Source organism: Oncorhynchus kisutch, linkage group LG1, assembly GCF_002021735.2.
Source record: "Oncorhynchus kisutch isolate 150728-3 linkage group LG1, Okis_V2, whole genome shotgun sequence".
Taxonomy (NCBI): Eukaryota; Metazoa; Chordata; class Actinopteri; order Salmoniformes; family Salmonidae; genus Oncorhynchus; species Oncorhynchus kisutch.
This window is the reverse complement of record NC_034174.2, coordinates 313,165-601,522: the sequence shown is the minus strand read 5'-3', so window position 1 is coordinate 601,522 and position 288,358 is coordinate 313,165. Positions and strand designations below refer to the sequence as shown.

General features: G+C 44.2%; 2 protein-coding genes across 2 annotated transcripts; both read right to left on the bottom strand.

Annotated features, from left to right (window-relative positions):
- Positions 1–62,541: 62,541 nt before the first annotated feature.
- LOC116375830 (repetitive proline-rich cell wall protein 2-like) lies at positions 62,542–63,351 on the bottom strand. Its single transcript, XM_031833700.1, has one exon. The coding sequence runs from the start codon at positions 63,349–63,351 to the stop codon at positions 62,542–62,544; it is 810 nt and encodes a 269-aa protein (XP_031689560.1).
- A 29,109-nt stretch (positions 63,352–92,460) lies between these two features.
- Positions 92,461–277,810, bottom strand: LOC109884347 (lysine-specific demethylase phf2-like). The gene is given in 23 exon segments (XM_031831395.1): positions 92,461–92,713; positions 92,975–93,506; positions 93,959–94,068; positions 97,046–97,138; positions 108,657–108,753; positions 108,755–108,983; positions 116,730–116,908; positions 128,454–128,521; positions 129,659–129,822; positions 131,321–131,439; positions 137,336–137,446; positions 138,174–138,548; positions 140,576–140,665; positions 141,453–141,544; positions 148,666–148,772; positions 149,092–149,179; positions 172,866–173,028; positions 176,016–176,202; positions 176,449–176,590; positions 209,235–209,395; positions 244,534–244,645; positions 245,389–245,474; positions 277,394–277,810. Coding segments are annotated over 23 exon segments (3,492 nt in total). The 5' UTR covers positions 277,492–277,810; the 3' UTR covers positions 92,461–92,624.
- Between the last annotated feature and the right edge of the window lie 10,548 nt (positions 277,811–288,358).

The window sequence follows — 288,358 nt, the reverse complement described above, 5'->3', positions numbered from 1 at the left end:
CATGGTTCTTCATAATGCTTTAATGGAACCACTTCATCCAACTAGATTATATACTGCCTAGTCTGCATGTTGCCAAACATAATAGAAAATGATTTGATTGTGACCCAATCATTTCTCCTTTGTCCCAAAGTGTGTACTTGTTCACTTCCCTTCATGGACATGAAAGGAAATTACTGGTACATGGAAACTCATGTTTAGCCTACCCCAATGCTTGTAAGTATGTGGGGAGTAGTGAACAAGTGCAGACTTCAGGATAATGAGAGATTATTTGGGGGAACTCAGAAGCCTTCAGGGTAAATGATGCTGACATTATATCCATTACATTTACAGTATCTGCCTCAGGCGGAACCCCAAACGGGATTCTATTTTCTATATTGTGCTAGTTTTGACCAGTGCCCTATTGGTTAGGGTTAGTCCTATAGAACCTGGTAAAACGTAGTGCACTATATAGGGAAAAGTGTTGCATTTGGGATGCAGGCACATGTTCAAACTAATCTTCATATTGTTTGTTGTAACACTGAGGGAAACATAACCAACAGGTTGTTAGCATATTTCTAAGACTACAGCTATGAAGAGAGAACTGACATGATAGAACAGGTTCTTAGTAGATACAGTTGAAGTTGGAACTTTACATACACTTAGGTTGGAGTCACTAAAACTTGTTTTTCAACAAATGTCTTGTTAACAAACTATAGTTTAGGCAAGTCGGTTAGGACATCTACTTTGTGTATGACACAAGTAATTCTTCCAACAATTGTTTACAGACAGATTATTTCACTTATAATTCACCGTATTACAATTCCAGTGGGTCAGAAGTTTACATACACTAAGTTGACTGTGCCCTTAAACAGCTTGAAAAATGACAGAAAATGATGTCATGGCCATAGAAGCTTCTGATAGGCTAATTGACATGATTTCAGTCAATTGGAAGTGTACCTGTGGATGTATTTCAAGGCCTTCCTTCAAACTCAGTGCCTCTTTGCTTGACATCATGGGAAAATCCAAAGAAATCAGCAAAGACCTCAGAAAAAAATGGTAGACCTCCACAAGTATGGTTCATCCATGGGAGCAATTTCCAAACGCCTGAATGTACCGCGTTCATCTGTACAAACAATAGTATGCAAGTATAAACACGATGGGAGCACGCAGCCATCATACCGCTCAGGGAGGAGACGCGTTCTGTCTCATAGAGATTTGCGTACTTTGGTGCGAAAAGTGCAAATCAATCCCAGAACAACAGCAAAGGACCTTGTGAAGATGCTGGAGGAAACAGGATCAAAATGATCTATATCCACAGTAAAACAGGTCCTATATCGACATAACCTGAAAGGCCGCTCAGCAAGGAAGAAGCCACTGCTCCAAAACCGCCATAAAAAAGCCAGACTACGGTTTCTAACTGCACATGGGGACAAAGGCCGTACTTTTTGGAGAAATGTCCTCTGGTCTGATGAAACGAAATTAGAAATATTTGGCCATATTGACCATTGTTACGTTTGGAGGAAAAAGGGGGAGGCTGCAAGCTGAAGAACACCATCCCAACCGTGAAGCATGGGGATGGCAGCATCATGTTGTGGGGGTGATTTGCTGCAGGAGGGACTGGTGCACTTCACAAAATAGATGGCTTCACGAGGCAGGTAAATTATGTGGATATATTGAAGCAACATCTCAAGACATCAGTTAAAGCTTGGTCGCAAATGAGACTTCTAAATGGACAATATTCCCATACTTCCAAAGTTGTGGCAAAATGGCTTAAGGACAACAAAGTCAAGGTATTGGAGTGGCCATCACAAAGCCCCTCAGTTACACCAACTCTGTCAGGGGGAATGGGCCAAAATACACCCATCTTATTGTGGGAAGCTTTTGAAAGGCTACCTGAAACATTTGACCCAAGTTAAACAATTTAAAGGCAATGCTACCAAATACTAATTGAGTGTATGTAAACTTCTGACCCACTGAGAATGTGATGAAAGAAATCTTTGGACACTGTGCTATCTAACCTCCAAACAAGCTTCAATGACATACAACACTCCTTCCGTGGCCTCCAACTGCTCTTAAACGCTAGTAAAACCAAATGCATGCTTTTCAACCGGTCGCTGCCTGCACCCGCATGCCCGACTAGCATCACCACCCTGGATGGTTCCGACCTAGAATATGTGGACGTCTATAAGTACCTAGGTGTCTGGCTAGACTGCAAACTCTCCTTCCAGACTCATATCAAACATCTCCAATCGAAAATCAAATCAAGAGTTGGCTTTCTATTCCGCAACAAAGCCTCCTTCACTCACGCCGCCAAGCTTACCCTAGTAAAACTGACTATCCTACCGATCCTCGACTTCGGCGATGTCATCTACAAAATGGCTTCCAACACTCTACTCAGCAAACTGGATGCAGTCTATCACAGTGCCATCCGTTTTGTCACTAAAGCACCTTATACCACCCACCACTGCGACTTGTATGCTCTAGTCGGCTGGCCCTCGCTACATATTCGTCGCCAGACCCACTGGCTCCAGGTCATCTACAAGTCCATGCTAGGTAAAGCTCCGCCTTATCTCAGCTCACTGGTCACGGTGGCAACACCCATCCGTAGCACGCGCTCCAGCAGGTGTATCTCACTGATCATCCCTAAAGCCAACACCTCATTTGGCCGCCTTTCGTTCCAATACTCTGCTGCCTGTGACTGGTACGAATTGCAAAAATCGCTGAAGTTGGAGACTTTTATCTCCCTCACCAACTTCAAACATCAGCTATCTGAGCAGCTAACCGATCGCTGCAGCTGTACATAGTCTATTGGTAAATAGCCCACCCTTTTTCACCTACCTCATCCCCATACTGTTTTTATTTATTTACTTTTCTGCACTTTTGCACACCAATATCTCTACCTGTACATGACCATCTGATCATTCATCACTCCAGTGTTAATCTGCAAAATTGTAATTATTTGCCTACCTCCTCATGCCTTTTGCACACATTGTATATAGACTCCCCCTTTGTTTTCTACTGTGTTATTGACTTGTTAATTGTTTACTCCATGTGTAACTCTTTGTTGTCTGCTCACACTGCTATGCTTTATCTTGGCCAGGTCGCAGTTGCAAATGAGAACTTGTTCTCAACTAGCCTACCTGGTTAAATAAAATAAAATTAAAAATTAAAATAAAAGCTGAAATAAATCATTCTCTACTATTATTCTGACATTTCACATTCTTAAATAAAGTGGTGATCCTAACTGACCTAAAACAGGGAATGTTTACTAGGATTAAATATCAGGAATTGTGAAAAACTGAGTTTACATGTAGTTAGCGAAGGTATATGTAAACTTCTGACTTCAACTGTATATATATATATATGTGAAAACACAGCAGCAAGATGTGTGATCCATTACCATGAGAGAAGGGCAACCAGTGGAGTACCAACAACCTTGTAAATACCACCAATATTTACCTGCTTATTTATCTTCCCCCACTATTCGTACTACAACTATTTGCACTGATGTGGGATAGGAGAGAGACTGACTGACTGAAAAATTCACACCTCCATTACTTTACAGTAGGATAGTCTAATAGCTGGGCTAGGTGTGGAAAAATCCCCTGATTTATGCCACAGTTTAGACTACCAATAGCCTTATGTTTTTATTTACAAGTTAAATAAACAACAAACAAAGTATGAAGAAACAACATCAACAAAATAACTATTGGAAATTAAAACTCAACAAGATTTCAGAAAGATAGACATTTCAAGTGTTATATTATCAACTATGTACAGTGTTTTAGCAAAGAAATTGTGACATATTACTATTGTTATAGAATAATTGTGGATCTTGTTGATTTCCTCCATCACTTCAAGAGGCCTGCTGTCCACCTGGTAAAGAATAAACCGTCACCTACAGATGGATGTGTGGATTCAGGGAGAAGCCAGCTGTCAGCCTGCGACCAGGCACAGTGGATAAAGCATCACCTACAGATGGATGTGTGGATTCAGGGAGAAGCCAGCCTGCGGCCAGGCACAGTGGATAAAGAGTCACCTATAGATGGATGTGTGGATTCAGGGAGAAGCCAGCCTGCGACCAGGCACAGTGGATAAAGAGTCACCTACAGATGGATGTGTGGTTTCAGGGAGAAGCCAGCCTGCGAACAAACATGGTGGATAAAGACTCACCTACAGATGGATGTGTGATTTCAGAGAGAAGCAGGCAGCCAGCCTGCGACCAGGCACAGTGGATAAAGCATCACCTACAGATGGATGTGTGGATTCAGGGAGAAGCCAGCTGTCAGCCTGCGACCAGGCACAGTGGATAAAGCATCACCTACAGATGGATGTGTGGATTCAGGGAGAAGCCAGCCTGCGACCAGGCACAGTGGATAAAGAGTCACCTACAGATGGATGTGTGGTTTTAGGGAGTAGCCAGCTGTGAGCCTGGGACCAGACACGGTGGATAAAGAGTCAACTACAGATGGATGTGTGGTTTTAGGGAGAAGCCATCTGTGAGCCTGGGACCAGACACGGTGGATAAAGAGTCACCTACAGATGGATGTGTGGTTTCAGGGAGAAGCCAGCCTGGGACCAGACACGGTGGATAAAGACTCACCTACAGATGGATGTGTGATTTCAGAGAGAAGCCAGCAGCCAGCCTGCGACCAGACACGGTGGATAAAGAGTCACCTACAGATGGATGTGTGGTTTCAGGGAGAAGCCAGCTGCAAGCCTGCGACCAGGCACGGTGGATAAAGAGTCATCTACAGATGGATGTGTGGTTCCAGGGAGAAACCAGCTGTAAGCCTGGAACCAGACACGGTGGATAAAGACTCACCTACAGATGGATGTGTGGATTCAGGGAGAAGCCAGCCTGGGACCAGACACGGTGGATAAAGAGTCACCTACAGATGGATGTGTGGTTTCAGGGAGAAACCAGCTGTGAGCCTGCGACCAGACACGGTGGATAAAGAGTCACCTACTGATGGATGTGTGGACTCAGGGAGAAGCCAGCCTGGGACCAGACACGGTGGATAAAGACTCACCTACAGATGGATGTGTGGTTTCAGGGAGAAGCCAGCTGTCAGCCTGCGACCAGACACGGTGGATAAAGAGTCACCTACAGATGGATGTGTGGTTTCAGGGAGAAGCCAGCTGTCAGCCTGCGACCAGACACGGTGGATAAAGAGTCACCTACAGATGGATGTGTAGTTTCAGGGAGAAAGCAGCTGCCAGCCTGCGACCAGGCACGGTGGAAAAAGAGTCACCTACAGATGGATGTGTGGTTTCAGGGAGAAGCCAGCCTGGGACCAGACACGGTGGATAAAGAGTCACCTACAGATGGATGTGTGGTTTCAGGGAGAAGCCAGCTGTCAGCCTGCGACCAGACACGGTGGATAAAGAGTCACCTACAGATGGATGTGTGGTTTCAGGGAGAAACCAGCTGTGAGCCTGAGACCAGGCAGGTGGATAAAGAGTCACCTACAGATGGATGTGTGGTATCAGGGAGAAACCAGCTATAAGCCTGGAACCAGACATGGTGGATAAAGAGTCACCTACAGATGGATGTGTGGTTTCAGGGAGAAACCAGCTGGGAGCCTGGGTCCAGGCACGGTGGATAAAGAGTCACCTACAGATGGATGTGTGGTTTCAGGGAGAAACCAGCTGTGAGCCTGCGACCAGACACGGTGGATAAAGAGTCACCTACAGATGGATGTGTGGATTCAGGGAGAAGCCAGCCTGGGACCAGACACGGTGGATAAAGAGTCACCTACAGATGGATATGTGGTTTCAGAGAGAAACAGGCTGTGAGCCTGGGACCAGGCACAGTGGATAAAGCATCACCTACAGATGGATGTGTGGATTCAGGGAGAAGCCAGCTGTCAGCCTGCGACCAGGCACAGTGGATAAAGCATCACCTACAGATGGATGTGTGGATTCAGGGAGAAGCCAGCCTGCGACCAGGTACAGTGGATAAAGAGTCACCTACAGATGGATGTGTGGTTTCAGAGAGAATCCAGCTGGGAGCCTGAGACCAGACACGGTGGATGAAGAGTCAACTACAGATGGATGTGTGGTTTTAGGGAGTAGCCAGCTGTGAGCCTGGGACCAGACACGGTGGATAAAGAGTCAACTACAGATGGATGTGTGGTTTTAGGGAGTAGCCAGCTGTGAGCCTGGGACCAGACACGGTGGATAAAGAGTCACCTACAGATGGATGTGTGGTTTCAGGGAGAAGCCAGCCTGGGACCAGACACGGTGGATAAAGACTCACCTACAGATGGATGTGTGATTTCAGAGAGAAGCCAGCAGCCAGCCTGCGACCAGACACGGTGGATAAAGAGTCACCTACAGATGGATGTGTGGTTTCAGGGAGAAGCCAGCTGCAAGCCTGCGACCAGGCACGGTGGATAAAGAGTCATCTACAGATGGATGTGTGGTTCCAGGGAGAAACCAGCTGTAAGCCTGGAACCAGACACGGTGGATAAAGAGTCACCTACAGATGGATGTGTGGATTCAGGGAGAAGCCAGCCTGGGACCAGACACGGTGGATAAAGAGTCACCTACAGATGGATGTGTGGTTTCAGGGAGAAAATTGCTGGGAGCCTGGGACCAGGCACGGTGGATAAAGAGTCACCTACAGATGGATGTGTGGTTTCAGGGAGAAACCAGCTGTGAGCCTGCGACCAGACACGGTGGATAAAGAGTCACCTACTGATGGATGTGTGGATTCAGGGAGAAGCCAGCTGTCAGCCTGCGACCAGACACGGTGGATAAAGAGTCACCTACAGATGGATGTGTAGTTTCAGGGAGAAACCAGCTGCCAGCCTGCGACCAGGCAGGGTGGATAAAGAATCACCTACAGATGGAGGTGTGGATTCAGGGAGAAGCCAGCCTGCGACCAGACACAGTGGATAAAGAGTCACCTACAGATGGATGTGTAGTTTCAGGGAGAAACCAGCTGCCAGCCTGCGACAAGGCACGGTGGATAAAGAATCACCTACAGATGGATGTGTGGTTTCAAGGAGAAGCCAGCCTGGGACCAGACACGGTGGATAAAGAGTCACCTACAGATGGATGTGTGGATTCAGGGAGAAGCCAGCCTGCGACCAGGCACAGTGGATAAAGAGTCACCTACAGATGGATGTGTGGTTTCAGAGAGAATCCAGCTGGGAGCCTGAGACCTGACACGGTGGATGAAGAGTCAACTACAGATGGATGTGTGGTTTTAGGGAGTAGCCAGCTGTGAGCCTGGGACCAGACACGGTGGATAAAGAGTCAACTACAGATGGATGTGTGGTTTTAGGGAGTAGCCAGCTGTGAGCCTGGGACCAGACACGGTGGAAAAAGAGTCACCTACAGATGGATGTGTGGTTTCAGGGAGAAGCCAGCCTGGGACCAGACACGGTGGATAAAGACTCACCTACAGATGGATGTGTGGTTTCAGGGAGAAAACAGCTGTGAGCCTGCGACCAGACACGGTGGATAAAGAGTCACCTACTGATGGATGTGTGGATTCAGGGAGAAGCCAGCTGTCAGCCTGCGACCAGACACGGTGGATAAAGAGTCACCTACAGATGGATGTGTAGTTTCAGGGAGAAACCAGCTGCCAGCCTGCGACAAGGCACGGTGGATAAAGAATCACCTACAGATGGATGTGTGGTTTCAAGGAGAAGCCAGCCTGGGACCAGACACGGTGGATAAAGAGTCACCTACAGATGGATGTGTGGTTTCAGGGAGAAGCCAGCCTGGGACCAGACACGGTGTATAAAGACTCACCTACAGATGGATGTGTGATTTCAGAGAGAAGCCAGCTGCCAGCCTGCGACCAGACACGGTGGATAAAGAGTCACCTACAGATGGATGTGTGGATTCAGGGAGAAGCCAGCCTGGGACCAGACACGGTGGATAAAGACTCACCTACAGATGGATGTGTGGTTTCAGGGAGAAACCAGCTGGGAGCCTGGGTCCCGGCACGGTGGATAAAGAGTCACCTACAGATGGATGTGTGGTTTCAGGGAGAAGCCAGCTGTCAGCCTGCGACCAGACACGGTGGATAAAGAGTCACCTACAGATGGATGTGTAGTTTCAGGGAGAAACCAGCTGCCAGCCTGCGACCAGGCACGGTGGATAAAGAGTCACCCACAGATGGATGTGTGGTTTCATGGAGAAGCCAGCCTGGGACCAGACACGGTGGATAAAGAGTCACCTACAGATGGATGTGTGGTTTCAGGGAGAAGCCAGCTGCAAGCCTGCGACCAGGCACGGTGGATAAAGAGTCATCTACAGATGGGATGTGTGGTTCCAGGGAGAAACCAGCTGTAAGCCTGGAACCAGACACGGTGGATAAAGAGTCACCTACAGATGGATGTGTGGATTCAGGGAGAAGCCAGCCTGGGACCAGACACGGTGGATAAAGAGTCACCTACAGATGGATGTGTGGTTTCAGGGAGAAACCAGCTGGGAGCCTGGGACCAGGCACGGTGGATAAAGAGTCACCTACAGATGGATGTGTGGTTTCAGGGAGAAAACAGCTGTGAGCCTGCGACTGGACACGGTGGATAAAGAGTCACCTACTGATGGATGTGTGGATTCAGGGAGAAGCCAGCTGTCAGCCTGCGACCAGACACGGTGGATAAAGAGTCACCTACAGATGGATGTGTAGTTTCAGGGAGAAACCAGCTGCCAGCCTGCGACCAGGCAGGGTGGATAAAGAATCACCTACAGATGGAGGTGTGGATTCAGGGAGAAGCCAGCCTGCGACCAGACACGGTGGATAAAGAGTCACCTACAGATGGATGTGTAGTTTCAGGGAGAAACCAGCTGCCAGCCTGCGACAAGGCACGGTGGATAAAGAATCACCTACAGATGGATGTGTGGTTTCAAGGAGAAGCCAGCCTGGGACCAGACACGGTGGATAAAGAGTCACCTACAGATGGATGTGTGGTTTCAGGGAGAAGCCAGCCTGGGACCAGACACGGTGTATAAAGACTCACCTACAGATGGATGTGTGATTTCAGAGAGAAGCCAGCTGCCAGCCTGCGACCCTACACGGTGGATAAAGAGTCACCTACAGATGGATGTGTGGTTTCAGGGAGAAGCCAGCTGTCAGCCTGCGACCAGACACGGTGGATAAAGAGTCACCTACAGATGGATGTGTGGTTTCAGAGAGAAACCAGCTGTGAGCCTGAGACCAGGCACGGTGGATAAAGAGTCACCTACAGATGGATGTGTGGATTCAGGGAGAAGCCAGCCTGCGACCAGGCACAGTGGATAAAGAGTCACCTACAGATGGATGTGTGGATTCAGGGAGAAGCCAGCCTGTGACCAGGCACAGTGGATAAAGAGTCACCTAAAGATGGATGTGTGGTTTCAGGGAGAAGCCAGCTGTGAGCCTGAGACCAGGCACAGTGGATAAAGAGTCACCTACAGATGGATGTGTGGTTTCAGAGAGAATCCAGCTGGGAGCCTGAGACCAGACACGGTGGATGAAGAGTCAACTACAGATGGATGTGTGGTTTTAGGGAGTAGCCAGCTGTGAGCCTGGGACCAGACACGGTGGATAAAGAGTCACCTACAGATGGATGTGTGGTTTCAGGGAGAAGCCAGCCTGGGACCAGACACGATGGATAAAGACTCACCTACAGATGGATGTGTGATTTCAGAGAGAAGCCAGCAGCCAGCCTGCGACCAGACACGGTGGATAAAGAGTCAACTACAGATGGATGTGTGGTTTCAGGGAGAAGCCAGCTGTCAGCCTGGGACCAGACACGGTGGATAAAGACTCACCTACAGATGGATGTGTGATTTCAGAGAGAAGCCAGCAGCCAGCCTGCGACCAGACACGGTGGATAAAGAGTCACCTACAGATGGATGTGTGGTTTCGGGGAGAGGCCAGCTGCAAGCCTGCGACCAGGCACGGTGGATAAAGAGTCATCTACAGATGGATGTGTGGTTCCAGGGAGAAACCAGCTGTAAGCCTGGAACCAGACACGGTGGATAAAGTGTCACCTACAGATGGATATGTGGATTCAGGGAGAAGCCAGCCTGGGACCAGACACGGTGGATAAAGAGTCACCTACAGATGGATGTGTGGTTTCAGGGAGAAACCAGCTGGGAGCCTGGGACCAGGCACGGTGGATAAAGAGTCACCTACAGATGGATGTGTGGTTTCAGGGAGAAACCAGCTGTGAGCCTGCGACCAGACACGGTGGATAAAGAGTCACCTACAGATGGATGTGTGGATTCAGGGAGAAGCCAGCCTGGGACCAGACACGGTGGATAAAGAGTCACCTACAGATGGATATGTGGTTTCAGAGAGAAACAGGCTGTGAGCCTGGGACCAGGCACAGTGGATAAAGCATCACCTACAGATGGATGTGTGGATTCAGGGAGAAGCCAGCTGTCAGCCTGCGACCAGGCACAGTGGATAAAGCATCACCTACAGATGGATGTGTGGATTCAGGGAGAAGCCAGCCTGCGACCAGGCACAGTGGATAAAGAGTCACCTACAGATGGATGTGTGGTTTCAGATTGAATCCAGCTGGGAGCCTGAGACCAGACACGGTGGATGAAGAGTCAACTACAGATGGATGTGTGGTTTTAGGGAGTAGCCAGCTGTGAGCCTGGGACCAGACACGGTGGATAAAGAGTCAACTACAGATGGATGTGTGGATTCAGGGAGAAGCCAGCCTGGGACCAGACACGGTGGATAAAGAGTCACCTACAGATGGATGTGTGGTTTCAGGGAGAAACCAGCTGGGAGCCTGGGACCAGGCACGGTGGATAAAGAGTCACCTACAGATGGATGTGTGGTTTCAGGGAGAAACCAGCTGTGAGCCTGCGACCAGACACGGTGGATAAAGAGTCACCTACAGATGGATGTGTGGATTCAGGGAGAAGCCAGCCTGGGACCAGACACGGTGGATAAAGAGTCACCTACAGATGGATGTGTGGTTTCAGGGAGAAACCAGCTGTGAGCCTGCGACCAGACACGGTGGATAAAGAGTCACCTACTGATGGATGTGTGGATTCAGGGAGAAGCCAGCTGTCAGCCTGCGACCAGACACGGTGGATAAAGAGTCACCTACAGATGGATGTGTAGTTTCAGGGAGAAACCAGCTGCCAGCCTGCGACTAGGCAGGGTGGATAAAGAATCACCTACAGATGGAGGTGTGGATTCAGGGAGAAGCCAGCCTGCGACCAGACACGGTGGATAAAGAGTCACCTACAGATGGATGTGTAGTTTCAGGGAGAAACCAGCTGCCAGCCTGCGACAAGGCACGGTGGATAAAGAATCACCTACAGATGGATGTGTGGTTTCAAGGAGAAGCCAGCCTGGGACCAGACACGGTGGATAAAGAGTCACCTACAGATGGATGTGTGGATTCAGGGAGAAGCCAGCCTGCGACCAGGCACAGTGGATAAAGAGTCAACTACAGATGGATGTGTGGTTTCAGGGAGAAGCCAGCTGTCAGCCTGGGACCAGACACGGTGGATAAAGACTCACCTACAGATGGATGTGTGATTTCAGAGAGAAGCCAGCAGCCAGCCTGCGACCAGACACGGTGGATAAAGAGTCAACTACAGATGGATGTGTGGTTTCAGGGAGAAGCCAGCTGTCAGCCTGGGACCAGACACGGTGGATAAAGACTCACCTACAGATGGATGTGTGATTTCAGAGAGAAGCCAGCAGCCAGCCTGCGACCAGACACGGTGGATAAAGAGTCACCTACAGATGGATGTGTGGTTTCAGGGAGAGGCCAGCTGCAAGCCTGCGACCAGGCACGGTGGATAAAGAGTCATCTACAGATGGATGTGTGGTTCCAGGGAGAAACCAGCTGTGAGCCTGGGACCAGGCACGGTGGATAAAGAGTCACCTACAGATGGATGTGTGGTTTCAGGGAGAAACCAGCTGTGAGCCTGCGACCAGACACGGTGGATAAAGAGTCACCTACAGATGGATGTGTGGATTCAGGGAGAAGCCAGCCTGGGACCAGACACGGTGGATAAAGTGTCACCTACAGATGGATATGTGGATTCAGGGAGAAGCCAGCCTGGGACCAGACACGGTGGATAAAGAGTCACCTACAGATGGATGTGTGGTTTCAGGGAGAAACCAGCTGGGAGCCTGGGACCAGGCACGGTGGATAAAGAGTCACCTACAGATGGATGTGTGGTTTCAGGGAGAAACCAGCTGTGAGCCTGCGACCAGACACGGTGGATAAAGAGTCACCTACAGATGGATGTGTGGATTCAGGGAGAAGCCAGCCTGGGACCAGACACGGTGGATAAAGAGTCACCTACAGATGGATATGTGGTTTCAGAGAGAAACAGGCTGTGAGCCTGGGACCAGGCACAGTGGATAAAGCATCACCTACAGATGGATGTGTGGATTCAGGGAGAAGCCAGCTGTCAGCCTGCGACCAGGCACAGTGGATAAAGCATCACCTACAGATGGATGTGTGGATTCAGGGAGAAGCCAGCCTGCGACCAGGCACAGTGGATAAAGAGTCACCTACAGATGGATGTGTGGTTTCAGATTGAATCCAGCTGGGAGCCTGAGACCAGACACGGTGGATAAAGAGTCAACTACAGATGGATGTGTGGATTCAGGGAGAAGCCAGCCTGGGACCAGACACGGTGGATAAAGAGTCACCTACAGATGGATGTGTGGTTTCAGGGAGAAACCAGCTGGGAGCCTGGGACCAGGCACGGTGGATAAAGAGTCACCTACAGATGGATGTGTGGTTTCAGGGAGAAACCAGCTGTGAGCCTGCGACCAGACACGGTGGATAAAGAGTCACCTACAGATGGATGTGTGGTTTCAGGGAGAAACCAGCTGTGAGCCTGCGACCAGACACGGTGGATAAAGAGTCACCTACTGATGGATGTGTGGATTCAGGGAGAAGCCAGCTGTCAGCCTGCGACCAGACACGGTGGATAAAGAGTCACCTACAGATGGATGTGTAGTTTCAGGGAGAAACCAGCTGCCAGCCTGCGACTAGGCAGGGTGGATAAAGAATCACCTACAGATGGAGGTGTGGATTCAGGGAGAAGCCAGCCTGCGACCAGACACGGTGGATAAAGAGTCACCTACAGATGGATGTGTAGTTTCAGGGAGAAACCAGCTGCCAGCCTGCGACAAGGCACGGTGGATAAAGAATCACCTACAGATGGATGTGTGGTTTCAAGGAGAAGCCAGCCTGGGACCAGACACGGTGGATAAAGAGTCACCTACAGATGGATGTGTGGATTCAGGGAGAAGCCAGCCTGCGACCAGGCACAGTGGATAAGGAGTCACTTACAGATGGATGTGTGGTTTCAGAGAGAATCCAGCTGGGAGCCTGAGACCAGACACGGTGGATGAAGAGTCAACTACAGATGGATGTGTGGTTTTAGGGAGTAGCCAGCTGTGAGCCTGGGACCAGACACGGTGGATAAAGGGTCAACTACAGATGGATGTGTGGTTTTAGGGAGTAGCCAGCTGTGAGCCTGGGACCAGACACGGTGGATAAAGAGTCACCTACAGATGGATGTGTGGTTTCAGGGAGAAGCCAGCCTGGGACCAGACACGGTGGATAAAGACTCACCTACAGATGAATGTGTGATTTCAGAGAGAAGCCAGCAGCCAGCCTGCGACCAGACACGGTGGATAAAGAGTCACCTACAGATGGATGTGTGGTTTCAGGGAGAAGCCAGCTGCAAGCCTGCGACCAGGCACGGTGGATAAAGAGTCATCTACAGATGGATGTGTGGTTCCAGGGAGAAACCAGCTGTAAGCCTGGAACCAGACACGGTGGATGAAGAGTCACCTACAGATGGATGTGTGGATTCAGGGAGAAGCCAGCCTGGGACCAGACACGGTGGATAAAGAGTCACCTACAGATGGATGTGTGGTTTCAGGGAGAAACCAGCTGGGAGCCTGGGACCAGGCACGGTGGATAAAGAGTCACCTACAGATGGATGTGTGGTTTCAGGGAGAAACCAGCTGTGAGCCTGCGACCAGACACGGTGGATAAAGAGTCACCTACTGATGGATGTGTGGATTCAGGGAGAAGCCAGCTGTCAGCCTGCGACCAGACACGGTGGATAAAGAGTCACCTACAGATGGATGTGTAGTTTCAGGGAGAAACCAGCTGCCAGCCTGCGACCAGGCAGGGTGGATAAAGAATCACCTACAGATGGAGGTGTGGATTCAGGGAGAAGCCAGACTGCGACCAGACACGGTGGATAAAGAGTCACCTACAGATGGATGTGTAGTTTCAGGGAGAAACCAGCTGCCAGCCTGCGACAAGGCACGGTGGATAAAGAATCACCTACAGATGGATGTGTGGTTTCAAGGAGAAGCCAGCCTGGGACCAGACACGGTGGATAAAGAGTCACCTACAGATGGATGTGTGGTTTCATGTAGAAGCCAGCCTGGGACCAGACACGGTGTATAAAGACTCACCTACAGATGGATGTGTGATTTCAGAGAGAAGCCAGCTGCCAGCCTGCGACCAGACACGGTGAATAAGAGTCACCTACAGATGGATGTGTGGATTCAGGGAGAAGCCAGCCTGGGACCAGACACGGTGGATAAAGACTCACCTACAGATGGATGTGTGGTTTCAGGGAGAAACCAGCTGGGAGCCTGGGTCCAGGCACGGTGGATAAAGAGTCACCTACAGATGGATGTGTGGTTTCAGGGAGAAGCCAGCTGTCAGCCTGCGACCAGACACGGTGGATAAAGAGTCACCTACAGATGGATGTGTAGTTTCAGGGAGAAACCAGCTGCCAGCCTGCGACCAGGCACGGTGGATAAAGAGTCACCTACAGATGGATGTGTGGTTTCATGGAGAAGCCAGCCTGGGACCAGACATGGTGGATAAAGAGTCACCTACAGATGGATGTGTGGTTTCAGGGAGAAGCCAGCTGTCAGCCTGCGACCAGACACGGTGGATAAAGAGTCAACTACAGATGGATGTGTGGTTTCAGGGAGAAGCCAGCTGTCAGCCTGCGACCAGACATGGTGGATAAAGAGTCACCTACAGATGGATGTGTAGTTTCAGGGAGAAACCAGCTGCCAGCCTGCGACCAGGCACGGTGGATAAAGAATCACCTACAGATGGAGATGTGGATTCAGGGAGAAGCCAGCCTGGGACCAGACACGGTGGATAAAGAGTCACCTACAGATGGATGTGTGGATTCAGCGAGAAGCCAGCCTGGGACCAGACACGGTGGATAAAGAGTCACCTACAGATGAATGTGTGGATTCAGCGAGAAGCCAGCCTGCGACCAGACACGGTGGATAAAGAGTCACCTACAGATGGATGTGTGGTTTCAGGGAGAAGCCAGCTGTCAGCCTGCGACCAGACACGGTGGATAAAGAGTGACCTACAGATGGATATGTGGTTTCAGGGAGAAGCCAGCTGTCAGCCTGCGACCAGACACGGTGGATAAAGAGTCACCTACAGATGGATGTGTGGTTTCAGGGAGAAGCCAGCCTGGGACCAGACACGGTGGATAAAGAGTCACCTACAGATGGATGTGTGGATTCAGCGAGAAGCCAGCCTGGGACCAGACACGGTGGATAAAGAGTCACCTACAGATGGATGTGTGGATTCAGCGAGAAGCCAGCCTGGGACCAGACACGGTGGATGAAGAGTCACCTACAGACGGATGTTTGGATTCAGGGAGAAGCCAGCCTGGAACCAGACACGGTGGATAAAGAGTCACCTACAGATGGATGTGTGGTTTTAGGGAGAAACCAGCTGTCAGCCTGGGACCAGGCACAGTGGATAAAGAGTCACCTACAGATGGATGTGTGGATTCAGGGAGAAGCCAGCTGTGAGCCTGGGACCAGACACGGTAGATAAAGAGTCACCTACAGATGGATGTGTGGATTCAGGGAGAAGCCAGCCTGGGACCAGACACGGTGGATAAAGAGTCACCTACAGATGGATGTGTGGATTCAGCGAGAAGCCAGCCTGGGACCAGACACGGTGGATAAAGAGTCACCTACAGATGGATGTGTGGATTCAGCGAGAAGCCAGCCTGGGACCAGACACGGTGGATGAAGAGTCACCTACAGACGGATGTTTGGATTCAGGGAGAAGCCAGCCTGGAACCAGACACGGTGGATAAAGAGTCACCTACAGATGGATGTGTGGTTTTAGGGAGAAACCAGCTGTCAGCCTGGGACCAGGCACAGTGGATAAAGAGTCACCTACAGATGGATGTGTGGATTCAGGGAGAAGACAGCTGTGAGCCTGGGACCAGACACGGTGGATAAAGAGTCACCTCCAGATGGATGTGTGGTTTCAGGGAGAAACCAGCTGTCAGCCTGGGACCAGGCACAGTGGATAAAGAGTCACCTACAGATGGATGTGTGGTTTCAGGGAGAAACCAGCTGTGAGCCTGCGACCAGGCACGGTGGATAAAGAGTCACCTACAGATGGATGTGTGGTTTCAGGGAGAAACCAGCTGTCAGCCTGGGACCAGACACGGTGGATAAAGAGTCACCTACAGATGGATGTGTGGTTTCAGGGAGAAGCCAGCTGTGAGCCTGCGACCAGGCACGGTGGATAAAGAGTCACCTACAGATGGATGTGTGGTTTCAGGGAGAAGCCAGCCTGGGACCAGACATGGTGGATAAAGAGTCACCTACAGATGGATGTGTGGTTTCAGAGAGAAACCAGCTGTCAACCTGCGACCAGGCACGGTGGATAAAGAGTCACCTACAGATTGATGTGTAGTTTCAGGGAGAAACCAGCTGCCAGCCTGCGAACAGGCACAGTGTATAAAGAGTCACCTACAGATGGATGTGTGGTTTCAGAGAGAAACCAGCTGTCAGCCTGCGACCAGGCACGGTGGATAAAGAATCACCTACAGATGGATGTGTGGATTCAGGGAGAAGCCAGCCTGGGACCAGACACGGTGGATAAAGAGTCACCTACAGATGGATGTGTGGATTCAGGGAGAAGCCAGCCTGGGACCAGACACGGTGGATAAAGAGTCACCTACAGATGGATGTGTGGTTTTAGGGAGAAATCAGCTGTCAGCCTGGGACCAGGCACAGTGGATAAAGAGTCACCTACAGATGGATGTGTGGATTCAGGGAGAAGCCAGCTGTGAATCTGGGACCAGACACGGTGGATAAAGAGTCACCTCCAGATGGATGTGTGGTTTCAGGGAGAAACCAGCTGTCAGCCTGGGACCAGGCACAGTGGATAAAGAGTCACCTACAGATGGATGTGTGGTTTCAGGGAGAAACCAGCTGTCAGCCTGGGACCAGGCACAGTGGATAAAGAGTCACCTACAGATGGATGTGTGGTTTCAGGGAGAAACCAGCTGTGAGCCTGCGACCAGGCACGGTGGATAAAGAGTCACCTACAGATGGATGTGTGGTTTCAGGGAGAAACCAGCTGTCAGCCTGGGACCAGACACGGTGGATAAAGAGTCACCTACAGATGGATGTGTGGTTTCAGGGAGAAGCCAGCTGTGAGCCTGCGACCAGGCACGGTGGATAAAGAGTCACCTACAGATGGATGTGTGGTTTCAGGGAGAAACCAGCTGTCAGCCTGGGACCAGACACGGTGGATAAAGAGTCACCTACAGATGGATGTGTGGTTTCAGGGAGAAGCCAGCCTGGGACCAGACACGGTGGATAAAGAGTCACCTACAGATGGATGTGTGGATTCAGGGAGAAGCCAGCCTGGGACCAGACACGGTGGATAAAGAGTCACCTACAGATGGATGTGTGGATTCAGCGAGAAGCCAGCCTGGGACCAGACACGGTGGATAAAGAGTCACCTACAGATGGATGTGTGGATTCAGCGAGAAGCCAGCCTGGGAACAGACACCGTGGATGAAGAGTCACCTACAGACGGATGTTTGGATTCAGGGAGAAGCCAGCCTGGAACCAGACACGGTGGATAAAGAGTCACCTACAGATGGATGTGTGGTTTTAGGGAGAAACCAGCTGTCAGCCTGGGACCAGGCACAGTGGATAAAGAGTCACCTACAGATGGATGTGTGGATTCAGGGAGAAGCCAGCTGTGAATCTGGGACCAGACACGGTGGATAAAGAGTCACCTCCAGATGGATGTGTGGTTTCAGGGAGAAACCAGCTGTCAGCCTGGGACCAGGCACGGTGGATAAAGAGTCACCTACAGATGGATGTGTGGATTCAGCGAGAAGCCAGCCTGGGACCAGACACGGTGGATGAAGAGTCACCTACAGACGGATGTTTGGATTCAGGGAGAAGCCAGCCTGGAACCAGACACGGTGGATAAAGAGTCACCTACAGATGGATGTGTGGTTTTAGGGAGAAACCAGCTGTCAGCCTGGGACCAGGCACAGTGGATAAAGAGTCACCTACAGATGGATGTGTGGATTCAGGGAGAAGCCAGCTGTGAGCCTGGGACCAGACACGGTGGATAAAGAGTCACCTCCAGATGGATGTGTGGTTTCAGGGAGAAACCAGCTGTCAGCCTGGGACCAGGCACAGTGGATAAAGAGTCACCTACAGATGGATGTGTGGTTTCAGGGAGAAACCAGCTGTGAGCCTGCGACCAGGCACGGTGGATAAAGAGTCACCTACAGATGGATGTGTGGTTTCAGGGAGAAACCAGCTGTCAGCCTGGGACCAGACACGGTGGATAAAGAGTCACCTACAGATGGATGTGTGGTTTCAGGGAGAAGCCAGCCTGGGACCAGACACGGTGGATAAAGAGTCACCTACAGATGGATGTGTGGTTTCAGAGAGAAACCAGCTGTCAACCTGCGACCAGGCACGGTGGATAAAGAGTCACCTACAGATTGATGTGTAGTTTCAGGGAGAAACCAGCTGCCAGCCTGCGAACAGGCACAGTGTATAAAGAGTCACCTACAGATGGATGTGTGGTTTCAGAGAGAAACCAGCTGTCAGCCTGCGACCAGGCACGGTGGATAAAGAATCACCTACAGATGGATGTGTGGATTCAGGGAGAAGCCAGCCTGGGACCAGACACGGTGGATAAAGAGTCACCTACAGATGGATGTGTGGATTCAGGGAGAAGCCAGCCTGGGACCAGACACGGTGGATAAAGAGTCACCTACAGATGGATGTGTGGATTCAGCGAGAAGCCAGCCTGGGACCAGACACGGTGGATAAAGAGTCACCTACAGATGGATGTGTGGATTCAGCGAGAAGCCAGCCTGGGAACAGACACCGTGGATGAAGAGTCACCTACAGACGGATGTTTGGATTCAGGGAGAAGCCAGCCTGGAACCAGACACGGTGGATAAAGAGTCACCTACAGATGGATGTGTGGTTTTAGGGAGAAACCAGCTGTCAGCCTGGGACCAGGCACAGTGGATAAAGAGTCACCTACAGATGGATGTGTGGATTCAGGGAGAAGCCAGCTGTGAATCTGGGACCAGACACGGTGGATAAAGAGTCACCTCCAGATGGATGTGTGGTTTCAGGGAGAAACCAGCTGTCAGCCTGGGACCAGGCACGGTGGATAAAGAGTCACCTACAGATGGATGTGTGGATTCAGCGAGAAGCCAGCCTGGGACCAGACACGGTGGATGAAGAGTCACCTACAGACGGATGTTTGGATTCAGGGAGAAGCCAGCCTGGAACCAGACACGGTGGATAAAGAGTCACCTACAGATGGATGTGTGGTTTTAGGGAGAAACCAGCTGTCAGCCTGGGACCAGGCACAGTGGATAAAGAGTCACCTACAGATGGATGTGTGGATTCAGGGAGAAGCCAGCTGTGAGCCTGGGACCAGACACGGTGGATAAAGAGTCACCTCCAGATGGATGTGTGGTTTCAGGGAGAAAGCAGCTGTCAGCCTGGGACCAGGCACAGTGGATAAAGAGTCACCTACAGATGGATGTGTGGTTTCAGGGAGAAACCAGCTGTGAGCCTGCGACCAGGCACGGTGGATAAAGAGTCACCTACAGATGGATGTGTGGTTTCAGGGAGAAACCAGCTGTCAGCCTGGGACCAGACACGGTGGATAAAGAGTCACCTACAGATGGATGTGTGGTTTCAGGGAGAAGCCAGCTGTGAGCCTGCGACCAGGCACGGTGGATAAAGAGTCACCTACAGATGGATGTGTGGTTTCAGGGAGAAGCCAGCCTGGGACCAGACACGGTGGATAAAGAGTCACCTACAGATGGATGTGTGGTTTCAGAGAGAAACCAGCTGTCAACCTGCGACCAGGCACGGTGGATAAAGAGTCACCTACAGATTGATGTGTAGTTTCAGGGAGAAACCAGCTGCCAGCCTGCGACCAGGCACAGTGGATAAAGAGTCACCTACAGATGGATGTGTGGTTTCAGAGAGAAACCAGCTGTCAGCCTGCGACCAGGCACGGTGGATAAAGAATCACCTACAGATGGATGTGTGGATTCAGGGAGAAGCCAGCCTGGGACCAGACACGGTGGATAAAGAGTCACCTACAGATGGATGTGTGGATTCAGGGAGAAGCCAGCCTGGGACCAGACACGGTGGATAAAGAGTCACCTACAGATGGATGTGTGGATTCAGCGAGAAGCCAGCCTGGGACCAGACACGGTGGATAAAGAGTCACCTACAGATGGATGTGTGGATTCAGCGAGAAGCCAGCCTGGGAACAGACACCGTGGATGAAGAGTCACCTACAGATGGATGTGTGGTTTTAGGGAGAAACCAGCTGTCAGCCTGGGACCAGGCACAGTGGATAAAGAGTCACCTACAGATGGATGTGTGGATTCAGGGAGAAGCCAGCTGTGAATCTGGGACCAGACACGGTGGATAAAGAGTCACCTCCAGATGGATGTGTGGTTTCAGGGAGAAACCAGCTGTCAGCCTGGGACCAGGCACGGTGGATAAAGAGTCACCTACAGATGGATGTGTGGATTCAGCGAGAAGCCAGCCTGGGACCAGACACGGTGGATGAAGAGTCACCTACAGACGGATGTTTGGATTCAGGGAGAAGCCAGCCTGGAACCAGACACGGTGGATAAAGAGTCACCTACAGATGGATGTGTGGTTTTAGGGAGAAACCAGCTGTCAGCCTGGGACCAGGCACAGTGGATAAAGAGTCACCTACAGATGGATGTGTGGATTCAGGGAGAAGCCAGCTGTGAGCCTGGGACCAGACACGGTGGATAAAGAGTCACCTCCAGATGGATGTGTGGTTTCAGGGAGAAAGCAGCTGTCAGCCTGGGACCAGGCACAGTGGATAAAGAGTCACCTACAGATGGATGTGTGGTTTCAGGGAGAAACCAGCTGTGAGCCTGCGACCAGGCACGGTGGATAAAGAGTCACCTACAGATGGATGTGTGGTTTCAGGGAGAAACCAGCTGTCAGCCTGGGACCAGACACGGTGGATAAAGAGTCACCTACAGATGGATGTGTGGTTTCAGGGAGAAGCCAGCTGTGAGCCTGCGACCAGGCACGGTGGATAAAGAGTCACCTACAGATGGATGTGTGGTTTCAGGGAGAAGCCAGCCTGGGACCAGACACGGTGGATAAAGAGTCACCTACAGATGGATGTGTGGTTTCAGAGAGAAACCAGCTGTCAACCTGCGACCAGGCACGGTGGATAAAGAGTCACCTACAGATTGATGTGTAGTTTCAGGGAGAAACCAGCTGCCAGCCTGCGACCAGGCACAGTGGATAAAGAGTCACCTACAGATGGATGTGTGGTTTCAGAGAGAAACCAGCTGTCAGCCTGCGACCAGGCACGGTGGATAAAGAATCACCTACAGATGGATGTGTGGATTCAGGGAGAAGCCAGCCTGGGACCAGACACGGTGGATAAAGAGTCACCTACAGATGGATGTGTGGATTCAGGGAGAAGCCAGCCTGGGACCAGACACGGTGGATAAAGAGTCACCTACAGATGGATGTGTGGATTCAGCGAGAAGCCAGCCTGGGACCAGACACGGTGGATAAAGAGTCACCTACAGATGGATGTGTGGATTCAGCGAGAAGCCAGCCTGGGACCAGACACCGTGGATGAAGAGTCACCTACAGACGGATGTTTGGATTCAGGGAGAAGCCAGCCTGGAAACAGACACGGTGGATAAAGAGTCACCTACAGATGGATGTGTGGTTTCAGGGAGAAACCAGCTGTCAGCCTGGGAACAGGCACGGTAGATAAAGAATCACCTACAGATGGATGTGTGGATTCAGAGAGAAGCCAGCCTGGGACCAGACACGGTGGATAAAGAGTCACCTACAGATGGATGTGTGGATTCAGGGAGAAGCCAGCTGTGAGCCTGGGACCAGACACGGTGGATAGAGAGTCACCTACAGATGGATGTGTGGTTTCAGGGAGAAACCAGCCTGGGACCAGACACCGTGGATGAAGAGTCACCTACAGACGGATGTTTGGATTCAGGGAGAAGCCAGCCTGGAAACAGACACGGTGGATAAAGAGTCACCTACAGATGGATGTGTGGTTTCAGGGAGAAACCAGCTGTCAGCCTGGGAACAGGCACGGTAGATAAAGAATCACCTACAGATGGATGTGTGGATTCAGAGAGAAGCCAGCCTGGGACCAGACACGGTGGGTAAAGAGTCACCTACAGATGGATGTGTGGATTCAGCGAGAAGCCAGCCTGGGACCAGACACGGTGGATAAAGAGTCACCTACAGATGGATGTGTGGATTCAGCGAGAAGCCAGCCTGGGACCAGACACCGTGGATGAAGAGTCACCTACAGACGGATGTTTGGATTCAGGGAGAAGCCAGCCTGGAAACAGACACGGTGGATAAAGAGTCACCTACAGATGGATGTGTGGTTTCAGGGAGAAACCAGCTGTCAGCCTGGGAACAGGCACGGTAGATAAAGAATCACCTACAGATGGATGTGTGGATTCAGAGAGAAGCCAGCCTGGGACCAGACACGGTGGATAAAGAGTCACCTACAGATGGATGTGTGGATTCAGGGAGAAGCCAGCTGTGAGCCTGGGACCAGACACGGTGGATAGAGAGTCACCTACAGATGGATGTGTGGTTTCAGGGAGAAACCAGCTGTGAGCCTGCGACCAGGCACGGTGGATAAAGAGTCACCTACAGATGGATGTGTGGTTTCAGGGAGAAACCAGCTGTCAGCCTGGGACCAGACATGGTGGATAAAGAGTCACCTACAGATGGATGTGTGGTTTCAGGGAGAAGCCAGCCTGGGACCAGACACGGTGGATAAAGAATCACCTACAGATGGATGTGTAGTTTCAGGGAGAAACCAGCTGCCAGCCTGCGACCAGGCACGGTGGATAAAGAATCATCTACAGATGGAGGTGTGGATTCAGGGAGAAGCCAGACTGGGACCATACACGGTGGATAAAGAGTCACCTACAGATGGATGTGTGGATTCAGCGAGAAGCCAGCCTGGGACCAGACACGGTGGATAAAGAGTCACCTACAGATGGATGTGTGGATTCAGCGAGAAGCCAGCCTGCGACCAGACACGGTGGATAAAGAGTCACCTACAGATGGATGTGTGGTTTCAGGGAGAAGCCAGCTGTCAGCCTGCGACCAGACACGGTGGATAAAGAGTGACCTACAGATGGATATGTGGTTTCAGGGAGAAGCCAGCTGTCAGCCTGCGACCAGACACGGTGGATAAAGAGTCACCTACAGATGGATGTGTGGTTTCAGGGAGAAGCCAGCCTGGGACCAGACACGGTGGATAAAGAGTCACCTACAGATGGATGTGTGGATTCAGCGAGAAGCCAGCCTGGGACCAGACACGGTGGATAAAGAGTCACCTACAGATGGATGTGTGGTTTCAGGGAGAAGCCAGCTGTCAGCCTGCGACCAGACACGGTGGATAAAGAGTGACCTACAGATGGATATGTGGTTTCAGGGAGAAGCCAGCTGTCAGCCTGGGACCAGACACGGTGGATAAAGAGTCACCTACAGATGGATGTGTGGTTTCAGGGAGAAGCCAGCTGTGAGCCTGCGACCAGGCACGGTGGATAAAGAGTCACCTACAGATGGATGTGTGGTTTCAGGGAGAAGCCAGCCTGGGACCAGACACAGTGGATAAAGAGTCACCTACAGATGGATGTGTGGTTTCAGAGAGAAACCAGCTGTCAACCTGCGACCAGGCACGGTGGATAAAGAGTCACCTACAGATTGATGTGTAGTTTCAGGGAGAAACCAGCTGCCAGCCTGCGACCAGGCACAGTGGATAAAGAGTCACCTACAGATGGATGTGTGGTTTCAGAGAGAAACCAGCTGTCAGCCTGCGACCAGGCACGGTGGATAAAGAATCACCTACAGATGGATGTGTGGATTCAGGGAGAAGCCAGCCTGGGACCAGACACGGTGGATAAAGAGTCACCTACAGATGGATGTGTGGATTCAGGGAGAAGCCAGCCTGGGACCAGACACGGTGGATAAAGAGTCACCTACAGATGGATGTGTGGATTCAGCGAGAAGCCAGCCTGGGACCAGACACGGTGGATAAAGAGTCACCTACAGATGGATGTGTGGATTCAGCGAGAAGCCAGCCTGGGAACAGACACCGTGGATGAAGAGTTACCTACAGACGGATGTTTGGATTCAGGGAGAAGCCAGCCTGGAACCAGACACGGTGGATAAAGAGTCACCTACAGATGGATGTGTGGTTTTAGGGAGAAACCAGCTGTCAGCCTGGGACCAGGCACAGTGGATAAAGAGTCACCTACAGATGGATGTGTGGATTCAGGGAGAAGCCAGCTGTGAATCTGGGACCAGACACGGTGGATAAAGAGTCACCTCCAGATGGATGTGTGGTTTCAGGGAGAAACCAGCTGTCAGCCTGGGACCAGGCACGGTGGATAAAGAGTCACCTACAGATGGATGTGTGGATTCAGCGAGAAGCCAGCCTGGGACCAGACACGGTGGATGAAGAGTCACCTACAGACGGATGTTTGGATTCAGGGAGAAGCCAGCCTGGAACCAGACACGGTGGATAAAGAGTCACCTACAGATGGATGTGTGGTTTTAGGGAGAAACCAGCTGTCAGCCTGGGACCAGGCACAGTGGATAAAGAGTCACCTACAGATGGATGTGTGGATTCAGGGAGAAGCCAGCTGTGAGCCTGGGACCAGACACGGTGGATAAAGAGTCACCTCCAGATGGATGTGTGGTTTCAGGGAGAAAGCAGCTGTCAGCCTGGGACCAGGCACAGTGGATAAAGAGTCACCTACAGATGGATGTGTGGTTTCAGGGAGAAACCAGCTGTGAGCCTGCGACCAGGCACGGTGGATAAAGAGTCACCTACAGATGGATGTGTGGTTTCAGGGAGAAACCAGCTGTCAGCCTGGGACCAGACACGGTGGATAAAGAGTCACCTACAGATGGATGTGTGGTTTCAGGGAGAAGCCAGCTGTGAGCCTGCGACCAGGCACGGTGGATAAAGAGTCACCTACAGATGGATGTGTGGTTTCAGGGAGAAGCCAGCCTGGGACCAGACACGGTGGATAAAGAGTCACCTACAGATGGATGTGTGGTTTCAGAGAGAAACCAGCTGTCAACCTGCGACCAGGCACGGTGGATAAAGAGTCACCTACAGATTGATGTGTAGTTTCAGGGAGAAACCAGCTGCCAGCCTGCGTCCAGGCACAGTGGATAAAGAGTCACCTACAGATGGATGTGTGGTTTCAGAGAGAAACCAGCTGTCAGCCTGCGACCAGGCACGGTGGATAAAGAATCACCTACAGATGGATGTGTGGATTCAGGGAGAAGCCAGCCTGGGACCAGACACGGTGGATAAAGAGTCACCTACAGATGGATGTGTGGATTCAGGGAGAAGCCAGCCTGGGACCAGACACGGTGGATAAAGAGTCACCTACAGATGGATGTGTGGATTCAGCGAGAAGCCAGCCTGGGACCAGACACGGTGGATAAAGAGTCACCTACAGATGGATGTGTGGATTCAGCGAGAAGCCAGCCTGGGACCAGACACCGTGGATGAAGAGTCACCTACAGACGGATGTTTGGATTCAGGGAGAAGCCAGCCTGGAAACAGACACGGTGGATAAAGAGTCACCTACAAATGGATGTGTGGTTTCAGGGAGAAACCAGCTGTCAGCCTGGGAACAGGCACGGTAGATAAAGAATCACCTACAGATGGATGTGTGGATTCAGAGAGAAGCCAGCCTGCGACCAGACACGGTGGATAAAGAGTCACCTACAGATGGATGTGTGGTTTCAGGGAGAAGCCAGCTGTCAGCCTGCGACCAGACACGGTGGATAAAGAGTGACCTACAGATGGATATGTGGTTTCAGGGAGAAGCCAGCTGTCAGCCTGCGACCAGACACGGTGGATAAAGAGTCACCTACAGATGGATGTGTGGTTTCAGGGAGAAGCCAGCCTGGGACCAGACACGGTGGATAAAGAGTCACCTACAGATGGATGTGTGGATTCAGCGAGAAGCCAGCCTGGGACCAGACACGGTGGATGAAGAGTCACCTACAGACGGATGTTTGGATTCAGGGAGAAGCCAGCCTGGAACCAGACACGGTGGATAAAGAGTCACCTACAGATGGATGTGTGGTTTTAGGGAGAAACCAGCTGTCAGCCTGGGACCAGGCACAGTGGATAAAGAGTCACCTACAGATGGATGTGTGGATTCAGGGAGAAGCCAGCTGTGAGCCTGGGACCAGACACGGTAGATAAAGAGTCACCTACAGATGGATGTGTGGATTCAGGGAGAAGCCAGCCTGGGACCAGACACGGTGGATAAAGAGTCACCTACAGATGGATGTGTGGATTCAGCGAGAAGCCAGCCTGGGACCAGACACGGTGGATAAAGAGTCACCTACAGATGGATGTGTGGATTCAGCGAGAAGCCAGCCTGGGACCAGACACGGTGGATGAAGAGTCACCTACAGACGGATGTTTGGATTCAGGGAGAAGCCAGCCTGGAACCAGACACGGTGGATAAAGAGTCACCTACAGATGGATGTGTGGTTTTAGGGAGAAACCAGCTGTCAGCCTGGGACCAGGCACAGTGGATAAAGAGTCACCTACAGATGGATGTGTGGATTCAGGGAGAAGCCAGCTGTGAGCCTGGGACCAGACACGGTGGATAAAGAGTCACCTCCAGATGGATGTGTGGTTTCAGGGAGAAACCAGCTGTCAGCCTGGGACCAGGCACAGTGGATAAAGAGTCACCTACAGATGGATGTGTGGTTTCAGGGAGAAACCAGCTGTGAGCCTGCGACCAGGCACAGTGGATAAAGAGTCACCTACAGATGGATGTGTGGTTTCAGGGAGAAACCAGCTGTCAGCCTGGGACCAGACACGGTGGATAAAGAGTCACCTACAGATGGATGTGTGGTTTCAGGGAGAAGCCAGCTGTGAGCCTGCGACCAGGCACGGTGGATAAAGAATCATCTACAGATGGAGGTGTGGATTCAGGGAGAAGCCAGACTGGGACCATACACGGTGGATAAAGAGTCACCTACAGATGGATGTGTGGATTCAGCGAGAAGCCAGCCTGGGACCAGACACGGTGGATAAAGAGTCACCTACAGATGGATGTGTGGATTCAGCGAGAAGCCAGCCTGCGACCAGACACGGTGGATAAAGAGTCACCTACAGATGGATGTGTGGTTTCAGGGAGAAGCCAGCTGTCAGCCTGCGACCAGACACGGTGGATAAAGAGTGACCTACAGATGGATATGTGGTTTCAGGGAGAAGCCAGCTGTCAGCCTGCGACCAGACACGGTGGATAAAGAGTCACCTACAGATGGATGTGTGGTTTCAGGGAGAAGCCAGCCTGGGACCAGACACGGTGGATAAAGAGTCACCTACAGATGGATGTGTGGATTCAGCGAGAAGCCAGCCTGGGACCAGACACGGTGGATAAAGAGTCACCTACAGATGGATGTGTGGATTCAGCGAGAAGCCAGCCTGGGACCAGACACGGTGGATGAAGAGTCACCTACAGACGGATGTTTGGATTCAGGGAGAAGCCAGCCTGGAACCAGACACGGTGGATAAAGAGTCACCTACAGATGGATGTGTGGTTTTAGGGAGAAACCAGCTGTCAGCCTGGGACCAGGCACAGTGGATAAAGAGTCACCTACAGATGGATGTGTGGATTCAGGGAGAAGCCAGCTGTGAGCCTGGGACCAGACACGGTAGATAAAGAGTCACCTACAGATGGATGTGTGGATTCAGGGAGAAGCCAGCCTGGGACCAGACACGGTGGATAAAGAGTCACCTACAGATGGATGTGTGGATTCAGCGAGAAGCCAGCCTGGGACCAGACACGGTGGATAAAGAGTCACCTACAGATGGATGTGTGGATTCAGCGAGAAGCCAGCCTGGGACCAGACACAGTGGATGAAGAGTCACCTACAGACGGATGTTTGGATTCAGGGAGAAGCCAGCCTGGAACCAGACACGGTGGATAAAGAGTCACCTACAGATGGATGTGTGGTTTTAGGGAGAAACCAGCTGTCAGCCTGGGACCAGGCACAGTGGATAAAGAGTCACCTACAGATGGATGTGTGGATTCAGGGAGAAGCCAGCTGTGAGCCTGGGACCAGACACGGTGGATAAAGAGTCACCTCCAGATGGATGTGTGGTTTCAGGGAGAAACCAGCTGTCAGCCTGGGACCAGGCACAGTGGATAAAGAGTCACCTACAGATGGATGTGTGGTTTCAGGGAGAAACCAGCTGTGAGCCTGCGACCAGGCACGGTGGATAAAGAGTCACCTACAGATGGATGTGTGGATTCAGGGAGAAGCCAGCTGTGAGCCTGGGACCAGACACGGTGGATAGAGAGTCACCTACAGATGGATGTGTGGTTTCAGGGAGAAACCAGCTGTGAGCCTGCGACCAGGCACGGTGGATAAAGAGTCACCTACAGATGGATGTGTGGTTTCAGGGAGAAACCAGCTGTCAGCCTGGGACCAGACATGGTGGATAAAGAGTCACCTACAGATGGATGTGTGGTTTCAGGGAGAAGCCAGCCTGGGACCAGACACGGTGGATAAAGAGTCACCTACAGATGGATGTGTAGTTTCAGGGAGAAACCAGCTGCCAGCCTGCGACCAGACACGGTGGATAAAGAGTCACCTACAGATGGATGTGTGGATTCAGCGAGAAGCCAGCCTGCGACCAGACACGGTGGATAAAGAGTCACCTACAGATGGATGTGTGGTTTCAGGGAGAAGCCAGCTGTCAGCCTGCGACCAGACACGGTGGATAAAGAGTGACCTACAGATGGATATGTGGTTTCAGGGAGAAGCCAGCTGTCAGCCTGCGACCAGACACGGTGGATAAAGAGTCACCTACAGATGGATGTGTGGTTTCAGGGAGAAGCCAGCCTGGGACCAGACACGGTGGAAAAAGAGTCACCTACAGATGGATGTGTGGATTCAGCGAGAAGCCAGCCTGGGACCAGACACGGTGGATAAAGAGTCACCTACAGATGGATGTGTGGTTTCAGGGAGAAGCCAGCTGTCAGCCTGCGACCAGACACGGTGGATAAAGAGTGACCTACAGATGGATATGTGGTTTCAGGGAGAAGCCAGCTGTCAGCCTGGGACCAGACACGGTGGATAAAGAGTCACCTACAGATGGATGTGTGGTTTCAGGGAGAAGCCAGCTGTGAGCCTGCGACCAGGCACGGTGGATAAAGAGTCACCTACAGATGGATGTGTGGTTTCAGGGAGAAGCCAGCCTGGGACCAGACACAGTGGATAAAGAGTCACCTACAGATGGATGTGTGGTTTCAGAGAGAAACCAGCTGTCAACCTGCGACCAGGCACGGTGGATAAAGAGTCACCTACAGATTGATGTGTAGTTTCAGGGAGAAACCAGCTGCCAGCCTGCGACCAGGCACAGTGGATAAAGAGTCACCTACAGATGGATGTGTGGTTTCAGAGAGAAACCAGCTGTCAGCCTGCGACCAGGCACGGTGGATAAAGAATCACCTACAGATGGATGTGTGGATTCAGGGAGAAGCCAGCCTGGGACCAGACACGGTGGATAAAGAGTCACCTACAGATGGATGTGTGGATTCAGGGAGAAGCCAGCCTGGGACCAGACACGGTGGATAAAGAGTCACCTACAGATGGATGTGTGGATTCAGCGAGAAGCCAGCCTGGGACCAGACACGGTGGATAAAGAGTCACCTACAGATGGATGTGTGGATTCAGCGAGAAGCCAGCCTGGGAACAGACACCGTGGATGAAGAGTCACCTACAGACGGATGTTTGGATTCAGGGAGAAGCCAGCCTGGAACCAGACACGGTGGATAAAGAGTCACCTACAGATGGATGTGTGGTTTTAGGGAGAAACCAGCTGTCAGCCTGGGACCAGGCACAGTGGATAAAGAGTCACCTACAGATGGATGTGTGGATTCAGGGAGAAGCCAGCTGTGAATCTGGGACCAGACACGGTGGATAAAGAGTCACCTCCAGATGGATGTGTGGTTTCAGGGAGAAACCAGCTGTCAGCCTGGGACCAGGCACGGTGGATAAAGAGTCACCTACAGATGGATGTGTGGATTCAGCGAGAAGCCAGCCTGGGACCAGACACGGTGGATGAAGAGTCACCTACAGACGGATGTTTGGATTCAGGGAGAAGCCAGCCTGGAACCAGACACGGTGGATAAAGAGTCACCTACAGATGGATGTGTGGTTTTAGGGAGAAACCAGCTGTCAGCCTGGGACCAGGCACAGTGGATAAAGAGTCACCTACAGATGGATGTGTGGATTCAGGGAGAAGCCAGCTGTGAGCCTGGGACCAGACACGGTGGATAAAGAGTCACCTCCAGATGGATGTGTGGTTTCAGGGAGAAAGCAGCTGTCAGCCTGGGACCAGGCACAGTGGATAAAGAGTCACCTACAGATGGATGTGTGGTTTCAGGGAGAAACCAGCTGTGAGCCTGCGACCAGGCACGGTGGATAAAGAGTCACCTACAGATGGATGTGTGGTTTCAGGGAGAAACCAGCTGTCAGCCTGGGACCAGACACGGTGGATAAAGAGTCACCTACAGATGGATGTGTGGTTTCAGGGAGAAGCCAGCTGTGAGCCTGCGACCAGGCACGGTGGATAAAGAGTCACCTACAGATGGATGTGTGGTTTCAGGGAGAAGCCAGCCTGGGACCAGACACGGTGGATAAAGAGCCACCTACAGATGGATGTGTGGTTTCAGAGAGAAACCAGCTGTCAACCTGCGACCAGGCACGGTGGATAAAGAGTCACCTACAGATTGATGTGTAGTTTCAGGGAGAAACCAGCTGCCAGCCTGCGTCCAGGCACAGTGGATAAAGAGTCACCTACAGATGGATGTGTGGTTTCAGAGAGAAACCAGCTGTCAGCCTGCGACCAGGCACGGTGGATAAAGAATCACCTACAGATGGATGTGTGGATTCAGGGAGAAGCCAGCCTGGGACCAGACACGGTGGATAAAGAGTCACCTACAGATGGATGTGTGGATTCAGGGAGAAGCCAGCCTGGGACCAGACACGGTGGATAAAGAGTCACCTACAGATGGATGTGTGGATTCAGCGAGAAGCCAGCCTGGGACCAGACACGGTGGATAAAGAGTCACCTACAGATGGATGTGTGGATTCAGCGAGAAGCCAGCCTGGGACCAGACACCGTGGATGAAGAGTCACCTACAGACGGATGTTTGGATTCAGGGAGAAGCCAGCCTGGAAACAGACACGGTGGATAAAGAGTCACCTACAGATGGATGTGTGGTTTCAGGGAGAAACCAGCTGTCAGCCTGGGAACAGGCACGGTAGATAAAGAATCACCTACAGATGGATGTGTGGATTCAGAGAGAAGCCAGCCTGCGACCAGACACGGTGGATAAAGAGTCACCTACAGATGGATGTGTGGTTTCAGGGAGAAGCCAGCTGTCAGCCTGCGACCAGACACGGTGGATAAAGAGTGACCTACAGATGGATATGTGGTTTCAGGGAGAAGCCAGCTGTCAGCCTGCGACCAGACACGGTGGATAAAGAGTCACCTACAGATGGATGTGTGGTTTCAGGGAGAAGCCAGCCTGGGACCAGACACGGTGGATAAAGAGTCACCTACAGATGGATGTGTGGATTCAGCGAGAAGCCAGCCTGGGACCAGACACGGTGGATGAAGAGTCACCTACAGACGGATGTTTGGATTCAGGGAGAAGCCAGCCTGGAACCAGACACGGTGGATAAAGAGTCACCTACAGATGGATGTGTGGTTTTAGGGAGAAACCAGCTGTCAGCCTGGGACCAGGCACAGTGGATAAAGAGTCACCTACAGATGGATGTGTGGATTCAGGGAGAAGCCAGCTGTGAGCCTGGGACCAGACACGGTAGATAAAGAGTCACCTACAGATGGATGTGTGGATTCAGGGAGAAGCCAGCCTGGGACCAGACACGGTGGATAAAGAGTCACCTACAGATGGATGTGTGGATTCAGCGAGAAGCCAGCCTGGGACCAGACACGGTGGATAAAGAGTCACCTACAGATGGATGTGTGGATTCAGCGAGAAGCCAGCCTGGGACCAGACACGGTGGATGAAGAGTCACCTACAGACGGATGTTTGGATTCAGGGAGAAGCCAGCCTGGAACCAGACACGGTGGATAAAGAGTCACCTACAGATGGATGTGTGGTTTTAGGGAGAAACCAGCTGTCAGCCTGGGACCAGGCACAGTGGATAAAGAGTCACCTACAGATGGATGTGTGGATTCAGGGAGAAGCCAGCTGTGAGCCTGGGACCAGACACGGTGGATAAAGAGTCACCTCCAGATGGATGTGTGGTTTCAGGGAGAAACCAGCTGTCAGCCTGGGACCAGGCACAGTGGATAAAGAGTCACCTACAGATGGATGTGTGGTTTCAGGGAGAAACCAGCTGTGAGCCTGCGACCAGGCACAGTGGATAAAGAGTCACCTACAGATGGATGTGTGGTTTCAGGGAGAAACCAGCTGTCAGCCTGGGACCAGACACGGTGGATAAAGAGTCACCTACAGATGGATGTGTGGTTTCAGGGAGAAGCCAGCTGTGAGCCTGCGACCAGGCACGGTGGATAAAGAATCATCTACAGATGGAGGTGTGGATTCAGGGAGAAGCCAGACTGGGACCATACACGGTGGATAAAGAGTCACCTACAGATGGATGTGTGGATTCAGCGAGAAGCCAGCCTGGGACCAGACACGGTGGATAAAGAGTCACCTACAGATGGATGTGTGGATTCAGCGAGAAGCCAGCCTGCGACCAGACACGGTGGATAAAGAGTCACCTACAGATGGATGTGTGGTTTCAGGGAGAAGCCAGCTGTCAGCCTGCGACCAGACACGGTGGATAAAGAGTGACCTACAGATGGATATGTGGTTTCAGGGAGAAGCCAGCTGTCAGCCTGCGACCAGACACGGTGGATAAAGAGTCACCTACAGATGGATGTGTGGTTTCAGGGAGAAGCCAGCCTGGGACCAGACACGGTGGATAAAGAGTCACCTACAGATGGATGTGTGGATTCAGCGAGAAGCCAGCCTGGGACCAGACACGGTGGATAAAGAGTCACCTACAGATGGATGTGTGGATTCAGCGAGAAGCCAGCCTGGGACCAGACACGGTGGATGAAGAGTCACCTACAGACGGATGTTTGGATTCAGGGAGAAGCCAGCCTGGAACCAGACACGGTGGATAAAGAGTCACCTACAGATGGATGTGTGGTTTTAGGGAGAAACCAGCTGTCAGCCTGGGACCAGGCACAGTGGATAAAGAGTCACCTACAGATGGATGTGTGGATTCAGGGAGAAGCCAGCTGTGAGCCTGGGACCAGACACGGTAGATAAAGAGTCACCTACAGATGGATGTGTGGATTCAGGGAGAAGCCAGCCTGGGACCAGACACGGTGGATAAAGAGTCACCTACAGATGGATGTGTGGATTCAGCGAGAAGCCAGCCTGGGACCAGACACGGTGGATAAAGAGTCACCTACAGATGGATGTGTGGATTCAGCGAGAAGCCAGCCTGGGACCAGACACGGTGGATGAAGAGTCACCTACAGACGGATGTTTGGATTCAGGGAGAAGCCAGCCTGGAACCAGACACGGTGGATAAAGAGTCACCTACAGATGGATGTGTGGTTTTAGGGAGAAACCAGCTGTCAGCCTGGGACCAGGCACAGTGGATAAAGAGTCACCTACAGATGGATGTGTGGATTCAGGGAGAAGCCAGCTGTGAGCCTGGGACCAGACACGGTGGATAAAGAGTCACCTCCAGATGGATGTGTGGTTTCAGGGAGAAACCAGCTGTCAGCCTGGGACCAGGCACAGTGGATAAAGAGTCACCTACAGATGGATGTGTGGTTTCAGGGAGAAACCAGCTGTGAGCCTGCGACCAGGCACGGTGGATAAAGAGTCACCTACAGATGGATGTGTGGTTTCAGGGAGAAGCCAGCCTGGGACCAGACACGGTGGATAAAGAGTCACCTACAGATGGATGTGTGGTTTCAGAGAGAAACCAGCTGTCAACCTGCGACCAGGCACGGTGGATAAAGAGTCACCTACAGATTGATGTGTAGTTTCAGGGAGAAACCAGCTGCCAGCCTGCGTCCAGGCACAGTGGATAAAGAGTCACCTACAGATGGATGTGTGGTTTCAGAGAGAAACCAGCTGTCAGCCTGCGACCAGGCACGGTGGATAAAGAATCACCTACAGATGGATGTGTGGATTCAGGGAGAAGCCAGCCTGGGACCAGACACGGTGGATAAAGAGTCACCTACAGATGGATGTGTGGATTCAGGGAGAAGCCAGCCTGGGACCAGACACGGTGGATAAAGAGTCACCTACAGATGGATGTGTGGATTCAGCGAGAAGCCAGCCTGGGACCAGACACGGTGGATAAAGAGTCACCTACAGATGGATGTGTGGATTCAGCGAGAAGCCAGCCTGGGACCAGACACCGTGGATGAAGAGTCACCTACAGACGGATGTTTGGATTCAGGGAGAAGCCAGCCTGGAAACAGACACGGTGGATAAAGAGTCACCTACAGATGGATGTGTGGTTTCAGGGAGAAACCAGCTGTCAGCCTGGGAACAGGCACGGTAGATAAAGAATCACCTACAGATGGATGTGTGGATTCAGAGAGAAGCCAGCCTGCGACCAGACACGGTGGATAAAGAGTCACCTACAGATGGATGTGTGGTTTCAGGGAGAAGCCAGCTGTCAGCCTGCGACCAGACACGGTGGATAAAGAGTGACCTACAGATGGATATGTGGTTTCAGGGAGAAGCCAGCTGTCAGCCTGCGACCAGACACGGTGGATAAAGAGTCACCTACAGATGGATGTGTGGTTTCAGGGAGAAGCCAGCCTGGGACCAGACACGGTGGATAAAGAGTCACCTACAGATGGATGTGTGGATTCAGCGAGAAGCCAGCCTGGGACCAGACACGGTGGATGAAGAGTCACCTACAGACGGATGTTTGGATTCAGGGAGAAGCCAGCCTGGAACCAGACACGGTGGATAAAGAGTCACCTACAGATGGATGTGTGGTTTTAGGGAGAAACCAGCTGTCAGCCTGGGACCAGGCACAGTGGATAAAGAGTCACCTACAGATGGATGTGTGGATTCAGGGAGAAGCCAGCTGTGAGCCTGGGACCAGACACGGTAGATAAAGAGTCACCTACAGATGGATGTGTGGATTCAGGGAGAAGCCAGCCTGGGACCAGACACGGTGGATAAAGAGTCACCTACAGATGGATGTGTGGATTCAGCGAGAAGCCAGCCTGGGACCAGACACGGTGGATAAAGAGTCACCTACAGATGGATGTGTGGATTCAGCGAGAAGCCAGCCTGGGACCAGACACGGTGGATGAAGAGTCACCTACAGACGGATGTTTGGATTCAGGGAGAAGCCAGCCTGGAACCAGACACGGTGGATAAAGAGTCACCTACAGATGGATGTGTGGTTTTAGGGAGAAACCAGCTGTCAGCCTGGGACCAGGCACAGTGGATAAAGAGTCACCTACAGATGGATGTGTGGATTCAGGGAGAAGCCAGCTGTGAGCCTGGGACCAGACACGGTGGATAAAGAGTCACCTCCAGATGGATGTGTGGTTTCAGGGAGAAACCAGCTGTCAGCCTGGGACCAGGCACAGTGGATAAAGAGTCACCTACAGATGGATGTGTGGTTTCAGGGAGAAACCAGCTGTGAGCCTGCGACCAGGCACAGTGGATAAAGAGTCACCTACAGATGGATGTGTGGTTTCAGGGAGAAACCAGCTGTCAGCCTGGGACCAGACACGGTGGATAAAGAGTCACCTACAGATGGATGTGTGGTTTCAGGGAGAAGCCAGCTGTGAGCCTGCGACCAGGCACGGTGGATAAAGAATCATCTACAGATGGAGGTGTGGATTCAGGGAGAAGCCAGACTGGGACCATACACGGTGGATAAAGAGTCACCTACAGATGGATGTGTGGATTCAGCGAGAAGCCAGCCTGGGACCAGACACGGTGGATAAAGAGTCACCTACAGATGGATGTGTGGATTCAGCGAGAAGCCAGCCTGCGACCAGACACGGTGGATAAAGAGTCACCTACAGATGGATGTGTGGTTTCAGGGAGAAGCCAGCTGTCAGCCTGCGACCAGACACGGTGGATAAAGAGTGACCTACAGATGGATATGTGGTTTCAGGGAGAAGCCAGCTGTCAGCCTGCGACCAGACACGGTGGATAAAGAGTCACCTACAGATGGATGTGTGGTTTCAGGGAGAAGCCAGCCTGGGACCAGACACGGTGGATAAAGAGTCACCTACAGATGGATGTGTGGATTCAGCGAGAAGCCAGCCTGGGACCAGACACGGTGGATAAAGAGTCACCTACAGATGGATGTGTGGATTCAGCGAGAAGCCAGCCTGGGACCAGACACGGTGGATGAAGAGTCACCTACAGACGGATGTTTGGATTCAGGGAGAAGCCAGCCTGGAACCAGACACGGTGGATAAAGAGTCACCTACAGATGGATGTGTGGTTTTAGGGAGAAACCAGCTGTCAGCCTGGGACCAGGCACAGTGGATAAAGAGTCACCTACAGATGGATGTGTGGATTCAGGGAGAAGCCAGCTGTGAGCCTGGGACCAGACACGGTAGATAAAGAGTCACCTACAGATGGATGTGTGGATTCAGGGAGAAGCCAGCCTGGGACCAGACACGGTGGATAAAGAGTCACCTACAGATGGATGTGTGGATTCAGCGAGAAGCCAGCCTGGGACCAGACACGGTGGATAAAGAGTCACCTACAGATGGATGTGTGGATTCAGCGAGAAGCCAGCCTGGGACCAGACACGGTGGATGAAGAGTCACCTACAGACGGATGTTTGGATTCAGGGAGAAGCCAGCCTGGAACCAGACACGGTGGATAAAGAGTCACCTACAGATGGATGTGTGGTTTTAGGGAGAAACCAGCTGTCAGCCTGGGACCAGGCACAGTGGATAAAGAGTCACCTACAGATGGATGTGTGGATTCAGGGAGAAGCCAGCTGTGAGCCTGGGACCAGACACGGTGGATAAAGAGTCACCTCCAGATGGATGTGTGGTTTCAGGGAGAAACCAGCTGTCAGCCTGGGACCAGGCACAGTGGATAAAGAGTCACCTACAGATGGATGTGTGGTTTCAGGGAGAAACCAGCTGTGAGCCTGCGACCAGGCACGGTGGATAAAGAGTCACCTACAGATGGATGTGTGGTTTCAGGGAGAAACCAGCTGTCAGCCTGGGACCAGACACGGTGGATAAAGAGTCACCTACAGATGGATGTGTGGTTTCAGGGAGAAGCCAGCTGTGAGCCTGCGACCAGGCACGGTGGATAAAGAGTCACCTACAGATGGATGTGTGGTTTCAGGGAGAAGCCAGCCTGGGACCAGACACGGTGGATAAAGAGTCACCTACAGATGGATGTGTGGTTTCAGAGAGAAACCAGCTGTCAACCTGCGACCAGGCACGGTGGATAAAGAGTCACCTACAGATTGATGTGTAGTTTCAGGGAGAAACCAGCTGCCAGCCTGCGAACAGGCACAGTGGATAAAGAGTCACCTACAGATGGATGTGTGGTTTCAGAGAGAAACCAGCTGTCAGCCTGCGACCAGGCACGGTGGATAAAGAATCACCTACAGATGGATGTGTGGATTCAGGGAGAAGCCAGCCTGGGACCAGACACGGTGGATAAAGAGTCACCTACAGATGGATGTGTGGATTCAGGGAGAAGCCAGCCTGGGACCAGACACGGTGGATAAAGAGTCACCTACAGATGGATGTGTGGATTCAGCGAGAAGCCAGCCTGGGACCAGACACGGTGGATAAAGAGTCACCTACAGATGGATGTGTGGATTCAGCGAGAAGCCAGCCTGGGACCAGACACCGTGGATGAAGAGTCACCTACAGACGGATGTTTGGATTCAGGGAGAAGCCAGCCTGGAACCAGACACGGTGGATAAAGAGTCACCTACAGATGGATGTGTAGTTTCAGGGAGAAACCAGCTTCCAGCCTGCGACCAGACACGGTGGATAAAGAGTCACCTACAGATGGATGTGTGGATTCAGGGAGAAGCCAGCCTGGGACCAGACACGGTGGATAAAGAGTCACCTACAGATGGATGTGTTGTTTCTGGGAGAAACCAGCTGGGAGCCTGGGACCAGGCACGGTGGATAAAGAGTCACCTACAGATGGATGTGTGGTTTCAGGGAGAAACCAGCTGGGAGCCTGGGACCAGACATGGTGGATAAAGAGTCACCTACAGATGGATGTGTGGTTTCAGAGAGAAACAGGCTGTGAGCCTGGGACCAGGCACGGTGGATGAAGAGTCAACTACAGATGGATGTGTGGTTTCAGGGAGAAGCCAGCTGTCAGCCTGGGACCAGACACGGTGGATAAAGACTCACCTACAGATGGATGTGTGGTTTCAGGGAGAAGCCAGCTGTCAGCCTGCGACCAGACACGGTGGATAAAGAGTCACCTACAGATGGATGTGTAGTTTCAGGGAGAAACCAGCTGCCAGCCTGCGACCAGGCACGGTGGATAAAGAATCATCTACAGATGGAGGTGTGGATTCAGGGAGAAGCCAGACTGGGACCATACACGGTGGATAAAGAGTCACCTACAGATGGATGTGTGGATTCAGCGAGAAGCCAGCCTGGGACCAGACACGGTGGATAAAGAGTCACCTACAGATGGATGTGTGGTTTCAGGGAGAAGCCAGCTGTCAGCCTGCGACCAGACACGGTGGATAAAGAGTGACCTACAGATGGATGTGTGGTTTCAGGGAGAAGCCAGCTGTCAGCCTGCGACCAGACACGGTGGATAAAGAGTCACCTACAGATGGATGTGTAGTTTCAGGGAGAAACCAGCTGTGTGCCTGCGACCAGGCACGGTGGATAAAGAGTCACCTACAGATGGATGTGTGGATCCAGCGAGAAGCCAGCCTGGGACCAGACACGGTGGATGAAGAGTCACCTACAGATGGATGTTTGGATTCAGGGAGAAGCCAGCCTGGGACCAGACACGGTGGATAAAGAGTCACCTACAGATGGATGTGTGGTTTTAGGGAGAAACCAGCTGTCAGCCTGGGACCAGGCACAGTGGATAAAGAGTCACCTACAGATGATGTGTGGATTCAGGGAGAAGCCAGCTGTGAGCCTGGGACCAGACACAGTGGATAAAGAGTCACCTACAGATGGATGTGTGGTTTCAGGGAGAAACCAGCTGTGTGCCTGCGACCAGGCACGGTGGATAAAGAGTCACCTACAGATGGATGTGTGGTTTCAGGGAGAAACCAGCTGTCAGCCTGGGACCAGACATGGTGGATAAAGAGTCACCTACAGATGGATGTGTGGTTTCAGGGAGAAGCCAGCCTGGGACCAGACACGGTGGATAAAGAGTCACCTACAGATGGATGTGTGGTTTCAGAGAGAAACCAGCTGTCAACCTGCGACCAGGCACGGTGGATAAAGAGTCACCTACAGATTGATGTGTAGTTTCAGGGAGAAACCAGCTGCCAGCCTGCGACCAGGCACAGTGGATAAAGAGTCACCTACAGATGGATGTGTGGTTTCAGAGAGAAACCAGCTGTCAGCCTGTGACCAGGCACGGTGGATAAAGAGTCACCTACAGATGGATGTGTGATTTCAGGGAGAAGCCAGCTGTCAGCCTGCGACCAGGCACGGTGGATAAAGATTCACCTACAGATGGATGTGTGGTTTCAGAGAGAAACCAGCTGTGAGCCTGGGACCAGACACGGTGGATAAAGCATCACCTTCAGATGGATGTGTGTTTGCAGATAGAAGCCAGCCTGCGACCAGGCACGGTGGATAACTTCCTTTTCCTGCACAGCAATTTGAATAAATCCAGTGATGTTTTTGAAGGTAGTGTTTTAGTCTATTTATATGTTGTCTAATTTTAGAATTCTCTTTAAAGCGTTTTGGGTTGCCAATGTGCCACATTGCATTGTGATAAAAACATTTTTTTGTAAATTCATGGCGTGGTTTCTTTTAGTCATATGTTGATTATACATGCAGACAAATTAATTTGTGCAGGAAAGAGGAAGAATAGCCTACTGTCTGTAGTCATAAAAACAATTAGGTTAAATACATTGATGTAATTTTGTTGGGTGACGGGTCGGCTCTAGAAACTCATTAAGCGGCAGCTTCTATCTTCATTCAGAAGGTTAAACCAATAGGTTTTTAGGCCTGCAGTAAATTAAATTAGATTAAATTACCAGGTTACTTTTTCATTCGGTAATAATAATCAATTTCTTCTGGGAATGTTATGAAGTCCAAAAGTTAGTAATTTGGCTGTCCAGAACTATTCAAATCAACCAATGTCAGCCTTTAAATGCTTTGTTATCCAAATGTTTAAAGTGCGTGTGGACGACAGAGAGAAACAAAATGGTGCCGTTTGAGGCCCTGAGGCAGAGTGATGCTGGAGATGGGGGTGTGAGCAGGTGGGTCTGGCCAGGTGTGATGTAGCTGTCGTTTGTATGTGTATGTTTTGTATTATCTATAAAGATAAAATAAAACCATACAAAAAAATGTAATAAGCAAAAATGACAAGCTGCAACACGCATCTGAATATTCATTATGAATAGGATATATTTGATTTGTTTTGCTTACATTCTTCATTGTAACCACAATGTCACAAATAATTGAACACACACAATATGAGCAGATTAACTTTGTCCAAACATTTATTTCTTAAAGACTATCAGAAAGAATGTTGGTACTTACAGTGCCTTGCGAAAGTATTCGGCCCCCTTGAACTTTGCGACCTTTTGCCACATTTCAGGCTTCAAACATAAAGATATAAAACTGTATTTTTTTGTGAAGAATCAACAACAAGTGGGACACAATCATGAAGTGGAACGACATTTATTGGATATTTCAAACTTTTTTAACAAATAAAAAACTGAAAAATTGGGCGTGCAAAATTATTCAGCCCCTTTACTTTCAGTGCAGCAAACTCTCTCCAGAAGTGAGAATGATCCAATGTTGACCTAAATGACTAATGATAATAAATACAATCCACCTGTGCGTAATCAAGTCTCCGTATAAATGCACCTGCACTGTGATAGTCTCAGAGGTCCATTAAAAGCGCAGAGAGCATCATGAAGAACAAGGAACACACCAGGCAGGTCCGAGATACTGTTGTGAAGAAGTTTAAAGCCGGATTTGGATACAAAAAGATTTCCCAAGCTTTAAACATCCCAAGGAGCACTGTGCAAGCGATAATATTGAAATGGAAGGAGTATCAGACCACTGCAAATCTACCAAGACCTGGCCGTCCCTCTAAACTTTCAGCTCATACAAGGAGAAGACTGATCAGAGATGCAGCCAAGAGGTCCATGATCACTCTGGATGAACTGCAGAGATCTACAGCTGAGGTGGGAGACTCTGTCCATAGGACAATATTCAGTCGTATATTGCACAAATCTGGCCTTTATGGAAGAGTGGAAAGAAGAAAGACATTTCTTAAAGATATCCATAAAAAGTGTCGTTTAAAGTTTGCCACAAGCCACCTGGGAGACACACCAAACATGTGGAAGAAGGTGCTCTGGTCAGATGAAACCAAAATTGAACTTTTTGGCAACAATGCAAAACGTTATGTTTGGCGTAAAAGCAACACAGCTCATCACCTTGAACACACCATCCCCACTGTCAAACATGGTGGTGGCAGCATCATGGTTTGGGCCTGCTTTTCTTCAGCAGGGACAGGGAAGATGGTTAAAATTGATGGGAAGATGGATGGAGCCAAATACAGGACCATTCTGGAAGAAAACCTGATGGAGTCTGCAAAAGACCTGAGACTGGGACGGAGATTTGTCTTCCAACAAGACAATGATCCAAAACATAAAGCAAAATCTACAATGGAATGGTTAAAAAATAAACATATCCAGGTGTTAGAATGGCCAAGTCAAAGTCCAGACCTGAATCCAATCGAGAATCTGTGGAAAGAACTGAAAACGGCTGTTCACAAATGCTCTCCATCCAACCTCACTGAGCTCTAGCTGTTTTGCAAGGAGGAATGGGAAAAAATGTGTCTCTTGATGTGCAAAACTGATAGAGACATACCCCAAGTGACTTACAGCTGTAATCGCAGCAAAAGGTGGCGCTACAAAGTATTAACTTAAGGGGGCTGAATAGTTTTGCACGCCCAATTTTTCAGTTTTTGATTTGAAATATCCAATAAATGTCGTTCCACTTCATGATTGTGTCCCACTTGTTGTTGATTCTTCACAAAAAAATACAGTTTTATATCTTTATGTTTGAAGCCTGAAATGTGGCAAAAGGTCGTAAAGTTCAAGGGGTCCGAATACTTTCGCAAGGCCCTGTATTTATTTTGATCCAGTTTCAACTGTTCTGCCTGCGGCTATGGAATCCTGACCTGTTCACCGGACGTGCTACCTGTCCCAGACCTATTATTTGACCATGCTGGTCATTTATGAACATTTGAACATCTTGGCCATGTTCTGTTATAATTTCCACCCAGCACAGCCAGAATATGACAACCCCTCATAGCCTGGTTCCTCTCTAGGTTTCTTCCTAGGTTTTGGCCTTTCTAGGGAGTTTTTCCAAGCCAACGTGCTTCAACACCTGCATTGCTTGCTGTTTGGGGTTTTAGGCTGGGTTTCTGTACAGCACTTTGAGATATCAGCTGATGTACGAAGGGCTATATAAGTTAATTTAATTTGATTTGATCCAAAGCAATGAATGAGTGAGTCACTCAGCTTTATGCTGACAAATATAGATTTATGCTTCAAAATAGTCTATGAAATAGGCCATGCCTAAATGCATATATTAAATAGCCTAAATAAAATGGTACATTTCATAAATAAATGAAGTAGCTCAGTTATTGAAAATTTGGGCATCCTTTTTCCCCTTCATATCCTTGCTGGACTCTCTTCCATTCCATTTCTACTTCACATCAGTAAAGAAGGACTCCGTGTTTCAGAAAGTCACTTCATATAGAGGGTCTCATTATTTCACACTGTGGTAAGCCCACCATGACTATTTAAAAAAATGTGTCAAGTGTAATTGCGCCATTATATTTACCCAAGTTCTCTCTCAACTCCAGGACCACCCGCAACCTTTATTTTTTTGAATTGATGCAGGACTCTAGTGCCAGAGAAGAGAGACTCTCAGACTTTTTAGAACACATTCAAGAACCTCCAGAAGCTAACCAGCTAACTAGCTACAAGCTATTTAGTCATTGTTAGCCACTGCTAGCGGCTTTTACCTTCTGCACAGCCAGCCAGTTTTTTTAACCTGGATAATACTCGCCAGTCTAGCTTCCCTGTCCTATCCACCGCTGCCCCCTGGGCACTGATCACTTGTCTACATAGCTGATGCATGCTGGACTGTCCATTAATCACGGTACTCCATTCTGCTTGTTTATGTTTTATCTGTCGGCCCCAGCCGCACTCAGGCTCTGTGTGTAGTTAATCCGACCCTCTCTGCCTAGTCAACGCCATTTTACCTGCTGTTGTTGTGCTAGCTGATTAGCTGTTGTTGTCTCACCTACTGTTTTAGCTAGCTCTCCCAATCAACACCTGTGATTACTGTATGCCTCGCTGTATGTCTCTCTCAAATGTCAATATGCCTTGTATACAGTTGTTCAGGTTAGTTATCACTGTTTTAGTTTACAATGGAGCCCCTAGTTCCACTCTTCATACCCCTGATACCTCCTTTGTCCCACCTCCCACACATGCGGTGACCCCACCCATTACAACCAGCATGTCCAGAGATACAACCTCTCTTATCATCACCCAGCGCCTGGGCTTACCTCCGCTGTACCCGCACCCCACCATACCCTGTCTGCGCATTATGCCCTGAATATATTCTACCATGCTCAGAAATCTGCTCCTTTTATTCTTTGTCCCCAACGCTCTAGGCGACCAGTTTTGATAGCCTTTAGCCGCACCCTTATATACTACTCCTCCTCTGTTCCGCGGGTGATGTGGAGGTAAACCCAGGCCCTGCATGTCTCCAGGCACCCTCATTTGTTGACTTCTGTGATCGAAAAAGCCTTGGTTTCATGCATGTCAACATCAGAAGCCTCCTCCCTAAGTTTGTTTTACTGATGTCCTTGCCGTGTCTGAATCCTGGCTCAGGAAGGCCACCAAAAATTCTGAGATTTCCATACCATTTTCCGTGCTTTTGGAGACAAGCCGAATTTCTTCAGCCTCCTGAGGTTGAAGAGGTGCTGCTGCGCTGTGTGGGTGGACCAATCCAGTTTGTCTGTGATGTGTTCGCCGAGGAACTTAAAACTTACTACCCTCTCCACTACTGTTCCATCGATGTGGATAGGGGGGTGTTCCCTCTGCTGTTTCCTGAAGTCCACAATCATCTCCTTAGTTTTGTAGGCCGTCTCGTCGTTGTTGGTAATCAAGCCTACCACTGTTGTGTCGTCCGCATACTTGATGATTGAGTTGGAGGCGTGCGTGGCCACGCAGTCGTGGGTGAACAGGGAGTACAGGAGAGGGCTTAGAACGCACCCTTGTGGGGCCCCAGTGTTGAGGATCAGCGGGGTGGAGATGTTGTTGCCTACCCTCACCACCTGGGGGCGGCCCGTCAGGAAGTCCAGTGCCCAGTTGCACAGGGCGGGGTCGAGACCCAGGGTCTCGAGCTTGATGACGAGCTTGGAGGGTACTATGGTGTTAAATGCCGAGCTGTGGTCGATGAACAGCATTCTCACATAGGTATTCCTCTTGTCCAGATGGGTTAGGGCAGTGTGCAGTGTGGTTGAGATTGCATCGTCTGTGGACCTATTTGGGCGGTAAGCAAATTGGAGTGGGTCTAGGGTGTCAGGTAGGGTGGAGGTGATATGGTCCTCGACTAGTCTCTCAAAGCACTTCATGATGACGGAAGTGAGTGCTACGGGGCGGTAGTCGTTTAGCTCAGTTACCTTAGCTTTCTTGGGAACAGGAACAATGGTGGCCCTCTTGAAGCATGTGGGAACAGCAGACTGGGATAGGGATTGATTGAATATGTCCGTAAACACACCAGCCAGCTGGTCTGCGCATGCTCTGAGGGCGCGGCTGGGGATGCCGTCTGGGCCTGCAGCCTTGCGAGGGTTAACACGTTTAAATGTTTTCCTCACGTCGGCTGCAGTGAAGGAGAGTCTGCATGTTTTGGTTGCGGGCCATGACAGTGGCACTGTATTGTCCTCAAAGCGGGCAAAAAAGTTATTTAGTCTGCCTGGGAGCAAGACATCCTGGTCCGTGACGGGGCTGGTTTTCTTTTTGTAATCCGTGATTGACTGTAGACCCTGTCACATACCTCTTGTGTCTGAGCCGTTGAATTGCGATTCTACTTTGTCTCTATACTGACGCTTAGCTTGTTTGATTGCCTTGCGGAGGGAGTAGCTACACTGTTTGTATTCGGTCATGTTTCCGGTCACCTTGCCCTGATTAAAAGCAGTGGTTCGCGCTTTCAGTTTCACGCGAAGGCTGCCATCAATCCACGGTTTCTGGTTTGGGAATGTTGTAATCGTTGCTATGGGAACGACATCTTCAACGCACGTTCTAATGAACTCGCTCACCGAATCAGCGTATTCGTCAATATTGTTGTTTGACGCAATACAAAACATATCCCAGTCCACGTGATGGAAGCAGTCTTGGAGTGTGGAATCAGATTGGTCGGACCAGCGTTGAACAGACCTCAGCGCGGGAGCTTCTTGTTTTAGTTTCTGTCTGTAGGCAGGGATCAACAAAATGGAGTCGTGGTCAGCTTTTCTGAAAGGAGAGCGGGGAAGGGCCTTATATGCGTCGCGAAAGTTAGAATAGCAATGATCCAAGGTTTTGCCAGCCCTGGTTGCGCAATCGATATGCTGATACAATTTAGGGAGACATTGACCTCATCCCGTCAGTTGAGGATGCCTGGTCATTCTTTAAAAGTAACTTCCTCACCATTTTAGATAAGCATGCTCCGTTCAAAAAATGCAGAACTAAGAACAGATATAGCCCTTGGTTCACTCCAGACCTGACTGCCCTCGACCAGCACAAAAACATCCTGTGGCGGACTGCAATAGCATCGAATAGTCCCCGCGATATGCAACTGTTCAGGGAAGTCAGGAACCAATACACGCAGTCAGTCAGGAAAGCAAAGGCCAGCTTCTTCAGGCAGAAATTTGCATCCTGTAGCTCCAACTCCAAAAAGTTCTGGGACACTGTGAAGTCCATGGAGAACAAGAGCACCTCCTCCCAGCTGCCCACTGCACTGAGGCTAGGTAACACGGTCACCACTGATAAATCCATGATTTCTCAACGGCTGGCCATGCCTTCCGCCTGGCTACTCCAACTTCGGCCAACAGCTCTGCCCCGCCCGCAGCTACTTGCCCAAGCCTCTCCAGGTTCTCCTTTACCCAAATCCAGATAGCAGATGTTCTGAAAGAGCTGCAAAACCTGGACCCGTACAAATCAGCTGGGCTTGACAATCTGGACCCTCTATTTCTGAAACTATACGCCGCCATTGTCGTAACCCCTATTACCAGCCTGTTCAACCTCTCCTTCATATCGTCTGAGATCCCCAAGGATTGGAAAGCTGCCGCAGTCATCCCCCTCTTCAAAGGGGGAGACACCCTGGACCCAAACTGTTACAGACCTATATCCATCCTGCCCTGCCTATCTTAGGTCTTCAAAAGCCAAGTCAACAAACAGGTCACTGACCATCTCGAATCCCACCGTACCTTCTCCGCTGTGCAATCTGGTTTCCGAGCCGGTCACGGGTGCACCTCAGCCATGCTCAAGGTACTAAACGATATCATAACCGCCATCGATAAAAGACAGTACTGTGCAGCCGTCTTCATCGACCTTGCCAAGGCTTTCGACTCTGTCAATCACCATATTCTTATCGGCAGACTCAGTAGCCTCGGTTTTTCTGATGACTGCCTTGCCTGGTTCACCAACTACTTTGCAGACAGAGTTCAGTGTGTCAAATCGGAGGGCATGCTGTCCGGTCCTCTGGCAGTCTCTATGGGGGTGCCACAGGGTTCAATTCTCGGGCCGACTCTTTTCTCTGTATATATCAATGATGTTGCTCTTGCTGCGGGCGATTCCCTGATCCACCTCTACGCAGACGACACCATTCTATATACTTCCGGCCCGTCCTTGGCCACTGTGCTATCTAACCTCCAAACGAGCTTCAATGCCATACAACACTCCTTCCGTGGCCTCCAACTGCTCTTAAACGCTAGTAAAACCAAATGCATGCTTTTCAACCGTTCGCTGCCGGCACCCGCACGCCTGACTAGCATCACCACCCTGGATGGTTCCGACCTTGAATATGTGGACATCTATAAGTACCTAGGTGTCTGGCTAGACTGTAAACTCTCCTTCCAGACTCATATCAAACATCTCCAATCGAAAATCAAATCTAGAGTCAGCTTTCTATTCCACAACAAAGCCTCCTTCACTCACGCCGCCAAACTTACCCTAGTAAAACTGACTATCCTACCAATCCTCGACTTCGGCGATGTCATCTACAAAATAGCTTCCAACACTCTACTCAGCAAACTGGATGCAGTTTATCACAGTGCCATCCGTTTTGTCACTAAAGCACCTTATACCACCCACCACTGCGACCTGTATGCTCTAGTCGGCTGGCCCTCGCTACATATTCGTCGCCAGACCCACTGGCTCCAGGTCATCTACAAGTCCATGCTAGGTAAAGCTCCGCCTTATCTCAGTTCACTGGTCACGATGGCAACACCCACCCGTAGCACACGCTCCAGCAGGTGTACCTCACTGATCATCCCTAAAGCCAACACCTCATTTGGCCGCCTTTTGTTCCAGTTCTCTGCTGCCTGTGACTGGAACGAATTGAAAAAATTGCTGAAGTTGGAGACTTTTATCTCCCTCACCAACTTCAAACATCTGCTATCTGAGCAGCTAACCGATCGCTGCAGCTGTACATAGTCTATCGGTAAATAGCCCACCCGATTTTACCTACCTCATCCCCATACTGTTTTTATTTATTTACTTTTCTGCTCTTTTGCACACCAATATCTCTACCTGTACATGACCATCTGATCATTTATCACTCCAGTGTTCATCTGCAAAATTTTAATTATTCGCCTACCTCCTCATGCCTTTTGCACACAATGTATATAGACTCTCTTTTTTTTCTACTGTGTTATTGACTTGTTAATTGTTTACTCCATGTGTAACTCTGTGTTGTCTGTTCACACTGCTATGCTTTATCTTGGCCAGGTCGCAGTTGCAAATGAGAACTTGCCCACCTGGTTAAATAAAGGTGAAATGTAAAAAAATTGTAAAGACTGAAAACACCTCCAATAATTTACATTTGTTCCACAGTTTAGATTACCGATAGATCAGCGTTATAACTCCCCTGTGTGATAGTGTGGTGCAGAGACAGAATGCCACCATCTACCACTAACGGTCGCGGGATAAACTCAAAACTTTTAAAGCAAGAACCACTGTAGGAGGTGGTGGAAAGGGGGGTGCTGTGGGATTATTAAAGATACAGTTTGAAGAGGTAGGGTTTCAGATGTTTTCGGCAGATGGGCAGGGACTCCTAGCTTCAGGGGGAAGCTGGTTCCACCATTGTGGTGCCAGGACAGAGAAGAGCTATGACTGGGCTGAGTTGGAACTGCCCTCTCTTAGGAGTGGGAGGGCCAAGAGACCAGAGGTGGCAGAATGGAGTGCTCGAGTTGGGGTGTAGTGATTTGATTTGATTTGAATTTGATTTGAGCATAGCCTGAAGGTAGGGAGGGACAGTTTCTCTTGCTGCTCCGTAGGCAAGCACCATGGTCTTGTAGTGGATGCGAGCTTCGACTGGAAGCCAGTGGAGTTTGCGGAGGAGCTGGGTGACATGAGAGAACTTGGGAAGGTTGAACACCAGGTTTGATAGCTGAGTTCTGGTTAAAGTTGTCCACGACACCTGGTAGAAGTGGCCTGCATGATAGGATGCAAAGCCTGAGATGCCCAGCCCTCAGTGGACGGAGAGGAGGATCTGATGGTTCACGGTTTCCAAGGCAGCGGATAGATCTAGGAGGATGAGTATAGAGGAGAGAGACTATGTGACACAGAGAAGAGCGGTCTTGGTTGAGTGACCCGTCTTGAAGCCTGACGGGTTAGGATCAAGAAGATGGTTTTGAGAGAGATAACGAGAGAGTTGATCAGAGACAGCACGCTCAAGTGTTTTGGAAAGAAAATAAAGAAGGGATGCTAGTCTGTAGTTTTTGGCATCAGATGAGTCGAGTGTTGGTTTCTTGACTGGCTCGGGCCATTTTGAAGCCAGAGGGGATGCACCCAGTGGTCAGGGACGAGCTGATGAGGGAAGTGAGGAATTGAAAAAGTTCTTCAGAGCTGTCTGGAGAAGGGAGGAGGGATGGGGTCGAGCTGGCAGGTTGTCGGGCAGCGGACCACGTTGCAGGATTTCATCTGGAGAGAGGGGAGAAAGAGGTCAAGGCGTAGGGTCGTTCTGTGTAAGTGACACCAGTGGACTCAATAGGCTGAGTGAATGAGGAGCGGATGTCGTCAACCTTCTTTTCAAAGGGGTTTACAACTTGCCCACAGAGAGGGAGGAGGGAGGAGGGAGAGGTGGAGAATTTAGAAGATGGAAAAGAGTTTCCTTGGGTTAGAGGCAGATGGTGGAAATTTAAAGTTGTAGAAATTGGCTTTAGCAGTGGATACAGAGGAGGATAAGGTAAAGAGGAGGGAGTGAAAGGATGATAGGTCCTCCGGAAGTTTAGTTTTCTACCATTTTTGCTCAGATGCCTGCAGCCCTGTTCTGTGAGCTCGCAATGAGTCACTCAGTCATTGAGCGTGAAGGGAGGGCTTGAGCAGGCCGGGAGGAATGGAGACAGCGTGAGTCATAGGATACGTAAAGGGAGGAGAGTAGGGTTATAGATGCAGAATCAGGAGACAGTAGGGAGAGATTATAGGATAGAAGTGGAGAAAGTAGTGGGAGACAGAGAATGAAGATTGCGATGACGCATGACCATCTGGGTAGGGGCTAGCAGAAAGGGAGACAGGAAAGGAAACAAAGTAGTGATCAGAGACCTGGAGGGGGGTTGTAGACCCTCAGACCCTCACCTCTCAAGGAGATAACATATCAATGAGTAGGTGTGTCCAAATTTTGGACTGGTACTGTATGTGTGAAATTAGTTTTGATTTAGAATGGACCATTGTCATGCACCTGTAGGAATAAGCGCAGGGGAAATCTATAGCGAATGGAGGATGCTTTTCCCATGGTTCATTTTCATGCCAGGCAGGTAGGCTATACTCCTGTTGTAAAGAGAAGCAATGTGAAACATTAGGAAAGTTGAGAAATAAATATAGTAGGCCTAGCCTATAGAAAGCTGACGGGATCCTCCTCTTTTTAATACAGGCCATCACTCTATTTTCTCGTACAATTGCACAGCCTATAGAAATGTTGAGCAACATGCGGTCATCTGCTCTCATGAAGTGTTTGATTAGATTTTCCATTACATTTGCATTGATGTCAGAGTGATTAGAGGGACAATAGAGTGCTGAATTCCAGGCAGTTAGAACGTTTGGAAGGCTACTAACGACCATCAGCAACATCAGTGCATGGAAAAGCCTAATTACCGTGACTGATCTGTGGTCAGAATAACCCTGCTCTGTGGTCAGAATAACTATGCTCTGTGGTCAGAGTAGCCCTGCTCTGTGGTCAGAATAACCACACATAACCCTATTCCCTATAGGGCCCTGGTCAACAGTAGTACTACACCCTATTCCCTATAGGGCCCTGGTCAACAGTAGTACTACACCCTATTCCCTATAGGGCCCTGGTCAACAGTAGTACTACACCCTATTCCCCATAGGGCCCTGGTCAACAGTAGCACTACACCCTATTCCCTATAGGGCCCTGGTCAACAGTAGCACTACACCCTATTCCCTATAGGGCCCTGGTCAACAGTAGCACTACACCCTATTCCCTATAGGGCCCTGGTCAACAGTAGCACTACACCCTATAGGGCCCTGGTCAACAGTAGTACTACACCCTATTCCCTATAGGGCCCTGGTCAGCAGTACTGGACTATATAGGGTGCATTTTGGGCCTTGGCCCAAAAGTAGGAGGCAGCTCTGCTCAGGCTGTTTCGAGGAAAGCATTACAGCCAGAGGCAACCTGACCACATAATTACCACGAGAGGCCTACGTTTCCTCTGTCCTCTGTCATAATGTGGGCCGTGTGTGTGTATATGCCTGCTTGTGTGTTGTGTGTGTGTGTCATTATCCTCTCAGTAAGTCATATAAAGGCTCTGCCATCAGGCTGTGATCGCTCCACTCCTTCTCCTGATTGGTTGTTATCTAAATGAATCAATGCTCTATACCAGGCCCTTGACCACATAACCACCCTGAATACTGACAGGAAGTACTGAAGGTCAGGAGCGCTCTGCCTGGTGACCCTAGAGGTCACAGCAAGCTGAGCCCTGGGCTGCCACATGGACCTGAATGAGGTCTAATGATTTAGATGACATCTGTTACACACAGCCTGCTAAATACACACACACACACACACACACACACACAGACTAACACACACCGCGTGCTAAAATAAACTGATGTGTTGGTAAGGACAGGTCTGCTGCCACACATCATCCTGGTTCCATCAATAGTCATTGGTATAATAAGGAATAATTAACTCCAGATGAGCATGAAGTTCCTATAACTGGAGAGATGGTTGATAGATAACCATGAGGTTCCTACATGTGGAGAGATGGTTGATGGATAACCATGAGGTTCCTACATGTGGAGAGATGGTTGATGGATAACCATGAGGTTCCTACATCTGGAGAGACGGTTGACGGATAACCATGAGCTTCCTACATCTGGAGAGATGGTTGATGGATAACCATGAGGTTCCTACATGTGGAGAGATGGTTGATAGATAACCATGAGGTTCCTACATGTGGAGAGATGGTTGATGGATAACCATGAGGTTCCTACATCTGGAGAGACGGTTGATGGATAACCATGAGGTTCCTACATCTGGAGAGACGGTTGACGGATAACCATGAGGTTCCTACATCTGGAGAGATGGTTGATGGATAACCATGAGGTTCCTACATGTGGAGAGATGGTTGATGGATAACCATGAGGTTCCTACATGTGGAGAGATGGTTGATGGATAACCATGAGGTTCCTACATCTGGAGAGATGGTTGATATATCTAGAAAGGTAATAGTTTATCCGAGTTAACTAAATTAGTTTTGTCTGTTCATACAGACCTATACATGTAATAGTTTATAGATATAGTCTGATGTACATTTAATTCATAAAGTATATCAATGTGAAGTTGATAAATACATCTATAAATGTAATAGTTTATAGATATAGTCAATGTTTTTTGATAAATACAGTACATGTATAAGGGTAACAATCTACATTTATTATTCCAATAATCTCTCATTTTATTTTAGAGTTTGATTTAGCGCTCCCAGAAATGATCCTTTTGCCCCTGAGTCTAAGACACATGTTGCTGCTTGGTGTGGCATACAATTTCCCTTAAATACTCCAATAATCTTTGGCCAACAAAGCCCTGACCTTAAAGAGAGCACTGAAAAGCAACCTCCCTCCCATCCTACTGCATGTAAAGAGAGTAATTGTCCTTGGGAGACTCTCAGTTCCAGCTGAACACAATTTATACACCTCACATATACTTCCTCTTGAGCTAGCTGAATCAGTTGTATTGAAACGGATATGTATTACTTAATGTAGTCATTATTTGATATAGCTTTATATTACTTTATATAAATAAAGCTAGGAAATCTTTACTTTGGTTCATAAAAAAATAGAAATTCACTTACATTTTTACTAAATAAACAACACATTTTAACTATGTCCTATGAAATTAATACACATAATTAATTATATAGCAAACTTAAATTGTTGGATTTTTATGAACCTTTAAATAAATAAATAAAAAAAAATATATATATTTCAACCAATCTTCATATTATTTTGTTTCAAAAGATGTAAAGGTTATTTCGAGAGATTCTCCCAACTTTTCGTTGAGCCCTAAACCCACTGGTGACTTGGTTCCTTCTGGAAGGTGCAACACTGAAAATAGCGATGAAGTAGACCAACAGAACAGATGGTTGTATCTGCGTGTTTCCAGCTTCAATATGTAGCAGATGAAGTAGACCAACAGAACAGATGGTTGTATCTGCGTGTTTCCAGCTTCAATATGTAGCAGATGAAGTAGAACAACAGAACAGATGGTTGTATCTGCGTGTTTCCAGCTTCAATATGTAGCAGATGAAGTAGACCAACAGAACAGATGGTTGTATCTGCGTGTTTCCAGCTTCAATATGTAGCAGATGAAGTAGACCAACAGAACAGATGGTTGTATCTGCGTGTTTCCAGCTTCAATATGTAGCAGATGAAGTAGACCAACAGAACAGATGGTTGTATCTGCTTGTTTCCAGCTTCAATATGTAGCTGGTCTCAGGACGCTTCCCAAATGGCGCCATATTCTCAAAATAGTGCACTTCCTAAGATCCGGGCCCATAGATATAGGATGCTATTAATGCTTTACGGTGGGAACCACAAGTGGATATCATCCGTACACCTACTCTGCGTCTCACAAAGACATAGTGATTGGAACCAAAAATTTCACATTTGGACTCATCAGACCAAAGGACAGATTTCCACTGGTCTAATGTCCATTGCTCGTGTTTCTTGGCTCAAGCAAGTCTCTTCTTCTTATTGGTGTCGTTTAGTAGTGGTTTATTTGCAGCAATTCGACCATGAAGGCCTGATTCACGCAGTCTCCTCTGAACAGTTGATGTTGAGACGTGTCTGTTACTTCAACTCTTTGAAGCATTTATTTGGGCTGCAATTTGAGGTGCAGTTAACTCTAATGAAGTTATGCTGAGGTAACTCTGGGTCTTCCTTTCCTGTGGCGGTCCTCATGAGAGCCAGTTTCATCATTGCGCTTGATGGTTTTTGTGACTGTACTTGAAGAAACATTCAAAGTTCTTGAAATTTCCCGGATTGACCGACCTTCATGTCTTAAAATATTTATGGACTGTCCGTTTCTCTTTGATTAATTGAGCTGTTCTTGCCATAATATGGAATTGTTTTTTTTTACCAAATAGGGTTATCTTCTGTATTCCACCACGACCTTGTCACAACACAACTGATAGTGCATTAAGAAGGAAAGAAATTCCACAAATTAACTTTTAACAAGGCACACCTGTTAATTGAAACGCATTCCAGGTGACTACCTCATGAAGGTGGTTGAGATAATGCCAAGAGTGTGCAACGCTACATCAAGGCAAGGGGCGGCTACTTTGAAGAATCTCTAATATAAAATATATTTTGATTTGTTTAACTGCTCCAGAGACTAACCTGTAGTTTCCTCCATCACCATGACTACTGCTCCAGAGACTAACCTGTAGTTTCCTTCTTTGGTTACTACAATAAATTATTCCATATGTGTTATTTCATAGTTCTGAAAAAAATTTAAAAAATAAAAACCCTGGAATGGGTAGGTGTGTCCAAACCTTTGACGGGTATTGTATATACATATATACACACACGCATATATACCAACTGTCCAAAATAGGATATAGTCAAATATATATATTTTCACAACTATTTCTTTGTTTTGGACAAATGTAGTATTTCCATTTAAAATATTTTTTTAGGATTGATAAATTCATATTTGATTATACCTGCAAAAATATCAACTTCTCAACTTCTCATCTATACTGATACATGTGTGTGTGGGCATGCGGTATGTGTGTATGGGTGTATGTGTAGTGAGTAATGAACCCAGGCCACAGGGTTCAACACGCTCTTATTTGGGTGGGCTCGCCCTCTGCTGTCACGACAGGCCTCTCCTTGATGGGTGGGCTCGCCCTCTGCTGTCACGACAGCCTCTCCTTGATGGGTGGGCTCGCCCTCTGCTGTCACGACAGGTCTCTCCTTGATGGGAGTGAGAAATTAAGGATGAAGTTGTGTTTTCCAGTTGAGCTTCTCAGGCCTGTCAAAGGTTAAAACCTGTTAAGGCTAGGGCAGAATACTGCCCCCGTTGGTGAAATGCGTGCCCATAGTAAACTGACTTTTTTTTAAATTGCTAATATATGCGTATAATAAATATTATTGAATAGAAAACACTATAAAGCTTTTAAAACCGTTTAAATTATGTCTGTAAGTAAAGCAGAACTCTCAGGGCACTCATTCTCCCAAACTCTCTCTTGTCATCCAAAAAGTTGGCCCAACTTTGACGTCATCGCCCCCACCCTTCCCAAGCACCTACAGTCCTGGGAACAGTTCCTATGCCTTCAGCGCGGTGTCCGCTTTCAATGGGGCTTCTCATTGTGTGAATCGCACGCTCACGAGAGTAATGACGGGCCGAATCCTTTCGGTCGCGCGAGAACTCACGCGCATTCTGCGCCTGTGGTGTCTTTCTTTCAAGATTGATTAAACGATGCGTGTGTTTCTCTTTGTCCTGAGAATTGCGGTGAAGCTATATAGCATGCTAACGCTGTGTTCTGAACCAAGTTTGACAAGTTTAGTCGACATATAATATGTAATTTCGACGTTTTGGTGCGAACTAACTTTACTTTTTGGCTGCATTTCAACCGAAATATGTCGTGTTTGATAACCGAAAGACACAGACTTCAAAACTAAAGCTGTTTTTGGTAAGTATAAACCCTTCCAGGTCTTCTGATGGAAGAACAGCAAAGGTAAGGGAACATTTATGTGTTAAATTTGGGTTTCTGTGGACTCCGAGATAGAGGAGCCAAAATGCTAATTCCTGAGCGCCGACTCACATTATAGCCTAGTGAACGAAATCTGTAAAGTTAAAAATAAATGTAACACAGCTGTTTTATTAAGAAGAAGTGTATCTTTCTAAGTATATGTAGAACATGTATATTTAGTCAACGTTTATGATGTGTATTTCTGTTATCTGGCAGAGTTACCATAATTTCTCCAGGCATTGTTGTAGCATTTTTTAGCCATGACCTTCTATGTAAACCGTGATTTATGGATATAATTAGCATATTATTGAAAAAAACATAAATGTACTGTATAACATGTCCTATTCCTGTCATCTGATGAGGATTTTCAAAAGGTTAGTGAATTATTTTACTTTTAATCCTGCTTTTGTGATTGCATCTATTGTTCTACAAAATGGCTATGTAAATTAGCCTATCTTTGGTGGTGGTTTGACATAAATATGTGCTATGTTTTCGCCGTAAAACATTTTAGAAATCTGACTTGGTGGCTAGATGAACAAGGTGTTTATCTTTCATTTGAGCTATTGGACTTGTTAATGTGTGGAGGTTAAAAATGTCTAAGAATATTTTTTGCGTTCTGTGTGCTACCGTGTCAGTTGAGCAGTGGGGGGAGGTGCCCTAGCGGGACGTGTGGTGCCAAGTAGTTTAAGGAAACATGCCACCATGAAAACACTAAAACACTGTCTCTATGTTGGGGTTAGGGACAGAGACTAACCTGTAGTTTCCTCCAACACCATGACTACTGCTCCAGAGACTAACCTGTAGTTTCCTCCATCACCATGACTACTGCTCCAGAGACTAACCTGTAGTTTCCTCCAACACCATGACTACAGCTCCAGAGACAAAACTGTAGTTTCCTCCATCACCATGACTACTGCTCCAGAGACTAACCTGTAGTTCCCTCCAACACCATGACTACAGCTCCAGAGACTAACCTGTAGTTTCCTCCATCACCGTGACTACTGCTCCAGAGACGAACCTGTAGTTTCCTCCATCACCATGACTACTGCTCCAGAGACTAACCTGTAGTTTCCTCCAACACCATGACTACTGTTCCAGAGACTAACTTGTAGTTTCCTCCATCACCATGACTACTGCTCTAGATACTAACCTGTAGTTTCCTTTATCATCATGACTACTGCTCCAGAGACTAACCTGTAGTTTCCTCCAACACCATGACTACAGCTCCAGAGACTAACCTGTAGTTTCCTCCATCACCATGACTACTGCTCTAGATACTAACCTGTAGTTTCCTTCATCATCATGACTACTGCTCCAGAGACTAACCTGTAGTTTCCTCCATCACCATGACTACTGCTCCAGAGACTAACCCGTAGTTCCCTCCATCACCATGACTACTGCTCCAGAGACTAACCTGTAGTTTCCTCCATAACCATGACTACTGCTCCAGAGACAAACCTGTAGTTTCCTCCATCACCATGACTACTGCTCCAGAGACTAACCTGTAGTTTCCTCCATCACCATGACTACTGCTCCAGAGACTAACCTGTAGTTTCCTCCATCACCATGACTACTGCTCCAGAGACTAACCTGTAGTTTCCTCCATCACCATGACTACTGCTCCAGAAACGAACCTGTAGTTTCCTCCATCACCATGACTACTGCTCCAGAGACTAACCTGTAGTTTCCTCCATCACCATGACTACTGCTCCAGAGACTAACCTGTAGTTTCCTCCATCACCATGACTACTGCTCCAGAGACTAACCCGTAGTTCCCTCCATCACCATGACTACTGCTCCAGAGACCAACCCGTAGTTCCCTCCATCACCATGACTACTGCTCCAGAGACTAACCTGTAGTTTCCTCCATCACCATGACTACTGCTCCAGAGACTAACCTGTAGTTTCCTCCAACACCATGACTACTGCTCCAGAGACAAACCTGTAGTTTCCTCCATCACCATGACTACTGCTCCAGAGACTAACCTGTAGTTTCCTCCATCACCATGACTACTGCTCCAGAGACTAACCTGTAGTTTCCTCCATCACCATGACTACTGCTCCAGAGACTAACCTGTAGTTTCCTCCATCACCATGACTACTGCTCCAGAGACTAACCTGTAGTTTCCTCCATCACCATGACTACTGCTCCAGAGACTAACCTGCAGTTTCCTCCATCACCATGACTACTGCTCCAGAGACTAACCTGCAGTTTCCTCCATCACCATGACTACTGCTCCAGAGACTAACCTGTAGTTTCCTCCATCACCATGACTACTGCTCCAGAGACTAACCTGTAGTTTCCTCCATCACCAAATCAAATCAAATCAAATGTATTTATATAGCCCTTCGTACATCAGCTGATATCTCAAAGTGCTGTACAGAAACCCAGCCTAAATCCCCAAACAGCAAGCAATGCAGGTGTAGAAGCACGGTGGCTAGGAAAAACTCCCTAGAAAGGCCAAAACCTAGGAAGAAACCTACAGAGGAACCAGGCTATATGGGGTGGCCAGTCCTCTTCTGGCTGTGCCGGGTGGAGATTATAACAGAACATGGCCAAGATGTTCAAATGTTCATAAATGACCAGCATGGTCATATAATAATAAGGCAGAACAGTTGAAACTGGAGCAGCAGCACGGTCAGATGGACTGTGGACAGCAAGGAATCATCATGTCAGGTAGTCCTGGGGCATGGTCCTAGGGCTCAGGTCCTCCGAGAGAGAGAAAGAAAGAGAGAATTAGAGAGAGCATATGTGGGGTGGCCAGTCCTCTTCTGGCTGTGCCGGGTGGAGATTATAACAGAACATGGCCAAGATGTTCAAATGTTCATAAATGACCAGCCTGTTCGAATAATAATAATAAGGCAGAACAGTTGAAACTGGAGCAGCAGCACGGCCAGGTGGACTGGGGACAGCAAGGAGTCATCATGTCAGGTAGTCCTGGGGCATGGTCCTAGGGCTCAGGTCCTCCGAGAGAGAGAAAGAAAGAGAGAAGGAGAGAATTAGAGAACGCACACTTAGATTCACACAGGACACCGAATAGGACAGGAGAAGTACTCCAGATATAACAAACTGACCCTAGCCCCCCGACACACAAACTACTGCAGCATAAATACTGGAGGCTGAGACAGGAGGGGTCAGGAGACACTGTGACTACTGCTCCAGAGACTAACCTGCAGTTTCCTCCATCACCATGACTACTGCTCCAGAGACTAACCTGTAGTTTCCTCCATCACCATGACTACTGCTCCAGAGACTAACCTGTAGTTTCCTCCATCACCATGACTACTGCTCCAGAGACTAACCTGTAGTTTCCTCCATCACCATGACTACTGCTCCAGAGACTAACCTGTAGTTTCCTCCAACACTATGACTACTGCTCCAGAGACTAACCTGTAGTTTCCTCCATCACCATGGCTACTGCTCCAGAAACTAACCTGTAGTTTCCTCCAACACCATGACAATCCCTGATCCTCTCTGCAGGAGTAAAAGACTGAGTCGCAATGTTTTCATCACAAACAGAAACAGGCAGCTAAAAAGTGAAGTGACTGAATATGGGGGCCAACACCCCATTATAACCCTCTAAATCACTCCTTAGCTGAATCAGGCTGGCTTATTAACACTGACAGCCTTGAACCTGCAGAATGGAGGGAATAAAAGTTTGTGGAGGCCAGAGCAATGATATCGAAACATTCCTTCAGCAACAGTAATGCACACACACACGGCGGCCACACAGAGACAAAGCTAACCTGACATTCTTGTGTAATTAAGCCATCTCTCTTACAGCACGTTCCTCTAGACCAAAGGGGACCAGCCAGGAACACCGGGGGGCAACAGAGCACTGCTATAGGCCGTGTCCCAATTGGAAACCTAGTCAATGGGCCAGGGCCCACCATAGTGCACTATATATGGTTCAGAGGGCTCTGATCAACAGTAGTGCACTATATAAGGAATAGGATGCCATTTGGGACACAGCAATAGAGGCCTGCTGCTGGCCACTCACATCTGTAATCACTATTCAACACACAATGACCATGATGGCAGTTTAAATCTAACACTCAGCAGACACAGTGTTTAGAGCAGTGATGGTTAAATTGTAATCCCACTTGCCCTTTCAGGGGGACAGAGAAGACAAATGGACACACATAATAGTAGTGGAGTAAACTGAAATAAATCATTCATCACGTATCAACTGTCTTAGGATAATGATGAGGATGTATTTAATGTGGTTCTTCTACCCTAACAACTCAAGGTGACCTTATAAAAGTATGGAATAAAACTAGATGAGTATTACATTATAATGACAATAATGGTACGTCTTCAAAGAAGCACACCGCAGGGTAAAAATATGGTGCATTATGGTGCCGACAGAGATGGCAGCATCATGACCAGCTCTTTGGAAACTTTTTTTTACATTATCAGCTCAGGATATGTTTTGTGTCATTACATACAGCCGGGAAGAACTATTGGATATTAGAGCGGCGGTAACTCACCAGAACTACCAGCATTACGACCAGGAATAAGACTGGTCGCAGATCCTTTGTTCACTCTCCCTAGAGCAATTGAACTTATTCCAGAAGCCGACCCAAAACATTGGCGGCGGAGGAGAGGCACTCGAGGCGGCCTGCTGGTTTGACTTAGGAGGCACGCACACCACCCACCGCTTCCAAGTATATTACTCGCTAATGTTGAGTCTTTGGAAAATAAAGTTGATGACTTTAGAGCAAGAATTTCTTTCCAGAGTGACATCGGGGCCTGTAACATACTTTGTTTCACGGAAAAATTGCTCTCTCGGGATACTCTGTCTGAGTCGGTAAAGCCAGTAGGATTCTTAGTACATCGCGCAGACAGGAATAAATATCTCTCTGGATAGCAGAAGGGCCAAGGGGTATGTTTAATGACAACGACTCATTGTGTAATTCTAGGAACATACAAGAAACTCAAGTCCTTTTGTTCAACCGACCTAGAATACCTCACAATTAAATGCCAACCATATTATCTCCCAAGAGAATTCTCCTCCGTCATCGCCATGGCCGTTTACAACCCACCTCAAAGAACTTCACTGGACTTTATGCAAACTGGAAACCACATATCCTGCGGCTTTATTTATTGTAGCTGGGGATTTTAACAAAACAAATCTGAGGACTAGGCTGCCGAAGTTCTATCAACATATAGACTGTACTACTAAGACTCTCATCCATTGCTATTCAAACCTCCAGAATGCTTACAAGGCCCTCCCCTGTCCTCCTATCGGCAAATCTGACCACGACTTCATCTTGATCCTCCCGTCCTACAGGCAGAAACTCAAACAGGAAGTGCCCGTGCTTCGTACTATTCAATACTGGTATGACCAATCGGAATCCACGCTTCAGGATTGTTTTGATCACATGGACTGGGATATGTTCCGGGTAGCTTGCGAAAATAATCTAGACGCATACATGGATACGGTGACTGAGTTTATAAAGAAGTGTATAGGAGATGTAGTACCCACTATGACTATTAAAACCTACCCTAACCGTGGATAGATGGTAGTATTCGCACGAAACTGAAAGCTCGAACCACCGCATTTAACCATGACAAGGGAACTGGTAATATGGCGGAATATAAACAGGGTGGTTATTCACTCCGCAAGGCAATCAAACAAGCTAAACGGCAGTATAGAGATAAAGTGGAGTCACAATTCAATGGCTCAGACATGAGACGTATGTGGCAGGGACTACAGACAATCACGGACTACAAAAGGAAAACCAGCCACGCCGCCAAGACCGACGTCTTGCTTCCGGGCAGGCTAAAAACATTCTTCGCACGCTTTGAGGATAACACACTGACATTGACATGGCCCGCTACCAAGGACTGTGGGCTGTCCTTCTCCGTGGCCGACGTGAGCAAAACATTTTAACGTGTTAACCTTCGCAAGGCTGACAGGCCAGACGAAATACCTAACCGTGTCCTCAGCGCATGTGCAGACCAGCTGGCTGGTGTGTTTACGGGCATATTCAATCTCTCCCTATCCCAATCTGCAGTCACCATATGCTTCAAGACAGCCACCATTGTTTGTTTACCCAAGAAGGCAAAGGTAACTATCACCCCGTAGCACTCACCACTGTCATCATAAAGTGCTTTGAGAGATAAGTCAAGGATCATATCACCTCTACCTTACCTGCCACCCTAGATCCACTTCAATTTGCTTACCGCCCCAATAGATCCACAGACGATGCAATCGCCATCACTCTGCACACTGTCCTACGCCATCTGGACAAGAGGAATACCTATGTAAGAATGTTGTTTATTGACTATAGCTCAGCACTCAACACCATAGTTCCCTCCAAGCTCATCATTAAGCTCGAGGCCCTGGGTCTGAACCTCGCCTTGTGCAACTGGGTACTGGACTTCCTGACGGGCCACCCTCAGGTGTACACCGCAGGGTAAAGATACATATAGAAGAACACCACAGGGTAAAGATACATATAGAAGAACACCACAGGGTAACGATACATATAGAAGAACACCACAGGGTAAAGATACATATAGAAGAACACCACAGGGTAACGATACATATAGAAGAACACCACAGGGTAAAGATACATATAGAAGAACACCACAGGGTAACGATACATATAGAAGAACACCACAGGGTAACGATACATATAGAAGAACACCACAGGGTAAAGATACATATAGAAGAACACCACAGGGTAAAGATACATATAGAAGAGCACCACAGGGTAAAGATACATATAGAAGAACACCACAGGGTAAAGATACATATAGAAGAACACCACAGGGTAAAGATACATATAGAAGAACACCACAGGGTAAAGATACATATAGAAGAACACCACAGGGTAACGATACATATAGAAGAACACCACAGGGTAACGATACATATAGAAGAACACCACAGGGTAAAGATACATATAGAAGAACACCACAGGGTAAAGATACATATAGAAGAACACCACAGGGTAACGATACATATAGAAGAACACCACAGGGTAACGATACATATAGAAGAACACCACAGGATAAAGATACATATAGAAGAACACCACAGGGTAAAGATACATATAGAAGAACACCACAGGGTAACGATACATATAGAAGAACACCACAGGGTAACGATACATATAGAAGAACACCACAGGGTAACGATACATATAGAAGAACACCACAGGGTAAAGATACATATAGAAGACCACCACAGGGTAACGATACATATAGAAGAACACCACAGGCTAACGATACATATAGAAGAACACCACAGGGTAAAGATACATATAGAAGAACACCACAGGGTAACGATACATATAGAAGAACACCACAGGGTAAAGATACATATAGAAGCACACCACAGGGTAAAGATACATATAGAAGAACACCACAGGGTAACGATACATATAGAAGAACACCGCAGGGTAAAGATACATATAGAAGAACACCGCAGGGTAAAGATACATATAGAAGAACACCACAGGGTAAAGATACATATAGAAGAACACCACAGGGTAAAGATACATATAGAAGAACACCACAGGGTAACGATACATATAGAAGAACACCACAGGGTAACGATACATATAGAAGAACACCACAGGGTAAAGATACATATAGAAGAACACCACAGGGTAACGATACATATAGAAGAACACCACAGGGTAAAGATACATATAGAAGAACACCACAGGGTAACGATACATATAGAAGAACACTGCAGGGTAAAGATACATATAGAAGACCACCACAGGGTAAAGATACATATAGAAGAACACCACAGGGTAAAGATACATATAGAAGAACACCACAGGGTAAAGATACATATAGAAGAACACCACAGGGTAACGATACATATAGAAGAACACCACAGGGTAACGATACATATAGAAGAACACCGCAGGGTAAAGATACATATAGAAGAACACCACAGGGTAAAGATACATATAGAAGCACACCACTGGGTAACGATACATAGAGAAGAACACCGCAGGGTAAAGATACATATAGAAGAACACCACAGGGTAAAGATACATATAGAAGAACACCACAGGGTAAAGATACATATAGAAGAACACCACAGGGTAAAGATACATATAGAAGAACACCACAGGGTAACGATACATATAGAAGAACACCGCAGGGTAAAGATACATATAGAAGAACACCACAGGGTAACGATACATATAGAAGAACACCACAGGGTAAAGATACATATAGAAGAACACCACAGGGTAAAGATACATATAGAAGAACACCGCAACACTGCATGACAAGTCGGTTAGGACATTACTTTGTGCATGACACAAGTCATTTTTCCAACAATTGTTTACAGACAGATTATTTCACTTATAATTCACTGTATCACAATTCCAGTGGGTCAGAAGTTTACACTAAGTTGACTGTGCCTTAAAACAACTTGGAAAAGCATCTGATAGGTTAATTGACATAATTTGAGTCAATTGGAGGTTTACCTGTGGATGCATTTCAAGCACTACCTTCAAACTCAGTGCCTCTTTGCTTGACATCATGGGAAAATCAAAAGAAATCAGCAAAGACCTCGTAAAAAAATTGAAGACCTCCACAAGTCTGGTTCATCCTTGGGAGCAATTTCCAAACGCCAGAAGGTACCACGTTCATCTGTACAAACAAGAGTACGCAAGTATAAACAGCATGGGACCACGCAGCCGTCATACCGTTCAGGAAGGAGACTCATTGCTGTCTCCTAGAGATGAACGTTCTTTGGTGGGACAAGTGCAAATCAATCCCATAACAACAGCAAAATACCTTGTGAAGATGCTGGAAGAAACAGGTACAAAAGGATCAAGAACTACAGTAAAACGAGTCTAATATCGACATAACCTGAAAGGCCGCTCAGCAAGAAGAAGCCACTGGTCCAAAACCACCATAAAAAAGGCAGATTACGGTTTGCAACTGCACATGGGGACAAACATCGTACTTTTTGGAGAAATGTCCTCTGGTCTGATGAAACAATAGTATAACTGTTTGGCTATAATGACCATCGTTATGTTTGGAGGAAAAAGGGGGAGGCTTGCAAGCCGAAGAACACCATCCCAACCGTGAAGCATGGGGATGACAGCCTCATGTTGTGGGAGTACTTTTCTGCAGGAGGGACTGGTGCACTTCACAAAATAGATGGCATCATGAGGTCGGAAAATTATGTGGATATATTAAAGCAACATCTCAAGACATCAGTCAGGAAGTTAAAGCTTGGTCACAAATGGGTCTTCTTTATGGACATTGACCCCAACCATACTTCCAAAGTTGTGGCAAAATGTCTTAAGGACAACAAAGTCAAGGTATTGGAGTGGCCATCACAAAGCCCTGACCTCAAACCCATAGAAAATGTGTGGGCAGAACTGAAAAGTGCGAGTGAGCAAGGAGGATTACTCAGTTACACCAGCTCTGTCAGGAGGAATGGGCCAAAACTGACCCAACTTATTGTGGGAAGGTTGTGGAAGGCTAGCCGAAATGATTGACCCAAGTTAAACAATTTAAAGGCAATCCTACCAAATACTACTTGAGTGTATGTAAACTTCTGACCCACTGGGAATGTGATGAAAGAAATAAAAGCTGAAATAAATCATTCTCTCTACTATTATTCTGACATTTCACATTCTTAAAATGAAGTGGTGATCCTAATTGACCTAAGATACGGAATGTTTACTAGGATGAAATGTCCAGAATTGTGAAAAACGGAGTTTAAATGTATTTGGCTAAGGTGTATGTAAACTTCAGACTTCAACTGCATATATAGAAGCACACAGCAGGGTAAAGATATATAGAACATACCCATGTTCTATAGAGGTGAACCATCCCAACAGGATACATTACTACATTACTACAGTATGTTCTATAGAGGTGAACCATCCCAACAGGATACATTACTACAGTATGTTCTATAGAGGTGAACCATCCCAACAGGATACATTACTACAGTATGTTCTATAGAGGTGAACCATCCCAACAGGATACATTACTACATTACTACCGTATGTTCTATAGAGGTGAACCATCCCAACAGGATACATTACTACAGTATGTTCTATAGAGGTGAACCATCCCAACAGGAAACATTACTACAGTATGTTCTATAGAGGTGAACCATCCCAACAGGATACATTACTACATTACTACATTATGTTCTATAGAGGTGAACCATTCCAACAGGATACATTACTACAGTATGTTCTATAGAGGTGAACCATCCCAACAGGATACATTACTACATTACTACAGTATGTTCTATAGAGGTGAACCATCCCAACAGGATACATTACTACATTACTACAGTATGTTCTATAGAGGTGAACCATCCCAACAGGATACATTACTACATTACTACAGTATGTTCTATAGAGGTGAACCATCCCAACAGGATACATTACTACATTACTACAGTATGTTCTATAGAGGTGAACCATCCCAACAGGATACATTACTACAGTATGTTCTATAGAGGTGAACCATCCCAACAGGATACATTACTACATTACTACATTATGTTCTATAGAGGTGAACCATCCCAACAGGATACATTACTACATTACTACAGTATGTTCTATAGAGGTGTACCATCCCAACAGGACACATTACTACATTACTACAGTATGTTCTATAGAGGTGAACCATCCCAACAGGATACATTACTACATTACTACAGTATGTTCTATAGAGGTGAACCATCCCAACAGGACACATTACTACATTACTACATTATGTTCTATAGAGGTGAACCATCCCAACAGGATACATTACTACAGTATGTTCTATAGAGGTGAACCATCCCAACAGGACACATTACTACATTACTACAGTATGTTCTATAGAGGTGAACCATCCCAACAGGATACATTACTACAGTATGTTCTATAGAGGTGAACCATCCCAACAGGATACATTACTACAGTATGTTCTATAGAGGTGAACCATCCCAACAGGATACATTACTACAGTATGTTCTATAGAGGTGAACCATCCCAACAGGATACATTACTAGATTACTACAGTATGTTCTATAGAGGTGAACCATCCCAACAGGATACATTACTACAGTATGTTCTATAGAGGTGAACCATCCCAACAGGATACATTACTACATTACTACATTATGTTCTATAGAGGTGAACCATCCCAACAGGATACATTACTACAGTATGTTCTATAGAGGTGAACCATCCCAACAGGATACATTACTACAGTATGTTCTATAGAGGTGAACCATCCCAACAGGATACATTACTACAGTATGTTCTATAGAGGTGAACCATCCCAACAGGATACATTACTACATTACTACAGTATGTTCTATAGAGGTGAACCATCCCAACAGGATACATTTCTACATTACTACAGTATGTTCTATAGAGGTGAACCATCCCAACAGGACACATTACTACAGTATGTTCTATAGAGGTGAACCATCCCAACAGGATACATTACTACATTACTACAGTATGTTCTATAGAGGTGAACCATCCCAACAGGATACATTACTACATTACTACAGTATGTTCTATAGAGGTGAACCATCCCAACAGGATACATTACTACATTACTACAGTATGTTCTATAGAGGTGAACCATCCCAACAGGATACATTACTACATTACTACAGTATGTTCTATAGAGGTGAACCATCCCAACAGGATACATTACTACAGTATGTTCTATAGAGGTGAACCATCCCAACAGGATACATTACTACATTACTACAGTATGTTCTATAGAGGTGAACCATCCCAACAGGATACATTACTACAGTATGTTCTATAGAGGTGAACCATCCCAACAGGATACATTACTACATTACTACAGTATGTTCTATAGAGGTGAACCATCCCAACAGGATACATTACTACAGTATGTTCTATAGAGGTGAACCATCCCAACAGGATACATTACTACATTACTACAGTATGTTCTATAGAGGTGAACCATCCCAACAGGATACATTACTACATTACTACAGTATGTTCTATAGAGGTGTACCATCCCAACAGGATACATTACTACATTACTACAGTATGTTCTATAGAGGTGAACCATCCCAACAGGATACATTACTACATTACTACAGTATGTTCTATAGAGGTGAACCATCCCCACAGGATACATTACTACATTACTACAGTATGTTCTATAGAGGTGAACCATCCCAACAGGATACATTACTACAGTATGTTCTATAGAGGTGAACCATCCCAACAGGATACATTACTACAGTATGTTCTATAGAGGTGAACCATCCCAACAGGATACATTACTACATTACTACATTATGTTCTATAGAGGTGAACCATCCCAACAGGATACATTACTACAGTATGTTCTATAGAGGTGAACCATCCCAACAGGATACATTACTACAGTATGTTCTATAGAGGTGAACCATCCCAACAGGATACATTACTACAGTATGTTCTATAGAGGTGAACCATCCCAACAGGATACATTACTACATTACTACAGTATGTTCTATAGAGGTGAACCATCCCAACAGGATACATTACTACAGTATGTTCTATAGAGGTGAACCATCCCAACAGGATACATTACTACAGTATGTTCTATAGAGGTGAACCATCCCAACAGGATACATTACTACATTACTACAGTATGTTCTATAGAGGTGAACCATCCCAACAGGATACATTACTACATTACTACAGTATGTTCTATAGAGGTGAACCATCCCAACAGGATACATTACTACAGTATGTTCTATAGAGGTGAACCATCCCAACAGGATACATTACTACATTACTACAGTATGTTCTATAGAGGTGAACCATCCCAACAGGATACATTACTACAGTATGTTCTATAGAGGTGAACCATCCCAACAGGATACATTACTACATTACTACAGTATGTTCTATAGAGGTGAACCATCCCAACAGGATACATTACTACATTACTACAGTATGTTCTATAGAGGTGAACCATCCCAACAGGATACATTACTACAGTATGTTCTATAGAGGTGTACCATCCCAACAGGATACATTACTACATTACTACAGTATGTTCTATAGAGGTGAACCATCCCAACAGGATACATTACTACATTACTACAGTATGTTCTATAGAGGTGAACCATCCCAACAGGATACATTACTACATTACTACAGTATGTTCTATAGAGGTGAACCATCCCAACAGGATACATTACTACAGTATGTTCTATAGAGGTGAACCATCCCAACAGGATACATTACTACAGTATGTTCTATAGAGGTGAACCATCCCAACAGGATACATTACTACATTACTACATTATGTTCTATAGAGGTGAACCATCCCAACAGGATACATTACTACAGTATGTTCTATAGAGGTGAACCATCCCAACAGGATACATTACTACATTACTACAGTATGTTCTATAGAGGTGAACCATCCCAACAGGATACATTACTACATTACTACAGTATGTTCTATAGAGGTGAACCATCCCAACAGGATACATTACTACAGTATGTTCTATAGAGGTGAACCATCCCAACAGGATACATTACTACATTACTACAGTATGTTCTATAGAGGTGAACCATCCCAACAGGATACATTACTACAGTATGTTCTATAGAGGTGAACCATCCCAACAGGATACATTACTACATTACTACAGTATGTTCTATAGAGGTGAACCATCCCAACAGGACACATTACTACATTACTACAGTATGTTCTATAGAGGTGAACCATCCCAACAGGATACATTACTACATTACTACAGTATGTTCTATAGAGGTGAACCATCCCAACAGGATACATTACTACAGTATGTTCTATAGAGGTGAACCATCCCAACAGGATACATTACTACATTACTACAGTATGTTCTATAGAGGTGAACCATCCCAACAGGATACATTACTACATTACTACAGTATGTTCTATAGAGGTGAACCATCCCAACAGGATACATTACTACATTACTACAGTATGTTCTATAGAGGTGAACCATCCCAACAGGACACATTACTACATTACTACAGTATGTTCTATAGAGGTGAACCATCCCAACAGGATACATTACTACATTACTACAGTATGTTCTATAGAGGTGAACCATCCCAACAGGATACATTACTACATTACTACAGTATGTTCTATAGAGGTGAACCATCCCAACAGGACACATTACTACATAGACAAAATACTGGTTTAGACAATATTGTATTGCAAAGTCAACAAGGATAAAGGTTGTAGTCATTTGACAACAGTGTATACATTTAATAGGTTGGACATACAAAAACACACAACAAAGATACTGTATTCATGTAGAAATAAAACGAGTTCCGTTGAAAGACAGTTTGATCTGAGTGTCGTATTGTGACATCATTTACATCGGATAGACTAAAAGACTGCTATCAATCGGCACATTAACCTTATGGAAAAATGAACAGAATAATTATCATGTTTTATAGAAAAATAAAATCAATGGCATGATGGTTATTGGACATAGCTTCTTAATAATAACAATAATAATAACAATAACATATGTAACATCTGACAGAGTGAGATGTTAGAAACCTTATGAAAATAATAATATGAAAAAACAAACAAAAACATTATTTGAACAATACTAAGTGTAATGACCACACAGTGTCTGAAAACGTACTGATGTCATAAACAACGTAGTGGAACTAACTCGCTAAGTAGGGGGGGGGGTTAATTCACACGCTGATAAAATATCCAAAAACAAAACTCTTAAGAATTGTACAAGTATAAAAACATTAATAAATTACATCACAGACATTGAGAACACTTCACAAGGTGCTAATCAAATAATCTGGAACCGGCTAGAACCGGTACTGGAACATAAACAAGAGTCTGGTCTTTGAAATTATATATATATATTTTTTTTATCAAAGCTTACTCTCTTGTTTTGAACAAAATCACAATACAGTTAGATGTGTGAAGTAATGTCATGTAAGGACATATGACATGTTGTTGTTCTTCAGTTGTTTCCCAGGCAACACCTTAGTCTCATAACAAATAAACAATGGTTAAAAACAAACATTCAACTAGCATGTGTCCAATCAAATAAAAAAGGAACGACTAATATCTATATATTCATATATATTTGTTTAAAATAATTAGCAAAAAACTAGTAAAAATGTATAATAATGAAGTATTAAGGGAGAAAAAAAGAATAGAAAAAGCATTCCTGTAAAAGGCTATGTACAAGCTACATTCTACATACTGTACTGTGAATAACAAGCCATAGAAATGATGCATATTTCAGAGGTGTAGGTTATGGTGCTGCCTTAAACCCAACAGAGGAGTGAAAGTATCCCCATATAGCCACAGTGAAAGAGATGGATGAGGCCTATCATTATAATCCCCATAACAATAAGAATACATGGATATCATTATCATTGGGTCTCCAGGTGCCATGATTAGTGTTTTAATAACAATCCTCCTTCAGTGAGTGAGATAGAGAGTACTAAGGGCCCTGGTCAAAAGGAGTCCACTAAATAAGGAATGGAGTGCCATTTGGAATAGAGTTAAGAGTGTTAATTAACTGGCAATACAGTCATTGGTTAGATTTGGGATTATTAATGTGTAAACACCAAAGTAATCCTTATTAAATAATGCATAATGATAATAATAGCACACACTACTATTTTAAGGCTTGTTCAGTGTACCTGCCAGCTGCGGTAAAGTATGTGCTGATTTAGAACATCAGAAGACAGTTGGCGTTCTGTTTCTAAGTAGCCATTCTCTGGTCTATTATCCGTTGTCTTAACGTCAGATTACAGCTGTCTGCACTGATCTGTTCGATAACACGCAAACCTTAGTGGGATTGATAAAAAAAGGAGTTGTGCTACAATACACTGTCATGAGATTAGAAAATGTTACAAATCTGTAGCTAATTTTGACATCAGCTAAGTTATAACTACCTAATTCTATACAGTACCAGTGAAATGTTTGGACACCGACTCATTCAAGAGTTGTTCTTTATTTGTACTATTTTCTACATTGTAGAATAATAGTGAAGACATCAACTCTATGAAATATGGAATCATGTAGTAACAAAACAAGGCAAACAAATCTAAATATAGTATATATTTGATTCTTCAAAGTAGCCCCCCTTTGCCTTGATGACAGGTTAACACACTCTTGGCATTCTCTCAATCAGCTTCACCTAGAATGCTTTTCCAACACTCTGCAGTCCAACTCATCCCAAAACATCTCAATTGCGTTGAGGTCGGGTGATTTTCGAGGCCAGGTCATCTGATGCAGCACTCCATCACTCTCCTTCTTGGCCAAATAGCCCTTAAACAGCCTGGAGATGTGTTGGGTCATCGTCTTGTTGAAAAACAAATGATATGCCAACTAAGCGCGAACCAGATGGGATGGCATTTTGCTGCGGAATCCATGCTGGTTAAGTGGGCCTTGAATTCTAAATAAATCACAAACAGTGTCACAGGCAAAGCACACCCACACCATCACACCTCCTCCTCCATGTTTCAGTGGGACCCACACATGCAGAGATCATCATTTCACCTAGTCTGAGTCTCACAGACACGAATATTGGAACCAAACATCTCAAATTTGCAATCAGACAGATTTCCACTGGTCTAACGTCCATTGCTTGTGTTTATTGGTGTCCTTTAGTAGTGGTTTCTTTGCAGCAATTTGACCATGGCGGCCTGATTCGCGCAATCTCTTCTGAACAGTTGATGTTGAGTTGCGTCTGTTACTTGAACGATGTGAAACATTTATTTGGGCTGCAGTTTCTGAGGCTGGTAACTCTAATGAACCTATCCTCTGCAGCAGAGGTAACTCTGGGTCTTCCTTTCCTGTGGCGGTCCTCATGAGAGCCAGTTTCATCATAGCGCTTGATGGTTTTTGTAACTGCACTTGAAGAAACTTTAATTGACTGACCTTCATATCTTAAAGTAATGATGGACTGTCATTTCTCTTTGCTTATTTGAGCTGTTCTTGCCATAATATGGACTTGGTCTTTTACCAAATAGGGCTATCTTCTGTATACAACCCTTAACACAACTAATTGGCTCCAACACATTAAGAAGGAAATAAATTCTGCAATTGAATTGAAATGCATTCCAGGTGACTACCTCATGAAGCTGATTGAAAGAATGCCAAGAGTGTGCAAAGCTGTCATCAAGGCAAAGGATGGCTACTTTAAAGAATCTCTATGTTTTGATTTTGGTACAACATTATTCCATATGTGTTGTTTCATAGTTTTGATGTCTTCACTATTATTATAAAATGTTGAAAAAGTAAAAAATAAAGAAAAATCCTGGAATGAGTAGGTGTGTCCAATCTTTGAATGGTACTGTGTAGCTAAGGACTATTGTCGTTTTAGAATCCGTATCATTACATTTGAAATGCGGATGAAAATTAGCTAGCTAGCTTGACTAGCTAAGCCAGTCTCCAATCAATCCATGTGAATTTGTATTTATTAAATTGTTTAAATGTAAACTTTATTTAACTAGGCAAGTCAGTTAAGAACAAATTCTTATTTACAATGACGGCCTACCCTAGCCAAACCCTAAAGACGCTGAGCCAATTGTCCGTCGCCCTATGGGTAGAGTAGAAGTAGAAGTCCATAGCCAGTGGGTCAGTCTGATGGTTTGCCATAGGCCCTAGCCAGTGGGTCAGTCTGATGGTTTACAGCAGTAGTCCCTAGCCAGTGCGTCAGTCTGATGGTTTGCCATAGTCCCTAGCCAGTAGGTCAGTCTGATGGTTTACAGAAGTAGACCCTAGCCAGTGGGTCAGTCTGATGGTTTACTGTAGTAGTCCCTAGCCAGTGGGTCAGTCTGATGGTTTAAAGTAGAAGTCCCTAGCCAGTGGGTCAGTCTGATGGTTTACAGTAGTAGTCCCTAGCCAGTGGGTCAGTCTGATGGTTTACTGTAGTAGTCCCTAGCCAGTGGGTCAGTCTGATGGTTTACCATAGAAGTCCCTAGACAGTGGGTCAGTCTGATGGTTTTCCATAGTCCCTAGCCAGTGGGTCAGTCTGATGGTTTACCGTAGAAGTCCCTAGCCAGTGGGTCAGTCTAATGGTTTGCTATAATCCCTAGCAAGTGGGTCAGTCTGATGGTTTACTGTAGTAGTCCCTAGCCAGTGCGTCAGTCTGACGGGTTACCGTAGTAGTCCCTAGCCAGTGGGTCAGTCTGACGGTTTACTGTAGTAGTCCCTGGCCAGTGGGTCGGTCTGATGGTTTACTGTAGTAGTCCCTAGCCAGTGGGTCAGTCTGATGGTTTACTGTAGTAGTCCCTAGCCAGTGGGTCAGTCTGATGGTTTACTGTAGTAGTCCCTAGCCTATGGGTCAGTCTGATGGTTTACCGTAATAGTCCCTAGCCAGTGGGTCAATCTGATGGTTTATCATAGCAGTCCATAGCCAGTGGGTCAGTCTGATGGTTTACTGTAGTAGTCCCTAGCCAGTGGGTCAGTCTGATGGTTTACCTGTAGTAGTCCCTAGTCAGTGGGTCAGTCTCTTGTTTACAGTAGTAGTCCCTAGCCAGTGGGTCAGACTCTTGGTTTACAGTAGTAGTTACTAGCCATTGGGTCAGTCTGATGGTTTACCGTACTAGTCCCGAGCCAGTGAGTCAGTCTGATGGCTTACTGTAGTAGTCCCAAGCCAGTGGGTCAGTCTGATGGTTTACCGTAGTAGACCCTAGCCAGTGGGTCAGTCTGATGGTTTGCCATAGTCCCTAGCCAGTGGGTCAGTCTGATGGTTTGCCATAGTCCCTAGCCAGTGGGTCAGTCTGACGGTTTGACATAGTAGGCCCTAGCCAGTGGGTCAGTCTCTTGGTTTACTGTAGTAATCCCTAGCCAGTGGGTCAGTCTCTTGGTTTACTGTAGTAGTCCCTAGCCAGTGGGTCAGTCTCTTGGTTTACTGTAGTAGTCCCTAGCCAGTGGGTCAGTCTCTTGGTTTACCGTAGTAGTCCCTAGTCATTGGGTCAGTCTGACGGTTTACTGTAGTAGTCCCTAGCCAGTGGGTCGGTCTGATGGTTTACTATAGTAGTCCCTAGCCAGTGGGTCGGTCTGATGGTTTACCGTAGTAGTCCCTAGCCATTGGGTCAGTCTGATGGTTTACTGCAATAGTCCCTAGCCAGTGGGTCAGTCTGATGGTTTACAGTAGTCCCTAGCCAGTGGGTCAGTCTGACGGTTTACAGTACCAGTCCCTAGCCAGTGGGTCAGTCTGATGGTTTACAGTAGTAGTACCTAGCCTATGGGTCAGTCTCTTGGTTTATTGTAGTAGTCTCTAGCCAGTGGGTCAGTCTGATGGTTTACCGTAGTAGTCCCTAGCCATTGGGTCAGTCTGATGGTTTACTGTAGTAGTCCCTAGCCAGTGGGTCAGTCTGATGGTTTACTGTAGTAGTCCCTAGCCAGTGGGTCAATCTGATGGTTTATCATAGCAGTCCATAGCCAGTGGGTCAGTCTGATGCTTTACTGTAGTAGTCCCTAGCCAGTGGGTCAGTCTGATGGTTTACCTGTAGTAGTCCCTAGTCAGTGGGTCAGTCTCTTGGTTTACAGTAGTAGTCCCTAGCCAGTGGGTCAGACTCTTGTTTTATAGTAGTAGTCACTAGCCATTGGGTCAGTCTGATGGTTTACCGTACTAGTCCCGAGCCAGTGAGTCAGTCTGATGGCTTAGTGTAGTAGTCCCAAGCCAGTGGGTCAGTCTGATGCTTTACCGTAGTAGACCCTAGCCAGTGGGTCAGTCTGATGGTTTGCCATAGTCCCTAGCCAGTGGGTCAGTCTGATGGTTTGCCATAGTCCCTAGCCAGTGGGTCAGTCTGATGATTTGCCATAGTCCCTAGCCAGTGGGTCAGTCTGATGGTTTGCCATAGTAGTCCCTAGCCGGTGGGTCAGTCTGATGGTTTGCCATAGTAGTCCCTAGCCAGTGAGTCAGTCTGATGGTTTGCCATAGTAGACCCAAGCCAGTGGGTCAGTCTGATCGTATACTGTAGTAGATCCTAGCCAGTGGGTCAATATGATGGTTTACTGCAATAGTCCCTAGCCAGTGGGTCAGTCTGAAGGTTTACTGCAATAGTCCCTAGCCAGTGGGTCAGTCTGATGGTTTACAGTAGCAGTCCCTAGCCAGTGGGTCATTCTGATGGTTTACAGTAGTATGGGTCAGTCTGATGGTTTACTGTAGTAGTCCCTAGCCAGTGGGTCAGTCTGATGGTTTACTATATAGTAGTCCCTAGCCAGTGGGTCAGTCTGATGGTTTACTATAGTAGTCCCTAGCCAGTGGGTCAGTCTGATGGTTTACTATAGTAGTCCCAAGCCAGCATGTCGGTCTGATGGTTTACCGTAGTGGTCCCTAGCCAGTGGGTCAATATGATGGTTTACTGCAATAGTCCCTAGCCAGTGGGTCAGTCTGATGGTTTGCAATAGTCCCTAGCCAGTGGGTCAGTCTGATGGTTTGCCATAGTCCCTAGCCAGTGGGTCAGTCTGATGGTTTACCGTAGTAGTCCCTAGCCAGTGGGTCAGTCTGATGGTTTATCTTAGTAGACCCTAGCGAGTGGGTCAGTCTGATGGTTTATCGTAGTAGTCCCTAGCCAGTGGGTCAGTCTGATGGTTTATCGTAGTAGTCCCTAGCCAGTGGGTCAGTCTGATGGTTTACCGTAGTAGTCCCTAGCGAATGGGTCAGTCTGATAGTTTACTGCGGTAGTCCCTAGCCAGTGGGTCAGTCTGATGGTTTACTATAGTAGTCCCGAGCCAGTGGGTCAATCTGATGGTTTACTGTAGTAGTCCCTAGCCAGTGGGTCAGTCTGATGGTTTACTGTAGCAGTCCCTAGCCAGTGGGTCAGTCTGATTGTTTACTATAGTAGTCCCTAGCCAGTGGGTCAGTCTGATGGTTTACTGTAGTAGTCACTAGCAAGTGGATCAGTCTGATGGTTTACAGTAGTAGTCCCTAGCCAGTGGGTCATTCTGATGGTTTTCTGTAGTAGTCCCTAGCCAGTGGGTCAATCTGATGGTTTACCGTAGTAGTCTCTAGCCAGTGGGTCATTCTGATGGTTTACTGTAGTAGTCCCTAGCAAGTGGGTCAATCTGATGGTTTACTGTAGCAATCCCTAGCCAGTGGGTCAGTCTGATCGTTTACTATAGTAGTCTCTAGCCAGTGGGTCAGTCTGATGGGTTACCGTAGTAGTCTCTAGCAGGTGGTCAGTCTGATGGTTTACTGTGGTAGTCCCTAGCCAGTGGGTCAGTCTGATGGTTTACAGTAGCTGTCCCTAGCCAGTGAGTCAGTCTGATGGTTTACCGCAGTAGTCCCAGCCAGTGGGTCAGTCTGATGGTTTACTGTAGTAGTCCCAGCCAGTGGGTCAGTCTGATGGTTTACTGTAGTAGCATCTAGCCAGTTGGTCAGTCTGATGGTTTACCGTAGTAGTCCCTAGCCATTGGGTCAGTCTCTTGGTTTACAGTAGAAGTCCCGAGCCAGTGAGTCAATCTGATGGTTTACTGTAGTAGTCCCTAGCCAGTGGGTCAGTCTGATGGTTTACTGTAGCAGTCCCTAGCCAGTGGGTCAGTCTGATGGTTTACTGTAGAAGTCCCTAGCCAGTGGGTCAGTCTGATGGTTTACTGTAGAAGTCCCTAGCCAGTGGGTCAGTCTGATGGTTTACAGTAGAAGTCCCTAGCCAGTGGGTCAGTCTGATGGTCTACAGTAGCAGTCCCTAGCCAGTGGGTCAGTCTGATGGTTTACAGTAGTAGTCCCTAGCCAGTGGGTCAGTCTCTTGGTTTACAGTAGTAGTCCCTAGCCAGAGGGTCAGTCTCTTTGTTTACAGTAGAAGTTCCTAGCCAGTGGGTCATTCTGATGATTTACTGTAGTAGTCCCGAGCCAGTGGGTCAATCTGATGGTTTACTGTAGTAGTCCCTAGCCAGTGGGTCAGTCTGATGGTTTACTGTAGCAGTCCCTAGCCAGTGGGTCAGTCTGATTGTTTACTATAGTAGTCCCTAGCCAGTGGGTCAGTCTGATGGTTTACTGTAGTAGTCACTAGCAAGTGGATCAGTCTGATGGTTTACAGTAGTAGTCCCTAGCCAGTGGGTCATTCTGATGGTTTACCGTAGTAGTCTCTAGCCAGTGGGTCATTCTGATGGTTTACTGTAGTAGTCCCTAGCCATTGGGTCAGTCTCTTGGTTTACAGTAGAAGTCCCTAGCCAGTGGGTCAGTCTGATGGTTTACAGTAGTAGTCCCTAGCCAGTGGGTCAGTCTGATGGTTTACTGTAGAAGTCCCTAGCCAGTGGGTCAGTCTGATGGTTTACAGTAGTAGTCCCTAGCCAGTGGGTCAGTCTGATGGTTTACAGTAGTAGTCCCTAGCCAGTGGGTCAGTCTCTTGGTTTACAGTAGTAGTCCCTAGCTAGTGGGTCATTCTGATGGTTTACTGTAGTAGTCCCGAGCCAGTGGGTCAATCTGATGGTTTACTGTAGTAGTCCCTAGCCAGTGGGTCAGTCTGATGGTTTACTGTAGCAGTCCCTAGCCAGTGGGTCAGTCTGATTGTTTACTATAGTAGTCCCTAGCCAGTCGGTCAGTCTGATGGTTTACTGTAGTTGTCACTAGCAAGTGGATCAGTCTGATGGTTTACAGTAGTAGTCCCTAGCCAGTGGGTCATTCTGATGGTTTACTGTAGTAGTCCCTAGCCAGTGGGTCAATCTGATGGTTTACCGTAGTAGTCCCTAGCCATGGGGTGAGTCTCTTGGTTTACAGTAGAAGTCCCTAGCCAGTGGGTCAGCCTCTTGTTTTACAGTAAAGGTCCCTAGCCAATGGGTCAGTCTCTTGGTTTACAGTAGAAGTCCCTAGCCAGTGGGTCAGTCTGATGGTTTACAGTAGTAGTCCCTAGCCAGTGGGTCAGTCTGATGGTTTACTGTAGAAGTCCCTAGCCAGTGGTCAGTCTGATGGTTTACAGTAGTAGTCCCTAGCCAGTGGGTCAGTCTGATGGTTTACAGTAGTAGTCCCTAGCCAGTGGGTCAGTCTCTTGGTTTACAGTAGAAGTCCCTAGCCAGTGGGTCAGCCTCTTGTTTTACAGTAAAGGTCCCTAGCCAATGGGTCAGTCTCTTGGTTTACAGTAGAAGTCCCTAGCCAGGGGGTCAGTCTGATGGTTTGCCATAGTCCCTAGCCAGTGGGTCAGTCTGATGGTATGCCATAGTCCCTAGCCAGTGGGTCAGTCTGATGGTTTGCCATAGTCCCTAGCCAGTGGGTCAGTCTGATGGTTTACCGTAGTAGTCCCTAGCCAGTGGGTCAGTCTGATGGTTTATCGTAGTAGACCCTAGCGAGTGGGTCAGTCTGATGGTTTATCATAGTAGTCCCTAGCCAGTGGGTCAGTCTGATGGTTTATCGTAGTAGTCCCTAGCCAGTGGGTCAGTCTGATGGTTTACCGTAGTAGTCCCTAGCGAATGGGTCAGTCTGATGGTTTACTGTGGTAGTCCCTAGCCAGTGGGTCAGTCTGATGGTTTAATGTAGCAGTCCCTAGCCAGTGGGTCAGTCTGATGGGTTACCGTAGTAGTCCCTAGCAGGTGGTCAGTCTGATGGTTTACTGTGGTAGTCCCTAGCCAGTGGGTCAGTCTGATGGTTTACAGTAGCTATCCCTAGCCAGAGGGTCAGTCTGATGGTTTACCGTAGTAGTCCCAGCCAGTGGGTCAATCTGAAGGTTTATCATAGCAGTCCACAGCCAGTGGGTCAGTCTGATGGTTTACTGTAGTAGTCCCTAGCCAGTGGGTCAGTCTGATGGTTTACCGTAGTAGTCCCAGCCAGTGGGTCAATCTGAAGGTTTATCATAGCAGTCCACAGCCAGTGGGTCAGTCTGATGGTTTACTGTAGAAGTCCCTAGCCAGTGGGTCATTCTGATGATTTACTGTAGTAGTCCCGAGCCAGTGGGTCAATCTGATGGTTTACTGTAGTAGTCCCTAGCCAGTGGGTCAGTCTGATGGTTTACTGTAGCAGTCCCTAGCCAGTGGGTCAGTCTGATTGTTTACTATAGTAGTCCCTAGCCAGTGGGTCAGTCTGATGGTTTACTGTAGTAGTCACTAGCAAGTGGATCAGTCTGATGGTTTACAGTAGTAGTCCCTAGCCAGTGGGTCATTCTGATGGTTTACCGTAGTAGTCTCTAGCCAGTGGGTCATTCTGATGGTTTACTGTAGTAGTCCCTAGCAAGTGGGTCAATCTGATGGTTTACCGTAGTAGTCCCTAGCCATGGGGTGAGTCTCTTGGTTTACAGTAGAAGTCCCTAGCCAGTGGGTCAGCCTCTTGTTTTACAGTAAAGGTCCCTAGCCAATGGGTCAGTCTCTTGGTTTACAGTAGAAGTCCCTAGCCAGTGGGTCAGTCTGATGGTTTACAGTAGTAGTCCCTAGCCAGTGGGTCAGTCTGATGGTTTACTGTAGAAGTCCCTAGCCAGTGGTCAGTCTGATGGTTTACAGTAGTAGTCCCTAGCCAGTGGGTCAGTCTGATGGTTTACAGTAGTAGTCCCTAGCCAGTGGGTCAGTCTCTTGGTTTACAGTAGAAGTCCCTAGCCAGTGGGTCAGCCTCTTGTTTTACAGTAAAGGTCCCTAGCCAATGGGTCAGTCTCTTGGTTTACAGTAGAAGTCCCTAGCCAGGGGGTCAGTCTGATGGTTTGCCATAGTCCCTAGCCAGTGGGTCAGTCTGATGGTATGCCATAGTCCCTAGCCAGTGGGTCAGTCTGATGGTTTGCCATAGTCCCTAGCCAGTGGGTCAGTCTGATGGTTTACCGTAGTAGTCCCTAGCCAGTGGGTCAGTCTGATGGTTTATCGTAGTAGACCCTAGCGAGTGGGTCAGTCTGATGGTTTATCATAGTAGTCCCTAGCCAGTGGGTCAGTCTGATGGTTTATCGTAGTAGTCCCTAGCCAGTGGGTCAGTCTGATGGTTTACCGTAGTAGTCCCTAGCGAATGGGTCAGTCTGATGGTTTACTGTGGTAGTCCCTAGCCAGTGGGTCAGTCTGATGGTTTAATGTAGCAGTCCCTAGCCAGTGGGTCAGTCTGATGGGTTACCGTAGTAGTCCCTAGCAGGTGGTCAGTCTGATGGTTTACTGTGGTAGTCCCTAGCCAGTGGGTCAGTCTGATGGTTTACAGTAGCTATCCCTAGCCAGAGGGTCAGTCTGATGGTTTACCGTAGTAGTCCCAGCCAGTGGGTCAATCTGAAGGTTTATCATAGCAGTCCACAGCCAGTGGGTCAGTCTGATGGTTTACTGTAGTAGTCCCTAGCCAGTGGGTCAGTCTGATGGTTTACCGTAGTAGTCCCAGCCAGTGGGTCAATCTGAAGGTTTATCATAGCAGTCCACAGCCAGTGGGTCAGTCTGATGGTTTACTGTAGAAGTCCCTAGCCAGTGGGTCATTCTGATGATTTACTGTAGTAGTCCCGAGCCAGTGGGTCAATCTGATGGTTTACTGTAGTAGTCCCTAGCCAGTGGGTCAGTCTGATGGTTTACTGTAGCAGTCCCTAGCCAGTGGGTCAGTCTGATTGTTTACTATAGTAGTCCCTAGCCAGTGGGTCATTCTGATGATTTACTGTAGTAGTCCCGAGCCAGTGGGTCAATCTGATGGTTTACTGTAGTAGTCCCTAGCCAGTGGGTCAGTCTGATGGTTTACTGTAGCAGTCCCTAGCCAGTGGGTCAGTCTGATGGTTTACTGTGGTAGTCCCTAGCCAGTGGGTCAGTCTGATGGTTTAATGTAGCAGTCCCTAGCCAGTGGGTCAGTCTGATGGGTTACCGTAGTAGTCCCTAGCAGGTGGTCAGTCTGATGGTTTACTGTGGTAGTCCCTAGCCAGTGGGTCAGTCTGATGGTTTACAGTAGCTATCCCTAGCCAGAGGGTCAGTCTGATGGTTTACCGTAGTAGTCCCTAGCCAGTGGGTCAGTCTGATGGTTTACAGTAGTAGTCCCTAGCCAGTGGGTCAGTCTCTTGGTTTACAGTAGAAGTCCCTAGCCAGTGGGTCAGCCTCTTGTTTTACAGTAAAGGTCCCTAGCCAATGGGTCAGTCTCTTGGTTTACAGTAGAAGTCCCTAGCCAGGGGGTCAGTCTGATGGTTTGCCATAGTCCCTAGCCAGTGGGTCAGTCTGATGGTATGCCATAGTCCCTAGCCAGTGGGTCAGTCTGATGGTTTGCCATAGTCCCTAGCCAGTGGGTCAGTCTGATGGTTTACCGTAGTAGTCCCTAGCCAGTGGGTCAGTCTGATGGTTTATCGTAGTAGACCCTAGCGAGTGGGTCAGTCTGATGGTTTATCATAGTAGTCCCTAGCCAGTGGGTCAGTCTGATGGTTTATCGTAGTAGTCCCTAGCCAGTGGGTCAGTCTGATGGTTTACCGTAGTAGTCCCTAGCGAATGGGTCAGTCTGATGGTTTACTGTGGTAGTCCCTAGCCAGTGGGTCAGTCTGATGGTTTAATGTAGCAGTCCCTAGCCAGTGGGTCAGTCTGATGGGTTACCGTAGTAGTCCCTAGCAGGTGGTCAGTCTGATGGTTTACTGTGGTAGTCCCTAGCCAGTGGGTCAGTCTGATGGTTTACAGTAGCTATCCCTAGCCAGAGGGTCAGTCTGATGGTTTACCGTAGTAGTCCCAGCCAGTGGGTCAATCTGAAGGTTTATCATAGCAGTCCACAGCCAGTGGGTCAGTCTGATGGTTTACTGTAGTAGTCCCTAGCCAGTGGGTCAGTCTGATGGTTTACCGTAGTAGTCCCAGCCAGTGGGTCAATCTGAAGGTTTATCATAGCAGTCCACAGCCAGTGGGTCAGTCTGATGGTTTACTGTAGAAGTCCCTAGCCAGTGGGTCATTCTGATGATTTACTGTAGTAGTCCCGAGCCAGTGGGTCAATCTGATGGTTTACTGTAGTAGTCCCTAGCCAGTGGGTCAGTCTGATGGTTTACTGTAGCAGTCCCTAGCCAGTGGGTCAGTCTGATTGTTTACTATAGTAGTCCCTAGCCAGTGGGTCAGTCTGATGGTTTACTGTAGTAGTCACTAGCAAGTGGATCAGTCTGATGGTTTACAGTAGTAGTCCCTAGCCAGTGGGTCATTCTGATGGTTTACCGTAGTAGTCTCTAGCCAGTGGGTCATTCTGATGGTTTACTGTAGTAGTCCCTAGCAAGTGGGTCAATCTGATGGTTTACCGTAGTAGTCCCTAGCCATGGGGTGAGTCTCTTGGTTTACAGTAGAAGTCCCTAGCCAGTGGGTCAGCCTCTTGTTTTACAGTAAAGGTCCCTAGCCAATGGGTCAGTCTCTTGGTTTACAGTAGAAGTCCCTAGCCAGTGGGTCAGTCTGATGGTTTACAGTAGTAGTCCCTAGCCAGTGGGTCAGTCTGATGGTTTACTGTAGAAGTCCCTAGCCAGTGGTCAGTCTGATGGTTTACAGTAGTAGTCCCTAGCCAGTGGGTCAGTCTGATGGTTTACAGTAGTAGTCCCTAGCCAGTGGGTCAGTCTCTTGGTTTACAGTAGAAGTCCCTAGCCAGTGGGTCAGCCTCTTGTTTTACAGTAAAGGTCCCTAGCCAATGGGTCAGTCTCTTGGTTTACAGTAGAAGTCCCTAGCCAGGGGGTCAGTCTGATGGTTTGCCATAGTCCCTAGCCAGTGGGTCAGTCTGATGGTATGCCATAGTCCCTAGCCAGTGGGTCAGTCTGATGGTTTGCCATAGTCCCTAGCCAGTGGGTCAGTCTGATGGTTTACCGTAGTAGTCCCTAGCCAGTGGGTCAGTCTGATGGTTTATCGTAGTAGACCCTAGCGAGTGGGTCAGTCTGATGGTTTATCATAGTAGTCCCTAGCCAGTGGGTCAGTCTGATGGTTTATCGTAGTAGTCCCTAGCCAGTGGGTCAGTCTGATGGTTTACCGTAGTAGTCCCTAGCGAATGGGTCAGTCTGATGGTTTACTGTGGTAGTCCCTAGCCAGTGGGTCAGTCTGATGGTTTAATGTAGCAGTCCCTAGCCAGTGGGTCAGTCTGATGGGTTACCGTAGTAGTCCCTAGCAGGTGGTCAGTCTGATGGTTTACTGTGGTAGTCCCTAGCCAGTGGGTCAGTCTGATGGTTTACAGTAGCTATCCCTAGCCAGAGGGTCAGTCTGATGGTTTACCGTAGTAGTCCCAGCCAGTGGGTCAATCTGAAGGTTTATCATAGCAGTCCACAGCCAGTGGGTCAGTCTGATGGTTTACTGTAGTAGTCCCTAGCCAGTGGGTCAGTCTGATGGTTTACCGTAGTAGTCCCAGCCAGTGGGTCAATCTGAAGGTTTATCATAGCAGTCCACAGCCAGTGGGTCAGTCTGATGGTTTACTGTAGAAGTCCCTAGCCAGTGGGTCATTCTGATGATTTACTGTAGTAGTCCCGAGCCAGTGGGTCAATCTGATGGTTTACTGTAGTAGTCCCTAGCCAGTGGGTCAGTCTGATGGTTTACTGTGGTAGTCCCTAGCCAGTGGGTCAGTCTGATGGTTTACAGTAGCTATCCCTAGCCAGAGGGTCAGTCTGATGGTTTACCGTAGTAGTCCCTAGCCAGTGGGTCAGTCTGATGGTTTACAGTAGTAGTCCCTAGCCAGTGGGTCAGTCTCTTGGTTTACAGTAGAAGTCCCTAGCCAGTGGGTCAGCCTCTTGTTTTACAGTAAAGGTCCCTAGCCAATGGGTCAGTCTCTTGGTTTACAGTAGAAGTCCCTAGCCAGGGGGTCAGTCTGATGGTTTGCCATAGTCCCTAGCCAGTGGGTCAGTCTGATGGTATGCCATAGTCCCTAGCCAGTGGGTCAGTCTGATGGTTTGCCATAGTCCCTAGCCAGTGGGTCAGTCTGATGGTTTACCGTAGTAGTCCCTAGCCAGTGGGTCAGTCTGATGGTTTATCGTAGTAGACCCTAGCGAGTGGGTCAGTCTGATGGTTTATCATAGTAGTCCCTAGCCAGTGGGTCAGTCTGATGGTTTATCGTAGTAGTCCCTAGCCAGTGGGTCAGTCTGATGGTTTACCGTAGTAGTCCCTAGCGAATGGGTCAGTCTGATGGTTTACTGTGGTAGTCCCTAGCCAGTGGGTCAGTCTGATGGTTTAATGTAGCAGTCCCTAGCCAGTGGGTCAGTCTGATGGGTTACCGTAGTAGTCCCTAGCAGGTGGTCAGTCTGATGGTTTACTGTGGTAGTCCCTAGCCAGTGGGTCAGTCTGATGGTTTACAGTAGCTATCCCTAGCCAGAGGGTCAGTCTGATGGTTTACCGTAGTAGTCCCAGCCAGTGGGTCAATCTGAAGGTTTATCATAGCAGTCCACAGCCAGTGGGTCAGTCTGATGGTTTACTGTAGTAGTCCCTAGCCAGTGGGTCAGTCTGATGGTTTACCGTAGTAGTCCCAGCCAGTGGGTCAATCTGAAGGTTTATCATAGCAGTCCACAGCCAGTGGGTCAGTCTGATGGTTTACTGTAGAAGTCCCTAGCCAGTGGGTCATTCTGATGATTTACTGTAGTAGTCCCGAGCCAGTGGGTCAATCTGATGGTTTACTGTAGTAGTCCCTAGCCAGTGGGTCAGTCTGATGGTTTACTGTAGCAGTCCCTAGCCAGTGGGTCAGTCTGATTGTTTACTATAGTAGTCCCTAGCCAGTGGGTCAGTCTGATGGTTTACTGTAGTAGTCACTAGCAAGTGGATCAGTCTGATGGTTTACAGTAGTAGTCCCTAGCCAGTGGGTCATTCTGATGGTTTACCGTAGTAGTCTCTAGCCAGTGGGTCATTCTGATGGTTTACTGTAGTAGTCCCTAGCAAGTGGGTCAATCTGATGGTTTACCGTAGTAGTCCCTAGCCATGGGGTGAGTCTCTTGGTTTACAGTAGAAGTCCCTAGCCAGTGGGTCAGCCTCTTGTTTTACAGTAAAGGTCCCTAGCCAATGGGTCAGTCTCTTGGTTTACAGTAGAAGTCCCTAGCCAGTGGGTCAGTCTGATGGTTTACAGTAGTAGTCCCTAGCCAGTGGGTCAGTCTGATGGTTTACTGTAGAAGTCCCTAGCCAGTGGTCAGTCTGATGGTTTACAGTAGTAGTCCCTAGCCAGTGGGTCAGTCTGATGGTTTACAGTAGTAGTCCCTAGCCAGTGGGTCAGTCTCTTGGTTTACAGTAGAAGTCCCTAGCCAGTGGGTCAGCCTCTTGTTTTACAGTAAAGGTCCCTAGCCAATGGGTCAGTCTCTTGGTTTACAGTAGAAGTCCCTAGCCAGGGGGTCAGTCTGATGGTTTGCCATAGTCCCTAGCCAGTGGGTCAGTCTGATGGTATGCCATAGTCCCTAGCCAGTGGGTCAGTCTGATGGTTTGCCATAGTCCCTAGCCAGTGGGTCAGTCTGATGGTTTACCGTAGTAGTCCCTAGCCAGTGGGTCAGTCTGATGGTTTATCGTAGTAGACCCTAGCGAGTGGGTCAGTCTGATGGTTTATCATAGTAGTCCCTAGCCAGTGGGTCAGTCTGATGGTTTATCGTAGTAGTCCCTAGCCAGTGGGTCAGTCTGATGGTTTACCGTAGTAGTCCCTAGCGAATGGGTCAGTCTGATGGTTTACTGTGGTAGTCCCTAGCCAGTGGGTCAGTCTGATGGTTTAATGTAGCAGTCCCTAGCCAGTGGGTCAGTCTGATGGGTTACCGTAGTAGTCCCTAGCAGGTGGTCAGTCTGATGGTTTACTGTGGTAGTCCCTAGCCAGTGGGTCAGTCTGATGGTTTACAGTAGCTATCCCTAGCCAGAGGGTCAGTCTGATGGTTTACCGTAGTAGTCCCAGCCAGTGGGTCAATCTGAAGGTTTATCATAGCAGTCCACAGCCAGTGGGTCAGTCTGATGGTTTACTGTAGTAGTCCCTAGCCAGTGGGTCAGTCTGATGGTTTACCGTAGTAGTCCCAGCCAGTGGGTCAATCTGAAGGTTTATCATAGCAGTCCACAGCCAGTGGGTCAGTCTGATGGTTTACTGTAGAAGTCCCTAGCCAGTGGGTCATTCTGATGATTTACTGTAGTAGTCCCGAGCCAGTGGGTCAATCTGATGGTTTACTGTAGTAGTCCCTAGCCAGTGGGTCAGTCTGATGGTTTACTGTAGCAGTCCCTAGCCAGTGGGTCAGTCTGATTGTTTACTATAGTAGTCCCTAGCCAGTGGGTCATTCTGATGATTTACTGTAGTAGTCCCGAGCCAGTGGGTCAATCTGATGGTTTACTGTAGTAGTCCCTAGCCAGTGGGTCAGTCTGATGGTTTACTGTAGCAGTCCCTAGCCAGTGGGTCAGTCTGATGGTTTACTGTGGTAGTCCCTAGCCAGTGGGTCAGTCTGATGGTTTAATGTAGCAGTCCCTAGCCAGTGGGTCAGTCTGATGGGTTACCGTAGTAGTCCCTAGCAGGTGGTCAGTCTGATGGTTTACTGTGGTAGTCCCTAGCCAGTGGGTCAGTCTGATGGTTTACAGTAGCTATCCCTAGCCAGAGGGTCAGTCTGATGGTTTACCGTAGTAGTCCCAGCCAGTGGGTCAATCTGAAGGTTTATCATAGCAGTCCACAGCCAGTGGGTCAGTCTGATGGTTTACTGTAGTAGTCCCTAGCCAGTGGGTCAGTCTGATGGTTTACCGTAGTAGTCCCAGCCAGTGGGTCAATCTGAAGGTTTATCATAGCAGTCCACAGCCAGTGGGTCGGTCTGATGGTTTACTGTAGAAGTCCCTAGCCAGTGGGTCATTCTGATGATTTACTGTAGTAGTCCCTAGCCAGTGGGTCAGTCTGATGGTTTACTGTAGAAGTCCCTAGCCAGTGGGTCAGTCTGATGGTTTACAGTAGTAGTCCCTAGCCAGTGGGTCAGTCTAATGGTTTACAGTAGTAGTCCCTAGCCAGTGGGTCAGTCTGATGGTTTACTGTAGCAGTCCCTAGCCAGTGGGTCAGTCTGATTGTTTACTATAGTAGTCCCTAGCCAGTGGGTCAGTCTGATGGTTTACTGTAGTAGTCACTAGCAAGTGGATCAGTCTGATGGTTTACAGTAGTAGTCCCTAGCCAGTGGGTCATTCTGATGGTTTACTGTAGTAGTCCCTAGCCAGTGGGTCAATCTGATGGTTTACCGTAGTAGTCCCTAGCCAGTGGGTCATTCTGATGGTTTACTGTAGTAGTCCCTAGCAAGTGGGTCAATCTGATGGTTTACTGTAGTAGTCCCTAGCCAGTGGGTCAGTCTGATGGTTTAATGTAGCAGTCCATAGCCAGTGGGTCAGTCTGATGGTTTACAGTAGTAGTCCCTAGCCAGTGGGTCAGTCTGATGGTTTACTGTAGAAGTCCCTAGCCAGTGGGTCAGTCTGATGGTTTACAGTAGTAGTCCCTAGCCAGTGGGTCAGTCTCTTGGTTTACAGTAGTAGTCCCTAGCTAGTGGGTCATTCTGATGGTTTACTGTAGTAGTCCCGAGCCAGTGGGTCAATCTGATGGTTTACTGTAGTAGTCCCTAGCCAGTGGGTCAGTCTGATGGTTTACTGTAGCAGTCCCTAGCCAGTGGGTCAGTCTGATTGTTTACTATAGTAGTCCCTAGCCAGTGGGTCATTCTGATGGTTTACTGTAGTAGTCCCTAGCCAGTGGGTCAATCTGATGGTTTACCGTAGTAGTCCCTAGCCAGTGGGTCATTCTGATGATTTACTGTAGTAGTCCCTAGCAAGTGGGTCAATCTGATGGTTTACTGTAGTAGTCCCTAGCCAGTGGGTCAGTCTGATGGTTTAATGTGGCAGTCCCTAGCCATGGGGTGAGTCTCTTGGTTTACAGTAGAAGTCCCTAGCCAGTGGGTCAGTCTGATGGTTTGCCATAGTCCCTAGCCAGTGGGTCAGTCTGATGGTATGCCATAGTCCCTAGCCAGTGGGTCAGTCTGATGGTTTGCCATAGTCCCTAGCGAGTGGGTCAGTCTGATGGTTTATTGTAGTAGTCCCTAGTCAGTGGGTCAGTCTGATGGTTTATCGTAGTAGTCCCTAGCCAGTGGGTCAGTCTGATGGTTTACCGTAGTAGTCCCTAGCGAATGGGTCAGTCTGATGGTTTACCGTAGTCGTGCCTAGCCAGTGGGTCAGTCTGATGGTATGCCATAGTCCCTAGCCAGTGGGTCATTCTGATGGTTTACTGTATTAGTCCCTAGCCAGTGGGTCAGTCTGATGGTTTAATGTAGCAGTCCCTAGCCAGTGGGTCAGTCTGATGGGTTACCGTAGTAGTCCCTAGCCAGTGGGTCAGTCTGATGGTTTACCGTAGTAGTCCCAGCCAGTGGGTCAATCTGAAGGTTTATCATAGCAGTCCACAGCCAGTGGGTCAGTCTGATGGTTTACAGTAGTAGTCCCTAGCCAGTGGGTCAGTCTGATGGTTTACTGTAGAAGTCCCTAGCCAGTGGGTCAGTCTGATGGTTTACAGTAGTAGTCCCTAGCCAGTGGGTCAGTCTGATGGTTTACAGTAGTAGTCCCTAACCAGTGGGTCAGTCTGATGGTTTACTGTAGCAGTCCCTAGCCAGTGGGTCAGTCTGATTGTTTACTATAGTAGTCCCTAGCCAGTGGGTCAGTCTGATGGTTTACTGTAGTAGTCACTAGCAAGTGGATCAGTCTGATGGTTTACAGTAGTAGTCCCTAGCCAGTGGGTCATTCTGATGGTTTACTGTAGTAGTCCCTAGCCAGTGGGTCAATCTGATGGTTTACCGTAGTAGTCCCTAGCCAGTGGGTCATTCTGATGGTTTACTGTAGTAGTCCCTAGCCAGTGGGTCAGTCTGATGGTTTAATGTGGCAGTCCCTAGCCAGTGGGTCAGTCTGATCGTTTACTATAGTAGTCCCTAGACAGTGGGTCAGTCTGATGGGTTACTGTAGTAGTCCCTAGCAGGTGGTCAAGTCTGATGGTTTACTGTAGTAGTCCCTAGCCAGTGGGTCAGTCTGATGGTTTACTGTAGAAGTCCCTAGCCAGTGGGTCAGTCTGATGCTTTACAGTAGTAGTCCCTAGCCAGTGGGTCATTCTGATGGTTTACTGTAGTAGTCCCTAGCAAGTGGGTCAGTCTGATGGTTTGCCATAGTCCCTAGCCAGTGGGTCAGTCTGATGGTTTACCGTAGTAGTCCCTAGCCAGTGGGTCAGTCTAATGGTTTATCGTAGTAGACCCAAGCCAGTGGGTCAGTCTGATGGTTTATCATAGTAGACCCTAGCCAGTGGGTCAGTCTGATGGTTTATCGTAGTAGTCCCTAGCCAGTGGGTCAGTCTGATGGTTTATCGTAGTAGACCCAAGCCAGTGAGTCAGTCTGATGGTTTGCCATAGTAGTCCCTAGCCAGTGGGTCAATATGATGGTTTACAGTAGCAGTCCCTAGCCAGTGGGTCAGTCTGATGGTTTACCGTAGTAGTCCCAGCCAGTGGGTCAATCTGAAGGTTTTTCATAGCAGTCCACAGCCAGTGGGTCAGTCTGATGGTTTCCCGTAGTTGTCCCTAGCCATTGGGTCAGTCTCTTGGTTTACAGTAAAGGTCCCTAGCCAATGGATCAGTCTCTTGGTTTACAGTAGAAGTCCCTAGCCAGTGGGTCAGCCTCTTGGTTTACAGTAAAGGTTCCTCACCAGTGTGTCAGTCTGATGGTATGCCATAGTCCCTAGCCAGTGGGTCAGTCTGATGGTTTGCCATAGTCCCTAGCCAGTGGGTCAGTCTGATGGTTTACCGTAGTAGACCCAAGCCAGTGAGTCAGTCTGATGGTTTGCCATAGTAGACCCTAGCCAGTGGATCAATATGATGGTTTACAGTAGTAGTCCTTAGCCATTAGGTCAGTCTGATGGTTTACAGTAGACGTCCCTAGCCTATGGGTCAATATGATGGTTTACTGTAGTAGTTCCTAGCCAGTGGGTCAGTCTGATAGTTTGCCATAGTAGTCCCTAGCCAATGGGTCAGTCTCTTGGTTTACAGTAGTAGTCATTAGCCAGTGGGTCAGTCTTATGGTTTACTGTAGTAGTCCTTAGCCAGTGGGTCAGTCTGATGGTTTACCGTAGTCGTCCCTAGCCAGTGGGTCAGTCTGATGGTTTACCGTAGTCGTCCCTAGCCAGTGGGTCAGTCTGATGGTTTACAGTAGTAGTCCCTAGCCATTGGGTCAGTCTGATGGTTTACCGTAGTCATCCCTAGCCAGTGGGTCAGTCTGATGGTTTACCGTAGTCGTCCCTTGCCAGTGGGTCAGTCGGATGTTTTACCGTAGTCGTCCCTAGCCAGAGGGTCAGTCTGATGGTTTACCGTAGTAGTCCCTAGCCATTGGGTCAGTCTGATGGTTTACCGTAGTCATCCCTAGCCAGTGGGTCAGTCGGATGTTTTACCGTAGTCGTCCCTAGCCAGAGGGTCAGTCTGATGGTTTACCGTAGTAGTCCCTAGCCAGTGGGTCAGTCTGATGGTTTACCGTAATATTCCCTAGCCATTGGGTCAGTCTGATGGTTTACCGTAGTAGTCCCTAGCCAGTGGGTCAGTCTGATGGTTTACCGTAATAGTCCCTAGCCAGTGGGTCAGTCTGATGGTTTACCGTAGTCGTCCCTTGCCAGTGGGTCAGTCGGATGTTTTACCGTAGAGGTCCCGAGTCAGTCGTGTTAGGTAGATGAGCAAAAACTGTGTTTTCAGAGATGACTTCCACGACTTGCTAAACAGATATCTCCGGGACGCGCTTGTTGCATTAGAATTACGCCATCTGAGGGAAGACAATGGTCTATAATCACAATATTTAACTTACAATAGTCTTGAAATCGAACTAATGGTAGATTGTGAGAAGACGCTGATATGTTTGTAACCATAATGACAATTTGACTACTGAGATTACTCTGAAAGTCTCTTCATATTTTGTGCTTAATAGTTGTTTCATAAGTGCCTTTTTGGCTTTCCTTTCTTATCTATGACATTATATTAGGACAATAAATATCATAACTGAAATTAATACATAGCGTGGAGGTGAATGTTTCTAGTGAAGGTCTGGGTCTAGAAATCAACATTGTTTGTGCTAACATCCCACTCCTTGTCATGCCAAATATGTTTGGAGTGGAATGTTAGAACAAATAGACTGGATTTCAGGCTGTCTGGTCTGGTCTGAGGAGGACAGAGGAAAACATGTATTTCCTAAAATCATCCACAACATTGCAACATTGCAAGGTAATGATAAGCCGCATCCAAATAGCAGGAATTCCGTATGAATAACCTGTAGTTCAACCTATACCCCACCCTAACCCCACCTATACCCCACCCTAGAATGGAATGACTGCAATGTATTTCTAGGCTGTCTTCCCAAATGGCACCATATTCCCAATATAGTGCACTACTTTTGACCAGAGCCCTATGGGTGACCAGTGCATTATAACGGGAATAGAGTGCCATTTGGACAGCAGCCCTAATTTATCTCTAGTGTAGGACCCCCTGATAAACTGACTGTAGTAAAATGACACACATTTTTCTTAAAAAATATTTCTAGCAGGTATTCTGTACACTTTAATATCTGAAAGTTATAAAGCAGTCTGTCTCTGTTGGCCCTGGACCTATCAGAAGAGAGGAGTTGGAGAAGCGGCCAGTTCATTGGCCAATAGTACTGCATCAGGAACCAATGGCAGTTCTCAGTGAGTCACTCCCTGTTAAAGGAGGAGCTTCCCATTGCGTTGGATCTTGAGGATCTTTCCCAGTCTCTGTTTAGCCGTCGCCATGCCTTTCTTTAGCCGTTTCGCTGTGAGGAGAGAGACACAGAAAGAGTCAAGACTTTTATAAACCTTCTAAAAAATAAATAATGAATTCAACAGCAACTATCTTTCCAATTGATTAATAGACTGTTGTTTTAAGCATATGTGAAAAGTAGGGGACTAACCTAGACCTATAGGTGGTAGTGTGAATAGTTGAATAACCACAGGTCTATCTGGCTCCGAGGACCAGTGTGTAGTAATGGATTAATTGAGCTAGGCTTCTGGTTTGGGTAAGGTAGATCACTTACCTTCACCCTTTGCTGCTGCTCCTCCTGATGCTGCTCCTCCTGCTGCTGATGCTCCTCCCCCTCCTGCTGCTCCTTCTCCTCCTGCACCTGCTGCTCCTCCTCCTCCTGATGCTGATGCCCCTCCTCCTCTTGCTGCTCCTCCACCTTCTGCTGATGCTCCTGCTGCTCCTCCACCTCCTGCTGATCCTCCTCCTCCTGCTGCTTCTCCTCCTGCCCCTCCTCCTGCTCCTCCTCCTCGCTCCCCTTTGGCTGTGTTGTTGTTCTGAGACAATGAAGATGTGGAGGGTCGTCTCTGTGTGAGGAAGACTCCGGGGGCCATGGGCTGGAGCCCTCCAGCCTGACTCCCTCCTGCCCCAGAGGAGTACTCGTGGTTGGTCTGCCCCGGCTCAGTGTCCTGGCCCACGCCTGGTTCTGGAGAGCTGCTGTACCTGCTCAGCTTCCTCACTGGCTCCTCCTCTTCCTCCTCCCTCACGGCAGCAGGGGGTTTCTTTTTGGTGCTTTTCTTCTTCTTCTTGGTCTTCTGCAGTTCCTCCTGCGAAAGAAGAAGAAAGGAATACTGCATCCCAAATGACACCGTATGCCCTAAATAGTGCACTATTTTTGACCAGGGCCCTATGGGAGCCATATCAGGGAATAGGGGGTAGTTTGGGACACAGATTATGACTACAGGAACATATCACTGGTGGCAAGAAAGTTTACTTCAAGTGGAGAGAAAATTGTTTTATTCAATTACTTTCTGAGCTCTTTGGTAGCCAGCTAGTGAGTTAACAGACGACAGGCAAGCCTAGCTAATTAGCTAGCTAGCTATCATGGCAAAATGTGAAAATGTTTTTCAGTCAAATTACTTATTTTACTTCTACAGGCTATGCATGTAGTGATCTGGGGCCAAGTCTCAGTTGGTAAGAGATCAAACCACCAAGTGGGTTAAATTCAATTGAGTCCAAGTGGGTAGTTGCGTGGCAACAGGTAGTTAGTCCAACTGACCTGGTGAGAGAGTTTGGCTGCAGCAGCTGCCAGTCCTGTCTCTATGGACGCCACTCTTGCTCCTTCTCTGGCCGGCCTCGCCTGACGAAGCACAGAGGGACCGACACGTGCTACAGACAAACACATTGATCAATACAACTTAAAACTGAATAGAACTACTGGGACCCACATGCTACAACTGAAAACTGAATAGAACTACTGGGACCCACATGCTACAACTTAAAACTGAATGGAACTACTGGGACCCACTTGCTACAACTTAAAACTGAATGGAACTACTGGGACCCACATGCTACAACTTAAAACTGAATGGAACTACTGGGACCCACATGCTACAACTTAAAACTGAATGGAACTACTGGGACCCACATGCGCTACAACCACAGAGACCTCACAGCTCAGAACACATTCACATCATCTCATTCAGAGTGGTTGGGTTAAATGCGGAAGGCACATTAGAGTTGAATACATTCAGTTGGACAACCGACTAAGTATCCCCTTTCCCTTTCAACTGTTTAATTAAATCAGTCACAGTACATTCGGAATGTATTCAGACCCCTTCCCTTTTTCCACAATTTGTTACGTTACAGCCTTATTCTAAAATGGATAAAAGAAAACATTTCCCTCATCAATCTACACACAATACCCCATAATGACAAAGCAAAAACAGGTTTTTAGAAATGTATTAAGAATAAAAACAGAAATAGCTTATTTACATAAGAATTCAGACCCTTCACAATGAGACTCAAAATTTAGCTCAGGTGCACCCTGTTTCCAATGATCATCCTTGAGAGGTTTCTACAACTGGTTTGGAGTCCACCTGAGGTAAATTCAATTGATTGGACATGATTTGGAAAGGCACAAACCTGTCTATATAAGGTTCAACAGTTGACAGTGCATGACAGAGCAAAAACCATGCCATGAGGTCGAAGGAATTGTCCGTAGAGCTCCGAGACAAGATCGTGTCGAGGCACAGATCTGGGGAAAGGTCCCAAAAAATGTCTGCAGCATTGAAGGTCCCCAAGAACAAAGTGGCCTACATCATTCTTAAATGGAAGAAGTTCGGAATCACCAAAAGAGATGGGAGAACCTCCAGAAGCACAACCATCTCTGCAGCATTCCACCAATCAGACCTTTATTGTAGACTGGCCAGACGGAAGCCAACTCTCAGTAAAAGGCACACAACAGACCGCTTGGAATTTGCCAAAAGGCACCTAAAAGACTCTGACCATGAGAAACAAGATTCTCTGGTCTGATGAAACCAAGATTGAACTCTTTGGTCTGAATGCCAAGCGTCATGTCTGGAGGAAACCTGGCACCATCCCAACGGTGAAGCATGGTCGTGGCAGCATCATGCTGTGGGGATGTTGTTCAACGGCAGGGTCTGGGAGACCAGACAGGATCGAAGCAAAGATGAATGGAGCAAAGTACAGAGAGATCCTTGAAGGAAACCTGCTCCAGAGCGCTCAGGACCTCAGACTGGGGTGAAGGTTCACTTTCCAACAGCACAACGACCCTAAGCACACAGCCAAGACAACACAGGGGTGGCTACGGGACAAGTCTCTGAATGTCCTTGGTCCTTGAGTGGCCCAGCCAGAGCCCGGACATGAACCCAATCGAACATCTCTGGAGAGACCTGAAAATAACTGTACAGTGACGCTCCCCATCCAACCTGACAGAGCTTGAGAGGATCTGCAGAGAAGAATGGGAGAAACTCCCCAAATACAGGTATGCCAAGCTTGTAGCATCTTACCCAAGAAGACTGGGAGGCTGTAATCACTGCCAAAGGTGCTTCAACAAAGTACTGAGTGAAGGGTCTGAAAACTTATGTACATGTTGAAATTTCAGTTTTTTAAAATCATATATATAAATTTGCAAAAATGTAAAAAACCAGTTTTTGCTTTGTCATTGAGGTATTGAGGTATAAAAAAATATATTATAGATAATATTAATATTATAGAATAAGGCTGTAACGTAACAAAATTGGAATACTTTCTGAATGCACTGTATGCTGTGGCAGGTCTAGAGTCCATAGTTGTGACAGGTGTACTGTACCTGTGGTGCAGTATGGAGTGTCTGAACCTTTCATCTATACAGTATTAGAGACAGGTGTAGTGTACCTGTGGGGCAGTATGGAATGTCTGAACCTTTCATCTATACAGTATTAGAGACAGGTGTAGTGTACCTGTGGGGCAGTATGGAGTGTCTGAACCTTTCATCTATACAGTATTAGAGACAGGTGTAGTGTACCTGTGGGGCAGTATGGAGTGTCTGAACCTTTCATCTATACAGTATTAGAGACAGGTGTAGTGTACCTGTGGGGCAGTATGGAGTGTCTGAACCTTTCATCTATACAGTATTAGAGACAGGTGTAGTGTACCTGTGGGGCAGTATGGAATGTCTGAACCTTTCATCTATACAGTATTAGAGACAGGTGTAGTGTACCTGTGGGGCAGTATGGAATGTCTGAACCTTTCATCTATACAGTATTAGAGACAGGTGTAGTGTACCTGTGGGGCAGTATGGAGTGTCTGAACCTTTCATCTATACAGTATTAGAGACAGGTGTAGTGTACCTGTGGGGCAGTATGGAGTGTCTGAACCTTTCATCTATACAGTATTAGAGACAGGCGTAGTGTACCTGTGAGGCTGTAGAGTGTCTGAACCTTTCATCTATACAGTATTAGAGACAGGTGTAGTGTACCTGTGGGGCTGTAGAGTTTCTGAACCTTTCATCTATACAGTATTAGAGACAGGTGTAGTGTACCTGTGGAGCAGTATGGATTGTCTGAACCTTTCATCTATACAGTATTAGAGACAGGTGTAGTGTACCTGTGGGGCCGTATGGAGTGTCTGAACCTTTCATCTATACAGTATTAGAGACAGGTGTACTGTATCTTTGGGGCAGTATGGAGTGTCTGAACCTTTCATCTATACAGTATTAGAGACAGGTATAGTGTACCTGTGGGGCAGTAGAGTGTCTGAACCTTTCATCTATACAGTATTAGAGACAGGTGTAGTGTATCTGTGGGGCAGTAGAGTGTCTGAACCTTTCATCTATACAGTATTAGAGACAGGTGTAGTGTACCTGTGGGGCTGTATGGAGTGTCTGAACCTTTCCTCTTCTTGGATCTGGATTTGAAGACAGGGTTATCCTCTTCAGACTCCAGAGAAGGGTAAACTGGAACAAACACACACCCTCTGGTTAGTTAGCACTCATATATAGCACTCATATATGACACTCATATACAGGGATGGATATTAAGCTAGCCTGCTAGCTCAAGGCAAGTAGTTTTCAGACCAGACTAGTAGAAAACGTACCGAACTAGCCCGCCGGCGAGATACATTTTGTCTTTTCAAATATCGCATGACCCAGAATTACGACCCGGGCTATTAAACAAATCCTGAAGTTCCATCCCTGATCATATATGATCCACAGCTCCTCACTGTCTTCTTCCACAGCTCCTCATGATCCACAGGTCGTCACTGTCTTCTTCCACAGCTCCTCACTGTCTTCTTCCCTAGCTCAACACTGTCTTCTTCCACAGCTCAATACTGTCTTCTTCCACAGCTCAACACTGTCTTCTTCCACAGCTCAACACTGTCTTCTTCCACAGCTCCTTACTGTCTTCTTTCACATCTCAACACTGTCTTCTTCCACAGCTCAACACTGTCTTCTTCCACAGCTCCTTGTGATCCACACCTCAACACTGTCTTCTTCCACAGCTCAACACTGTCTTCTTCCACAGTTCCACATGATCCACAGGTCCTCACTGTCTTCTTCCACAGCTCCTCACTGTCTTCTTCCCTAGCTCAACACTGTCTTCTTCCACAGCTCAATACTGTCTTCTTCCACAGCTCAACACTGTCTTCTTCCACAGCTCAACACTGTCTTCTTCCACAGCTCCTTACTGTCTTCTTTCACATCTCAACACTGTCTTCTTCCACAGCTCAATACTGTCTTCTTCCACATCTCAAAACTGTCTTCTTCCACAGCTCAACACTGTCTTCTTCCACAGCTCCTCATGATCTACAGCTCAACACTCTTCTTCCACAGCTCCTCATGATCCACAGCTCCTCACTGTCTTCTTCCACAGCTCCTCACTGTCTTCTTCCACAGCTCCTCACTGTCTTCTTCCACAGCTCCTCGTGATCCACACCTCAACACTGTCTTCTTCCACTGCTCCTCATGATCCACAGCTCCTCACTGTCTTCTTCCACAGCTCAACACTGTCTTCTTCCACAGCTCCAAATGATCCACAGCTCAACACTGTCTTCTTCCACAGCTCAACACTGTCTTCTTCCACAGCTCCTCATGATCCACAGCTCCTCACTGTCTTCTTCCACAGCTCCTCACTGTCGTCTTCCCCAGCTCAACACTGTCTTCTTCCACAGCTCAACACTGTCATCTTCCACAGCTCAACACTGTCTTCTTCCACAGCTCCTCATGAGCCACAGCTCCTCACTGTCTTCTTCCACAGCTCCTCGTGATCCACACCTCAACACGGTCTTCTTCCACAGCTCCTCATGATCCACAGCTCCTCACTGTCTTCTTCGACAGCTCCTCATGATCCACAGCTCCTCACTGTCTTCTTCCACAGCTCAACACTGTCTTCTTCCACAGCTCCTCATGATCCACAGCTCAACACTGTCTTCTTCCACAGCTCCTCATGATCCACAGCTCCTCACTGTCTTCTTCCACAGCTCCTCACTGTCGTCTTCCCCAGCTCAACACTGTCTTCTTCCACAGCTCAACACTGTCATCTTCCACAGCTCAACACTGTCTTCTTCCACAGCTCCTCATGAGCCACAGCTCCTCACTGTCTTCTTCCACAGCTCCTCGTGATCCACACCTCAACACGGTCTTCTTCCACAGCTCCTCATGATCCACAGCTCCTCACTGTCTTCTTTGACAGCTCCTCATGATCCACAGCTCAACACTGTCTTCTTCCACAGCTCAACACTGTCTTCTTCCACAGCTCAACACTGTCTTCTTCCACAGCTCCTCATGATCCACAGCTCCTCACTGTCTTCTTTCACAGCTCCTCACTGTCTTCTTCCACATCTCAACACTGTCTTCTTCCCCAGCTCAACACTGTCTTCTTCCACAGCTCCTCATGATCCACAGCTCCTCACTGTCTTCTTCCACAGCTCCTCACTGTCTTCTTCCACAGCTCCTCGTGATCCACACCTCAACACTGTCTTCTTCCACAGCTCCTCATGATCCACAGCTCCTCACTGTCTTCTTCCACAGCTCCTCACTGTCTTCTTCCACAGCTCCTCGTGATCCACACCTCAACACTGTCTTCTTCCACAGCTCAACACTGTCTTCTTCCACAGCTCAACACTGTCTTCTTCCACAGCTCCTCATGATCCACAGCTCCTCACTGTCTTCTTCCACAGCTCCTCACTGTCGTCTTCCCCAGCTCAACACTGTCTTCTTCCACAGCTCAACACTGTCTTCTTCCACAGCTCAACACTGTCTTCTTCCACAGCTCCTCATGATCCACAGCTCCTCACTGTCTTCTTCCACAGCTCCTCAGTGTCTTCTTCCCCAGTTCAACACTGTCTTCTTCCACAGCTCAACACTGTCTTCTTCCACAGCTCAACACTGTCTTCTTCCACAGCTCCTCATGATCCACAGCTCCTCACTGTCTTCTTCCACAGCTCCTCACTGTCTTCTTCCACAGCTCCTCATGATCCACAGCTCCTCACTGTCTTCTTCCACAGCTCCTCATGATCCACAGCTCAACACTGTCTTCTTCCACAGATCAACACTGTTTTCTTCCACAGCTCCTCATGATCCACAGCTCCTCACTGTCTTCTTCCCCAGCTCAACACTGTCTTCTTCCACAGCTCAACACGGTCTTCTTCCACAGCTCAACACTGTCTTCTTCCACAGCTCCTCATGATCCACAGCTCCTCACTGTCTTCTTCCACAGCTCCTCACGGTCTTCTTCCACATCTCAACACCGTCTTCTTCCCCAGCTCAACACTGTCTTCTTCCACAGCTCCTCATGATCCACAGCTCCTCACTGTCTTCTTCCACAGCTCCTCACTGTCTTCTTCCACAGCTCCTCGTGATCCACACCTCAACACTGTCTTCTTCCACAGCTCCTCATGATCCACAGCTCCTCACTGTCTTCTTCCACAGCTCAACACTGTCTTCTTCCACAGCTCCACATGATCCACAGCTCCTCACTGTCTTCTTCCACAGCTCAACACTGTCTTCTTCCCCAGCTCAACACAGTCTTCTTCCACAGCTCAACACTGTCTTCTTCCACAGATCAACACTGTCTTCTTCCACAGCTCCTCATGATCCACAGCTCCTCACTGTCTTCTTCCACAGCTCCTCACTGTCTTCTTCCACATCTCAACACTGTCTCCTTCCCCAGCTCCTCAGTGTCTTCTTCCACAGCTCAACACTGTCTTATTCCACAGATCAACACTGTCTTCTTCCACAGCTCCTTCAATCACATCCTCTTTTATTCACTCTCTCCTCAATCTTCTAGAAGGTAACCTTCCTGAAAATTGCATATTTCTATCGAGCGATGACACATTTCAGAGGCCAACCAATCAAATTGCTCCATGTGTTGATGATGATGATGTGCATTGCTGCAGTATTTGGTTTCCCCTCCATTAACATGCTTTCTCTCCCCCTCTTTCTCCAGCTGTGCGGCAGCTGCATCCTCTCTCCTTCCATCCATACCTCTCTCCCACTAGCAGAGCAGAGTAGAGGGAAGGGTAGAGGCCACTCTGCAAACACAGGCTGTATAACCACCGTCTCAGCTAAGAACAAAGCTAAAGACTTACTCTCATAGACCCTGTCTCTAGAACTGACAGCCATCAGTTAGTCAGAGGAACATCTGCTGTATCTGTAGTAGAACATGTATCATATCTCTAATGGAACATGTATCATATCTCTAGTGGAACACGTATCATATCTCTAATGGAATGTGTCTGCTATCTCTAATGGAACATGTATCATATCTCTAATGGAACATGTATCATATCTCTAATGGAACATGTATCATATCTCTAATGGAATATGTCTCCTATCTCTAATGGAACATGTATCATATCTCTAATGGAATGTGTCTGCTATCTCTAATGGAACATGTATCATATCTCTAATGGAACATGTATCATATCTCTAATGGAACATGTATCATATCTCTAGTGGAATGTGTCTGCTATCTCTAATGGAACATGTATCATATCTCTAATGGAACATGTATCATATCTCTAGTGGAACACGTATCATATCTCTAATGGAATGTGTCTGCTATCTCTAATGGAACATGTATCATATCTCTAATGGAACATGTATCATATCTCTAATGGAACATGTATCATATCTCTAGTGGAATGTGTCTGCTATCTCTAATGGAACATGTATCATATCTCTAATGGAACATGTATCATATCTCTAATGGAACATGTATCATATCTCTAATGGAACATGTATCATATCTCTAATGGAACATGTATCATATCTCTAATGGAACATGTATCATATCTCTAGTGGAATGTGTCTGCTATCTCTAATGGAACATGTATCCTATCTCTAATGGAACATGTATCCTATCTCTAATGGAACATGTATCATATCTCTAATGGAACATGTATCATATCTCTAATGGAACATGTATCATATCTCTAATGGAATATGTATCATATCTCTAATGGAATATGTCTCCTATCTCTAATGGAACATGTATCATATCTCTAATGGAACATGTATCCTATCTCTAATGGAACATGTATCCTATCTCTAATGGAACATGCATCATATCTCTAATGGAATATGTCTCCTATCTCTAATGGAACATGTATCATATCTCTAATGGAACATGTATCATATCTCTAATGGAACATGTATCATATCTCTAATGGAACATGTATCATATCTCTAATGGAACATGTATCATATCTCTAATGGAACATGTATCATATCTCTAATGGAATATGTCTCCTATCTCTAATGGAACATGTATCATATCTCTAATGGAACATGCATCATATCTCTAATGGAATATGTCTCCTATCTCTAATGGAACATGTATCATATCTCTAATGGAACATGTATCATATCTCTAATGGAACATGTATCATATCTCTAATGGAACATGTATCATATCTCTAATGGAATATGTCTCATATCTCTAATGGAACATGCATCATATCTCTAGTCGAGTGGAAACTCTACTGAACAAAAATATAAACATGTAAAGTGTTGGTCTTATGTTTCATGAGCTGAAATAAAAGATCCCAGAAATGTTCCATACACACAAAAAGCGTATTTCTCTCAAATTCTGTGGACAAATATGTTTACATCCCGTTCAGTGGGCATTTCTCCTTTGCCAAGATAATCCATCCCCCTCAGGTGTGGCATATCAAGAAGCTGATTAAACAGCATGATCATTACATGGGTGCACCTTGTTCTGATGACAATATAAGGCAACTTAAATGTGCAGTTTTGAAACACAACACAATGTCTCAAGTTTTGAGAGATTGTGCAATTGGCATCCTGACTGCAGGAATGTCCACCAGAACTGTTGCCAGAGAATTGAATATTAATTTCTCTACAATAAGCTGCCTCAACTTCATTCTCTAGTAGAACTCCGCAGACCACGTGTAACCATGCCAGCTCAGGACTTCCACATCCGGCTTCTTTACCTGCCGGATCGTCTGAGACCAGTCACCCGGAAAGCTGATGAAACTGAGGAGTATTTCTGTCTGTAATAAAGCACTTTTGTGGGAGAAATGAATTCTGATTGCCTGGGCCTGGCTCCCCCGTGGGTTGGCCTGGCTCCCAAGTGGGTGAGCCTATGCCCTCCCAGGCCCACCGATGGCTGCGCCCCTGACCAGTCATGTGAAATCCATTTAAAAAATGTAACCTTTATTTAACTAGGCAAGTCAGTTAAAACCTGTTTGGGGTAGGGGGCAGCATTTTCACTTTTGGATAAATAGCGAGCCCAAACTCAACTGCCTCCTACTCTGTCCCAGATCCTAATATATGCATATTATTATTAGTATTGCATAGAAAACTCTGAAGTTTCTAAAACTGTTTGAATAATGTCTGTGAGTATAACTGAAGTTATTTAGCAGGCAAATACCCGAGGACAAACCATTCAGATTTTTTTAATTTTTAAGTCACTGTCTTTTCAATATGTTTTCATGGGGAATTTCCTGCAATTCCTACCACTTCCACTGGATGTCACCAGTTTGTAGAAATTGGTTGAGGTTTTTCCTTTGTGTAATGAAGAAGTATCATAGATCAGAACGAACGTCATTTCATGTGTACCTTTTGATAGAGGCGCGCAACCAGAAAAGTAGTGTCAGTTTGTTTTGCTCCTGTATTGAACACAGATCATCCCATCTTCAATTTGATCGATAATATATAAGTTTAGAAATACCTAAAGTTGTATTACAAAAGTAGTTTGAAATGTTTTGGCAAAGTTTACAGGTAACTGTTGAGATATCTTGTAGCGACGTTGCGTAAGTTGAAAACGGTGCTTTTCTGGATCAAACGGGCCAAATAAATGGACATCTTGGATATATATCTACGGAATTAATCGAACAAAAGGACCATTTGTGATGTTTATGGGACATATTGGAGTGCCAACAAAAGAAGCTCGTCAAAGGTAAGGCATGAATTATATTTTTATTTCTGCGTTTTGTCGTGCCTGCAGGGCTGAAATATGCTTCTCTCTCTTTGTTTACTGGGGTGCTATCCTCAGATAATAGCATCGTTTGCTTTCGCCAAAAAGCCTTTTTGAAATCTGACATGTTGGCTGGATTCACAACAAGTGTAGCTTTAATTTGCTATCTTGCATGTGTGATTTCATGAAAGTTAGATTTTTATAGTAATTTATTTGAATTTGGCGCTCTGCATTTTCACTGGCTTTTGGCCAGGTGGGCGTCCCACATATCCCAGAGAGGTTAAAAGGCTGGAAATGGCTCACATCAAAACCATTACCCAAAAACACTAGACCCACTACAATTTTCATACCGCCTAAACAGATCCACAGATGATGCAATCTCTATTGCACTACACACTGCCCTTTCCCACCTGGACAAAAGGAACACTTATGTGAGAATGCTATTCATTGACTACAGCTCAGCGTTCAACACCATAGTACCCTCAAAGCTCATCACTAAGTGCTGCAACTGGATCCTGGACTTCCTGACGGGCGCCACCAGGTAGGTAGCAACACAACTGCCACACTGATCCTCAACACTGGAGCTCCCCAGGGGTGCGTGCTCAGTCCCCTCCTGTACTCCCTGTTCACCCACGACTGCATGGCCAGGCACGACTCCAACACCATCATTAAGTTTTCAGACAACACAACAGCGGTAGGCCTGACCACTGACAACGATGAGAGAGCCAATAGGGAGGAGGTCAGAGACCTGGCCGAGTGGTGCCGGAATACCATCCTGTCCCTCAACGTAACCAAGACTAAGGAGATGATTGTGGACTACAGGAAAAGGAGGACAGAGCACACCCCCATTCTCATTGACGGGGCTGTAGCGGAGCAGGTTGAGAGCTTCAAGTTCCTTGGTGTCCACATCACCAACAAACTAGAATGGTCCAAACACACCAAGAAAGTCGTGAAGAGGGCACGACAAAGCCTATTCCCCCACAGGAAACTGAAAATATTTGGCATGGGTCCTGAGATCCTCAAATGTTCTACAGCTGCAACATCGAGAGCATCCTGACTGGTTGCATCACTGCCTGGTACGGCAATTGCTCGGCCCCCGACCACAAGGCACTACAGAGTGTAGTGCATACGGCCCAGTACATCACTGGGGCAAAGCTGCCTGCCATCCAGGACCTCTACACCAGGCGGTGTCAGAGGAAGGCCCTAAAAATTGTCAAAGACCCCAGCCACCCCAGCGGTACCGGAGTGCCAAGTCTAGGACAAAAAGGCTTCTCAACAGTTTTTACCCCCAAGCCATAAGACTCCTGAACAGGTAATCAAATGGCTACCCAGACTATTTACATTGTGTGACCCCCCACGACCCCTCTTTTTACGCTGCTGCTACTCTCTGTTTATGATATATGCATAGTCACTTTAACTATACATTCAATTCATGTACATACTACCTCAATTGGGCCGACCAACCAGTGCTCCCGCACATTGGCTAACCGGGCTATCTGCATTGTGTCCCACCACCCGCCAACCGCTCTTTTTACGCTACTGCTACTCTCTGTTCATCATATATGCATAGTCACTTTAACGATATCTACATGTACATACTACCTCAATCAGCCTGACAACCGGTGTCTGTATGTAGCCTCACTACTTTTATAGCCTCGCTACTGTATATGGCCTCTCTACTGTATATAGCCTCTCTACTGTATATAGCCTCTCTACTGTATATAGCCTCTCTACTGTATATAGCCTCTCTACTGTATATAGCCTCTCTACTGTATATAGCCTCGCTACTGTATATAGCCTGTCTTTTTACTGTTGTTTTATTTCTTTACTTACCTATTGTTCACCGAACACCTTTTTTGCACTATTGGTTAGAGCCTGTAAGTAAGTATTTCACTGTAAGGTCTACACCTATTGTATTCGGCGCACGTGACAAATAAACTTTGAGTTGATTTGAACTCACTCAGGTGCCTTGCAAAATCACATTTGACATGGTCTGTAAGCTTGAGTTAATCTGTACAATGATGATGGAAAGACCTGTGTGTTGGCCTTGTTAATGAAGACAGAGAAGAGCTCCAACTTCTTAATCAATTTTGTCTCGCACATTGAATACAGTTGCGGAGAGTCCCTGTAATCCTAGATTCAGATCATTCAGTTGAGAAAAAACATCACCCAGATAGGCCAGTCGTGTGAGAAATTCGGCATCATGCAAGCGGTCAGACAAGTGGAAATCATGGTCAGTTAACTCTTGGAACTACCCATCCCGGATCCTGGAGAATTGTCATCAACTACATTAATTAGCATAGCGCAACGGTCAAAAAATATTACTAGAAAATATTCATATTCATGAAATCACAAGTGAAATATAGTGAAACACAGCTTAGCCTTTTGTTAATCACCCTGTCATCTCAGATTTTGAAATTATGCTTTACAGCCAAAGCAAGACAAGCGTTTGTGTAAGTTTATCGATAGCCTAGCATAGCATTATGTCCAGCTAGCAGCAGGAAGCTTGGTCACGAAAATCAGAAAAGCAATCAAATGAACCGTTTACATTTGATGATCTTCGGATGTTTTCACTGACGAGACTCCCAGTTAGACAGCAAATGTTCCTTTTGTTCCATAAAGATTATTTTTATACCCAAAATTCCTCCGTTTGCTTGTCACGATGCTGCAGTGTACCCAAGAGCCTCTCGGTGGATGCTGCAGTGTACCCAAGAGCCTCCCGGTGGATGCTGCAGTGTACCCAAGAACCTCTCGGTGGATGCTGCAGTGTACCCAAGAGCCTCTCGGTGGATGCTGCAGTGTACCCAAGAACCTCTCGGTGGATGCTGCAGTGTACCCAAGTGCCTTTCGGTGGATGCTGCAGTGTACCCAAGAGCCTCTCGGTGGATGCTGCAGTGTACCCAAGAGCCTTTCGGTGGATGCTGCAGTGACCCAAGTAGCGTCGGGAGCAACTGCTTGCACGGGTGTTACCACTCCACTAGGTCTCCCTGTCATGGCTTTTGCGCCATCAGTGCAGATACCAATATGAGCAGCAACTACGTTTGGCTACATATGGACCGTTAGTGGAATTCCCACGGAAAACTCCCGTGGCTTATTTTTCAAATTGTCACGTTTAGTTTCTAAATGTCTGTGCAAGAGTGAAGGTTTCCTGTGAGAGAGTAACGGTTAATGTGATTGGATGAGTAACAGTTAATGTGATTGGATCAGTAACGGTTAATGTGATTGGATGAGTAACAGTTAATGTGATTGGATGAGTAACGGGTTAATGTGATTGGAGGAGTAACGGTTAATGTGATTGGATGAGTAACGGTTAATGTGATTGGATGAGTAACGGTTAATGTGATTGGATGTTAATTATTTAACTAGGTTACCTGTTTTTGACATTGTGTTGTTGAACACGCTGAACACTGGATGGTTTAACTGTATTTTTGTTACTCAGGCGAGAAAAAAACCTCACCCAGATGTATGATGAAAATATCAATGGACTTTCTTAAAATGTGAAGAAAAATTTGACGTACGGCATTACGCGTACCCCCAGTTGTGGAATACCTGATCTAGTGAAAACTCTACTATATTTTCAGTAGAACATGTATCATATCTCTAGTGAAAACTCGACTATATCTTCAGCAGAACATGTATCACGTCTCTAGCGGAAACTACTATATCTTTAATAGAAAAAGTATCATGACTCTAGTGGAAACTCTACCATATCTTTAGTAGAACATGTATCACATCTCTAGTGGAAACTCTGCTATAACTCTAGTAGAAAACATATAATGACAAATGGAAACTCTACTATATCTCTAGTGGAAACTATATCTCCAGTGGAACATGTATCATATATCTAGAACTTGTATTATATCTCCAGTAGAAACTCTACTATATCTCTAGTAGAACAAGTATTATATCTCTAGTAGAACAAGTATTATATCTCTCTAGTAGAACAAGTATATTTAGAACACTAAATATCTCTAGTGGAAACTCTACTATATCTATCTGTAGAAACTTTACTATATCTCTAGTAGAACAAGTATTATATCTCTAGTAGAACAAGTATTATATCTCTAGTAGAACAAGTATATTTAGAACACTAAATATCTCTAGTGGAAACTCTACTATATCTATCTGTAGAAACTTTACTATATCTCTAGTAGAACAAGTATTATATCTCTAGTGGAAACTTTACTATATCTCTAGTAGAACAAGTATTATATCTCTAGTGGAAACTTTACTATATCTCTAGTAGAACAAGTATTATATCTCTAGTGGAAACTCTACTATATCTATCTGTAGAAACTTTACTATATCTCTAGTAGAACAAGTATTATATCTCTAGTGGAAACTTTACTATATCTCTAGTAGAACAAGTATTATATCTCTAGTGGAAACTCTACTATATCTATCTGTAGAAACTTTACTATATCTCTAGTAGAACAAGTATTATATCTCTAGTGGAAACTTTACTATATCTCTAGTAGAACAAGTATTATATCTCTAGTGGAAACTTTACTATATCTCTAGTAGAACAAGTATTATATCTCTAGTGGAAACTTTACTATATCTCTAGTAGAACAAGTATTATATCTCTAGTGGAAACTCTACTATATCTATCTGTAGAAACTTTACTATATCTCTAGTAGAACAAGTATTATATCTCTAGTGGAAACTTTACTATATCTCTAGTAGAACAAGTATTATATCTCTAGTAGAACAAGTATTATATCTCTAGTGGAAACTTTACTATATCTCTAGTAGAACAAGTATTATATCTCTAGTGGAAACTTTACTATATCTCTAGTAGAACAAGTATTATATCTCGAGTAGAAACTACTCTATAGCTTGAGTAAAACATGCATCATATCTCTAGTGGAATCTCTACTATATAGCTATAGTATAACATGTATCATATGTCTACTGGAAACTTTACTCTATCTCTAGTAGAACATTTATTATATGTCTAGTGGAAACTATCATATCTCTAGTAGAAAACGTATCATGACTCTAGTGGAAACTCCACTAGATATCTCTAGTTACCATAATCTGAGTCCTTGAAGCAGGCGTCCATGTGATCCTGATCATCATCGAACTCGGCACTGTCGATGCTGCTGCTCTTCTTCGTCTTCTTGGGGGGGTCGTTTGGCAGGCCGCTTACTTACTCCTCCTCCCGCTCCGCTTGCTGCTCCTCCCTTCCGTCCAGCGGTGGTGGTGTTGGAGTGGTTTCTGCCGGGCCGGTCGCAGCCCCAGGCCCCAGGGGTGTCGGAGGAGATGGCTGCGGCCCCAGCGGTAGCCCCGGAGGACAGGTTGGCCATAGACAACATCCCCTGAATGGCCTCCTGTGTGCTGGGAGATGCAGGTGGCTGACTGTAAGTACGTCAATAAGAAATAACACAACACAATAACACATTACACTGCTGGAAGGTGTACCCGCCGGAGAAAGAGACAGATCGAGAGAGAGAGAGAGAGAGAGAGAGAGAGAGAGAGAGAGAGAGAGAGAGAGAGAGAGACAGAGAGAGAGAGAGACAGAGAGAGAGAGAGACAGAGAGAGAGAGAGAGAGAGAGAGAGAGAGAGAGAGAGAGAGAGAGAGAGAGAGAGAGAGAGAGAGAAAGAAAGTTATAGAACCCATTGCCCTTTATCGTTGTGAGGTCTGGGGTCCACTCATCAACCAAAAATTCACAAAATTCTAATTGAGACTGCATGCAGACTTCTGCAAAAGTATAATCTGTGTACAACATAAAACACCAAATATTGAATGCAGAGCAACCTTTCATAACAAAGCCATCACCTACAGAGAGATGAACCTGGAGAAGAGTCCCCTAACCAAGCTCGTCCTACAGAGCCCCAGGACAGCAACACAATTATACCCAACCAAATCATGAGAAAACAAACAATTACTTGACACATTGGAAAGAATTAACAAAAAAACAGAGCAACTAAAATGCTATTTGGCCCTAAACAGAGTACACAGTGGCAGAATACCTGACTACTGTAACTCACCCAAACTTAAGGAAAGCTTTGACTATGTACAGACTCAGTAAGCATAGCCTTGCTACTGAGAAAGAACACCTTAGGAAGCTCTGACGCTCAAGAGAAGACAGGCTATGTGCACACCGCCCACAAAATGAGGTGGAATCTGAGCTGCACTTCCTTACCTCCTGACAAATGTATGACCATATTAGAGACACATACATTTGAAGTCAGAAGTTTACATACACCTTAGCCAAATACATTTCAACTCAGTTTTTCACAATTCCTGACATTTAATCTGAGTAAAAATCGCCTGTCTTAGGTCAGTTAGGATCACCACTTTACTTCAAGAATGTGAAATGTCAGAATAATAGTAGAGAGAATTATTTTTTTCAGCTTTTATTTCTTTCATCACATTCCCAGTGGGTCAGAAGTTTACATACACTCAATTAGTATTTGGTAGCATTGCCTTTAAATTGTTTAACTTGGGTCAAATGTTTCAGGTAGCCTTCCAAAAGCTTCCCACAATAAGATGGGTATATTTTGGCCCATTCCTCCTGACAGAGCTGGTGTAACTGAGTCAGGTTTGTAGGCCTCCTTGCTCTCACACACCTTTTCAGTTCAACCCACAAATGTTCTAAAGGATTGAGGTAGGGCTTTGGAAGTATGCTTGGGGTCATTGTCCATTTAGAAGACCCATTTGTGACCAAGCTTTAACTTCCAGACTGATGTCTTGAGATGTTGCTTCAATATATCCACATAATTTTCAGACCTCATGATGTCATCTATTTTGTGAAGTGCACTAGTCCCTCCTGCAGCAAAGCACCCCCACAACATGATGCTGCCATCCCCTTGCTTCACGGTTGGGATGGTGTTCTTAAGCTTGCAAGCCACCCCTTTTTCCTCCAAAACATAACGATGGTCATTATGGCCAAACAGTTCTATTTTTGTTTCATCAGACCAGAGGACATTTCTCCAAAAAGTACCATCTTTGTCCCCATGTGCAGTTGCAAACCGCAGTCTGGCTTTTTTTATGGTGGTTTTGGAGCAGTGGCTTCAACCTTGCTGAGCGGCTATTCAGGTTCTGTCGATGTAGGACTCGTTTTACTGTGGATATAGATACTTTTGCACCTGTATCCTCCAGCATCTTCACAAGGTCCTTTGCTGTTGTTCTGGGATTGATTTGCACTTTTCGCACCAAAGTATGTTCATCTCTAGGAGACAGAACGCGTCTCCTTCCTGAGCGGTATGATGGCTGCATGGTCACAAAGTGTTTATACGTGCGTACTCTTGTTTGTACAGATGAACGTGGTACCTTCAGGTGTTTGGAAATTGCTCTCAAGGATGAACCCCACTTGTGTAAGTCTACCGTTTTTCTATGAGGTCATGGCTGATTTACTTAGATTTTCCCATGATGTCAAGCAAAGAGGCACTGAGTTTTAATAATGGATTTAATGGTGACCCGTGAAACCCAGCTTCAGGTACACCTCCAATTGACTCAAATGATGTCAATTAGCCTATCAGATGCTTCTAAAGCCATGACATAATTTTCTGGAATTTTCCAAGTTGTTTAAAGGCACAGTCAACTTAGTGTATGTAAACTTCTGACCCACTGGAATTGTGATACAGTGAATTATAAGTGAAATAATCTGTCTGAACAATTGTTTGAAAAATGACTTGTGTCATGCACAAAGTAGATGTCCTAACCGACTTGCCAAAACTATAGTTTGTTAACAAGACATTTGTGGAGTGGTTGAAAAACTAGTTTTAATGACTCCAACCTAAGTGTATATAAACTTCTGATTTCAACTGTATACACCTATTCTGAAAGGCCTGAGAGTCTGTAACACCACTAAGAAAGGGGCACCACCAAGCAAGAGGCACCACCAAGCAAGACCAAGGAGCTCTCCAAACAGGTGAGGGACAAAGTTGTGGAGAAGTACAGATCAGGATTTAAAAAAACATCAGACACTTTGAACATCCCACGGGGCACCATTAAATCCATTATTAAAAAATGGAAAGAATATGGCACCACAACAAACCTGCCAAGAGAGGGCTGTCCACCAAAACTCACAGACCAGGCAAGGAGGGCATTAATCAGAGAGGCAACAAAGAGACTAAAGATAACTCTGAAGGAGCTGCAAAGCTCTACAGCGGAGATTTGAGTATCGGTCCATAGGACCACTTTAAGCCGTACACTCGACAGAGCTGGGCTTTACGGAAGAGAGGCAGGAAAAAATCCATTGCTTAAAGAAAAAAATAAGCAAACACTTTTGGTGTTCATCAAAAGGCATGTGGGAGACTCCCCAAACATGTGGAAGAAGATACTCTGGTCAGATAAGACAAAAATTTTGTTTTTTGGCCATGAAGAAAAACGCTATGTCTGGCGTAAACCCAACACCTCTCATCACCCCGAGAACAACATCCCCACAGTGAATTACGGTGTTGGCAGCATCATGCTGTGGGGATGTTTTTCATCAGCAGGGAAACTGGTCAGAATTGAAGGAATGATGGATGGCGCTAAATACATGGAAATTCTTAAGGGAAACCTGTTTCAGTCTTCCAGAGATTCGAGACTGGGGCGAAGGTTCACCTTCCAGCAGGACAATAACCCTAAGCATACTGCTAAAGCAACACTCGACTGGTTTAAGGGGAAACATTTAAATGTCTTGGAATGGCCTAGCCAAAGCCCAGACCTCAATCAAATTGAGAATCTGTGGTATGACTTAAAGATTGCTGTACACCAGCGGAACTCATCCAACTTGAAGGAGCTGGAGCAGTTTTTCCTTGAAGAATGGGCAAACATCCCAGTGGCTAGATGTGCCAAGCTTATAGAGACATACCCCAAGAGACTTGCAGCTGTAATTGCTGCAAAAGGTGGTTCTACAAAGTAGAGTTTGTGGGGGGTGAATAGTTATGCACACTCAATGTTTCATTTTTTCTTTTCTTGTTTGTTTCACTAAAAAAAGTATTTTGTATCTTCAAAGTGGTAGGCATGTTGTGTAAATCAAATGATACAAACCCCCCAAAAATCTATTTTAATTCCAGGATTTAAGGCAACAAAATAGGAAAAAAATGCTGTGAATACTTTCGCAAGTAGATAAAACAGCGCAGGGGGGGGGATCAATGCAAATTGCAAATCGTCTGAGTGAGCATTTTATTAATTGTTTAGCAGTCTTAGGGCTTGGGGGTAGAAGCTGTTAAGGAGCCTTTTGGACCTAGGCTTGGCACTCTGGTACCGCTTGCCACGCGGTAGCAGAGAGAACTGTCTATGACTTGGGTGACTGGAGTCTTTGACAATTTTTTGGGCCTCCCTCTGACACCGCCTAGTATATAGGTCCTGGATGTTAGGAAGCTTGGCCCCAGTGATGTACTGGGCAGTACGCACTACCCTCTGTAGCGCCTTACGGTCGGATTCCGGGCAGTTGCTGTACTGGTCTGCCATGTAGCTTCTGTCTATTTGAGTTGGTCAGTACGTGTAGGAAATCCTTTCTAATGTGGATTTTTTGAAAGATATCAAGTAGAAAAACTGCATAAGTGTTCTCCACTTTCTGGAGGACCGAGTTTTGAAATCATTGGAAATAGAGTCTGAGTTAAGGAGATGGAGAAATCTCTGGCATTTGATTGCAAATATGCAGAAGGAGTCAAAAAGAGAACACACAGAAGGCTGTTGTATAAAACACTTGTCTCTGGATTACATTTTAAAACTAAGGGCAACCATGGAATCCGGGACAGAGAAGGAGAAGCATCCATCCATGTATACGGGTAAGATAGTCTAGATAGCTACATTTTCAGATATTATTGTTTCTAATTTTTGTCAGAAAGTCATTTCATTTCAAGTTAAGTGTACTATTAGCTAGCTAGCCAAAGTTAGCTGGCTGGTTCACTACTTCACATTATGTGTATGATCTGTGTAGTAATATTATTTGTATCTCAGAGCCATTTGCTTTGCTAGTTATATCCTAATATTAGCTAGCTAACATTGTACCCGGTTGGTTAGCTACCTGCAGATTCATGCAGGGTAGCAACTTCACGAGTCAGGATTATGGTTAATTGTTTAGCTAGCTAGCTAGCTAGCTAAATCTCTAAAGAAAAGACTCCACTATGAAAGTAACCATTTCAATAGAATGTTCATGATGTCACTGCGAAAACTGTTGATAGACATAGCTGGTAAATTCGCTATCTACTACGATTTCTCTCTTCTGAGTGTGCCAGAGTGCAGAATAACTTATGAATTTATGAACGCTCAACACCAGTTGAATATAGCCGGTGTCAGTAAACATTGGCAAAAAATGAGTAATTCAATTGTTGCCAGCAGCACATTTGCAGTTACCAACGCTGTGGATAACATAAAAACAGCCTAACCAGCTCTGCTCGATTGAGTAAAATGGTCAGAGTGAGGTGTTCTCTCATTTGTGTCTGGAAGTAGCTAGTTAGCTTGGTTGCTTCACTGCTGTTGTTAGGACAGAACGCTTCGATCAACTCTTAAAGAGATGGGTGGGGCTAAAGCTTAACAGGGTGTGAATGATGCTGAATGGGTGTAGACAAAGAGCTCTCCAGTTGGTGTACCAAAATATTTAAAGGACATTTTCTCAAAAGTGGGTTTACAAGTTTATCAACTTTCAAAACAGAATTACTTTCCCCATTGTTCCTCACCTGTAGTGTTTGATATATAATATTGCTGCATAAGACCGACTCGAGCCGGTCGGTCACATATGAGAGCTTCGCTAGTGAATGTTTGATCAAACGCCATGAGATAAGAATATATTTTTAACAGAGATAAAGTTAGTTGAAATATCAAAATGTCTTAGCGGGGACCAAAGAAATCATATTTTAATCATGATATTTCAACTCTTCATCTCCCCGTTATGGTTCCTGTTAAGATATCTTGATATTTAAATATTTCCACTGTTCATCTCCTCGTTATTCATGAGCTGATCTGCTATCTGTATAATCAAGTCTATTTTGCCAAATAGGAGATATTCTGTCATTGAAGGAGTTGAGCAACTTTAGTCATGTGACTTATTTTTGACTGCCATCACAAAGTGTGTCTGATTTGACAATGCTATGGCCCACTAGGGGTGCACTCAGTGCGTCCTGAGACACTCTGTGTCGAGACAAACTAGGCCTACTGTTAAAATGCACTGAATTAATTGAGGAATCTGATAACGCTCAGAATTTATGAATGGCCTGTTTCGCAATTCACAACAATGTCATTGGCAATCAAATTTACTCTATCATTACTAAATATCAGTTTAACTTGCTGTAAAATCTTCAGTGTCACAGCTATTTTGGGAGAACACTGGCATAGTGACCATATCTTGCTTTTAAATGCTTTGAATGGGCGCTTAGATTTGGGGTATTTCCCGGGACTCTCAGGATAAATATGAATATTCTCGGTTTTTGACTCTAGAACTTCTCTCCCATTCCTGTCGGAATCCCGTGGGACCGGCAAGACGTGTGGAGTCCTGTTCCCGTCTCTATTACAGACACACTGTGTGTGTGTGTGTGTTCTTGCGCCCCCATATCTGAGATATCCACTGCAGCCCTCATCCTCCACATACAACACCCGTTCTGCCAGTCACATTCTGTTCAAGGTTCCCCTTAGCACACACATCCCTGGGTCGCTCCTCTTTTCAGTTTGCTGCACCTAGCGACTGGAACGAGCTGCAACAAACACTCAATCTGGACAGTTTTATCTCCATCTCTTCATTCAAAGACTCAATCATGGACACTCTTACTGTGTTGCTACCATGTTGTTGTCATGTTGTGTTGCTAACATGCTGTGTTGTCATGTTGTGTTTCTACCATGCTGTGTTGTCATGTTGTGTTTCTACCATGTTGTTGTCATGTTGTGTTGCTACCATGTTGTTGTCATGTTGTGTTGCTACCATGCTGTGTTGTCATGTGTTGCAACCATGCTGTGTTGTCATGTTGTGTTGCTACCATGCTGTGCTGTCATGTTGTGTTGCTACCATGCTGTGCTGTCATGTTGTCATGTTGTGTTGCTACCATGTTGTTGTCATGTTGTGTTGCTAACATGCTGTGTTGTCATGTTGTGTTTCTACCATGCTGTTTTGTCATGTGTTTCTACCATGCTGTGTTGTCATGTTGTGATGCTACCATGTTGTTGTCATGTTGTGTTGCTACCATGCTGTGTTGTCATGTGTTGCAACCATGCTGTGTTGTCATGTTGTGTTGCTACCATGCTGTGCTGTCATGTTGTCATGTTGTATTGCTACCATGTTGTTGTCATGTTGTGTTGCTACCATGCTGTGTTGTCATGTTGTGTTGCAACCATGCTGTGTTGTCATGTTGTGTTGCTACCATGCTGTGTTGTCATGTTGTGTTGCAACCATGCTGTGTTGTCATGTTGTGTTGCTACCATGCTGTGCTGTCATGTTGTCATGTTGTGTTGCTACCATGCTGTGGTGTCATGTTGTGTTGCTACCATGCTGTGTTGTCATGTTGTGTTGCTACCATGCTGTGTTGTCATGTTGTGTTGCTACCATGTTGTTGTCATGTTGTGTTGCTACCATGCTGTGTTGTCATGTTGTGTTGCTACCATGCTGTGTTGTCATGTTGCTGTCATGTTGTGTTGTCACCATGCTGTGTTGTCATGTTGTTGTCATGTTGTGTTGTCACCATGCTGTGTTGTCGTCTTAGGTCACTCGTTATTTAATGGTATCTCTTGTCGTGATGTGTGTTTTGTCATATATTTTTATTTTGTATTTTGTTGTCATGTTGTGTTGCTACCATGCTGTGCTGACATATTGTTGTCATGTTGTGTTGCTACCATGCTGTGCTGTCATATTGTTGTCATGTTGTGTTGCTACCATGCTGTGTTGTCATGTTTTGTTGCGACCATGTTGTTGTCATGTTGTGTTGTCACCATGCTATGTTGTCACCATGCTGTGTTGTCATGTTGTGTTGTCACCATGCTGTGTTGTCGTCTTAGGTCACTCGTTATGTAATGGTATCTCTCTTATCGTGATGTGTGTTTTGTCATATATTTTTATTTTGTATTTGTAATCCCAGCCCCCATCCTCACAGGAGGCCTTTTGCCTTGTGATAGGCCATAAATAAGAATTTGTTCTTAACTGGCTTGCCTAATTAAATTAAGGTTAAAAAAAATGATGTACCTGTTGACGCTGTAGTCGATGCCGCCCACTGCTTTGCTGGCCTGTAGTAGGTCCAGGATGCCTGCCGTGCTTCCCGCCTTCTTCTTTACCTTCAAGTTACGACCTTTCACCTCCCGCTTTACCTCTGGCTTGACTTCTGTGTCGATGTGGAGCGACTCTTCATCTGATGAGTCAGTCTTCTAAGAATGGAATAGAGCAACACTTTTTATTGTACAACACACTGAACACAAGAAGAGCATATAACTTTATAATTCACTGTGAAACGGAAACACACCACAGGCACACAATGACGCCTGACAGCCAGATGTACACCTGATCTACGTCACACAGGTGATCCCAGACATGACCCGTCAGTTAGGATACATTCCCACTACTATTATAACTATGACCTGGTTGAATGGGGCAGTAGGAGTTTTTTAAATTTATTTTAACTTTATTTAACTAGGCAAGTCAGTTAAGAACAAATTCTTATTTTCAATGACGGCCTAGTGGGTTAACAGTGGGTTAACTGCCTGTTCAGGGGCAGAATGACAGATTTGTACCTTGTCGGCTCGGGGATTGAACTTGCAAAATCCGGTTACTAGTCCAACGCTCTAACCATTAGGCTACCCTGCCGCCCCAGGAGTGGGATATACAGTACAACACCTCCCCTACTTAAACACACCCAGTACTACTGATCCTCATGACAATAGTGATGGAGGCCTGTAACAGCTGGATCTAGGTCTCTCTCTCTCTCTCTCTGAAGGTTAGTGTCTTTTCTGTAGGGAAGGTAATGATCCATCATGTATGACATTCCTGGGAGTGTGTAAACTTAAATGTTGTATTACCATAGGAGTTTTGTATGCTCTCTGTAGTTATGTAGTTGAAAATGTATCAATGTGGGCAAACTCGAGGCAGACTTGATACAAAATATTGTGCAGTAAAATAATTCTCCACTGGAGCAGTCTGAAACTTTGCAAACACACTGCTGTTAGAATTATATTTTACCAGATCTAATATGTTATATTCTGCTACATTAATTCCACAAACTTCAAAGTGTTTCCTTTCAAATGGTTGTTGAGTGGACCCAAGACCTCACAACCATGAAGGGCAATGGATCCTATAACTGATTCAAGTATTTTAAGACAGATCCTAATTGGTATTTAAAATGTTATGTTCCTTTTGATGGCATAGAATGCCCTTCTTGCCTTGTCTGTCAGATCGTTCACAGCTTTGTGGAAGTTACCTGTGGTACTGATGTTTAGGCCGAGGTATGTCTAGTTTTTTGTGTGCTCTAGGGCAACGGTGCCTAGATGGAATTTCTATTTCTGGTCCTGGAGACTGGACCTTTGTTGGAACACCAAGACTAAGATTTACTGTCAGAGACCAGGTCTGACAGGGACCAGGTCTGACAGGGACCAGGTCTGACAGGGACCAGGTCTGACAGGGACCAGGTCTGACAGAATCTGTGCAGAAGATCTAGGTGCTGCTGTAGGCCCTCTTTGGTTAGGGACAGAAGCACCAAATAATCAGCAAACAGTAGACAATTGACTTCAGATTCATTCTAGTAGGGTGAGGCCGGGTGCTGCAGACTGTCTAGTGTCCTAGCCAATTAGTTTATATACAGTGCATTCGGAAACTATTCAGACCCCTAGACTTTTTCCACATTTTGTTACTTTACAGCCTTATTCTAAAATCTACACACAACACCCCATAATACAAACGTTCTACTTTTAAACTCAGACAAAACAGAGATGCTTGTTCTAGGTCCCAAGAAACAAATTAATATTTTTTATTTATTTTACCCCCTTTTCTACCCAATTTCGTGGCATCCAAATGTTAGTAGTTACTATCTTGTCTCATCGCTACAACTCCTGTATGGGCTCGGGAGAGACAAAGGTTGAAAGTCATGCGTCCTCCAAAACACAACCCAACCAAGCTGCACTGCTTCTTAACACAGCGCTCATCCAACCCGGAAGCCAGTCTCACGAATGTGTCGGAGGAAACACCATCCACCTGGCGACCTGTTTAGCGGGCACTGCGCCTGGCCCGCCACATGAGTCACTAGTGCGCGATGAGACAAGGATGTCCCTACCGGCCAATTAGGATATCCCTACTGACAATTCATCTTGATGGTTGTACAGTCGTCTCAAATAAAACTGTGAAGGACCTCGGCGTTACTCTGGACCCTGATCTCTCTTTTGACGAACATAGACTGTTTCAAGGACAGCTTTTTTCCATCTATGTAACATTGCAAAAATCTGAAACTTTCTGCCCAAAAATGATGCAGAAAAATGAATCTATGCTTTTGTTACTTCTAGGGTAGACTACTGCAATGCTCTACTTTCCGGCTACCCAGATAAAGCTCTAAATAAACTTCAGTTAGTGCTAAATACGGCTGCTAGAATCCTGACTAGAACCCCAAAATTTGATCATATTACTCCAGTGCTAGACTCCCTACACTGGCTTCCTGTTAAGGCAAGGGATGAGTTCAAGGTTTTACTTCCAAACTACAAAGTATTACATGGGCTTGCTCTGGGTTGCCCCCCCTTGGGTTGTGCCGTTGCGGAGATCTTTGTGGGCTATACTCGGCCTTGTTTCAGGATGGTAAGTTGGTGGTTGAAGATAACCCTCTAGTGGTGTGGGGGCTGTGCTTTGGCAAAGTGGGTGGGGATATATCCTTCCTGTTTGGCCCTGTCCGGGGGTATCATCCTTTGGGGCCACAGTGTCTCCTGACCCCTCCTGTTTCAGCCTCCAGTATTTATGCTGCAGTACTTAATGTGTCGGGGGGCTAGGGTCAGTTTGTTATATCTGGAGTACTTCTCCTGTCTTATCCGGTGTCCTGTGTGAATTTAAGTATGCTCTCTCTAATTCTCTCTTTCTTTCTCTCTCTCTGAGGGCCTGAGCCTTAGGACCATGCCTAGGACTACCTGACATGATTACTCCTTGCTGTCCCCAGTCCACCTGGCCATGCTGCTGCTCCAGTTTCAACTGTTCTGCCTGCGGCTATGGAATCCTTACCTGTTCACCAGAGGTGCTACCTGTCCCAGACCTCTTATTTGACCATGCTGGTCATTTATGAACATTTGAACATCTTGGCCATGTTCTGTTATAATCTCCACCCGGCACAGCCAGAAGAGGACTGGCCTCCCCTCATAGCCTGGTTCCTCTCTAGGTTTCTTCCTAGGTTTTGGCCTTTCTAGGGAGTTTTGCTGTTTAGAGTTTCTGTATAGCACTTTGAGATATCAGCTGGTGTACGAAGGGCAGACACCAACAAGCTAAACGTCAGTATAGAGATAAAGTGGAGTCGCAATTCAATGGCTCAGACATGAGACAAAAGGAAAACCAGCAACGCCGCCAAGACCGACGTCTTGCTACCAAGGACTGTGGGCTGTCCTTCTCCGTGGCCGACGTGAGTAAAACATTTAAACGTGTTAACCGTCGCAAGGCTGACAGCCCAGACAAAATACCTAACCGTGTCCTCAGAGCATGCGCAGACCAGCTGACTGGAGTGTTTATGGACGTATTCAGAGCAAGGGGAACAACTACTCCAAGTCTCAGAGCGAGTGACGTTTGAAACGCTATTAGCGTGCACCCCGCTAACTAGCTAGTCATTTCACATCGGTGTGACGACCCTCCCATTCTGTCTGCCGTATTCTCTCTTTGTTCTTGTTTCCTTATTAGGATGCCGGTGGGCAGAGTTGGGAGGGTCGTCAGCTTCATGGGAAAACCTGGGCCCGGTGTCTCCCAGGATAAATACACCACTTCCCCATTCATGGAGGAGACTCTCTCCATGCAGACACCTTTACAGATTTTGTTGTGTATCTTGGTGGCCTTTTGGTTGTTTGCTTTGGCACCTTTCAACACCCTGCATTATCACATTCATGCATGCAAAACACTCACTTACACTACTGATTACTGATTACACACACCATTGTAAATTATACTTAGTTACATTATTTAATAAATATATGTTTTGTTACTCCTTATCTCCACGTTGTCTCCCTTTTGTTACGGGCTTTGAGCCGGTTCGTGACAAGGGTTACACCAGCCTAATCGAGGGAGTTGATAGGCTTGAAGTCATAAACAGCAGAGCTGCTGGCAAAACACACGAAAGTCATGTTTGAATGAATGCTTACGAGCCTGCTGCTGCCTACCACCGCTCAGTCAGACTGTTCTATCAAATCATAGACTTAATTGTAATATAATAACACACAGAAATACGAGCCTCAGCTCATTAATATGGTCGAATCCGGAAACTATCACCTCGAAAACAAGACATTTATTCTTTCAGTGAAATACGGAACCGTTCCGTATTTTATCTAACGGGTGGCGTCCATAAGTCTTTAATGTTATGTCCTAATTACGTAAAATTCTGGCAAATTAGGCGGCCCAAACTGTTGCATATACACTGACCCTGCGTGCAATGAACGCAAGAGAAGTGACACAATTTCACCTGGTTAATATTGCCTGCTAACCTGGATTTCTTTTAGCTAAATATGCAGGTTTAAAAAGAAATACTTCTGTGTACTGAGTTTAAGAAAGGCATTGTTGTTCATGGTTAGGTACACATTGGCACAATGATATGCACCGCATCGATTATATGCAATGCAGGACACGCTAGATAAACTAGTAATATCATCAACCATGTGTAGTTAACTAGTGATTATGATTGATTGATGGATTGTTTTTTATAAGTTTAATGCTAGCTAGCAACTTACTTTGGCTTCTTACTGCATTCGCGTGACAGGCAGTCTCCTTGTGAAGTGCAAAGTAAGGCAGGTGGTTAGAGCGTTGGACTAGTTAACTGTACGGTTGCAAGATTGGATCCCCCGAGCTGACAAGGTAAAAATCTGTCGTTCTGCCCTAAATGAGGCAGTTAACCCACCGTTCCTAGGGCCGTCATTGAAAATAAGAATGTGTTCTTAACTGACTTGCCTAGTTAAAAAAATATTCAATAAAGGTGTAAAAATAAATAAAAATAAATAAATAAAAAAAATCGGCCAGATCGGTGTCCAATAATACAGATTTCCGATTGTTAATGAAAACTTGAAATCGGCCCCAATTAATCGGTTAATTGGTCGACCTCTAGTGTCTGTCTCAGGGTTCTCGTTTTACACTATTCTGATTTTCCACCCTCCGCCAATACAGGGGTAGTGTGCTCGTATAGCTGTGTGCCATGCCCAGGGATGGTCTGTGTGGAAGATTAAGTTGATTACGTTCCCATTTTTGTAGCAGTCAGCAAAGTGTCTCTAGATTGTCCATGAGGAGCTTCTGTTTGCACTCTTTCCGTGCCTTGTCATTTTTTATATCCAAGGGGTACTGTACTGTGGTGGAGGGAAGCCATGGAGCAGGGGGCCAAAGAGGCCTCTGCATCTGGGTGGGAGAGGTACTCTGCTCTCTTTCTCTCTCTCTCAATGTGTGGTGTCCTTTGGCCCGGCACCGCAGAGCGCTGTCTTTGATTCACACACGCTTCACTCACACACATGTGATTTCCATTGCAGCATAGAGGATCACACGGAATTCATTAATGACCACGTGGACTGAGAAAATATTCCAGAATGTTTTCCTCTGACTGTTGGGATCTTGGAAGAAGTCATTAGGCCGTTGTCTTAATGGACGTAGAACTGTAGATATCAGAGTCCTTCTGGATGTTTGTCACGCCCTGGTCGAAGTATTTTGTGTTTATCTTCATTTATTTGGTCAGGCCAGGGTGTGGCATGGGTTTTTGTATGTGGTGTGTATGTATTGGGATTGTAGCTTAGTGGGGTGTTCTAGTTAAGTCTATGGCTGTCTGAAGTGGTTCTCAATCAGAGGCAGGTGTTTTTCGTTGTCTCTGATTGGGAACCATATTTAGGCAGCCATATTCTTTGAGTGTTTCGTGGGTGATTGTCCTTAGTGTCCTTGTTCCTGTCTCTGTGTTAGTTTACACTAGTATAGGGCTGTTTCGGTTTTCGTTACGTTCTTTGTTTTGTAGTGTTTATAATTGATTCGTGTTTTACGTTTGTTTATTAAACATGGATCGCAATCTACATGCTGCATTTTGGTCCGACTCTCCTTCACCACAAGAGAACCGTTACAATGTTAGAGAATCTCTAGACATTAACCTGTTAACACTATGAACCTGATAACACTATGGGCCTGATATTAACACTATGTGCCTGATATTAACACTATGGGCCTGATATTAACACTATGTGCCTGATATTAACACTATGGGCCTGATATTAACACTATGTGCCTGATATTAACACTATGAACCTGTTATTAACACTATGAACCTGATAACACTGTGAACCTGATATGAACACTATGAACCTGATATTAACACTATGAACCTGTTATTAACACTATGAACCTGTTATTAACACTATGAACCTGTTAACACGATGGACCTGTTAACACGATGGACCTGTTAACACTATGGACCTGTTAACACTATGAACCTGATATTAACACTATGAACCTGTTATTAACACTATGAACCTGATAACGCTATGGACCTGATATTAACACTATGAACCTGATATTAACACGATGAACCTGATATTAACACGATTAACCTGATATTAACACTATGAACCTGATATTAACACTATGAACATGAAAACACTATGGACCTGATATTAACACTATGAACCTGTTAACACTATGAACCTGATAACACTATGAACCTGTTAACACGATGGACCTGTTAACACTATGGACCTGTTAACACTATGGACCTGATATTAACACTATGAACCTGATAACACTATGGACCTGATATTAACACTATGAACCTGATATTAACACTATGAACCTGTTAACACGATGGACCTGTTAACACGATGGACCTGTTAACACTATGGACCTGTTAACACTATGGACCTGATATTAACACTATGAACCTGATAACACTATGGACCTGTTAACACTATGGACCTGATATTAACACTATGAACCTGTTAACACGATGGACCTGTTAACACGATGGACCTGTTAACACGATGGACCTGTTAACACTATGGACCTGATATTAACACTATGAACCTGATAACACTATGGACCTGATATTAACACTATGAACCTGATATTAACACTATGAACCTGATATTAACACGATTAACCTGATAACACGATGAACCTGATATTAACACGATTAACCTGATATTAACACTATGAACCTGATATTAACATTATGAACATGAAAACACTATGGACCTGATATTAACACTATGAACCTGTTAACACTATGAACCTGATAACACTATGAACCTGTTAACACGATGGACCTGTTAACACTATGGACCTGTTAACACTATGGACCTGATATTAACACTATGAACCTGATAACACTATGGACCTGATATTAACACTATGGACCTGATATTAACACTATGGACCTGATATTAACACTATGGACCTGATATTAACACTATGAACCTGTTAACACTGTGAACCTGATATTAACACTATGACCCTGATAATAACACTATGAACCTGATATTAACACTATGACCCTGATAATAACACTATGACCCTGATAATAACACTATGAACCTAATATTAACACTATGATCCTGATATTAACACTATGAACCTGATATTAACATTATGAATCTGTTAACAATATGAACCTAATTATAACACTATGAACCTGTTAACACTATGAACCTGATATGAACACTATGAACCTGATATGAACACTATGAACCTGATATGAACACTATGAACCTGTTATGAACACTATGAACCTGATATTAACAAAAACAAATATTTTACCTCAGTTAAGAACAAATTCATATTTTCAATGACGGCCTAGGAACAGTGGGTTAACTGCCTGTTCAGGGGCAGAACGACAGATTTGTACCTTGTCAGCTCGGGGGTTTGAACTTGCAACCTTCCGGTTACTAGTCCAACACTCTAGCCACCCCTATGAACCTATTATGAACACTATGAACCTGATATTAACACTATGAACCTGTTATGAACACTATTAACCAGATATTAACACTATGGACCTGATATTAACACTATGAACCTGATAACACTGTGAACCTGTTAACACTACGAACCTGATATTAACACTATGAACCTGATATTAACACTATGAACCTGATAACACTGTGAACCTGATAACACTATCCTGCTGACCTGAACCGTAATGTGCTGGCTCGGATATTTTCCTTTCACATCGTCTTTTCCAGCACAGTTCCAGACACTATGGTGGATGTGTAACCAGGCCAGTCCAGCACTGCTCTGCTCGGCTCAGTAGTGGTAGATGGCGCTGACAGACATGGCAGCTCTGCTTCTAGCTCCTAAGCAATTTTGCAGTATTTCGTTTTTTTGTTTGTTATTTCTTACATTATTTGCCCAAATGTTTTGTGTTATTACATACAGCCGGAAAGAACTTTTGGATTTGAGTGCGATGAAAATCCGCGTTACGAGCAGGAATACGACATTCCGAATTGGATAATTAGTTCTTACCCCCCGGTGCAATTGAACTTATCCCAGAGGCTGTTCCAAGACGCTGTCGGCAGAGAAGAGGTATTCGGAGTGGACCTCTAGTCCGACTCAGGAGGCGTGCACACTATGCACCCCTTCCAAGTGTATTACTATCTAATGTTCAGTCTCTGGACAATAACGTAGACGAGCTCAGGGCGAGGATCTCCTTCCAGAGAGACATCAGGGATTGTAACATACTCTGTTTCACGGAATCATGGCTCTCTCTGGATATACTGTCCCCGTCCATACAGCCAGCTGGGTTCTCAGTACATCACACAGACAGGAATAAAGAACTCTCCAGAAAGAAGAAAGGCGGGGGTGTATGTTTCATGATTAACTACTCATGGCGTGATAACATACAGGAACTCAAGTCCTTTTGTTCACATGACCTAGAATACCTCACAATCAAATGCAGACCGTATTACCTGCCAAGAGAATTATCTTCGGTTATATTCACAGCCGTGTATATTCCTACTCAAGCCGATAACACGATAGCAGTCAAGGAACTACACTGGACTTAGTGTAAACCATACAGTTGAAGTTGGAAGTTTACATACACCTTAGCCAAATACATTTAAACTCAGTTTTTCACAATTCCTGACATTTAACCCTAGTAAAAAATTCCCTGTCAATTAGGATTACAACTTTATTTTAGGAATGTGAAATGTCAGAATAATAGTAGATTTATTAGATTTATTTCAGCTTTTATTTCTTTCATCACATTCCCAGTGGGTCAGTCAATTTAGTGTATGTAAACTTCTGACCCACTGGAATTGTGATACAATGAGTTATTAGTGATATAATCTGTCTGTAAACAATTGTTGGGAAAATGTCTTGTGTCATGCAGAAAGTAGATGTCCTAACCGACTTGCCAAAACTATAGTTTGTTAACAAGAAATATGTGGAGTGGTTGAAAAACACGTTTTAATGACTCCAACCTAAGTGTATGTAAACTTCCGACTTCAACTGTAGATGGCCGGGCAGGGTGGTTGTGGAGCCAGAGACAGCAGGGGCTCAAACTGTAGAACCCAGTTCCTACATTTGAATAAAGAAATTGATTAGGGTGGGTGTGGAGGCGGTGTTATTTGTATCTGGGGATTTTAACAAAGCCAACTTGAGGAAAATGCTACTGAAGTTCTATCAACACATTGACTGTAGTACTCATGCTGGAAAAACACTTGACCACTGCTACTCCCCCTTCCGGGATGCCAACAAGGCCATCCCCTGCCCTCCCTTCGGGCAAATCAGATCACAATTCCATTTTGCTCTTCACTTCCTATAGGCAGAAACTCAAACAGGAAGTACCCATGCTAAGGTCTAGTCAACGCTGGTCTGACCAATCGGAATCTATGCTTCAAGATTGTTTTGATCACGTGATATGTTACAGGTAGCCTTGGAGAATAACGTATACACGGACACGAAGACTGAGTTCATCAGGAAGTGTTTAGGGGATGTTGCTCCCACTGTGACTATTAATACATACCCAAACCAGGAACCGAGGATAGACAGCAGCATTCGTGCAAAAATAGAAGTGAGAACCACCGCATTTAACCATGGCAAGGTGACTGGGAATATGGTTGAATTCAAACAGTGTAGTTATTCCCTCCGTAAGGCAATCAAACAGGCAAAATCCATAGCCGCGTCCTCAGAGCATGTGCAGACCAGCTGGCTGGTGTGTTTAGAGAAATATTCAATCTCTCCCTATCCCAGTCTGATGTCCTCACTTGCTTCAAGATGTCCACCATTGTTCCTGTACCCAAGAAAGCTAAGGTAACTGAACTAAATGACTATCGCCGCGTAGCACTCACTTCTGTCATCATGACGTGCTTTGAGAGACAAGTCAAGGATCATATCACCTTCACCTTACCTGACATCCTAGACTCACTTCAATTTACATTCCGCCCAAATAGATCCACAGACGATGCAATCGCCATCACACTACACACCGTCCTATCCCATCTGGACAAGAGGAATACCTATGTAAGAAACCCACAACAACACAGAAACTGGGGAACGTAACAGCTGTTCATTGACTACATGCCAGCCTTCAACACCATAGTAGCCTCCAAGCTCATCATTAAGCTCGTAGCCCTGGGTCTGAACCCCTGGCGGGCCGCCCCTCCAGGTGGTGAAGGTAGAAAACAAGACATCCACTTCACTGATCCTAAACACAGAGGCCCCACAAGGGTGTGTGCTCAGCCCCCTCCTGTACTCCCTGTTCACCCATGACTGCGTAGCCATGCACGCCTCCAACTCAATCATAAAGTTTGCAGATGACAAAACAGTAGTGGCCTGATCACCAACAACGACGAGACAGCCTACAGGGAGGAGGTGAGGGCCCTTCTAGTGGAGTGGTGCCAAGAAAATAACATCCCTTTCAACGTCAAGAAGACGAAGGAGCTGATCGTGGACTTTAGGAAACAGCAGACTGAGCACGCCCCTATTCACATCGACGGGACAACAGTGGAGAAGGTGGAAAGCTTCAAGTTCCTCTGTGTACACATCACTGACAAACTAAAATGGTCCACCCACACAGACAGTGTGGTGAAAAAGGCACAATAACACCTCTTCAACCTCAGGAGGCTGAAGAAATTTGGATTGGCCCCTAAAATCCTAACTTTTGCACAATTTAGAGTATCCTGTCGGCCTGTTCATCCCAATAAATCAAATGAAATGGATTTATATAGCCCTTCTTACATCAGCTGATATCTCAAAGTGCTGTACAGAAACCGACGGGACAGCATCCAGAAGGCGAGGTCAGTACAGGTGCATCAAAGCTGGAACCGAGAGACTGAAAAACAGCTTCTATGTCAAGGCTATCATACTGTTAAATAGCCATCACTAGCCGGCTTCCACCCGGTTACTCAACCCTCCACCTTAGAGGGTGCTGCAAAATATATTCATAGACATGGAATCACTAGTCACTTTAATAATGTTTACATACTGCTTTACTCAATTCATATGTACAGCATATACTGTATTCTAGTCAATGCCACTCCGACATTGCTCGTCTTAATATGTATATATTTCTTAATTCCATTATTTTACTTTTAGCTGTGTGTATTGTTGTGAATTGTTAGGTATTACTGCATTTTGCTACACCTGCAATAACATCCGCTAAATATGTGTATGTGACCAATAACATTTTATTTTATTTTATTTAGTGTGAAAAGGGTCTGAGTGAACAGAATGTTAGACATTCTATTACTGGTCTTTACTTTGAGTATAGGTCATACCTTGGGAGAGGAGCTTACATACCTTGACATCAGAGGGGATGAGCTTTGGCTTCTTGGATGGCTGGATTGCTTCTTTGATGTTTGATAGGACTGGCAGGGAGAGAAGAGAGAGTCATTCAACAACTATCCAATCACAAGAGAGTGACAAATCAACAACTTGCCAATCAGAAGACAGAACTACTCTTTCACAATCTCAATAAACCTAAGGTGAACTTTAATAGATTTATTTACTGCAGTATTGTGACAAAGAAATATATACAGTGCCTTTGGAAAGTATTCAGACCCCTTGACTTTTTCCACATTTTGTTATGTTACAGCCTTATTCTGAAATGGATTTAACTGTTTTCTAATTTAAATGAGAACTGAAATATCTAATTTACATAAGTATTCAGATCCTTTACTCTGTACTTTAAAGCACCTTTGGCAGTGATTACAGACTTGAGTCTTCTTGGGTATGACCATACAAGCTTGGCACACCTGTATTTGGGGAGTTTCTCCCATTCTTCTGTGGAGATCCTCTCAAGCTCTGTCAGGTTGGATGGGGAGCGTCGCTGTAAAGTTATTTTCAAGTCTCTCCAGAGATGTTAGATCGGGTTCAAGTCCAGGCTCTGGCTGGGCCACTCAAGGACCAAGGACATTCAGAGACTTGTCCCGAAGCCACCCCTGTGTTGTCTTGGCTGTGTGAAGGAGGATCAATGGAAACAGGATGCACCTGAGCTCAATTTTGAGTCTCATAGCAAAAGCTCTGAATACTTATGTAAATAAGGTATTTCTGTTTTCGCTTTGTCATTATGGGGTATTGTGTGTAGATTGCTGAGGAATTGTTTTTAAAATAAGGCTGTAAAGTAACAAAATGTGGAAAAAGTATGTAATACAAAGCTAGAAACTGTGATATAGCTTTTCTTGGCTGAAATATGTAGTGGTGTGATATAATCTTTTGCCAATATATAAATTAGCATAACTTGGCACATTTTTGGTGCCCAATCGTATTAAATTCTACCTGAAGGAAGTATTGACTTTCAAATAGAAAGTAGATATTCTCTAGGACTAGATTGACCAGGGACAGGTGGTAAACAATAGGGGGTAGTGTGTCACCAAGTCCTGAGGTAATGTTCCAGGGCACTCAGGTAAACAATTGCCAACAATCGCAGTATTTGGAGCCACTGAGCTGCCAATTGTGGGGCATTTTACCTGACGGTAATATTTACTTTCAAACAGAAAACTCACAGGATAAGTCTCTCTTTTTCCTCCTGATGGGGAACTCATCAATCTTCAGCTCTCCTTCGTCTGACACGTACTCATACTCGTCTCTCACCGGCTTGGCCTTTTCCTCTTTTAGGTTTTGTAACGAGCTGAACACACTGGAGTTAGTCTGGGGCTTCAGCTTAGAACTGAGAGAGAGAGAAACATACACAGATTAACCCTTTACACTGGTGGGAACTTGACCATTTCCTTCCAGAATAAATATGAAAAGCATAACCATAGAAGCAATTGAAAGGGAACAGTTTCAAGATAATGGGAAAATGATTAGACCAAAGTTGAGGACACAACTATTCAATGGCCCAAGGCTGAATACAAAACACTACACTGTGGATTTTATGTGCATTTTACATTTACTCTACTTTTCTCCACATTCGTTTATAACGAAATCTGAAAATACTCTGGATACACTTAGTATCATCATAAGAATATTCCTGGAAAATGTGGAGAAGGTGCAGCATAAGACAAGAAAATGACAAGGGTTTGAGTGAGCAGACAGACGCACTAGTGTCTACAATTGGAAACATACTTTACGACACAGAGCAGTCTCCTACTAGAAGATGCATTATGAATGAAGATTCTCCGACGAGAATGTGCTTTATGACTCAGAGAACAGTCTCCTACTAGAATGTGCTTTATGACTCAGAGAACAGTCTCCTACTAGAATGTGCTTTATGACTCAGAGAACAGTCTCCTACTAGAATGTGCTTTATGACTCAGAGAAGAGTCTTCATCAAGAATATGCTTTATGACTCAGAGAACAGTCTCCTACTAGAATGTGCTTTATGACTCAGAGAACAGTATCCTACTAGAAGGTGCTTTATGACTCAGAGAAGGGTCTTCAGCAAGAAGGTGCTTTATGACTCAGAGAAGAGTCTTCATCAAGAAGGTGCTTTATGACTCAGAGAAGAGTCTTCATCAAGAATGTGCTTTATGACTCAGAGAAGAGTCTTCATCAAGAATGTGCTTTATGACTCAGAGAAGAGTCTTCATCAAGAATGTGCTTTACGACTCAGAGAAGAGTCTTCATCAAGAATGTGCTTTATGACTCAGAGAAGAGTCTTCATCAAGAATGTGCTTTATGACTCAGAGAAGAGTCTTCATCAAGAATGTGCTTTATGACTCAGAGAAGAGTCTTCATCAAGAAGGTGCTTTATGACTCAGAGAAGAGTCTTCATCAAGAATGTGCTTTATGACTCAGAGAAGAGTCTTCATCAAGAATGTGCTTTATGACTCAGAGAAGAGTCTTCATCAAGAATGTGCTTTATGACTCAGAGAACAGTCTCCTACTAGAAGGTGCTTTATGACTCAGAGAACAGTCTCCATCTAGAAGATGCTTTATGACTCATGAGAAGAGTCTCCAACTAGAAGGTTCTTTATGACTCAGAGAAGAGTCTCACTGTGTTTATTAAGCTCTGATGTCATATATATAGCATGTGACTATAACACCACTGTGTTTATAATCTGCCATTTTGAGTAAAACACTTTACAGGATTATAAGGATGTGAATTCACCTTAACAATGGATAGGTCTCACTCTCTCCGAGGACAGATGCATCTCACACACACACACACACACACACACACACACACAGGTGAGAACCACATTGCTCCAGTATACAGTGCTTACCCTAGTAACTTCTTGTGTGTCATTGAAAAGGCAAACTTGTCTTTGTTGCCCGACAGTGGCGTTCTCTCAAACTTGTGCACTTCAGTTTCCATCTTCAATAAGGAATCTGGTTTACTGTTCTGTAATGGACATGAACAACAAAGATCACTTTATGTCATACACTGGCAGAAGGACAGACAACAAGGTGTAGAACAGGGTGTAGAACAGGGTGTAGAACAGGGTGTAGAACAGGGTGTAGAACAAGGTGTAGAACAGGGTGTAGAACAGGGTGTAGAACAAGGTGTAGAACAGGGTGTAGAACAGGGTGTAGAACAGGGTGTAGAACAAGGTGTAGAACAGGGTGTAGAACAAGGTGTAGAACAGGGTGTAGAACAGGGTGTAGAACAAGGTGTAGAACAGGGTGTAGAACAGGGTGTAGAACAAGGTGTAGAACAGGGTGTAGAACACCTGAACAGGACCATACAATTAAAGCATTACAACATGTCCTGTTAGAATATTTGAGGCCTGCTAAAATAATATACCGAATACTCAAATCAGCAAAAAGGTTAATCAAATCAGAGTAAACGGAATCAAATCTGAATGATTGGAATATTTGGGCTCAGCCCCAGGGTTGATCCTGGTAAGGCTGATGAAGATGTTCTACTCTGAGATGACCCTGATGAGATGACCCTGATGAGATGACCCTGATGAGGTGACCATGATGAGATGACCCTGATGAGGTGACCATGATGAGATGACCCTGATGAGGTGACCCTGATGAGGTGACCCTGATGAAGTGACCCTGATGAGGTGACCCTGATGAGATAACCCTGACGAGATGACCCTGATGAGATGACCCTGATTATATGACCCTGATTATATGACCCTGATGAGATGACCTTCCCTGATGAGATAACCTTGATGAGATGACCCCAATGAGTATCGATCTACTCTGAGATGACCTTGGTATATATGTTTTCTGGTCTGTGATAACCTTAGCATACACTGAGTGTGCTAAACATTAGGAACACCTGCTCTATCCATGACAGACCGACCAGGTGAATCCAGGTGAAATCTGATTCCTTATTGATGTCACCTGTTCAATCCACTTCAATCAGTGTAGATGAAGGGGAGGAGACAGGTTAAAGAAGGATTTATAAGCCTTGAGACAATTGAGACATGGATTGCGTATGTGTGTGCCATTCAGAGGGAGAATGGGCAAGACAATATTTAAGTGCCTTTGAACAGGTTATGCTAGTCGGTGCCAGGTGCATCGGTTGGTGTCAAGAACTGCAACGCTGCTGGGATTTTTAACGCTCAACAGTTTCCCGTGTGTAACAAGAATGGTCCACCACCCAAAGGACATGCAGCCAACTTGACACAAATGTTAAACTTTTTGAAGCTATGTTACAAAAAAAGAGTTATCTATACATTCCAGAACACCATGTGAACAATCTTTGGCATCGTGCTCTATGTTTTGGAAGAGAGCCATCGAAGTAAACACAATAAAGAAGAATTCTAAAACATCCTTAAAAGGACCACAAAAAGTAATAGCACTAATAATTACAGGAGTTTACTTCAGAGTCATTCAATTAAGGGAATTATGCCACATTATATCAGGCAACGTACAATCTGATGGGAGTCCACTTGACAAAAAAGTATCCATCTTTAGTTGCAACCTGGGTGTCATATTCTCCATTACATACACATGTTTCAGTCCCTGAGTCCAGTGAATTAGTTGGAAGCTGTGGTTTGTGGCAATTGACTGTAAACATTTTCTGTGCGATCACTAACAGTACCCTTAACATGCATATTTATTTTTCACCTTCCAGGTTACAAGTTATTACCCTCAATAAAATGAACATTGGTTCCAGTGGTAACTCAATGTCTAGGATTGTCTTACAGAACCCCTGTCACTTTATCCCAGAAGGAATTTGTGTGGTCTCCTATTGGTCAACCACCCCTCCAACATAGTGCTCAAGCTTTTGGAGCAAATTTCTATATCAAGAAAGTTGTTCTAAAGTATGAAATCTTCCCTTTCCAGGCAAACTCCACACTGGGCTGATTTGTGATTTGTGACTACTTTCACATATTTTCTCCGATGATTAATCTTCTATCACCACATTCATTTCTAGATCCCATTTCCCTTTAACATCCTGCGTGTGTTCAGATGTGGTCATCTCTAACCTTTTAGATAACTTAGCCACCTCTTTTTGGATGTTATTTCACCTTACTGTGGAAGGACCTGCAGAGGGCAGGCTGGGCTCACAGATAGCAGCCCAACAAGGTAAACAAAGGCAATTAAGCACAGCTGACGGTACTAATGACATATTCTCTTTCCCCTACAAAAGAGAGTATGGAACCAGCAGATAGGAGGGAAAACTATCTCTGGAGGATGGCCACCAAGAGAGGGGAGCTATCCATTAAGAAGGTGACAAACCCGTGACTTTTGTTGTAGTTTAAATATAATTGTATTGTGTTCCTGTTTCATCTGGAGAAGATGTGTTTTTCCTTGGGAGATTTTCATTGATTATGTTGGAGTGTTTGTGTTGACGAAATTACCTCAATATAGAACTGTGTTCAATCAAGAAAACCTTCTCCTGACTCGTTTATTCCACCTTTCCGCTTTAGAGTGATGCAAAATTGCTTGGTCCGCTCACATTGGTGGAGAATGCGGGCATTAGGTGGACGAGTGACACAAGGATAAGTGAGTAAATCAAAATTCTTCCAGTAGACAGAGGAACCATTCAAGAACGATGGACAACGCCCTACTACAAGAGTTTATCACGGCACAGCAGACAACCATAGAACTCCTGCAACAACAGCTGAGCCGGCGAGAAGAAACCTAGAGTTAAGCCAAGAGCGGCTGCTCACGCCATCTTACCTCGTCTCTCCAAGGAGGATGATAGAGGCCTTCCTCATGACCTTCGAAAGGACGGCCACCTTGGAAGAGTGGCCGCCCACAGAATGGGCGAGCGCATTAGCCCCTCTTTTGACCGGGGTGGCCCAGGAAGCCTATTTTGACCTGGATTCCCGCGAAGCTGCGGACGATGGGCGACTAAAAAATGAGATCCTGTCCCGGTGCCAGCTGACTGCCAGAGATAGAGCCGTAAAGTTCCATCAATGGACCTATACGACTGACCAACCCGTCCGTGCCCAGATCTTCGCACTACTACGACTGACGAAACAGTGGCTGGAACCTGGAAAGGGAGTAGGACATGTAAGAGAACCTCGTAGTGGACAAGATATTGAGGGAATTACCCAGTGACTTAAAGGGTTGTGGGGCAAGCCAACCCGTTGTCAGCCGACGACATAGACCAGGCGGTGGAAACATATCGATCTACAGGGGAGTTGTTAAAAAGTGACAAGGAGGAACAGAAGGATTCTCCAGATCCCGTACCACAACTCACCCCGGCGCGTCCTCACCAAAACGTCCAATCCCCCTTGAGGTGGGAGTAGTCAGCCACCACACAGCAGGGTCGGTGTTATAAATGTCAGTCTCCCGACCATTGTGCCCCACAATGTCCTAGCAAAGACGAGTCCATGGTCACGAGTCCATGGTCCATCACTGCCCATCCCCACACACCCCGGTTTGAGAGGGCAGGATCAACACTGTTGGTTAGCAGAGATAGCCCCAGAGATTCCGGTTCGAGTCGAAGGACAAGATGTGGTAGCCATTCTCGACTCGGGAAGTATGGTTACGTTAGTAGAGGAGTGGATGGTGACCTCCGCAACACTGCTACCAGACAAAGTAGCCGTATCCTGTATCCATGGGGACACCCACTATTACCCCACCGTGAATCTGTCTATTCTCACTCCGAAAGGAAGGTGTACAGTCAGGGCAGGGAAAGTACCCAAGCGAAGACACCTGCGAAGGGTTATACACGACGCAGGAAGGAACGAGCAACCAGGCGCTAAGGGATATATTTGAAGCTGCATCCGAGGTGGGAACCTGGAAGGGATTCTCCTCGGTCACCACTAGCGGGGATGGGGAACAACCTCCACACCCCTCTACCAAGGTCGACCTGCCCCAGGAATTAAAGGGACAGTTCGGCACCTCGCAGCATAGAGACCCAGACCTAAGGGAGGCCATGGTGAAGGTGATCGACGAGAGGAACGTCAATGGATCAGGTGAACCCCGTCTTCCTTACTATGCAATCAGGCGGGGTCTCTTATATTGGGTCGTGTAACAAAGGGGGGGAAAACCAGGAATTACTAATGGTGCCTACACCATACAGGGATACAGTCCTACAGTTAGCCCATTCCCACGTCCTAGGAGGACACCTGGCACGGGACAAGACTATCGACAGACTCATGCAGAGATTCTATTGGCCCCGTGTCACCTGGGATGTGGCCAGGTATTGTAGGACGTGTGATCAACGTCAGCGTACAGCTCTACGGCCACACCTATGTAACCCTTTGATTCCTCTACCCATCATAGAGACCCCCTTTGAATGCATAGCTATGGACCTCGTGGGACCCCTCCCAAACTCCGCCAGAGGACACGAGTCATCCTAGTGGCCGTAGATTACACTACCAAGTTCCCAGAGGTCATACCCCTGCGTAACATGTCGTCAAAGGGAATTGCCAAGGAATTGTTCATGATGTTCTCTCGGGTGGGCCCTCCCAAGACGATTTTAACTGATCAGGAAACCCCGTTCATGTCCCGGTTGATGATGGACGGTTATCAGGCTCAACAGATATGTACAAGCATATTCCACCCTCAAACAGACGGGTTGTGTGAACGCTTGAACAAAACGATTAAAAGCATGTTGAGAAGAGTGGTGTCCCGAGACAGATTCTTCTCCCACACTTAAGGCTTGCCCTGCGAGAAGTACCCCAGTCATCCACTGGATTCTCTCCGTTTCAATTGCTCTATGGCAGACCCTGTCGAGGGATCCTCGACTTAGCCAAGAAGACCTGGGAGACCCAACCATGCCCCTTTCGATCCACAATAGAACATGTTACCCTGATGAGAGACCGCCTGTCGGCAGTGTGGCCCATAGTAAAAGAGCATATGGAGAAGGCACAAAGGACCCAAGGCCGGGCCTATGATAAGTCTGCGACATCCGTGAGTTCACCGTGGGAGAGAAAGTGTTGGTGCTCGTGCCCACGGCCGAACACCGCTTGCTGGCACAGTGGAGGGGCCCCTACGAGGTAATGAAAAGAGTCTCACCGGTCAATTACCTCATCAAGCCACCTGACAGGAGGAAGAAAATCCAACTCTATCACATAAACCTGTTGAAGACGTACCATGGAAGAGAGGAGGTGGCTTTGATAGCCCTGGAGGGCAAAGGAAAAGAGGAGGCTCTACCACAGGTGCGCCTGGGCCAAACTCTCCTACCGGAGCAGTCAAGACAGCTAGACAAGCTGATTATGGACTTCGGTTGGCCCAGGTTCTAGAAGCTCTAAACAGTCCAGCCTGTTGGCGGGGCCTAGGTTCTAGAAGCTCAAAACAGTTCAGCCTGTTTGTTTAGCTGATCTATAGTGAGTTAAATACATGTTTCTGTTGGACCTCAGCTTCTCAGCTTTAATTGAACAGAACCACTTACATACTTGTTTTAAAAAGCTTGAATCTGCTTTCTCTTTCTGTTGAAGCATCATTATCATGTCTACATTGGTGTTTTTAAAGCATGCCTAGACAGCTTCGACTCAAACTATTTTGAAACTTATATTATATTAACCTTTCATATTCTGTATGTTATATTAACCTTTACTATTCCCATCTTACCTAAATTAACTTCTTTATATTTTTGGTCTGCAGCTTCCCTTATATTTACAACTCTAAATGTACTGTACCTTACCTAATTGAAACGGTTCTGTTCTGTACCTTACCTAACTGACTGTTCTGTTCCTTACCAAATTGAAACTGTTCTGTTCCTTACCAAATTGAAACTGTTCTGTTCCTTACCAAATTGAAACTGTTCTGTTCTGTACCCAACTGAAACTGTACTGTACCTTACCTAACTGAAACTGTTCTGTAACGTACCTAACTGAAACTGTTCCTTACCCAACTGAAACTGTTCTGTACTGTACCTTATATTTCCACTTGGCCTCCGCCTGTTTCTTGTTCTGTTCTCGGATCTCAATCTTCTCCAAATCGTTCTGCTTACAGGTCCCCGACATACTCAGGATGTTGTTAGCCACCTGGGGGAGCAGGGAGCAGCTGTTGGAGAAATGCCTGCACACCCTCCAAGAGGAGGGTTGACCACCCCTGATGTAGAGGTGTAGAGCACGACTGGTCCAGTCATGTTATTCATGGTCAAGGTTGCCTTGCCCCTCTTGGGCTGATCCATCTTGACCGACACGTAAATAATGGTTAAAGGGACATTTCTAAAAATGTTCAACTTCATCTCCAGCACCACCCCCAACATCAACATACAGGGTTTTTCTTTATTTGTACTATTTTCTACATTGTAGAAAGCAAAGCTGTCATCAATGCAAAGGGTGGCTATTTGAAGAATCTAAAATACACTTTGATTCGTTTAACAATTTTTTGGTTACTACATGATTCCATGTGTTATTTCATAGTTTTGATGTCTTCACTATTATTCTACGATGTAGAAAAATAGTAAAAATAAAGAAAAACCCTTGAATGAGTAGATGTTCTGAAACTTTTGATCGGTAGTGTATGTGGAAAACGTTTTATAGTAAAAAAAGATAAAGAAAGATGTGTTTTTAAATTACATCATCGGACGAATACTAAACAATTACTAGACATTTATCTTCCTTTTACTAGAAAACATAAACAGACTAGATTTTCACATATGATAATATTGGAGTGGTGCTGGAGATGACGAAGTTGAAAAATGTTTAAGTTTCCCTTTAAACGGGGTATTAGAAGTGAATAAGTTGTGGTTGTTATTGCTCTCACCTTGCCCCCCATCTTGCCCTTCTTGGGTTGGTCCATCTTGCTGAGGATGTCCTTAGCGTGAGACTCCAGAGCTGCCAGGCTGGAGGGCTTCGATGGAGGAGGAGGAGGGGGAGGGGGGACCTCCTTCTCTTTCTTTCCTTTCTTGTTCCCTCCCTCCTTCACTTTGGGGACCTTGGGAGGTTTGGGGGCCTTGGGCATCTTCGGTGGCTTGGGTGGCTTGGAGGCCTTCTTCCTAGCTGGTTTTTCCCGGAGGGGAGGGGAGGGAGAGGGGACGCTGGAGGGGGAAGCAGGGTCCTCAGGCTCTGATGGGGCAGCAGGGGGTTCCTCCACTGGAGCCTTGCTGCTCAAATCACTCTTAATGGCTTTAGCCGCATTCTGAACAACAACAACACAATGACATGGTAATTTATCCAAAAATACTCACTTTTCTACTTTCACTCTGAACCATGACCACAGTCTGAGCTGTCACTCTGAACCATGACCACAGTCTGAGCTGTCACTCTGAACCATGACAACAGTCTGAGCTGTCACTCTGAACCATGACAACAGTCTGAGCTGTCACTCTGAACCATGACAACAGTCTGAGCTATGAGTTCATAGGACAGTTAGTAACAGATAACCTAGTTCACTACAACACCCATGATGCAGTTGAAACAGTTGAAGTCGGAAATGTATATACACCTTAGCCAAATACATTTAAACTCAGTTTTTCACAATTCCTGACATTTAATCCTAGTAAATATTCCCTGTCTTAGGTCAGTTAGGATCACCACTTTATTTGAAGAATGTGAAATGACAGAATAATAGTAGAGAATGATTTAAGCTTTTATTTCTTTCATCACATTCCCAGTGGGTCAGAAGTTTACATACACTCAATTAGTATTTGGTAGCATTGCCTTTAAATTGTTTAACTTGGGTCAAATGTTTCAGGTAGCCTTCCACAAGCTTCCCACAATAAGTTGGGTGAATTATGTCCCATTCCTCCAGAGCTGGTGTAACTGAGTCAGGTTTGTAGGCCTCCTTGCTCGCACACGCTTTTTCAGTTCTGCCCACACATTTTCTATAGGATTGAGGTCAGGGCTTTGTGATGGCCACTCCAATACTTTGACTTTGTTGTCCTTAAGCAATTTTGCCACAACTTTGGAAGTATGCTTGGGGTCATTGTCCATTTGGAAGACCCATTTGTGACCAAGCTTTAACTTCCTGACTTACTGATGTCTTGAGATGTTGCTTTAATATATACACGTCATTTTCCGACCTCATGATGACATCTATTTTGTGAAGTGCACCAGTCCCTCCTGCAGCAAAGCACCCACACAACATGATGCTGCCACTGTGCTTCACGGTTGGGATGGTGTTCTTAAGCTTGCAAGCCTCCCCCTTTTTCCTCCAAACATAACGATTGTCATTATGGCCAAAAATATATATTTTTGTTTCATCAAACCAGAGGAAGTTTCTCCAAAAAGTACAATCTTTGTCCCCATGTGCAGTTGCAAACCGTAGTCTGGCTTTTTATGGCGGTTTTGGAGCAGTGGCTTCTTCCTTGCTGAGCGGCCTTTCAGGTTAAATCGAGATAGGACTAGTTTTACTGTGGATATAGATACTTTTGTACCTGTTTCCTCCAGCATCTTAACAAGGTACTTTGCTGCTGTTCTGGGATTGATTTGCACTTTTCGCACCAAAGTACATTAGTCTCTAGGAGACAGAACGTGTCTCCTTCCTGAGAGGTATGATGGCTGTGTGGTCCCATGGTGTTTATACTTACTACTACGTACTATTGTTTGTACAGATGAACGTAGTGCCTTCAGGCATTTGGAAATTGCTCCCAAGGATGAACCAGACTTACGGAGATTTTTTCTGAGGTCTTGGCTGATTTCTTTTGATTTTCCCATGATGTCAAGCAAAGAGGCACTGAGTTTGAAGGTAGTGCTTGAAATACATCCACAGGTACACCTCCAATTGACTCAAATTAAGACATCAGAAGCTTCTAAAGCCATGACATCATGTTCTGGAATTTTCCAAGCTGTTTAAAGGCACAGTCAACTTAGTGTGTAAACTTCTGACTCACTGGAATTGTGATACAGTGAATTACAAGTGAAATAATCTGTCTGTAAGCAATTGTTGGAAAAATGACTTGTGTCATGCACAAAGTAGATGTCCTAACCGACTTGCCAAAACTATAGTTTGTTAACAAGAAATTTGTGGAGTGGTTGAAAAATAAGTTTGAATGACTCCAACCTAAGTGTATGTAAACTTCCGACTTCAACTGTATAGGTTATGTCTGTACTGTTAATGTCAGATTTTCTCTACGTATCTCTCAACTACAACAGGCCATTGGGATACCTGACCAGTAGAATAGATCAGGACAGGGCAAGGTGGCATTGAGCAGGGTAGGGTCATACCTCTGAGATCCTGATCTCCTTGGCCAGGTCCTTGATGAGCTGAGTGGGCTTCATGTTCTCTGGAAGTTCATCCTCGTGTTCTAACAGAGCCTGGAGGAGAGACCCAGTACATCAAACACAGTCAACAGAGCCTGGAGGAGAGACCCAGTACATCAAACACAGTCAACAGAGCCTGGAGGAGAGACCCAGTACATGAAACACAGTCAACAGAGCCTGGAGGAGAGACCCAGTACATGAAACACAGTCAACAGAGCCTGGAGGAGAGACCCAGTACATCAAACACAGTCAACAGAGCCTGGAGGAGAGACCCAGTACATGAAACACAGTCAACAGAGCCTGGAGGAGAGACCCAGTACATGAAACACAGTCAACAGAGCCTGGAGGAGAGACCCAGTACATGAAACACAGTCAGCAGAGCCTGGAGGAGAGACCCAGTACATGAAACACAGTCAGCAGAGCCTGGAGGAGAGACCCAGTACATGAAACACAGTCAGCAGAGCCTGGAGGAGAGACCCAGTACATGAAACACAGTCAACAGAGCCTGGAGGAGAGACCCAGTACATGAAACACAGTCAACAGAGCCTGGAGGAGAGACCCAGTACATGAAACACAGTCAACAGAGCCTGGAGGAGAGACCCAGTACATGAAACACAGTCAACAGAGCCTGGAGGAGAGACCCAGTACATGAAACACAGTCAACAGAGCGATAGTAGCTGTAGTAGCAGCTGACATTGGTAGACAGGACAACACAAGCCTGTGTGACACTAACTCTCTAAAGACTGTGGAAAGAAAGAAGGACAACGGGACATATTGTCCATTATAAAGGTGGGATTTAGGGAGTACAGGTGGAACTGATGGGTGAGGTAACAAACGTTACCTGTTTCTTGGTCCAAGCTCTAAAAGCTCCGTTGATGATCTTAGCTCCGTGGACCAGGTAGGCAGCTGGTTGCTTGTTGGACTTGTGTAAACCTGCAACAAGAGAGAATATCGTTAGACAGCTCTCTCTTGGTAAACAGGTCATTTGACCTCAAAGGGACAAACTGTTCAAATAAAGGTTCAATTAATTGGATTCTGTTCATTCACTATGAGAACATTGATTGAGTTGTAGACTCATTTTTTCATAAATGCCTCTTTCTACTGTAAGACAGCGGCTCCCTCTAGCCTAACAGCTGTCAGTAAACTAATTAACCAATCAAAACACATCACGTTTCAGAGCCCGGTCACCATACATTTCGTACACAGACAGCAGGGAAATCTAAATCTCTGTTGAAACTGAATCTGGTTGACAGAAAACATCTGATTAGACCAGTAAACTCCTGGAAGATGTTACTGCAAGCTGAAGGCTGTTTAAATCAGACACATGCGCTCCCCCCCCTCCCCCCTCCTAAGCCTCCCTCCATCTCTCCCAGACACATGCCTCTCCTTCCTTCCCTTCCTGCCTCCCTCCCAGCCTGCCTGCCTGCCTCCCTCCCTCCCGGACATATACCTCTCCCTCCCTCCCTCCCTCCCTCCCTCCCTCCCTCCCTCCCTCCCTCCCTCCCTCCCTCCCTCCATCTCTCCCAGACATATGCCTCTCCCTCCCTCCCTCCATCTCTCCCAGACATATGCCTCTCCCTCCCTCCCTCCCTCCCTCCCTCCCTCCCTCCCTCCCTCCCTCCCTCCCTCCCTCCCTCCCTCCCTCCCTCCCTCCCTCCCTCCCAGCCTGCCTGCCTCCCTCCCTGCCTCCCTCCCTCCACCTCTCCCGGACATATACCTCTCCCTCCCTCCCTCCCTCCCTCCCTCCCTCCCTCCCTCCCTCCCTCCATCTCTCCCAGACATATGCCTCTCCCTCCCTCCCTCCATCTCTCCCAGACATATGCCTCTCCCTCCCTCCCTCCCTCCCTCCCAGCCTGCCTCCCTCCCTGCCTCCCTCCATCCACCTCTCCCAGACATATGCCTCGCCCTCCCTCCCAGCCTGCCTGCCTCCCTCTCTCCCAGCCTGCCTGCCTCTCGCCCTCCCAGCTTCCCTCCCTACCTCCATCCATCTCTCCCAGACATATGACTCTCCCTCCCCCTCCCTCCCAGCCTGCCTGCCTCCCTCTCTCCCAGCCTGCCTGCCTCTCGCCCTCCCAGCCTGCCTCCCTCCCTCCCTCCATCCATCTCTCCCAGACATATGACTCTCCCTCCCCCTCTCTCCCAGCCTGCCTGCCTGCCTCTCGCCCTCCCAGCCTCCCTCCCTCCCTCCCTCCATCCATCTCTCCCAGACATATGACTCTCCCTCCCCCAGCCTGCCTGCCTCTCGCCCTCCCAGCCTCCCTCCCTCTCGCCCTCCCAGCCTGCCTCCCTCCCTCCCTCCATCCATCTCTCCCAGACATATGCCTCTCCCTCCCCCTCCCTCCCAGCCTGCCTGCCTCTCGCCCTCCCAGCCTGACTGCCTCTCGCCCTCCCAGCCTCCCTCCCTCCCTCCATCCATCTCTCCCAGACATATGACTCTCCCTCCCCCAGCCTGCCTGCCTCTCGCCCTCCCAGCCTCCCTCCCTCTCGCCCTCCCAGCCTGCCACCCTCCCTCCCTCCATCCATCTCTCCCAGACATATGCCTCTCCCTCCCCCTCCCTCCCAGCCTGCCTGCCTCTCGCCCTCCCAGCCTGCCTGCCTCTCGCCCTCCCAGCCTCCCTCCCTCCCTCCATCCATCTCTCCCAGACATATGCCTCTCCCTCCCCCTCCCTCCCAGCCTGCCTGCCTCTCGCCCTCCCAGCCTGCCTCCCTCCCTCCCTCCCTCCATCCATCTCTCCCAGACATATGCCTCCCCCACCCACCAGAAAAGAGTTACAGGTCTGTACACTGCTCTATTCGCAGGGGAAAGAAGCTGAACAAGTTTAAGATATTCAGGTCTTCTGTGGAGGAGGATCAGAATGATTATGAGATTGTTATGGGTGAACTGGACAATTAGTTAGTGCCCAAAGTGAACACTATTCATGAAAGAGCCTGCTTTCATCAACGCACCCACAAGCCCACGGAAACCCCAGAGGGATACATCAGAAGCCTACACCAGATAGATGTTACAAGCCTTTCAACACTGCCAAGAACTCAAATATCCAGGACAGGTTGGTCATAGGGAGATGTCAGAGAAGCGTCCACTAATGCCCGACTTGACACTCGACAAAGCGGTAGAGCTTGTGAAGCAGTCAGAGCAAGTCAAGAGACAGCTCAGTGAAGTAGCATACAAACGAGCGGTGCACAATGACAAACAGACAAAGAAATGGACAAAGCAAAGGGGATTAAACAAAATGACAATGTGAACAGGATGCTTCAGATGTGGTAAGGTACTTGCTAAAGAGGACAGATGTGGTAATGCTAAAGAATGTCGCAGCTGTAGGAAGCTAGGGCATTTCGCAGTCGTTTGTCGCTACTGCGTGGTCAAAGACGTTACAGCACCCAACGAGAGAGGAGGAAAGGGTGAGTTCCATTTCCTGGGAGTTACAGATGTTGATGACTAAAACGATGACAGTTAAACTGCAAATAAAAGGTACAACAACAGACTTTAAGACTGACACAGGGGCAGTGTCATATCAGGAAAATACTTAGAGCACACTGAAAAACATGCCACCACTGAAAAGTAACTAAACCAGACAGGCCAGGATGGAAACTGGGATACTTTACAGATACTACTGAACTGTATGGGACACTTTACAGATACTACTGAACTGTATGGGTCACTTTACAGATACTACTGAACTGTATGGGTCACTTTACAGATACTACTGAACTGTATGGGTCACTTTACAGATACTACTGAACTCTATGGGTCACTTTACAGATACTACTGAACCCTATGGGTCACTTTACAGATACTACTGAACCGTATGGGTCACTTTACAGCTAATGCTGAACCGTATCGGTCACTTTACAGATACTAAGGAACTGTATGGGTCACTTTACAGATACTACTGAACCGTATGGGTCACTTTACAGCTACTAAGGAACTGTATGGGTCACTTTACAGATACTACTGAACCGTATCGGTCACTTTACAGCTACTAAGGAACTGTATGAGTCACTTTACAGATACTACTGAACCGAATGGGTCACTTTACAGCTACTTATTGGCAGACTCAGGAGCCTCGGTTTTTCGGATGACTGCCTTGCCTGGTTCACCAATTACTTTGCAGACAGAGTTCAGTGCGTCAAATCGGAGGGCATGCTGTCTGGTCCTCTGGCAGTCTCTATGGGGGTGCCACAGGGTTCTTTTCTCTGTGTATATCAATGATGTTGCTCTTGCTGCGGGCGATTCCCTGATCCACCTCTACGCAGACGACACCATTCTATATACTTTCGGCCCGTCATTGGACACTGTGCTATCTAACCTCCAAACAAGCTTCAATGCCATACAGCACTCCTTCCGTGGCCTCCAACTGCTCTTAAACGCTAGTAAAACCAAATGCATGCTTTTCAACCGGTCGCTGCCTGCACCCGCATGCCCGACTAGCATCACCACCCTGGATGGTTCCGACCTAGAATATGTGGACGTCTATAAGTACCTAGGTGTCTGGCTAGACTGCAAACTCTCCTTCCAGACTCATATCAAACATCTCCAATCGAAAATCAAATCAAGAGTCGGCTTTCTATTCCGCAACAAAGCCTCCTTCACTCACGCCGCCAAGCTTACCCTAGTAAAACTGACTATCCTACCGATCCTCGACTTCGGCGATGTCATCTACAAAATGGCTTCCAACACTCTACTCAGCAAACTGGATGCAGTTTATCACAGTGCCATCCGTTTTGTCACTAAAGCACCTTATACCACCCACCACTGCGACTTGTATGCTCTAGTCGGCTGGCCCTCGCTACATATTCGTCGCCAGACCCACTGGCTCCAGGTCATCTACAAGTCCATGCTAGGTAAAGCTCCGCCTTATCTCAGCTCACTGGTCACGATGGCAACACCCATCCGTAGCACGCGCTCCAGCAGGTGTATCTCACTGATCATCCCTAAAGCCAACACCTCATTTGGCCGCCTTTCGTTCCAGTACTCTGCTGCCTGTGACTGGAACGAATTGCAAAAATCGCTGAAGTTGGAGACTTATCTCCCTCACCAACTTCAAACATCAGCTATCTGAGCAGCTAACCGATCGCTGCAGCTGTACATAGTCTATTGGTAAATAGCCCACCCTTTTTCACCTACCTCATCCCCATACTGTTTTTATTTATTTACTTTTCTGCTCTTTTGCACCCCAATATCTCTACCTGTACATGACCATCTGATCATTCATCACTCCAGTGTTAATCTGCAAAATTGTAATTATTTGCCTACCTCCTCATGCCTTTTGCACACATTGTATATAGACTCCCCCTTTGTTTTCTACTGTGTTATTGACTTGTTAATTGTTTACTCCATGTGTAACTCTTTGTTGTCTGCTCACACTGCTATGCTTTATCTTGGCCAGGTCGCAGTTGCAAATGAGAACTTGTTCTCAACTAGCCTACCTGGTTAAATAAAGGTGAAATAAAAAATAAAATAAAACTAAAGAACTGTATGGGTCACTTTACAGGGAGCCTACATAGTGGTGTGATCACAGAGTTCAGGGAGCCTACAGAGTGGTGTGATCTCAGAGATCAGGGAGCCTACATAGTGGTGTGATCACAGAGATCAGGGAGCCTACAGAGTGGTGTGATCTCAGAGATCAGGGAGACTACAGAGCAGTGTGCTCCTATGGTCCTGGTAACCAAGAAGAACAAAGACCAGCTGAGGGTATGTGCTAACCTGAGAAGGTTAAACAAATCAGAGAAAAGGGAGAAATCCATTGTACCCACCATAGACGATATCCTGACAAAGCTGGCTGCTGCCAAGGTGTTGTCTCTTTCAGATGCAGCCAGTGGCCTCTGGCAGATTCCACTAGACAGAGAGAGTGCCAAGCTTACCACATTCATAACGCCTTTTGGAAGATACTATTTATACAGACTTCCATTTGGAATCACTAGTTCCCCAGACATCTTCCGGGGCGAGATGACAGAGCCCCTGAAGGACCAAGAAGGTGTGGCCATTTCTTTATGATATACTTCTACTCAGACACGCCAGCGGATCAGGAAGTGAGACTCCAGAACACCCTATACACACTGGAGAAAGCAGGTTTGAAGGTCAACCCAGACAAATGTCTACTGCGTCAGAAATGGCTTAACTACCTAGGACACTATACTGACGAGGATGGCATTTGTCTTGATGAGGCCAAAATCCAGGCCATTACCCAGCTGGAGCCTCCAAGAAATGTGTCTGATCTAAGGAGGATCCTGGGTATGATTCACTACCTAGGCAGGTACCAACTGGGTCTAGCCAATGTCAACAAACCCCTCAACGACCTGCTCAAGAGTGACTCTACATGCACATGCAGTGCAGGAGGAGGCTTTTAAGAATGTAAAGCAACTCGTCACAGAGTCCCCAGTACTGGCATTCTATCATATCAAATCAAGATGTATTTGTCACATGCACCGAATAAACCTAACCGTGAAATGTTTACTTACAAGCCCTTAACCAACAGTGAAGTTCAAGAAGAGTTAAGAAAATATTTACCAAATAAACTAAAGTAAAAAAATTATGAAAAGTAACACCATAAAATAACAATAACGAGGCTATGTACAGGGGGTACCGGTACCGAGTCAATGTGCGGGGGTGCAGGTTATATACAGGGGGTACCGGTACCGATTCAATGTGCAGGGGTGCAGGTTAGAGGTAATTACTACATCTAGGTCGGAGTGAAGTGACTATGCATAGATAATAAACAGTGAGTAGCAGCAGTGTAAAAAACAAAATGGAGGGGGTGAATGTAAAAAAATCTGGTGGCCATTTGATTAATTGTTTAGCAGTCTTATGGCTTGGACGTAGAAGCTGTTAAGGAGCCTTTTGGTCCTAGACTTGGGGCTCCGGTACCGCTTGCAGCATGCCTAAGGCACGTTCACGCAGATGAGCAGGGACCCTGGGCATCTTCCTTTTGGTGTTTTTCAGCATCAGTAGAAAGTAGAAAGGCCTCTTTAGTGTCTTCATAACAGTTTTCATAACCGTGACCTTAATTGCCTACCGTCTAAGCTGTTAGTGTCTTAACGACCGTTCCACAGGTGCATGTTCATTAATTGTTTATGGTTCATTGAACAAGCATGGGAAACAGTGTTTAAACCCTTTACAATGAAGATCTGTGTAGTTATTTGGATTTTTACAAATATTTCTTTGAAAGACGGTCCTGAAAAAGGGACGTTTCTTTTTTTGCTGAGTTTATGTCACTGTGGGGACATTAATGAATCCGGTGATTGATGTGGTACCCTCCTCAATGCCATCGGATGATTCCCAGAACATATTCCAGTCTATGCTAGCGAAACAGTCCTGTAGCTTAACGCAAAGCAAAGAGAGGCAGAGAAAGTAGATTGAACCCTGGCCAGGTGGGAAGGGGTAAGGCATGGGGTAGGTGCGGTAAAGGTTAGGGAGCACAGCTCTACCTGTGGTCTGTTCATCGGGGTGCAATATTACTGAACTTTCTGGTTGCGTAGACAACAGATATGATACAAATGTGTAGAACGGAAATGATTTTCTGTCATGTAGAATTGGGGATCATTTCATCTCCATAAGAAAATAATGGGATAAATCCCCGATTTCACTAACACACAGAGATAATACCTGTATTCCCTACATAGTGCACAACTATTGACCAGAGCCCATACAGTATGTTGGCAATGTGATCAGTAGAAGGCAATCTGGCCATATTACAACAGAGTGACAAAGCGTAGAAACGTATACAGAGTTGTCCGGCCAGCCGAGAAGAGTTCAAACACAGAGAGAAAGCAGAGAACTAGTGATTGTAACTGTGCCAGGCCTTTTGAACATAATCATCTGTGAACGACGCCAAGCAGACGTTTAATGACAGTAATAATATTAGAGTATCCATCTCCTCATCTGCTGAGCAGACCGTAGGAAGGAACCACGCTATACACCACTAGAGGAACAGGAAACGGACCAGCACCACGAGGGGAACAGGAAACGCATCACAAGCACAGGAAAAGGAACGCAGAGGAAGACTGAAACCAAACCTGAAAGCCTAATAGTTGTAGAAAGAAAAAATGTGATGTACCTTTGAACCTCTCCAGCAGGTGGCGTCCCACGTACCAGCAGGCCGTCTCAAAGTTGGGGAACGGAGTCAGACAGTTGACCTTCAGACGCTTCTCCACCTCATATGCTCTGCGGAGGAAAACACACTTTTAATTATTTTTTAAAGGGTTAGTTCACCTAAAATGACATTTTGGTTTCCTTACCCTGTAAGCAGTCTATGGACAAGATATGACAGCAATCCTAGATTTGGTTTAGGTTCTCTGGCACAGTTTCCACATGCTAACATTTTAGCATTTGTAGCACAAATCCCATTCAAGTCATGGGACCAATATGAGCATTTCTTCATGAGCATTAATTAAAAACTAGGCCAAATCAGGAAGTGGAGTTGACCTTAAAAGCTACAGTCTAAGCTACAGGAGGTCCTCATTGAAACTAATGATGTGCTCACCTCATCTGCATCTCAACACTCAGGTTGTGGACAAAGTGTCCAGAAAAGGCCAGAGTGTCCACTGGAGTCAGAACTGCGTTGATCCAACCTGGAAACAGACACAGTATACACTTCTATTCCCAATGTGACAACATAAGAACAGGTCTGATTCTAGTCCCAATGTGACAACATCAGAACAGGTCTGATTCTAGTCCCAATGTGACAACATCAGAACAGGTCTGATTCTAGTCCCAATGTGACAACATAAGAACAAGTCTGATTCTATTCCCAATGTGACAACATCAGAACAGGTCTGATTCTATTGCCAATGTGACAACATCAGAACAGGTCTGATTCTATTCTCAATGTGACAACATCAGAACAGGTCTGATTCTATTCCCAATGTGACAACATCAGAACAGGTCTGATTCTATTCTCAATGTGACAACATCAGAACAGGTCTGATTCTATTCTCAATGTGACAACATAAGAACAGGTCTGATTCTATTCCCAATGTGACAACAGGTCTGATTCTATTCCCAATGTGACAACAGGTCTGATTCTAGTCCCAATGTGACAACATAAGAACAGGCCTGATTCTATTCCCAATGTGACAACATCAGAACAGGTCTGATTCTATTCCCAATGTGACAACATCAGAACAGGTCTGATTCTAGTCCTAATGTGACAACATCAGAACAGGTCTGATTCTATTCCCAATGTGACAACATCTGAACAGGTCTGATTCTAGTCCCAATGTGACAACAGGTCTGATTCTAGTCCCAATGTGACAACATCAGAACAGGTCTGAATTTATTCCCAATGTGACAACATCAGAACAGGTCTGATTCTAGTCCAAATGTGACAACATCAGAACAGGTCTGATTCTATTCCCAATGTGACAACATCAGAACAGGTCTGATTCTATTCCCAATGTGACAACAGGTCTGATTCTATTCTCAATGTGACAACAGGTCTGATTCTAGTCCCAATGTGACAACAGGTCTGATTCTAGTCCCAATGTGACAACAGGTCTGATTCTATTCCCAATGTGACAACAGGTCTGATTCTAGTCCCAATGTGACAACATCAGAACAGGTCAGATTCTATTCCCAATGTGACAACAGGTCTGATTCTATTCCCAATGTGACAACATAAGAACAGGTCTGATTCTAGTCCCAATGTGACAACATCAGAACAGGTCAGATTCTATTCCCAATGTGACAACAGGTCTGATTCTATTCTCAATGTGACAACAGGTCTGATTCTAGTCCCAATGTGACAACATCAGAACAGGTCTGATTCTAGTCCCAATGTGACAACATCAGAACAGGTCTGATTCTATTCCCAATGTGACAACATCAGAACAGGTCTGATTCTACTCTCAATGTGACAACATAAGAACAGGTCTGATTCTATTCTCAATGTGACAACATAAGAACAGGTCTGATTCTAGTCCCAATGTGACAACAGGTCTGATTCTATTCCCAATATGACAACAGGTCTGATTCTATTCCCAATGTGACAACAGGTCTGATTCTATTCTCAATGTCACAACAGGTCTGATTCTATTCCCAATGTGACAACAGGTCTGATTCTATTCCCAATGTGACAACAGGTCTGATTCTATTCCCAATGTGACAACATAAGAACAGGTCTGATTCTATTCCCAATGTGACAACAGGTCAGATTCTATTCCCAATGTGACAACAGGTCTGATTCTATTCCCAATGTGACAACATCAGAACAGGTCTGATTCTATTCTCAATATGACAACATAAGAACAGGTCTGATTCTATTCCCAATGTGACAACAGGTCTGATTCTATTCCCAATGTGACAACAGGTCTGATTCTAGTCCCAATGTGACAACAGGTCTGATTCTATTCCCAATGTGACGACAGGTCTGATTCTATTCTCAATGTGACAACAGGTCTGATTCTATTCCCAATGTGACAACATAAGAACAGGTCTGATTCTATTCCCAATGTGACAACATCAGAACAGGTCTGATTCTATTCTCAATGTGACAACATCAGAACAGGTCTGATTCTATTCTCAATGTGACAACATCAGAACAGGTCTGATTCTAGTCCCAATGTGACAACAGGTCTGATTCTAGTCCCAATGTGACAACATAAGCACAGGTCTGATTCTATTCCCAATGTGACAACATCAGAACAGGTCTGATTCTACTCTCAATGTGACAACATAAGAACAGGTCTGATTCTATTCTCAATGTGACAACATAAGAACAGGTCTGATTCTAGTCCCAATGTGACAACAGGTCTGATTCTATTCCCAATATGACAACAGGTCTGATTCTATTCCCACTGTGACAACAGGTCTGATTCTATTCTCAATGTGACAACAGGTCTGATTCTATTCCCAATGTGACAACAGGTATGATTCTATTCCCAATGTGACAACAGGTCTGATTCTAGTCCCAATGTGACAACATCAGAACAGGTCTGATTCTATTCTCAATGTGACAACATAAGCACAGGTCTGATTCTATTCCCAATGTGACAACATCAGAACAGGTCTGATTCTATTCTCAATGTGACAACATAAGCACAGGTCTGATTCTATTCCCAATGTGACAACATCAGAACAGGTCTGATTCTATTCTCAATGTGACAACATAAGAACAGGTCTGATTCTATTCTCAATGTGACAACATAAGAACAGGTCTGATTCTAGTCCCAATATGACAACAGGTCTGATTCTATTCCCAATATGACAACAGGTCTGATTCTATTCCCAATGTGACAACAGGTCTGATTCTAGTCCCAATGTGACAACAGGTCTGATTCTAGTCCCAATGTGACAACATCAGAACAGGTCTGATTCTATTCCCAATGTGACAACAGGTCTGATTCTAGTCCCAATGTGACAACATCAGAACAGGTCTGATTCTATTCCCAATGTGACAACAGGTCTGATTCTAGTCCCAATGTGACAACAGGTCTGATTCTAGTCCCAATGTGACAACATCAGAACAGGTCTGATTCTATTCACAATGTGACAACAGGTCTGATTCTATTCTCAATGTGACAACATAAGAACAGGTCTGATTCTAGTCCCAATGTGACAACATCAGAACAGGCCTGATTCTATTCTCAATGTGACAACATAAGAACAGGTCTGATTCTAGTCCCAATGTGACAACATAAGAACAGGTCTGATTCTAGTTCCAATGTGACAACATCAGAACAGGTCTGATTCTAGTCCCAATGTGACAACATCAGAACAGGTCTGATTCTATTCTCAATGTGACAACATAAGAACAGGTCTGATTCTATTCCCAATGTGACAACATCAGAACAGGTCTGATTCTATTCTCAATGTGACAACATCAGAACAGGTCTGATTCTAGTCCCAATGTGACAACATAAGAACAGGTCTGATTCTATTCCCAATGTGACAACATCAGAACAGGTCTGATTCTATTCTCAATGTGACAACATAAGAACAGGTCTGATTCTATTCTCAATGTGACAACATAAGCACAGGTCTGATTCTATTCCCAATGTGACAACATCAGAACAGGTCTGATTCTACTCTCAATGTGACAACATAAGAACAGGTCTGATTCTATTCTCAATGTGACAACATAAGAACAGGTCTGATTCTAGTCCCAATGTGACAACAGGTCTGATTCTATTCCCAATATGACAACAGGTCTGATTCTATTCCAAATGTGACAACAGGTCTGATTCTAGTCCCAATGTGACAACAGGTCTGATTCTATTCCCAATGTGACAACATAAGAACAGGTCTGATTCTATTCCCAATGTGACAACATCAGAACAGGTCTGATTCTATTCTCAATGTGACAACATAAGAACAGGTCTGATTCTATTCCCAATGTGACAACATCAGAACAGGTCTGATTCTATTCTCAATGTGACAACATCAGAACAGGTCTGATTCTATTCTCAATGTGACAACATAAGAACAGGTCTGATTCTATTCCCAATGTGACAACAGGTCTGATTGCATTCCCAATGTGACAACAGGTCTGATTCTATTATCAATGTGACAACATCAGAACAGGTCTGATTCTATTCTCAATGTGACAACATAAGAACAGGTCTGATTCTATTCTCAATGTGACAACATAAGAACAGGTCTGATTCTATTCCCAATGTGACAACAGGTCTGATTCTAGTCCCAATGTGACAACAGGTCTGATTCTATTCCCAATGTGACAACAGGTCTGATTCTATTCCCAATGTGACAACATCAGAACAGGTCTGATTCTATTCTCAATATGACAACATAAGAACAGGTCTGATTCTATTCCCAATGTGACAACAGGTCTGATTCTATTCCCAATGTGACAACAGGTCTGATTCTATTCCCAATGTGACAACAGGTCTGATTCTATTCCCAATGTGACAACAGGTCTGATTCTATTCCCAATGTGACGACAGGTCTGATTCTATTCTCAATGTGACAACAGGTCTGATTCTATTCCCAATGTGACAACATAAGAACAGGTCTGATTCTAGTCCCAATGTGACAACAGGTCTGATTCAATTCTCAATGTGACAACATAAGAACATGTCTGATTCTAGTCCCAATGTGACAACATCAGAACAGGTCTGATTCTATTCTCAATGTGACAACATAAGAACAGGTCTGATTCTATTCCCAATGTGACAACAGGTCTGATTCTATTCCCAATGTGACAACAGGTCTGATTCTATTCCCAATGTGACAACAGGTCTGATTCTAGTCCCAATGTGACAACAGGTCTGATTCTATTCCCAATGTGACAACAGGTCTGATTCGAGTCCCAATGTGACAACATCAGAACAGGTCTGATTCTATTCCCAATGTGACAACAGGTCTGATTCTATTCCCAAAGTGACAACAGGTCTGATTCTATTCTCAACGTGACAACAGGTCTGATTCTATTCTCAATGTGACAACATAAGAACAGGTCTGATTCTAGTCCCAATGTGACAACAGGTCTGATTCTATTCTCAATGTGACAACATAAGAACAGGTCTGATTCTAGTACCAATGTGACAACATCAGAACAGGTCTGATTCTATTCTCAATATGACAACATAAGAACAGGTCTGATTCTATTCCCAATGTGACAACAGGTCTGATTCTATTCCCAATGTGACAACAGGTCTGATTCTAGTCCCAATGTGACAACAGGTCTGATTCTATTCCCAATGTGACAACATCAGAACAGGTCTGATTCTATTCTCAATATGACAACATAAGAACAGGTCTGATTCTATTCCCAATGTGACAACAGGTCTGATTCTATTCCCAATGTGACAACAGGTCTGATTCTAGTCCCAATGTGACAACAGGTCTGATTCTATTCCCAATGTGACAACATCAGAACAGGTCTGATTCTATTCTCAATATGACAACATAAGAACAGGTCTGATTCTATTCCCAATGTGACAACAGGTCTGATTCTATTCCCAATGTGACAACAGGTCTGATTCTAGTCCCAATGTGACAACAGGTCTGATTCTATTCCCAATGTGACAACAGGTCTGATTCTAGTCCCAATGTGACAACAGGTCTGATTCTAGTCCCAATGTGACAACATAAGAACAGGTCTGATTCTAGTTCCAATGTGACAACATCAGAACAGGTCTGATTCTAGTCCCAATGTGACAACATCAGAACAGGTCTGATTCTATTCTCAATGTGACAACATAAGCACAGGTCTGATTCTATTCCCAATGTGACAACATCAGAACAGGTCTGATTCTATTCTCAATGTGACAACATAAGCACAGGTCTGATTCTATTCTCAATGTGACAACATCAGAACAGGTCTGATTCTATTCTCAATGTGACAACATAAGAACAGGTCTGATTCTATTCTCAATGTGACAACATAAGAACAGGTCTGATTCTAGTCCCAATATGACAACAGGTCTGATTCTATTCCCAATATGACAACAGGTCTGATTCTATTCCCAATGTGACAACAGGTCTGATTCTAGTCCCAATGTGACAACAGGTCTGATTCTAATCCCAATGTGACAACATCAGAACAGGTCTGATTCTATTCCCAATGTGACAACAGGTCTGATTCTATTCCCAATGTGACAACATAAGAACAGGTCTGATTCTAGTCCCAATGTGACAACAGGTCTGATTCTATTCTCAATGTGACAACATAAGAACATGTCTGATTCTAGTCCCAATGTGACAACATCAGAACAGGTCTGATTCTATTCTCAATGTGACAACATAAGAACAGGTCTGATTCTATTCCCAATGTGACAACAGGTCTGATTCTATTCCCAATGTGACAACAGGTCTGATTCTATTCCCAATGTGACAACAGGTCTGATTCTAGTCCCAATGTGACAACAGGTCTGATTCTATTCCCAATGTGACAACAGGTCTGATTCGAGTCCCAATGTGACAACATCAGAACAGGTCTGATTCTATTCCCAATGTGACAACAGGTCTAATTCTATTCCCAAAGTGACAACAGGTCTGATTCTATTCTCAACGTGACAACAGGTCTGATTCTATTCTCAATGTGACAACATAAGAACAGGTCTGATTCTAGTCCCAATGTGACAACAGGTCTGATTCTATTCTCAATGTGACAACATAAGAACAGGTCTGATTCTAGTACCAATGTGACAACATCAGAACAGGTCTGATTCTATTCTCAATATGACAACATAAGAACAGGTCTGATTCTATTCCCAATGTGACAACAGGTCTGATTCTATTCCCAATGTGACAACAGGTCTGATTCTAGTCCCAATGTGACAACAGGTCTGATTCTATTCCCAATGTGACAACATCAGAACAGGTCTGATTCTATTCTCAATATGACAACATAAGAACAGGTCTGATTCTATTCCCAATGTGACAACAGGTCTGATTCTATTCCCAATGTGACAACAGGTCTGATTCTAGTCCCAATGTGACAACAGGTCTGATTCTATTCCCAATGTGACAACATCAGAACAGGTCTGATTCTATTCTCAATATGACAACATAAGAACAGGTCTGATTCTATTCCCAATGTGACAACAGGTCTGATTCTATTCCCAATGTGACAACAGGTCTGATTCTAGTCCCAATGTGACAACAGGTCTGATTCTATTCCCAATGTGACAACAGGTCTGATTCTAGTCCCAATGTGACAACAGGTCTGATTCTAGTCCCAATGTGACAACATAAGAACAGGTCTGATTCTAGTTCCAATGTGACAACATCAGAACAGGTCTGATTCTAGTCCCAATGTGACAACATCAGAACAGGTCTGATTCTATTCTCAATGTGACAACATAAGCACAGGTCTGATTCTATTCCCAATGTGACAACATCAGAACAGGTCTGATTCTATTCTCAATGTGACAACATAAGCACAGGTCTGATTCTATTCTCAATGTGACAACATCAGAACAGGTCTGATTCTATTCTCAATGTGACAACATAAGAACAGGTCTGATTCTATTCTCAATGTGACAACATAAGAACAGGTCTGATTCTAGTCCCAATATGACAACAGGTCTGATTCTATTCCCAATATGACAACAGGTCTGATTCTATTCCCAATGTGACAACAGGTCTGATTCTAGTCCCAATGTGACAACAGGTCTGATTCTAATCCCAATGTGACAACATCAGAACAGGTCTGATTCTATTCCCAATGTGACAACAGGTCTGATTCTAGTCCCAATGTGACAACATCAGAACAGGTCTGATTCTATTCCCAATGTGACATCAGAACAGGTCTGATTCTATTCCCAATGTGACAAAAGGTCTGATTCTAGTCCCAATGTGACAACAGGTCTGATTCTATTCCCAATGTGAAAACAGGTCTGATTCTATTCCCAATGTGACATCAGAACAGGTCTGATTCTAGTCCCAATGTGACAACAGGTCTGATTCTATTCCCAATGTGACAACAGGTCTGATTCTAGGCCCAATGTGACAACATCAGAACAGGTCTGATTCTATTCCCAATGTGATACATAAGAACAGGTCTGATTCTAGTCCCAATGTGACAACATCAGAACAGGCCTGATTCTATTCTCAATGTGACAACATAAGAACAGGTCTGATTCTAGTCCCAATGTGACAACATAAGAACAGGTCTGATTCTAGTTGCAATGTGACAACATCAGAACAGGTCTGATTCTAGTCCCAATGTGACAACATCAGAACAGGTCTGATTCTATTCTCAATGTGACAACATAAGCACAGGTCTGATTCTATTCCCAATGTGACAACATCAGAACAGGTCTGATTCTACTCTCAATGTGACAACATAAGAACAGGTCTGATTCTATTCTCAATGTGACAACATAAGAACAGGTCTGATTCTAGTCCCAATGTGACAACAGGTCTGATTCTATTCCCAATATGACAACAGGTCTGATTCTATTCCAAATGTGACAACAGGTCTGATTCTAGTCCCAATGTGACAACAGGTCTGATTCTAGTCCCAATGTGACAACATAAGAACAGGTCTGATTCTATTCCCAATGTGACAACATCAGAACAGGTCTGATTCTATTCTCAATGTGACAACATAAGAACAGGTCTGATTCAATTCCCAATGTGACAACATCAGAACAGGTCTGATTCTATTCTCAATGTGACAACATCAGAACAGGTCTGATTCTAGTCCCAATGTGACAACAGGTCTGATTCTAGTCCCAATGTGACAACATAAGCACAGGTCTGATTCAACTCTCAATGTGACAACTTAAGAACAGGTCTGATTCTATTCTCAATGTGACAACATAAGAACAGGTCTGATTCTAGTCCCAATGTGACAACAGGTCTGATTCTATTCCCAATATGACAACAGGTCTGATTCTATTCCCAATGTGACAACAGGTCTGATTCTATTCTCAATGTGACAATAGGTCTGATTCTATTCCCAATGTGACAACAGGTCTGATTCTAGTCCCAATGTGACAACATAAGAACAGGTCTGATTCTAGTTCCAATGTGACAACATCAGAACAGGTCTGATTCTAGTCCCAATGTGACAACATCAGAACAGGTCTGATTCTATTCTCAATGTGACAACATAAGCACAGGTCTGATTCTATTCCCAATGTGACAACATCAGAACAGGTCTGATTCTATTCTCAATGTGACAACATAAGCACAGGTCTGATTCTATTCCCAATGTGACAACATCAGAACAGGTCTGATTCTATTCTCAATGTGACAACATAAGAACAGGTCTGATTCTATTCTCAATGTGACAACATAAGAACAGGTCTGATTCTAGTCCCAATATGACAACAGGTCTGATTCTATTCCCAATATGACAACAGGTCTGATTCTATTCCCAATGTGACAACAGGTCTGATTCTAGTCCCAATGTGACAACAGGTCTGATTCTAGTCCCAATGTGACAACATCAGAACAGGTCTGATTCTATTCCCAATGTGACAACAGGTCTGATTCTAGTCCCAATGTGACAACATAAGAACAGGTCTGATTCTAGTCCCAATGTGACAACATCAGAACAGGTCTGATTCTATTCCCAATGTGACATCAGAACAGGTCTGATTCTATTCTCAATATGACAACATAAGAACAGGTCTGATTCTATTCCCAATGTGACAACAGGTCTGATTCTATTCCCAATGTGACAACAGGTCTGATTCTAGTCCCAATGTGACAACAGGTCTGATTCTATTCCCAATGTGACAACATCAGAACAGGTCTGATTCTATTCTCAATATGACAACATAAGAACAGGTCTGATTCTATTCCCAATGTGACAACAGGTCTGATTCTATTCCCAATGTGACAACAGGTCTGATTCTAGTCCCAATGTGACAACAGGTCTGATTCTATTCCCAATGTGACAACAGGTCTGATTCTAGTCCCAATGTGACAACAGGTCTGATTCGATTCCCAATGTGACGACAGGTCTGATTCTATTCTCAATGTGACAACAGGTCTGATTCTATTCCCAATGTGACAACATAAGAACAGGTCTGATTCTAGTCCCAATGTGACAACATCAGAACAGGTCTGATTCTATTCCCAATGTGACATCAGAACAGGTCTGATTCTATTCCCAATGTGACAACAGGTCTGATTCTAGTCCCAATGTGACAACAGGTCTGATTCTATTCCCAATGTGACAACATAAGAACAGGTCTGATTCTAGTCCCAATGTGACAACAGGTCTGATTCTATTCTCAATGTGACAACATAAGAACAGGTCTGATTCTAGTCCCAATGTGACAACATCAGAACAGGTCTGATTCTATTCCCAATGTGACATCAGAACAGGTCTGATTCTATTCTCAATGTGACAACATAAGAACAGGTCTGATTCTATTCCCAATGTGACAACAGGTCTGATTCTATTCCCAACGTGAAAACAGGTCTGATTCTAGTCCCAATGTGACAACAGGTCTGATTCTATTCTCAATGTGACAACAGGTCTGATTCTATTCCCAATGTGACAACATAAGAACAGGTCTGATTCTAGTCCCAATGTGACAACAGGTCTGATTCTATTCTCAATGTGACAACATAAGAACATGTCTGATTCTAGTCCCAATGTGACAACATCAGAACAGGTCTGATTCTATTCTCAATGTGACAACATAAGAACAGGTCTGATTCTATTCTCAATGTGACAACATAAGAACAGGTCTGATTCTATTCCCAATGTGACAACAGGTCTGATTCTATTCCCAATGTGACAACAGGTCTGATTCTATTCCCAATGTGACAACAGGTCTGATTCTAGTCCCAATGTGACAACAGGTCTGATTCTATTCCCAATGTGACAACAGGTCTGATTTTAGTCCCAATGTGACAACATCAGAACAGGTCTGATTCTATTCCCAATGTGACAACAGGTCTGATTCTATTCCCAAAGTGACAACAGGTCTGATTCTATTCTCAATGTGACAACAGGTCTGATTCTATTCTCAATGTGACAACATAAGAACAGGTCTGATTCTAGTCCCAATGTGACAACAGGTCTGATTCTATTCTCAATGTGACAACATAAGAACAGGTCTGATTCTAGTCCCAATGTGACAACATCAGAACAGGTCTGATTCTATTCTCAATATGACAACATAAGAACAGGTCTGATTCTATTCCCAATGTGACAACAGGTCTGATTCTATTCCCAATGTGACAACAGGTCTGATTCTAGTCCCAATGTGACAACAGGTCTGATTCTATTCCCAATGTGACAACATCAGAACAGGTCTGATTCTATTCCCAATGTGACAACAGGTCTGATTCTATTCCCAATGTGACAACAGGTCTGATTCTAGTCCCAATGTGACAACAGGTCTGATTCTATTCCCAATGTGACAACAGGTCTGATTCTATTCCCAATGTGACAACATCAGAACAGGTCTGATTCTATTCTCAATATGACAACATAAGAACAGGTCTGATTCTATTCCCAATGTGACAACAGGTCTGATTCTATTCCCAATGTGACAACAGGTCTGATTCTATTCCCAATGTGACAACAGGTCTGATTCTATTCCCAATATGACAACAGGTCTGATTCTATTCCCAATGTGACAACAGGTCTGATTCTAGTCCCAATGTGACAACAGGTCTGATTCTAGTCCCAATGTGACAACATCAGAACAGGTCTGATTCTATTCCCAATGTGACAACAGGTCTGATTCTAGTCCCAATGTGACAACATCAGAACAGGTCTGATTCTATTCCCAATGTGACATCAGAACAGGTCTGATTCTATTCCCAATGTGACAACAGGTCTGATTCTAGTCCCAATGTGACAACAGGTCTGATTCTATTCCCAATATGACAACAGGTCTGATTCTATTCCCAATGTGACAACAGGTCTGATTCTAGTCCCAATGTGACAACAGGTCTGATTCTAGTCCCAATGTGACAACATCAGAACAGGTCTGATTCTATTCCCAATGTGACAACAGGTCTGATTCTATTCTCAATGTGACAACATAAGAACAGGTCTGATTCTAGTCCCAATGTGACAACATCAGAACAGGCCTGATTCTATTCTCAATGTGACAACATAAGAACAGGTCTGATTCTAGTCCCAATGTGACAACATAAGAACAGGTCTGATTCTAGTTCCAATGTGACAACATCAGAACAGGTCTGATTCTAGTCCCAATGTGACAACATCAGAACAGGTCTGATTCTATTCTCAATGTGACAACATAAGCACAGGTCTGATTCTATTCCCAATGTGACAACATCAGAACAGGTCTGATTCTACTCTCAATGTGACAACATAAGAACAGGTCTGATTCTATTCTCAATGTGACAACATAAGAACAGGTCTGATTCTAGTCCCAATGTGACAACAGGTCTGATTCTATTCCCAATATGACAACAGGTCTGATTCTATTCCAAATGTGACAACAGGTCTGATTCTAGTCCCAATGTGACAACAGGTCTGATTCTAGTCCCAATGTGACAACATAAGAACAGGTCTGTTTCTATTCCCAATGTGACAACATCAGAACAGGTCTGATTCTATTCTCAATGTGACAACATAAGAACAGGTCTGATTCTATTCCCAATGTGACAACATAAGAACAGGTCTGATTCTATTCCCAATGTGACAACAGGTCTGATTCTATTCCCAATATGACAACAGGTCTGATTCTATTCCAAATGTGACAACAGGTCTGATTCTAGTCCCAATGTGACAACAGGTCTGATTCTAGTCCCAATGTGACAACATCAGAACAGGTCTGATTCTATTCTCAATGTGACAACATAAGAACAGGTCTGATTCTATTCTCAATGTGACAACATAAGAACAGGTCTGATTCTAGTCCCAATATGACAACAGGTCTGATTCTATTCCCAATATGACAACAGGTCTGATTCTATTCCCAATGTGACAACAGGTCTGATTCTAGTCCCAATGTGACAACATAAGAACAGGTCTGATTCTAGTCCCAATGTGACAACATCAGAACAGGTCTGATTCTATTCCCAATGTGACATCAGAACAGGTCTGATTCTATTCTCAATATGACAACATAAGAACAGGTCTGATTCTATTCCCAATGTGACAACAGGTCTGATTCTATTCCCAATGTGACAACAGGTCTGATTCTAGTCCCAATGTGACAACAGGTCTGATTCTATTCCCAATGTGACAACATCAGAACAGGTCTGATTCTATTCTCAATATGACAACATAAGAACAGGTCTGATTCTATTCCCAATGTGACAACAGGTCTGATTCTATTCCCAATGTGACAACAGGTCTGATTCTAGTCCCAATGTGACAACAGGTCTGATTCTATTCCCAATGTGACAACAGGTCTGATTCTAGTCCCAATGTGACAACAGGTCTGATTCGATTCCCAATGTGACGACAGGTCTGATTCTATTCTCAATGTGACAACAGGTCTGATTCTATTCCCAATGTGAGAACATAAGAACAGGTCTGATTCTAGTCCCAATGTGACAACATCAGAACAGGTCTGATTCTATTCCCAATGTGACATCAGAACAGGTCTGATTCTATTCCCAATGTGACAACAGGTCTGATTCTAGTCCCAATGTGACAACAGGTCTGATTCTATTCCCAATGTGACAACATAAGAACAGGTCTGATTCTAGTCCCAATGTGACAACAGGTCTGATTCTATTCTCAATGTGACAACATAAGAACAGGTCTGATTCTAGTCCCAATGTGACAACATCAGAACAGGTCTGATTCTATTCCCAATGTGACATCAGAACAGGTCTGATTCTATTCTCAATGTGACAACATAAGAACAGGTCTGATTCTATTCCCAATGTGACAACAGGTCTGATTCTATTCCCAACGTGAAAACAGGTCTGATTCTAGTCCCAATGTGACAACAGGTCTGATTCTATTCTCAATGTGACAACAGGTCTGATTCTATTCCCAATGTGACAACATAAGAACAGGTCTGATTCTAGTCCCAATGTGACAACAGGTCTGATTCTATTCTCAATGTGACAACATAAGAACATGTCTGATTCTAGTCCCAATGTGACAACATCAGAACAGGTCTGATTCTATTCTCAATGTGACAACATAAGAACAGGTCTGATTCTATTCTCAATGTGACAACATAAGAACAGGTCTGATTCTATTCCCAATGTGACAACAGGTCTGATTCTATTCCCAATGTGACAACAGGTCTGATTCTATTCCCAATGTGACAACAGGTCTGATTCTATTCCCAATGTGACAACAGGTCTGATTTTAGTCCCAATGTGACAACATCAGAACAGGTCTGATTCTATTCCCAATGTGACAACAGGTCTGATTCTATTCCCAAAGTGACAACAGGTCTGATTCTATTCTCAATGTGACAACAGGTCTGATTCTATTCTCAATGTGACAACATAAGAACAGGTCTGATTCTAGTCCCAATGTGACAACAGGTCTGATTCTATTCTCAATGTGACAACATAAGAACAGGTCTGATTCTAGTCCCAATGTGACAACATCAGAACAGGTCTGATTCTATTCTCAATATGACAACATAAGAACAGGTCTGATTCTATTCCCAATGTGACAACAGGTCTGATTCTATTCCCAATGTGACAACAGGTCTGATTCTAGTCCCAATGTGACAACAGGTCTGATTCTATTCCCAATGTGACAACATCAGAACAGGTCTGATTCTATTCCCAATGTGACAACAGGTCTGATTCTATTCCCAATGTGACAACAGGTCTGATTCTAGTCCCAATGTGACAACAGGTCTGATTCTATTCCCAATGTGACAACAGGTCTGATTCTATTCCCAATGTGACAACATCAGAACAGGTCTGATTCTATTCTCAATATGACAACATAAGAACAGGTCTGATTCTATTCCCAATGTGACAACAGGTCTGATTCTATTCCCAATGTGACAACAGGTCTGATTCTATTCCCAATGTGACAACAGGTCTGATTCTATTCCCAATATGACAACAGGTCTGATTCTATTCCCAATGTGACAACAGGTCTGATTCTAGTCCCAATGTGACAACAGGTCTGATTCTAGTCCCAATGTGACAACATCAGAACAGGTCTGATTCTATTCCCAATGTGACAACAGGTCTGATTCTAGTCCCAATGTGACAACATCAGAACAGGTCTGATTCTATTCCCAATGTGACATCAGAACAGGTCTGATTCTATTCCCAATGTGACAACAGGTCTGATTCTAGTCCCAATGTGACAACAGGTCTGATTCTATTCCCAATATGACAACAGGTCTGATTCTATTCCCAATGTGACAACAGGTCTGATTCTAGTCCCAATGTGACAACAGGTCTGATTCTAGTCCCAATGTGACAACATCAGAACAGGTCTGATTCTATTCCCAATGTGACAACAGGTCTGATTCTATTCTCAATGTGACAACATAAGAACAGGTCTGATTCTAGTCCCAATGTGACAACATCAGAACAGGCCTGATTCTATTCTCAATGTGACAACATAAGAACAGGTCTGATTCTAGTCCCAATGTGACAACATAAGAACAGGTCTGATTCTAGTTCCAATGTGACAACATCAGAACAGGTCTGATTCTAGTCCCAATGTGACAACATCAGAACAGGTCTGATTCTATTCTCAATGTGACAACATAAGCACAGGTCTGATTCTATTCCCAATGTGACAACATCAGAACAGGTCTGATTCTACTCTCAATGTGACAACATAAGAACAGGTCTGATTCTATTCTCAATGTGACAACATAAGAACAGGTCTGATTCTAGTCCCAATGTGACAACAGGTCTGATTCTATTCCCAATATGACAACAGGTCTGATTCTATTCCAAATGTGACAACAGGTCTGATTCTAGTCCCAATGTGACAACAGGTCTGATTCTAGTCCCAATGTGACAACATAAGAACAGGTCTGTTTCTATTCCCAATGTGACAACATCAGAACAGGTCTGATTCTATTCTCAATGTGACAACATAAGAACAGGTCTGATTCTATTCCCAATGTGACAACATAAGAACAGGTCTGATTCTATTCCCAATGTGACAACAGGTCTGATTCTATTCCCAATATGACAACAGGTCTGATTCTATTCCAAATGTGACAACAGGTCTGATTCTAGTCCCAATGTGACAACAGGTCTGATTCTAGTCCCAATGTGACAACATAAGAACAGGTCTGTTTCTATTCCCAATGTGACAACATCAGAACAGGTCTGATTCTATTCTCAATGTGACAACATAAGAACAGGTCTGATGCTAGTCCCAATGTGACAACAGGTCTGATTCTATTCCCAATGTGACAACAGGTCTGATTCTATTCCCAATGTGACAACAGGTCGGATTCTAGTCCCAATGTGACAACAGGTCTGATTCTAGTCCCAATGTGACAACAGGTCTGATTCTATTCCCAATGTGACAACAGGTCTGATTCGAGTCCCAATGTGACAACATCAGAACAGGTCTGATTCTATTCCCAATGTGACAACAGGTCTGATTCTATTCCCAAAGTGACAACAGGTCTGATTCTATTCTCAACGTGACAACAGGTCTGATTCTATTCTCAATGTGACAACATAAGAACAGGTCTGATTCTAGTCCCAATGTGACAACAGGTCTGATTCTATTCTCAATGTGACAACATAAGAACAGGTCTGATTCTAGTACCAATGTGACAACATCAGAACAGGTCTGATTCTATTCTCAATATGACAACATAAGAACAGGTCTGATTCTATTCCCAATGTGACAACAGGTCTGATTCTATTCCCAATGTGACAACAGGTCTGATTCTAGTCCCAATGTGACAACAGGTCTGATTCTATTCCCAATGTGACAACATCAGAACAGGTCTGATTCTATTCTCAATATGACAACATAAGAACAGGTCTGATTCTATTCCCAATGTGACAACAGGTCTGATTCTATTCCCAATGTGACAACAGGTCTGATTCTAGTCCCAATGTGACAACAGGTCTGATTCTATTCCCAATGTGACAACATCAGAACAGGTCTGATTCTATTCTCAATATGACAACATAAGAACAGGTCTGATTCTATTCCCAATGTGACAACAGGTCTGATTCTAGTCCCAATGTGACAACAGGTCTGATTCTATTCCCAATGTGACAACAGGTCTGATTCTAGTCCCAATGTGACAACAGGTCTGATTCTAGTCCCAATGTGACAACATAAGAACAGGTCTGATTCTAGTTCCAATGTGACAACATCAGAACAGGTCTGATTCTAGTCCCAATGTGACAACATCAGAACAGGTCTGATTCTATTCTCAATGTGACAACATAAGCACAGGTCTGATTCTATTCCCAATGTGACAACATCAGAACAGGTCTGATTCTATTCTCAATGTGACAACATAAGCACAGGTCTGATTCTATTCCCAATGTGACAACATCAGAACAGGTCTGATTCTATTCTCAATGTGACAACATAAGAACAGGTCTGATTCTATTCTCAATGTGACAACATAAGAACAGGTCTGATTCTAGTCCCAATATGACAACAGGTCTGATTCTATTCCCAATATGACAACAGGTCTGATTCTATTCCCAATGTGACAACAGGTCTGATTCTAGTCCCAATGTGACAACAGGTCTGATTCTAATCCCAATGTGACAACATCAGAACAGGTCTGATTCTATTCCCAATGTGACAACAGGTCTGATTCTAGTCCCAATGTGACAACATCAGAACAGGTCTGATTCTATTCCCAATGTGACATCAGAACAGGTCTGATTCTATTCCCAATGTGACAAAAGGTCTGATTCTAGTCCCAATGTGACAACAGGTCTGATTCTATTCCCAATGTGAAAACAGGTCTGATTCTATTCCCAATGTGACATCAGAACAGGTCTGATTCTAGTCCCAATGTGACAACAGGTCTGATTCTATTCCCAATGTGACAACAGGTCTGATTCTAGGCCCAATGTGACAACATCAGAACAGGTCTGATTCTATTCCCAATGTGAAACATAAGAACAGGTCTGATTCTAGTCCCAATGTGACAACATCAGAACAGGCCTGATTCTATTCTCAATGTGACAACATAAGAACAGGTCTGATTCTAGTCCCAATGTGACAACATAAGAACAGGTCTGATTCTAGTTGCAATGTGACAACATCAGAACAGGTCTGATTCTAGTCCCAATGTGACAACATCAGAACAGGTCTGATTCTATTCTCAATGTGACAACATAAGCACAGGTCTGATTCTATTCCCAATGTGACAACATCAGAACAGGTCTGATTCTACTCTCAATGTGACAACATAAGAACAGGTCTGATTCTATTCTCAATGTGACAACATAAGAACAGGTCTGATTCTAGTCCCAATGTGACAACAGGTCTGATTCTATTCCCAATATGACAACAGGTCTGATTCTATTCCAAATGTGACAACAGGTCTGATTCTAGTCCCAATGTGACAACAGGTCTGATTCTAGTCCCAATGTGACAACATAAGAACAGGTCTGATTCTATTCCCAATGTGACAACATCAGAACAGGTCTGATTCTATTCTCAATGTGACAACATAAGAACAGGTCTGATTCAATTCCCAATGTGACAACATCAGAACAGGTCTGATTCTATTCTCAATGTGACAACATCAGAACAGGTCTGATTCTAGTCCCAATGTGACAACAGGTCTGATTCTAGTCCCAATGTGACAACATAAGCACAGGTCTGATTCAACTCTCAATGTGACAACTTAAGAACAGGTCTGATTCTATTCTCAATGTGACAACATAAGAACAGGTCTGATTCTAGTCCCAATGTGACAACAGGTCTGATTCTATTCCCAATATGACAACAGGTCTGATTCTATTCCCAATGTGACAACAGGTCTGATTCTATTCTCAACGTGACAATAGGTCTGATTCTATTCCCAATGTGACAACAGGTCTGATTCTAGTCCCAATGTGACAACATAAGAACAGGTCTGATTCTAGTTCCAATGTGACAACATCAGAACAGGTCTGATTCTAGTCCCAATGTGACAACATCAGAACAGGTCTGATTCTATTCTCAATGTGACAACATAAGCACAGGTCTGATTCTATTCCCAATGTGACAACATCAGAACAGGTCTGATTCTATTCTCAATGTGACAACATAAGCACAGGTCTGATTCTATTCCCAATGTGACAACATCAGAACAGGTCTGATTCTATTCTCAATGTGACAACATAAGAACAGGTCTGATTCTATTCTCAATGTGACAACATAAGAACAGGTCTGATTCTAGTCCCAATATGACAACAGGTCTGATTCTATTCCCAATATGACAACAGGTCTGATTCTATTCCCAATGTGACAACAGGTCTGATTCTAGTCCCAATGTGACAACAGGTCTGATTCTAGTCCCAATGTGACAACATCAGAACAGGTCTGATTCTATTCCCAATGTGACAACAGGTCTGATTCTAGTCCCAATGTGACAACATAAGAACAGGTCTGATTCTAGTCCCAATGTGACAACATCAGAACAGGTCTGATTCTATTCCCAATGTGACATCAGAACAGGTCTGATTCTATTCTCAATATGACAACATAAGAACAGGTCTGATTCTATTCCCAATGTGACAACAGGTCTGATTCTATTCCCAATGTGACAACAGGTCTGATTCTAGTCCCAATGTGACAACAGGTCTGATTCTATTCCCAATGTGACAACATCAGAACAGGTCTGATTCTATTCTCAATATGACAACATAAGAACAGGTCTGATTCTATTCCCAATGTGACAACAGGTCTGATTCTATTCCCAATGTGACAACAGGTCTGATTCTAGTCCCAATGTGACAACAGGTCTGATTCTATTCCCAATGTGACAACAGGTCTGATTCTAGTCCCAATGTGACAACAGGTCTGATTCGATTCCCAATGTGACGACAGGTCTGATTCTATTCTCAATGTGACAACAGGTCTGATTCTATTCCCAATGTGACAACATAAGAACAGGTCTGATTCTAGTCCCAATGTGACAACATCAGAACAGGTCTGATTCTATTCCCAATGTGACATCAGAACAGGTCTGATTCTATTCCCAATGTGACAACAGGTCTGATTCTAGTCCCAATGTGACAACAGGTCTGATTCTATTCCCAATGTGACAACATAAGAACAGGTCTGATTCTAGTCCCAATGTGACAACAGGTCTGATTCTATTCTCAATGTGACAACATAAGAACAGGTCTGATTCTAGTCCCAATGTGACAACATCAGAACAGGTCTGATTCTATTCCCAATGTGACATCAGAACAGGTCTGATTCTATTCTCAATGTGACAACATAAGAACAGGTCTGATTCTATTCCCAATGTGACAACAGGTCTGATTCTATTCCCAACGTGAAAACAGGTCTGATTCTAGTCCCAATGTGACAACAGGTCTGATTCTATTCTCAATGTGACAACAGGTCTGATTCTATTCCCAATGTGACAACATAAGAACAGGTCTGATTCTAGTCCCAATGTGACAACAGGTCTGATTCTATTCTCAATGTGACAACATAAGAACATGTCTGATTCTAGTCCCAATGTGACAACATCAGAACAGGTCTGATTCTATTCTCAATGTGACAACATAAGAACAGGTCTGATTCTATTCTCAATGTGACAACATAAGAACAGGTCTGATTCTATTCCCAATGTGACAACAGGTCTGATTCTATTCCCAATGTGACAACAGGTCTGATTCTAGTCCCAATGTGACAACAGGTCTGATTCTATTCCCAATGTGACAACAGGTCTGATTTTAGTCCCAATATGACAACATCAGAACAGGTCTGATTCTATTCCCAATGTGACAACAGGTCTGATTCTATTCCCAAAGTGACAACAGGTCTGATTCTATTCTCAATGTGACAACAGGTCTGATTCTATTCTCAATGTGACAACATAAGAACAGGTCTGATTCTAGTCCCAATGTGACAACAGGTCTGATTCTATTCTCAATGTGACAACATAAGAACAGGTCTGATTCTAGTCCCAATGTGACAACATCAGAACAGGTCTGATTCTATTCTCAATATGACAACATAAGAACAGGTCTGATTCTATTCCCAATGTGACAACAGGTCTGATTCTATTCCCAATGTGACAACAGGTCTGATTCTAGTCCCAATGTGACAACAGGTCTGATTCTATTCCCAATGTGACAACATCAGAACAGGTCTGATTCTATTCCCAATGTGACAACAGGTCTGATTCTATTCCCAATGTGACAACAGGTCTGATTCTAGTCCCAATGTGACAACAGGTCTGATTCTATTCCCAATGTGACAACAGGTCTGATTCTATTCCCAATGTGACAACATCAGAACAGGTCTGATTCTATTCTCAATATGACAACATAAGAACAGGTCTGATTCTATTCCCAATGTGACAACAGGTCTGATTCTATTCCCAATGTGACAACAGGTCTGATTCTATTCCCAATGTGACAACAGGTCTGATTCTATTCCCAATATGACAACAGGTCTGATTCTATTCCCAATGTGACAACAGGTCTGATTCTAGTCCCAATGTGACAACAGGTCTGATTCTAGTCCCAATGTGACAACATCAGAACAGGTCTGATTCTATTCCCAATGTGACAACAGGTCTGATTCTAGTCCCAATGTGACAACATCAGAACAGGTCTGATTCTATTCCCAATGTGACATCAGAACAGGTCTGATTCTATTCCCAATGTGACAACAGGTCTGATTCTAGTCCCAATGTGACAACAGGTCTGATTCTATTCCCAATATGACAACAGGTCTGATTCTATTCCCAATGTGACAACAGGTCTGATTCTAGTCCCAATGTGACAACAGGTCTGATTCTAGTCCCAATGTGACAACATCAGAACAGGTCTGATTCTATTCCCAATGTGACAACAGGTCTGATTCTATTCTCAATGTGACAACATAAGAACAGGTCTGATTCTAGTCCCAATGTGACAACATCAGAACAGGCCTGATTCTATTCTCAATGTGACAACATAAGAACAGGTCTGATTCTAGTCCCAATGTGACAACATAAGAACAGGTCTGATTCTAGTTCCAATGTGACAACATCAGAACAGGTCTGATTCTAGTCCCAATGTGACAACATCAGAACAGGTCTGATTCTATTCTCAATGTGACAACATAAGCACAGGTCTGATTCTATTCCCAATGTGACAACATCAGAACAGGTCTGATTCTACTCTCAATGTGACAACATAAGAACAGGTCTGATTCTATTCTCAATGTGACAACATAAGAACAGGTCTGATTCTAGTCCCAATGTGACAACAGGTCTGATTCTATTCCCAATATGACAACAGGTCTGATTCTATTCCAAATGTGACAACAGGTCTGATTCTAGTCCCAATGTGACAACAGGTCTGATTCTAGTCCCAATGTGACAACATAAGAACAGGTCTGTTTCTATTCCCAATGTGACAACATCAGAACAGGTCTGATTCTATTCTCAATGTGACAACATAAGAACAGGTCTGATTCTATTCCCAATGTGACAACATAAGAACAGGTCTGATTCTATTCCCAATGTGACAACAGGTCTGATTCTATTCCCAATATGACAACAGGTCTGATTCTATTCCAAATGTGACAACAGGTCTGATTCTAGTCCCAATGTGACAACAGGTCTGATTCTAGTCCCAATGTGACAACATAAGAACAGGTCTGTTTCTATTCCCAATGTGACAACATCAGAACAGGTCTGATTCTATTCTCAATGTGACAACATAAGAACAGGTCTGATGCTAGTCCCAATGTGACAACAGGTCTGATTCTATTCCCAATGTGACAACAGGTCTGATTCTATTCCCAATGTGACAACAGGTCGGATTCTAGTCCCAATGTGACAACAGGTCTGATTCTAGTCCCAATGTGACAACAGGTCTGATTCTAGTCCCAATGTGACAACATAAGAACAGGTCTGATTCTATTCCCAATGTATTGTCCCTACTTCAGAGTGCATTAACCTGATGGTATGAATAGGGTCTGTCCCTACTTCAGAGTACACTAACCTGATGGTCCCTACTTCAGAGTACACTAACCTGATGGTATGAATAGGGTCTGTCCCTACTTCAGAGTGCACTAACCTGATGGTATGAATAGGGTCTGTCCCTACTTCAGAGTGCACTAACCTGATGGTTCCTACTTCAGAGAGCACTAACCTGATGGTATGAATAGGGTCTGTCCCTGCTTCAGAGTGCACTAACCTGATGGTTCCTACTTCAGAGTGCACTAACCTGATGGTCCCTGCTTCAGAGTACACTAACCTGATGGTATGAATAGGGTCTCTCCCTACTTCAGAGTGCACTAACCTGATGGTATGAATAGGGTCTGTCCCTACTTCAGAGTGCACTAACCTGATGGTTCCTCCTTCAGAGTGCACTAACCTGATGGTCCCTACTTCAGAGTGCACTAACCTGATGGTATGAATAGCGTCTGTCCCTACTTCAGAGTGCACTAATCTGATGGTCCCTACTTCAGAGTGCACTAACCTGATGGTATGAATAGGGTCTGTCCCTGCTTCAGAGTGCACTAACCTGATGGTATGAATAGGGTCTGTCCCTGCTTCAGAGTGCACTAACCTGATGGTATGAATAGGGTCTGTCCCTACTTCAGAGTGCACTAACCTGATGGTATGAATAGGGTCTATCCCTACTTCAGAGTGCACTAACCTGATGGTATGAATAGGGTCTGTCCCTGCTTCAGAGTGCACTAACCTGATGGTATGAATAGGGTCTGTCCCTACTTCAGAGTGCACTAACCTGATGTTATGAATAGGGTCTGTCCCTGCTTCAGAGTGCACTAACCTGATGGTATGAATAGGGTCTGTCCCTGCTTCAGAGTACACTTGTAACACTTGTCCACCTGGTCAGCGAAGAACATCTCTGTGTGATTGGCTGAGGACCTCCAGCGCTCGTACAACGATAGGTTAGCTGACGTGGGCTTGATCAGGAAGAAGATCTTCTCTCCCTGGAAACAACAACATCAAGACAGAACAAGAGCTCCTTACAACAGCAGGCCTGTATTCACAAAGCATTTCAGAGTAGCAGTGCTGATCTAGGACCCTGTTCATGTAATCTTATTCATTGTGATCTAAAAGGCAACACTGATCCTAGATCAGCACCCCAACTCGGAGACATTTTGTGAATACATGTCCACGACTCGTTCCTATTCATTCTACGGCTAATTTCATTTTTGCTACGCAGCAATGTTTTCTAATACACCTCGAGAATTCTTCCTTGAGAAGTGCATTGGAAAAGGTGTACATTTCCCGTTGAACGCGGAATGAGGGAGGACAATGACCCCATTGTCCAACAGGACAATGACAGGACAATGACCCTAAGCACACAGCCAAGACAACGCAGGAGTGGCTTCGGGACAAGTCTCTGAATGTCTGTTGTGGTCCAGCCAGAGCCCGGACTTGAACCCGATCAAACAGTGACGCTCCCCATCCAACCTGACAGAGCTTGAGAGGATCTGCAGAGAAGAATGGGAGAAACTCCCCAAATACAGGTGTGCCAAGCTTGTAGCGTCATACCCAAGAAGACACGAGGCTGTAATCACTGCCAAAGGTGCTTCAACTAAGCACTGAGAGAAGGGTCTGAATACTTATGTAAATTTGATAATTCAGTTTGTCTAAAAACTTGTTTTTGCACTATAGATTCAATGGTTGTAAAGATGGGGAGAGGTCTCTCCATAATAAAGAGATGCTCTGCTGTTTAACACCACACTCCACAAAGCAAGTCCAGCTCTAGTTTTATCTTATCTTGATTATTGTCCAGTCATATGGTCAAGTTCTGCTAAGAAAGACTGCAGCTGGCCCAGAACAGAGCGCCACGTCTTGCTCTTCATTGTAATCAGAGGACTAATATAAATATTATGCATACCAGTCTCTCATTGGCTAAGAGTTGAAGAAAGACCGACTGTGACACTTCTTGTCTTTATAAGAACATTTAATGTGTTGGAAATTCCAAATTATTTGCACAGTCAACTTACACACAGCACTGACACACATGTTGACACACATGTATGTTGTGTGTATGTACTGACATGTATGTTGTGTGTATGTACTGGCATGTATGTACTGACATGTATGTTGTGGGTATGTACTGGCATGTATGTACTGACATGTATGCTGTGTGTATGTACTGGCATGTATGTACTGACATGTATGCTGTATGTATGTACTGACATGTATGTACTGACATGTATGCTGTATGTATGTACTGACATGTATGTACTGACATGTATGCTGTGTGTATGTACTGACATGTATGTACTGACATGTATGCTGTGTGTATGTACTGACATGTATGCTGTGTGTATGTACTGACATGTATGCTGCGTGTATGTACTGACATGTATGTACTGACATGTATGCTGTGTGTATGTACTGACATGTATGTTGTGTGTATGTACTGACATGTATGTTGTGTGTATGTACTGACATGTATGTGTAACTGAGAAATGCACACACATACTACATGTTAATGTACACTACATGTTAATGCACACTACATGTTAATGTACACTACATGTTAATGTACAATACATGTTAATGCACACCACATGTTAATGTGCACTACATGTTAATGCACACATGTTAATGTACACTACATGTTAATGTACACTACATGTTAATGTACAATACATGTTAATGTACAATACATGTTAATGCACACTACATGTTAATGCACACTACATGTTAATGCACACTACATGTTAATGTACACTACATGTTAATGCACACTACATGTTTATGCACACTACATGTTAATGTACACTACATGTTAATGCACACTACATGTTAATGCACACTACATGTTAATGCACACTACATGTTAATGTACAATACATGTTAATGCACACTACATGTTAATGCACACTACATGTTAATGCACACACACACTACATGTTAATGTACACTAAATGTTAATGCACACTACATGTTAATGCACACTACATGTTAATGTACACTACATGTTAATGTACACTACATGTTAATGCACACTACATGTTAATGTACACTACATGTTAATGTACACTATATGTTAATGCACACTACATGTTAATGTATACTACATGTTAATGCATACTACATGTTAATGCACACTACATGTTAATGTACACTACATGTTAATGCACACTACATGTTAATGCACACTACATGTTAATGCACACTACATGTTAATGTACACTACATGTTAATGTATACTACATGTTAATGTATACTACATGTTCATGTACACTACATGTTCATGTATACTACATGTTAATGTATACTACATGTTAATGCACACTACATGTTAATGTACACTACATGTTAATGTATACTACATGTTAATGTACACTACATGTTAATGTACACTACATGTTAATGCACACTACATGTTAATGCATACTACATGTTAATGCATACTACATGTTAATGCACACTACATGTTAATGTACACTACATGTTAATGAACACTACATGTTAATGTATACTACATGTTAATGCACACTACATGTTAATGTATACTACATGTTAATGTATACTACATGTTAATGTACACTACATGTTAATGTACACTACATGGTAATGTATACTACATGTTAATGTACACTACATGTTAATGTATACTACATGTTAATGTATACTACATGTTAATGTACACTACATGTTAATGTATACTACATGGTAATGTATACTACATGGTAATGTATACTACATGGTAATGTATACTACATGGTAATGTATACTACATGGTAATGTATGTCCATTAAGGTATTTAGACTGTAATGTATTTTTAACTATGTGTCAGGCCCCCAGCTAAAACTAAAACTAGCTGTCACCATTGGCGTCGGCTAATGGGGGGATCCTAATAAATCACATTAAAACCTTGAGTATGTTGCACCAGACATTACAGTACCTTAATAAAGTTCATTCATCAATAAGGTTATTAACTGTGTCATACCTTGAGTACGTGGTACCATACGGAGGCCCCTCCACACTCGATGTGGAAGTCAGTGTAGCTGTCTTTAACACCGATCAGACAGTACTTAGTGACTTTAGGTTTCCCCAGGAGAGCATCGTCTGGCCAGTAGTTCTCTACCCACGACAACCTCCGCACAATCTGAGGGCTCTCCACTATACTGTCCATTCTGAGAGACAGAGAAATAAACACTATTCAAATCATGCCACTACAATACCATAAAAAACATAAAATAAAATACATAGGGGTTAATATTAACATTATAATATCATTATCATCTTAATGGTGTTTAATAATAATGACATTAAAATACTGTTTAGTATGATCTGTATCAGAGAAAGTCAGGAGAAGTGTTGTGCTACACAATGTGTATCATGAGAACACGTGTCTGTGTACCTCTTAGGTGTGTGCCTACCTTTTGTCAGAGAACTCCAGGTTGATAATGTTTAACACTTTCTTCCTGTTGGTGCTGTAGTAGTAATCTACAAAGTCCTTGAGCTTCATCTTACTGTCAGTCTGCTTGGTCACATCTATCACATCCACACCCACGTCTGGACCTGGGAGTGATTAATACAAACAGTTAAAGACAACTTAATTAAACATTAAAGACACGAGAAAATCAATAGTGAGCAGGTCTTTAAATGGCAGTGAGTTGATGAGATGTGTTACTAACTAGGCTGCTAAGTGTAAAGGAGAAGTATCAGATGTGTTGCTAACTAGGCTGCTAAGTGTAAAGGAGAAGTATCAGATGTGTTGCTAACTAGGCTGCTAAGTGTAAAGGAGAAGTATCAGATGTGTTGCTAACTAGGCTGCTCAGTATAAAGGAGAGGTAGCAGATGTGTTGCTAACTAGGCTGCTCAGTATAAAGCAGTAGAAGTAGCAGATGTGTTGCTAACTAGGCTGCTCAGTATAAAGCAGTAGAAGTAGCAGACGTGTTGCTAACTAGGCTGCTCAGTAGAAAGGAGAAGTAGCAGATGTGTTGCTAACTAGGCTGCTCAGTAAAAAGGAGAAGTATCAGATGTGTTCGTAACTAGGCTGCTCAGTATAAAGGAGAAGTAGCAGATGTGTTCCTAACTAGGCTGCTCAGTATAAAGGAGAAGTATCAGATGTGTTCGTAACTAGGCTGCTCAGTATAAAGGAGAAGTAGCAGATGTGTTGGTAACTAGGCTGCTCAGTATAAAGGAGAGGTAGCAGATGTGTTCCTAACTAGGCTGCTCAGTATAAAGGAGAAGTAGCAGATGTGTTCCTAACTAGGCTGCTCAGTATAAAGGAGAAGTAGCAGATGTGTTGCTAACTAGGCTACTCAGTATAAAGGAGAAGTATCAGATGTGTTGCTAACCAGGCTGCTCAGTATAAAGCAGTAGAAGTATCAGATGTGTTCCTAACTAGGCTGCTCAGTATAAAGGAGAAGTAGCAGATGTGTTCCTAACTAGGCTGCTCAGTATAAAGCAGTAGAGGTAGCAGATGTGTTCCGAACTAGGCTGCTCAGTATAAAGGAGAAGTATCAGATGTGTTGCTAACTAGGCTGCTCAGTATAAAGGAGAAGTAGCAGATGTGTTCCTAACTAGGCTGCTCAGTATAAAGGAGAAGTAGCAGATGTGTTCCTAACTAGGCTGCTCAGTATAAAGCAGTAGAAGTAGCAGATGTGTTGCTAACTAGGCTGCTCAGTAGAAAGGAGAAGTAGCAGATGTGTTCCTAACTAGGCTGCTCAGTATAAAGGAGAAGTAGCAGATGTGTTGCTAACTAGGCTGCTCAGTAGAAAGCAGTAGAGGTAGCAGATGTGTTGCTAACTAGGCTGCTCAGCATAAAGGAGAAGTAGCAGATGTGTTGCTAACTAGGCTGCTCAGTAGAAAGCAGTAGAAGTAGCAGATGTGTTGCTAACAAGGTTGCTCAGTAGAAAGCAGTAGAAGTAGCAGATGTGTTCCTAACTAGGCTGCTCAGTATAAAGGAGAAGAAGCAGATGTGTTGCTAACTAGGCTGCTCAGTATAAAGCAGTAGAGGTAGCAGATGTGTTCCTAACTAGGCTGCTCAGTATAAAGGAGAAGTATCAGATGTGTTGCTAACTAGGCTGCTCAGTAGAAAGGAGAAGAAGCAGATGTGTTCCTAACTAGGCTGCTCAGTATAAAGGAGAAGTAGCAGATGTGTTGCTAACTAGGCTGCTCAGTATAAAGCAGTAGAGGTAGCAGATGTGTTCCTAACTAGGCTGCTCAGTAGAAAGGAGAAGTATCAGATGTGTTGCTAACTAGGCTTCTCAGTATAAAGGAGAAGAAGCAGATGTGTTGCTAACTAGGCTGCTCAGTAGAAAGCAGTAGAAGTAGCAGATCTGTTCCTAACTAGGCTGCTCAGTAGAAAGCAGTAGAAGTAGCAGATGTGTTCCTAACTAGGCTGCTCAGTAGAAAGCAGAAGTAGCAGATGTGTTGCTAACTAGGCTGCTCAGTATAAAGGAGAGGTAGCAGATGTGTTGCTAACTAGGCTGCTCAGTATAAAGCAGTAGAAGTAGCAGATGTGTTGCTAACTAGGCTACTCAGTAGAAAGGAGAAGTAGCAGATGTGTTGCTAACTAGGCTGCTCAGTAAAAAGGAGAAGTATCAGATGTGTTCGTAACTAGGCTGCTCAGTATAAAGGAGAAGTAGCAGATGTGTTCCTAACTAGGCTGCTCAGTATAAAGGAGAAGTATCAGATGTGTTCGTAACTAGGCTGCTCAGTATAAAGGAGAAGTAGCAGATGTGTTGGTAACTAGGCTGCTCAGTATAAAGGAGAGGTAGCAGATGTGTTCCTAACTAGGCTGCTCAGTATAAAGGAGAAGTAGCAGATGTGTTCCTAACTAGGCTGCTCAGTATAAAGGAGAAGTAGCAGATGTGTTCCTAACTAGGCTGCTCAGTATAAAGGAGAAGTAGCAGATGTGTTGCTAACTAGGCTGCTCAGTAGAAAGCAGTAGAAGTAGAAGATGTGTTCCTAACTAGGCTACTCAGTATAAAGCAGTAGAAGTAGAAGATGTGTTCCTAACTAGGCTACTCAGTATAAAGCAGTAGAAGTATCAGATGTGTTCCTAACTAGGCTGCTCAGTATAAAGGAGAAGTAGCAGATGTGTTCCTAACTAGGCTGCTCAGTATAAAGCAGTAGAAGTAGCAGATGTGTTCCGAACTAGGCTGCTCAGTATAAAGGAGAAGTATCAGATGTGTTGCTAACTAGGCTGCTCAGTGTAAAGGAGAAGTATCAGATGTGTTCGTAACTAGGCTGCTCAGTATAAAGGAGAAGTAGCAGATGTGTTGGTAACTAGGCTGCTCAGTATAAAGGAGAGGTAGCAGATGTGTTCCTAACTAGGCTGCTCAGTATAAAGGAGAAGTAGCAGATGTGTTCCTAACTAGGCTGCTCAGTATAAAGGAGAAGTAGCAGATGTGTTGCTAACTAGGCTACTCAGTATAAAGGAGAAGTATCAGATGTGTTGCTAACCAGGCTGCTCAGTATAAAGCAGTAGAAGTATCAGATGTGTTCCTAACTAGGCTGCTCAGTATAAAGGAGAAGTAGCAGATGTGTTCCTAACTAGGCTGCTCAGTATAAAGGAGAGGTAGCAGATGTGTTCCTAACTAGGCTGCTCAGTATAAAGGAGAAGTAGCAGATGTGTTCCTAACTAGGCTGCTCAGTATAAAGGAGAAGTAGCAGATGTGTTGCTAACTAGGCTACTCAGTATAAAGGAGAAGTATCAGATGTGTTGCTAACCAGGCTGCTCAGTATAAAGCAGTAGAAGTATCAGATGTGTTCCTAACTAGGCTGCTCAGTATAAAGGAGAAGTAGCAGATGTGTTCCTAACTAGGCTGCTCAGTATAAAGGAGAAGTAGCAGATGTGTTCCTAACTAGGCTGCTCAGTATAAAGGAGAAGTAGCAGATGTGTTCCTAACTAGGCTGCTCAGTATAAAGCAGTAGAAGTAGCAGATGTGTTGCTAACTAGGCTGCTCAGTAGAAAGGAGAAGTAGCAGATGTGTTCCTAACTAGGCTGCTCAGTATAAAGGAGAAGTAGCAGATGTGTTGCTAACTAGGCTGCTCAGTAGAAAGCAGTAGAGGTAGCAGATGTGTTGCTAACTAGGCTGCTCAGCATAAAGGAGAAGTAGCAGATGTGTTGCTAACTAGGCTGCTCAGTAGAAAGCAGTAGAAGTAGCAGATGTGTTGCTAACAAGGTTGCTCAGTAGAAAGCAGTAGAAGTAGCAGATGTGTTCCTAACTAGGCTGCTCAGTATAAAGGAGAAGAAGCAGATGTGTTGCTAACTAGGCTGCTCAGTATAAAGCAGTAGAGGTAGCAGATGTGTTCCTAACTAGGCTGCTCAGTATAAAGGAGAAGTATCAGATGTGTTGCTAACTAGGCTGCTCAGTAGAAAGGAGAGGTAGCAGATGTGTTCCTAACTAGGCTGCTCAGTATAAAGGAGAAGTAGCAGATGTGTTCCTAACTAGGCTGCTCAGTATAAAGGAGAAGTAGCAGATGTGTTCCTAACTAGGCTGCTCAGTATAAAGGAGAAGTAGCAGATGTGTTGCTAACTAGGCTACTCAGTATAAAGGAGAAGTATCAGATGTGTTGCTAACCAGGCTGCTCAGTATAAAGCAGTAGAAGTATCAGATGTGTTCCTAACTAGGCTGCTCAGTATAAAGGAGAAGTAGCAGATGTGTTCCTAACTAGGCTGCTCAGTATAAAGCAGTAGAAGTAGCAGATGTGTTCCGAACTAGGCTGCTCAGTATAAAGGAGAAGTATCAGATGTGTTGCTAACTAGGCTGCTCAGTGTAAAGGAGAAGTATCAGATGTGTTCGTAACTAGGCTGCTCAGTATAAAGGAGAAGTAGCAGATGTGTTGGTAACTAGGCTGCTCAGTATAAAGGAGAGGTAGCAGATGTGTTCCTAACTAGGCTGCTCAGTATAAAGGAGAAGTAGCAGATGTGTTCCTAACTAGGCTGCTCAGTATAAAGGAGAAGTAGCAGATGTGTTGCTAACTAGGCTACTCAGTATAAAGGAGAAGTATCAGATGTGTTGCTAACCAGGCTGCTCAGTATAAAGCAGTAGAAGTATCAGATGTGTTCCTAACTAGGCTGCTCAGTATAAAGGAGAAGTAGCAGATGTGTTCCTAACTAGGCTGCTCAGTATAAAGGAGAGGTAGCAGATGTGTTCCTAACTAGGCTGCTCAGTATAAAGGAGAAGTAGCAGATGTGTTCCTAACTAGGCTGCTCAGTATAAAGGAGAAGTAGCAGATGTGTTGCTAACTAGGCTACTCAGTATAAAGGAGAAGTATCAGATGTGTTCCTAACTAGGCTGCTCAGTATAAAGGAGAAGTAGCAGATGTGTTCCTAACTAGGCTGCTCAGTATAAAGGAGAAGTAGCAGATGTGTTCCTAACTAGGCTGCTCAGTATAAAGGAGAAGTAGCAGATGTGTTCCTAACTAGGCTGCTCAGTATAAAGCAGTAGAAGTAGCAGATGTGTTGCTAACTAGGCTGCTCAGTAGAAAGGAGAAGTAGCAGATGTGTTCCTAACTAGGCTGCTCAGTATAAAGGAGAAGTAGCAGATGTGTTGCTAACTAGGCTGCTCAGTAGAAAGCAGTAGAGGTAGCAGATGTGTTGCTAACTAGGCTGCTCAGCATAAAGGAGAAGTAGCAGATGTGTTGCTAACTAGGCTGCTCAGTAGAAAGCAGTAGAAGTAGCAGATGTGTTGCTAACAAGGTTGCTCAGTAGAAAGCAGTAGAAGTAGCAGATGTGTTCCTAACTAGGCTGCTCAGTATAAAGGAGAAGAAGCAGATGTGTTGCTAACTAGGCTGCTCAGTATAAAGCAGTAGAGGTAGCAGATGTGTTCCTAACTAGGCTGCTCAGTATAAAGGAGAAGTATCAGATGTGTTGCTAACTAGGCTGCTCAGTAGAAAGGAGAAGAAGCAGATGTGTTCCTAACTAGGCTGCTCAGTATAAAGGAGAAGTAGCAGATGTGTTGCTAACTAGGCTACTCAGTATAAAGGAGAAGTATCAGATGTGTTGCTAACCAGGCTGCTCAGTATAAAGCAGTAGAAGTATCAGATGTGTTCCTAACTAGGCTGCTCAGTATAAAGGAGAAGTAGCAGATGTGTTCCTAACTAGGCTGCTCAGTATAAAGGAGAAGTAGCAGATGTGTTCCTAACTAGGCTGCTCAGTATAAAGGAGAAGTAGCAGATGTGTTCCTAACTAGGCTGCTCAGTATAAAGCAGTAGAAGTAGCAGATGTGTTGCTAACTAGGCTGCTCAGTAGAAAGGAGAAGTAGCAGATGTGTTCCTAACTAGGCTGCTCAGTATAAAGGAGAAGTAGCAGATGTGTTGCTAACTAGGCTGCTCAGTAGAAAGCAGTAGAGGTAGCAGATGTGTTGCTAACTAGGCTGCTCAGCATAAAGGAGAAGTAGCAGATGTGTTGCTAACTAGGCTGCTCAGTAGAAAGCAGTAGAAGTAGCAGATGTGTTGCTAACAAGGTTGCTCAGTAGAAAGCAGTAGAAGTAGCAGATGTGTTCCTAACTAGGCTGCTCAGTATAAAGGAGAAGAAGCAGATGTGTTGCTAACTAGGCTGCTCAGTATAAAGCAGTAGAGGTAGCAGATGTGTTCCTAACTAGGCTGCTCAGTATAAAGGAGAAGTATCAGATGTGTTGCTAACTAGGCTGCTCAGTAGAAAGGAGAGGTAGCAGATGTGTTCCTAACTAGGCTGCTCAGTATAAAGGAGAAGTAGCAGATGTGTTCCTAACTAGGCTGCTCAGTATAAAGGAGAAGTAGCAGATGTGTTCCTAACTAGGCTGCTCAGTATAAAGGAGAAGTAGCAGATGTGTTGCTAACTAGGCTACTCAGTATAAAGGAGAAGTATCAGATGTGTTGCTAACCAGGCTGCTCAGTATAAAGCAGTAGAAGTATCAGATGTGTTCCTAACTAGGCTGCTCAGTATAAAGGAGAAGTAGCAGATGTGTTCCTAACTAGGCTGCTCAGTATAAAGCAGTAGAAGTAGCAGATGTGTTCCGAACTAGGCTGCTCAGTATAAAGGAGAAGTATCAGATGTGTTGCTAACTAGGCTGCTCAGTGTAAAGGAGAAGTATCAGATGTGTTCGTAACTAGGCTGCTCAGTATAAAGGAGAAGTAGCAGATGTGTTGGTAACTAGGCTGCTCAGTATAAAGGAGAGGTAGCAGATGTGTTCCTAACTAGGCTGCTCAGTATAAAGGAGAAGTAGCAGATGTGTTCCTAACTAGGCTGCTCAGTATAAAGGAGAAGTAGCAGATGTGTTGCTAACTAGGCTACTCAGTATAAAGGAGAAGTATCAGATGTGTTGCTAACCAGGCTGCTCAGTATAAAGCAGTAGAAGTATCAGATGTGTTCCTAACTAGGCTGCTCAGTATAAAGGAGAAGTAGCAGATGTGTTCCTAACTAGGCTGCTCAGTATAAAGGAGAGGTAGCAGATGTGTTCCTAACTAGGCTGCTCAGTATAAAGGAGAAGTAGCAGATGTGTTCCTAACTAGGCTGCTCAGTATAAAGGAGAAGTAGCAGATGTGTTGCTAACTAGGCTACTCAGTATAAAGGAGAAGTATCAGATGTGTTCCTAACTAGGCTGCTCAGTATAAAGGAGAAGTAGCAGATGTGTTCCTAACTAGGCTGCTCAGTATAAAGGAGAAGTAGCAGATGTGTTCCTAACTAGGCTGCTCAGTATAAAGGAGAAGTAGCAGATGTGTTCCTAACTAGGCTGCTCAGTATAAAGCAGTAGAAGTAGCAGATGTGTTGCTAACTAGGCTGCTCAGTAGAAAGGAGAAGTAGCAGATGTGTTCCTAACTAGGCTGCTCAGTATAAAGGAGAAGTAGCAGATGTGTTGCTAACTAGGCTGCTCAGTAGAAAGCAGTAGAGGTAGCAGATGTGTTGCTAACTAGGCTGCTCAGCATAAAGGAGAAGTAGCAGATGTGTTGCTAACTAGGCTGCTCAGTAGAAAGCAGTAGAAGTAGCAGATGTGTTGCTAACAAGGTTGCTCAGTAGAAAGCAGTAGAAGTAGCAGATGTGTTCCTAACTAGGCTGCTCAGTATAAAGGAGAAGAAGCAGATGTGTTGCTAACTAGGCTGCTCAGTATAAAGCAGTAGAGGTAGCAGATGTGTTCCTAACTAGGCTGCTCAGTATAAAGGAGAAGTATCAGATGTGTTGCTAACTAGGCTGCTCAGTAGAAAGGAGAAGAAGCAGATGTGTTCCTAACTAGGCTGCTCAGTATAAAGGAGAAGTAGCAGATGTGTTGCTAACTAGGCTGCTCAGTATAAAGCAGTAGAGGTAGCAGATGTGTTCCTAACTAGGCTGCTCAGTATAAAGGAGAAGTAGCAGATGTGTTCCTAACTAGGCTGCTCAGTATAAAGGAGAAGTAGCAGATGTGTTCCTAACTAGGCTGCTCAGTATAAAGGAGAAGTAGCAGATGTGTTCCTAACTAGGCTGCTCAGTATAAAGCAGTAGAAGTAGCAGATGTGTTGCTAACTAGGCTGCTCAGTAGAAAGGAGAAGTAGCAGATGTGTTCCTAACTAGGCTGCTCAGTATAAAGGAGAAGTAGCAGATGTGTTGCTAACTAGGCTGCTCAGTAGAAAGCAGTAGAGGTAGCAGATGTGTTGCTAACTAGGCTGCTCAGCATAAAGGAGAAGTAGCAGATGTGTTGCTAACTAGGCTGCTCAGTAGAAAGCAGTAGAAGTAGCAGATGTGTTGCTAACAAGGTTGCTCAGTAGAAAGCAGTAGAAGTAGCAGATGTGTTCCTAACTAGGCTGCTCAGTATAAAGGAGAAGAAGCAGATGTGTTGCTAACTAGGCTGCTCAGTATAAAGCAGTAGAGGTAGCAGATGTGTTCCTAACTAGGCTGCTCAGTATAAAGGAGAAGTATCAGATGTGTTGCTAACTAGGCTGCTCAGTAGAAAGGAGAAGAAGCAGATGTGTTCCTAACTAGGCTGCTCAGTATAAAGGAGAAGTAGCAGATGTGTTGCTAACTAGGCTGCTCAGTATAAAGCAGTAGAGGTAGCAGATGTGTTCCTAACTAGGCTGCTCAGTAGAAAGGAGAAGTATCAGATGTGTTGCTAACTAGGCTTCTCAGTATAAAGGAGAAGAAGCAGATGTGTTGCTAACTAGGCTGCTCAGTAGAAAGCAGTAGAAGTAGCAGATCTGTTCCTAACTAGGCTGCTCAGTAGAAAGCAGTAGAAGTAGCAGATGTGTTCCTAACTAGGCTGCTCAGTAGAAAGCAGAAGTAGCAGATGTGTTGCTAACTAGGCTGCTCAGTATAAAGGAGAGGTAGCAGATGTGTTGCTAACTAGGCTGCTCAGTATAAAGCAGTAGAAGTAGCAGATGTGTTGCTAACTAGGCTGCTCAGTATAAAGCAGTAGAAGTAGCAGACGTGTTGCTAACTAGGCTGCTCAGTAGAAATGAGAAGTAGCAGATGTGTTCCTAACTAGGCTGCTCAGTATAAAGGAGAAGTAGCAGATGTGTTCCTAAATAGGCTGCTCAGTATAAAGCAGTAGAAGTAGCAGATGTGTTGCTAACTAGGCTGCTCAGTAGAAAGGAGAAGTAGCAGATGTGTTCCTAACTAGGCTGCTCAGTATAAAGGAGAAGTAGCAGATGTGTTGCTAACTAGGCTGCTCAGTAGAAAGCAGTAGAGGTAGCAGATGTGTTGCTAACTAGGCTGCTCAGCATAAAGGAGAAGTATCAGATGTGTTGCTAACTAGGCTGCTCAGTATAAAGGAGAAGAAGCAGATGTGTTCCTAACTAGGCTGCTCAGTATAAAGGAGAGGTAGCAGATGTGTTGCTAACTAGGCTGCTCAGTATAAAGCAGTAGAGGTAGCAGATGTGTTCCTAACTAGGCTGCTCAGTATAAAGGAGAAGTAGCAGATGTGTTCCTAACTAGGCTGCTCAGTATAAAGGAGAAGTAGCAGATGTGTTCCTAACTAGGCTGCTCAGTATAAAGGAGAAGTAGCAGATGTGTTCCTAACTAGGCTGCTCAGTATAAAGCAGTAGAAGTAGCAGATGTGTTGCTAACTAGGCTGCTCAGTAGAAAGGAGAAGTAGCAGATGTGTTCCTAACTAGGCTGCTCAGTATAAAGGAGAAGTAGCAGATGTGTTGCTAACTAGGCTGCTCAGTAGAAAGCAGTAGAGGTAGCAGATGTGTTGCTAACTAGGCTGCTCAGCATAAAGGAGAAGTAGCAGATGTGTTGCTAACTAGGCTGCTCAGTAGAAAGCAGTAGAAGTAGCAGATGTGTTGCTAACAAGGTTGCTCAGTAGAAAGCAGTAGAAGTAGCAGATGTGTTCCTAACTAGGCTGCTCAGTATAAAGGAGAAGAAGCAGATGTGTTGCTAACTAGGCTGCTCAGTATAAAGCAGTAGAGGTAGCAGATGTGTTCCTAACTAGGCTGCTCAGTATAAAGGAGAAGTATCAGATGTGTTGCTAACTAGGCTGCTCAGTAGAAAGGAGAAGAAGCAGATGTGTTCCTAACTAGGCTGCTCAGTATAAAGGAGAAGTAGCAGATGTGTTGCTAACTAGGCTGCTCAGTATAAAGCAGTAGAGGTAGCAGATGTGTTCCTAACTAGGCTGCTCAGTAGAAAGGAGAAGTATCAGATGTGTTGCTAACTAGGCTTCTCAGTATAAAGGAGAAGAAGCAGATGTGTTGCTAACTAGGCTGCTCAGTAGAAAGCAGTAGAAGTAGCAGATCTGTTCCTAACTAGGCTGCTCAGTAGAAAGCAGTAGAAGTAGCAGATGTGTTCCTAACTAGGCTGCTCAGTAGAAAGCAGAAGTAGCAGATGTGTTGCTAACTAGGCTGCTCAGTATAAAGGAGAGGTAGCAGATGTGTTGCTAACTAGGCTGCTCAGTATAAAGCAGTAGAAGTAGCAGATGTGTTGCTAACTAGGCTGCTCAGTATAAAGCAGTAGAAGTAGCAGACGTGTTGCTAACTAGGCTGCTCAGTAGAAATGAGAAGTAGCAGATGTGTTCCTAACTAGGCTGCTCAGTATAAAGGAGAAGTAGCAGATGTGTTCCTAAATAGGCTGCTCAGTATAAAGCAGTAGAAGTAGCAGATGTGTTGCTAACTAGGCTGCTCAGTAGAAAGGAGAAGTAGCAGATGTGTTCCTAACTAGGCTGCTCAGTATAAAGAAGAAGTAGCAGATGTGTTGCTAACTAGGCTGCTCAGTAGAAAGCAGTAGAGGTAGCAGATGTGTTGCTAACTAGGCTGCTCAGCATAAAGGAGAAGTATCAGATGTGTTGCTAACTAGGCTGCTCAGTATAAAGGAGAAGTAGCAGATGTGTTCCTAACTAGGCTGCTCAGTATAAAGGAGAAGTATCAGATGTGTTGCTAACTAGGCTGCTCAGTATAAAGCAGTAGAGGTAGCAATGTCATGCTAACTAGGCTGCTCAGTATAAAGGAGAAGTAGCAGATGTGTTCCTAACTAGGCTACTCAGTATAAAGCAGTAGAAGTAGCAGATGTGTTGCTAACTAGGCTGCTCAGTATAAAGCAGTAGAGGTAGCAGATGTTTTCCTAACTAGGCTGCTCAGTAGAAAGGAGAAGTAGCAGATGTGTTGCTAACTAGGCTGCTCAGTATAAAAGAGAAGTAGCAGATGTGTTCCTAACTAGGCTGCTCAGTAGAAAGCAGTAGAAGTAGCAGATGTGTTGCTAACTAGGCTGCTCAGTATAAATCAGTAGAAGCAGCAGATGTGTTGCTAACTAGGCTGCTCAGTATAAAGGAGAGGTAGCAGATGTGTTGCTATTTAGGCTGCTCAGTAGAAGTAGCAATGTGATGCTAACTAGGCTGCTCAGTAGAAAGCAGTAGAAGTAGCAGATGTGTTGCTAACTAGGCTGCTCAGTATAAAGGAGAAGAAGCAGATGTGTTCCTAACTAGGCTGCTCAGTATAAAGGAGAAGTAGCAGATGTGTTGCTAACTAGGCTGCTCAGTATAAAGGAGAAGTAGCAGATGTGTTGCTAACTAGGCTGCTCAGTATAAAGGAGAAGTAGCAGATGTGTTCCTAACTAGGCTGCTCAGTATAAAGGAGAAGTAGCAGATGTGTTGCTAACTAGGCTGCTCAGTATAAAGCAGTAGAGGTAGCAGATGTGTTCCTAACTAGGCTGCTCAGTAGAAAGGAGAAGTAGCAGATGTGTTGCTAACTAGGCTGCTCAGTATAAAGCAATAGAAGTATCAGATGTGTTCCTAACTAGGCTCCTCAGTAGAAAGCAGTAGAAGTAGCAGATGTGTTGCTAACTAGGCTGCTCAGTAGAAAGCAGTAGAAGTAGCAGATCTGTTCCTAACTAGGCTGCTCAGTATAAAGCAGTAGAAGTAGCAGATGTGTTGCTAACTAGGCTGCTCAGTATAAAGCAGTAGAAGTAGCAGATGTGTTCCTAACTAGGCTGCTCAGTATAAAGGAGAAGTATCAGATGTGTTGCTAACTAGGCTGCTCAGTATAAAGGAGAAGTAGCAGATGTGTTCCTAACTAGGCTGCTCAGTATAAAGGAGAAGTAGCAGATGTGTTCCTAACTAGGCTGCTCAGTATAAAGCAGTAGAAGTAGCAGATGTGTTGCTAACTAGGCTGCTCAGTAGAAAGGAGAAGTAGCAGATGTGTTCCTAACTAGGCTGCTCAGTATAAAGGAGAAGTAGCAGATGTGTTGCTAACTAGGCTGCTCAGTAGAAAGCAGTAGAGGTAGCAGATGTGTTGCTAACTAGGCTGCTCAGCATAAAGGAGAAGTAGCAGATGTGTTGCTAACTAGGCTGCTCAGTAGAAAGCAGTAGAAGTAGCAGATGTGTTGCTAACAAGGTTGCTCAGTAGAAAGCAGTAGAAGTAGCAGATGTGTTCCTAACTAGGCTGCTCAGTATAAAGGAGAAGAAGCAGATGTGTTGCTAACTAGGCTGCTCAGTATAAAGCAGTAGAGGTAGCAGATGTGTTCCTAACTAGGCTGCTCAGTATAAAGGAGAAGTATCAGATGTGTTGCTAACTAGGCTGCTCAGTAGAAAGGAGAAGAAGCAGATGTGTTCCTAACTAGGCTGCTCAGTATAAAGGAGAAGTAGCAGATGTGTTGCTAACTAGGCTGCTCAGTATAAAGCAGTAGAGGTAGCAGATGTGTTCCTAACTAGGCTGCTCAGTAGAAAGGAGAAGTATCAGATGTGTTGCTAACTAGGCTTCTCAGTATAAAGGAGAAGAAGCAGATGTGTTGCTAACTAGGCTGCTCAGTAGAAAGCAGTAGAAGTAGCAGATCTGTTCCTAACTAGGCTGCTCAGTAGAAAGCAGTAGAAGTAGCAGATGTGTTCCTAACTAGGCTGCTCAGTAGAAAGCAGAAGTAGCAGATGTGTTGCTAACTAGGCTGCTCAGTATAAAGGAGAGGTAGCAGATGTGTTGCTAACTAGGCTGCTCAGTATAAAGCAGTAGAAGTAGCAGATGTGTGCTAACTAGGCTGCTCAGTATAAAGCAGTAGAAGTAGCAGACGTGTTGCTAACTAGGCTGCTCAGTATAAAGGAGAAGTAGCAGATGTGTTCCTAACTAGGCTGCTCAGTATAAAGGAGAAGTAGCAGATGTGTTGCTAACTAGGCTGCTCAGTATAAAGCAGTAGAGGTAGCAGATGTGTTCCTAACTAGGCTGCTCAGTAGAAAGGAGAAGTAGCAGATGTGTTGCTAACTAGGCTGCTCAGTATAAAGCAGTAGAAGTATCAGATGTGTTCCTAACTAGGCTCCTCAGTAGAAAGCAGTAGAAGTAGCAGATGTGTTGCTAACTAGGCTGCTCAGTAGAAAGCAGTAGAAGTAGCAGATCTGTTCCTAACTAGGCTGCTCAGTATAAAGCAGTAGAAGTAGCAGATGTGTTGCTAACTAGGCTGCTCAGTATAAAGCAGTAGAAGTAGCAGATGTGTTCCTAACTAGGCTGCTCAGTATAAAGGAGAAGTATCAGATGTGTTGCTAACTAGGCTGCTCAGTATAAAGGAGAAGTAGCAGATGTGTTCCTAACTAGGCTGCTCAGTATAAAGCAGTAGAAGTAGCAGATGTGTTCCGAACTAGGCTGCTCAGTATAAAGGAGAAGTATCAGATGTGTTGCTAACTAGGCTGCTCAGTGTAAAGGAGAAGTATCAGATGTGTTCGTAACTAGGCTGCTCAGTATAAAGGAGAAGTAGCAGATGTGTTGGTAACTAGGCTGCTCAGTATAAAGGAGAGGTAGCAGATGTGTTCCTAACTAGGCTGCTCAGTATAAAGGAGAAGTAGCAGATGTGTTCCTAACTAGGCTGCTCAGTATAAAGGAGAAGTAGCAGATGTGTTGCTAACTAGGCTACTCAGTATAAAGGAGAAGTATCAGATGTGTTGCTAACCAGGCTGCTCAGTATAAAGCAGTAGAAGTATCAGATGTGTTCCTAACTAGGCTGCTCAGTATAAAGGAGAAGTAGCAGATGTGTTCCTAACTAGGCTGCTCAGTATAAAGGAGAGGTAGCAGATGTGTTCCTAACTAGGCTGCTCAGTATAAAGGAGAAGTAGCAGATGTGTTCCTAACTAGGCTGCTCAGTATAAAGGAGAAGTAGCAGATGTGTTCCTAACTAGGCTGCTCAGTATAAAGGAGAAGTAGCAGATGTGTTCCTAACTAGGATGCTCAGTATAAAGGAGAAGTAGCAGATGTGTTCCTAACTAGGCTGCTCAGTATAAAGCAGTAGAAGTAGCAGATGTGTTGCTAACTAGGCTGCTCAGTAGAAAGGAGAAGTAGCAGATGTGTTCCTAACTAGGCTGCTCAGTATAAAGGAGAAGTAGCAGATGTGTTGCTAACTAGGCTGCTCAGTAGAAAGCAGTAGAGGTAGCAGATGTGTTGCTAACTAGGCTGCTCAGCATAAAGGAGAAGTAGCAGATGTGTTGCTAACTAGGCTGCTCAGTAGAAAGCAGTAGAAGTAGCAGATGTGTTGCTAACAAGGTTGCTCAGTAGAAAGCAGTAGAAGTAGCAGATGTGTTCCTAACTAGGCTGCTCAGTATAAAGGAGAAGAAGCAGATGTGTTGCTAACTAGGCTGCTCAGTATAAAGCAGTAGAGGTAGCAGATGTGTTCCTAACTAGGCTGCTCAGTATAAAGGAGAAGTATCAGATGTGTTGCTAACTAGGCTGCTCAGTAGAAAGGAGAAGAAGCAGATGTGTTCCTAACTAGGCTGCTCAGTATAAAGGAGAAGTAGCAGATGTGTTGCTAACTAGGCTGCTCAGTATAAAGCAGTAGAGGTAGCAGATGTGTTCCTAACTAGGCTGCTCAGTAGAAAGGAGAAGTATCAGATGTGTTGCTAACTAGGCTTCTCAGTATAAAGGAGAAGAAGCAGATGTGTTGCTAACTAGGCTGCTCAGTAGAAAGCAGTAGAAGTAGCAGATCTGTTCCTAACTAGGCTGCTCAGTAGAAAGCAGTAGAAGTAGCAGATGTGTTCCTAACTAGGCTGCTCAGTAGAAAGCAGAAGTAGCAGATGTGTTGCTAACTAGGCTGCTCAGTATAAAGGAGAGGTAGCAGATGTGTTGCTAACTAGGCTGCTCAGTATAAAGCAGTAGAAGTAGCAGATGTGTTGCTAACTAGGCTGCTCAGTATAAAGCAGTAGAAGTAGCAGACGTGTTGCTAACTAGGCTGCTCAGTAGAAATGAGAAGTAGCAGATGTGTTCCTAACTAGGCTGCTCAGTATAAAGGAGAAGTAGCAGATGTGTTCCTAAATAGGCTGCTCAGTATAAAGCAGTAGAAGTAGCAGATGTGTTGCTAACTAGGCTGCTCAGTAGAAAGGAGAAGTAGCAGATGTGTTCCTAACTAGGCTGCTCAGTATAAAGGAGAAGTAGCAGATGTGTTGCTAACTAGGCTGCTCAGCATAAAGCAGTAGAAGTATCAGATGTGTTGCTAACTAGGCTGCTCGGTATAAAGGAGAAGTAGCAGATGTGTTCCTAACTAGGCTGCTCAGTATAAAGGAGAAGTAGCAGATGTGATGCTAACTAGGCTGCTCAGTATAAAGCAGGAGAAGTATCAGATGTGTTCCTAACTAGGCTGCTCAGTATAAAGCAGTAGAAGTAGGAGATGTGTTCCTAACTAGGCTGCTCAGTAGAAAGCAGTAGAGGTAGCAGATGTGTTGCTAACTAGGCTGCTCAGCATAAAGGAGAAGTATCAGATGTGTTGCTAACTAGGCTGCTCAGTATAAAGGAGAAGTAGCAGATGTGTTCCTAACTAGGCTGCTCAGTATAAAGGAGAAGTATCAGATGTGTTGCTAACTAGGCTGCTCAGTATAAAGCAGTAGAGGTAGCAATGTCATGCTAACTAGGCTGCTCAGTAGAAAGCAGTAGAAGTATCAGATGTGTTCCTAACTAGGCTGCTCGGTATAAAGGAGAAGTAGCCGATGTGTTGCTAACTGGGCTGCTCAGTATAAAGCAGTAGAGGTATCAGATGTGTTCCTAACTAGGCTGCTCAGCATAAAGCAGTAGAAGTATCAGATGTGTTGCTAACTAGGCTGCTCGGTATAAAGGAGAAGTAGCAGATGTGTTCCTAACTAGGCTGCTCAGTATAAAGCAGTAGAAGCAGCAGATGTGTTGCTAACTAGGCTGCTCAGTAGAAAGCAGTAGAAGTAGCAGATGTGTTGCTAACTAGGCTGCTCAGTAAAAAGGAGAAGTAGCAGATGTGTTGCTAACTAGGCTGCTCAGTTGAAAGCAGTAGAGGTAGCAATGTGATGCTAACTAGGCTGCTCAGCATAAAGGAGAAGTAGCAGAGGTGTTCCTAACTAGGCTGCTCAGTAGAAAGCAGTAGAGGTAGCAATGTGATGCTAACTAGGCTTCTCTGCATAAAGGAGAAGTAGCAGATGTGTTCCTAACTAGGCTGCTCAGTATAAAGGAGAAGTAGCAGATGTGATGCTAACTAGGCTGCTCAGTATAAAGCAGGAGAAGTATCAGATGTGTTCCTAACTAGGCTGCTCAGTATAAAGCAGTAGAAGTAGGAGATGTGTTCCTAACTAGGCTGCTCAGTAGAAAGCAGTAGAGGTAGGAGATGTGATGCTAACTAGGCTGCTCAGTATAAAGGAGAAGTAGCAGAGGTGTTCCTAACTAGGCTGCTCAGTAGAAAGCAGTAGAGGTAGCAATGTGATGCTAACTAGGCTGCTCAGTATAAAGCAGTAGAGGTAGCAATGTCATGCTAACTAGGCTGCTCAGTAGAAAGCAGTAGAAGTATCAGATGTGTTCCTAACTAGGCTGCTCGGTATAAAGGAGAAGTAGCCGATGTGTTGCTAACTGGGCTGCTCAGTATAAAGCAGTAGAGGTATCAGATGTGTTCCTAACTAGGCTGCTCAGCATAAAGCAGTAGAAGTATCAGATGTGTTGCTAACTAGGCTGCTCGGTATAAAGGAGAAGTAGCAGATGTGTTCCTAACTAGGCTGCTCAGTATAAAGCAGTAGAAGCAGCAGATGTGTTGCTAACTAGGCTGCTCAGTAGAAAGCAGTAGAAGTAGCAGATGTGTTGCTAACTAGGCTGCTCAGTAAAAAGGAGAAGTAGCAGATGTGTTGCTAACTAGGCTGCTCAGTTGAAAGCAGTAGAGGTAGCAATGTGATGCTAACTAGGCTGCTCAGCATAAAGGAGAAGTAGCAGAGGTGTTCCTAACTAGGCTGCTCAGTAGAAAGCAGTAGAGGTAGCAATGTGATGCTAACTAGGCTTCTCTGCATAAAGGAGAAGTAGCAGATGTGTTCCTAACTAGGCTGCTCAGTATAAAGGAGAAGTAGCAGATGTGATGCTAACTAGGCTGCTCAGTATAAAGCAGGAGAAGTATCAGATGTGTTCCTAACTAGGCTGCTCAGTATAAAGCAGTAGAAGTAGGAGATGTGTTCCTAACTAGGCTGCTCAGTAGAAAGCAGTAGAGGTAGGAGATGTGATGCTAACTAGGCTGCTCAGTATAAAGGAGAAGTAGCAGAGGTGTTCCTAACTAGGCTGCTCAGTAGAAAGCAGTAGAGGTAGCAATGTGATGCTAACTAGGCTGCTCAGTATAAAGCAGTAGAAGTAGCAGATGTGTTGCTAACTAGGCTGCTCAGTATAAAGGAGAAGTAGCAGATGTGTTCCTAACTAGGCTGCTCAGTATAAAGGAGAAGTAGCAGATAAGTTCCTAACTAGGCTGCTCAGTAGAAAGCAGTAGAGGTAGCAATGTGATGCTAACTAGGCTTCTCTGCATAAAGGAGAAGTAGCAGATGTGTTCCTAACTAGGCTGCTCAGTATAAAGGAGAAGTAGCAGATGTGTTCCTAACTAGGCTGCTCAGTATAAAGGAGAAGTAGCAGATGTGTTGCTAACTAGGCTGCTCAGTTGAAAGCAGTAGAGGTAGCAATGTGATGCTAACTAGGCTGCTCAGCATAAAGGAGAAGTAGCAGAGGTGTTCCTAACTAGGCTGCTCAGTAGAAAGCAGTAGAGGTAGCAATGTGATGCTAACTAGGCTTCTCTGCATAAAGGAGAAGTAGCAGATGTGTTCCTAACTAGGCTGCTCAGTATAAAGGAGAAGTAGCAGATGTGATGCTAACTAGGCTGCTCAGTATAAAGCAGGAGAAGTATCAGATGTGTTCCTAACTAGGCTGCTCAGTATAAAGCAGTAGAAGTAGGAGATGTGTTCCTAACTAGGCTGCTCAGTAGAAAGCAGTAGAAGTAGGAGATGTGATGCTAACTAGGCTGCTCAGTATAAAGGAGAAGTAGCAGAGGTGTTCCTAACTAGGCTGCTCAGTAGAAAGCAGTAGAGGTAGCAATGTGATGCTAACTAGGCTGCTCAGTATAAAGCAGTAGAAGTAGCAGATGTGTTGCTAACTAGGCTGCTCAGTATAAAGGAGAGGTAGCAGATGTGTTCCTAACTAGGCTGCTCAGTAAAAAGGAGAAGTAGCAGATGTGTTCCTAACTAGGCTGCTCAGTAGAAAGCAGTAGAGGTAGCAATGTGATGCTAACTAGGCTGCTCAGTATAAAGCAGTAGAAGTAGCAGATGTGTTCCTAACTAGGCTGCTCAGCATAAAGGAGAAGTATCAGATGTGTTGCTAACTAGGCTGCTCAGTAGAAAGGAGAAGTATCAGATGTGTTCCTAACTAGGCTGCTCAGTAGAAAGCAGTAGAAGTAGCAGATGTGTTCCTAACTAGGCTGCTCAGTATAAAGCAGTAGAAGTAGCAGATGTGTTCCTAACTAGGCTGCTCAGCATAAAGGAGAGGTATCAGATGTGTTGCTAACTAGGCTGCTCAGTATAAAGGAGAAGTATCAGATGTGTTCCTAACTAGGCTGCTCAGTAGAAAGCAGTAGAAGTAGAAGATGTGTTCCTAACTAGGCTGCTCGGTATAAAGGAGAAGTATCAGATGTGTTGCTAACTAGGCTGCTCAGTATAAAGGAGAAGTATCAGATGTGTTCCTAACTAGGCTGCTCAGTATAAAGGAGAAGTCGCAGATGTGTTGCTAACTAGGCTGCTCAGTAGAAAGCAGTAGAAGTAGCAGATGTGTCAGTCACAAGCATTAGTGTGTCAGCAGAGATCAAAACTGCTGACAGCAGCGCTCTCTGGTGGACAAATCATATTACTACTGGTTCCTGTCAGCAAACTAGTAACCTCCAGGGGTGGCCAACCTGGCGATACGAGTATTTGTAATCGTATCTGTAAATTGACTGTTGATATAGGGTGACAACAGTTAAAATACACTAATGTGGGACAACAGGATGATTTTTCAGAACATTGTGAGAAATGGGGGCTATGGCAACACATAATTGAGGTGCAGGTAGAATAATATTTTGCCGAGTGCAAAGTTGGTGATGCAGAAATGAGAGACTACATGTGCGGCTGTTTTATGAAAATCTGGGAAAATTTGGCCATGGAAACATTTCTGGGTTGATCTCAGGGAATGTAAAAAAAGGAAGTGACATAAAACAGGACTGAGTAGCAACAAATATAGTGACTGAGCAACTAATAAGGATGGAGAGCCTAACACATTTGACAAAATGACCTGAAATCTTTCAGTCTAATATGGCTATGTGTAGCTGATATCTTTCAGGCTAATACTGCAATGTGTAGCTGATATCTATCAGTCTAATACTGCTATGTGTAGCTGATATCTATCAGTCTAATACGGCTATGTGTAGCTGATATCTATCAGTCTAATACTGCTATGTGTAGCTGATATCTATCAGTCTAATATGGCTATGTGTAGCTGATATCTATCAGTCAAATATGGCTATGTGTAGCTGATATCTATCAGTCTAATACTGCTATGTGTAGCTGATATCTATCAGTCTAATACGGCTATGTGTAGCTGATATCTATCAGTCTAATACTGCTATGTGTAGCTGATATCTATCAGTCTAAAACAGCTATGTGTAGCTGATATCTATCAGTCTAATACTGCTATGTGTAGCTGATATCTATCAGTCTAATATGGCTATCAGTCTAATACTGCTATGTGTAGCTGATATCTATCAGTCTAATACGGCTATGTGTAGCTGATATCTATCAGTCTAATACTGCTATGTGTAGCTGATATCTATCAGTCTAATACTGCTATGTGTAGCTGATATCTATCAGTCTAATACGGCTATGTGTAGCTGATATCTATCAGTCTAATACTGCTATATGTAGCTGATATCTTCCAGTCTAATACTGCTATGTGTAGCTGATAACTTAGTCTAATATGGCTATGTGTAGCTGATATCTATCAGTCTAATACTGCTGTGTGTAGCTGATATCTATCAGTCTAATACTGCTATGTGTAGCTGATATCTATCAGTCTAATACGGCTATGTGTAGCTGATATCTATCAGTCTAATATGGCTATGTGTAGCTGATATCTATCAGTCTAATATGGCTATGTGTAGCTGATATCTATCAGTCTAATACGGCTATGTGTATCTGATAACTTACAGTCTAATACTGCTATGTGTAGCTGATATCTATCAGTCTAATACTGCTATGTGTAGCTGATAACTTAGTCTAATATGGCTATGTGTAGCTGATATCTATCAGTCTAATATGGCTATGTGTAGCTGATATCTATCAGTCTAATACTGCTATGTGTAGCTGATATCTATCAGTCTAATACTGCTATGTGTAGCTGATATCTATCAGTCTAATATGGCTATGTGTAGCTGATATCTATCAGTCTAATACTGCTATGTGTAGCTGATATCTATCAGTCTAATACTGCTATGTGTAGCTGATATCTATCAGTCTAATACGGCTGTGTAGCTGATATCTATCAGTCTAATATGGCTATCAGTCTAATACGGCTATGTGTAGCTGATATCTATCAGTCTAATATGGCTATGTGTAGCTGATATCTATCAGTCTAATATGGCTATGTGTAGCTGATATCTATCAGTCTAATATGGCTATGTGTAGCTGATATCTATCAGTCTAATATGGCTATGTGTAGCTGATATCTATCAGTCTAATACTGCTATGTGTAGCTTATATCTATCAGTCTAATATGGCTATGTGTAGCTGATATCTATCAGTCTAATATGGCTATGTGTAGCTGATAACTTACAGTCTAATATGGCTATGTGTAGCTGATATCTATCAGTCTAATATGGCTATCAGTCTAATACTGCTATGTGTAGCTGATATCTATCAGTCTAATATGGCTATCAGTCTAATACTGCTATGTGTAGCTGATATCTATCAGTCTAATATGGCTATCAGTCTAATACTGCTATGTGTAGCTTATATCTATCAGTCTAATATGGCTATGTGTAGCTGATAACTTACAGTCTAATATGGCTATGTGTAGCTGATATCTATCAGTCTAATACTGCTATGTGTAGCTGATATCTATCAGTCTAATACTGCTATGTGTAGCTGATATCTATCAGTCTAATACTGCTATGTGTAGCTGATATCTATCAGTCTAATACGGCTGTGTAGCTGATATCTATCAGTCTAATATGGCTATCAGTCTAATACGGCTATGTGTAGCTGATATCTATCAGTCTAATATGGCTATGTGTAGCTGATATCTATCAGTCTAATATGGCTATGTGTAGCTGATATCTATCAGTCTAATATGGCTATGTGTAGCTGATATCTATCAGTCTAATATGGCTATGTGTAGCTGATATCTATCAGTCTAATATGGCTATGTGTAGCTGATATCTATCAGTCTAATATGGCTATGTGTAGCTGATATCTATCAGTCTAATACTGCTATGTGTAGCTGATATCTATCAGTCTAATACTGCTATGTGTAGCTGATATCTATCAGTCTAATACTGCTATGTGTAGCTGATATCTATCAGTCTAATACTGCTATGTGTAGCTGATATCTATCAGTCTAATACTGCTATGTGTAGCTGATAACTTAGTCTAATATGGCTATGTGTAGCTGATATCTATCAGTCTAATACTGCTATGTGTAGCTGATATCTATCAGTCTAATACTGCTATGTGTAGCTGATATCTATCAGTCTAATACTGCTATGTGTAGCTGATAACTTAGTCTAATATGGCTATGTGTAGCTGATATCTATCAGTCTAATACTGCTATGTGTAGCTGATATCTATCAGTCTAATACTGCTATGTGTAGCTGATATCTATCAGTCTAATACTGCTATGTGTAGCTGATAACTTAGTCTAATATGGCTATGTGTAGCTGATATCTATCAGTCTAATACTGCTATGTGTAGCTGATATCTATCAGTCTAATACTGCTATGTGTAGCTGATATCTATCAGTCTAATACTGCTATGTGTAGCTGATAACTTAGTCTAATATGGCTATGTGTAGCTGATATCTATCAGTCTAATACTGCTATGTGTAGCTGATATCTATCAGTCTAATATGGCTATGTGTAGCTGATATCTATCAGTCTAATATGGCTATGTGTAGCTGATATCTATCAGTCTAATATGGCTATGTGTAGCTGATATCTATCAGTCTAATATGGCTATGTGTAGCTGATATCTATCAGTCTAATACTGCTATGTGTAGCTGATATCTATCAGTCTAATACTGCTATGTGTAGCTGATATCTATCAGTCTAATACTGCTATGTGTAGCTTATATCTATCAGTCTAATATGGCTATGTGTAGCTGATATCTATCAGTCTAATACTGCTATGTGTAGCTGATATCTATCAGTCTAATACGGCTATGTGTAGCTGATATCTATCAGTCTAATATGGCTATGTGTAGCTGATATCTATCAGTCTAATATGGCTATGTGTAGCTGATATCTATCAGTCTAATACTGCTATGTGTAGTTGATATCTATCAGTCTAATATGGCTATCAGTCTAATACTGCTATGTGTAGCTGATATCTATCAGTCTAATATGGCTATCAGTCTAATACTGCTATGTGTAGCTTATATCTATCAGTCTAATATGGCTATGTGTAGCTGATAACTTACAGTCTAATATGGCTATGTGTAGCTGATATCTATCAGTCTAATATGGCTATCAGTCTAATACTGCTATGTGTAGCTGATATCTATCAGTCTAATATGGCTATCAGTCTAATACTGCTATGTGTAGCTGATATCTATCAGTCTAATATGGCTATCAGTCTAATACTGCTATGTGTAGCTTATATCTATCAGTCTAATATGGCTATGTGTAGCTGATAACTTACAGTCTAATATGGCTATGTGTAGCTGATATCTATCAGTCTAATACTGCTATGTGTAGCTGATATCTATCAGTCTAATACTGCTATGTGTAGCTGATATCTATCAGTCTAATACTGCTATGTGTAGCTGATATCTATCAGTCTAATACGGCTGTGTAGCTGATATCTATCAGTCTAATATGGCTATCAGTCTAATACGGCTATGTGTAGCTGATATCTATCAGTCTAATATGGCTATGTGTAGCTGATATCTATCAGTCTAATATGGCTATGTGTAGCTGATATCTATCAGTCTAATATGGCTATGTGTAGCTGATATCTATCAGTCTAATATGGCTATGTGTAGCTGATATCTATCAGTCTAATATGGCTATGTGTAGCTGATATCTATCAGTCTAATATGGCTATGTGTAGCTGATATCTATCAGTCTAATATGGCTATGTGTAGCTGATATCTATCAGTCTAATACTGCTATGTGTAGCTGATATCTATCAGTCTAATACTGCTATGTGTAGCTGATATCTATCAGTCTAATACTGCTATGTGTAGCTGATATCTATCAGTCTAATACTGCTATGTGTAGCTGATATCTATCAGTCTAATACTGCTATGTGTAGCTGATAACTTAGTCTAATATGGCTATGTGTAGCTGATATCTATCAGTCTAATACTGCTATGTGTAGCTGATATCTATCAGTCTAATACTGCTATGTGTAGCTGATATCTATCAGTCTAATACTGCTATGTGTAGCTGATAACTTAGTCTAATATGGCTATGTGTAGCTGATATCTATCAGTCTAATACTGCTATGTGTAGCTGATATCTATCAGTCTAATACGGCTATGTGTAGCTGATATCTATCAGTCTAATACGGCTGTGTAGCTGATATCTATCAGTCTAATACTGCTATATGTAGCTGATATCTTCCAGTCTAATACTGCTATGTGTAGCTGATAACTTACAGTCTAATACTGCTATGTGTAGCTGATATCTATCAGTCTAATACTGCTGTGTAGCTGATATCTATCAGTCTAAAACAGCTATGTGTAGCTGATATCTATCAGTCTAATATGGCTATGTGTAGCTGATATCTATCAGTCTAATATGGCTATGTGTAGCTGATATCTATCAGTCTAATACTGCTGTGTAGCTGATATCTATCAGTCTAATACTGCTATGTGTAGCTGATATCTATCAGTCTAATATGGCTGTGTAGCTGATATCTATCAGTCTAATACTGCTATGTGTAGCTGATATCTATCAGTCTAATACTGCTATGTGTAGCTGATATCTATCAGTCTAATACTGCTATGTGTAGCTGATATCTTACAGTCTAATACTGCTATGTGTAGCTGATATCTATCAGTCTAATATGGCTATGCGTAGCTGATATCTATCAGTCTAATACTGCTATGTGTAGCTGATATCTATCAGTCTAATACTGCTATGTGTAGCTGATAACTTACAGTGTAATATGGCTATGTGTAGCTGATATCTATCAGTCTAATACTGCTATGTGTAGCTGATATCTATCAGTCTAATACTGCTATGTGTAGCTGATAACTTACAGTCTAATATGGCTATGTGTAGCTGATATCTATCAGTCTAATACTGCTATGTGTAGCTGATATCTATCAGTCTAAAACAGCTATGTGTAGCTGATATCTATCAGTCTAATATGGCTATGTGTAGCTGATATCTATCAGTCTAATACTGCTATGTGTAGCTGATATCTATCAGTCTAATACTGCTATGTGTAGCTGATATCTATCAGTCTAATACGGCTATGTGTAGCTGATATCTATCAGTCTAATACTGCTATGTGTAGCTGATATCTATCAGTCTAATATGGCTATGTGTAGCTGATATCTATCAGTCAAATATGGCTATGTGTAGCTGATATCTATCAGTCTAATACTGCTATGTGTAGCTGATATCTATCAGTCTAATACGGCTATGTGTAGCTGATATCTATCAGTCTAATACTGCTATGTGTAGCTGATATCTATCAGTCTAAAACAGCTATGTGTAGCTGATATCTATCAGTCTAATACTGCTATGTGTAGCTGATATCTATCAGTCTAATATGGCTATCAGTCTAATACTGCTATGTGTAGCTGATATCTATCAGTCTAATACGGCTATGTGTAGCTGATATCTATCAGTCTAATACTGCTATGTGTAGCTGATATCTATCAGTCTAATACTGCTATGTGTAGCTGATATCTATCAGTCTAATACGGCTATGTGTAGCTGATATCTATCAGTCTAATACTGCTATATGTAGCTGATATCTTCCAGTCTAATACTGCTATGTGTAGCTGATAACTTAGTCTAATATGGCTATGTGTAGCTGATATCTATCAGTCTAATACTGCTGTGTGTAGCTGATATCTATCAGTCTAATACTGCTATGTGTAGCTGATATCTATCAGTCTAATACGGCTATGTGTAGCTGATATCTATCAGTCTAATATGGCTATGTGTAGCTGATATCTATCAGTCTAATATGGCTATGTGTAGCTGATATCTATCAGTCTAATACGGCTATGTGTATCTGATAACTTACAGTCTAATATGGCTATGTGTAGCTGATATCTATCAGTCTAATATGGCTATGTGTAGCTGATATCTATCAGTCTAATATGGCTATGTGTAGCTGATATCTATCAGTCTAATATGGCTATGTGTAGCTGATATCTATCAGTCTAATACTGCTATGTGTAGCTGATATCTATCAGTCTAATACTGCTATGTGTAGCTGATATCTATCAGTCTAATACTGCTATGTGTAGCTTATATCTATCAGTCTAATATGGCTATGTGTAGCTGATATCTATCAGTCTAATATGGCTATGTGTAGCTGATAACTTACAGTCTAATATGGCTATGTGTAGCTGATATCTATCAGTCTAATATGGCTATCAGTCTAATACTGCTATGTGTAGCTGATATCTATCAGTCTAATATGGCTATCAGTCTAATACTGCTATGTGTAGCTGATATCTATCAGTCTAATATGGCTATCAGTCTAATACTGCTATGTGTAGCTTATATCTATCAGTCTAATATGGCTATGTGTAGCTGATAACTTACAGTCTAATATGGCTATGTGTAGCTGATATCTATCAGTCTAATACTGCTATGTGTAGCTGATATCTATCAGTCTAATACTGCTATGTGTAGCTGATATCTATCAGTCTAATACTGCTATGTGTAGCTGATATCTATCAGTCTAATACGGCTGTGTAGCTGATATCTATCAGTCTAATATGGCTATCAGTCTAATACGGCTATGTGTAGCTGATATCTATCAGTCTAATATGGCTATGTGTAGCTGATATCTATCAGTCTAATATGGCTATGTGTAGCTGATATCTATCAGTCTAATATGGCTATGTGTAGCTGATATCTATCAGTCTAATATGGCTATGTGTAGCTGATATCTATCAGTCTAATATGGCTATGTGTAGCTGATATCTATCAGTCTAATATGGCTATGTGTAGCTGATATCTATCAGTCTAATACTGCTATGTGTAGCTGATATCTATCAGTCTAATACTGCTATGTGTAGCTGATATCTATCAGTCTAATACTGCTATGTGTAGCTGATATCTATCAGTCTAATACTGCTATGTGTAGCTGATATCTATCAGTCTAATACTGCTATGTGTAGCTGATAACTTAGTCTAATATGGCTATGTGTAGCTGATATCTATCAGTCTAATACTGCTATGTGTAGCTGATATCTATCAGTCTAATACTGCTATGTGTAGCTGATATCTATCAGTCTAATACTGCTATGTGTAGCTGATAACTTAGTCTAATATGGCTATGTGTAGCTGATATCTATCAGTCTAATACTGCTATGTGTAGCTGATATCTATCAGTCTAATACTGCTATGTGTAGCTGATATCTATCAGTCTAATACTGCTATGTGTAGCTGATAACTTAGTCTAATATGGCTATGTGTAGCTGATATCTATCAGTCTAATACTGCTATGTGTAGCTGATATCTATCAGTCTAATACTGCTATGTGTAGCTGATATCTATCAGTCTAATACTGCTATGTGTAGCTGATAACTTAGTCTAATATGGCTATGTGTAGCTGATATCTATCAGTCTAATATGGCTATGTGTAGCTGATATCTATCAGTCTAATATGGCTATGTGTAGCTGATATCTATCAGTCTAATATGGCTATGTGTAGCTGATATCTATCAGTCTAATACTGCTATGTGTAGCTGATATCTATCAGTCTAATACTGCTATGTGTAGCTGATATCTATCAGTCTAATACTGCTATGTGTAGCTTATATCTATCAGTCTAATATGGCTATGTGTAGCTGATATCTATCAGTCTAATACTGCTATGTGTAGCTGATATCTATCAGTCTAATACGGCTATGTGTAGCTGATATCTATCAGTCTAATATGGCTATGTGTAGCTGATATCTATCAGTCTAATATGGCTATGTGTAGCTGATATCTATCAGTCTAATACTGCTATGTGTAGCTTATATCTATCAGTCTAATATGGCTATGTGTAGCTGATATCTATCAGTCTAATATGGCTATGTGTAGCTGATATCTATCAGTCTAATACTGCTATGTGTAGTTGATATCTATCAGTCTAATATGGCTATCAGTCTAATACTGCTATGTGTAGCTGATATCTATCAGTCTAATATGGCTATCAGTCTAATACTGCTATGTGTAGCTTATATCTATCAGTCTAATATGGCTATGTGTAGCTGATAACTTACAGTCTAATATGGCTATGTGTAGCTGATATCTATCAGTCTAATATGGCTATCAGTCTAATACTGCTATGTGTAGCTGATATCTATCAGTCTAATATGGCTATCAGTCTAATACTGCTATGTGTAGCTGATATCTATCAGTCTAATATGGCTATCAGTCTAATACTGCTATGTGTAGCTTATATCTATCAGTCTAATATGGCTATGTGTAGCTGATAACTTACAGTCTAATATGGCTATGTGTAGCTGATATCTATCAGTCTAATACTGCTATGTGTAGCTGATATCTATCAGTCTAATACTGCTATGTGTAGCTGATATCTATCAGTCTAATACTGCTATGTGTAGCTGATATCTATCAGTCTAATACGGCTGTGTAGCTGATATCTATCAGTCTAATATGGCTATCAGTCTAATACGGCTATGTGTAGCTGATATCTATCAGTCTAATATGGCTATGTGTAGCTGATATCTATCAGTCTAATATGGCTATGTGTAGCTGATATCTATCAGTCTAATATGGCTATGTGTAGCTGATATCTATCAGTCTAATATGGCTATGTGTAGCTGATATCTATCAGTCTAATATGGCTATGTGTAGCTGATATCTATCAGTCTAATATGGCTATGTGTAGCTGATATCTATCAGTCTAATACTGCTATGTGTAGCTGATATCTATCAGTCTAATACTGCTATGTGTAGCTGATATCTATCAGTCTAATACTGCTATGTGTAGCTGATATCTATCAGTCTAATACTGCTATGTGTAGCTGATATCTATCAGTCTAATACTGCTATGTGTAGCTGATAACTTAGTCTAATATGGCTATGTGTAGCTGATATCTATCAGTCTAATACTGCTATGTGTAGCTGATATCTATCAGTCTAATACTGCTATGTGTAGCTGATATCTATCAGTCTAATACTGCTATGTGTAGCTGATAACTTAGTCTAATATGGCTATGTGTAGCTGATATCTATCAGTCTAATACTGCTATGTGTAGCTGATATCTATCAGTCTAATACGGCTATGTGTAGCTGATATCTATCAGTCTAATACGGCTGTGTAGCTGATATCTATCAGTCTAATACTGCTATATGTAGCTGATATCTTCCAGTCTAATACTGCTATGTGTAGCTGATAACTTACAGTCTAATACTGCTATGTGTAGCTGATATCTATCAGTCTAATACTGCTGTGTAGCTGATATCTATCAGTCTAAAACAGCTATGTGTAGCTGATATCTATCAGTCTAATATGGCTATGTGTAGCTGATATCTATCAGTCTAATACTGCTGTGTAGCTGATATCTATCAGTCTAATACTGCTATGTGTAGCTGATATCTATCAGTCTAATATGGCTGTGTAGCTGATATCTATCAGTCTAATACTGCTATGTGTAGCTGATATCTATCAGTCTAATACTGCTATGTGTAGCTGATATCTATCAGTCTAATACTGCTATGTGTAGCTGATATCTTACAGTCTAATACTGCTATGTGTAGCTGATATCTATCAGTCTAATATGGCTATGCGTAGCTGATATCTATCAGTCTAATACTGCTATGTGTAGCTGATATCTATCAGTCTAATACTGCTATGTGTAGCTGATAACTTACAGTGTAATATGGCTATGTGTAGCTGATATCTATCAGTCTAATACTGCTATGTGTAGCTGATATCTATCAGTCTAATACTGCTATGTGTAGCTGATAACTTACAGTCTAATATGGCTATGTGTAGCTGATATCTATCAGTCTAATACTGCTATGTGTAGCTGATATCTATCAGTCTAAAACAGCTATGTGTAGCTGATATCTATCAGTCTAATATGGCTATGTGTAGCTGATATCTATCAGTCTAATACTGCTATGTGTAGCTGATATCTATCAGTCTAATACTGCTATGTGTAGCTGATATCTATCAGTCTAATATGGCTATGTGTAGCTGATATCTATCAGTCTAATATGGCTATGTGTAGCTGATATCTATCAGTCTAATACTGCTATGTGTAGCTGATAACTTACAGTCTAATATGGCTATGTGTAGCTGATATCTATCAGTCTAATACTGCTATGTGTAGCTGATATCTATCAGTCTAAAACAGCTATGTGTAGCTGATATCTATCAGTCTAATATGGCTATGTGTAGCTGATATCTATCAGTCTAATACTGCTATGTGTAGCTGAGATCTATCAGTCTAATACTGCTATGTGTAGCTGATAACTTACAGTCTAATATGGCTATGTGTAGCTGATATCTATCAGTCTAATACTGCTATGTGTAGCTGATATCTATCAGTCTAATACTGCTATGTGTAGCTGATATCTATCAGTCTAATATGGCTATGTGTAGCTGATATCTTACAGTCTAATACTGCTATGTGTAGCTGATATCTATCAGTCTAATACTGCTATGTGTAGCTGATATCTATCAGTCTAATACTGCTATGTGTAGCTGATATCTTTCAGTCTAATACTGCTATGTGTAGCTGATATCTATCAGTCTAAAACAGCTATGTGTAGCTGATATCTATCAGTCTAATACTGCTATGTGTAGCTGATATCTATCAGTCTAATACGGCTATGTGTAGCTGATATCTATCAGTCTAATATGGCTATGTGTAGCTGATATCTATCAGTCTAATATGGCTATGTGTAGCAAATATCTATCAGTCTAATACTGCTATGTGTAGCTGATAGCTATCAGTCTAATACTGCTATGTGTAGCTGATATCTATCAGTCTAAAACAGCTATGTGTAGCTCTTCATCAGAAGCACGCTTTTTGTAAGTAATTACTACCTCTCCAAGTTTAGATGGAATTTAGCCCAAAAGGACATGAGATATGTGATTGGTTGATGATAGGACTATGACATTGGCCTATGTCTCCTCTAGAGCTGCATGGAATATCAGATCTCAACAACGATTGGAGAAGTGTTCATCACCAGTAAACTACCACATCCTGATGATACATCTTTTCAACATGACAGACAGGTTGGAATGTCAGAGAGAGACAGGTTGGAATGTCTGAGACAGGTTGGAAGGTCTGAGAGAGACAGGTTGGAAGGTCTGACTGAAACAGGTCGGAATGTCTGACTGAGACAGGTCGGGAATGTCTGACAGAGACAGGTCGGAATGTCTGAGAGAGACAGGTCGGAACGTCTGACTGAGACAGGTCGGAACGTCTGACTGAGACAGGTCGGAACGTCTGACTGAGACAGGTCGGAACGTCTGACTGAGACAGGTCGGAACGTCTGACTGAGACAGGTCGGAACGTCTGACTGAGACAGGTCGGAACGTCTGACTGAGACAGGTCGGAACGTCTGACTGAGACAGGTCGGAACGTCTGACTGAGACAGGTCGGAACGCCTGACTGAGACAGGTCGGAACGTCTGACTGAGACAGGTCGGAACGTCTGACTGAGACAGGTCGGAACGCCTGACTGAGACAGGTCGGAACGCCTGACTGAGACAGGTCGGTACGTCTGACTGAGACAGGTCGGAAAGCCTGACTGAGACAGGTCGGTATGTCTGACTGAGACAGGTCGGAACGCCTGACTGAGACAGGTCGGAACGCCTGACTGAGAAAGGTCGGAACGCCTGACTGAGACAGGTCGGAACGCCTGACTGAGGCAGGTTGGTATGTCTGATGGAAACAGGTTGGTATGTCTGATGGAAACAGGTTGGTATGTCTGACTGAAATGTATTGATAAAATGCAGGACATGATTGTTTGGTTGCCAACGTGATGGTCACCTTAATTAGCATTTCATATTTTTGACCTACCCTTGCCCCGCTTGTTATTTATTTTTATCTGTTATTTAACTAGCCAAGTCAGTTAAGAGCAAATTCATATTTTCAGTGACGGCCTTGGAACAGTGGGTGAACTGCCTTGTTCAGTGGCAGAAGGACAGATTTCTACCTTGTCAGCTCTGGGATTTGATCTTCCAACCTTTCGGTTACTGGTCCAACGCTCTAACCACTAGGCTACCTATGTCAGAAAATGTGCACATTGATAGCTTATTAGATATTATGCACATTGATAGCTTGTTAGATATTATGCACATTGATAGCTTGTTAGATATTATGCACATTGATAGCTTGTTAGATATTATGCACATTGATAGCTTGTTAGATATTATGCACATTGATAGCTTGTTAGATATTATGCACATTGATAGCTTGCTGGCAAATATCCTCGCCTATTGATGTATCATAGTAGCAGGCTAACAGGAGGCAAAAGTAATCTAAATGATCAGGCTAATAGGAGGCAGAATTAATCTAAATGATCAGGCTAACGGGAGGCAAAAGTAATCTAAATGAGCAGGCTAATAGGAGGCAGAAGTCATCTAAATGATCAGGCTAATAGGAGGCATAAGTAATCTAAATGATCAGGCTAATAGGAGGCATAAGTAATCTAAATGATCAGGCTAATAGGAGGCAGAAGTAATCTAAATGATCAGGCTAATAGGAGGCAGAAGTAATATAAATAATCAGACTGAATCAGGCCAAGAGAAGTGATCGTGTGAAATTATGAAGCGAATGGATGGAGAAATATACAGTATCGCTCTATCCAATCAGAGCAGCATGATCAACATACAGCCCGCCCTTCTCTTTACAGACAGGCAAACTAGCCACTTGAGTTATTTAGACAACGTAGCACCTCGCACTGGATTGAGTGATATGAAAAGCTGTGTGCTGGCACCAGCAAAAGCATTTTGTAAAAAGAGAGAGAGGGGAGGAGCATCTGATGGAGATCAGTAAAGTAGTCCTACGTAACTTACTGTAGAAAAACAATTAGTTATTTAGAGACATAGGTTCAGTCATTACCGACGGAAATGTAGAACGTGGACATCCCCAAGTATTACTAAAGCTGTTAGAGCAGTAGACAGAGACAGGACTATACGTACCAACATGGTTCTCCACATCATTGATGTAGAAGGTAGGAGCGGGCATGGACATCCCCAGACCGTCCTTCTTCAGAACCAGGATCGGCTCGTTAAAACCAACCTCTTCCAGGTAGTCCATCGTCAGCTGACTGCCGTTCAGCTTCACCACAATGTCCTCAGAGCTGTAAGACATAGATTACATTACAGTGCCTTCAGAAAGTATTCATACCCCTTGACTTATTACACATTGTGTTACAGCCTGAATTCAAAATTGATTAAATTGTTTTTTTTCTCACCCATCTAAACATAATGACAAAGTGAAAACATGTTTAAATGTTTTTGCAAATTTATTGAAAATTAAATACAGAAATACTATTCACACCCCTAAGTCATTACATGTTAGAATCACCTTTGGCAGGGATTACAGGTGTGAGACTGATTCTCCAGTGTTGGAGAATGCCCCTGGCTATCTATCTGTAATGATGTCTGAGTGTTGGAGCATGCCCCTGGCTTTCTATCAGTAAATGGTGTCTGAGTGTTGGAGCATGCCCCTGGCTATCTATCTGTAATGATGTCTGAGTGTTGGAGAATGCCCCTGGCTATCTATCTGTAATGATGTCTGAGTGTTGGAGCATGCCCCTGGCTTTCTATCAGTAAATGGTGTCTGAGTGTTGGAGCATGCCCCTGGCTTTCTATCAGTAAATGGTGTCTGAGTGTGGGAGCATGCCCCTGGCTATCTATCAGTAAAGATGTCTGAGTGTTGGAGCTTGCCCCTGGCTATATATCAGTAAATGGTGTCTGAGTATTGGAGCATGCCCCTGGCTATCTATCTGTAAAGATGTCTGACTGTTGGAGCACGCCCCTGGCTATCTATCAGTAAAGATATCTGAGTGTTGGAGCGTGCCCCTGGCTATCTATCAGTAAAGATATCTAAGTGTTGGAGCATGCCCCTGGCTATCTATCAGTAAAGATATCTAAGTGTTGGAGCATGCCCCTGGCTATCTATCAGTAAAGATGTCTAAGTGTTGGAGCATGCCCCTGGCTATCTATCAGTAAAGATGTCTAAGCGTTGGAGCGTGCCCCTGGCTATCTATCAGTAAAGATATCTAAGTGTTGGAGCATGCCCCTGGCTATCTATCAGTAAAGATATCTAAGTGTTGGAGCATGCCCCTGGCTATCTATCAGTAAAGATGTCTAAGTGTTGGAGCATGCCCCTGGCTATCTATCAGTAAAGATGTCTAAGTGTTGGAGCGTGCCCCTGGCTATCTATCTGTAATGATGTCTGAGTGTTGGAGCATGCCCCTGGCTATCTATCAGTAAAGATGTCTGAGTGTTGGAGCATGCCCCTGGCTTTCTATCAGTAAATGGTGTCAGTGATGCAGAAGGTTACATTAGGTGGAATCATATACGTCTCCTTATCACATAGAATTTGGTTCATACATCTCATGGGGAAAATAAAACTCTAACCAGTGATATGTGTGTGGCAGGACCAAATGTATACTATCTGATGCATCTATGTGACTCAGACTGCTACTCAACTGAGACCGGTGTTTTATGTTTTCAGAAATTAGGTATGGGAGAGAGGAAAGACCGTCTCGTCTGAGATTGAACTGTATACCACACCAGACCCATCCAATGGCTTGGTAATGAAATGTATACTAGAGTAGACCCATCCAATGGCTTGGTAATGAAATGTATACTAGAGTAGACCCATCCAATGGCTTGGTAATGAACTGTATACCACACCAGACCCATCCAATGGCTTGGTAATGAACTGTATACTAGAGTAGACCCATCCAATGGCTTGGTAATGAACTGTATACTAGAGCAGACCCATCCAATGGCTTGGTAATGAACTGTATACCACACCAGACCCATCCAATGGCTTGGTAATTAACTGTATACCACACCAGACCCATCCAATGGCTTGGTAATGAACTGTATACTAGAGCAGACCCATCCTATGGCTTGGTAATTAACTGTATACCACACCAGATCCATCCAATGGCTTGGTAATGAACTGTGTACTAGAGCAGACCCATCCAATGGCTTGGTAATGAAATGTATACCACACCAGACCCATCCAATGGCCTGGTAATGAACTGTATACTAGAGTAGACCCATCCAATGGCTTGGTAATGAACTGTATGCCACACCAGACCCATCCAATGGCTTGGTAATGAACTGTATACTAGAGCAGACCCATCCAATGGCTTGGTAATTAACTGTATACCAAACCAGACCCATCCAATGGCTTGGTAATTAACTGTATACCACACCAGACCCATCCAATGGCTTGGTAATTAACTGTATACCACACCAGACCCATCCAATGGCTTGGTAATTAACTGTATACTAGAGCAGACCCATCCAATGGCTTGGTAATGAACTGTATACTAGAGCAGACCCATCCAATGGCTTGGTAATTAACTGTATACTAGAGCAGACCCATCCAATGGCTTGGTAATAAACTGTATACTAGAGCAGACCCATCCAATGGCTTGGTAATGAACTGTATGCCACACCAGACCCATCCAATGGCTTGGTAATTAACTGTATACCACACCAGACCCATCCAATGGCTTGGTAATTAACTGTATACTAGAGCAGACCCATCCAATGGCTTGGTAATGAACTGTATACTAGAGCAGACCCATCCAATGGCTTGGTAATTAACTGTATACTAGAGCAGACCCATCCAATGGCTTGGTAATAAACTGTATACTAGAGCAGACCCATCCAATGGCTTGGTAATGAACTGTATACTAGAGCAGACCCATCCAATGGCTTGGTAATGAACTGTATACTAGAGCAGACCCATCCAATGGCTTGGTAATGAACTGTATACCACACCAGACCCATCCAATGGCTTGGTAATTAACTGTATACCACACCAGACCCATCCAATGGCTTGGTAATGAACTGTATACTAGAGCAGACCCATCCAATGGCTTGGTAATTAACTGTATACTAGAGCAGACCCATCCAATGGCTTGGTAATGAACTGTATACCACACCAGACCCATCCAATGGCTTGGTAATTAACTGTATACCACACCAGACCTATCCAATGGCTTGGTAATGAACTGTATACCACACCAGACCCATCCAATGGCTTGGTAATTAACTGTATACTAGAGCAGACCCATCCAATGACTTGGTAATGAACTGTATACTAGAGCAGACCCATCCAATGGCTTGGTAATGAACTGTATACCACACCAGACCCATCCAATGGCTTGGTAATTAACTGTATACCACGCCAGACCCATCCAATGGCTTGGTAATGAACTGTATACTAGAGCAGACCCATCCAATGGCTTGGTAATGAACTGTATACCACTCCAGACCCATCCAATGGCTTGGTAATGAACTGTATACTAAGAGCAGACCCATTCCAATGGCTTGGTAATTAACTGTATACCACACCAGACCCATCCAATGGCTTGGTAATGAACTGTATACTAGAGTAGACCCATCCAGTGGCTTGGTAATGAACTGTATACCACACCAGACCAATCCAATGGCTTGTTAATGAACTGTATCCCACACCAGACCCATCCAATGGCTTGGTAATTAACTGTATACTAGAGTAGACCCATCCAATGGCTTGGTAATGAACTGTATACCACACCAGACCAATCCAATGGCTTATTAATGAACTGTATCCCACACCAGACCCATCCAATGGCTTGGTAATGAACTGTATACTAGAGCAGACCCATCCAATGGCTTGGTAATGAACTGTATACCACACCAGACCCATCCAATGGCTTGGTAATGAACTGTATACCACACCAGACCCATCCAATGGCTTGGTAATTAACTGTATACCACACCAGACCCATCCAATGGCTTGGTAATGAACTGTATACTAGAGTAGACCCATCCAATGGCTTGGTAATGAACTGTATACCACACCAGACCCATCCAATGGCTTGGTAATGAACTGTATACCACACCAGACCCATCCAATGGCTTGGTAATGAACTGTATACCACACCAGACCCATCCAATGGCTTGGTAATGAACTGTATACTAGAGTAGACCCATCCAATGGCTTGGTAATGAACTGTATACCACACCAGACCCATCCAATGGCTTGTTAATGAACTGTATACCACACCAGACCCATCCAATGGATTGTTAATGAACTGTATACCACACCAGACCAATCCAATGGCTTGGTAATGAACTGTATACCACACCAGACCCATCCAATGGCTTGGTAATGAACTGTATACTAGAGCAGACCCATCCAATGGCTTGGTAATGAACTGTATACTAGAGCAGACCCATCCAATGGCTTGGTAATTAACTGTATACCACACCAGACCCATCCAATGGATTGGTAATGAACTGTATACCACACCAGACCCATCCAATGGCTTGGTAATGAACTGTATACTAGAGCAGACCCATCCAATGGCTTGTTAATGAACTGTATACCACACCAGACCCATCCAATGGCTTGGTAAAGAACTGTATACCACACCAGACCCATCCAATGGCTTGGTAATGAACTGTATACTAAGAGCAGACCCATCCAATGGCTTGGTAATGAACTGTATACCACACCAGACCCATCCAATGGCTTGGTAATGAACTGTATACTAGAGTAGACCCATCCAATGGCTTGGTAATTAACTGTATACTAGAGCAGACCCATCCAATGGCTTGGTAAAGAACTGTATACCACACCAGACCCATCCAATTGCTTGGTAATTAACTGTATACCACACCAGACCCATCCAATGGCTTGGTAATGAACTGTATACCACACCAGACCCATCCAATGGCTTGGTAATGAACTGTATACTAGAGCAGACCCATCCTATGGCTTGGTAATTAACTGTATACTAGAGTAGACCCATCCAATGGCTTGGTAATTAACTGTATACCACACCAGACCCATCCAATGGCTTGGTAATGAACTGTATACCACACCAGACCCATCCAATGGCTTGGTAATGAACTGTATACCACACCAGACCCATCCAATGCCTTGGTAATGAACTGTATACTAGAGTATACCCATCCAATGGCTTGGTAATTAACTGTATACCACACCAGACCCACCCAATGGCTTGGTAATGAACTGTATACCACACCAGACCCATCCAATGGCTTGGTACTGAACTGTATACTAGAGTAGACCCATCCAATGGCTTGGTAATTAACTGTATACTAGAGCAGACCCATCCAATGGCTTGGTAATTAACTGTATACTAGAGCAGACCCATCCAATGGCTTGGTAATGAACTGTATACTAGAGCAGACCCATCCAATGGCTTGGTAATGAACTGTATACTAGAGCAGACCCATCCAATGGCTTGGTAATGAACTGTATACCACACCAGACCCATCCAATGGCTTGGTAATGAACTGTATACCACACCAGACCCATCCAATGGCTTGGTAATGAACTGTATACCACACCAGACCCATCCAATGGCTTGGTAATGAACTGTATACTAGAGCAGACCCATCCAATGGCTTGGTAATGAACTGTATACTAGAGCAGACCCATCCAATGGCTTGGTAATGAACTGTATACCACACCAGACCCATCCAATGGCTTGGTAATGAACTGTATACTAGAGAAGACCCATCCTATGGCTTGGTAATTAACTGTATACCACACCAGACCCATCCAATGGCTTGGTAATGAACTGTATACCACACCAGACCCATCCAATGGCTTGGTAATGAACTGTATACCACACCAGACCCATCCAATGGCTTGGTAATGAACTGTATACTAGAGTATACCCATCCAATGGCTTGGTAATTAACTGTATACCACACCAGACCCACCCAATGGCTTGGTAATGAACTGTATACCACACCAGACCCATCCAATGGCTTGGTAATGAACTGTATACTAGAGTAGACCCATCCAATGGCTTGGTAATTAACTGTATACTAGAGCAGACCCATCCAATGGCTTGGTAATTAACTGTATACTAGAGCAGACCCATCCAATGGCTTGGTAATGAACTGTATACTAGAGCAGACCCATCCAATGGCTTGGTAATGAACTGTATACTAGAGCAGACCCATCCAATGGCTTGGTAATGAACTGTGTACCACACCAGACCCATCCAATGGCTTGGTAATGAACTGTATACCACACCAGACCCATCCAATGGCTTGGTAATGAACTGTATACCACACCAGACCCATCCAATGGCTTGGTAATGAACTGTATACTAGAGCAGACCCATCCAATGGCTTGGTAATTAACTGTATACTAGAGCAGAACCATCCAATGGCTTGGTAATGAACTGTATACCACACCAGACCCATCCAATGGCTTGGTAATGAACTGTATACTAGAGAAGACCCATCCTATGGCTTGGTAATTAACTGTATACCACACCAGACCCATCCAATGGCTTGGTAATGAACTGTATACTAGAGTAGACCCATCCAATGGCTTGGTAATGAACTGTATACTAGAGCAGACCCATCCAATGGCTTGGTAATGAACTGTATACCACACCAGACCCATCCAATGGATTGTTAATGAACTGTATACCACACCAGACCAATCCAATGGCTTGGTAATGAACTGTATACCACACCAGACCCATCCAATGGCTTGGTAATGAACTGTATACTAGAGCAGACCCATCCAATGGCTTGGTAATGAACTGTATACTAGAGCAGACCCATCCAATGGCTTGGTAATTAACTGTATACCACACCAGACCCATCCAATGGATTGGTAATGAACTGTATACCACACCAGACCCATCCAATGGCTTGGTAATGAACTGTATACTAGAGCAGACCCATCCAATGGCTTGTTAATGAACTGTATACCACACCAGACCCATCCAATGGCTTGGTAAAGAACTGTATACCACACCAGACCCATCCAATGGCTTGGTAATGAACTGTATACTAAGAGCAGACCCATCCAGTGGCTTGGTAATGAACTGTATACTAGAGTAGACCCGTCCAATGGCTTGGTAATTAACTGTATACTAGAGCAGACCCATCCAATGGCTTGGTAATGAACTGTATACCACACCAGACCCATCCAATGGCTTGGTAATTAACTGTATACCACACCAGACCCATCCAATGGCTTGGTAATGAACTGTATACCACACCAGACCCATCCAATGGCTTGGTAATGAACTGCATACCACACCAGACCCATCCAATGGCTTGGTAATGACCTGTATACTAGAGTATACCCATCCAATGGCTTGGTAATTAACTGTATACCACGCCAGACCCACCCAATGGCTTGGTAATGAACTGTATACCACACCAGACCCATCCAATGGCTTGGTAATGAACTGTATACTAGAGTAGACCCATCCAATGGCTTGGTAATTAACTGTATACTAGAGCAGACCCATCCAATGGCTTGGTAATTAACTGTATACTAGAGCAGACCCATCCAATGGCTTGGTAATGAACTGTATACTAGAGCAGACCCATCCAATGGCTTGGTAATGAACTGTATACTAGAGCAGACCCATCCAATGGCTTGGTAATGAACTGTATACCACACCAGACCCATCCAATGGCTTGGTAATGAACTGTATACCACACCAGACCCATCCAATGGCTTGGTAATGAACTGTATACCACACCAGACCCATCCAATGGCTTGGTAATGAACTGTATACTAGAGCAGACCCATCCAATGGCTTGGTAATGAACTGTATACTAGAGCAGACCCATCCAATGGCTTGGTAATGAACTGTATACCACACCAGACCCATCCAATGGCTTGGTAATGAACTGTATACTAGAGAAGACCCATCCTATGGCTTGGTAATTAACTGTATACCACACCAGACCCATCCAATGGCTTGGTAATGAACTGTATACTAGAGTAGACCCATCCAATGGCTTGGTAATGAACTGTATACTAGAGCAGACCCATCCAATGGCTTGGTAATGAACTGTATACCACACCAGACCCTTCCAATGGCTTGGTAATGAACTGTATTCTAGAGTAGACCCATCCAATGGCTTGGTAATTAACTGTATACCACACCAGACCCATCCAATGGCTTGGTAATGAACTGTATACCACACCAGACCCATCCAATGGCTTGGTAATGAACTGTATACTAGAGTAGACCCATCCAATGGCTTGGTAATTAACTGTATACTAGAGCAGACCCATCAAATGGCTTGGTAATTAACTGTATACCACACCAGACCCATCCAATGGCTTGGTAATTAACTGTATACCACACCAGACCCATCCAATGGCTTGGTAATTAACTGTATACCACACCAGACCCATCCAATGGCTTGGTAATGAACTGTATACTAGAGCAGACCCATCCAATGGCTTGTTAATGAACTGTATACTAGAGCAGACCCATCCAATGGCTTGGTAATGAACTGTATACTAGAGCAGACCCATCCAATGGCTTGGTAATAAACTGTATACTAGAGCAGACCCATCCAATGGCTTGGTAATGAACTGTATACTAGAGCAGACCCATCCAATGGCTTGGTAATGAACTGTATACTAGAGCAGACCCATCCAATGGCTTGGTAATGAACTGTATACTAGAGCAGACCCATCCAATGGCTTGGTAAATAACTGTATACCACACCAGACCCATCCAATGGCTTGGTAATGAACTGTGTACTAGAGCAGACCCATCCAATGGCTTGGTAATGAACGTATACCACACCAGACCCATCCAATGGCTTGGTAATGAACTGTATACCACACCAGACCCATCCAATGGCTTGGTAATTAACTGTATACTAGAGCAGACCCATCCTATGGCTTGGTAATTAACTGTATACCACACCAGACCCATCCAATGGCTTGGTAATGAACTGTGTACTAGAGCAGACCCATCCAATGGCTTGGTAATTAACTGTATTATAGAGTAGACCCATCCAATGGCTTGGTAATGAACTGTATACTAGAGCAGACCCATCCAATGGCTTGGTAATGAACTGTATACTAGAGCAGACCCATCCAATGGCTTGGTAATGAACTGTATACTAGAGCAGACCCATCCAATGGCTTGGTAAATAACTGTATACCACACCAGACCCATCCAATGGCTTGGTAATGAACTGTGTACTAGAGCAGACCCATCCAATGGCTTGGTAATGAACGTATACCACACCAGACCCATCCAATGGCTTGGTAATGAACTGTATACCACACCAGACCCATCCAATGGCTTGGTAATGAACTGTATACTAGAGCAGACCCATCCTATGGCTTGGTAATTAACTGTATACCACACCAGACCCATCCAATGGCTTGGTAATGAACTGTGTACTAGAGCAGACCCATCCAATGGCTTGGTAATTAACTGTATTATAGAGTAGAACCATCCAATGGCTTGGTAATTAACTGTATACTAGAGCGGACCCATCAAATGGCTTGGTAATTAACTGTATACCACACCAGACCCATCCAATGGCTTGGTAATGAACTGTATACCACACCAGACCCATCCAATGGCTTGGTAATGAACTGTATACTAGAGTAGACCCATCCAATGGCTTGGTAATTAACTGTATACTAGAGCGGACCCATCAAATGGCTTGGTAATTAACTGTATACTAGAGCAGACCCATCCAATGGCTTGGTAATGAACTGTATACCACACCAGACCCATCCAATGGCTTGGTAATGAACTGTATACTAGAGTAGACCCATCAAATGGCTTGGTAATGAACTGTATACTAGAGCAGACCCATCCAATGGCTTGGTAATGAACTGTATACTAGAGCAGACCCATCCAATGGCTTGGTAATGAACTGTATACTAGAGCAGACCCATCCAATGGCTTGGTAATTAACTGTATACCACACCAGACCCATCCAATGGCTTGGTAATGAACTGTATACCACACCAGACCCATCCAATGGCTTGGTAATGAACTGTATACTAGAGCAGACCCATCCAATGGCTTGGTAATGAACTGTATACTAGAGCAGACCCATCCAATGGCTTGGTAATGAACTGTATACCACACCAGACCCATCCAATGGCTTGGTAATGAACTGTATACCACACCAGACCCATCCAATGGTTTGGTAATGAACTGTATACTAAGAGCAGACCCATCCAATGGCTTGGTAATTAACTGTATACCACACCAGACCCATCCAATGGCTTGGTAATGAACTGTATACCACACCAGATCCATCCAATGGCTTGGTAATGAACTGTATACCACACCAGACCCATCCAATGGCTTGGTAATGAACTGTATACTAGAGTAGACCCATCCAATGGCTTGGTAATGAACTGTATACTAGAGTAGACCAATCCAATGGCTTGGTAATGAACTGTATACCACACCAGACCCATCCAATGGCTTGGTAATGAACTGTATACTAGAGTAGACCCATCCAATGGCTTGGTAATGAACTGTATACCACACCAGACCCATCCAATGGCTTGGTAATGAACTGTATACCACACCAGACCCATCCAATGGCTTGGTAATGAACTGTATACTAGAGTAGACCCATCCAATGGCTTGGTAATGAACTGTATACCACACCAGACCCATCCAATGGCTTGGTAATGAACTGTATACCACACCAGACCCATCCAATGGCTTGGTAATGAACTGTATACTAGAGCAGACCCATCCAATGGCTTGGTAATGAACTGTATACCACACCAGACCCATCCATAAAGATGGGGTTCTAACTCACTACCAACACTGAGTCATACCCAACCATAAAGATGGGGTTCAACCTCACCACCAACATTGAGACATATCCAACCATAAAGATGGGGTTCTACATCACCACCAACACTGAGCCATACCCAACCATAAACATGGGGTTCTACCTCACCACCAAAACTGAGCCATACCCAACCATAAACATGGGGTTCTACCTCACCACCAACATACCCAATATCAGTCTCTGCCTTAGGTGAGCTATGCTGCTGTGTGGTCCAGTGGTACTGGTGGTACAGGTGGTACAATGGTACTGGTGATAGTGGTACTGGTGGTAAAGTGGTACTGGTGGTAAAGTGGTACTGGTGTAACAGTGGTGCTGGTGGTACAGTGGTACTGGTGGTACTGGTAGTACTGGTAGTACTGGTGGTACAGTGGTACTGGTGGTACTGGTGGTACAGTGGTACTGGTGGTACTGGTGGTATTGGTGGTACAGTGGTACTGGTGGTGCAGTGCTACAGTGGTACTGGTGGTATTGGTGGTACTGGTGGTACTGGTGGTACAGTGGTACTGGTGCTACAGTGGTACTGGTGGTACTGGTGCTACAGTGGTACTGGTGGTACTGGTGCTACAGTGGTACCAGTGTTACTGGTGGTACAGGTGGTACTGGTGGTACAGTGGTCCCGTGGTACAGTGGTACTGTGGTACTGGTGGTACTGGTGGTACAGTAGTACTGGTGGTACTGGTGGTACAGTGGTACTGGTGGTACTGGTGGTACAGTGGTACTGGTGGTACAGGTTGTACTGGTGGTACAGTGGTGACACTCTCTGATTTTGAACAGCAGTGTAATTAGATAATGATGCACAGGAAACTCAACTGTGTTTCTATTTCCGATAGAGGTTTAGCTGGCGGGGAAACCTCTCAAACCCCTCCCTCAACAGACAGGATCCTGGGGGTGTGACGAGTTCATCCAAGAAGCCCAGGTTTGTGTGTTTCCCCACCGACATCACAGAAAATGTTTTTCTAAGTGTTTTTGGACCACCCCGGTACAGCCTACCCCCCTATTTAGTACCCCTGATCAGCGGCCTACCCCACTATTTAGTACCCGTGGTACTAAACTTCTACTTTTAAAAATCCACCTCTCTAAAAACAAGTCTCTCACCGTTGCCGCCTGCTATAGACCACCCTCTGCCCCCAGCTGTGCTCTGGACACCATATGTGAACTGATTGCCCCCCATCTATCTTCAGAGTTCGTGCTGCTAGGCGACCTAAACTGGAACATGCTTAACACCCCAGCCATCCTACAATCTAAACTTGATGCCCTCAATCTCACACAAATAATCAATGAACCTACCAGGTACCTCCCCAAAACCTTAAACACGGGCACCCTCATAGATATCATCCTAACCAACTTCCCCTCTAAATACACCTCTGCTGTCTTCAACCAAGATCTCAGCGATCACTGCCTCATTGCCTGCATCCGTAATGGGTCAGCGGTCAAACGACCTCCACTCATCACTGTAAAACGCTCCCTGAAACACTTCTGCGAGCAGGCCTTTCTAATCGACCTGGCCGGGGTATCCTGGAAGGATATTGATCTCATCCCGTCAGTAGAGGATGCCTGGATATTTTTTAAAAATGCCTTCCTAACCATCTTAAATAAACATGCCCCATTCAAGAAATTTAGAACCAGGAACAGATATAGCCCTTGGTTCTCCCCAGACCTGACTGCCCTTAACCAACACAAAAACATCCTATGGCGTTCTGCATTAGCATCGAACAGCCCCCGTGATATGCAGCTGTTCAGGGAAGCTAGAAATCATTATACACAGGCAGTTAGAAAAGCCAAGGCTAGCTTTTTCAAGCAGAAATTTGCTTCCTGCAACACTAACTCAAAAAAGTTCTGGGACACTGTAAAGTCCATGGAGAATAAGAACACCTCCTCCCAGCTGCCCACTGCACTGAAGATAGGAAACACTGTCACCACTGATAAATCCACCATAATTGAGAATTTCAATAAGCATTTTTCTACGGCTGGCCATGCTTTCCACCTGGCTACTCCTACCCCGGACAACAGCACTGCACCCCCAACAGCAACTCGCCCAAGCCTTCCCCATTTCTCCTTCTCCCAAATCCATTCAGCTGATGTTCTGAAAGAGCTGCAAAATCTGGACCCCTACAAATCAGCCGGGCTAGACAATCTGGACCCTTTCTTTCTAAAATTATCTGCCGAAATTGTTGCCACCCCTATTACTAGCCTGTTCAACCTCTCTTTCGTGTCGTCTGAGATTCCCAAAGATTGGAAAGCAGCTGCGGTCATCCCCCTCTTCAAAGGGGGGGACACTCTTGACCCAAACTGCTACAGACCTATATCTATCCTACCGTGCCTTTCTAAGGTCTTCGAAAGCCAAGTCAACAAACAGATTACCGACCATTTCGAATCTCACCATACCTTCTCTGCTATGCAATCTGGTTTCAGAGCTGGTCATGGGTGCACCTCAGCCACGCTCAAGGTCCTAAACGATATCTTAACCGCCATCGATAAGAAACATTACTGTGCAGCCGTATTCATTGATCTGGCCAAGGCTTTCGACTCTGTCAATCACCATATCCTCATCGGCAGACTCGACAGCCTTGGTTTCTCAAATGATTGCCTCGCCTGGTTCACCAACTACTTCTCTGATAGAGTTCAGTGTGTCAAGTCGGAGGGTCTGCTGTCCGGACCTCTGGCAGTCTCTATGGGGGTGCCACAGGGTTCAATTCTTGGACCGACTCTCTTCTCTGTATACATCAATGAGGTCGCTCTTGCTGCTGGTGAGTCCCTGATCCACCTCTACGCAGACGACACCATTCTGTATACTTCCGGCCCTTCTTTGGACACTGTGTTAACAACCCTCCAGGCAAGCTTCAATGCCATACAACTCTCCTTCCGTGGCCTCCAATTGCTCTTAAATACAAGTAAAACTAAATGCATGCTCTTCAACCGATCGCTACCTGCACCTACCCGCCTGTCCAACATCACTACTCTGGACGGCTCTGACTTAGAATACGTGGACAACTACAAATACTTAGGTGTCTGGTTAGACTGTAAACTCTCCTTCCAGACCCATATCAAACATCTCCAATCCAAAGTTAAATCTAGAATTGGCTTCCTATTTCGCAGCAAAGCATCCTTCACTCATGCTGCCAAACATACCCTTGTAAAACTGACCATCCTACCAATCCTCGACTTTGGCGATGTCATTTACAAAATAGCCTCAAATACCCTACTCAACAAATTGGATGCAGTCTATCACAGTGCAATCCGTTTTATCACCAAAGCCCCATATACTACCCACCATTGCGACCTGTACGCTCTCGTTGGCTGGCCCTCGCTTCATACTCGTCGCCAAACCCACTGGCTCCATGTCATCTACAAGACCCTGCTAGGTAAAGTCCCCCCTTATCTCAGCTCGCTGGTCACCATAGCATCTCCCACCTGTAGCACACGCTCCAGCAGGTATATCTCTCTAGTCACCCCCAAGACCAATTCTTTCTTTGGCCGCCTCTCCTTCCAGTTCTCTGCTGCCAATGACTGGAACGAACTACAAAAATCTCTGAAACTGGAAACACTTATCTCCCTCACTAGCTTTAAGCACCAACTGTCAGAGCAGCTCACAGATTACTGCACCTGTACATAGCCCACCTATAATTTAGCCCAAACAACTACCTCTTTCCCAACTGTATTTAATTTGTATTTATTTATTTATTTTGCTCCTTTGCACCCCATTATTTTTTTATTTCTACTTTGCACATTCTTCCATTGCAAAACTACCATTCCAGTATTTTACTTGCTATATTGTATTTACTTTGCCATCATGGCCTTTTTTTTGCCTTTACCTCCCTTCTCACCTCATTTGCTCACATTGTATATAGACTTGTTTATACTGCATTATTGACTGTATGTTTGTTTTTACTCCATGTGTAACTCTGTGTCGTTTTATCTGTCGAACTGCTTTGCTTTATCTTGGCCAGGTCGCAATTGTAAATGAGAACTTGTTCTCAACTTGCCTACCTGGTTAAATAAAGGTAAAATAAAAATAAATAAATAAATAAACCCCTGATCAGCCCATTTCTATCGTCAGTCTGAACATTTAGCTTCCAATCAGCCCATCTCCTGTATCTGGACATTTAGTTATTGCTCATCTCTTCTACAATCTATACATGTTGTAACTGCCCATATATTTTAATCTACACATTTATTTATCACATCTATTGAGAAATAATTGCATACTAAAATTAGCTAGTTGTGTTCTTATGGCCTTCCCCTAGCACAGAGTGACACAAGTGTTGATGATTTTTCTGAAAATAGATATTGAATTGTTTTAAACTGTTGTTTTGTGAAGTTTGTCAAAACTTACATTAAGTACATTAAGTGATCACCAAATCACCACAACACAAACATGGTCAAATAAATCAACCAGAAATACTATTCATTTAAATAAATCAACCAGAAATACTATTCATTTAAATAAATCAACCAGAAATCAATCTTAAAACGTATTTTTATGTCTAAAATGTCTTCACTTTTTAAAGATGTCTCAAGACATGGTGATGACTGGATATGTAACATGTAGGACCAGGTTTCCAGACCCAGATGAAGCGGTTAGCTGATATGTTAAACACCTATCCATATGTGCTGTGAGATCTGGCAGGCGTCTACAATGTAGTCAGCCTGGAACACAGCCGTAGATTTCTCCTGAAAGAAGGGTTCCAGACATCACGGAACAGGCCAGGACCAGGCAGACAGTGTTAACGTCACAAATGGCACCCTATTTCCTATACGGTACACTATTTTTGATCAAGGCTCTGGTCAAAAGTAGTGCACTATAGTGAATAGGGTGTCATTTGGGATGAACACTATGGAGCCAGAGGGAGGCTTTCTAATAGTGGTTTGCGAGCTCCATCTAGTGTCCACTCTGGTACACTGCAAGACGTTTAATATCACTATGTCACTATGACAATTCCAATCCAATCAGAGGCTGTTGAATCTGATATGTCTGACTGTCTGAGCTGTATTAGTACTGTCTGATAATCCCTTCCAAGATATATTAGTACTGCCTGATAATCGTGTCTGAGATGTATTAGTATTGCCTGATAATTCTGTCTGAGCTGTATTAGCATTGCCTGATAATTCTGTCTGAGCTGTATTAGCATTGCCTGATAATTCTGTCAGATGTATTAGCATTGCCTGATAATCCTGTCTGAGATGTATTAGTACTGTCTGATAATCCTGTCCGAGCTGTATTAGTACTGTCTGATAATCCTGTCTGAGATGTATTAGTACTGTCTGTAAATTATTTCTGAGCTGTATTAGCATTGACTGATAATTCTGTCAGATGTATTAGCATTGCCTGATAATTCTGTCAGATGAATTAGCATTGCCTGATAATTCTGTCAGATGTCTTAGCATTGCCTGATAATTCTGTCAGATGTATTAGTACTGTCTGATAATCCTGTCTGAGATGTATTAGTACTGTCTGATAATCCTGTCTGAGATGTATTAGTACTGTCTGATAATCCCGTCTGAGATGTATTAGTACTGTCTGATAATCCTGTCTGAGATGTATTAGTACTGTCCGATAATCCTGTCTGGGATGTATTAGTACTGTCTGATAATCCTGTCTGGGATGTATTAGTACTGTCTGATAATCCTGTCTGAGATGTATTAGTACTGTTTGATAATCCTGTCCGAGATGTATTAGTACTGTCTGTAAATTATGTCTGAGCTGTATTAGCATTGACTGATAATTCTGTCAGATGTATTAGCATTGCCTGATAAATCTGTCAGATGTATTAGCATTGCCTGATAATTCTGTCAGATGTATTAGCATTGCCTGATAATTCTGTCTGAGATGTATTAGATCTGTCTGATAATCCTGTCTAGTATGTATCAGTACTGTCTAATAATCCTGTCTGGGATCTATTAATACTTTCTGATAATCCTGTCTGGGATGTATTAGATGTGTCTGATAATCCTGTCTGGGATGTATTAGATCTGTCTGATAATCCTGTCTGAGATGTATTAGTACTGTCTGATAATCCTGTCTGAGATGTATTAGTACTGTCTGATAATCCTGTCTGAGATGTATTAGTACTGTCTGATAATCCTGTCTGAGATGTATTAGTACTGTCTGATAATCCTGTCTGGGATGTATTAGTACTGTCTGATAATCCTGTCTGAGATGTATTAGTACTGTCTGATAATCCTGTCCGAGCTGTATTAGTACTGTCTGATAATCCTGTCTGAGATGTATTAGTACTGTCTGTAAATTATGTCTGAGCTGTATTAGCATTGACTGATAATTCTGTCAGATGTATTAGCATTGCCTGATAAATCTGTCAGATGTATTAGCATTGCCTGATAATTCTGTCAGATGTATTAGCATTGCCTGATAATTCTGTCTGAGATGTATTAGATCTGTCTGATAATCCTGTCTAGTATGTATCAGTACTGTCTAATAATCCTGTCTGGGATGTATTAGATCTGTCTGATAATCCTGTCTGGGATGTATTAGATCTGTCTGATAATCCTGTCTGGGATGTATTAGATCTGTCTGATAATCCTGTCTGAGATGTATTAGTACTGTCTGATAATCCTGTCTGAGATGTATTAGTACTGTCTGATAATCCTGTCTGAGATGTATTAGTACTGTCTGATAATCCTGTCTGAGACGTATTAGTACTGTCTGATAATCCTGTCTGGGATGTATTAGTACTGTCTGATAATCCTGTCTGAGATGTATTAGTACTGTCTGATAATCCTGTCCGAGCTGTATTAGTACTGTCTGATAATCCTGTCTGAGATGTATTAGTACTGTCTGTAAATTATGTCTGAGCTGTATTAGCATTGACTGATAATTCTGTCAGATGTATTAGCATTGCCTGATAATTCTGTCAGATGAATTTGCATTGCCTGATAATTCTGTCAGATGTCTTAGCATTGCCTGATAATTCTGTCAGATGTATTAGCATTGCCTGATAATTCTGTCTGAGATGTATTAGATCTGTCTGATAATCCTGTCTAGTATGTATCAATACTGTCTAATAATCCTGTCTGGGATATATTAATACTTTCTGATAATCCTGTCTGGGATGTATTAGATCTGTCTGAAAATCCTGTCTGGGATGTATTAGATCTGTCTGATAATCCTGTCTGGGATGTATTAGATCTGTCTGATAATCCTGTCTGGGATGTATTAGATCTGTCTGATAATCCTGTCTGAGATGTATTAGTACCGTCTGTAAATTATGTCTGAGCTGTATTATCATTGCCTGATAATTCTATTAATACTTTCTAATAATCCTGTCTGGGATGTATTAATACTTTCTGATAATCCTGTCTGGGATGTATTAGATCTGTCTGATAATCCTGTCTGGGATGTATTAGATCTGTCTGATAATCCTGTCTGGGATGTATTAGTAATGTCGGATAATCCTGTCTGAGATGTATTAGTACTGTCTGATAATCCTGTCTGAGATGTATTAGTACTGTCTGATAATCCTGTCTGAGATGTATTAGTACTGTCTGATAATCCTGTCTGAGATGTATTAGATCTGTCTGATAATCCTGTCTAGTATGTATCAATATGTATCAACATCCCCCTCTTCAAAGGGGGGGACACTCTTGACCCAAACTGCTACAGACCTATATCTATCCTACCGTGCCTTTCTAAGGTCTTCGAAAGCCAAGTCAACAAACAGATTACCGACCATTTCGAATCTCACCATACCTTCTCTGCTATGCAATCTGGTTTCAGAGCTGGTCATGGGTGCACCTCAGCCACGCTCAAGGTCCTAAACGATATCTTAACCGCCATCGATAAGAAACATTACTGTGCAGCCGTATTCATTGATCTGGCCAAGGCTTTCGACTCTGTCAATCACCATATCCTCATCGGCAGACTCGACAGCCTTGGTTTCTCAAATGATTGCCTCGCCTGGTTCACCAACTACTTCTCTGATAGAGTTCAGTGTGTCAAATCGGAGGGTCTGCTGTCCGGACCTCTGGCAGTCTCTATGGGGGTGCCACAGGGTTCATTGCCTGATAATTCTGTCAGATGAATTAGCATTGCCTGATAATTCTGTCAGATGTCTTAGCATTGCCTGATAATTCTGTCAGATGTATTAGCATTGCCTGATAATTCTGTCTGAGATGTATTAGATCTGTCTGATAATCCTGTCTAGTATGTATCAATACTGTCTAATAATCCTGTCTGGGATATATTAATACTTTCTAATAATCCTGTCTGGGATGTATTAGATCTGTCTGAAAATCCTGTCTGGGATGTATTAGATCTGTCTGATAATCCTGTCTGGGATGTATTAGATCTGTCTGATAATCCTGTCTGGGATGTATTAGATCTGTCTGATAATCCTGTCTGAGATGTATTAGTACCGTCTGTAAATTATGTCTGAGCTGTATTATCATTGCCTGATAATTCTGTCAGATGTATTAGCATTGCCTGATAATTCTGTCGGATGTATTAGCTTTGCCTGATAATTCTGTCAGATGTATTAGCATTGCCTGATAATTCTGTCTGAGATGTATTAGATCTGTCTGATAATCCTGTCTAGTATGTATCAGTACTGTCTAATAATCCTGTCTGGGATCTATTAATACTTTCTAATAATCCTGTCTGGGATGTATTAATACTTTCTGATAATCCTGTCTGGGATGTATGAGATCTGTCTGATAATCCTGTCTGGGATGTATTAGATCTGTCTGTTAATCCTGTCTGGGATGTATTAGATCTGTCTGATAATCCTGTCTGGGATGTATTAGATCTGTCTGATAATCCTGTCTGGGATGTATTAGTAATGTCGGATAATCCTGTCTGAGATGTATTAGTACTGTCTGATAATCCTGTCTGAGATGTATTAGATCTGTCTGATAATCCTGTCTGGGATGTATTAGTAATGTCGGATAATCCTGTCTGAGATGTATTAGTACTGTCTGATAATCCTGTCTGAGATGTATTAGTACTGTCTGATAATCCTGTCTGAGATGTATTAGTACTGTCTGATAATCCTGTCTGAGATGTATTAGTACTGTCTGATAATCCTGTCCGAGCTGTATTAGTACTGTCTGATAATCCTGTCTGAGATGTATTAGTACTGTCTGTAAATTATGTTTGAGCTGTATTAGCATTGACTGATAATTCTGTCCGATGTATTAGCATTGCCTGATAATTCTGTCAGATGAATTAGCATTGCCTGATAATTCTGTCTGAGATGTATTAGATCTGTCTGATAATCCTGTCTAGTATGTATCAGTACTGTCTAATAATCCTGTCTGGGATCTATTAATACTTTCTGATAATCCTGTCTGGGATGTATTAGATCTGTCTGATAATCATGTCTGGGGTGTATTAGATCTGTCTGATAATCCTGTCTGGGATGTATTAGATCTGTCTGATAATCCTGTCTGGGATGTATTAGATCTGTCTGATAATCCTGTCTGGGATGTATTAGATCTGTCTGATAATCCTGTCTGGGATGTATTAGATCTGTCTGATAATCCTGTCTGGGATGTATTAGATCTGTCTGATAATCCTGTCTGGGATGTATCAGATCTGTCTGATAATCCTGTCTGGGATGTATTAGTACTGTCTGATAATCCTGTCTGGGATGTATTAGTACTGTCTGATAATCCTGTTACTGATGTATTAGATCTGTCTGATAATCCTGTCTGGGATGTATTAGTACTGTCTGATAATCCTGTCTGGGATGTATTAGTACTGTCTGATAATCCTGTTACTGATGTATTAGATCTGTCTGATAATCCTATCTGGGATGTATTAGTACTGTCTGATAATCCTGTCTGAGATGTATTAGTACTGTCTGATAATCCTGTCTGAGATGTATTAGTACTGTCTGATAATCTTGTCTGAGATGTATTAGTACTGTCTGATAATCCTGCCTGAGATGTATTAGTACTGTCTGATAATCCTGTCTGAGATGTATTAGTACTGTCTGATAATCCTGTCTGAGATGTATTAGTACTGTCTGATAATCCTGTCTGGGATGTATTAGTACTGTCTGATAATCCTGTCTGAGATGTATTAGTACTGTCTGATAATCCTGTCCGAGCTGTATTAGTACTGTCTGATAATCCTGTCTGAGATGTATTAGTACTGTCTGTAAATTATGTCTGAGCTGTATTAGCATTGCCTGATAATTCTGTCAGATGTATTAGCATTGCCTGATAATTCTGTCAGATGAATTAGCATTGCTTGATAATTCTGTCAGATGTATTAGCATTGCATGATAATTCTGTCAGATGTATTAGCATTGCCTGATAATTCTGTCAGATGTATTAGCTTTGCCTGATAATTCTGTCAGATGTATTAGCATTGCCTGATAATTCTGTCTGAGATGTATTAGATCTGTCTGATAATCCTGTCTTGTATGTATCAGTACTGTCTAATAATCCTGTCTGGGATCTATTAATACTTTCTGATAATCCTGTCTGGGATGTATTAGATCTGTCTGAAAATCCTGTCTGGGATGTATTAGATCTGTCTGATAATCCTGTCTGGGATGTATTAGATCTGTCTGATAATCCTGTCTGGGTTGTATTAGATCTGTCTGATAATCCTGTCTGGGATGTATTAGATCTGTCTGATAATCCTGTCTGGATGTATTAGATCTGTCTGATAATCCTGTCTGGGATGTATTAGATCTGTCTGATAATCCTGTCTGGGATGTATTAGATCTGTCTGATAATCCTGTCTGGGATGTATTAGTACTGTCTGATAATCCTGTCTGGGATGTATTAGTACTGTCTGATAATCCTGTTACTGATGTATTAGATCTGTCTGATAATCCTGTCTGGGATGTATTAGATCTGTCTGATAATCCTATCTGGGATGTATTAGTACTGTCTGATAATCCTGTCTGAGATGTATTAGTACTGTCTGATAATCCTGTCTGAGATGTATTAGTACTGTCTGATAATCCTGCCTGAGATGTATTAGTACTGTCTGATAATCCTGCCTGAGATGTATTAGTACTGTCTGATAATCCTGTCTGAGATGTATTAGTACTGTCTGATAATCCTGTCTGAGATGTATTAGTACTGTCTGATAATCCTGTCTGGGATGTATTAGTACTGTCTGATAATCCTGTCTGAGATGTATTAGTACTGTCTGATAATCCTGTCCGAGCTGTATTAGTACTGTCTGATAATCCTGTCTGAGATGTATTAGTACTGTCTGTAAATTATGTCTGAGCTGTATTAGCATTGCCTGATAATTCTGTCAGATGTATTAGCATTGCCTGATAATTCTGTCAGATGAATTAGCATTGCCTGATAATTCTGTCAGATGAATTAGCATTGCTTGATAATTCTGTCAGATGTATTAGCATTGCATGATAATTCTGTCAGATGTATTAGCATTGCCTGATAATTCTGTCAGATGTATTAGCTTTGCCTGATAATTCTGTCAGATGTATTAGCATTGCCTGATAATTCTGTCTGAGATGTATTAGATCTGTCTGATAATCCTGTCTAGTATGTATCAGTACTGTCTAATAATCCTGTCTGGGATCTATTAATACTTTCTGATAATCCTGTCTGGGATGTATTAGATCTGTCTGATAATCCTGTCTGGGATGTATTAGATCTGTCTGATAATCCTGTCTGGGATGTATTAGTACTGTCTGATAATCCTGTCTGGGATGTATTAGTACTGTCTGATAATCCTGTTACTGATGTATTAGATCTGTCTGATAATCCTGTCTGGGATGTATTAGATCTGTCTGATAATCCTATCTGGGATGTATTAGTACTGTCTGATAATCCTGTCTGAGATGTATTAGTACTGTCTGATAATCCTGTCTGAGATGTATTAGTACTGTCTGATAATCCTACCTGAGATGTATTAGTACTGTCTGATAATCCTGCCTGAGATGTATTAGTACTGTCTGATAATCCTGTCTGAGATGTATTAGTACTGTCTGATAATCCTGTCTGAGATGTATTAGTACTGTCTGATAATCCTGTCTGGGATGTATTAGTACTGTCTGATAATCCTGTCTGAGATGTATTAGTACTGTCTGATAATCCTGTCCGAGCTGTATTAGTACTGTATGATAATCCTGTCTGAGATGTATTAGTACTGTCTGTAAATTATGTCTGAGCTGTATTAGCATTGCCTGATAATTCTGTCAGATGTATTAGCATTGCCTGATAATTCTGTCAGATGAATTAGCATTGCCTGATAATTCTGTCAGATGAATTAGCATTGCTTGATAATTCTGTCAGATGTATTAGCATTGCATGATAATTCTGTCAGATGTATTAGCATTGCCTGATAATTCTGTCAGATGTATTAGCTTTGCCTGATAATTCTGTCAGATGTATTAGCATTGCCTGATAATTCTGTCTGAGATGTATTAGATCTGTCTGATAATCCTGTCTAGTATGTATCAGTACTGTCTAATAATCCTGTCTGGGATCTATTAATACTTTCTGATAATCCTGTCTGGGATGTATTAGATCTGTCTGAAAATCCTGTCTGGGATGTATTAGATCTGTCTGATAATCCTGTCTGGGATGTATTAGATCTGTCTGATAATCCTGTCTGGGTTGTATTAGATCTGTCTGATAATCCTGTCTGGGATGTATTAGATCTGTCTGATAATCCTGTCTGGATGTATTAGATCTGTCTGATAATCCTGTCTGGGATGTATTAGATCTGTCTGATAATCCTGTCTGGGATGTATTAGATCTGTCTGATAATCCTGTCTGGGATGTATTAGATCTGTCTGATAATCCTGTCTGGGATGTATTAGTACTGTCTGATAATCCTGTCACGGATGTATTAGATCTGTCTGATAATCCTGTCACGGATGTATTAGATCTGTCTGATAATCCTGTCACGGATATTTTAGTACAGTAAGACTAAGTAATAAGAGACAGGTTGGAGTTAAATTAAATCTGCTTTAAGGAGGTTGACACAGAGAGTCGCTGTTTAAAAACTAACTAGCTACTTCCCACACAAACAAACCCACACAGATACACTCGACCTCAAGGCACTACAGAGGGTGAGGAATAAGGCCCGGTACATCACTGGGGCCCAGCACACCTTTACAGTGCTTTAGGGAAGTATTCAGACCCTTTGACTTTTTACACATTGTACCACGTTACAGTCTTATTCTAAAATTGATTAAATATAACAATTTCCTCATCAATCTACACACAATACCACATAATGACAAAGCAAAAACAGGTTTTTAGAAATTTGAGCAAATGAATTAAAAATAAAAACAGAACTACCTTGTTGACACAAGTATTCAGACCCTTTGCTACGAGACTCGAAATTGAGCTCAGGTGCATCCTGTTTCCATTGATCATAATTGAGATGTTTCCACAACTTGATTGGAGTCCACCTGTGGTAAATTCAATTTATTGGACATGATTTAGAAAGGCAAACACCTGTCTATATAAGGTCTCACAGTTGACAGTGCATGTCAGAGCAAAAACCAAGCCATGAGGTCAAAGGAATTGTCTGTAGAATTCCAAGACAGGATTGTGTTGATGCACAGATCTGGGGAAGTTTATAAAAAAATGTCTGCAGCATTGAAGGTCCCCAAGAACACAGTGGCCTCCATCATTCTTAAATAGAAGAAGTTTGGAACCACCAAGACACTTCCTAGAGTTGGCTGCCCGGCAAAAATGATTGGGGGAGAAGGGCCTTGGTCAGGGAGGTGACCATAAACCTGATGGTCAATACAACAGAGCTCTAGAGTTCCTCTGTGTAAGATGGGAGAACCTTCCAGAAATACAACCATCTCTGCAGCACTCCACCAATCAGGCCTTTATGGTAGAGTGGCCAGACGGAAGCCCCTCAGTAAAAGGCGCATGACAGGCCACTTGGAGTTTGCCAAAAGGCACAGAATCGAGGCAAAGATGAACAGAGCAAAGTACTGAGAGATCCTTGATGGAAACTGCTCCAAAGTGCTCAGGACTTCAGACTCTGGTGAAGGTTCACCTTCCAACAGGACAACGACTCTAAGCACACAGCCAAAACAATGCAGAAGTAGCTTCGGGACAAGTCTCTGAATGTCCTTGAGTGGCCCAGCCAGAGCTCTGACCTGAACCTGATCTAACATATCTGGAGAGACCTGAATATAGCTGTGCAGTGAGTCTCCCCATCCAAACTGACAGAGCTTGAGAGGATCTGCAGAGAAGAATGGGAGAAACTCCCCAAATATGGTTTGAGTCTCACGCCCTGACCTTAGAGAGCCGTTTTATTTCTCTATTTGGTTTGGTCAGGGTGTGATGTGGGGTGGGCATTCTATGTTTTCTTTTCTATGTTTCTTTATTTCTATGTTTTGGCCGGGTATGGTTCTCAATCAGGGACAGCTGTCTATCGTTGTCTCTGATTGGGAATCATACTTAGGTTGGCCTTTTCCCTCCTTTCATTGTGGGTAGTTCACTTTTTTTAGGGCCACTATAGCCCTTGTAAGCTTCACGGTTGTTTTCCGTTTGTTGGCGACATTTTAAAATAAAAGTAAAATGTACACTCACCACGCTGCGCTTTGGTCTACTTCTTTCGACGGCCGTGACAGTGAGAGTCTTTAACTCCAAGCAGGCTGTCATGTGCCTTTTACTGAGGAGTTGCTTTCGTCTGGCCACTACCATAAAGGCCTGATTGGTGGAGTGCTACAGAGATGAAAATTCTGGAAGGTTCTCCCATCTCCACAGGAAAACTCTGGAGCTCTGAGTGACCATCGGATTCTCGGTCACCTCCCTGACCAAGGCCCGTCTCATGTTTGGCTGAGCGGCCAGCTCTAGGAAGAGTCTTGGTGGTTCCAAACGTCTTCCATTTCAGAATGATGGAGGCCACTGTGTTCTTGGGGACCTTCAATGCTGCAGAAATCTGTGCCTCGACACCATGCTGTCTCGGAGCTCTACGCACAATTCCATCCACCTCATGGCTTGGTTTTTGATCTGACATACACTGTCAACTGTGGGACCTTATATAGACAGGTGTGTGCCTTTCCAAATCATGTCCAATCAATTGAATTTACCACTGGTGGACTCCAATCAAGTTGTAGAAACATCTCAATTATGATCAATGGAAACAGGATGCACCTGAGCTCAATTTCGAGTTTCATAGCAAAGGGTCAGAATACTTATGTAAATAAGTTATTTATTCATTTTATTTTTAATACATTTGCAAAATTTTCTAAAACATGTTTAAACTTTGTCTTTATGGGGTATTGTGTGTAGATTGATGAGAAAAAAAAACATTTAATCAATTTTAAAATGAGTCTGTAATCTCATTCTAAAAAGGTCAAGGGGTCTGAATACATTCCGAATGGACTGTAGCTACCTCAGTTACCTCGTACCCCTGCAGTAATGGTAGTCCCTGGACATAGCCATGTTATTACCTCATACCCCTGCATCAACGGCTCAGTAATGGTACTCCCTGTACATAGCCAAGTTATTACCTCATACCCCGGCATCAACGACTCAGTACTGGTACTCCCTGTACATAGCCAAGTTATTACCTCATACCCCGGCATCAACGACTCAGTAATGGTACTCCCTGTACATAGCCAAGTTATTACCTCATACCCCTGCATCAACGACTCAGTACTGGTACTCTCTGTACATAGCCAAGTTATTACCTCATACCCCTGCATCAACGACTCAGTACTGGTACTCCCTGTACATAGCCATGTTATTACCTCATACCCCTGCACAACGACTCAGTACTGGTACTCCCTGTACATAGCCAAGTTATTACCTCATACCCCTGCATCAACAACTCAGTACTGGTACTCCCTGTACATAGCCATGTTATTACCTTATACCCCTGCACAACGACTCACTACTGGTACTCCCTGTACATAGCCAAGTTATTACCTCATACCCCGGCATCAACGACTCAGTACTGGTACTCCCTGTACATAGTCAAGTTATTACCTCATACCCCTGCATCAACGACTCAGTACTGGTACTCCCTGTACATAGCCATGTTATTACCTCATACCCCGGCATCAACGACTCAGTACTGGTACTCCCTGTACATAGCCAGGTTATTACCTCATACCCCGGCATCAACGACTCACTACTGGTACTCCCTGTACATTGCCATGGTATTACCTGGTACTCCATGTATATAACCATGGTATTACCTGGTACTCTCTGTATATAAACATGGTATTACCTGGTACTCCCTATATATTGCCATGTTATTACCTGGTACTCCCTGTATATTGCCATGTTATTACATGGTACTCCATGTATATAGTCATGTTATTACCTGGTACTCTCTGTATATAACCATGGTATTACCTGATACTCCCTGTATATAACCATGGTATAACCTGGTACTCCCTGTATATAACCATGTAATTACCTGGTACCCCTGTACATTGAATCGCTAATGGTACTTCCTGTATATAGCCATGTTATTACATAGTACTTCCTGTATATAACCATGTTATTACCTCCCTGTATATAACCATGGTATTACCTGATACTCCCTGTATATAGCCAAGTTATTACCTGATACTCCCTGTATATTACCATGGTATTACCTGATACTCCCTGTATATAGCCATGTTATTACCTGGTACTCCCTGTATATAACCATGTAATTACCTGGTACCCCTGTACATCGACTCGCTACTTGTACTTCCTGTATATAGCCATGTTATTACCTGGTACCCCCTGTATATAGCCATGTTATAACCTGGGACTCCAAGTATATAACCATGGTATTACCTGGTACCCCCTGTAAATAGCCATATTATTACCTGGTACTTCCTGTATATAGCCATGTTATTACCTGATACTTCCTGTATATAGCCATGTTATTACCTGGTACTTCCTGTATATAGCCATGTTATTACCTGGTCCCCCCTGTATATAACCATGTTATTACCTGGTACTTCCTGTATATAGCCATGTTATTACCTGGTACCCCCTGTATATAGCCATATTATTACCTGGTACTCCCTGTATATAACCATGGTATAACCCGGTACTCCCTGTATATAACCATGTTATTAGCTGGTACTCCCTGTATATAACCATGGTATTACCTGGTACTCCCTGTATATAACCATGGTATTACCTGGTACTCCCTGTATATAACCACGGTATTACCTGGTACTCCCTGTATATTGCCATGTTATTACCTGGTACTTCCTGTATATAACCATGTTATTACCTGGTACTCCCTGTGTATAACCATATTATTACCTGGTACCCCCTGTATATAGCCATGTGATTACCTGGTACTTCCTGTATATAACCATGTTATTACCTGGTACTCCATGTATATAACCATGTAATTACCTGGTACCCCTGTACATCGACTCGCTACTTGTACTTCCTATATATAGCCATGTTATTACCTGGTACTTCCTGTATATAGCCATGTTATTACCTGGTACCCCCTGTGAATAGCCATATTATTACCTGGTACTTCCTGTATATAGCCATGTTATTACCTGATACTTCCTGTATATAGCCATGTTATTACCTGGTACTTCCTGTATATAGCCATGTTATTACCTGGTACTGCCTGTATATAGCCATATTATTACATGGTACTTCCTGTATATAACCATGTTATTACCTGGTACTCCCAGTATATAGCCTAGTTATTACCTGGTACTCCCTGTATATAACCATGGTATTACCTGGTACTCCCTGTATATTGCCATGTTATTACCTGGTACTTCCTGTATATAACCATGTTATTACCTGGTACTCCCTGTATATAACCATGGTATAACCCGGTACTCCCTGTATATAACCATGTTATTAGCTGGTACTCCCTGTATAAAACCATGGTATTACCTGGTACTCCCTGTATATAACCATGGTATTACCTGGTACTCCCTGTATATAACCATGTTATTACCTGGTACTCCCTGTATATAACCATATTATTACCTGGTACTCCCTGTACATAACCATGTTATTACCTGGTACTCCCTGTATATAACCATGTTATTACCTGGTACCTCTAGTATATAGCCATGTTATTACCTGGTACCCCCTGTATATAGCCATGTGATTACCTGGTACTTCCTGTATATAACCATGTTATTACCTGGTACTCCCTGTATATAACCATGTAATTACCTGGTACCCCTGTACATCGACTCGCTACTTGTACTTCCTGTATATAGCCATGTTATTACCTGGTACCCCCTGTATATAGCCATGTTATTACCTGGTACTCCAAGTATATAACCATGGTATTACCTGGTACTCCCTGTATATTGCCATGTTATTACCTGGTACTTCCTGTATATAACCATGTTATTACCTGGTACTCCCTGTATATAACCATATTATTACCTGGTACTCCCTGTATATAACCATGTTATTACCTGGTATTCCCTGTATATAACCATGTTATTACCTGGTACCTCTAGTATATAGCCATGTTATTACCTGGTACCCCCTGTATATAGCCATGTGATTACCTGGTACTTCCTGTATATAACCATGTTATTACCTGGTACTCCCTGTATATAACCATGTAATTACCTGGTACCCCTGTACATCGACTCGCTACTTGTACTTCCTGTATATAGCCATGTTATTACCTGGTACCCCCTGTATATAGCCATGTTATTACCTGGAACTCCCTGTATATAGTCAAGTTATTACCTGGTACTTCCTGTATATAGCCATGTTATTACCTGGTACTCCCTGTATATAACCATGTTATTACCTGGTACTCCCTGTATATTGCCATGTTATTACCTGGTACTTCCTGTATATAACCATGTTATTACCTGGTACTCCCTGTATATAACCATGTTATTACCTGGTACTCCCTGTATATAACCATGTTATTACCTGGTACCTCTAGTATATAGCCATGTTATTACCTGGTACCCCCTGTATATAGCCATGTGATTACCTGGTACTTCCTGTATATAGCCATGTGATTACCTGGTACTTCCTGTATATAACCATGTTATTACCTGGTACTCCATGTATATAACCATGTAATTACCTGGTACCCCTGTACATCGACTCGCTACTTGTACTTCCTATATATAGCCATGTTATTACCTGGTACTTCCTGTATATAGCCATGTTATTACCTGGTACCCCCTGTGAATAGCCATATTATTACCTGGTACTTCCTGTATATAGCCATGTTATTACCTGATACTTCCTGTATATAGCCATGTTATTACCTGGTACTTCCTGTATATAGCCATGTTATTACCTGGTACTGCCTGTATATAGCCATATTATTACATGGTACTTCCTGTATATAACCATGTTATTACCTGGTACTCCCAGTATATAGCCTAGTTATTACCTGGTACTCCCTGTATATAACCATGGTATTACCTGGTACTCCCTGTATATTGCCATGTTATTACCTGGTACTTCCTGTATATAACCATGTTATTACCTGGTACTCCCTGTATATAACCATGGTATAACCCGGTACTCCCTGTATATAACCATGTTATTAGCTGGTACTCCCTGTATAAAACCATGGTATTACCTGGTACTCCCTGTATATAACCATGGTATTACCTGGTACTCCCTGTATATAACCATGTTATTACCTGGTACTCCCTGTATATAACCATATTATTACCTGGTACTCCCTGTACATAACCATGTTATTACCTGGTACTCCCTGTATATAACCATGTTATTACCTGGTACCTCTAGTATATAGCCATGTTATTACCTGGTACCCCCTGTATATAGCCATGTGATTACCTGGTACTTCCTGTATATAACCATGTTATTACCTGGTACTCCCTGTATATAACCATGTAATTACCTGGTACCCCTGTACATCGACTCGCTACTTGTACTTCCTGTATATAGCCATGTTATTACCTGGTACCCCCTGTATATAGCCATGTTATTACCTGGTACTCCAAGTATATAACCATGGTATTACCTGGTACTCCCTGTATATTGCCATGTTATTACCTGGTACTTCCTGTATATAACCATGTTATTACCTGGTACTCCCTGTATATAACCATATTATTACCTGGTACTCCCTGTATATAACCATGTTATTACCTGGTATTCCCTGTATATAACCATGTTATTACCTGGTACCTCTAGTATATAGCCATGTTATTACCTGGTACCCCCTGTATATAGCCATGTGATTACCTGGTACTTCCTGTATATAACCATGTTATTACCTGGTACTCCCTGTATATAACCATGTAATTACCTGGTACCCCTGTACATCGACTCGCTACTTGTACTTCCTGTATATAGCCATGTTATTACCTGGTACCCCCTGTATATAGCCATGTTATTACCTGGTACTCCCTGTATATAGTCAAGTTATTACCTGGTACTTCCTGTATATAGCCATGTTATTACCTGGTACCCCCTGTATATAGCCATGTTATTACCTGGTACTTCCTGTATATAGCCATGTTATTACCTGGTACCCCCTGTATATAGCCATGTTATTACCTGGTACTCCCTGTATATAACCATGTTATTACCTGGTACTCCCTGTATATAACCATGTTATTACCTGGTACTCCCTGTATATAACCATGTTATTACCTGGTACTCCCTGTATATAACCATGTAATTACCTGGTACCCCTGTACATCGACTCGCTACTGGTACTGCCTGTATATAGCCATATTATTACATGGTACTTCCTGTATATAACCATGGTATTACCTGATACTCCCTGTATATAACCATGGTATAACCTGGTACTCCCTGTATATAACCATGGTATTACCTGGTACTCCCTGTATATTGCCATGTTATTACCTGGTACTTCCTGTATATAACCATGTTATTACCTGGTACTCCCTGTATATAACCATGGTATAACCCGGTACTCCCTGTATATAACCATGTTATTACCTGGTACTCCATGTATATAACCATGTAATTACCTGGTACCCCTGTACATCGACTCGCTACTTGTACTTCCTGTATATAGCCATGTTATTACCTGGTACCCCCTGTATATAGCCATGTTATTACCTGGTACTCCCTGGTACTCCCTGTATATAGTCATGTTATTACCTGATACTTCCTGTATATAGCCATGTTATTACCTGGTACCCCCAGTATATAGCCATGTTATTACCTGGTACTTCCTGTATATAGCCATGTTATTACCTGGTACTTCCTGTATATAGCCATGTTATTATCTGGTACTCCCTGTATATAACCATGTTATTACCTGGTACTTCCTGTATATAACCATGTCCTTACCTGATACTCCCCGTATATAACCATGTTATTACCTGGTACTCCCTGTATATAACCATGTTATTACCTGATACTCCCTGTATATAACCATGGTATTACCTGATACTCCCTGTATATAGCCATGTTATTACCTGGTACTCCCTGTATATAGCCATGTTATTACCTCCCTGTATATAACCATGTTATTACCTGATACTCCCTGTATATAACCATGTTATTACCTGATACTTCCTGTATATAACCACGTTATTATCTGAGACTCCCCGTATATAACCATGTTATTACCTGGTACTCCCTGTATATTACCATGTTATTACCTGGTACTCCCTGTATATAACCATGTTATTACCTGGTACTCCCCGTATATAACCATGGTATTACCTGGTACTTCCTGTATATAACCACGTTATTACCTGATACTCCCTGTATATAACCATGTTATTACCTGATGCTCCCTGTATATAACCATGTTATTACCTGATACGTCCTGTATATAACCATGTTATTACCTGATACTCCCTGTATATAGCCATGTTATTACCTGGTACTCCCTGTATATAGCCATGTTATTACCTCCCTGTATATAACCATGTTATTACCTGGTACTCCCCGTATATAACCATGGTATTACCTGGTACTTCCTGTATATAACCACGTTATTACCTGATACTCCCTGTATATAACCATGTTATTACCTGATACTCCCTGTATATAACCATGTTATTACCTGATACTTCCTGTAAATAACCATGCTATTACCTGGTACTCCCTGTATATAACCATGTTATTACCTGATACTCCCTGTATATAACCATGTTATTACCTGATACTCCCTGTATATAACCATGTTATTACCTGATACTCCCTGTATATAACCATGTTATTACCTGATACTCCCTGTATATAACCATGTTATTACCTGATACTTCCTGTATATAACCATATTATTACCTGATACTCCCTGTATATAACCATGTTATTACCTGATACTCCCTGTATATAACCATGTTATTACCTGATACTCCCTGTATATAACCATGTTATTACCTGATACTCCCTGTATATAACCATGTTATTACCTGGTACTCCCTGTATATAACCATGTTATTACCTGATACTTCCTGTATATAACCATGTTATTACCTGATACTCCCTGTATATAACCATGTTATTACCTGATACTCCCTGTATATAACCATGTTATTACCTGATACTTCCTGTAAATAACCATGCTATTACCTGGTACTCCCTGTATATAACCATGTTATTACCTGATACTCCCTGTATATAACCATGTTATTACCTGGTACTCCCTGTATATAACCATGTTATTACCTGATACTTCCTGTATATAACCATGTTATTACCTGATACTCCCCGTATATAACCATGTTATTACCTGATACTTCCTGTATATAACCATGTTATTACCTGATACTCCCCGTATATAACCATGTTATTACCTCCCTGTATATAACCATGCTATTACCTGATACTTCCTGTATATAACCATGTTATTACCTGATACTCCCTGTATATAACCATGTTATTACCTGATACTTCCTGTAAATAACCATGCTATTACCTGATACTCCCCGTATATAGCCATGCTATTACCTGGTACTCCCTGTATATAACCATGTTATTACCTGATACTCCCCGTATATAGCCATGCTATTACCTGGTACTCCCCGTATATAACCATGTTATTACCTGATACTTCCTGTATATAACCATGTTATTACCTGATACTTCCTGTATATAACCATGTTATTACCTGATACTCCCCGTATATAACCATGTTATTACCTGATACTTCCTGTATATAACCATGTTATTACCTGATACTTCCTGTATATAACCATGTTATTACCTGATACGTCCTGTATATAACCATGTTATTACCTGATACTCCCCGTATATAACCATGTTATTACCTGATACTTCCTGTATATAACCATGTTATTACCTGATACTCCCCGTATATAACCATGTTATTACCTGATACTCCCCGTATATAGCCATGCTATTACCTGGTACTCCCTGTATATAACCATGTTATTACCTGATACTCCCCGTATATAACCATGTTATTACCTGATACTTCCTGTATATAACCATGTTATTACCTGATACTTCCTGTATATAACCATGTTATTACCTGATACTCCCCGTATATAACCATGTTATTACCTGATACTTCCTGTATATAACCATGTTATTACCTGATACTTCCTGTATATAACCATGTTATTACCTGATACTTCCTGTATATAACCATGTTATTACCTGATACTCCCCGTATATAACCATGTTATTACCTGATACTTCCTGTATATAACCATGTTATTACCTGATACTCCCCTTATATAACCATGTTATTACCTGATACTTCCTGTATATAACCATGTTATTACCTGATACTCCCCTTATATAACCATGTTATTACCTGATACTTCCTGTATATAACCATGTTATTACCTGATACTTCCTGTATATAACCATGTTATTACCTGATACTCCCCGTATATAACCATGTTATTACCTGGTACTCCCTGTATATAACCATGGTATAACCCGGTACTCCCTGTATATAACCATGTTATTAGCTGGTACTCCCTGTATATAACCATGTTATTACCTGGTACTCCCTGTATATAACCATGGTATTACCTGGTACTCCCTGTATATAACCATGGTATTACCTGGTACTCCCTGTATATTGCCATGTTATTACCTGATACTTCCTGTATATAACCATGTTATTACCTGATACTCCCCGTATATAACCATGTTATTACCTGATACTTCCTGTATATAACCATGTTATTACCTGATACTCCCCGTATATAACCATGTTATTACCTGATACTCCCCGTATATAACCATGTTATTACCTGATACTTCCTGTATATAACCATGTTATTACCTGATACTCCCTGTATATAACCATATTATTACCTGATACTTCCTGTATATAACCATGTTATTACCTGGTACTCCCTGTTATATAACCATGTTATTACCTGATACTTCCTGTATATAACCATGTTATTACCTGATACTCCCCGTATATAACCATGTTATTACCTGATACTCCCTGTATATAACCATATTATTACCTGATACTTCCTGTATATAACCATGTTATTACCTGGTACTCCCTGTATATAACCATGTTATTACCTGATACTTCCTGTATATAACCATGTTATTACCTGATACTCCCCGTATATAGTCCTGTTATTATTTTTTTTACTGTTATTCACTGTGCAATTATTCCAACTTTTTGTAAAAAAATATATATCTTTAACTCTGCATTGTTGGAAAAGGACCTTCCACTGTTACTCTACACCTTTTTACAAAGCATGTGACGAATAAAATTGATTTGATTTGAGTTGTTGTTTACCTGGGGAAGGTGCGACTGCGTAGCTCCTTGATGAACACCTGACTGCCGTTCTGAACAGCTCGGATGTCTCCACTCTGTCCTGTGTCGTGTTTATTCCTTTTCTTGTTTTTCACTAAACACACAAAGACAAGAACAAGATTAAGACAACATATATGCTTATAGCAGTGCAGTCCTATTCACTAGACACCAAACAGAAGAAAACGGAGTGGGATGCTATGGTTTACACTAATGAATAAAGCCCTGTGCAGTGTCAGCCTGTGGGACTGCACGTACACGACTGCATGTACAGGACAGCATGCACAGGACAGCAGGTACAAGACTGCATGTACAAGACTGCATGTACAGGACAGCAGGTACAGGACTGCGTGTACAGGACAGCAGGTACAGGACAGCAGGTACAGAACTGCATGTACAGGACTGCATCTACAAGACTGCATGTACAGGACAGCAGGTACAGGACAGCAGGTACAGAACTGCATGTACAGGACTGCATGTACAGGACAGCAGGTACAGGACAGCAGGTACAGGACAGCATGTACAGGACAGCAGGTACAGGGCTGCAGGTACAGGACTGCATGTACAGGACTGCAGGTACAGGACAACAGGTACAAGACTGTATGTACAGGACAGCAGGTACAAGACAGCATGTACAGGACAGCAGGTACAGGACAGCAGGTACATGATTGCATGTACAGGACAGCAGGTACGGGACTGCATGTACAGGACAACAGGTACAAGACTGCATGTACAGGACAGCAGGTACAGGACAGCAGGTACAGGACTGCATGTACAGGACTGCAGGTACAGGACAGCATGTACAAGACTGCAGTAGGTACGCCAGACAGACAGACTTACTGGTGGATTTTCCATCTGTCTTCTCACAGTTGGGACAGTGGTAGATGTCAATGTCTGGAGCCTCATCTTCATCCACACCAACACAGCTGGAACAGCAGAGAGATATACATTAACACAGCTGGAACAGTAGAGAGATATACATTAACACAGCTGGAACAGCAGAGAGATATACATTAACACAGCTGGAACAGCAGAGAGATATACACCAACACAGCTGGAACAGCAGAGAGATATACATTAACACAGCTGGAACAGCAGAGACATATACACCAACACAGCTGGAGCAGCAGAGATATACATTAACACAGCTGGAACAGCAGAGATATACACCAACACAGCTGGAACAGCAGAGAGATGTACATTAACGCAGCTGGAACAGCAGAGAGATATACATTAACACAGCTGGAACAGCAGAGAGATATACATTAACACAGCTGGAACAGCAGAGAGATATACATTAACACAACTGGAACAGCAGAGAGATATACATTAACACAGCTGGAACAGCAGAGAGATATACATTAACACAACTGGAACAGCAGAGAGATATACATTAACACAGCTGGAACAGCAGGGAGTGATATACAGTGCCAGTCAAAAGTTTGGACACCTATTCATTCACCTACTCATATTCTACTTTGTAGAATAATAATGAAGACTTCAACACTATAAAATAACACATATGGAATCATGTAGTAATCAAAAAAGTGTTAAACAAATAATAATAATATGTTATATTTGAGATTCTTCAAAGTAGACACCCGTTGCCTTGATGACAGCTTTGCTCACTCTTGGCATTCTCTCAACCAGCTTCACCTGGAATGCTTTTCCAACAGTTTTGAGGGACTTTCCACATATGCTGAGCAATTGTTGGCTGCTTTTCCTTCACTCTGCGGTCCAACTCATCCCAAACCAACTCAATTGGGTTGAGGTCAGGTGATTGTGGAGGCCAGGCCATTTGATGTAGACTCCATCACTCTCCTTCTTGGTCAAATAGCCCTTACACAGTCTAGAGTTGTGTTGGGTCACTGTCCTATTGAAAAACAAATTATAGTCCCACTAAGCGGAGACCAGATGGGATGGTGTGGTAGCAGAATGATGTGGTAGCCATGCTGGTTAAGTGTGCCTTGAATTCTAAATAAATCACAGACAGTGTCACCAGCAAAACACCCCCACACCATCGCACCTCCTCCTCCATGCTTCATGGTGGGACCCACACATTCAGAGATCCTCCGTTCACCTACTCTGCATCTCACAAAGACACAGCAGTTGGAAGCAAAAATCTCAAATTTGGACTCATCAGACCAAAGGACAGATTTTTTTCCACCGGTCTAATGTCCAATAATCGTGTTTCTTGGCACAAGCAAGTCTCTTCTCATTATTGGTGGCCTTTAGAAGTGGTTACTTTGCAGCAATTGAAATCAATTGTATTTGTCACATGCCCCGAATACAACATCTGTAGACCTTACAGTGAAATGCTTACTTACAAGCCCTTAACCAACAAGAAAATAAGAATAAGAAAATATTTTAAACTAAAGTTTTGAAAAAATCAAATAAAAAAGTAACACAACAAATGTAAATAACAATGAGGAAGCTATATGCAGGGGGCACCGGTTAGTAATGAGACTATATGCAGGGGGAACTGGGTAGTAATGAGACTATATGCAGGGGGAACTAGGTAGTAATGAGACTATATGAAGGAGGTATCGGTTAGTAATGAGACTATATGCAGGGGGAACTGAGTAGTAATGAGACTATATGAAGGAGGTATCGGTTAGTAATGAGACTATATGCAGGGGGAACTGAGTAGTAATGAGACTATAGGTACTGGTACAGAGTCAATGTGGAGGCTATATGCAGGGGGAACTAATTAGTAATGAGACTATATGCAGGGGGAAGTGGGTAGTAATGAGACTATATGCAGGAGGTTCCGGTTAGTAATGAGACTATATGAAGGAGGTTCCGGTTAGTAATGAGACTATATGAAGGAGGTTCCGGTTAGTAATGAGACTATATGCAGGAGGTTCCGGTTAGTAATGAGACTATATGAAGGAGGTTCCGGTTAGTAATGAGACTATATACAGGGGGAACTGGTTAGTAATGAGACTATATGCAGGGGGAACTGGGTAGTAATGAGACTATATACAGGGGGAACTGGTACAGAGTCAATCTGTGGGGGTATCGGTTAGTAATGAGACTATATACAGGGGGAACTGGGTAGTAATGAGGCTATATGCAGGGGGAACTGGTACAGAGTCAATGTGTTGGGTACTGGGTAGTAATGAGACTATATGAAGGGGGAACTGGTACAGAGTCAATGTGGAGGCTATATGCAGGGGGAACTGGTTAGTAATGAGACTTTATGCAGGGGGAACTGGGTAGTAATGAGACTATATGCAGGGGGAACTGGTTAGTAATGAGACTATATGAAGGAGGTTCTGGTTAGTAATGAGACTATATGAAGGAGGTTCCGGTTAGTAATGAGACTATATGAAGGAGGTTCCGGTTAGTAATGAGACTATATGCAGGGGGAACTGGTTAGTAATGATACTTTATGCAGGGGGAACTGGGTAGTAATGAGACTATATGCAGGGGGAACTGGTTAGTAATGAGACTATATGAAGGAGGTTCCGGTTAGTAATGAGACTATATGAAGGAGGTTCCGGTTAGTAATGAGACTATATGAAGGAGGTTCCGTTTAGTAATGAGACTATATGAAGGAGGTTCCGGTTAGTAATGAGACTATATGAAGGAGGTTCCGGTAAGTAATGAGACTATATGCAGGGGGAACTGTGTAGTAATGAGACTATATGAAGGAGGTTCCGGTTAGTAATGAGACTATATGCAGGGGGAACTGGTACAGAGTCAATGTGGAGGCTATATGCAGGGGGAACTGGTATAGAGTCAATGTGGAGGCTATATACAGGGGGAACTGAGTAGTAATGAGACTATATGAAGGAGGTTCCGGTTAGTAATGAGACTATATGCAGGGGGAACTGAGTAGTAATGAGACTATATGAAGGAGGTTCCGGTTAGTAATGAGACTATATGCAGGGGGAACTGAGTAGTAATGAGACTATATGAAGGAGGTTCCGGTTAGTAATGAGACTATATGCAGGGGGAACTGGTACAGAATCAATGTGGAGGCTATATGCAGGGGGAACTGGGTAGTAATGAGACTATATGCAGGGGGAACTGAGTAGTAATGAGACTATATGCAGGGGGAACTGAGTAGTAATGAGACTATATGCAGGGGGAACTGGGTAGTAATGAGACTATATGAAGGAGGTTCCGGTTAGTAATGAGACTATATGCAGGGGGAACTGGTACAGAGTCAATGTGCTGGGTACTGGTTAGTAATGAGACTATATGCAGGGGGAACTGGTACAGAGTCAATGTGCTGGGTACTGGTTAGTAATGAGACTATATGCAGGGGGAACTGGTACAGAGTCAATGTGCGGGGGTATCGGTTAGTAATGAGACTATATACAGGGGGTACTGGGTAGTAATGAGACTATATGCAGGGGGAACTGGTACAGAGTCAATGTGTGGGGGTATCGGTTAGTAATGAGACTATATTCAGGGGGTACTGGGTAGTAATGAGACTATATGCAGGGGGAACTGGTACAGAGTCAATGTGCGGGGGTATCGGTTAGTAATGAGACTATATTCAGGGGGTACTGGGTAGTAATGAGACTATATGCAGGGGGAACTGGTACAGAGTCAATGTGCGGGGGGTATCGGTTAGTAATGAGACCATATGCAGGGGGAACTGGTTAGTAATGAGACTATATACAGGGGATACCAGTCCCGAGTCAATGTGTGAGGGTACCGATTAGTAATGAGACCATATGAAGGAGGTTCCGGTTAGTAATGAGACTATATGCAGGGGGTACTGGTACAGATTCAATGTGCGGGGGTACAGGTTAGTAATGAGACTATATGCAGGGGGTACCTGTACAGAGTCAATGTGCAGGGGTACCGGTTAGTAATGAGACTGTATGCAGGGGGTACCGGTCCCGAGTCAATGTGCGGGGGTACGGATTAGTAATGAGGCTACATACAGGGGGTACCGGTTAGTCATGAGGCTATATACAGGGGGTACCGGTTAGTCATGAGACTATATACAGGGGGTACCAGTCCCGAGTCAATTTGCGGGGGTACAGGTTAGTAATGAGACTATATACAGGGGGTACCGGTCCCGAGTCAATGTGCAAGGGTACAGGTTAGTAATGAGGCTATATACAGGGGGTACCGGTTAGTATTGAGGCTATATACAGGGGGTCCGAGTCAATGTGCGGGGGTACAGGTTAGTAATGGGACTATATACAGGGGGTACCGGTCCCGAGTCAATGTGCGGGGGTAACGTTAGTAATGAGACTATATACAGGGGGTACCGGTCCCGAGTCAATGTGCGGGGGTAACGTTAGTAATGAGACTATATACAGGGGGTAACGGTCCCGAGTCAATGTGCGGGGGTACAGGTTAGTAATGGGACTATATACAGGGGGTACCGGTCCCGAGTCAATGTGCGGGGGTAACGTTAGTAATGAGACTATATACAGGGGGTAACGGTCCCGAGTCAATGTGCGGGGGTACAGGTTAGTAATGGGACTATATACAGGGGGTACCGGTCCCGAGTCAATGTGCGGGGGTAACGTTAGTTATGAGACTATATACAGGGGGTCACGGTCCCGAGTCAATGTGCGGGGGTAACGTTTAGTAATGAGACTATATACAGGAGTACCATTCCCGAGTCAATGTGCGGGGGTACAGGTTAGTCATGAGACTATATACAGGGGGTACCGGTCCCGAGTCAATGTGCGGGGGTACAGGTTAGTAATGGGACTATATACAGGGGGTACCGGTCCCGAGTCAATGTGCGGGGGTAACGTTAGTAATGAGACTATATACAGAGGGTACCGGTCCTGAGTCAATGTGCGGGGGGTAACGGTTAGTAATGAGACTATATACAGGGGGTACCGGTCCCGAGTCAATGTGCGGGGGTATAGGTTAGTAATGAGACTATATACAGGGGGTACCGGTACAAAGTCAATGTGCGGGGGTACAGGTTAGTAATGAGACTATATGCAGTGGGTACTGGTACAGATTCAATGTGCGGGGGTACAGGTTAGTAATGAGACTATATGCAGGGGGTACCTGTACAGAGTCAATGTGCTGGGTACCGGTTAGTAATGAGACTATATGCAGGGGATACCGGTACAGAGTCAATGTGTGGGGGTACAGGTTAGTAATGAGACTATATGCAGGGGGTACTGGTACAGAGTCAATGTGCAGGGGTACCGGTTAGTAATGAGACTGTATGCAGGGGGTACCGGTCCCGAGTCAATGTGCGGGGGTACAGATTAGTAATGAGGCTATATACAGGGGGTACAGGTTAGTCATGAGGCTATATACAGTGGGTACCGGTTAGTCATGAGACTATATACAGGGGGTACCGGTCCCGAGTCAATTTGCGGGGGTACAGGTTAGTAATGAGACTATATACAGGGGGTACCAGTCCCTAGTCAATGTGCAAGGGTACAGGTTAGTAATGAGGCTAAATACAAGGGGTCCCGGTTAGTAATGAGGCTATATACAGGGGGTACCAGTTAGTATGGAGGCTATATACAGGGGGTACAGAGTCAATGTGCGGGGGTACAGGTTAGTCATGAGACTATATACAGGGGGTACCGGTCCCGAGTCAATGTGCGGGGGTACAGGTTAGTAATGAGACTATATACAGGGGGGTACCGGTCCCGAGTCAATGTGCGGGGGTAACGTTAGTAATGAGACTATATACAGGGGGTAACGGTCCCGAGTCAATGTGCGGGGGTAACGGTTAGTAATGAGACTATATACAGGGGTACCATTCCCGAGTCAATGTGCGGGGGTACAGGTTAGTCATGAGACTATATACAGGGGGTACCGGTCCCGAGTCAATGTGCGGGGGTACAGGTTAGTAATGGGACTATATACAGGGGGTACCGGTCCCGAGTCAATGTGCGGGGGTAACGTTAGTAATGAGACTATATACAGAGGGTACCGGTCCTGAGTCAATGTGCGGGGGTAACGGTTAGTAATGAGACTATATACAGGGGGTACCGGTCCCGAGTCAATGTGCGGGGGTAACGTTAGTAATGAGACTATATACAGAGGGTACCGGTCCCGAGTCAATGTGCGGGGGTAACGTTAGTAATGAGACTATATACAGAGGGTACCGGTCCTGAGTCAATGTGCGGGGGTAACGGTTAGTAATGAGACTATATACAGGGGGTACCGGTCCTGAGTCAATGTGCGGGGGTAACGGTTAGTTATGAGACTATATACAGGGGGTACCGGTCCCGAGTCAATGTGCGGGGGTAACGTTAGTAATGAGACTATATACAGAGGGTACCGGTCCTGAGTCAATGTGCGGGGGTAACGGTTAGTAATGAGACTATATACAGGGGGTACCGGTCCCGAGTCAATGTGCGGGGGTATAGGTTAGTCAAAGTTATTTGTAAAGTAGATAAATATAATAAACAGCGTGTAGCAGCAGAGTAAAAACAAAGGGGAGGGGGGGGGGCAATGTAAATAGTCCGGTGGCCAATTGATTAATTGTTCAGCAGTCTTATGGCTTGGGGGTAGAAGTTGTTAAGGAGCCTTTTGGTCCTAGACTTGGCGCTCCGGCACTGCTTGCCATGCGGTAGCAGAGAGAACAGTCTATGAAGTTACCAGCCTCAGCTTATCGACCATGAAGACCTGATTCACGCAGTCTCCTCTTAACAGTTGATGTTGAGATGGGTCTGTTACTTGAACTCTGTGAAGCGTTTATTTGGGCTGCAATTTCTGAGGCTGGTAATTCTTCATCCTCTGCAGCAGAGGTAACTCTGGGTCTTCCTTTCCTGTGGTGGTCCTCATGAGAGCCAGTTTCATCATAGCGTTTGATTGTTTTTGTGACGGCACTTGAATAAACTTTCAAGTCCTTGAATTTTCCATTTTGACTGACCTTCAAGTCTTAAAAGTAATGATGGGCTGTCGTTTCTCTTTGCTTATTTGAGCTGTTCTTGGCACAATATGGAATTGGTCTTTTACCAAATCATCTGTATACCAACCCTAACTTGTCACAACACAACTGATTGGCTCAAACGCATTAAGAAGGAAAGAAATTCCACAAATGTACTTTTAACAAGACACACCTTTTCATTGAAATGCATTCCAGGTGACTACCTCATGAAGCTGGTTGAGAGAATGCCAAGAGTGTGCAAAGCAGTCATCAAGGCAAACGGTGGCTACTTTGAAGAATATCACATTTGTGTCACTTTTTTTGGTTACTACATGATTTCATATGTGTTATTTCCTAGTTTTGATGTCTTCGCTATTATTCAACAATGTAGAAAATAGTGAAACTAAAGAAAAACCCTGGAATGAGTAGGTGTGTCCAAACCTTTGACTGGTACCAACCCTTCTATTTTGACCCATAGTTGCGCACCAGAATCAGGGTGACCAAATCAATGGAGGCCAGATAAATAAATAAAATTCCTGTTCTTTTTTATTTATTTCTAAAAACGAACAAGCATACCTCTGTGAAATGTCAACGGAGCATTGCGCGTATACCAAGCATTTCAACACCTTATACATTTAATTCAGCTCGTAATTCAAATTTATCTTTTTGCAACCCGTGGAAAAAACTGAAGATAACGACCACAAAATGTCAAATCCTCAAAAGTTTAAATGAGAAAGCTGCACCACTAACTGTCACGTTCTGACCATAGTTCTGTTATTTTAATCTTTGTTTTAGTATGGTCAGGGCGTGAGTTGGGGTGGGCAGTCTATGTTTGTTTTTCTATGTTGGTTTTTGTGTTCGGCTTAGTATGGTTCTCAATCAGAGGCAGGTGTCGTTAGTTGTCTCTGATTGAGAATCATACTTAGGTAGCCTGGGTTTCACTTTTAGTTTGTGGGTGTTTGTTTCCGTGTGAGTGTTTGGGCCACACGGTGCTGTTTCGGTTTCGTAAATTCACGTTGTTATTTTCTGTTTAGTGTTCTGAGTTTTAATTCAAAATCATCATGATCACGCTGCGCTTTGGTCCGGTCCTTACTCCTCCTCAGACGAAGAGGAGGAAATCTGTTACAGAAACATCCACCACAAGAGGACCAAGCAGCGTGGTAATGGGCCACAGCGGCCGAAAACACAAGACTCCTGGACTTGGGAGGAGATTTTGGACGGCAAGGGACCCTGGGCACAGGCAGGGGAATATCACCGCCCTATAACAGAGCTGGAGGCAGCGAAAGCGGAGAGGCACCAGAATGAGAAGGCAGCACGGCAGCGTGGCTGGAAGCCCGAGAGTCAGCCCCAAAAACGCATTGGGGGGTGGCACACGGGGAGTGTGGATAAGTCAGGTAGGAGACCTGAGCCAACTCCCCGTGCTTACCGGAGAGCGAGAGGGAGCGGGCAGGCACCGTGTTATGCGGTGGTGCGCACGGTGTCCCCGGTGCGTGTGCATAGCCCGGTGCGTGTGCATAGCCCGGTGCGGTACATTCCAGCTCCTCGTATCGGCCGGGCTAGAGTGGGCATCGAGCCAGGTGCCATGAAGCCGGCTCTACGCATCTGGTCTCCAGTGCGTCTCCTCGGGCCAGCGTACATGGCACCAGCCTTACGCATGGTGTCCCCGGTTCGCCAGCACAGCCCAGTGCGGGCTATTCCACCTCGCCACACTGGCCTGGCTACGGGGAGCATTCAGCCAGGTACGGTTGGGCAGGCTCGGTGCTCAAGACCTCCAGTGCGCCTGCACGGTCCGGTCTATCCGGTGCCACCTCCACGCACCAACCCTCCGGTGGCAGCCCCCCGCACCAGGCTGTATCTCCGTCTTCTTCCTACAGGTGCTCCCGCCTGTCCAGCGCCGCTATAGCCTTCCTCCTGCCCAGCTCCGCCAGAGTCTCCCGTCTGTCCTGAGCCGCCAGAGTTTCCCGTCTATCCTGAGCCGCCAGAGTCTCCCGTCTGTCCTGAGCCGCCAGAGTCTCCCGTCTGTCCTGAGCCGCCAGAGCCGCCAGCCAGGAGCCGCAAGAGAATAAGATGCTCCATAATATGGATAACTACTGAAAGATAGCTGATATGCGTTGTTCCACATCGTAAAGGATCGGAGCGGGTTTGCAAAATGCTGACATATCACGCAATTATACCATTTATAAAATCTCTATTATATACTTTTAATAAAGACTAGCTCAAAAATAAGCGGAGGTGCAAAAACACATTTTTCCCCCTATTTGAATCTGCTCCATTGCTCAGAAGGCCCAGTGGACACAAGGATGTTTGGTTCATCTCAGTTACCAACAGGAATAACTTTGCAGCTGTTTCTGATGAATAAACAATGCTATGCTGGTGGGAGGTAACATTCAAATAAAACCCTGCCCTGAAACTAAACATATGCTTAACATAGAATTTTTTTTGCCATATCATAGGAAAATACAATGCATTCACACAGATTTGCACGAAGTGGGCAGTTAGGCCTCGTCACTTCAATCTCAAATATACAGTTGAAGAAGGAAGTTTACATACACCTTGGACTAATACATTTAAACTCAGTTTTTCACAATTCCTGACATGTAATCCTAGCAAAATGTCCCTGTCTTAGGTCAGTTAGGATCACCACTTTATTTTAAGAATGTGAAGTGTCAGAATAATAGTAGAGATAATTATAAAAAAAATTCATCACATTTCCAGTGGGTCAGAAGTTTACATACACTCAATTCGTATTTGGTAGCATTGCCTTTAAATTGTTTAACTTGGGTCAAACGTTTCGGGTAGCCTTCCACAAGGTTCCCACAATAAGTTGGGTGAATTTTGGCCCATTCCTCCTGACAGAGCTGGTGTACCTGAATCAGGTTTGTAAGGCCTCCTTGCTCGCACACGCTTTTTCAGGTCTGCCCACACATGTCCTATAGGATTGAAGTCAGGGCTTTGTGATGCCACTCCAATACCTTGATTTTGTTGTTCTTAAGGCATTTTGCCACAACTTTGGAAGTATGCTTGGGGTCATTGTCCATTTGGAAGACCCATTTGCGACCAAGCTTTAACTTCCAGACTGATGTCTTAAGATGTTGCTTCAATATAACCACATAATTTTCCTGCCTCACGATGCCATCTATTTTGTGAAATGCACCAGTCCCTCCTGCAGCAAAGCACTCCCACAACATGATGCTGCCACCACCGTGCTTCACGGTTGGGATGGTGTTCTTCGGCTTGCAAGCGTCCCCCTTTTTCCTTCAAACATAACGATGGTCATTATGGCCAAACAGTTCTATTTTTGTTTCATCATACCAGAGGACCTTTCTCCAAAAAGTACCATCTTTGTCCCCATGTGCAGTTGCAAACCATAGTCTATCTTTTTATGGCGGTTTTGAAGCAGTGGCTTCTTCCTTGCTGAGCGGTCTTTCAGGTTATGTCAATATAGGACTCGTTTTACTGTGGATATAGATACTTTTGTACCTGTTTCCTCCAGCATCTTCACAAGGTCCTTTGCTCTTGTTCTGGGATTGATTTGCACTTTTCCCACCAAAGTACGTTCATCTCTCGAAGACAGAACGTGTCTCCTTCCTGAGCGGTATGACGGCTGCGTGGTCCCATGGTGTTTATACTTGCGTACTATTGTTTGTACAGGTGAACGTACTACCTTCAGGCGTTTGGAAATTGCTCCCAAGGATGAACCAGAATTGTGGAGGTCTAAATTTTTTTATCTGAGGTCTTGGCTGATTTCTTTTGATTTTCCCATGATGTCAAGCAAAGAGGCACTGAGTTTGAAGGTAGGCTTTGAAATACATCCCCAAGTACACCTCCAATTGACTCAAATTATGTAATTTAGCCTATCAGAAGCTTCTAAAGCCATGACAGCATGTAAACTTCTGACCCACTGGGATTGTGATACAGTGAATTATAAGTGAAATAATCTGTCTGTAAACAATTGTTGGAAAAATGACTTGTATCATGCACAAAGTAGATGTCCTAACTGACTTGTCAAAACTATTGTTTTTTTTAAATAAATGTGTGGAGTGGTTGAAAAACAAGTTTTAATGACTCCAACCTAATAATATGTAAACTTCCGACTTCAACTGCATCATAATAAGACAAAATGTTAACTTATTGACTTAAATCGTTGTGCAACATCATGGATAACCTCTGGACATTGTCTTTCAGCTCAAAAGAGTGGATTTCTACTGGTGTGGGCGTTTAACGGTTTTGATGGGATATTTTAATTCGTTGGAGTAGGATTTCCAATGGCAAGGCAGCCTGGTGTCATAGACTAGACGTAAAATAGTCAACGATAAATCCGGGCCATTCAAATGAGTTACGTTTGGTATGGTTACATAAGACAGATGGTTACTTAAGGCAAAAACGATAGTAGGGTGGTCGGTCGGGGTGGATGGGTGGGCATATAATGCCCAAAGGTTGCGAGTTTGAATATCATCACAGACAACTTCAGTATTGTAGCAACTTTTCAACTACTTACTACTTTTTAGCAACAACTTAGCATGTTAACTAACCCTAACCCTTTTATCTAACCCTTCCACTAAGCCTAACCTTAACCCTTTAACCTGAATCCTAAACTTAACTCTTAGCTTAAACATAACCCTAACCCCTAGGCTAGCTAATGTTAACCAGCTAGCTAATGTTAGCCACCTAGACAGAATTTGTAACATATCATACGTTTTGAAAATTCGTACAATATAATATGAATTGTAATTTGTAACATCATACGAAATGGGTGATGGACATCCACAAATTAATACATACCATAAGAAACATAACATTATCACACTAAATAGAGTGTGTCTGATTTACGTACAGAATAATACAAAATGCTCTGAGACCAAGTTGGGCAAAGAGGATCCTAACCCTAACCCTAACCCTAACCCTAACCCTAACCCTAACCCTAACCCTAACCCTAACCCTGCTGTCACGTTCTGACCTTAGTTCCTTTGTTATGTCTTTGTTTTAGTATGGTCAGGGCGTGAGTTGGGGTGGGTAGTCTATGTTCTTCTTTCTATGTTGTGTTAATGTGATTGGACTGGTATGGTTCTCAATCAGGGGCAGGTGTCGTTCGTTGTCTCTGATTGAGAATCATACTTAGGTAGCCTTTTCCCACCTGAGTTTTGGTGGGTGATTATTTTCTGTCTAGTGTTTTCTGCACCTTTCAGGACTGTTTCGGGTTTCATTTATTTCACGTTGTTATTTTGTATTTTCAGTGTTCAGTCAATAAACATCATGAACACATACGACGCTGCACATTGGTCCGACATTTCTTACTCCTCGTCAGGAGGACAAAGAATTCCGTTACACATGCATAATTTCTATACCAGACGAAGCTTTGCTCAACTGTAATGTTCAGTTCAATGTTTCTATCTTCAAGTGACGTTTAAATTTTTTCACATGCACAGTAAAATGCTTTCATTTCAAGTCCTACCCAACAGCACAGTAAAATGCTTTAATTTCAAGCCCTACCCAACAGCACAGTAAAATGCTTTAATTTCAAGCCCTACCCAACAGCACAGTAAAATGCTTTAATTTCAAGCCCTACCCAACAGTGCAGTAAAATGCTTTCATTTCAAGTCCTACCCAACAGCACAGTAAAATGCTTTAATTTCAAGCCCTACCCAACAGCACAGTAAAATGCTTTAATTTCAAGCCCTACCCAACAGCGCAGTAAAATGCTTTAATTTCAAGTCCTACCCAACAGCACAGTAAAATGCTTTAATTTCAAGCCCTACCCAACAGCACAGTAAAATGCTTTAATTTCAAGCCCTACCCAACAGCACAGTAAAATGCTTTAATTTCAAGCCCTACCCAACAGCACAGTAAAATGCTTTAATTTCAAGCCCTACCCAACAGCACAGTAAAATGCTTTAATTTCAAGCCCTACCCAACAGCACAGTAAAATGCTTTAATTTCAAGCCCTACCCAACAGTGCAGTATTCAATATTTAAAAAAAACAGTAGAAATAAGAAATAAAACAGGAAGCTATATACAAGGTAAATGTACAATGTGCAAGGATACTGGAGTGTTTGTACATGTAGGGAGGGAGTAGGAGAAAGTGACTGGTAGCAGGATAAATAATCAAGTATGGCAGCAGCATATGTGGTGAGCTTGGTGGTGAGTGTGTGTGTGTGTGTGTGTGTGTGTGTGTGTGTGTGTGTGTGTGTGTGTGTGTGTGTGTGTGTGTGTGTGTGTGTGTGTGTGTGTGTGTGTGTGTGTGTGTGTGTGTGTGTGTGTGTGTGTGCACAAGAGTGTCATGTAAACAGGGCTGAAAAGTGACTGGTAGCAGGAATATATAAACACAATGGTAATATACTAATGATAGAATATACAGTGCCTTCGGAAAGTATTCAGACCCCTTTACTTTTTCCACATTTTGTTACTTTACAGCCTTATTCTAAAATGGATAACATGTATTTGTTTCCTCATCAATCTACACACAACACCCCATAATGACGAAGTGAAAACAGGTTTTTAGAAAGGTTAGCAAATGTACTAATAATTAAAAAAATAGAACTACCTTTTTTCCATAAGTGTTCAGGCCCTTTGCTATGAGACTTGAAATTGAGCTCCGGTGCCTCCTGTTTCCATTGATCATCCTTGAGATGTTTCTACAACTTGATTGGAGTCTACCTGTGGTAAATTCAATTGATTGGGCACACACCTGTCTATATAAGGTTCCACAGTTGACAGTGCATGTCAGAGCAAAAACCAAGCCATGAGGTCGAAGGAATTGTCCTTAAACCCCGAGAGAGGATTTTGTCGAGGCACAGATCTGGGGAAGGGTACCAAAACATTTATCCAGCATTGAAGGTTCACAAGAACACAGTGGCCTCCATCATTATTAAATGGAAGAAGTTTGGAACCACCAAGACTCTTCCTAGAGCCGGCCGCCCAGCCAAACATGAGACGGGCCTTGGTCAGGGAGGTGACCAAGAACCCAATGGTCACTCTGACAGAGCTCCAGTGTTCCTCTGTGGAGATAGAAGAATCTTCCAGAAGGACAACCATCTCTGCAGCACTCCACCAATCAGGTCTTTATGGTAGTGGCCAAATGGAATCTACTCCTCAGTAAAAGGCACATAACAGCCTGCTTGGAGTTTGCTAAAAGACACCCAAAGACTCTCAGACCATGAGAAACAAGATTCTCTGGTCTGATGAAACCAAGATTGAACTCTTTGGCCTGAATGCCAGGCATTACGTCTGGAGGAAACCTGGCACCATCCCTACGGTAAAGCATGGTGTTGCAGCATCATGCTGTGGGGATGTTTTTCAGCGGCAGTGACTGGGAGACTAGTCAGGATCGAGGCAAAGATGAACGGATGAAAGTACAGAGAGATCCTTGATGAAAACCTGCTCCAGAGCACTAAGGACCTCAGACTGGAGTGAAGGTTCACTTTCCAACTGGACAACGACCCTAAGCACACAGCCGAGACAATGCAGAAGTGGCTTCGGGTCAAGTCTCTGAATGTACTTGAGTGGTCCTGCCAGAGCCCAGACTTGAACCCGATCGAACATCTCTGGAGAGACCTGAAAATAGCTGTGCAGCAACGCTCCCCATCCAACGTGACAGAGCTTGAGAGGATCTGCAGAGAAGAATGGGAGAAACTCCCCAAATACAGGTGTGCCAAGCTTGTAGCATCATACATATTTGCACACATTTCTGAAAACCTGTTTTTGCTTTGTCATTATGGGGTATGGTGTGTAGAGGAGTCTGAATACTTTCCAAATGCAGTGACCAGTAGCATGAGAAATAGATAAAATACTAATGGTAATCAATAATCACTGAACAGCAGTGCAGTGGTAGTAATAAATAAATAATAATTTGAGTAATCAATAATCATATCTTGCTATTGTTTCTTCTACCTCTCTTATTATAACATCAGGCCTGGCTCTCATGTTTTTAGGTTATTCTAAAATAACTTTTTTGAATAACTTATCGATATCCGATAATCGTAATATTGCCCAACCCTAGCTGGAACAATTAACACGGCTGAAACAGAGCGAAACACAGACTACATGGACACAGCTGAAACACAGACTACATGGATACAGCTGAAACACAGACTACATGGCTACAACTGAAACAGACTACATGGATACAACTGAAACACAGACTACATGGATACAGCTGAAACACAGACTACATGGATACAGCTGAAACACAGACCACATGGACACGGCTGAAACACAGACTACATGGATACAACTGAAACACAGACTACATGGATACAGCTGAAAGACAGACTACATGGATACAGCTGAAACACAGACTACATGGATACAACTGAAACAGACTACATGGACACAACTGAAACAGACTACATGGATACAACTGAAACAGCCTACATGGACACAACTGAAACAGCCTACATGGACACAACTGAAACAGACTACATGGATACAACTGAAACAGACTACATGGATACAGCTGAAACAGACTACATGGATACAGCTGAAACACAGACTACATGGATACAACTGAAACACAGACTACATGGATACAGCTGAAACACAGCCTACATGGATACAGCTGTAACACAGACTACATGGATACAACTGAAACACAGACTACATGGATACAACTGAAACTCAGACTGCATGTCTCCGTATTATTGCACCAACTCTGCAGATTTTCCTGTTGGATTCCAATAATAACCAATAACCTGACCCCCATCAGAACTCTCCCTGGCCTGCAGTATGAATAACCATGTGCCAATACAGTCTGCTTTGTTAAATAAGGTCATTTGCATGTAAAAGGACCCATGAGTACCAATATGTGAAGTTTTATTTGGTGTGAAATGAAAGCTAAGAATCTGGAATTTTCCATCCTAAAAATGAGAACTAATTAAAGGCTTTGATTTCTAGACAAACAGATGGAAAAGGGATATTGAAAAACATCTACCAGAAAAAGTCTTAAAACGTATCAGAAATACATCAAAACACATTAATGTTGACGTAAAGACCACTGCCAACTAAAACCAACACTATACACTAAGTGTACAAAACATTAGGAACACCTTCCTACTATTGAGTTGCACCCCCCCCCCCCCCCGCCTTGCCGTCAGAACAGCCTCAATTCGTCAGGGCATGGACTCTACAAGGTGAGGAAAGCGTTCCACAGGGATGCTAGTCCATGTTGACCCCAGTTCTTCCCACAGTTGTGTCAAGTTGGCTGGATGTCCTTTGGGTGGTGGACCATTCTTAATACACACAGGAAAATGTAACCCAGCAGCGTTACAGTTCTTGACATAGTCAAACTGGTGCGCCTGGCACCATACCCCGTTCAAAGGAACTTCAATCTGAATGGCACACATACACTATCCACGTCTGGGGCTGCAGGTAGCCTTGTGGTTGGGCCAGTAACCGGAAGGTTGCTGGATAGAATCCACGAGCTGACAAGGCAGTTAACCCACTGTTCCATGGCTGTCATTGTAAATAAGAATTTGTTCTTAATAATTATTAACTGACTTGCCTAGTTAAATAAAGGTTAAATGTCTCAAGGCTTATAAAATCCTTCTTTAACCTGTCTCCTCCCCTTCATCTACACTGATTGAAGTGGATTTAACAAGTGACATCAATAAGGGCTCATAGCTTTCACCTGGACAGTCTGTCTCATTGAAAGAGCAGAGTACAGTAGAGTGCAGTTCAGTAGAGCTCAGAACTGTAATATTATACTGTGATGTGCTGTAATGTCCAAACTTGTGAAATATAGACATCTATGATTGGTATAGATTTGGTCCGGTCTGGACCAATCAAATGTGGTCTTGTTTGGGGGCGGAGCTCATTAGAATAATAGCCAGTGTGTACAATAGTACCCAGACATTCAAAAGAGCATATTAAATGTCTCTACCTTTATGCACCTATTCAGGATACATCACCATGAAGAGAATGATGTTCCTAAATGGTTCATTTCTGTCTAGTACAGATCAAGGACCCATGATGTCATTCTGTTACCGTCATTATGTTACCGGGTGTTGATCCACTTCACTTACTGTAGTTCAATAACCAAACTAAATGTTTTCTAACTCAATGTGTCATGTCATAGCTGTCACCCCATTCTTTTTTGGTGACATCTTTGAATGTGAATTCAAAGTTGAAGAAGATTTGTGTGTAATTGTGTTACTGAGATATACTGGACTGATCCTAAATGTGTTTCAGTAACATGTTTAGTGGTAATTGTTTAAAGTAGACTTCTGCATATGGGTGTATGGTTTGTTCAACTTTGCAATCAATGGTTTTTGATTAAGATACATTTTAAAGTGAAAAAGCGAGCCTCAGCATCACCCTGTTACCGTGGAATCGCCCGTAACCATGTGTCTGGTAGCCAATAGCAGTATGCTTTGTGGGTATCTTGCCAATAGCAGTATGTTTGTGTGCCTTTAGCCAATAGCAGTATGCTTTGTGTGCCTTTAGCCAATACCAGTATGCTTTGTGTACCTTTAGCCAATAGCAGTATGCTTTGTGGGTATCTTGCCAATAGCAGTATGTTTGTGTGCCTTTAGCCAATAGCAGTATGCTTTGTGTGCCTTTAGCCAATACCAGTATGCTTTGTGTGCCTTTAGCCAATAGCAGTATGCTTTGTGTACCTTTAGGCAATAGCAGTATGCTTTGTGTGCCTTTAGCCAATAGCAGTTTGTTTGTGTGCCTTTAGCCAATAGCAGTATGTTTGTGTGCCTTTAGCCAATAGCAGTATGTTTGTGTACCTTTAGCCAATAGCAGTATGTTTGTGTGCCTTTAGCCAATAGCAGTATGTTTGTGTACCTTTAGCCAATAGCAGTATGTTTGTGTGCCTTTAGCTAATAGTAGTATGCTTTGTGTGCCTTTAGCCAATAGCAGTATGCTTTGTGTACCTTTAGCCAATAGCAGTATGCTTTGTGTGCCTTTAGCCAATAGCAGTATGCTTTGTGTGCCTTTAGCCAATAGCAGTATGCTTTGTGTACCTTTAGCCAATAGCAGTATGTTTGTGTGCCTTTAGCCAATAGCAGTATGTTTGTGTGCCTTTAGCTAATAGTAGTATGCTTTGTGTGCCTTTAGCCAATAGCAGTATGCTTTGTGTACCTTTAGCCAATAGCAGTATGCTTTGTGTGCCTTTAGCCAATAGCAGTATGCTTTGTGTACCTTTAGCAAATAGCAGTATGCTTTGTGTACCTTTAGCCAATAGCAGTATGCTTTGTGTACCTTTAGCCAATAGCAGTATGCTTTGTGTACCTTTAGCCAATAGTAGTATGCTTTGTGCACCTTTAGCCAATAGCAGTATGCTTTGTGCACCTTTAGCCAATAGCAGTATGCTTTGTGTGCCTTTAGCCAATAGCAGTATGCTTTGTGTGCCTTTAGCCAATAGCAGTATGCTTTGTGTACCTTTAGCCAATAGCAGTATGCTTTGTGTGCCTTTAGCCAATAGCAGTATGCTTTGTGTGCCTTTAGCCAATAGCAGTATGCTTTGTGTACCTTTAGCCAATAGCAGTATGCTTTGTGTACCTTTAGCCAATAGCAGTATGCTTTGTGTACCTTTAGCCAATAGCAGTATGCTTTGTGTGCCTTTAGCCAATAGCAGTATGTTTGTGTGCCTTTAGCCAATAGCAGTATGTTTGTGTGCCTTTAGCCAATAGCAGTATGTTTGTGTGCCTTTAGCCAATAGCAGTATGCTTTGTGTGCCTTTAGCCAATAGCAGTATGCTTTGTGTACCTTTAGCAAATAGCAGTATGCTTTGTGTGCCTTTAGCCAATACCAGTATGCTTTGTGTGCCTTTAGCCAATAGCAGTATGCTTTGTGTACCTTTAGGCAATAGCAGTATGCTTTGTGTGCCTTTAGCCAATAGCAGTTTGTTTGTGTGCCTTTAGCCAATAGCAGTATGTTTGTGTGCCTTTAGCCAATAGCAGTATGTTTGTGTACCTTTAGCCAATAGCAGTATGTTTGTGTGCCTTTAGCCAATAGCAGTATGTTTGTGTACCTTTAGCCAATAGCAGTATGTTTGTGTGCCTTTAGCTAATAGTAGTATGCTTTGTGTGCCTTTAGCCAATAGCAGTATGCTTTGTGTACCTTTAGCCAATAGCAGTATGCTTTGTGTGCCTTTAGCCAATAGCAGTATGCTTTGTGTGCCTTTAGCCAATAGCAGTATGCTTTGTGTACCTTTAGCCAATAGCAGTATGTTTGTGTGCCTTTAGCCAATAGCAGTATGTTTGTGTGCCTTTAGCTAATAGTAGTATGCTTTGTGTGCCTTTAGCCAATAGCAGTATGCTTTGTGTACCTTTAGCCAATAGCAGTATGCTTTGTGTGCCTTTAGCCAATAGCAGTATGCTTTGTGTACCTTTAGCAAATAGCAGTATGCTTTGTGTACCTTTAGCCAATAGCAGTATGCTTTGTGTACCTTTAGCCAATAGCAGTATGCTTTGTGTACCTTTAGCCAATAGTAGTATGCTTTGTGCACCTTTAGCCAATAGCAGTATGCTTTGTGCACCTTTAGCCAATAGCAGTATGCTTTGTGTGCCTTTAGCCAATAGCAGTATGCTTTGTGTGCCTTTAGCCAATAGCAGTATGCTTTGTGTACCTTTAGCCAATAGCAGTATGCTTTGTGTGCCTTTAGCCAATAGCAGTATGCTTTGTGTGCCTTTAGCCAATAGCAGTATGCTTTGTGTACCTTTAGCCAATAGCAGTATGCTTTGTGTGCCTTTAGCCAATAGCAGTATGTTTGTGTGCCTTTAGCCAATAGCAGTATGCTTTGTGTGCCTTTAGCCAATAGCAGTATGCTTTGTGTGCCTTTAGCCAATAGCAGTATGCTTTGTGTGCCTTTAGCCAATAGCAGTATGCTTTGTGTACCTTTAGCCAATAGCAGTATGCTTTGTGTGCCTTTAGCCAATAGCAGTATGTTTGTGTACCTTTAGCCAATAGCAGTATGCTTTGTGTACCTTTAGCCAATAGCAGTATGCTTTGTGTACCTTTAGCCAATAGCAGTATGTTTGTGTACCTTTAGCCAATAGCAGTATGTTGTGTACCTTTAGCCAATAGCAGTATGCTTTGTGTACCTTTAGCCAATAGCAGTATGCTTTGTGTACCTTTAGCCAATAGCAGTATGCTTTGTGTACCTTTAGCCAATAGCAGTATGCTTTGTGTACCTTTAGCCAATAGCAGTATGCTTTGTGTACCTTTAGCCAATAGCAGTATGCTTTGTGTGCCTTTAGCCAATAGCAGTATGCTTTGTGTACCTTTAGCCAATAGCAGTATGTTTGTGTACCTTTAGCCAATAGCAGTATGTTTGTGTACCTTTAGCCAATAGCAGTATGCTTTGTGTGCCTTTAGCCAATAGCAGTATGTTTGTGTACCTTTAGCCAATAGCAGTATGTTTGTGTACCTTTAGCCAATAGCAGTATGTTTGTGTACCTTTAGCCAATAGCAGTATGCTTTGTGTGCCTTTAGCCAATAGCAGTATGCTTTGTGTACCTTTAGCCAATAGCAGTATGTTTGTGTAACTTTAGCCAATAGCAGTATGTTTGTGTACCTTTAGCCAATAGCAGTATGCTTTGTGTGCCTTTAGCCAATAGCAGTATGTTTGTGTACCTTTAGCCAATAGCAGTATGCTTTGTGTACCTTTAGCCAATAGCAGTATGTTTGTGTACCTTTAGCCAATAGCAGTATGCTTTGTGTACCTTTAGCCAATAGCAGTATGTTTGTGTACCTTTAGCCAATAGCAGTATGTTTGTGTACCTTTAGCCAATATCAGTATGCTTTGTGTACCTTTAGCCAATAGCAGTATGCTTTGTGTACCTTTAGCCAATAGCAGTATGCTTTGTGTACCTTTAGCCAATAGCAGTATGTTTGTGTACCTTTAGCCAATAGCAGTATGCTTTGTGTACCTTTAGCCAATAGCAGTATGTTTGTGTACCTTTAGCCAATAGCAGTATGTTTGTGTACCTTTAGCCAATAGCAGTATGCTTTGTGTACCTTTAGCCAATAGCAGTATGTTTGTGTACCTTTAGCCAATAGCAGTATGCTTTGTGTACCTTTAGCCAATAGCAGTATGTTTGTGTACCTTTAGCCAATAGCAGTATGCTTTGTGTACCTTTAGCCAATAGCAGTATGCTTTGTGTACCTTTAGCCAATAGCAGTATGCTTTGTGTACCTTTAGCCAATAGCAGTATGCTTTGTGTACCTTTAGCCAATAGCAGTATGTTTTGTGTACCTTTAGCCAATAGCAGTATGCTTTGTGTACCTTTAGCCAATAGCAGTATGTTTGTGTACCTTTAGCCAATAGCAGTATGTTTGTGTACCTTTAGCCAATAGCAGTATGCTTTGTGTGCCTTTAGCCAATAGCAGTATGCTTTGTGTACCTTTAGCCAATAGCAGTATGTTTGTGTACCTTTAGCCAATAGCAGTATGCTTTGTGTACCTTTAGCAAATAGCAGTATGCTTTGTGTACCTTTAGCCAATAGCAGTATGTTTGTGTACCTTTAGCCAATAGCAGTATGTTTGTGTACCTTTAGCCAATAGCAGTATGCTTTGTGTGCCTTTAGCCAATAGCAGTATGCTTTGTGTACCTTTAGCCAATAGCAGTATGTTTGTGTACCTTTAGCCAATAGCAGTATGCTTTGTGTACCTTTAGCCAATAGCAGTATGTTTGTGTACCTTTAGCCAATAGCAGTATGCTTTGTGTGCCTTTAGCCAATAGCAGTATGCTTTGTGTACCTTTAGCCAATAGCAGTATGTTTGTGTACCTTTAGCCAATAGCAGTATGCTTTGTGTACCTTTAGCCAATAGCAGTATGTTTGTGTGCCTTTAGCCAATAGCAGTATGTTTGTGTACCTTTAGCCAATAGCAGTATGCTTTGTGTACCTTTAGCCAATAGCAGTATGTTTGACTACAGTACATTGGGAAAGTAATCACTTCAGACCCCATGACTTTTTCTGGATTTTGTTATGTTACAGCCTTATTCTAAAATGGATTAAATTGGGGGGTTTTCCCCCTCATCAATCTACACACAACACCCCATAATGATAAAGCAATTGTATAACATTTTTTTAAGGGAAATATCACATGTACATTGGGCCGCAGAGTGAAGGAAAAGCAGTCAACAAGTGATCTGCATACGTGGGAACTCCGAGAGATTGACTTCCTCCCTGCTTGTGTTTATGAGAGGTAGTGACATGTTGAATGCACCGATCTGTCTGTTTGAACTACTGGCCCACAGCTCGGACACCCATGCATACCCCACAAGACATGCCACCAGAGGTCTGTTTAAACTACTAACACACAGCTCAGACACCCATGAATACCCCACAAGACATGCCACCAGAGGTCTGTTTAAACTACTAACACACAGCTCAGACACCCATGAATACCCCACAAGACATGCCACCAGAGGTCTGTTTAAACTACTAACACACAGCTCAGACACCCATGAATACCCCACAAGACATGCCACCAGAGGTCTGTTTAAACTACTAACACACAGCTCAGACACCCATGCATACCCCACAAGACATGCCAGAGGTCTGTTTAAACTACTAACACACAGCTCAGACACCCATGCATACCCCACAAGACATGCCAGAGGTCTGTTTAAACTACTAACACACAGCTCAGACACCCATGCATACCCCACAAGACATGCCTCCAGAGGTCTGTTTAAACTACTAACACACAGCTCAGACACCCATGCATACCCCACAAGACATGCCACCAGAGGTCTGTTTAAACTACTAACACACAGCTCAGACACCCATGCATACCCCACAAGACATGCCACCAGAGGTCTGTTTAAACTACTAACACACAGCTCAGACACCCATGAATACCCCACAAGACATGCCACCAGAGGTCTGTTTAAACTACTAACACACAGCTCAGACACCCATGAATACCCCACAAGACATGCCACCAGAGGTCTGTTTAAACTACTAACACACAGCTCAGACACCCATGCATACCCCACAAGACATGCCACCAGAGGTCTGTTTAAACTACTAACACACAGCTCAGACACCCATGCATACCCCACAAGACATGCCACCAGAGGTCTGTTTAAACTACTAACACACAGCTCAGACACCCATGCATACCCCACAAGACATGCCACCAGAGGTCTCTTCACAGTCCCAAGTCCAGAACAGACTATGGGAGGCGCACAGTTCTACATAGAACCATGACTACATGGAAGTCGATTCTACATCAGGCAACTGATGCAAACAGTCAAATCAGATGTAGAAAACAGATAAAAATACACCTTATGGAAGAGCGGGGACTTTGAAGAGACACACAACGGTACAGACACACGCATACGCACACAAGCGCTAGCACGCACTCTCCACTCACGTACACAAGGTACGCTATGAAATAACACATATGGAATCATGTAGTAACCAAACAAGTTGTAAACAAATCTAATTATATTATAGATTTGAGATTGTTCAAATTAACCACCCTTTGCCTTGACACTCTTGGCATTCTAAAATAAATAAAGAAAATCCCTAGGTGTGTTCAAACTTTTGACTGGTACTGTACATTGTAATATTGTTGAATGGTGATTTTATACATTTTGTATTGTAGATATGTAGTGGTGTAATAATGTTATATGACGTACTGTTTAGAGGTCGGCCGATTAAATCTGAATGGCCGATTAATTAGGGCCGATTTCAAGTTTTCATAACAATTGGAAATCGGTATTTTTGGACACCGATGTTTTTTTTGTGTTTTTTTTACAACTTTATTCAACGAGGCAAGTCAGTTAAGACTTAAGTTCTTATTTTCAATGACAGCCATGGAACAGTGGGTTAACTGCAGGGGCAGAACGGCAGAGTTTTACCTTGTCAGCTCGGGGATTCAATCTTGCAACCTTAATGATAACTAGTCCAACGCTCTAACCACCTGATTACATTGCACTCCACAAGGAGACTGCCTGTTATGCGAATGCAGTAGAAGCCAAGGTAAGTTGCTAGCTAGCATTAAACCTATCTTATAAAAAAACAATCAATCATAATCACTAGTTAACTACACATGGTTGATGATATTACTAGTTTATCTAGCGTGTCCTGCATTGCATATAATCGATGCGGTGCATATCATTGCGCCAATGTGTACCTAACCATGAACAACAATGCCTTTCTTAAAATCAATACACAGAAGTATATATTTTTAAACCTGCATATTTAGCTAAAAGTAATTAGCAGGCAATATTAACCAGGTGAAATTGTGTCACTTCTCTTGCGTTCATTGCACGCAGAGTCAGGGTATATGCAACAGTTTGGGCTGCCTGGCTCATTGCAAACTAATTTGCCTGAATTTTATGTAATTGTGACATAACATTGAAGGTTGTGTAATGTAACAAGAATATTTAGACTTATGGATGCCACCCGTTTGATAAAATACCGAACGGTTCCGTATTTCACTGAAATAATAAACGTTTTGTTCTCTTCCCCTGAACAAAGCAGAACCCACCGTTCCTAGACCGTCATTGAAAATCGGTGTCCAACAATAACGTTTTCCGATTGTTATGAAAACTTGAAATTGGCCCTAATTAATCGGCCATTCCGATTAATCGGTCGACCTCTACTTTAGACCGCTGCGCCACTCGGGAGTCACTCGAGTGGCACACTGCTGCTATTCGCTGTTTCTTATCGATGCATAGTCACTTTACCCCTATCTAGATGTACAAACTACCTCGACTACCCCCACCAGCACACTGACTCAGTACCGGTACCCCCTGTATATACCCATATAACTCCCCTATAACTCTATTTCTCAAACTGCATTGTTATTTTATTGTGTTCATTTTTATTTAATCTTTTACTTCAGTTTATTTAGTAAATATTTTCTTAACTCTATTTCTTGAAATGCATTGTTGGTTGAGGGCTTGTAAGTAAGCATATCACTGTAAGGTCTACATCTGTTGTATTCGGCGCATGTGACAAATAAAATTAGATTTAACAGCAGCGGAGAGAGAGAGGGACAGCTGTGGATAGGGACAGCATGGGGAGAGGGAGAGGGAGAGGGACAGCTGTGGATAGGGACAGCATGGGGAGAGGGAGAGGGACAGCTGTGGATAGGGACAGCATGGGGAGAGGGAGAGGGACAGCTGTGGATAGGGACAGCATGGGGAGAGGGACAGCAGGGGAGTGGGAGAGGGACAGCAGGGGGAGAGGGACAGCATGGGGCGAGGGAGAGGGACAGCAGGGGGAGAGGGACAGCTGTGGATAGGGACAGCAGGGGGAGAGGGAGAGGGACAGCTGTGGATAGGGACAGCATGGGGAGAGGGAGAGGGACTGCTGTGGATAGGGACAGCATGGGGAGAGGGAGAGGGACAGCTGTGGATAGGGACAGCATGGGGAGAGGGAGAGGGACAGCTGTGGATAGGGACAGCATGGGGAGAGGGACAGCAGGGGAGTGGGAGAGGGACAGCAGGGGGAGAGGGACAGTATGGGGCGAGGGAGAGGGACAGCTGTGGATAGGGACAGCAGGAGGAGAGGGAGAGGGACAGCTGTGGATAGGGACAGCATGGGGAGATGAACAGCTGTGGATAGGGACAGCAGGGGGAGATGGACAGCTGTGGATAGGGACAGCATAGGGAGAGGGACAGCAGGGGAGAGGGACAGCATGGGAGAAGGCCAGCAGGGGAGAGGGACAGCAGGGGGGGAGAGGGCCAGCAGGGGAGAGGGACAGCTGTGGATAGGAACAGCAGGGAAGAGGGACAGCATGGGGAGAGGGACAGCAAGGGATAGGGACAGCAGGGGGGAGGGACAGCAGGGGGAGAGGGACAGCAAGGGAGAGGGACAGCAGGGGAGAGGGACAGCTGTGGATAGGGACAGCATGGGGAGAGGGAGAGGGACAGCTGTGGATAGGGACAGCATGGGGAGAGGGAGAGGGACAGCTGTGGATAGGGACAGCATGGGGAGAGGGACAGCAGGGGAGTGGGAGAGGGACAGCAGGGGGAGAGGGACAGTATGGGGCGAGGGAGAGGGAAAGCTGTGGATAGGGACAGCAGGAGGAGAGGGAGAGAGACAGCTGTGGATAGGGACAGCAGGGGAGAGGGCCAGCAGGGGAGAGGAACAGCAGGGGAGAGGGAGAGCTGTGGATAGGAACAGCAGGGGATAGGGACAGCTTTGGGAGAGGGACAGCAGGGTAGAGGGACAGCAGGTGGAGAGGGACAGCTGTGGATAGGGACAGCAGGGGAGAGGGACAGCTGTGGATATGGACAGTGGGGGGAGAGGGAGAGGGAGAGGGACAGCTGTGGATAGGGACAGCAGGGGAGAGGAACAGCAGGGGAGAGGAACAGCAGGGGAGAGGAACAGCAGGGGGTAAGGGACAGCAGAGGGAGAGGGACATCAGGGGGAGAGGGACAGCTTTGGGAGAGGGACAGCAGGGGAGAGGGCCAGCAGGGGAGAGGGACAGCAGGGGGAAAGGGACAGCAGAGGGAGAGGGACATCAGGGGGAGAGGGACAGCAGGGGAGAGGGACAGCAGGGGGAGAGGGCCAGCAGGGGGAGAGGGCCAGCAGGGGGAGAGGGACAGCAGGGGAGAGGGACAGCAGGGGGGAGGGACAGCAGAGGGAGAGGGACAGCAGGGGGAGAGAGACAGCAGGGGGAGAAGAACAGCAGGGGAGAGGGAGAGGGAGAGCTGTGGATAGGGATAGCATGGGGAGAGGGAGAGGGACAGTTGTGGATCGGGACAGCATGGGGTGAAGGACAGCAGGGAAGTGGGAGAGGGACAGCAGGGGAGAGGGACAGCAAGGGAGAGGGAGAGGGACAGCTGTGGATAGGGACAGCATGGGGTGAGGGACAGCAGGGAAGTGTGAGAGGGACAGCAGGGGAGAGGGACAGCAAGGGAGAGGGACAGCAAGGGAGAGGGACAGCAAGGGAAGAGGGACAGCAGGAGAAGATGGACAGCAGGGGGAGAGGGACAGCATGGGAAGAGGGACAGCAAGGGAGAGGGACAGCAGGGGGAGAGGGACAGCATGGGAAGAGGGACAACAGGGGAGAGGGACAGCAGGGGAGAGGGACAGCTGTGGATAGGGACAGCAGGGGGAGAGTGACAGCTGTGGATAGGGACAGCATGGGGAGAGGGAGAGTAACAGCTGTGGATAGGGACAGCATGGGGAGAGGGAGAGGGACAGCAGGGGGAGAGGGAGAGGGACAGCAGGGGGAGAGGGACAGCAGGGGGAGAGGGACAGCTGTGGATAGGGACAGCATGGGGAGAGGAAGAGGGACAGCTGTGGATAGGGACAGCATGGGGAGAGGGAGAGGGACAGCTGTGGATAGGGACAGCAGGGGAGAGGGCCAGCAGGGGAGAGGGACAGCTGTGGATAGGGACAACATGGGGAGAGGGAGAGGGACAGCTGTGGATAGGGACAGCAGGGGAAGAGGGAGAGAGACAGCTGTGGATAGGGACAGCAGGGGGAAAGGGACAGCAGAGGGAGAGGGACATCAGGGGGAGAGGGACAGCTTTGGGAGAGGGACAGCAGGGGAGAGGGCCAGCAGGGGAGAGGGACAGCAGGGGGAAAGGGACAGCAGAGGGAGAGGGACATCAGGGGGAGAGGGACAGCAGGGGAGAGGGACAGCAGGGGGAGAGGGCCAGCAGGGGGAGAGGGCCAGCAGGGGGAGAGGGACAGCAGGGGAGAGGGACAGCAGGGGGGAGGGACAGCAGAGGGAGAGGGACAGCAGGGGGAGAGAGACAGCAGGGGGAGAAGAACAGCAGGGGAGAGGGAGAGGGAGAGCTGTGGATAGGGACAGCATGGGGAGAGGGAGAGGGACAGTTGTGGATCGGGACAGCATGGGGTGAAGGACAGCAGGGAAGTGGGAGAGGGACAGCAGGGGAGAGGGACAGCATGGGGTGAGGGACAGCAGGGAAGTGTGAGAGGGACAGCAGGGGAGAGGGACAGCAAGGGAGAGGGACAGCAAGGGAGAGGGACAGCAAGGGAAGAGGGACAGCAGGAGAAGATGGACAGCAGGGGGAGAGGGACAGCATGGGAAGAGGGACAGCAAGGGAGAGGGACAGCAGGGGGAGAGGGACAGCATGGGAAGAGGGACAACAGGGGAGAGGGACAGCTGTGGATAGGGACAGCAGGGGGAGAGTGACAGCTGTGGATAGGGACAGCATGGGGAGAGGGAGAGTAACAGCTGTGGATAGGGACAGCATGGGGAGAGGGAGAGGGACAGCAGGGGGAGAGGGAGAGGGACAGCAGGGGGAGAGGGACAGCAGGGGGAGAGGGACAGCTGTGGATAGGGACAGCATGGGGAGAGGAAGAGGGACAGCTGTGGATAGGGACAGCAGGGGGAGAGGGAGAGGGACAGCTGTGGATAGGGACAGCAGGGGAGAGGGCCATCAGGGGAGAGGGACAGCTGTGGATAGGGACAACATGGGGAGAGGGAGAGGGACAGCTGTGGATAGGGACAGCAGGGGAAGAGGGAGAGAGACAGCTGTGGATAGGGACAGCAGGGGAGAGGGCCAGCGGGGGAGAGGAACAGCAGGGGATAGGGACAGCAGGTGGAGAGGGACAGCTGTGGATAGGGACAGCAGGGGAGAGGGCCAGCAGGGGAGAGGGACAGCAGGGGGAGAGGGACAGCAGGCGGAGAGGGACAGCATGGGGAGAGGGAGAGTGACAGCTGTGGATATGGACAGCATGGGGAGAGGGAGAGGGACAGCTGTGGATAGGGACAGCATGGGGAGAGGGAGAGGGACATCTGTGGATAGGGACAGCAGGGGAGAGGGCCAGCAGGGGAGAGGGACAGCTGTGGATATGGACAGCGGGGGGAGAGGGAGAGGGACATCTGTGGATAGGGACAGCAGGGGAAGAGGGAGAGAGACAGCTGTGGATAGGGACAGCAGGGGAGAGGGCCAGCAGGGGAGAGGAACAGCAGGGGAGAAGGACAGCTGTGGATAGGAACAGCAGGGGATAGGGACAGCTTTGGGAGAGGGACAGCAGGGTAGAGGGACAGCAGGTGGAGAGGGACAGCTTTGGATAGGGACAGCATGGGGAGAGCGACAGCAGGGGGAGAGGGCCAGCAGGGGGAGAGGGACAGCAGGGGAGAGGGACAGCAGGGGAGAGGGACAACATGGGGAGAGGGACAGCAGGGGGAGAGGGACAGCTGTGAATAGGGACAGCATGGGAAGAGTGACAGCAGGGCAGAGGGACAGCATGGTGAGAGGGACAGCAGGGGAGAGGGACAGCATGGTGAGAGGGACAGCAGGGGAGAGGGACAGCATGGTGAGAGGGACAGCATGGTGAGAGGGACAGCAGGGGAGAGGGACAGCATGGTGAGAGGGTCAGCAGAGGAGAGGGACAGCAGGGGAGAGGGACAGCATGGTGAGAGGGACAGCAGGGGAGAGGGACAGCTGTGGATAGGGAAAGCATGGGAGAGGGACAGGCAGGTATAAATACAGTTATAAGTATGCATCCTACCAGGCTGGTACACTCTATATACAGCTATAAGTATGCACCCTACCTGGCTGGTACACTATATATACAGCTATAAGTATGCACCCTTCCAGGCTGGTACACTATATATACAAAGGTATGTGGACAACCCTTCAAATTAGTGGATTTGGCTATTTCAGCGATATCCGTTGCTGACAGGTGTATAAAATTGAGCACACCACCATGCAATCTCCATAGACAAACATTGGCAGTAGAATGGCCTTACTGAAGAGCTCAGGGACTTTCAACATGCACCGTCATATGATGCCACCTTTCCAACAAGTCAGTTCGTCAGATTTAGAGCCTCCCCGTCAACTGTAAGTGCTGTCATTGTGAAGTGAAAACGACTAGGAGCAACAACGGCTCAGCCGCAAAGTGTTAGGCCACACAAGCTCACAGAACGAGACCGCCGAGTGCCGTAGCACGTAAAAATTGTCTGTCCTCAGTTGCAGCAGTCACTACCGAACTGCCTCTGGAAGCAACGTCAGCACAATAACTATGTCGGGAGCTTCATGAAATGGGTTTTTCAAGGCCGAGCAGCCGCACACAAGCCTAAGATCACCATGCGCAATGCCAAGCGTCGGCTGGAGTGATGAATTACGCTTCACCATCTGGCAGTCCGAAAAATGAATCTGGGTTTGGCAGATGCCAGGAGAACACTACCTGCCTGAATGCATAGTGCAAACTGTAAAGTTTGGTGGAGGAATAATTGTCTGGAGCTGTTTTTCATGGTTCAGGCCCCTTAGTTCCAGTGAAGGGAAATGTTAACGCTACAGCATACAATGACATTCTAGACGATTCTGTGCTTCCAACTTTGTGGCAACAGTTTGGGGAAGGCCCTTTCCTGTTTCAGCATGACAATGCCCCTCTGCACAAAGCGAGGTCCATACAGAAATGGACTGACCTGCACAGAGCCCTGACCTCAACCCCATCGAACACCTTTGGGATGAATTTGAAAGCCGACTGCGTGCCAGGCCTAATCACCCAACATCAGTGCTCGACCTCACTAATGCTCGTGGCTGAATGGAAGCAAGTCCCTGCAGCAATATTCCAACATCTAGTGGAAAGCCTTCCCAGAAGAGTGGAGACTGTTATAGCAGCAATGTTCCAACATCTAGTGGAAAGCCTTCCCAGAAGAGTGGAGGCTGTTATAGCAGCAATGTTCCAACATCTAATGGAAAGCCTTCCCAGAAGAGTGGAGGCTGTTTTAGCAGCAATGGGGGGACCAACTCCATATTAAAGCCTTCCTAGAAGAGTGGAGGCTGTTATAGCAGCAAAGGGGGACCAACTCCATATTAATGGCCATGATTTTGTAATGAGAAGTTCGACCAGGAGCTGGCCATGTACTGTATGTCGGCTTGATGCATAGTTTTCTAATACAGTAATAAAGTAGTGTAATGGCAAACCCCTAGAATGAAGCGGGAATAATGGAGACCGTTTGGGTTATTAGGCTCCTGGATTCAGCAGTGTCAACCCAGGGACAATTTCAAATGAGCCATCATCAGGCTACGACAGACAGCCTCCATAAACACAACGTCAAAGCCAAGATTACTGCTAGACCTGAATTACTTTGAATATTTCTCGTATCGGCCAGGTTTCGTGATATTCACACGAATAATAACGCATGGCTCAACTGACATGGATGATTGGAGATAAGATGTGTTACCCGCGTTCAGCCGATGAGACATTGTAGCAGGCAGCGTAGTACTGAATGACACATTGTAGTCTTGCACCAAAGGGTTAATGTTAACGCGCGTAAATATCTTCTTCTGATTTGAAAACGCCTGTTGGCCATAAGTGATCGAAAAAGAAAGTGATCGATCAGTGACGGATGATTGTCCTGCATTGGGCAATTAAACGTACAAAGGACATCGTAAAAACATTTAAAATAAAGCAAAAGACGTGGCAGACTTCCATTATTATCGGCGGGCTAAACTGATGAACCTGGCTTGCTGATACACTTGAGAAAATAGAATTGGTTTCAAATTCATGGTGTGAAAATCTTCAAGCATTTCGATCGTTTTACAGAGAAAATGTAGACAGCAACCCCGCACTGCAACGTCTATCAATGGGCAGTTATTCAAAGTGCCTGGCTGGAGGGCAGCGGGCTATTGTCAGCTACGACTCCTCTTTTCTCAGGGCTTTTATAACGTCGACAAACAATAAAACAATAGACATAAAACACCATAGTACTGCCCGGTTTAACGGCGGGACAAGCTAAACATGATGTAGATTGAAATGTGTAGCCTCGTTACTGTCCGATCGAGACACCCACTGTTCTGCTCTGTCCTACAATGTTACTGTAGCCACCCACATGAGATAGAGCTGGAAACACACTCTGAAAATACTACGAAATCATACAAACACACCTTCATATTTAGATGACTATATTGTTCACTAAATGTTGTGGTGCTATTCACAAAAATGTCACAACCGACTCATCTATTTTTAACTCCGCCTTCTTCAAGCGGCCTCGCGCTTCTGGCAATTCAGATGTCGACAAAGAATGTGCAACATACTGTCAAATGGTCAAATGATCCTACAAAACACAACGTGGACGGACAAAAAAACATCCACAATATATTCAAGCAATTACCTTCCGTGAAACCAGTCCTTGCATGCGTCACATTCGATCATAAACTGGGTAACGTCGTACGGTAATCTGCAGATGCAATATACTGGTACAGTCGCCATGTTAGATCATTGACAACAACGTCGGATAGGAGGGAGAGAGACGGGGCAGCAGCAACTCTACTGCAACAAAATGCAATATGAAGATCTTCCACAAGCCGATGCTAGCCAGTTCCGCTGGACATTAAATTACATCCACAAGTCCATCATCCACTGATCTTGCATTAAGTTGGTTATCGTCCTGATTTAGCACAGAGGTCGATAATGTTCCTGAAGTGCATCATTGTTTTCCTGCCCCCTGGTGCCTGTAGTATCCAGCCACTCATAAACCAACATAAAATGTATCCTCGTTGCATTGTAATATCTGTTACGTCAGCGTTCGTCCTCGATGGCTCGCATCAGATGAATGAATGTCATTAACGGAGCAGCCGTTTCAGCCGGCATCCCGGGACCTTCCAAACCGACAAGCTCGAGCTTTGGTTTTTGTCGGTAGAAATCGAGCAACCGGAATCGAACAATTTACCGATTCTTTACCTGATCAAATACAGATCGTTTCCGTATCACCGCGAGACATGATGATGGAGATGAAATGCCAACAGTTCTGATTACAATCCTCCTATAACCTACATGTGTCTTTTATCATATCAATCTGTTTGATGTATTAATAACATAGGAATTAATACATATGAATATCACATCTACTCTTGATTTCGGACTAAAGAAGAGCAGGAGCTGTCTTTTTCCAAGTCGGTCCATTAAACTATGTTCCCCGAAATTCACAAATGACATTATGCTATAGAGATCTCCTGATTATTTACTCTTAATTAAGGGTTTATACACATTTTCATGACTATTGTTATAGCCTAAAACTAAGCATTATTGACACTGTAAGGCTGCTGTGTCTGATCCCATGCAGACCTACCATCTCCTGTCGTTGTGCCCTTGATCAAGGCACTTCACCCCCCACAAAGTAGAACTGAACTGTTAGTCACATGTGGTCAACCCTCCATCTGAAGAGCTGCTGGCTGTGCAGGCTTGGCTTTTGATCCAGCGCTGAAACACCCAATTCTGCTTATCAAGGTCCTGTTGAGCAGCTGATGTTTAGGCTACAATGTGGTTAGAGCAGGGCAGGAACAAAAGCCTGCACACCCAGTAGCTATCCTGGAGGATGGTTGCCACCCTTGATATAAAGTATTACAACAACACAACCAAATACTTCTGTCTTCTAAAATGATTCCCTCATTTAATGACCAGGGATCACATGGAGAAGGCAGGCTACTTCAAAGCAGGTTATCTAACTAGACATGTTTATACAGTATCAGGCTCAAATATTCATGTTTTAGGGGAAATCTATGCACAGCAAGATATTTGTAAATTAGACTATTCTTAGAATGTGTTTTAATGTTGTCGCAGTTACATGGCTACTGTTTAATAGAGGGGGATCCCAGCTTTCCAATGGTACAGATTTATTTAGGCTGTGGAAAGGCGACAACGACATTAAAGCGTAATTAGCTATGGATAACCAGCGCTCCCTCTCCTCCGGTAATGACACACACAGACACGCGCTGAAGGGTCACCACGATAATGGCTGGTATGTATATTTTTAAGTGATTGATAATATTTTAAAGTGTGCCTTTATGAATGACATAAACAATTATTTTGACTTTTCATGACCTCAGAACAGCGTATCTTGTACATTCATGCTGGCGCCTTTTCAATCAGCGCAATCTGGAACAGTCTACTGTCACGCATAGATTCACAGACTAGCTGCAAATAAATGTGAACAAAACGGAATCAGGAAACTACATTGTTATTCAATGCAGATCCCGCCTTCATTCTGCTTTGATCAACCTTTTTTTGCCTCCGTTTGTGAATCTGTGACGGTGATAGGCTACTTTCCTTTATAGAGGAGCTGGTACGCAATTACTCAAAAAAATTTAAACCGTGTTAAATTAAAGTTTCAATATTCGAACCTTCAAACTTCAATAGCTCACGAACAATTTGATCTACATGTCTCAGGTTAGGCTCCCTATGAAGGAAAATAAGTATTTTCCCAATTCCGAACCGAGTTTCATAATCACACGGCAACGATTTAGGCAGCCTGGCGGACCTTCAACTCAACTATTTAGGGACTGTCCACAAAGTGCATGATCACAATATGCAAACTTCAATAGCTCTTCAACCACATGACTTAGCAACCTCATTTCAATTGTCCATTATTCCTTACTTGCTGACGCACGTGTGCGTCCGTGTGCCCCATCTAGCACAAGTTGATTTTGTTCACCCACACCAGACATTATCAGGACATGCAGGTTGAAATATCAAAACAAACTCTGAATCAATTATATTAATTTGGGGACAGGTCGAAAACATTAAACATTTATGTCAATTTAGCTAGCTAGCTTGCTATTGCAAGCTAATTTGTCCTGGGATATAAACATTGGGTTGTTATTTTACCTGAAATGCACAAGGTCAACGACTCCAACAATTAATCCACAGATAAAACGATAAAACAAATTTGTTTCTCATCATCTCTCCTCCTACCTTCCGGCTTCTTTTTCTTCTTTGGACTTTATATGGCAGTTGGCAACCAACTTTACGGTGTATTACCACAAAGATGAACTGAGTGTGGACCTCAGCTCATCTTTCAATCACCGTGCCTTGTTTTTACACTGTTGCTACTCTCTGTATATTATCTATGCACAGTCACTTTACAAATGACCTCAACTAACCTGTACCCATTGACTCGGTACCATATGTGCCTTGTTTTTACACTGTTGCTACTCTCTGTATATTATCTATGCACAGTCACTTTACAAATGACCTCAACTAACCTGTACCCATTGACTCGGTACCATATGTATATAGCCTTGTTTTTACACTGTTGCTACTCTCTGTATATTATCTATGCACAGTCACTTTACAAATGACCTCAACTAACCTGTACCCATTGACTCGGTACCATATGTATATGTGCCTTGTTTTTACACTGTTGCTACTCTCTGTATATTATCTATGCACAGTCACTTTACAAATGACCTCAACTAACCTGTACCCATTGACTCGGTACCATATGTATATAGCCTTGTTTTTCTTATTTTCTTGTGTGTATTTTATTATCTTTTTGTCATATTTTCTTAACTCTTTTTCTAGAACTGCGTTGTAGGTTAACGGCTTGTAAGTAAGCATTTCACGGTAAGGTCTACAAACTAGTCACCTTTTTGAATGCAAAATAGGTGATTTACGTGATTCGTGACGATCCGATGAGAAAAGTTTGGGAGGGATCAATACTGTCTGTAAGGGAACGAGGGATGCGCGTTTGTATGGAAGGCAAAGAGGTTCAAATCGTCTTACCCAGACACGTCTTAAATTATAATTTTTCACTTGCTTTTTTCAAGTGTGAAATGTCATTGTTGTACATGTGCTTTTTCACCTGTCCAATGTGTTTGCAGGTGATTAGAACGCTTGTTATGGTCATTTTTTAAACAAGTTCATTACACCTGTTCAGTGTTCATTACACCTGTTCAGTGTTCATTACACCTGTTCATTACACCTGTTCATTACACCTGTTCAGTGTTCATTACACCTGTTCATTACACCTGTTCAGTGTTCATTACACCTGTTCATTACACCTGTTCAGTGTTCATTACACCTGTTCATTACACCTGTTCAGTGTTCATTACACCTGTTCATTACACCTGTTCAGTGTTCATTACACCTGTTCATTACACCTGTTCAGTGTTCATTACACCTGTTCAGTGTTCATTACACCTGTTCATTACACCTGTTCAGTGTTCATTTACACCTGTTCAGTGTTCATTACACCTGTTCATTACACCTGTCAGTGTTCATTACACCTGTTCATTACACCTGTTCATTATTACACCTGTTCATTACACCTGTTCAGTGTTCATTACACCTGTTCATTACACCTGTTCAGTGTTCATTACACCTGTGCATTACACCTGTTCAGTGTTCATTACACCTGTTCAGTGTTCATTACACCTGTTCAGTGTTCATTACACCTGTTCATTACACCTGTTCAGTGTTCATTACACCTGTTCAGTGTTCATTACACCTGTTCATTACACCTGTTCAGTGTTCATTACACCTGTTCATTACACCTGTTCATTACACCTGTTCATTACACCTGTTCATTACACCTGTTCAGTGTTCATTACACCTGTTCATTACACCTGTTCATTACACCTGTTAATTACACCTGTACAGTGTTCATTACACCTGTTCAGTGTTCATGACACTTGTTCATTACACCTGTTCATTACACCTGTTCAGTGTTCATTACACCAGTTCAGTGTTCATTACACCTGTTCATTACACCTGTTCAGTGTTCATTACGGCTGTTCATTACACATGTTCAGTGTTCATTACACCTGTTCAGTGTTCATTACACCTGTTCATTACACCTGTTCAGTGTTCATTACGGCTGTTCATTACACATGTTCAGTGTTCATTACACCTGTTCAGTGTTCATTACACCTGTTCAGTGTTCATTACGGCTGTTCATTACACATGTTCAGTGTTCATTACACCTGTTCAGTGTTCATTACACCTGTTCATTACACCTGTTCAGTGTTCATTACGGCTGTTCATTACACATGTTCAGTGTTCATTACACCTGTTCAGTGTTCGCTACACCTGTTCATTACACCTGTTCATTACACATGTTCAGTGTTCATTACACCTGTTCAGTGTTCACTACACCTATTCATAACACCTGTACATTACACCTGTTCAGTGTTCATTACACCTGTCCATTACACCTGTTCAGCGTTCATTACATCTGTTCATTACACCTGTTCAGTGTTCATTACACCTGTTCATTACACCTGTTCAGTGTTCATTACACCAGTTAATTACACATGTTCAGTGTTCATTACACCTGTTCATTACACCTGTTCATAACACCTGTTCAGCGTTCATTACACCTGTTCATTACACCTGTTCAGGGTTCATTACACCTGTTCACTACACCTGTTCATTACACCTGTTCATTACACCTGTTCACAACACCTATTCATTACACCTGTTCAGTGTTCATTACAGCTGTTCATTACACATGTTCAGTGTTCATTACACCAGTTCATTACACCTGTTCAGTGTTCATTACACCTGTTCAGTGTTCACTACACCTGTTCAGTGTTCATTACATCTGTTCATTACACCTGTTCATTACACCTGTTCAGTGTTCATTACACCAGTTAATTACACCTGTTCAGTGTTCATTACACCTGTTCAGTGTTCATTACACCTGTTCAGTGTTCACTACACCTGTTCAGTGTTCACTACACCTGTTCATTACACCTGTTCAGTGTTCATTACAGCTGTTCATTACACATGTTCAGTGTTCATTACACCTCTTCAGTGTTCATTACACCTGTTCAGTGTTCATTACACCTCTTCAGTGTTCATTACACCTGTTCAGTGTTCATTACACCTGTTCAGTGTTCACTACACCTGTGCAGTGTTCATTACACCTGTTCAGTGTTCACTACACCTGTCATTACACCTGTTCAGTGTTCATTACAGCTGTTCAGTGTTCACTACACCTGTTCATTACACCTGTTCATTACACCTGTTCAGTGTTGATTACACCTGTCCATTACACCTGTTCATTGCACCTGTCCAGCGTTCATTACACCTGTTCATTACACCTGTTCAGTGTTCATTACACCTGTTAATTACACCTGTTCATTACACCTGTTCAGTGTTCATTACACCAGTTCATTACACCTGTTCAGTGTTCATTACATCTGTTCATTACACCTGTTCATTACACCTGTTCAGTGTTCATTACACCTGTTCATTACACCTGTTCATTACACCTGTTCAGTGTTCATTACACCAGTTAATTACACATGTTCAGTGTTCACTACACCTGTTCATTACACCTGTTCATTACACCTGTTCAGTGTTCATTACACCTGTTCATTACACCTGTTCAGTGTTCATTACACCTGTTCAGTGTTCACTACACCTGTTCAGTGTTCACTACACCTTTTCAATACACCTGTTCAGTGTTCACTACACCTGTTCAGTGTTCACTACACCTGTTCACTACACCTGTTCATTACACCTGTTCAGTGTTCATTTCACCTGTTCATTACACATGTTCAGTGTTCATTACACCTGTTCAGTGTTCATTACACCTGTTCAATGTTCACTACACCTGTTCAGTGTTCACTACACCTGTTCATTACACCTGTTCAGTGTTCATTACACCTGTTCATTACACCTGTTCAGTGTTCACTACACCTGTTCATTACACCTGTTCAGTGTTCATTACACCAGTTAATTACACCTGTTCAGTGTTCATTACACCTGTTCATTACACCTGTTAATTACACCTGTTCAGTGTTCATTACACCTGTTCAGTGTTCATTACACCTGTTCATGACACCGTTAATTATACCTGTTCAGTGTTCATTACACCTGTTCAGTGTTCATTACACCTGTTCAGTTTTCATTACACCTGTTCATTACACCTGTTCAGTGTTCACTACACCTGTTCATTACACCTGTTCATTACACCTGTTCAGTGTTCATTACACCTGTTCATTACACATGTTCAGTGTTCATTACACCTGTTCAGTGTTCATTACACCTGTTCAGTGTTCATTACACCTGTTCATTACACCTGTTCAGTGTTCACTACACCTGTTCATTACACCTGTTCATTCCACCTGTTCAGTGTTCATTACACCTGTTCATTACACCTGTTCAGCGTTCATTACACCTGTTCATTACACCTGTTCAGTGTTCATTACACCTGTTCATTACACCTGTTCAGTGTTCATTACACCTGTTCAGTGTTCACTACACCTGTTCAGTGTTCATTACACCTGTTCAGTGTTCACTACACCTGTTAATTACACCTGTTCAGTGTTCATTACACCTGTTCAGTGTTCATTACAGCTGTTCATTACACATGTTCAGTACACCTGTTCAGTGTTCATTACACCTGTTCATTACACCTGTTCAGTGTTCACTACACCTATTCATAACACCTGTACATTACACCTGTTCAGTGTTCATTACACCTGTCCATTACACCTGTTCAGCGTTCATTACATCTGTTCATTACACCTGTTCAGTGTTCATTACATCTGTTCATTACACCTGTTCATTACACCTGTTCAGTGTTCATTACACCAGTTAATTACACATGTTCAGTGTTCATTACACCTGTTCATTACACCTGTTCATAACACCTGTTCAGCGTTCATTACACCTGTTCATTACACCTGTTCAGGGTTCATTACACCTGTTCACTACACCTGTTCATTACACCTGTTCATTACACCTGTTCACAACACCTATTCATTACACCTGTTCAGTGTTCATTACAGCTGTTCATTACACATGTTCAGTGTTCATTACACCAGTTCATTACACCTGTTCAGTGTTCATTACACCTGTTCAGTGTTCACTACACCTGTTCAGTGTTCATTACATCTGTTCATTACACCTGTTCATTACACCTGTTCAGTGTTCATTACACCAGTTAATTACACCTGTTCAGTGTTCATTACACCTGTTCAGTGTTCATTACACCTGTTCAGTGTTCACTACACCTGTTCAGTGTTCACTACACCTGTTCATTACACCTGTTCAGTGTTCATTACAGCTGTTCATTACACATGTTCAGTGTTCATTACACCTCTTCAGTGTTCATTACACCTGTTCAGTGTTCATTACACCTCTTCAGTGTTCATTACACCTCTTCAGTGTTCATTACACCTGTTCAGTGTTCATTACACCTCTTCAGTGTTCATTACACCTGTTCAGTGTTCATTACACCTGTTCAGTGTTCACTACACCTGTGCAGTGTTCATTACACCTGTTCAGTGTTCACTACACCTGTCATTACACCTGTTCAGTGTTCATTACAGCTGTTCAGTGTTCACTACACCTGTTCATTACACCTGTTTCATTACACCTGTTCAGTGTTGATTACACCTGTCCATTACACCTGTTCATTGCACCTGTCCAGCGTTCATTACACCTGTTCATTACACCTGTTCAGTGTTCATTACACCTGTTAATTACACCTGTTCATTACACCTGTTCAGTGTTCATTACACCAGTTCATTACACCTGTTCAGTGTTCATTACATCTGTTCATTACACCTGTTCATTACACCTGTTCAGTGTTCATTACACCTGTTCATTACACCTGTTCATTACACCTGTTCAGTGTTCATTACACCAGTTAATTACACATGTTCAGTGTTCACTACACCTGTTCATTACACCTGTTCATTACACCTGTTCAGTGTTCATTACACCTGTTCAGTGTTCACTACACCTGTTCAGTGTTCACTACACCTTTTCAATACACCTGTTCAGTGTTCACTACACCTGTTCAGTGTTCACTACACCTGTTCACTACACCTGTTCATTACACCTGTTCAGTGTTCATTTCACCTGTTCATTACACATGTTCAGTGTTCATTACACCTGTTCAGTGTTCATTACACCTGTTCAATGTTCACTACACCTGTTCAGTGTTCACTACACCTGTTCATTACACCTGTTCAGTGTTCATTACACCTGTTCATTACACCTGTTCAGTGTTCACTACACCTGTTCATTACACCTGTTCAGTGTTCATTACACCAGTTAATTACACCTGTTCAGTGTTCATTACACCTGTTCATTACACCTGTTAATTACACCTGTTCAGTGTTCATTACACCTGTTCAGTGTTCATTACACCTGTTCATGACACCTGTTAATTATACCTGTTCAGTGTTCATTACACCTGTTCAGTGTTCATTACACCTGTTCAGTTTTCATTACACCTGTTCATTACACCTGTTCAGTGTTCACTACACCTGTTCATTACACCTGTTCATTACACCTGTTCAGTGTTCATTACACCTGTTCATTACACATGTTCAGTGTTCATTACACCTGTTCAGTGTTCATTACACCTGTTCAGTGTTCATTACACCTGTTCATTACACCTGTTCAGTGTTCACTACACCTGTTCATTACACCTGTTCATTCCACCTGTTCAGTGTTCATTACACCTGTTCATTACACCTGTTCAGCGTTCATTACACCTGTTCATTACACCTGTTCAGTGTTCATTACACCTGTTCATTACACCTGTTCAGTGTTCATTACACCTGTTCAGTGTTCACTACACCTGTTCAGTGTTCATTACACCTGTTCAGTGTTCACTACACCTGTTAATTACACCTGTTCAGTGTTCATTACACCTGTTCAGTGTTCATTACAGCTGTTCATTACACATGTTCAGTACACCTGTTCAGTGTTCATTACACCTGTTCATTACACCTGTTCAGTGTTCACTACGCCTGTTCAGTGTTCACTACACCTGTTCATTGCACCTGTTCAGTGTTCACTACACCTGTTCAGTGTTCACTACACCTGTTCACTACACCTGTTCATTACACCTGTTCAGTGTTCATTACACCTGTTCATTACACATGTTCAGTGTTCATTACACCTGTTCAGTGTTCATTACACCTGTTCAGTGTTCACTACACCTGTTCAGTGTTCACTACACCTGTTCATTACACCTGTTCAGTGTTCATTACACCTGTTCATTACACATGTTCAGTGTTCATTACACCTGTTCAGTGTTCATTACACCTGTTCAGTGTTCATTACACCTGTTCATTACACCTGTTCAGTGTTCACTACACCTGTTCATTACACCTGTTCAGTGTTCATTACACCTGTTCATTACACCTGTTAATTACACCTGTTCAGTGTTCATTACACCTGTTCAGTGTTCATTACACCTGTTCATTACACCTGTTAATTATACCTGTTCAGTGTTCATTACACCTGTTCAGTGTTCATTACAGCTGTTCATTACACATGTTCAGTGTTCATTACACCTGTTCAGTTTTCATTACACCAGTTTCAGTGTTCATTACACCTGTTCAGTGTTCACTACACCTGTTCATTACACCTGTTCATTACACCTGTTCAGTGTTCATTACACCTGTTCATTACACCTGTTCAGTGTTCATTACACCTGTTCAGTGTTCACTACACCTGTTCAGTGTTCACTACACCTGTTCATTACACCTGTTCATTACACCTGTTCAGTGTTCATTACATCTGTTCAGTGTTCACTACACCTGTTCATTACACCTGTTCAGTGTTCATTACACCTGTTCATTACACCTGTTCAGTGTTCATTACACCTGTTCATTACACGTGTTCAGTGTTCATTACACCTGTTCAGTGTTCATTACACCTGTTCATTACACCTGTTCAGTGTTCACTACACCTGTTCATTACACCTGTTCAGTGTTCATTACACCTGTTCAGTGTTCACTACACCTGTTCAGTGTTCACTACACCTGTTCATTACACCTGTTCAGTGTTCACTACACCTGTTCAGTGTTCACTACACCTGTTCATTACACCTGTTCATTACACCTGTTCAGTGTTCATTACATCTGTTCAGTGTTCACTACACCTGTTCATTACACCTGTTCAGTGTTCATTACACCTGTTCATTACACCTGTTCAGTGTTCATTACACCTGTTCATTACACGTGTTCAGTGTTCATTACACCTGTTCAGTGTTCATTACACCTGTTCATTACACCTGTTCAGTGTTCACTACACCTGTTCATTACACCTGTTCAGTGTTCATTACACCTGTTAATTACACCTGTTCAGTGTTAATTACACCTTTTCAGTGTTCATTACACCTGTTCAGTGTTCATTACACCTGTTCATTACACCTGTTAATTACACCTGTTCAGTGTTCACTACACCTGTTCAGTGTTCACTACACCTGTTCACTACACCTGTTCTACACCTGTTCAGTGTTCATTACACCTGTTCATTACACATGTTCAGTGTTCATTACACCTGTTCAGTGTTCATTACACCTGTTCAGTGTTCACTACACCTG

Coding starts and splice junctions, on each gene's coding strand:
- LOC116375830 (XM_031833700.1), bottom strand. CDS start 63,351: ATGTATCGTTACCCTGTGGTGGTCTTCTATATGTATCTTTACCCTGTG.